This window comes from Sabethes cyaneus, chromosome 1 (assembly GCF_943734655.1).
Source record: "Sabethes cyaneus chromosome 1, idSabCyanKW18_F2, whole genome shotgun sequence".
Classification (NCBI taxonomy): Eukaryota; Metazoa; Arthropoda; class Insecta; order Diptera; family Culicidae; genus Sabethes; species Sabethes cyaneus.
The window spans coordinates 108,318,586-108,606,446 of NC_071353.1; the positions used below are offsets into that span (position 1 = coordinate 108,318,586).

General features: G+C 40.5%; 6 protein-coding genes across 11 annotated transcripts; 4 read left to right on the forward strand and 2 right to left on the reverse strand.

The window, feature by feature from the left end:
- Nucleotides 1-9,728: 9,728 nt before the first annotated feature.
- LOC128745386 (serine/threonine-protein kinase Doa) lies at nucleotides 9,729-211,958 on the reverse strand. Of its 4 annotated transcripts, XM_053842450.1 has the most exons (14): nucleotides 211,584-211,958; nucleotides 211,295-211,524; nucleotides 202,757-202,774; nucleotides 185,611-185,744; nucleotides 71,305-71,470; nucleotides 23,707-23,779; nucleotides 22,906-22,972; nucleotides 21,435-21,548; nucleotides 21,286-21,376; nucleotides 21,039-21,209; nucleotides 20,805-20,974; nucleotides 20,615-20,728; nucleotides 20,359-20,549; nucleotides 9,729-12,890 (listed from the first exon to the last, which is right to left on the reverse strand). In XM_053842450.1, exons 2-14 carry the CDS (start codon nucleotides 211,394-211,396, stop codon nucleotides 12,766-12,768), a joined length of 1,536 nt encoding a protein of 511 aa, XP_053698425.1. In that variant the 5' UTR covers nucleotides 211,397-211,524; nucleotides 211,584-211,958; the 3' UTR covers nucleotides 9,729-12,765. The 4 variants fall into 4 exon arrangements, with proteins under 4 accessions (XP_053698425.1, XP_053698423.1, XP_053698422.1 ...); XM_053842448.1 differs by having other exon boundaries at nucleotides 211,295-211,958; XM_053842447.1 differs by lacking the exons at nucleotides 185,611-185,744; nucleotides 202,757-202,774; nucleotides 211,295-211,524; nucleotides 211,584-211,958 and adding exons at nucleotides 112,572-114,435; nucleotides 132,201-132,364.
- A 15,132-nt stretch (nucleotides 211,959-227,090) lies between these two features.
- Nucleotides 227,091-229,013, forward strand: LOC128735567 (40S ribosomal protein SA). Of its 3 annotated transcripts, none has more exons than XM_053830059.1 (3): nucleotides 227,091-227,188; nucleotides 227,613-227,862; nucleotides 228,292-229,013. In XM_053830059.1, exons 2-3 carry the CDS (start codon nucleotides 227,644-227,646, stop codon nucleotides 228,919-228,921), a joined length of 849 nt encoding a protein of 282 aa, XP_053686034.1. In that variant the 5' UTR covers nucleotides 227,091-227,188; nucleotides 227,613-227,643; the 3' UTR covers nucleotides 228,922-229,013. The 3 variants fall into 3 exon arrangements, with proteins under 3 accessions (XP_053686034.1, XP_053686041.1, XP_053686028.1); XM_053830066.1 differs by lacking the exon at nucleotides 227,091-227,188 and adding an exon at nucleotides 227,275-227,370; XM_053830053.1 differs by lacking the exon at nucleotides 227,091-227,188 and having other exon boundaries at nucleotides 227,575-227,862.
- An 8,886-nt stretch (nucleotides 229,014-237,899) lies between these two features.
- On the forward strand, nucleotides 237,900-238,763 carry LOC128746083 (uncharacterized). The gene has a single exon (XM_053843132.1). It carries the CDS (start codon nucleotides 237,900-237,902, stop codon nucleotides 238,761-238,763), a length of 864 nt encoding a protein of 287 aa, XP_053699107.1.
- Nucleotides 238,764-253,015: 14,252 nt separating this feature from the next.
- Nucleotides 253,016-264,809, forward strand: LOC128735221 (glutamate receptor ionotropic, NMDA 2B). The gene is made up of 4 exons (XM_053829716.1): nucleotides 253,016-253,415; nucleotides 253,738-253,970; nucleotides 254,047-254,166; nucleotides 262,392-264,809. Exons 1-4 carry the CDS (start codon nucleotides 253,016-253,018, stop codon nucleotides 264,807-264,809), a joined length of 3,171 nt encoding a protein of 1,056 aa, XP_053685691.1.
- Nucleotides 264,810-282,092: 17,283 nt separating this feature from the next.
- Nucleotides 282,093-283,195, forward strand: LOC128732486 (uncharacterized). The gene is made up of 3 exons (XM_053825744.1): nucleotides 282,093-282,465; nucleotides 282,617-282,850; nucleotides 282,930-283,195. Exons 1-3 carry the CDS (start codon nucleotides 282,348-282,350, stop codon nucleotides 282,968-282,970), a joined length of 393 nt encoding a protein of 130 aa, XP_053681719.1. The 5' UTR covers nucleotides 282,093-282,347; the 3' UTR covers nucleotides 282,971-283,195.
- A 789-nt stretch (nucleotides 283,196-283,984) lies between these two features.
- Nucleotides 283,985-284,991, reverse strand: LOC128745323 (DNA excision repair protein ERCC-1). The gene is made up of 3 exons (XM_053842363.1): nucleotides 284,894-284,991; nucleotides 284,282-284,838; nucleotides 283,985-284,227 (listed from the first exon to the last, which is right to left on the reverse strand). The coding sequence occupies exons 2-3, from the start codon at nucleotides 284,834-284,836 to the stop codon at nucleotides 284,042-284,044; spliced, it is 741 nt and encodes a 246-aa protein (XP_053698338.1). The 5' UTR covers nucleotides 284,837-284,838; nucleotides 284,894-284,991; the 3' UTR covers nucleotides 283,985-284,041.
- Between the last annotated feature and the right edge of the window lie 2,870 nt (nucleotides 284,992-287,861).

Sequence of the window (287,861 nt, forward strand, 5' to 3'; positions counted from 1 at the left end):
ACCTTTTCGTGCGCCTAATGGCGGCGGTCGTGACTTTGGTTTACGTAAGCACGATTGCTTGGCCGTCCGGGAAACGGGCTACAGTGGCAGTGTCTTCTACTGAAGCCGAGTGTGTTACCAATTCATGCCATACCATATCTACTACAGCGGCTAGTGGGTTCAGTTTTCGACAATGTTTATTTGCTTTTGGGAACTTCGCTCACTCGCTTTGCTTGAAAGTTCTACAACAACAATTAAGGCTGGAAATATCAACTTGACGTGAATAAAGTTGCCAAAGGCATGCTAACGTTTTCCGAAAGTTGTACCCACTAGCCGCCATTACGCACGCGAAAAGGTCGATTGATTGCTCATCCCCTAATCTATACCTATAAAAATGGATTTCTGTCTGTCCGTATGTTCCTTATAATAGAATCGAAAACTACTGAACCGATCGGCGTGAAAATTTGCATGTAGGGGTTTTTGGGGCTAAGGAAGGTTCTCCCGATGGCAAAAGATCCCTCCCCCCACTAAGAGGGGGGCTCCCATACAAATCTATGCCTATAAAAATGGATTTATGTCTGCTCCATGTTCCTTATAGAATAGAAAACTACTGAAACGATCGGAGTGAAAATTTGCATGTAGGGGTTTTTGGTGCCAGCGAAGGTTCTTAGAGATCCCTCCCCCTACTAAGAGAGGGAGCTCCTAAACAAATCTATACCTATAAAAATGGATTTCTGTCTGTCTGCCCGCATGTTCCTTATAGAATCGAAAACTACTGAACCGATCGGCGTAAAAATTTGCATATAGGAGTTTTTGGAAGGGAAAGGGAAGGTTCTTATTATGGTTAGAGACCCCTCCCCCCATTAGGAGGGGGGCTCCCATACAAATGAAACACAAATTTATGCATAACTTGTGAACTAATCAAGCAAATGGAACAAAATTTTACATGTGGGTATTTTTGGAGACAAGAATTTTCTCTATGGTGAATTGAGACCCCTCCACACTTTAGGAGTGGGGGGCACCTATACAAATGAAATACAAATTTCCTCATAACTCGAAAACTAACTAATCAAATGGAACCATATTTGGTATGTGGGTGTTTTTGGAGGCATGATTTTTTCCTATGATGAATTAGGACCCTTCTCTCTTTTTAGGAGGGGGGGGGCTCCCATACAAATGAAATACAAGTTTTCTCATAACTCGAGAAGTAATCAAGCGTATGGAGCCATATTTGGCATGTGGGGGGTTTTGGAGGCAGGAAGTTTTTTAGAGATGATTTGAGACCCCTCACCTCTGTGGTAGGAGAATAAGGACTCTCATACAAATAAAACACAAATTTTTGCGTAACTCAAAAACTAATCGAACTCGAGAAATTATAGACTATTTCATAAAACATTAATCAATAACAAGATCACCAAAAACTAGCAATAGTAACATTAGATAATTCAGCGCGAGACGGCCACAGGCCGCGAGTGTTGCCGGCGACCTGCCGTCGGAAGCGCCGGCCACTGCGGGGGCAGCCCCCCGTAGAGATTACCTCTGTCTAGGTTTATTTATTTTCCTAGATCTACTGAGCAACGGAAAGATGACGGTCTACCCTCGGTTATGTTCCTGGGTGATAAAACGGCGAGCAACACTGAGTAAATTTCTGAACTGTTCTCGATGAAATCCTTTAGTGTATTTACTGATGAAAGTTTGGCGATTGCAGAGATATCCACAGCGACTGAGTGTGTTCCTTTCCTGGGTCATTCATTGAACAACCTCACCATCCATGAAGTGATGGTTACATCGGCCGTCGCGAAGTTGAAACTTTCTCGCCCCGTTGGACCGGACGGTATACCACCTGTATTCCTGAAAAAATGCATCCACGCTATCGCTGCTCCAGTGAGCCATCTTTTCAGCTTATCCGTTAACTCAGGTGTCTTTCCCTCAGCATGGAAATCGGCTTACATGTTCCCCATGCATAAAAAGGGAAATAGGAAAAACGTAGATAACTATCGAGAAATCTCTGCTCTAAACTCAATTTCGAAACTGTTTCAGCTCGCCCTGTTAGAACCAGTATTTGCATTTTTCAATCAGTACATCCCAAGCGCTACACGACTACCAATCTCTTGATTCTTACATCCTACGTGATAAATAGTTTCGATGCTCGGTCGCAAACAGATGTCATTTACACTGATCTTTCCGCAGCTTTCGACAAATTGAATCACCAAATCGCTATTGCTATACTGGATAAGCTTGGCATAGGTGGTCCGTTGCTGCGTTGGTTCCGTTCATATGCTAATCCGATCGCCACTTAAAGCTGAACATTGAGGGCAGTCTCTCTGGATCGTTCACTGCTCATTCTGGAATACCACAAGGCAGCCATCTTGGTCCTTGAATATTCCTTATCTACTTCAATGACGTCAACTACCTGCTTAAAGGTCCGCGACTCTTGTTTGCTGACGATCTCAAGTTATACTCAAAAGTCGAACATCTATCCGACGCCGCTATCCTTCAGGAGGAACTATCGACCTTTGCCAAATGGTGTGTCGACAACCGCATGCTGCTTAACCCCAACAAGTGTGAAGTCATTACATTTTCCAGAAAGCTGAGCTCGTTCGCTTTTGACTACAAGCTGTCAAATACGCCATTACGTCGTGAAAACTGCGTCAAGGATCTGGGGATACTGCTCGACTCTAAACTTACATTCAAACAGCACATCGCGTTCATCGTGGACAAAGCCTGCAGAAACCTTGGCTTCATTATGCGCATCGGCAAGCACCTCAACGATGTTTACTGCTTGAAAGCTCTTAATTAGTCCGGTCCAATCTTGAATACTGTGCTCCAGTTTGGAGTCCATATTATCAAAATGGAGTTAGCCGAATCGAGTCAGTGCAGCGGAGATTCATTCGTTTTGCTCTTCGGAGACTTCCGTGGAATAACCCTTTCCAGCTGCCAAGCTACGAACAAGGCTGTAGGCTCATCGACCTAGACCCCCTTCATGTTCGTCGTGATGTAAATAGAGCAACAATTGTCTCCGATTTATTGACCTCACGGGTGGATTGCCCGTATATATTGCAAAACCTTGACGTTCGGAGTTGTACATTGCGCAATAGCCACTTTCTACACGTGCTGAATCGACGAACTAACTGTAGCAGCTTTAGCACGATTACCGGTCTCCAACGCCACTTTGACCGTACTCCAGCTTCAAATTTGACGTCAATCGTAACGTGCTAAAAATCGTTTTTTATCAATAGTGCGTAGATTTTAGGTTAAATTATCATTTGGGCCACAAGGCCTGTTGATGTACAAATAAACAAATAACCAAATAGACCTCTATTACTTTCCTTCAGTTGAGTCACCCCTGCGAAATGGTACTTTCTACGAAAAGATTTTCCGTGAAATGGTACATCCCGCGTAAGGTTTTTCGCGAAATGGTATTCTGCGAAACACTATATTCCGCGTTATGGTCAACCGAGAATTGGTGTTCCGCAAAATGGTATTCGGCGGAATGGTTTGTAATGATGACGAATATTTAAATGCTATCCGCCATATTTTATTAGGCTAAGCAATGGGGGGAGTTGTTTTCTACTTTACTGTGAGGAACATTTGTATATTAAAAAACCCATGAACTCCCCAGAAACTTGCAAAACACGAGATTGTGATAAAGGTCATCCGAGATTCAGGATTTATGTACAACACAGTTTAATTTGTGGCAATACGAAGTTTGTCGGGTCAGATAGTATGAATATATATGTAGATCTGAAAATAGTCGGAATTTTCAATCATACCCAACAATAATGTATCCTTTATACACACAAAAAACAGCGCGGCCTCTGGACTACTCTTATTATCCAAAAAATATTGTTTGAACTGAATTCAAATGAATTAAAGCGCTCGTTGATAGCTATCACCAAAATTGTTTCAGAATTTTTGGAAAAAGTGTCTCACTGTCGACGTCTCTCTGCCCTACCTATTCCTATGTAAAAAATGCAAGAAGTCTATTGGTGATTGTTTCATTCTGCGCAGGCTTCAGGAAGTGGACCATTTTGCCCTATTATCCCCAAAAATCATGATAAAAGCTAATTAAACAGTATATAAAAATTTATTAGCCGCTTGTGAAATGAGCTCAAATAGCTTCCAAACGTTGTCAAAACATCAGAAGAAACAAATCTCATCCCTTCCACACTGTGTAAAATGCAAGAATAGTCCATTGTGCCCAATTCACCCCTAAATAAATAGTAAAACCCAATTAAAGCGATTAAAACTAATTCAAACACAGGGGAATAACAGGTTAATTCGAAAGCCTTCAGGAGGATCTCCTAGATCTACAAAAACACATTCATTTGCTATTGCGTAAAAAATTCGTAATTTTTCGACGATGGTGTCTTAAGAGAAGTTTATCAATAAAATAGAGCGCATCTTTTCAAACTATTAGTGTGATCTTATATTCATCTATCAGGGTGAAACAAACTTTTGTTTTTTTTTTGGATACGTCCAAAAAACTTTTTTCTTCATAACAATTCTAGAACACACTAAAATGAGCAACTTTGCTGAATATAGCACCCCATCGACATCTCTATATCGAGCTGCAGTAAACGTCAGCGACAGCATGTCCGGGGCTCAAAATTTGACAGCGGGCCCAAATCAGACTGCTGGCAGTTGAGTGAAACGCAGTGCTGAATTGCTATCTCATTTTCGCACACACGAGATGTTGGCGGCGAGAACATGGTTGTCTGCCAGGGGCTTGGAATATAGTAACTATATATCTTTTACTAGTTGCCAGATATAAAAATTCACTTAAAAAGTACACTTAAAAATCAATTCTGCACAATAACTTTGCATCCAATTTAATTATTGCTTTCAACTGTTCTCCAAAATTATTCAGTATGATAAAATACACATTTTTTCTGAAGACTGTTTTGCCTTTGAGTTAGTTTTAATCGCTTTAATTAGTTTATCTATGTATATGGGGGTGAATTGGGCAAAATGGACTATTCTTGCAATTCGCACAGTATGGAATGGATGGGATTTGTTTCTTCTGATGTTTTGACAACGTTTGAAAGCTATTTGAGCTCATTTCACTGGCGTCAAATAAGTTTTTATACTGTTTGATAAGCCTTTATCATGATTTATGGGAATAATAGGGCAAAATCGACCACTTCCCCCTAATCTGCGCAGGACGAAACCATCACCAATCGATTTCCTGCATTTTTTACATAGGAATAGGTATCTTGTAAGATTCCAACCCAGCGGCTTCTAATTCTTGGGATTGAAGTTAAACATATAAAACATGTCATTGAACCGATAGCACATAAATCCAAATGGCTCATGAGCATCAAATAAACGGTTCCGCAGTTTCAAGAGCAAGAAATTTCGTTGACGTAACGGTCTGATTGGAGCATATATGTGCAGCTGTTGTAATAGCGACGGACAATTGACGTGGTTGTATAATAACTTCGCGGCAAAAATCATTTGGGCAATGAGTCGTCTGGATTCCAGAGGCAGGATACCAAGAAGTCGGCAGCGATCTTCATACGACGGCAGGTTCAACGGAACGGTTTTATTTGTATGAGAGTCCCTATCCCCCTTACCACAGGGGAGAGGGGTCTCAAACCATCATAAAAAAATTCCTGCCTCCAAAATTCCCCACATGCCATATTTGGTTCCATTTGATTGATAACTGGAGAACTATAGTTATCAGGAAATATGAATTTCATTTGTATAGGAGCCCCCCTCCCTCCTAAAATGCGGAGGGGTCTTAATTTACCATAGAAAAAAATCTTGCCTCCAAAAACCTTCACACGCCAAATTTCGTTCCATTTGCTTGATTAGTTCTCGAGTTATGAAGAAATTTGTATTTCATTTGTACCGGAGCCCCTTTTCTTTAAGGTGGGAGGGGTCATAATTCCTCTCCTAAAGAGGGGAGGGGTCTCAATTCACCATAGAAAAAATCCTTGTCTCCAAAAACACCCACATGCCAAATTTGGTTCCATTTGCTTGATTAGTTCTCGAGACTCTAACCCTGAGCGACAAGAAGCTCCAAAGGATGCTGAAGACGAACACCGAGGGAAAAGGGGCGGTCGGTGCAGCCGGCCAAACAGTGAAAAAGTACCTGTTGAAGATGGACATACATGTCAGGAAGAGGCAGTTCCGTCCACTGGTCTCGGAGCTGCACACAATGACGCAGCGGCAGGGGGTGAATAAGATGGTCAAGACGATTTGCCCGACGAATCGCGACGCGGTGATGGTGATGAACGGCCAGACCTATCTCATTATCGATGACAACGACTGGCAGAGTATTTTACTTCCCCCATGAAATGAGCTCCGAAACGAAGGTTATTTCACACACCAAATTCCCCAAGAAGGTGCTGCTGTGGCTGACCATCAGCAAGAAGGGGATGTCAAAGTCGCTTTTCATTCGCTCCGGACTGGCCGTGAACGGGAGAATTTATGGTACGAAGTGCCAGCCGGAAGTTGCGTCGTTGATCAAGAAATACTATAAGGGCGAAGACGCGGTGTATTGGCCGGATCTGGCGTCGGCTCACTACTCGAAGCGATCGTTGGAGGAGATGGAGCGGCTGAATATCGAAGTCGGTGAACCCGCCCAATGTCCCCCAGCTGCGTCAGCTGAAGCGTAAAATAATTTGGTAGCGAAAATTGAGAAAGAATCGATAGATAAAACGAAGAAAGAACTCAAAAGCATGCCTACATTCCGGTTAACTGCCGGTAGGCCGCTCGCAAGGGCGTATTTTTTTGCAGGTAAGTTAATATAATTACCTTCCATGGAAAGTTGATCAAACTCAAACAATTCTAAAGCCACTTGGTCTTATTCGAATTTTATTTGGGTTTTATTGCGGTATTCATCATTACCTCTGGTTTTATTATGGAATTACGCAATACCAAGAGGCTACAAGTCAAAATACACTTGTAGCTAGCTGTAAAACCATAATAAAAGAACATAATGAAGAATATTAGAGTTCAGCACTAAAATAATTTTTTTATGCGAGGCCATATTGCCATACTCAAGTATTCTATTTTAGCTCACAAAATAATAAAAGCAAAGTGTTTTGCAGAAAGAAATTATCATCAATCGGTTTTCCTGTCACAGGAAGCAAATAAATTGATTTTGCTTGAAGTTGAGATTGACTAACTTAATATATTTATTTTATTAAAATGACCAGTTTTCAAAAATTGCATAATTTTGAAGGCGTGTTGATTTTATCCACCTATCAATTATCAATATACACGATGAAATTAAATGCGCACGTGCTACAAACCAATGTAAACTGCTAACATTTATTAATTATTCTATGGGAAATATCCCATAGAATTGGTGGAATTGATTATTATGGTCGCTGCAAACCAAATCGATCAGGATGATCTGCCAGTAAAAGTTAACTTTTCTACTCACGGATGTATTTTCATGTTATCAAAGTTGGCGGACGGATTTAGCCTTTCACCAGAGCAAGCTGCATGCTTTATAGATAGCGAAAAGCTTTATTTAATCATGGCGGTAGCTGTCAAACAGCGAAAAGCACAATCGGTTTTATTGCTGCTTTCAGCAGAGCTTGATAAGACTACTTCAGCTTATGATCTGATTCTTATAGAGGTAGTGAAAACCTGCTGAAGAGTGAGCCAGTTGGTCAGAAGGCAGTTTTATAGCGGTCATCAGCAAGTTCTGGTGGAACTCATAAGTGTACAGTATACGTATACAATTTGTTGATGCTGCTGTTGGTTTTTCCATGACGCTGTTGTAGAGTTTTTCTAACTGGGGGAAAACAAACCACTAACACAACCGCAAATTAACAAGCTCTATAGAAAGCATTAGGGGGGATATCAAAAGGAGGGGGTCCCTCATAGGGGGAGACTATAACCTAGAAACGCCTGGACGGTTCTTCATTGGCATACATCTTCCTTGACATCTGCCATGGGAGGTTGACGAAGGGGTTGGTCCCTAACAGGAGGGGTAGCGGGGTTAAGACAATAACTCCGAACCGCCTGGATGATTCTTTATCAAACGTAGCAGTTGGCACACATCTTCCATGACAAAAGGGAATCAGCACTGGAGGGTTGACACAAGGGGGTATCCCTAACAAGGGAGGAGGTCCAAATAAGTCAAAGGGGTTGCGTTTCTCTTGCATTTAGACCGATTGCAGTTGCAAAAATGGCCGAGAGACAAGATGGTGGGAAGGGGGGCCTCCACCGAGGGATATATGAAAAAGGCTATTTCTCTTTCGTAAGAGGGATTTTCAGAGAGTAAACAGATGCATTATTAGCAGCGAGACAGAAGGGGGAGCTGATTGGGAAGGAATGATAGCAGTTGCACAAGTAGCTAAATTTCTGAAAGGGGGAATAGGGTGGCCCTTACAAAGGGGAGGTTCAAAAACGTAAAAAAGGTTTTGTGTCGATTTATAGGGATTACCGAGAAGACAAATTTGCAAGTCACGAAAATTCTCATAATGCAAGAAATCCTTTTTCTTCATTTAAATGTGCCTACTCACTTTGTCGGTTCCCCTCCTGTTGTCCCTTAGTCACTTGTAATTTTTTTTTAATTAGATTATAGTCACTTTAACAGCGACTATAATCTAATAATAAAACAAAAGGGCTCAAAGTAAAATCGGGCAATCAGCTAGTTATTAAATAACTAAATAATAGGTTGTGGGCTACCGGTCTTCAAATCCTTGGACGCCGTGTACTCTCCACCAGACTTCGCACCACCTGGTCTAACCATCTTGCTCGTTGTGCATCTGACGCGGCGTATGTGTGCACAGAATAAATAAAAATCGTTATTTAATATTCAGAATTCAGATTTTGTTTATTTTAATACTAGCTCTCATTACAAAGTTCGACTACCGAAAATAAATGAAAAACGATCATACACATAAAACGTCGCTCCTGTAGAACAACATTTCAACTTAATTTCAAATTTTTTTCTGAAAAACTAATCAACATATTGAAACAAACTTTGTTTTGTTCTGTTGGTAAAAGTTTGGAAAAGACTTTTATAACTTTTAAGCTTTATAAAAGAAGCACATCTTGAGAAAAAAAAGAAAGAAAAGAGATGGTTGAAAAAATAAAATTTTGTCTGAACTGGACTGGTTTGTTAAACCGCTGTCCTACCTCGAGGCCAACTGGGACTATAAGGAGCATAAGGAGGCAAATGCTACCTTAAATTCGATAAAAAGATGATGCGAGGACACGTGGTTTTCGCACTTCAACAAAATCTATCAAATGAAGACTGTTTTCATGACAACTGCTTGATAATTTTGAAGATTTTCCCGTTGATTTTTGGTAGTTGACTAGGTTGTATTACATACTAACAATGAACCAAAAATCAACTTTATTGGTTACACAACAAAGAAATCGCAATGGACGAACACCACCACCCACCGCGTTATCCGGGGGACTGCTGTATGTATTTTGTAGACGGCGTTAATTAGCGTAATGCCGCGATAGTGGCAATAGTGGGTTTCACTCCTTTTTTTTCTTCTTCCAGATCCAAGAAATAATCAATTGAAGAGTCAGTGGTTTATCGGTAGCAGTTCTCTGTCGTGCTACTAGAGCCGCCGATAGTCGGCCCTTACCGACAGTAATAGACAAGGCGCCTTCATCGAGTCTGAAGAAAAGGCTAACATGAGGTTGATTCAAAAATCGCAATCATTATTCTGAATTATATTCAGAGTGGGAGCATTTTCATGGAACAATACGGTAATACATCACTTACGCAACAAAAAATTCGTCTGAAAACTTTCATAATTCTCAAATTTTACAGCATTTCATTTATTTTCCGACAATTTTCCGTCTCGTCTGGCGAGAGAATAAACTACACACGCGCGACCAGCCTGAATACCTATATCCAGACCTGAGGTTGTCCGGTTTTCGTTTGCACTTCACTTCTTCACTTCCGTCTTTCTCATTTGTTTTCTTACTTGACTACACTCTTTACTAATTTACATCTTGTTGCATGCATGCATTCTTTGTCTGTGAGCATGCGTGTTCGTGTGTGTGTGTGTTGGGTTTGTTTTTTATCTGAAGAATTTTAAATTTTGAAAAGATCATCATTGCATTTTGTTGTGTTTTGTTTGAGTAAAAATAAAACTAGCGGGGAAAGTAAATCATTTCAATTGTGTGTTCTTTATGTGTTTATCGTATTAGAATTCTAGATGAACTAATTACATCAGAAGCTGCACTCTGTTTACGCGGTACCGAAACAAGCTCGAACACATCCATTGTTAGTTTAACTAACTAATTGTTGTGCTACCATGATTTCTTGAAACCTAAACTTTCAACTCTTACATCTTGTATTCTTTTGTCGATGTCACAAACGGATATGCAAGCTGCTTAGTAATACGCAAACAGACCCTAGGTTGCAGCTAATCAATAGGAAAGAAACGGAAAAAAATTTCTTCTAACTCTAAAATCACCCATAATCTCGACGAAAACTTGTTTGGGCAATAGAAGGAAAACCAAATTAAGAAGATATTCTAAATACAAGGATGAAGGATCTATTTTTACAAACAAAAAATAAAATAACAGAGAGGAAAATGGGAACTGTTGCAAAACGTTTTCCCCTTCAGAGATATTCCATTCGGTTAAACAGAATACGTTGGCTTCACAAAAGACGCCCGCGAATTGAGATTACTCAGTGGTTGATTGTGGTGTGGCATGAGTCTACCGTGTGTATTAGCGGATCATCAGCGAAGGAAAGCTGACTGCCAGTAATTGCGAACGTGTCAGTTTTCCGGGAGGTTTTTTGTTAGCATTCTTCTTATCCTGTTCGGCCCTTTGCTTATCTAGAAAGTCTGGAAAGAAGCGAATAAAGGCGAACTCGGTTTAGATCTGATTTGGAGCACGCGGGACTAGGCATCATCGACGACGCAAATTTGTACAGACTGCAAATACAGAAACGGAACAACATTCGAAGCTGCCAAGTAACCAAGATTTGCTTATACTCTGGTCGGAATTGAGCATTGATCATATGCGAGTTGATTGAAATGATTGTTGATCGATCAAATGTTGCATGCAAGCAGCTCGACTCACGCGAAGTGACCGACACTATCATTTTTAGTTGGCCATCGTTAGTTACACACGTAAACTAACATATACCTACTTTTTAACCACTTCGATGAGAACAGGTATTCTTTAGCGTCACTAGTAAAGGATCGCCCATCCATTCTGTAGTTTAGTGCACCTTAGTGCACTCATTTGTCTAGCCGAATTGCTAATCATCCCTGAAATTTTACCTTAGATTATACAACTAGAAACAAAAAATAGGTTTCTTCACTCAAAAATTTGTGTTTGTTCCTCTAGCAAGCCTTTAGCCACAACGAAAAAATGCGTCGTGGCAGCGTGACGGATGTACATACACCAGAATGAGCGCATGCTTTAGGAGGTGTTACTACACGGATAATAAAAGGGGAGACAAAGAATTAATAAAAATAAAGACATTTGCCCTAGTCTGCTGACACACAGAGTGGTTACTTCTTGTTGTTAAGTTTTTTCCTTTGTGTTACGTTTGTTTTATGATTTTAACTTAGCTACGCCTAGTTCTCGTTCTCTCGCTCTCTCTCTCTTTTTGTGTTACTTTCTATTTCATTCGCACGATTTGATTATTATTGGGAACAATTAATAATATTATCTTCCAGCACAGTAGGTTAGGAAGGATCAATAATTCAACAATAAAATAGCGTACAGAACGAAAGAAAAAATAAGTGGAAACCATTCACGGTAGCCCATCGCAGTTACATTGAACAAAGAAGCGAAATTTCTATTTATAAACAATTTATTTTTATTTTGATAAACATACTCAAATTGCCAATTGAAGTTCAGCACTAAAATATCTAGCAGAGGGCAGGATTGGCTTTTAAAAATATATTACAAAAAAATATGTGCAACCTAAAAGAGATTATGAAACATAGGCACATATATAGCAGATTTCCCGGATGGTTCGTTCCGGACACTAAACTGTAAAAAAGCACAACAGAAAACCACACTATTCAATTTGTTAGAGTTTCCAATACTTTTACATGAACGAAAACGCATGAGTAAACATTACTTATACTCAAGTGATGGCGAGTTGGTAATTTGTAGCAGTTATGCATTATATAACTCAGCAAAAAAAAACCTGAAAACCGCGAGGAAAGTATACAGGCAGATGTTTGTGTGAATGTTCAGTTTCCCTTTTTTTCTTCTTCACTGTGTACGTATATGTATGTGAATGTGGTTCCGATTGTTTCTTGTTTGTGTTTCTCTTTCGCCTAACACACAGTTATAGTAATGCTAGTTGTAGCAATTCAATTTTTTCTGCTTTTTCTCCTTTTTGCTATACAATAACCGTAATATTATTAATTAATTTTTCTTTCATAGGAAGAGTAAATGTATGAAACGAAAAATGAAAAATTGGATGAAACTAGACTAATATTGACTTTGGGTAGGTGGGACTCGGTACCACAATTCTCGATTGCCGGTCAAGTTTGTTTCCATTACACTACCGCGCCACTATTCTAATATCAAATTGTTTCTAATTTTATCGTTCTCCACGAACTTGCACAATGAGCGTTTGACTATTTTCTGTTCGACCACACGGTTTATTTATTCGGTTTGTGTGGTTGAAGCACCGGTCAATAGTTGCCCGTCATCGTGATTTAGGTATCAATAATTTTCCAGTTCATTCATTTTTTCATTTTCCGTATATCATACACAATTTACTCTTCCTAAGAAAGAAAAGTCAATACACTTGACCGCGACAGAGTCAAATAAAAGAAACATTATTAATTAATAATAATCAAATCGTTCCGAATTTCATCTCGACAAACTGTGGGAACGCTCCCGGCTACTACTGGCTGAGACGGAATTTTCATTACATTTCTCGTGCAGACGCTGCGCTGGCGGAAGCTTAGCGAAGAACGGATGCCGAAGAGCTTCACCTGGAAAGAGAATAAAAAACAACAAATCAGTAATCTGTAATTTACTGTTACCTAAAACATTAATAGTGAGAATGAAAACAACGCCACAGAAATTGGAAAACATGAACACTTTACTATCGATGCAATCTTTATGCAGTAACTTGCTGACCCGACAAACTTCGTATTGCCACAAATTAACCTGTGTTGTACATAAATCATGAATCTCGGATGATCTTTGTCACTTCTCGAGTTTTGCAAGCCCCCCAGTGGGCGGCGCTTCCGACGGCGGGTCACCGGCAACACTCGCGACCGGCTCGTCCTGAATGATCTAGTGTTACTATAGATAGTTTTTGTGGTCTTGTTATTGATTAATGTTTTATGGAAGAGTCTCGAATTTCTCGAGTTGGATTAGTTTTTGAGTTTCGCAAAAATTTCTGTTTTATTTGTATGAGAGTCCATATCCCCCTACCACAGGGGTGAGAGGTCTCTAACTATCATAAAATAAATTCAAGACTCAAAAATCTCCTACATGCTAAATTTGGTTCCATTTGCTTGATTAGTTCTAAAGTTATGAGCAAATTTGTATTTCGTTTGAATGGGAGCCCCCCCCTCCTAAAAAGGTAAGAAGTCCTAATTCATCATGGGAAAAATGGTTGCCTCCAAAAACACCCACATGCCAAATATGGTTCCATTTGCTTGATTAGTTCTCGAATTATGAGGAAATTTGTATTTCATTTGTGCAGAAGCCCCCCCTCTTGAAGTGTGGAAGGATCCTAATTCACCGTAGAAAATATTTTTGCCTCCACAAACCTCCACATGCCGAATTTGGTTCTATTTGCTTGATTAGTTCTCGAGTTATGGGGAAATTTGTATTTCATTTGTATTGGAGCCCCCCCTCCTAATGTGGGAAGAGGTCCTAATTCATCACAGAAAAAATTCTTGCCTCCAAAAACACCTACACGCCAAATTTGGTTCCATTTGCTGGATTAGTTCTCGAGTTATGAGGAAATTTTTATTTCGTTTGTATAGGACCCCCCCTCCTAAAGTGGGGAGGGGTCCCAATTCATCATTGAAAAAAAAATTGTCTCCAAAAACACACACATGCCAAATTTGGTTCAATTCGCTTAATTAGTTCTCGAGTTAGGAGGAAATTTGTATTTCATTTGTACAGGAGCCCCCCCTCTTAGAGTGGGGAGGGGTCCTAATTCACCGTAGAAAATTTTCTTGCCCTCGAAAACCTTCACATGCCAAATTTGGTTCCATTTGCTTGATTAGTTCTCGAGTTATGAGGAAATTTGTATGGAAGCCCCCCCTCTTAAAGGGGAGAGGAGTTACAATTCCCCTTATAAAGAGGGAGGGGTCTCAATTTACCATAGAATAAATTCTTGTCACCGAAAACACCCACATGCCAAATTTGGTTCTATTTGCTTGATTAGTTCTCGAGTTATGAGGAAATTTGTATTTCATTTGTATAGGAGCCCCCCCTCCTAAAGTGGGGAGAGGTTCTTATTCATCATAGAAAACATTCTTGCCTCCAAAAACACCTACATGCCAAATTTAATTCCATTTGCTGGATTAGCTCTCGAGTTATAAGGAAATTTGTATTTCGTTTGTATAGGAGCCCCCCCCCCCCCCCTCTTAAAGTGGGGAGGGGTCCCAATTCATCATAGAAAAAAATTTTGTCTTCAAAAACACACACATGCCAAATTTGGTTCCATTTGCTTGATTAGTTCTCGAGTTATGAGGAAATTGGTATTTCATTTGTACAGGAGCCCCCCCTCTTAAAGTGAGGAGGGGTCCTAATTCAACATAGAAAATTTTCTTGCCCTCGAAAACCTTCACATGCCAAATTTGGTTCCATTTGCTTGATTAGTTCTCGAGTTATGAGGAAATTTGTATGGAAACCCCCCCTCCTAAAGGGGAGAGGAGTTATAATTCCCCTTATAAAGAGGGGAGGGGTCTCAAATTACCCTAGAATAAATTCTTGTCACCGAAAACACCCACATGCCAAATTTGGTTCTATTTGCTTGATTAGTTTTCGAGTTATGCAGAAATTTGTGTTTCATTTGTATGGGAGCCCCCCCTCTTAGTGGGGGGAGGGGTCTCTAACCATCACTAAAACCTTTCCTGGCCCCAAAAACCTCTACATGCAAATTTTCACGCCGATTGGTTCAGTAGTTTTTGATTCTATAAGGAACACAGGACAGACAGACAGACAGACAGACAGACAGACAGACAGACAGACAGACAGAAATCCTTCTTTATAGGTATAGATAAACGTGACTCGTAAGATTTTTCACTTCAGAAAACCTTAACCGGTTTTAGATTCAATTACAGCCGATGCTCATAAGACGCTCATTTCACAATCATTTCTTAAGAGACTTGTAAGGTTATTGCCTAAATTGATTAGAAATCATTCTACACATTTATTTTTACAGCTTCCCAGTTGACCTGGACGCTCTTCTAACAAGTCAGTTACCGGATGAACGAAGTCCATCGGGAGTTGTCAGGGAGAGGATGTTAGAGTCAATAGAATCTTAGCACAAACCCCGCATTTGTGTTGTACTCTAATAGCTGGCTCAAGGTATTCCTCTGAGGGTTATTATAAAAAAATAAATCATGAAAATGGTAAATGACGGTTGGTTTTGTATTGCCATCCTACACCTCTGAGCCAAATTTAAAAGAATTCCTTGGACAAATTGTTGTGAAGCTTATATAAATTAGGTTGCTGACGACGACGACAACTTCATCGTCGTTTGTAGTTACATCTGGCGTGCCTCAAGGAAGCCGTTTAGACCGAATTTATTTTAAAGTTACCTCAACGACGTCAACTTAAATGTTTAAAACTCTTATATGCTTATGACTTCAAGCTGTTTGATCTTATCCCAAACTGAGCAGATGCCGCAGCTGAATATTTTGAATGCAACTAAGTGCTGTTGCATATCGTTTTATCATATCATATCACCTTCATCGGCACGAAAGCTTCTAAAACTCTTGGTTTCTTGTTCGAAGTCGGTCGATTGGGAGATTGATGGAAGATGACTGAGTGCCTCCCCAAGTCATCTTCCATCAACAGTCGTCATTGGGCAATAGATTCTTGCTGGAAAGATATCAGATTGGTTTCATGGAAGATCGGTCTACAACGGACCAAATCTTGCAGTGTAAAGACCCTGAAGACATACAGACGGCAGACCCCAGAGGAAGGAGGAGGAACTCAGCCGAGAGCCGGGGTGGCTCTTGTCGTATCAAGAATTCCTCTCCATTGTACTCGGTCCCGGGCTACTTGTCGCCAATTCGTTGCATATTTCGACATACGAAAGTCGTTTTCAACCTGGTCGAGCCATCTACCACGTTGGATCCCTCTATTCCTGGTGCCGGTGGGGTTCTTGAAGAGAACGGATTTCACTGCACAGTCGTCCGACATCCTTGTGATATGGCCGGCTCACCGTAGTCTCCCGACTTTCGCCAGGTGTACGATGGGAATCTCTCGAAGTAGTGCCTGCAACTCGTGATTCATACGTCTACGCCACTCTCCGCTATCCGTCTGCGCTCTGCCAAAAATATTCCGCAATACCTTTCGTTCAAATACGGAAGTGGACATACGTCTGCCGTAAGCAAAGTTACTGTCTCTAGTCCGTAGAGGACTACCGGGCGGCAGACCTCAAAAGTGCCGCGAATTCCGAGTCCTCACACATCACATTTTCATAGACTTCAAGGACAAAAAAAAGCCTAGCGAGAAAAGCTGACCAGGCTTATCATGCATACAATAGATGGAGTTGAGTGCTATGTAAGATTTTCGGAAAGTCTGTATGACCTATTCGATACTTGCGTGATACTTCAACAAAGAGATTATCTTTGCTGCCTGTTCTGCAACAGTAACATTGCGCTAGACGGTATATAAGGCGATCAGCGATCAACATGCGGCGCACGATTTACCATGAATCCGGTCAATTTATCTCCTTTGCTGGGGCGTGGAACGTTTAAGGTGATGTCGGTAGAACATTTGTGGCGGTAAAAGAGCAGTACATGACACTAAAACTCGAAGCGGAGAGGATAGGGCTTTTGCTACACACACATGCAAGACATCTGTTGGGCACACATTGCATATTTTCCTATTAGATGCAGCAAAAACGTGCTGGATAGAAATATAATTTTTTCGGAAATTATTCATCATTTTAAAGCAATTAATAGTTAAAGTAACCGACAAACGTTCCCTGAAATATATGCTGACTGTTGGTAACTTGGGTTTCGGTGAATTCGCGTTAAATCGGTGTCCCAAATATACTGTTTTTTGAAGCAGTATACGGCATAGGCCAAGTTGAAAGTAACGGAATATAAAATTGGTTTTAGCATAATAAATTGCTTTCTTAGCCGAAAACAACTGCTGGCTTTTAATATTTGTTTAGTTTTATCCCGCTAACATAGGTCATAGTTACATTTTTGATCATTGCTACCGCGTCTTAGCTTATTTGTTGAAAATAATTTTTTTATTTAGTAAACAGATCTATTACCTTGCCATATGTATGAAGCAATTTGTAATTTCTGTTTTAAATGAAGAAAATAAATCATTTAAAAAATTTTGCTCTCCCCAGCCCGTGTGTTTTATATGGAGCTGTCACTTTTGCCTGCCCAACAGATCACCAATACATATGCACTCTGCAAACACCCTATTGGATTGAGGATAGATACGTCAAAAACTAAGTACATGCTAGTACTGTGGTAATCGACGGGGATGAGTTTGAGGTAGCCGACAAGTTCAAGTGCTTATCGGCAACTGACGACTACTATATCAACCATGAAATTGGAAAGAATATTGTCAACGGGAGTCATGCCTACCATCTCTCCACTCCACGAACATTTGCGGACGAATAACTTTAGCCTCCGACCAAAGTGCACCCTGTAAAAAGCAAAGCCTACGTGCTACAATCTGTTATCGAAACTTAACTTTCCTGTTTTTATACGACAGACTTCACCTGAGTTGATAGAGTACAGGAAAACTGCGGGGCTAGTGCCGCGATCCTAATGACTCTAACAGCCTCTTCCAGCCGAGATTCGAGCATACAACTGGTTTGTTAGACCAGCGTCGTGTTTCGAGGCCAAGTGGGAAGCAAGTGCACCCTGTACTAAACCCTAATTAAACCGGTTGTCTCCTGCGGAGATCTTGGAGTTTTCAAACGGCGTATTTAGAAAGCTGGACGAATGCGTAGAGTTGGATATGTTGCTAGTATGCCAGACAACATCCTGAAAAATAGCGTTCGCATCAAACCTGATCGGAACAAGACAAAGAGAGGCATCACCAGTGAGATGGTTAGGTCACGTGGAACAAGATCTGGTAAGCACGGTGCCCGCGGAACTGAAGGCTTGTCATAAGACGTCGTTCTAGCAGACGCCGCCAAACCTACGATTCAGCTGTAGTAAGATTCTCATTTTGACTCACTATATGGCTTTTGAGTCTCTCATTACCGAAAGTTGCCCTTTGAGGAAGAATGCACAGAAAGTGCTCCTTCCAAAGGGTAAGCTGGGAAACACCTTTATCCAATCCCGGTCTTTACAAAAAGGTAACTACACTTCTATAAGTATTTAAAGAATTTAAGTTTAAGAAGGGTCAAGTCTTAGAAAGACGTTTAAAGCTCACAGCTTTTTCTTGCCTTGAACATTGTTGAGTTAAACTGACCGTGTTTGACTCTCCTTGCATCGAGATAGCAAAGCAAAGCCTTGGGTTTATACCATCTTTCGACATTACCGATCTTCTTTATCGACAGACTTCGCAGCCGGCTGTTAGAGTACAGGAAAATTACGGGGCCAATGCAACGATCCTACTATAACTCTATCTAGCAAGCACCGCCTAGCCGAGATTCGAACATACGACGACTGGCTTGTTAGACCAGCATCGTACCTCGAAGCTAACTGGGCGATTCAATGCATCGAGATAGAGGAAGTTCTTTGTTCGAAGAGCTCGTTCTGGGATGTAGAGATTGAACCTACTTCACAGGGCAATCAATTTGTCCGCACAATAGCTTAGCAACGAACAAAACTTGAGCAGTTTTCCCCCTCTTTCGAGCGTTTCGAGTTCTAAAAAGTGACACCGTGTATCGTATGGAGGCAGAATCGACGGGTGACACCAAGGTAGCTATGCAAAGAGCCTAACGTATAAACTTTTTTTCATCGCTTCGAACCTTGCAACCCAGTTACTACACTTTGGAGTGGGGCTCGAGTATTGAGCGTACGGAGACAGTAAGAATCCCTGAACTTATTGCCTTTTTTTAAATATAAATCCAAGCTGCCTATTAGCCCTCGAAACAGTTTGTTCAGGATGCAAGCGAAAGGTAAGCGCGCAATCGATAGTTACACCAAAGTCAAGATTGTGGTCAACTCGTTGTAGTGCCCAAAATAGAGTAATTGAAGTTTCAGGCAGTCGAGTACGGTTTTTATGAACAGGTATGTATATCTTAGCGACGTTAGCAAAAAACAAGCACATCCGGTTGGTACCACGAAAAAGAGCTCGTTGTGATCAACATAACGTACAAAGCAAAGGGCCAAAATTGATTCCTTAAAGAACTCCAGATAGATTGCAAAACAATTCTGATTCTCCTGGACCGATTTTGACGAAGCAATATTCGGAGCCAACTTTACGTGAATTTGTACCAACTTCTCCTCCCAGGCTCTCTGATTGTAGCTTCGATTATACATTGGTTCGATTCGCGGATCCCCCAGTTTAGATAAAAAGAAGCGGTACATAACTTCTTAAGCATTGCTTCAATGACCCTGGTTCCATTATGTTGGACCCTATCAGCATCCTTGTTTCATTACTTTCTTGTACCATCCCTTAAGTTAATTGTAAAAAAGAACTACCGACATTAAAATTTAATTATATGCCTATCCTCATTAAAAGATCCAGACAAAAACACGAGATTGGTTTATCCCTGTTTGTTGCTATATTGCAATCGAAAGAACATCTTATATAGGATCTAGCTGAGCCATGGTCAATTCAGTGCTGAGATAAACCTTAGAGTAGAGAGGATAACAACTCTAATCTATCTTGCGGCCTTCATGATGGAAATACCATACATGGGATTCATGGGCCGTTTGCAATTTTTATCAATAACTTTCACACTGGCATTCCATTCTTGGTGGAATGAATGAATTGCTTTTGCACATTCACTCCCACTAACTTACTCAAGGACAAGGTTCATTTCTTGACTTTCTGGGGATTGGTTTTTCTTCACTGTTCCGCAGCTCTGATCCTCATTAGAGTTTTGTTGGATGATGATGTTCAAATTCAGTAAAGCCGCTAGTTCCTTATCTTTCTTTGTTTAAAAATTGGCTCGCTTTTTTGTTCACTTGAACATATCAACAAAGGTACTAGTGTTATCAAAAACAACAAAAGAATGCAATAAAATCCTGCGCGTGATTCTACGACGTTTGGCGCCCGCTTATCAAAGCTATTTTCGAAATTCCAAAAATTGATGCAGTAAAATTAGTCACTCACCTAGCGAGATCCGGTTAGCCGGATCATACTCCAACATGCGTCGGATGATGTCGAACAGCTGCAGATGGTCGGGAGTTTCCGCCAGGACGTACCGATGTAGTGGTTTGCAGTGATCACGAACATATCGTCCGGCCGAGGATTTTTCGTCCCAATCGAGCTTACCGCGGTGGAAGTATTTGGTGCGGGTTTTCCTGAAAAAAGCGAACAAAAATGTGAATACTAATACGAAACCATGAACGAGGTTCTGGGTTTTTACCTGGCCATTCGGTATGGAATTGCTCCCAGTATACGCTCCATCATAGCGAGATGTTCTCTGTTGTCATGCGTCTGGAATAGCGTAATGCCTAGGTACAGTTCAAACATTATGCAGCTGTGTGGAGTGAAGGGGAATAAAAAATTAGTTTCTTTAAAAGCAGAAGGATACCTATGTGTAAAAGAAGCCTTACCCTATTGACCAGACGTCGCAAGGTTGCGACCAACCTAGTTCCAGAATCACTTCCGGCGCCCGATAATGTCGAGTGGACACGATAGTGCTGTGATGTTCATGATCGAAGGTGGCACTGCCGAAGTCGATCAGCCGAATATCCGTACATTTAACGCGGCGTACTTCGCGGTTCTAAATTGTGCAGAGAGACAAAATTGAGAAACAAATAGATGATTGTGCCAACCGGTAGTGCTACCTTTCTCGAGTTAAACGAAGTGGTGTACTCCGAATCCACGAACAGGATGTTCTCCGGCTTAAGATCGGTATGAGTGAGCTTGTGGTCATGCAGAAATTTTACCGCATAGCAGAGTTGATAGGACATGTGCCTCACGTGATCCATTGGATACGGTTCATAGTTGTTTTCTCTCTGTGGTGTAGCAAAAAAAATCATATTATATTAAATTTTTTAATTATTGACTGGGCATGGTAATTGGGATACTTACTAGAAAATCGAAAACACTCAAACCAAGCATTTCGAACGCGATGCACATGTGTCCGTGGTAATCGAACCAGTCCAGCATTTTAACACATAAACTGAAATAGTAAACAATTAGCAAACAGTTCATTCTTTGTGGAATGTGGTTGAACTTACTGTTGGAAGGTCGGATCCCGTTCGGCGATCTTCTCCAGTGCGTTGATCTCTAACTTGGCCGCTTCCCGGTATTTTTCTACATTCTTGATCACCTTCAGCGCCATTGTATGATCCCTAATAACGTATGCAGCGTAGAAGAGAAGAAAAAGGAATAATTGAATGAGGAAGTTATACCTATAGCCAAACCATGCGCTGTCGGGGGGCGATAATTTACTAACGAGAGGTAACAATTTACATTGATTAATAGTATTACGAACAACACAACTGGCTCGTAAAATGATGACGCTGAAAAATATTCGACGCATTCGCCGCGTAGAGGAAGATTACTCTCTGAACCTGAACCGGAGTAGTTTTTTTCACTTTCGGGTGGGTGTAAATAGCGGGGTTTCAAGCGTCAGGTTCAGCTTTATGGAAGTATAACTCGATTAGCATGAACAAGCGTCGTGTTATGGTTTCCGAATAGCCTCCCACGGCCTCTGTGGACGTAAACGGAAAACGGTTTCGATTTCGATTTCGATAGCGGAGATTAGCGGCTCCATTAAGGGCTACCCTATCATTTTTTCGGTGGGCTACCGCTGTGAATTGATTTCGAAACATGACTTGTGACAATATTATTATCTCCTGATGGTGAGGAAATTAAATTTTATCTACATTTTAATGTCCTCGTATCATGCAGATTTTGGTTCAGAAATTTTTTTTTTTCAAATGAGCAAAGCAATGTAAGGCAACATTCGGACATAGAAATACCCCATAAAAATACAAAAAAAAACTATTGTTTCAAAAAAGGAACCTTAATTAATTTAAAGTTTGTGGAATAAATCTAAAAAAATCTATTTTTAGTTTATTACGAAATCATACGAGCATTCTAATAGATGTTCAAATGTTTCTTTTTTTGCGATAAAATTTTTGCGGACCAAAATCAAATTCTTTGTTTGAGTTTAGACCGTGATCGCAACGCACTGCCGGCCCCCTTTCCAGCCTTCCAGACGCTTGAAGCCACAGTCACAGAATCGCAAAAATCAAATCGCACAAAACGTGCGAATTATGGAAATGAAACTGCTGCAAAATATATGAATGGTTCCTCTACCATCGCAAGACTGTTCTGAAATCCTGCAGATCAAGCCGAAAAGGTGTGGAATAACCCGTCCGATAGCACAAACCGATCACAAATCTTCACCCTTCAGTTGACGTTAAAAACCGTTGCAAAAACCGGCTCAGATAAGCGATATTTCGCAATGATTTATCGTTCAATCCGAAGCTTGCCGCGAAAGCAAATAACTATTCTTTTTTTTTTTTTTGATTCATATTTGCTGTCAGTGGAATATTTAAATCCGCCATCCATCCGGCTCAGGATGGATCAGTAATAATAAACATCCAAAATTTATGTTTTGTGCTCTGCTTTTGAATTGACCTTGTTCAGGGAAAACTCAAACTTCGTTTGATTTCATTAGGGAAAATGTTTCATACTTACATTTCCATGTCCTTCACTTTCACCACCCGACCGAAGGTGCCTTCGCCTAGGGTGGCCAGGATTTTATCTGCGAGTGATAAACGGATTGTGAGCGGGAGCCAATCGATAGCGAGAACCGAGGCCGACCAAGATCGACGAATTGATTGCCATGTAATGAGAAGAGCAGAGAGGAAGAGAAGAACAAAAAACAATAGAAGTTAAGAAAGAAACATTAGTGTTATCTAGTGGAGCTTGCTAAACCTGTCTCATATTTTTGAATTACGTCTTACTATGTAAACTCTACGAGATTGTTTTCTGATTTTAGTGAACTTGAGATTTTCGAACTATTTTTAATTACTTTATCGGTTTTTCTCGAGTTAACTGGAAGTTTTAGATAGAAAAAAGTCTAATGAAAGAGAAAGGAAAAGCCCTACAATTTTTTTGTGATTCTGTTTAAATCTGTTTTTAAAGAAAAGTAAAAAATTGCAGCTTTTGAAATTAACCTTTGTTGACGTTGTTACACGTTTGTTCTCGAAAATACTACTACTTTATATCTACATTCAGCACCCAAAATCCTATCTGGATTGCGGGAGATTATTTCATAAGCGGCAATCTTTTAATCGAAACTGAAAACGCGTTTGGGAGCACTGCGGTGATGAAATATTTCCAACCGTATATTTTTTTTCGGAGGTTTCCGAAATATTTTACCACAAGCAGTACGCAGTGCTCCGGACCGTTCGGGAACGCGACCGCGCGGAGTGGAGGGGTAGTTGTACTCATGTAAAATAAAATATTAAGAATTTAAATTAATGCTTCACGAACATCTGTTATGAAGAATGTCGCCAGTGTGGTAAATCAAATGCCCATCAGCATCATCCCTCACGGATGGTTGTTTCTGTGTTGGCCAATTGCAATCGATTCATCATCGTCGTTGTCGTTAGCATCGACATAATCGTCATCATCATCATCATCATCATGACGATCGTAGCGAATGGTTTTTGGTTTCGCATTCGGTCGAGCCAAGGTAGCCGGAGTAGATGGTGGTCATCAATGATCGATTTTCCATGGAAAATTATCGATCGATCGTCGTCATCATCATCATCATCATCATCGTTCATCGTTCATCGTTGTCGTTGTTGGTAGTGGCAGAAGGAAGGCCGTTTGTTTGTTCGGCAGACCATACACACACAGTAGCGGTACACACGTTGGGGCGTTATGGGAGGTTGGGCGACAGAACACACATAGAACCAGTCGGGGAACACATCGTTCATCATCAAATCATTGATCATATCGAAGAAGAGACACGAGAAAAATACGGTATCGATTTGCGATAAGATAATTAGTTCGAAAAAATATAAGAAAAATTTGGTTTACAAATATAAATAGGCTATTTGTAGTATACTTTGGCTTGGCTTAGTGGTTATCAAACTGTTTTACTAGATTCGTACGGTTTTTTGGTTAAGAAAACTAACAGAAAAAATGCATTCATTTAGTATTTCGTTATTTAACATTAACCGACCTCATAATTGGTTTCAAACTGTGATAAACACTTAGACATTGGATAGTCAGGCACACACACGCGATCGCGAAAATGAAGAGCCGTGACCTCAAAACGGATGGAGGTAGCAGCAAAGTTTTCTTATTACGAATTAGATGAAAAATAGCATTTACCTGAACTGTCACTAACACAGGTTACTTTGATTGCGCGATATCAGCGGATGATCGAAAACACCATGATGGGGGAGGAGCTGATTTGCAAACGGAACTTCGAAAACAGATTAGTGCCGGTTTCTGGTTAGTAGTCGAATGGAATGAGAAATCGATTGCGAATTAGAGGAAATTGCCGAACGAACTATTTTTACACAATCACGAACATGTTTTGGTGATTAAACATCCGAAAAGGTTGTTACGTTGCAACTCAAAACAAAAACAAAACAAAACATCTCAATCAAACAAACAATTAAACGAGTTGAAGGACTTTAAAACTATTTGGTAATTGCCTAATTGCAAAAACATTAAAAATATTTTCTTCTGTGTTCGTTATTTGTGGGCCAACAGAACAGAACTTCCATTTTTAATATTATGTCTACAAAGCTAAAAAAATTTACACATAAAAAAGTCAGAATTTTTTTTTGGTGTTTGTAACATAATTTTTTATATAAATAAAAATTGCCATAAAACAATGGAGACGCATGGTGTTTTATGTTTAGCTGAAAAAAAAACCCGAATATTTCTGGCCAGGGAACAGATATTTCTGATTGCGTTTTACTGTTACTTAGAACAAAGTTAGAGCGCAAATTACAAATTTCGTTTGCACTTTTTTCATGGAATTAGTGCATACTACATTGCACGGTAAACCTGATGAAAAAATGAAATCAAGATAAATACAATAGCGAATTGTTTATTCAATCCGGGTTGGAACTGGATGAATTTTGTCTGTCAGATAGGAGCAAATGAACACAAAAAATTCATCCAGTTCCAATCCGGATTAAATAAACAAATTCGCTATAAGTTTAGTTATATTTTCCCCGTTCAGTTTTTAAATCTGTTTATTGTTCCTTTGTGCGTTTCAATTATTACTCCAATTTGGTTCGAAATTTGGTCGAAAAATATTTTTGCCGTTTTTTCTATATTTTTTTGTTTCGATTCACCTTAGGAAATATATGTAATGCTAAGCCCAATGAACATAGAATATTTTCAAGACATTTCTTTCACCAATATATGTGACCATAAGATCCTGACATCCATCTACATTTGAACTCAATTCAATTTCGTTTATTTTAGTTTTCTGTGCTTCATAGAAGCATTGTAAGCCACGACGCAACTAATTGTGAAAAATAAAATAACGCAAAGAAAACAGCTTCACCGTGAATCTTCAGTCGTATTTTTCGCTACCAAAGCGGAAACGAGTTCATTGCCACTATATGTCTGCCTATCCTCCTTTTCGGAATATTCATCTCTACGGCATGATAAAAAATTGGAACGCACAAACAGGCCTATCTTATATCTCAATTAGCTCGACGCAACACCCAACGGGCATGCCACCCCGGACTGTTGATGAAATCAATCAAACTGAAAACTAGCACAGGGCAGGGTAGGAAGAGAAAAAGACGAGAAGCTCTGTTTGGTGGGTGCTGCTTCAGTGCCTCCAGTGACGGTTCGAGGCAAACAAGTGACAGGGAAGAATACGAGAAACTCAACGACAGCAACAAAAAAAAAAGAAAGAAACAAGAATGGGAGATTCAGTAAATTGCCGGCCCCAATTTGCATATCTAGCAGTAGAAGTTTCCTATCTCGATCGCCTATAGATCGTCCCTCCTGGCTGTCCGAACAGAGGACAAACGGTTGCGAGAACGTTGATTGCAAATAACAACTATAATTGAAATGATCTGTTTTTTCAGAATGACTCGCACCATCTGTGTGAGAGAGTGTCAACGCGACTGCCGCGCGATTATTACTGCCGTCCGTCCATTGACTCGGACTTGTCACTCAGACAGCAGGCGCTGCTTCCTGCTTATCTCGATTGTTCATCTTAAAGCGAGTGGCAGTAATTGATCTTATTTATAGAAACGTGTTAGAAAATGACTGGATTAATAAAATAATTAGTGAAGTTCGCTCACTTGTAAGCAAATAAACAACACACACAACACACATGCGATGGTAAGTGGAATGGCAATCGACGTAAGCGTTGTTGAAGGTCCTTACAAATGTTGACAGTGCTTTCGGTATGCGAGATCGCGAAGAAGGCATTAGCAGAGGATGCTGCGGCTGGTACAGTACGGAGGCTCCACTGGCACCGACGCCGGTGTGGATCGCTAAAATCGAACTGTTACCGTTGTACAGACTACCGTTCATGTGTGCGGCAACGTTGCTCGTGGTAAAGGACTTTTGCAGTCCCAAACCGTTGCTACCGGAAACGCTATCGTAATGATGATGCCGACGGCTGCTGCGACGAATGTGCTGCAGATCGTGCTGCAGCCGCGACTGTGTCGGAGATTTGATGCGACTCAGGACGCCTTCCGGTGAGAGGTCACTTGCCATCGGGTTTACCTTGGTTCCAAAACTTTCTCTTGACTTTTTCTCCTTGAGCTTTTTGTCGTCCAACGGGGCGTATTTCTGCAGGATACTTTCGATCTCTTTTCGCTTGTAATCGCGCTCGATTTGCCGCGGGTCATCACTAGGGGTGTCATCGTCGCTAGAGATGGGAACCGTACAAAGGTCGTCAGCATCGAAAAAGCCCTGAGTTGCGGATCGTTGCAGCTGATGAAAGTTTCCGCTTCGCCGGTTTTCCCTTTTCCGATCTACGTCGGAGCTACTAGGAACGACGTCCAGAACATTGGAACTCAGTGCTGAGTGCTGCAGAAAATTGATTCCAGTAGTATCACTTCTTTTGTAAGGTTTTATGCGACGTTTGACGGCGCTTGGTACAGCACGACTATTGAGAACGGCGCTAGAGTTTAACTCAGACAATAGTTCGTCCGGGTCATATTTTGATTTGAAAATATTTTCCTTACCAATGGCACTACTACTGGAATTGGCTAGAGAGATTGGTTTTCCGTCGTAATATCCGCTATCTTTGCTTCGCGGCTTAAGGACATACTTGGAGGTGTTGCTCAGCTCCCTTCCGTTGCGTTCGTAGAGACTTTCCGTAGGTAAGGTGGTACTGCTGGTTCCTCCAACACCACACGCTAAGCTAAGTTCCGCTCTCTTCTTGTAGTAGTCCATTTCGAGGGACTCGAGAAACTTATTCCGATTTCGTTGCGCAGCCAACCGGTATGGGGTGCGTTCTTTTAGGGCCGCGTAAGAATCGCCCCGTACGCTGGATGTGGTTGCACTCTTTGCCAGCGGGTTGAAGCCACGCGATCCAAAGCCCGTCGGCGTTCGTTCCGGTTCCAATGTCTTTTCTTTGTCGTCTTTGTTTTGCTCCTTTCGCTGATGAACTCGATCGAGGATGTCGCAGTACTTGGACTCCAGTCGAGATATCGTAGAACTAGCCGATTCGCCGCTGCTTGCACTGGTCTTGCTGCTAGGAACTGGAGTTTTTGAAGATGCAACAATCGGGGTTTTGTCTTTGTCTTCTGTATCTCGCTGCAGGAAAGCCGAAGAAAAAATGCACAATTTAGATAATCACTGAAGTAAGATAAGGGAAAGCAAACTACGGGTAAGCTTACTTTGGGGGATATGTCGAAGCGCTTTCCGAATGTTCTGAACAGTGGCTTATAGTAAGAGCTCATAGTAGTGTTGAAGCTATGGTAAGGTGTTCGATGCACCGAATCGCTGGAAGACCCGAGGCTGCCATAGTCGGACGGGTTCTGATGATCGCGGGTGAAAATTGAATTACTGGACGCTGACGGTGCAAGATCGTTGAACCTGTGCGTTGAACCAGAATGTTGAATCGCAACTAAAACCGCGATCAAGTACGATCAAGTGATCAAGTACGGAGCTATCGAACCAAGGAAACGGGGTCAACAGCGGTTCAAAAGAAATTTTGATTGTAAATCGATCAGTTCGAGACAGGAAGAATCATTTTATAAACAATCAACGGTGCAGCGACGGCAGACGCAAATTGAAACTGTGTTTATGTTTACTCTTCTACCGCCATAGAACAGCACTAAGAATAGCACACAGAATGCAGTATTTTAAATGCATGGCTTGTAAACAAACCAAACCGGTGTGTAAGTGCGAGAGATTCACATTAGATTCAATGTGTTGAATTCGTTCGGCCCTGGTCGTGCGCAGAGCCATTTTGATAATGGATTGAAGATGAATTTAGCAAACTGTAGTTAGCTTTGCCAAGAATTTCGCGACGTAAATCAATCCTCCTGGCACTGAGTGCGTGCTCACATTATTCGATCGACGGTACACACTAAGTGTGTCACAGATCGGTGCCAAAATTAGCTACGATCACCTCAACGAACGACCAGGTCTCTTCAAAGTTTCCACCGTACCTAATCTACATTGTACGTACGTACGTACGTAGAAGATTCGATTACTTAATCCCTTTTGAATCGCTGCTGATCTTTCCGAAATAGTTTGCGGGAGTTCACTTTAGCTCTATTTTCCTAGAGGTCGATGATCCGTATTCACTCGATCGCACTCTGATTAGTTCTTTGTAGAGCTCTGCACTTCAAAACTTTTATATAAGCTTCAACGAATGAAATGATTTACCGAAACTGTGATCTTTTCTCGAGCTTCTCGCTAGGATTGCGACGGAATCGCTGCAGGATGCTGTTGCAGCTGTCGGACAGTAGCTGCGTGACACTGGCCGTATTACTGCGCACATATCTGCGTCGACTCGGCGTTGCACTCGTCGCGAGGTCCGACGTTGAGGTTGCCATCGGTTCTTCGGAGACACCAACACACCTGCGGGTGATGTCCGTGCTTTACAGATTATTATGGATCCCACTGTTTGGCTTTCGGAGTATTTCAGCGTCAGCTGATGATTTTCCTCCACGTCGTTGACTATTTTACACCACGTAGTTTGGACTTTCTTTATCTCGGTCGGGAAACGGGGAAAACAGCTGAGTTGTAAAAGACAATAAAAGGCTGTCGCCGGTTCGTTTGTCACTTGACTTTTTCGCTGGGTTAGCACGAAACAAAAATATCACTTTTTGTATAACCTTTTTTTTATTTTCTACTAGGACGGAGTTCAGTTTTCACACAAATACACGAGAGGAGCATCACATTATCGGCATCGGCAGTCGCACTACCCTGTCAGTGCGCCGAAGAAAAGATCTTCCTTGCCTGTCTGCCTGCTGTTGTTGTTGTTGTTGTTGATGATGGATTTTGTTTTTGTTTTTCTATCTCGGTCGACGAGACGCGTACGTCCGCGGTCGATTGTCGATCTTTGTGCTCTGTTCGCACTCGGTGAACAAGAACGAGGCTGGCACAAGGTAAGGGCGGTGGGCAAGGAGAAACGATGCGATTAAAATTAAATGCTACACTCAACATATGTATTTCACCAACAAACAGCGGGCGAAAGAAGTTGAGCCAAAGAATTACATTACGGCGCGGGTGGTGCAGAACGGATTGACGTGCGATGAATGGGGGCATACAAGTAGGAGTAAGTGAAGCGGGAAAGGCGAAAAACTAGTTGTTTTTGACTGCCGGAGAAGTCCGAAAGCAGGGGAATGTACGCCGCTGAGTAATTACTGACCGATAGATTTGAAGACATTTTAATTGTCAATTTCCTTGCTTTTTCCCGAAACCAATGTGGCTCTCGTGAAAGACAATTACACTTAATGTGCAAGTTGAATGAAATATGGCAATGGTAGCCATTAAAATGATCCCGAAAAAAGTAGCCTCGCCTCGCTGCATCCCAAAACTGTTCGAGAGGAGTGTTCCGCTTGAAGAAATAGTGCCAAAATAATAAAGCTTTGAAAGATATAAGGTAGAACTTTTGACAAATTGTAAAATTAAATCATGATGTAGTGTAATTTTAATTCAAATAATACTAAAATTTTGTCGCACTGATACAAATGTTACTGATTTTTCATCTATTAATCCTAATAATTCTCCGGTCTCACCAGTCTTAGTGATACTTCATAAACCCCATTCCCAAATTATGCACTTTGAGATTCAATTCGGACGACGTCGGATAGACACTACCAAAAGGATCGCTTGTGTCGGTCGACGTCTGACAGACAACTCTTGCCGAAGTTAGCTGACCATATCGTTTTGAATCAAGCGCAGTGCGTACCAGGCATGGCTCAGGTCAAATCAGATCTCTTCATGTTCATCATTATTGCTCGTGACAAAATGTAAATTATACGGCTTAAACTATCATTTCCCGGGACCCGCCATAGTATTTATACCGGCAAGCATTCACAACATACACTAGGGATCACGACTACAGTGGAAGCTTTAGTGAAGATTTAGGTGGCTAATCACCTTTGGATCTTAGTAATCCCAACCTTGACTCGATAATTTTGGGAGATTTTTTGAGTGAATTTCTGATTTGAGCATATAGAGAGCTTCCAGCAAAAGGCGCGATGCATTTTTTTTGCGATGCAACGCCGTATCATTCCGCTGGGGTACGGAAAGAAAATATTTCGAATCCATTTGAAAGTTGTGAGCCTTTGCGTTTAGGTATGCTTGTCAGAACAATTAATTCGCAGCAATCATGGCTCACTAGAGCGCCAGTTTTATTTTACTTAGCGCAAAGTTACTATTGATTTCGAATTTCAAGATAATTTTGTGACAGTGATTGAGCCCAGTTTCGATTAAATGAATATGTCAATTAACAAAACTATCACGCTATTATCGAGACACCATTGCATCCTGGAGAAGTCACTGTTTGATGCACTTTATAGACCGGGTGAATTATTAGTCCGTTTTCTTCAAATCCGGCTTCATTTGCGGTTTTTTGCTCAGTACATGCTCATTTGACTACAGCGGAACAGAATTCAAAAATGTAGTGTAAAAGGCAATTTTAGAGTTAAATATCATTTACAATATTGTTGAAGAAACTATATTTTTATGAGTTATATTTACGGAGCTATGGGGCTTCTACCCCGTTGGTAGCAACGCGCTCTTTTTGTAGCCAAATGAGCATGTACTGAGCCAAAAACCGCAAAAATGATACAGACCAGAACGTAAGATTAAAAGTTGATCAACCTACTTTATTGTAACACTATTGAGTGCCCTTAATGTGGAGAAACGGTGGTTTCAACAAGACGGCGCAACATGCCACAGTAAATTTTTTAAAGCAAGCGTTCGGCGATTATATATTTTCAAGTAACAGCCAACTTGCGGACAATTTTTTTGTGGGTTATGTAAAGTCTCTGGTCTCTGCACCAATAAGCCGCAGACGATTGTCGGCTTGGAAAAACAAGCTAACAAGCTAGTCGTCGTATGTTCGAATCTCGACTAGGAGAGACTGTTATAGTCAATAGACCGTAGCACAAGTCTTACAATTGTCATATACTCTAACAAATAAAAAAACTAATAAAAACAGATGACAAGTTTGGAAAACGGAATGTAGAACCTAGGCTTTGTTTTGCTTTGCTTTAGGGGTAAGAACTTATCTCGGCCAGGCCTTTGCTATTGAAAGATAGCCCGGAGCTACCCTACGACCTTAATACTTAAAGTTTGGGGAACGGTTGTGAATAAGTGCTAACCATCCGGCTGCACTTGTCAACTTTCGTATATTTTTTTCTTTCCAAGTTTTTCCAAGTAGTAGACACCCTGATTAAGAACTAAATTAGATTATTAACGAAAAATAACTTTTGGCATTGATGGTAAAAATTGTGGAGAACGAGCTATGCCACTGTAATTTTTCGAAACTATCATTACAGGTTTGGGTCTATGGATGTTAGAACTCCATGAATTTTTGTACGTAGGCATAGGTAATAGACTTTATACTTATAGACTTTATATTAAAACAGTATTTCTCGGGTACTTTTTCATTTCGACGTATCCGCAAATGAGAGATTCTCTTCGTGTCTCCTCTCTATCGCTTTTTACGGCGAAACTAATGCATTGAAAAGAAAATTTTCAAAACATTTGGCTAGCTAGTGACTCCGGCAACCGAGTCATGCAAAGCTGATGTGTCAAAATGCATTAGTATCGCTGTAAACAGCGGAAGAGAGGAGACACGAAGAGAATATCTCATTTGCAGATATGTCGAAATGAAAAAGTACCCGAGATTTATAAAATTTAAAATCTCGTACTGTCTCCAAAATATCCAAGCGACATTTTCCGATTACCTCGACCATTGCTTATTTGAAAAATGGCGCTGCCAAAAACCAAGCATTATAGAACAATTTCACAAAAAGTTTCACAAAATTTTCTACGATGGGGGAAAACTCTAGAAAAGTATTATAAGTTTTACTTCATGGGAAATATCATTTTTTGTGTCATTTTGTTGTTCTTATGATATTATTTTTGAATAATTTTCGTATCTTTTTATCATTATTGGCAGCTTGTCATTTTGCGTCACTTTTATACCTGTTTTTTTATGACTGTATTACTTTTTGGTGCTATTTTGAAGTAATAATTTTTATTAACTTTGCATCATTTTGTATTCTGATATAAATCTGTAACCATCAGTGTCATTTTTGCGCTATTTTTGTATCGTTATTGTGTCATTTTTGTATCAATTCGGTGTCATTTTTGTTGCCTTATAAACATTTCTGTATTATTCTCATATGATTTCTGTATTTTGCGGTATTTAGTCTAGTTTTTATATTATTTTTGCGATACTTTGTATCAGTTTGATATGTTTTTCGCATAATTTTGTGCCACATTTGTATTATTTCTGTATTTTTGTGCTATTTTGTCAGGGTGAGCGTGCCATTGATAGACTTATTAGGAGACTTCTTTCAATGGTTGGCTGTTCACGCATCGAACTGCACTGTTGCCAACATGCAAATTTTTGCTAAAATATAACTTGAGATCTGATCTTTCAAATTTAAAACTTTAAATGATATATCCTAAAGACCAACCGCGTGTTTTGTTTTAACCTTCAATGAGTTCAGGCATATAATTAATTTGCTATCGTCTAGTGTTTTAACGGAGGGGACGGTAGAAGAAAGTAATGAAACAAAGGTATTGATAGTGTCCAAATAGAATGGGACAAGGCGTGAAGGGGAAAAAGAGGATAAGAATATCGATGTGAACAATCGAACGTAAGTGATGGTAGGGCAATTCTACGAACACATTTTACTTTCAGGACATCAAATCGGTCTAAGTACAAATATTTTGGAATTATTTCCTGACCCCTTGTTGGGTAGTAAATATTCTGTCACTTTCTTCTGAGATGGAGATAAATAAAATTGCACGTGTATAATGAATGCTTGACGTTTACACATCTTTTAATAGTGAGTTTCCAAAAATTTTGATGATGATTTATGCTTCCATGACCATTCCATGGCGAGCGCATTTTAGATGTTCGAATATGCTCTTTAATAAAGACAATGCCACTGATCACAAGTCGACGTAAACTTTTCCACGCTTCCCATATTTACCAGCACTGACTGACCCAAATAGGATTTTATTTGTTCGCAGAGCTCCAGGGAAAAAAAAGAGAAGTATATGTTTTATTTTACTACTTATTTTTTTCAGCGTTTTCATCTTAATAAGCAAGAAAAAAATTGGAAATACAGTGGTAACCCGATTTTGTCACTCCCCGATTTTGTCACTCCCCGATTTTGTCACCCCCGATTTTGTCACGTTTTTGACCCGATTTTGTCACCCCCGATTTTGTCACGTTTTTTATCCGATTTTGTCACGCTTTTGATTTATCAAAAGCTTAGTTTGAAAATCATTTTCAAACATGTCAAATGTGTTAAAACACTGTGAAAAGAACTGTGTTGATTATCGTGGAGTTTCCACAAAAGTTGTTTCATATCTCCACAACTATAATAGCTAGAAGGTCATTTTCTTTGGCAAAGTTCTTTATAATAATCTTCTCAACAATTTTGTAGAACATTGTTTTGCTCTATCTCTTACTACTTGAAAAATAAATTTTGTATCTTACTTTTAGGGGGGTTAATCAAAGAATCGTTCATACCATAAGAAAGAGCTTTTTACGCTGTGAAATTTCTCAGAACATAGTTAACCAGTATAATCAACCATTTCGGCGCAATTAAAAAACGAGTGTTTTCATACCTGTGAGCTGTGCTGTGAACAGGTGACAAATGTCCACAGAGAGGTAGAAGGAAGTGCGAAATGTCCTAAAAGTGATCAGAATGAAATATATGTAGTTCGTTCTAAGTTATCTGCAAAAAAAATTAAAATTGAAAATATACCCGATTTTGTCACTGTCCCGTTTTAGTCACCCCTAAATTCATCATGGGGGTGACAAAATCGGGTCATTACTGTATTTCCTTTAATTATACTGCTTTATGCGACCTTCATAGATATTAGTATTTCAGCAACGACTTGTAGCCTGCATTAGTGTGGCAAAATTTGCACTGTCACACTGATGAAAGCTACAAGTCTTTGCCGAAATATTCGTATCTGTGAAGGTCGTATACAATAGTAGAAATGAAATTTCCCAGGTTTTTTTCTCATTTATTCGTGAGTTTTACTAAGACGCTCGAAAATAATTTATGATTTTTCTGTTTTTTTTTTATGATTTTGTGTGTGTCTGTAGAAGAAAGAGATCTCCATCTTTCAAGGTCTCAAGATAATTAATCATTTCGATTGTAAATTTTGCAAACCGGGGTTAAATGAGCCCTAAGGAAGGTTCCCAATCAACAAAGACATCGAACAATATCTTGTTTCAGTATTTAGGACGGGTTCGGGAGAGTTATTGAACCATGTGGTAAATCGAAATAGAAAAACTATTGACGTACACACACTCTCAATTGGATGAAATTTTTGCAAAGAAACTGAAAAAAAACGTTGAGAATTCTGAGTGCATTCTCACTTCTTGACAGGCAGGCAAGCAAAACTCACTCAACCTGTCGATTAACACAACACACCAACACGGCTTGCTGCTCCACCGCCATCCAGCCGGAGCCCCTGCAAGGCAAAGAGAGGTTTACCTGGTCAAATGATTAATTCGGCCAACAAACGAGTTCATCATACCGAAAAATGGCGCAGGTAGGCTCCACATAGAACATTTCCAGGCACGATAATAACGCAGCAAATTTGCTCTCAATTGCGAACCACCATTCATAGTCGTTGTTGTGGTTATGCTTCGCAAACTTCCAACGCTGGATTTAGCACTGCGTGCGAGAGACCATTGGAGGATGGGGGCTTTCTTTCGTCCCTTTCGCTGCTCAGTGTGGAAACTCGATAAACCGGCTCGTCGCCGGTCGGGGAAGGAACTAGTGCCATAGTTGGTTAGCAGTGTTTGATTGTTTGGTATAATATTGCTGTTCAATGAGCTTCTTATGTTCGCGCGCGCTGTCATCCGACGCTGCACAGCCACCGGGGAAATTTCACTGCACCGCACAGTGCAGTGAAGAAAAAGGAAAGGAACGGCGACTTCGAGAAGGTGATTGTTTTTTTTCTCTCTATATATGGAGAAACTCGTTATTTTCTCTTCTTCGTTGTTTTCTTCTTTGTTTGGTTATGTTTGGTTGCAAAGTGGAAAATAAAAACAACACGCAACGAACGGGGACAAGCCTCCTAGTGACGGCCACTCGAACCTCTGAATGCTAACTACATCGAGACAATATTGCAAAACGACAAAAGTGGAATATTACTGTCAAAATGTCAATGTCACTCTGATTTTTTGGATGGAATTATGAGGAAATACATAACATCACCTTGATGGAAAACAGTAACAACCACGACACTGGCAGTGACAATGAGACAGCATCCATATGAAGGAAGTACCCAGCAGCTTAGAGAGCGGTGCGAAAGACGTCGTCGGCTTGCTTTTTTACCTACCAATTTAGGAAAGGAAAGAGTAAGGTTTGCGCGATTATTCAATTCATTAAACGTAAACAGTAGAAACCGGTTTGCGTTTACTGGATCTGCTGACGACCGGTGCGTAATCCTTCTTTGGCCAGGAATTCTGCGTAAGAAATTCGTTCGAGGGGTTATTACAGAAACAAAAACAGCAAAAAAAAAACTGCGATTCATTTGAAAGTTTGTTATTGTGCTTTCTTTGAACTTTTCTTTCTCCGCAAGTCAGTGCTAGAGTAAATGCGTCAACGCGCACGAAGCGGGCTAATTTTACCTCTTCGTGAAAGTGCTGCTGACTGCGACTGAGAAGCGCCTGACCACGATCATCGATCGACCGGAGAACGACCGCCGGATTCTTCGTCGTTAGGATGGAGCAATCGAACACCTGTCCCGTGCAGGGCTATTAATCACGGGATTCCATCGAGTTGACGTGTTCAGAAAATGCGATTCGGTATTTTGTATCGGTAACGATACGATTTACCAGCTTGATACAGAATCAGGCTTTTTAGTATTTCAGTCACGTAACAATTTATTAGTGTTCTTTATCGTTGACCTAAGAAAGGTCGAATTCCCCGAAGGTGTTAGCTGAATACAAAGAACAATCTCGACTACATCTACTGTTCCTTCAACTTACGGGAAGCAACGTTACATGATATGTAACTGACGGCTCTAGTATCTATATCTAGTGCTACCACTTGCGAGATCGGGATGCATACTTGAAATTCTCAAGTGATGCACGCACGTCGCAGCCTCTCTCCGCTGCAGCTGAAGTCCCTCGTATCCTGCATACGAACGAGGAAGGTGATGCGTTGCACAGCGGATCACTGCTGCACACAGTAGCATTTGTTTTGACAGTGCACATTTTCGAATGGCAGTAGCAGCAACGCCATCGGCGGGGTGCTCACACATCCCAAGGTCAGTGTCACGATAGTATCATGCACGATGGTGCGTTGTTCAGCCTTTTTTTTTGGTCAGGGCACTTCCTGCGTTTCCGCGCAACTGGCGTCGGAAGGAAGGTCGTCGATCTAGATCAACCTCGACCGGCTGTTCGACGAATTCGTGTCAAAATACGTGGTAGAAAATATTGCGCGGTCAAGAAGTAACGGATCTCTGTGTGTGGAAATATTGCTGCCTGTTCGTTTCTCAAGACGACGGCGTGAGACACTTTCAGCTGGCGTAAACTTTCGAGTGAAAAGTCGCAAAAAAGGGGGAAACTCATTATGTCACTCACACCGCGCACGTAGGATTTATTTTTAATTCGCAATTCTTGCGGTAAAAATTGGTGTAGGTGAAGGGACTCGGCAAGAGAGGGTGTTTTTTCTGAGTGGGATAATTTGGGATTTTCTATGACCAAGGTGAGATTTTCCAACTCGCAAGCTATAATAAAGTCCAGCCCACACCGACAATCGCTTTTCTCCTACCCCACCGCCGCCTCACGATAATAACCATTTACTACCTACACACTTTGATTTCCTTAGCCACTTATCAATATATCGACATACAGCTTCGGCACTGCTAAACTTCGAGGTATATATATATTCCGATTGAGCCTGTCATAGCCGGCGAGATTCGATCTGATTCACTTGCTCGCCTCCAGGTGGAGATGTTGACCTTCACAGCAGCAATTTCACTATGTATTTGCAAAAATAATCGGCCTTTTACCACGCTCAAAAGGAAGGACTTTTCACAGAATAAATTTCCTTTACTTGCTTATAATTATACAGTTTATCACAGCGCTAATTGACAGCATTTGACTAGAGATGAATGAGCACGCAATTATTGCAAATATTTTGGACAATAGCCGTGCCAATTATGTCCGTGCGGAATTCTGTGTTCGGCGAACGTAATTTTTTTAACCCACGATGGTCCTAACGAATCGTCTTGTCAAAGGAACGGGTGCGCATTTCCGTCGCTCCGCCGAGGAACCGATAGGACACGACTGCGGCCGTGCAACCGAGAATGCCGAAACGCAACTATTTATAAATCGGGAGTGAAAATTTCTGAAAGCCGCACACGGAAAATATTAAAGCTTATGAAACTGACTGAGCTGCGAGAAAGTGTGCGTTTAATTTTCACTTCGAACCACTACCACGGCATTGAAAAACTACCAAATCAGAGTGTTGTAGAATTATCGGGAGAAAACCTGAACGGGATTTTCCTTTGCAATTTATCGCTTCGCGCATTAGTGATGGTGAGAGCACGATTTGCGCACGAATCTTGCGCAAGCGTGGTCCAGAGAAAAACAAGGATCCTTCACTGTCACGCAAGACACCAACACAGATCACCGATGAAGTCAGCTGCGGGGATCAGCTATCAAAGATTCTAAATAGATCAATTACTTCCGCCACTCTGCCTACCGGTTCATCACCGTTCAATGAAATGCAAAAATTTTTTGATTGTGCATCAAATTCAGCTTATCATATATGGAGAAAATTAAACCGAACCTTTCGCAGCAAATTCTAACATTCCATGCTAACCCGTCTCTAACTATGTTGTCTGTGTTTTCTATTTCTTACCGCCCGCAGCGTAGCGCTCTGGTGGTGGCATTTACAGTACACAGACTTGCCGTGGCCTAAAAATATTCTAACGGAACAGCGCATTCGGACGGCGGTAAGCTTCCATCTGGTTCTCACGCACACATGCACACTTCACCGCCTGTGGGGGGCTACGATTTCGAAGAAAATCCAAAAACAAAACAAAAACGATAAAAATATCAAACCACAAACCATTATCGGGCCGCATCGCGAACAAAGTTCCACTTGGGCAGTGACAGTAGTGCAAACATCGACACGACAGAGACAAGTAGACAGACACTGTCGGAGGTCACTCACTTGCCCGCGGGTTTGATTGGTCCACTTTTTCAACGGCGTTGACCGTTGGGAGATCATTGCGCAGTGTTTCTACGACAATTTGACAACACTGCTGCTGGTTTGTCGCTAGCACCCGCTAGGTACCGCTGTAAGTGTTTGACGATAGTAAAGTTATTTCGCCGTTTCAACCAATTACGATGCAAGTTGGAATCTGACACGTTCCGCGTTTCGAGCACCGCTTCGAACCATAAGGCACCGGAGGAATTCCTGTGTCGATCGGTTTATCGATCAGGGTGTAATAAAGACATTACAGCAGCGGTACTCTACTAACCCATATATTGTGTGCACGCGTTGCCGGCCAGCAAAACATGGCCTGGCCGCGCACGCGGTAGTCGAAGCGTGCAACTTCAAGTGCTCGCGCGCAAGCCATGTTCCTTGTTTTATGAATGTTTGTTTACAATAGTAGGTACACTACCTACTGAAAGTCAAGCAGCAACCACAGGTTGACTTTTATAGCAAAAAGTTGCATATTAAATCGCCCACCCGAGGGCAAGTGTCTTTGAGCGTTTGAAGATAATGCCGATATCTGATAGAAACTATCCTAACTAAATGGATCATCAAGCACCCAGTAACGCGTTATTCCAAATAACGATCTTTCTCCTTAGCAGGTTTAAATAAATCTTTAAATTAGCGACTTGAAAACTTCGATTTTCAGTTCTATGAATAATAATTAATAAATTTTTTGAAGAAATAAAGCTTCGACAATCCAGTGGAGACGCACGGTGTTTTAGAAAACGGATATTTTCGACAAACCCAACTCACATCGCCACAGAGTCGGAGGGAAAAGTTTGGTTTTAATTCGGTTATAATTGGGTCCCATTATAGCTTGGATCAAATTTTTACTCTCCGATAAATCCTCTAGAAATGTCGGTCTAGAAAAATCGTGCCCACGCATCTTATATTCGGGGATTTTAGAGCAGCATACGATACAGTTGAGCGCGAATAGCTATGGCAGACAATGCACGAGTACGGTTTTTCGGACAAACTAACGCGGCAGATTAAAGCTACCGCGGGCACTCTCAAGTGCTTTAGAATCGTGCAGAAGGTTGCGAGAAGGGGATGAACTGTCCTGTATGTTATTCAATATCACTACACTTTTCAAAGTGTGATCCGACGAGCGGGCATCGAAACGAGAGCAACGATCTTCAGCAAGAGTAACCAACTTCTAGACTATGCAGACGGCCTTGACATCATTACTAGAAACTTTGGGACGGCGGAGGTAATCTAAGCCAGACTTAAAACGGAGGCTAGGAGAATTGAGTTACAAATCAGTGGGTCGAATCGAAAACCAAATATATGATAGGAAGAGACTCCAGAGACAGCAATGTTTGCCTTTCACGACGCATTCAAGCTGGAAGTCGAGCCTGCTCTTCTCTCCGCAAGACGCTTCGATCAAGGAGCATACGCCCCCGCACAAAGCTGACGATGTACAACATACTAAACAGACCTGTAGTCCTATACGACCTTGTTACAGGAACTTTGCTTACAAAAAACTTACGTGCACTTGCCGTATTTGAACGAAATGCGTTGCGGACTATTTTTGGCGGAGTAAAAAACGGAAAGCGGAGAGTGGCGCAGGCGTATGAACCACGAGTTGCAGGCACTACTCGGAGAGAGTGCCATCGTACACCTGGAGAAAGTTGGGAGACTACGGTGGGCTGGCCACGTCGCCAACGTGCTAGACGGCTCGATCAGGTTAAAGCCGACTTGCGTGTGTCGAGATGCGCAACGAATTGGTGACGAGGAGCCCAGAACCGAGTGGGAGTACAGAGGAGACGAATTCTTGATACGGCAAGAGCCAAACCGGTTCTCGGCTGGTATAAGTACATTTTGGTTGAATCCGCGGAGATCGAGTGAGAAGCAAACGAAGTATACTCTCACGCGAGCAAGTATGGGAAGCATAGCATCCAACGCTTACGCCACTGACGCAAGCGAACGACAAACAGCCGCCGTTGCTGTGAGCAGAGACATTCTGCTATCTGCATACTCGCGAAGGCACAGCCTCGTAGCGTCTTTTTGCACAGCCCGCTCATGAGACAAACAACTCATGAGCAGGAGGTTGATATGACACCATATTTTCGTTGCTCACATAAAAAACATTCGCTGCAAACGTGAAACGATTTACAAAAAGATATTAACTAACCATTTTCACAATTTCGCGCACTTTGCATCAATTGTCTGCCTGGCATTGGCTATCCTGTATGCTAAAGCCAAGCCAAAACAAGAAAAATTTAGTAATTCAACGCATCCGATGAGGTTATCAGCTTGAGCCCATCTATGAACTTATCAGCTTGGGTCCGTTCTATGTAGGCTACGTTTTTGTTATGGGTTGGAATAGAAAATTTCATTCTCGTGCTCGTGAGCAGCCTGTGAGGGCTAGCGGCACACTGGGATACAGATTTGGCATTATTTTTCTTCATCTTATGCCCTCGATTTTACACGCGGGTGGGAGTGTAAGCCCTCGCGAGTGGTCACTATTAGCTGCTCCAGGTTCAATGACGAGCGAGACCGACGACCGCGCAAAACTCGTCCCAGTGCATGAATAAATAAGAGCGGGAGTCCGAAAGGGATGCTTATGCCGGCGTGTTCTTGTGTTTTTCAAAATTCGTCCAGACTAACTTTAAAAAGGCCTCAATTTCTCATTTTTCCAATAAAAACCTGATTTAATCCACCTAGTGGTGAAAGGAACCTTTGTTATACCGTCTTACTTGCAATTAGAGATAGAAATCGACACGTTTGGTTTACATGAAATTTTTGGAAATTGAATAAGTTTACAAAATTTGAAGCAAATAGAAGCACTTATAAATTTTGATAGTTTCTTTTCTCATGAAATTGCTGAGTAAGTTGTTACTGATGAGGGTAAGTGCAAGTAAAAGTAAGTTGTAAGCTGAAATATTATTCTTTAACATATACATTGCGTAGTAAAGGTCTAGTTAAAAGGTTTTTGAACTATGCATAATTTCCTGTAACGCCATTCTATTTGATTCACAACAATAAAGTTTTCTTGAATAAATTTCATCAATTTTTATGAACCTTCAGTTACTCACGTTGTTGTATTTTGTACACCATATGTAGGTTTTTGAATGCCATATTGTTATATAGTTACAAATCGTATATTACGTATATACTAACGTATATTCTTCAATAAACTTGTTATGAGCAAAATGTCAGAATTATTCAATGCATTATTACTTTAAATTGTTAGGAAAATAGATTAGCATAAACCGACATCACAGAAACGAAGCAAGTAGCATGTGAGGTGTACCGCAATTGACCCCAACTGGAATTTTCTTTCGTTTCTTCATATGGAAAATGGTGTCTGTGTGCAGCAAAACTACCAGTAAATGTAAAATGTTTAAAATGTATCCGTCTGTTGGTAGTCGAGTAATTCGGGGTCAAAATCAGGATATTTTTTATAATCAAAGTTCTACAGTTTGTAAACAAGGAAACATAGAGGTATACTATATTCAGCAAAGTTGTGTATTTTTATTATTTATACAACTTTGTAATACATGAAAGTCATACAACAATTACAAAAAGAGCTAAAATAGAAAAACTGATTTTTCAAATTCATATACAATAAATAAGATCTCTTCGTTGAAGAGATAGAAGGTTACTGTCTTCAGCAAAATTTCTTGTAATAATATGCTCTAAAACTTTGCAGAACACATCAATGTGTTATATTGAAACTGAAGGAAAATAATTTTTTTATTTCACTTTTAGGGGGATTAATCAATATTCAAATTCTACCAGACGATAGAGCATTCAATTTCAAGAAACTCTTCCAAAAGTTCGATAAACTTAAAACCAAGTTTTCCTAGTCAACACTCTAGTGCGCACGTTTTCTTTGGTTTTGGGCTATGGTGCGCGCGAGTAACTGTGTTATAAAAGTTGGCGCGAGTGTTCGAGGGTTAATATCTTTTGACCGGTAAAACCAATTCTTATGAAATTTTGCATATATATTCGTAGTGTGAAAACCTCTCGTTTGATATTAAAATAATTGAAATTAGGTTATTTTTCTTGGTTAAAATCATTATAAATTATTGTTAATTTTGGTGTAGTGTATTGAATTACTCATAACTTTCAAATTAAACATCCAATCAAAAAACCATTCAATAGTGATCTATCCGGCTATATTACCTGCCAAATGAAACTAATAGCACGTAAATCGGTTTGGCCATCTCTGAGAAACAGGCGATCATTTGAACCTTGTCAAAACTGGTTTTTTAAGCATAACTTTCAAACCACTTGTTTGTTTTCAATAAAAATTGGCGTGAAGTTTAGCAATAGTAAGAGCTTTTATTTGGTACTAAGATCGATGAAATCGGTTATGTGGTTCCGGAGAAAATCGTGTCACGTAAATTTCACATTTTTGCTTATAACTTTTAAACTAAAGGTCAGACCACGAAACCATTGAATCGTGATATACTAGGTAAAAATACCTTTCAAATAAAAGTTATAGCAGACGAATCGGTTCAGCCATCTCCGAGAAATAGGCGATTGAAAATTGAAGCGCACACACATACACACATACACACACACACACACACAGACATTGCTCATTCGTCGAACCTGATCGATTGGTATATGTGACACGGCCCTCCGGGCCTCAGATCGACTTCGTGTTTTTCGACCAATTCCTAAACCTTTGTTATATTGTATCATGAAATGAAATGAAAATCATGAAATGAATCAAAATTAGTGAATTCACAGCAACCTTGAATGAACCAACGGAAGAAAAGATTTGGAGCTTGTACAACCTTCTTTAATAAAAACCTTCAATAAAACACAAAGAACCAATCAAGGTTTTGTTCAATCATTTGATTCCCGTTATCCAATTAAATAACGTTAGTCGATTGTAAATAACAAGGCCAAATACATGAGTTTAAGATAACGCCTCTACAAGTCTTCGAGCCGTATGTGCGATAAGCAGCAGTGCCCGTTGGCGATCAGCTTTGTACCTAAACTGAACGATTATTTTACAATTGTTACAATGTTAACACTAAATCTCAATAAAATGGTTGACGAAATCACGGTATCTTATCGGTTGTGAATGCCGAATGACCGTGAATTATTGTTATAGATTTCTGATCCGATTACAGCTTAAAACGTTCCATTTAGAATGATGAAAATAATTCTTTTTACTGCTAAGGTGCGGTTAACTGCGAACCTCCTTTTATGATATATGTTTGTACCCGATAAACATTAAGAAAAAAAACTATATACTGACAAAATTTACTCTGCTCCGCCGTTAAAGTAGTGAAAACAATCACTTAAATTATAGGATGCAACGGTCGAACTCGGCGATAAACAGTCGCCGATTTGTGCATCCGTCAACATGTTTTTAAAATACTCGTGACGCTTGATGTAGGTTATCGAAGATGGTTGTTTACTGTTCGGCATCATGGCATCATATATTTCTGAGCCAACCGAGAAACGTCGTTCCAATGGCAAGAATAAACTATTCACTGTTTGTTGGTTCATTCGGGGTTAATAGAGTCAATATTTCTAATTACCTTCAGAAATCAGAATCACAGAAAGTCGAATATTAAAAATATTTAAAAATTGTGCTTCCAGTTTTTCCAATGGAAAAGATTATATCGACATCAAAAGCTTTTCACTAAACGGCGTGAATTTACACGAAAGTAGCACAAAGCTGTACCACCGACAGACAGACACTATTAAAAAAATCCTTCAAAAAAAAAAGCGTCTCGTATATTTGGCTTTTACACTAGCATCATCTATGCTCGATATTCCCAAACATTAGCTTACAACAGCCGCGTTCCTTGAGCAAATAAACATTTTACTACCGGCGTTTTTCTTGTTTTCTTACAAAGCACCCCCATGGCAAGTACGGACACATTTCCAACCAAAACAAAACTATAAATTACTGTTACAACATGCGAAGACTGCAACGGTGAGTGTTGTGTCTGCTTGTCTGTGGTTATACGTCGAAGGCACCGATCGACAAATTGCAAATTCCAACTTACCACCCGCTTTAATCTTCTCCGGCTGCGCGGTAAATATCGATAGTGGAAATCTGAATCCCGACTCGGCACAGCCAGGCCGATCGGCAACTCGGATGTGTACCGGCAAGCGTTCCGGAGACGGAAAATTTGCAATAATTAAATATAATGAAAGGTGCAACGTATGCACATCAACAAGTAAAAGCCATCCGGTAAATACTGCAATGGAGCGAATCATTAAAAAGAAGTGTAATAGAAGGAATTAAAAGCAAAAATCGCGCAAAGAATGAGTTATAATGATTGGTCAGAAAGAAGTAATTGGTAGAAATCGAAATTAGAACAACACAAAAAAAAACAGACACAAACACACAAAATGCACTTAAATTAGAAGCAATCATCGTGCTGTTATTTACTGCTAGCGGGACGGTACTCATCACATACAAACTAGTCAAATAATTGCGGAGGCAACCGGAAGGGGGATGGTAGTGCAGCAAGTAGTAGCAGCAGCAGCGAACGAGAGGAGAGCGCAAAGCGAAGGACTACCTCCAGTTCGTCGGCGGATGCCGTGGTAGCGGTGGTGATGGTCGTCGCATCCGGGGAGCACGAATCGGTCGAATCGTCGGACGTCCGGGCGGCGCCCGGGAACATCTCGCCAACACAGGGTGCTGCTAGTGCTGAAGCTGGTTTCACGCAGCTGATATCATCTGTTTCCAGAAAGATATCGGCGTTGGTGGTGAATATTCGAGGAACTTCCGATTTCTTTTGCAGCGGTGTGTTGGTGTGGGCCTGCGAGCTGCTCTCTCCGATGGCCTTTGCGGAGACGGATTTCGAGCTGGATGGCATAAAGTACTGATTGACACTGGTATCGTAGATACCTTCGTCCACTTCGTCGTCCGGGTCGTTGTCTTCGTCTTCGTTCAGGTAGTTTAGATCGTATTCATCGTCATCGTCATCGTCGTCTTCATCGTCGTCAATGTCGGACACGGCGGGCACGACAGTGTCCTCATCGTCCGGGTCATCTCCATAGGAGGCTATCTGTGTTTCTGACTTCGATAGAATGATTCCCTTTGCCGGAACATAGGTGGGGGTGACTTCAACACCAGAATTGAATACCGCCGTTACTGGGATTGGTTCGATTTTTCCGGTCGTTTGACTGATGGCTAAATTGCAGCTATTGGAGTTTGACCGCGCTAGCGCGGTTAGTGGAGCCTGGGCGGGGACGTTGCTTGTCGATTCACACAGTGAGCGGCTTGGGGTAAAGTTCTTCGCATCCGGATTCAGTCGTGAGTGCGAGTAACTTTTGAAAACCCCGGCCGGCGCTGCCGGCTGTTGATCGTAGCTACAGCCTACGTTGTAGATGTCCGCTATGCTCTGTTCGATGTTATCTTCAATGTTGATAATGCAATCCTGATTGTTGTTTTGATCGCGTTGTTGATGACCGCCGCTCGGGAAAGCCGGAGGCAGATGTCCGTTGATGGGAATTTGAATGGAGGATATTTTCGTAAATGGAGGATAGTCGACGATAACTTTGCTAGCCGGCGGGATGTTCTGTTTGACGAAGAAACTTTCACCGGTTCCGCGACGGGCACAGGGCGGGCTATTGACGACGTATGGGTTGTATGGGGCTCCGATTTTGATTAGGGCGTTATTTTTCGAGATCATCTTGTTTGTCGCACTGATGTCGGTAGGAGCGTAGGCCGAGGGCGTGCTCTCGTCCGTCGGTGGTCCCGGGACGATGGTTTTGTAAGGAGTAAAGAGATTGTATTTTTTGCTGTTGGGCTGGTTTAGAGCTTTGGTGTAAATGCAGGATGACGAGGAACTTTTTGCTAGGTTTAGAGATGGGATAAAGGCAGCGACGTCCGGCAGGGTGATGGACGGTTTGCGAAGAATTGCCACGTTTGAGGAACTCTTGGTTAGGTTCGTAGGAGTTTGACTGGATGCGGGAGGCAACGGCCGCGACGGGGGCAGATACTGCTGAGCAAAACCCATGGCACCACTGGAATAGCTTTTGCAAAGAGGATTCACAAAGTGACACGAATGGTTGCTGTAGAAATTGGGCTTCGATTCACTTTCGCTAACCAACTGCTGGAATTCCTCCTCCGTTAGGTGATCGCGAATGTGCTTGTCAAGATGAGAGTATGAATAATTTTTGCGCAATTTGAAGTGATTGTTGGCTTCCGTTATGAATGAACCATCACCGTCAGCACTACTGTACAGGTTATGCAAACTAGTAACATTTTTCTTGTACTCGTTTATGCTATTCTGAACATCCTTCTTGGACTTGGCCATAATGCGATCGTAGTTCCAGCCGAACTTGGGCACAGTAGCGGGTTTGTTCGAGGTGGTATCCTGCCAGAACTTGCTCATGGAAGACTGCTTGGTGACCCCACCGGCAAGAGCCGTAGCCTTGCTTGTCGGGTTATTATCACTGGGTGTTGCTCGATTTTTCTTCATACTGGTGATGTTAGCGGGGTTCGTGTTGCTGGTTGTGTATCGATTTTCCGCTGAAGCACGTGGCAACATCGAGTGTGAAGTACAGCGTGGAAGTTTATCTCCTTGCTGCTGTTGCGGGTGATAGTGATGTTGTGGTGGGTGCTGATGCTGGTGCTGGTGCTGATTGTGGTGGTGATGGTGCGGCGGGGGTTGCGGATTGTGCACATGATGTGAGTTCTGAAGAAACGGTTGGGACTGGTATTGTTGAGCTGGTTGATGCTGATGGTGGGGGTAGTACGTCGCGTGACTCCCAGTTGCGTTTGATACAGAGCTGCTGGCAACCGTCGGGATCGAGCCATAAGCGTGATACGAACTGGATTTCGCAATCGGATAGTAACCTTGCATAGCCGTTGCACTGTCATAATATTGAAAGTAGGGGTCATTAACGTAATGATGCCGGTAATTTTCACTCTTCGCGGTAACTGCCGGCTGAGCTACGGCGATGGAAGTCGGACATACCGCGGCGTAGTCGGGTAAGCTTTTTAAGTAATTGTTCATAAAATCAATATCGGCATTGTACATATCATTATGCTGCTGAGCCGGTGGTTGCTGATGGTACTGTGGCGTTGACGACAGCGGAGCCGGCACCTGCGGTGCACTTAAACTGATCAACTCTCCGTTGTAATAGGTGTCATTGTAATTAACCTGACTTCCTGTGTGCAGACCCATATAGACCAACCCATCGTCCGCGGGATTCGCAGCCATCATGACATTTTCATAATTTCTTATTGGAGGTACCGGAGGAACACTGCCGATTGCCTGCTGATAAGATCGTGGCGGGTAATCACTTTCACTAGCTGCCTGATGCTGTTGCTGCTGCAGTTGTTGGTAGGGTGATGCCATCGTGGATCCTTTGGAACTTGAACCGAAGTAACAACTTTCACTGTTCATCGCACCCGCACTGATATCATTATTGCTGCTGCCAAACTAGGAAGAAAAACAGTACATAACAAACTGCACGGCGCGCAATCCGGCAATCAGCTTCAGATTCAATACAAAATTAGTTACGAAACAAAGAAACGGGAACTGCCAATCATATCAGCGATTCGGAAAGAACTAGGTAAAATCTACGTACTATTTCCCAGAAATATGAAACCGCAACAGACCACAGATAGAGAAACATTCACTTTTGCCGACGACGAGCTATTAGACAATAATAAGTGACAAAGAGGTTCTACTAGGTTCGGGCGATCTAACTAATGTTTAGAGAAACACAGCCGAAACGAAACGGGCAACGGCTGACGGGTCAAACACGGGAAGAGTTTATTTTTGTTGATTCAATTGATTCGACTTGATAGATGCCGATCAATATAGTGGCTAGTGTGTTGGTGGACGTGACACTTGCTATCAGAAGCGGGTGGTCCCGGGGATAGATTTCAACAAAGAGGCAATTATTCCAACTGCGCTGAGAAGGGGGGAGGGTATAATCTGATTTTGGCTAAACTGATGCACTTATTAGTGTTAGCATTGAATGCAAAATTTTGCATTAGCCGACGGAAGATTCTCACTGTGTTTGAGTATTTCAAGAAAAAAATTGTGAAAAAGATTTGTTTCGAAAATTGCTGTTGAACAAAAAACAGATGAAATGGCTACGAAATCACTTCCGGTTAGTCGATTAAAAATACTCATATTATTTTGCTAGATATTATAACAAATGTAACTCTAGAGAAACTAACGAAAAAAAATTACTTTCAAAAACAATTTTTTAATTCCTTTTTTGTAGTAAAATAGAAATATTTCAGTAACTTTTCAAGTCGCGTGGAGGAAGATTCTCATCGTTGAACAGTTTTCAATTTCCGATCTTCTAGTAGCGTATAATAGCGTTCATGAGGCGCTATCAAAAATGCTCCGTGAGCAGCACCGCAGTAGGATCAAAAATATAAACATTATCCTCCTTTTCTAGAACGTGTTCAATTCTCATGGATATAAATGACCTTTCAATTTATTTTTCTCGTTTGCAATAAAAAGGACCCATAGAAAAAGCGAAAGGTGGTTTCCCATGGATGCTCCTTTGCTTTGCTTATAAATGTTACTCCGGCAAAAAAATATTTTTTTAAAGTTGCAAAGTCGAATTGATTTTACTGTTTTGACGTAGTACTACGTCTTACGGCTAGGTTTTTCTAATCATTTATTGCAATAACGGTTCCACTTTTCAATATAATAATAGCGCAGCATTGGACAGCGACCCATCTGGGCAGGGATGGTTCGATCACTTTGACTCAATTTTGATTTATTTGAGAGTACCATCTCAGCTAAGCCAAATTTGACACAGGGACATTTGTATTAGTTTGAGCTAGTTATTATCTGCAATTTTACTGTATAAAGTTTTGCTTTCTTTTCACCAGCAATTCACTTCAATTTCTGAAGTGGTGAATAAAATAGCGCAACTTCGATGTGCTATTTTGCAATCGGCAGCGTCGGACAGCAACACGGGTTTCACTTTAAGAAATGGAAGATTGAAGATAGAATTATAATTTCTGACCTAATAATTCACATCATACTCTGAACTTTATAGATCATTCGATTTTTTTTATTTTTGAACGCCCATCGGCCTGCTAATATCACTTAGTGTGCGGCGACAAGTGCTTTCACGATATTTTATAAAGCATTCAAAATTTTCTCAAGTTATTTATTATAAAGAAATTTTGGCTACATGCGAGTGATCATGTAATGGTTAAACATTCGTTTGCAGGCAATTCCGATTGCTATGAATTTTAAAGTACACTCAAGTCGCTTTTTACGCGAAGGATACGTCCCGCGCAAATCAAAACCGCGTGAAAAAAACCGCGTAAATTCCGAAATTCGCGTAAAAAAACTGCGTAAATTCCAAAATTTGCGTAAAAAACCGCGAAAATTCCAAAATTCGCGCAAAAAAAACCAAAATTTCGCTTAAAAACTGTGGATTTCAACACTACGCGAAAAAATAGACGTTTTGAGCATATCCGCGTAAATTCCGGAAATCGCGTAAAAAATACCGCGTAAATTCCGAAATTCGCGTGAAAAAACCGCGTAAATTCTGAAATTTACGTAAAAAAAATCGCGTAAATTACGAAATTCTCGTGAAAATAGTCGCGTAAAAAAACCGCGTAAAAAGCGACTTCAGTGTATACATTTCTAGCTGATGCCTACAGCGTCTGTCAGTATAACATTTTTCGATAACTTCCCTGTTTCATACTTCGATTTCGTGAACCAAATTATCCTAAAGAGCCCATATACTAGACTAAGGTAGCTCTAAGTCAACCATGCGGTCTCTATGATTTTTCCTAATTTTACATTTTCACTGCGTTGGAAAAGAAAACAATTTTTAAGCAAAGATAAGACTTCGTTCATCGGAACACTGTGTGCTCTTGACAGATACACAGAAAATTTCTTGTCTTGATCGGGAGAATCCTCGTTTCATCGCCAGGTTCACGCATTATGGAATGCCTACGAATGACCGAAAAAACAAATGGTATAATAGATCTAATAGCCGAATCACAAATGGCCGAAAATATTCACGGCCTTCAACCTACACAAATGTTGGGTACATACTGTCCTTACTCGCTGCTGCTCGTTCGGATTCAACAAAGGGCCAGTAAAACTGCATGAACCTAATAAGAAGTGGTTTCTGTGGAAGAACTCAGGCTTTCGTAATTCGGCCAAACAGAATTTAAGCCTTCTGAGACACTTGTTGAGATTACTGTGCCACACAGCATCAAAAGAATGCAAAGTGGGGGCATTTTATGAAGAAAATAAAAAGATATTTTAATTAATATCTCCATCCAAATGCCACTGTACTAGATTAAATTTTTCGACACCAAAAGAAATTATTTTACATGGATACCAGGGGTGTATCCAGAGGTATTTCAAATAATTTTCTCTATATAAAAATATGTAGAAACCAATATCTGTGGATTCCGCTGGGATGAATTTGAACATTTTTCGCCATAAAAACGGTATCTTCAAATCGAACCCAATGGGACATGTGCTGGCCACGAGAACATGCATTCTGTAGTGGCCTGGTAGAAAAAGAGAAACTAGAAACAGAATCAGTGAATATTGCAGGCAAAGCCAAACAGCAAAGCACTGCACACAAAAGCTGTTCTCCAATCAGAGAAACCAGCCTCGCTTTGTCGTAAAACGCCGAAAACCTTTGTTTTCCCTGTTGCATAGAACAAGGTTGCCCATGGGTACACCTTTGTTTTGCTTATAAAAGTTACCTCGAAGGAAAACTATAATGCTTACCCTCCAAAGTCGAGTTATTTCCATTAGAATAGACAAAACAGAGCTTGGAATACTAGTTTATTTTATATTACTCTATTTAAATCAGACTAACCAGAACTTTTTCCCACGTCAGCAAAGACACTTTTATTATTTGAATGCTTCTGTGTATGCGATAGGTTCTGGTAATAAGAAAACGGTTTGAAAAAAATATAACTATTTCGTATACATTTATGTGATGATCATCAGTATATTAGAACAATAATTGTTTTGGTCTAAATGGTTGCGCCAAGGTTAATTGACAAATAAGAAAAACATATTTTGAAAATTTTCCATGATTAGAACATGGTTTTCCCATTTTCCTTTGGAGCGTCTTAGAAAAAATTGTGGAATACTTATGAATTCTATTGTTTTACTTGATTGATAAGTTATGACCATGTTAATGTTTCTACCACACTAACCAAGTAGATAACAGGCTATCTTCTCTTCAAAGAGCAGTCATACAAAAATAATGCCGTCGCCGGTAAGTGTGTGGTGCTTGTGCGGAATGATAGAATAGGACACCATACGAACCGTTGTTTTTCAAGAGATGGCGCTTTTCTAGTGGTAGTAAAATCAAAATTGTTCACTTATCTATGTTTACCTACCTGAAAAACAATCACTAGTCATATTTTATTTGTGGTACAGTTACTCTGTTACACTTAATTTTCATCACTTTTGCCTAATTTGATAAAAAACAACTTTTCCTATACCTCTCCATAGCATCTTACTACCATTCATCCGAGAGCCTGGAAAAGTGATTTGATACCGTGCGAGAGCCAGGAGCTAAATATGTTTGCGGCATTTCAATTCGAAAAATAAATTTCGCAACATGAGCGCAATAAATAAAAACAATGTTTACCAACTATTTATTGGTTCAGGTGTCAAACGTTATATTGCGATTAGCGATAAATACAAAAGAAACTGAGATGCATGAGAGAGTAATGTTGCTGTATTGAATAAATTTATTGTCGCGCAAAATTGAGCTGTTTCCGAAATGTACAATATGCGTTACAAAGTAACGACATCTGCTGTATTCAACAGGGAAACATTGATAGTTTCAAGCATACTCTCACGCAAGGCGCTTGATGAAACACTAGCGTCAACTTCTGTTATTTATTATCAGAAACTAGAGGCGGCGTCCTATTGGGGGAATAAAACAAAACTAGGTATTAGACTACCTAATGTAAGGGTGCAGTAGTAGTTTAGTCAGTAAAACATTCGACCGGCAACCGGAAGAGCGTGGATGTGAGTCCCACCTGCCATTGAACAACCCAATATATTTTGGTCTGTGTATGGAAATTATCTGTTCATCCAATTTACCATTTTCGCACGAGGCACTTCCATTCTATAAAAGAATTATGAATTTTTGAATTAATCGCTTAACGAGAAAATCGGACAATTTTCTTGGGAGTTTTCTGGGAAAATAGGACACAACGAATTTTTTACTCATTAATTTTATTCACAGGCTGGTTTCAAGTAATTCTGGAACCCTTTAAGCCATTTTGTACGAAATTTTTGACACATGCACACATGGGCCGTAAAGTTCCAAAACTGACACACAGATGGCACCGTCGATAATAGTACTGAACTTCAAGAGTAGTTGTCGAGATATTGACTATTAAGGGACGCCGCTATTTGTTGCTAATTGTTAACGGAGTTTTACGTGTGAGAAAAACCGTTCAAGCTCAAAGTCAGCTTGAAAAGTACTACTCGTCGTCACTCCTTGTTTTGGAACAAGGGGCATAGAATTACATAGTACTATAATCACATGGCCTCATTGGGTCGTCTGGAAGGCGCAATCTAGCAGAAAAAAAACAGTCATGGCAAATCGAGGCTGTCAATCGAGAAAACAAGTCAATGAAAACAATGGTGGAACTGAAACCTCTACCTATTTGCAGATCTTAAGAAAAAAAAAAAAGAAATTTCATTGGTTGATCTCAGAACCAATAGAAATGTTACAAATAGTTGGCATATTGTAGATATAGTGACTTTCAGATGCCTATATATGCAGGAAATGCTTACACATGCGAGTTGACAAAAAGGTATACTGTGGAGGCGGACTAACTCAGGTTCTGTTCCAATTTTGTGAGAAACTGTAGAGTAATAGTGACTGCTCGTTTCGGCCGAAAGCTTTGCTGTAGTAGTGTGAATAGCTTCCATCTTATTCCCGTAGCAAACTACATTCAATGTAAAGAATACAGTTTTCAGCAGGTTCAAGCAACTCGAGTGACTTTTGAAAAAGCGTTGCTACTTAGTGCTTAGTGTATTTTTTTGGATGACAAAAGGGCACTGGGTTAAAAAAATGCCACTACGACAATCATGGAGATTGTCTGTTGCAGCTGAACTTTACTTGTTAGAAAAGTTTTCATAACTGTTTGGTAAACTACATGTAAGACTGTATGCCAGAATAAAGATAGTCACTATAATCGAAGGTTAGAAAGTATCAGACAAACAATTGCACTCTCCTTTACATGCATTTGGGTTATCCATTTCCAGTTCAATTTAAATTCTTCCATACTTAGTTTTCTTCAAGTCATATACATCATATACTGAGTTTTCATTACTGTCTATGTATACTGAAAACTGAACTTTTTTGGATGACTTTTTCCCATCTTCTAGCACCAGAAAATGGCTTGCAAGTTGGAAAAAAGCCTTCGCCCTTTCTTCGACACTAACGAATTAAAACTAGATTTTGAGAATCAAACCATGTTTCAGTTGGGGTATCGCTCCAGATCAACAGAATGGTACCAAATCTGGCGAGTATAGCAGGCGGGGTAAAACTTTCCCAACAACTCCATCGCCATTTTGTTATAGGACCTAATTTTTAAATATCTTCTAACAGCATATCGATAGCTGCCTGATACGACCAATCGTTGAATATGTACAATTCACGAAGTATCGGGTTCGTTGTACAGTTTCTCGGTACGGTTTACTTTCAGTCTGGGAAGCGAGATGATCACGCAAAGCATGTCAGAGAAAACTTGACCTTGAAATTTTTAATTTTTACAATCAATTTAGTTGTTTATCAAACGTTATAAAAAAATCGATTAACGAAAATTGTCCAGAGCCTTCATTTTTCGTGACGCTAGTGCTAAATCTAAATTGTGGCTGACACCCTGCGGTAAGACGTAAATCTACGTCAAAAATAGTTTAGATGAGCAGTTTATAGATGTTATGCATCGCATGCAAGTAGCAAATGATCTCTACATACCATTAGATTACACACATAAGATTCGTTGCTACAAAGAACAAACCAGTATAAATTACTTCTGCTCAACAATTTTAATAAATATTTGTTAGCCACAATGGCAGCAAGATTTGCTACATTCACCAGCATATGGCTTGAAGTAATGAAGTTTATAATATAGTTCATAAAAAATTACGAAAACGAGTTACAGTCGAAATAATACATATTACACAGTGTACAACAAAAGTGAATCCTCCATCCGCTAATGCCACATTCTTTTAGACACAACAAAAGTATGACCACCGATGGGAATGCTTGCGAACAATAAAGTGATGTACAGAGAGCAAACCCCGACGACAATTGCGGGTTCGAGAACAGGGCAAACACACTGAGAAACTCTATTGGAGAACTACTAATCGTTGCAAGCAAACAACAAAATACAATCTGCTGTTACACGCGCAACGCTCGTATCGACAGACAACAACAAAACCTTGGTGATGATGACTTTCGCCGTCGGTTGTCCCTTGCCGCTTTTCGGTTTGTAGATGATGACCTTGGTCTGCGGGGGGCCCTCGTGATCGGGATTGAATACCTCCTGGAAGGAAATCCCCGACACGGGAATATCCTTCAGGGTCAGTTCTCCGTTGGGACCACTTCCTTTGAACGTCGGAGGTTCCGGGTTGGCAGGCACTGCAGTTGCAACAGCAGTGGCAGCAGCTGGAGTCGAGCTGGTACTACTGCTGCTGCTACTGCTGGTACCTTCGCCGGAATCTTCCTCAGAACCAGAGGATGAAGACGTGCGCGGCTCAGGAGAATGCGATCGCTTGGCATGATTGGGATCGTGGTTAGCCGTTTTTCTCACCGGGGTACCGTGCTTACGGATAGGAGCGGCTGCGTTGGGGGCAACCGCGGTGGAGGTTGGGAGCTTTTCGGTGACCTTGACCGACTTCTTAGTCGGTTCGCTTGCTGCTGCCGCGATCGACGCCGCCGCCGATCCATTCTGATGCTGCGGTTGACAACAGAGAATGACATTTTTAGTCGAACATCCGTTACAATAATATTCAGCCAAAGTGGCGCTATTTACTACTTTTGCTGGCGGAATCTTCACTGCCGTCGTTGTGGACATAATTATTCTTTTTCGTTCGCTGCTGCCGATTTTCTTCACGGCCAATCAAACACTTTTCTACACTTTAGCAGTTGACGGAAAGTGCAAATCCGAACCGGTTAGGATCAGAAACGGGCGGAAAGGAAACACTGTTCTTGACCCCAAATCTTACGGATAACTGGCGACGGGCACGAAAACGGAAACTTTTTACTTCTTCTCGAACATCTACCTCTTACTGTCACACTTCGGCAGCGAGAAAAGAACCACTCACACAACTGTCGAATCCGCGAAGGATGCTGCTTCCGTCTTTTAGATTCACTGCGGCTTCATATCGAACGCTTTTTCGATGGGCTACAATTTCCTCGATTTTTGGGAATTGCAAATCCTTCGCGTAACCGAATTCACACTGCTCGTTGGCGCAATTAAGTTGTTTTTATTCTACGCGGCTGACATCAGCAGACCCGACCAGCGGTCGTCAGTTGTCCCACTGGCGATGCTGGTGGTGGTCAGTTTAGCAGCCCGCCGCGCGAGCAGGTCGGCGCAAACACGATCGAGTACAGAATCTCTTCAATCGGCGGCTAAAAATACCAATGATGAAAACGTTCAGCGGGAAAAAAGACGAGAGCCGACAAAAAAGCTTACGGCTTGAAACAAACAAGGAAAGAGAAAAAAGATTTTCACGGCTGCCCGCTGGCGCTGGCGGAAAACCGACGACGCGACCGTCGGTCGTAATATTGTTGTTGTGCACTATTCCGTCCCATCCCATTTGCGCTTTGATGGTTTTCGTGAGATTTTATAGTTGCTGATTTTCTGTGAAGTTTAGCTCCACAACCCTTTCTCGATTGAGTCAACATATACGAAAAACGACATGATTATTGCGTACGAGCAGCGGTATTGTGTTGGTCGTAGAAGGGCTAGCTATCAATGGATGCCAAAGATGAGGAGCCGTAACGGGGGGTGCATCAACTCACAAACGACCTCGAAAATGTTCGACGATCCAATGGAAAAACGTTAGTTTGCGTGGACATATCAATAACTAGTCAAATGAGTTGAAATGCGAATCTAAAGTTTTCTAGGGTCGGTAAAGTCGTGCAATCTCTCGTTGAGAGATCAAATACGGGAAGAGCGAAACACACGCTGCCACTGCAAAACGTGAACAACCGCAAGCGAGTGCGCCCAGGCTTGTTATCAATCGTTGTTTTCCAACCAATACATTGGTTTTATTCAGGATGCTTCATTAGAAAACTGCAACCAATTTTTCCAGGTCCCGCTGCAGTGAGTAAAGTATCATTGACAGCCGAAATAAATGTGTCCTAGAAAATAGATTCGGTGACAAGCGAAGGTAGTTGAATTGAACGGTAGCATGCGTTCCGACTGAACGCACCCCTTAACCTGTCGCTAGTCCAGATGATCATGTGCGGCGATCGCTGGCCAGTTCACAGTGTATGTCTCCGTATGGGTGTAGGGGTGGCAATATGGTTCGAAAACAAGAACAATAACAACAGCAACAACAACAACACGGGAACACGAGAACAGGCCAGCAGCAGCAGCACTTGAGTTTTTTGTTTTTCGATAAAAATAAACCATTTGCGCCTTTGTGGACGACAACGACGTTGCTAATTTTGATCCGGCTAGTTGAGCAACGGCAGCTTATTGTGCTGTGTGGCCTAGCTTGTAAACGCACGAGTGACGCCGAGTAACGGCGAGGAAGTGATCTGCAGGCGAGAGGAACCACCCCACTAAGGCCAATTTGCGATGCATGCTGATTGCAAGGACTTATTATGGGACCCTTCTGGGACGTGGCAAACAGGTTCAATTTAAGGGGTTGTTTTGGAAAAATTGGACAAAATTTTCGCATTCCGTTGGTCAGAAATTTTTCAAAATCAAACGTCAAATTGTGCCAATTTACGATATAGGAGAAGGTTTATATTTTCCATATATTTATTCCACGATTTTTCAATTTCCCAAACACAGACGTCATATGCATATACGAACTAGCGACTGTAGAACAATCTTCGTACTATTTAACGTATATACATGAGAGCAAAAAAGTATAAGCAGGGAGGACAAAAAACGTTCGGACAGTGCGGAACAGGATTGGAAAGCATCATAACGACAAGCTCGATTTTTAGGATCGTTACTAAAGCGGGCCAATGCCAATGCAATAAGGTTTTACCAAATTTCGTAGCTTAAAGATTTACTGGGTGAGTATTTGAAGAACTTTATGGAAGGGTTATTTAAAGTTCTCTTTACATTAATTTTCTCCATGTTTCAACTTCTCAACCACAGACAACCACATAAATTGGTACATAGAGATTGGTTACTGTAAATCAATTTTCGAGCTTTGATGGTTGCGAATCAGAAATATGGAAACAGAACCTCGTGAAATCATGTATACTGGCAAGATATTGGACACAACAACGCATTATGATTTTAAAACCCTGACGACATCCCTGCGCCCGTCCGTCAACCGTTAGCAGAATCGAACTTGACTTTCACACCGTACGACCTACGGGCATAGCGAAACTGAACCAAACCGTTTGAGTCATTTGACGCGACGATCACCACTTTTTGGCATCTCCTCAAAATTCGAGCAAAACCAAACATGTCGCCACATCTGGCTGTAACGGTGCGATGGTTCGATTGCACCCTTTAAGTCACACTCACTCATAAGGGAGGCGCAGAGGCAGAGAGGAAAAGCTTTGATTTGTTGAAAAAGTTGCAGATCATGAATCACATCCGGCGAGAAAAACGAAATACCATCAGCGAACTCTATCATCGTTGCCGATTTTCTTTTGCCCCTAGTTAGGAATGCGTAATAAGCCACTGACTTGATCAAGATTTTGCCTCTCTTTTCGACCAGTGATTCTCTACTGCTTAGTTTTTTTTCCTGTCTGTCACATCAAACTAATGTAATCCAATCGATCAGCTGGTAGATTGGCGTGCCCGATTCTCTGTCCCGTTTAATCTCGCTTTCAAGGTTATAGCTAGATATGATATAGTGGTTGCTAGCTTCATTCTTCACGATTTAACATTTGGCACAGTAGAACGACACTGTCATCCAGCTGCAACAAATAGCGGACATCATTTTTATTTCCTAAAAAAAATTCTAGAAGCAAAACAAAGCTTGTTACTTTTCATGCGCCCCATTCCGAAACCGACTTTGATTGAGCTGACTGCAGCCAATCAGAAATTCCGTACTCGTCGATCCGTCAAACCTGCGCGCAGCGTGGCGAACCTTGCCTGTTGTGATAGAAAACGGACGTCACTCGGGCGGGCAGGACGAGGCAACTCGCGCAATTGATAACGAGTGAGTTCTTCTCTCGCTACGATGCACACACCGCAAATCGTAATCAGTAAGCATCACCGAGTTAGAATAACCATCACAACAAAACAAAAGACGTGCGATAATCGAAGAAGCACTGCGATTTTCTTCTCTCCGGTGAAATTGAGTGTGTTTTTCCTAATCGTCAACACGCGACCGAATTTGCGAAACTAATGAGATCACTGCCGAAATCCTAGTACCAGTACTCTCACTTCGAGGGGGGAAAACTTCCACAGCAGCGAAAAAATACATATTCGAAAACGATTCACCACCTCACACGAACCGTTTTGGTGAGAGCAAAACTGACCACCGACGAGGGGGCGCTGTCATTATTCTAGTTGGTAGTATGGGCACAGGCCGTTAGTACATTTTGATTTAAAAAACTTTTTTTTGTTTCATTCATAACGGATGATAGAAGAATTTCTTCAATTAAACTCAAACGCATACACACAAAGAAAGAAACACATGCGATGAGTTGTGTCCGAAGCGCTCGCGTGAGCAGTGAAAACAACTACAGCAGATCGTGTCTGAAACTGATGATCCGATCGAGGGGAGAATTTTCGGATTTCACTAATTCAACTTGTAAATCAATGTGTAACGTAAACCCCCTATATGATACCGAATGGTTTCCACTAATTGTCACTCAGATGGAAATTTACACGATACTAAATACATGTAAGTGTATTTTACACCCAATTTGCAAATCGATCAACTGCCAGTCTGCCTGCCTACCAAACCAAACCGCAGCATTATGGTTTGCCGTGCGCGTTTGCTATTTGCAAACACTAATCGTGGGTGTATCAAGCGCAGTCTAGCGAACGTTCGTAAAAACGACTATACAAGTGGCAAAACGAAACCACCTAGCAGTACTGGGGTAGCAACCCCTTGGTACTTTGGCAAACCCCTAGTAGATCCGTTTTGATAATTATGAATTGATACAATACTAGGTAGCTTGAATTTGAATTTAATTTTAATTCACTTGAACATATTCTGGAGTCGTGTGCCTCGACTATGTTTGTTTGTTTTGTTCATTAATTTTTTTCTTAATTTGGTTTGAGGTTTACTCTAGTTCTAGTTCGACGTTTTGTTTTGGTTCAAAAATAAAATGCAAAAATAGAGTTATTGCCGGTAAATTTTCAAATTTTCTGTAAGTTTCTTAAAATTTAAGATAAAACTGAAATGAAGCTGAACACAATCGACAAAATTGAGCTAAAAGGCGTCTTTTTGTCTTTTTGGGATACTTTTTGTGTTTCAAGCATGCTTCAAAATGATTTTAGTACCATTTTTCTATTTATTTTGTACTATTTTTGTACCATTTTATAATATATTACTTGTTTTTTGTGCCATTTTTTGTAAGTATTAAGAAAGCAAAGCTATGGGTATAAACATCTTTAAGACTTGATCATTCTTTATCGGTAGACAGTGGGTATCGCAACCAGTTATAAGAGTATAGGACAATTACAAAGCTAGTGCAAAGACCTTACGTGCTCTAGCAGCACCACTTGCTCCGAGATTCGGACATACGACGACTGGCTTGTTGGAACAGCATTGTACCTCGAAGCTAACTGGGCAGTATGTATTTCGTTTTCGGTATAAATTATACAGTTTTGTTCCAATTTTGTCAGCTCCCAATTTTGTCTACCCCTGATTTTATCAGCTTTTTATTCCGATTTTATCAGCCTATAACTTTTTTTCAACTTTTGTGCTTTTAAACATGATTTATTAAACTTTTCAGTCTACATGAAACTATCTGTTTCCCTAAAGGAAGTTTTTGAATAAATTGATGCCATTTTTGCGAGTAATTCAAGAGTAATTAGGGCATTTTTACAGTTCCTAAACGAGCAAAGATAGAGGTATACAATGTTCAGCAATGTTGTGTATTTTTACTACTTGTACATCTTTGTAAAACATGTAAATGTAAATGACATACAACAAATAAAAAAACAACTAAAATAGTAAAACTGATTTTAACGATTCAGAAATAGGATTTTTCTATCTTTGCTGAACAGATAGAAGGTTACAGTCTTCAGCAAAATTTTTTGTAATAACATGCTAATAAACTTTGTAGAACACATCAATGTGTTGTATTGAAACTGAAGAAAAATAAATTTTTCAATGAACTTTTAGGGAGATTAATCAAAATTTGAATTCCACTAAACGATATAACTTTTAATTTGAAGTAACTCCTCCAAAGGTTCCTTAAACCTAAGACCAAATTTTCCCGCTCAAAATTCTAATGCGCACGTATTTTGGTTTTTGACCAGTGTGCTGTGTCCGGTTAATTAGATTGCGTTGAGCTTTCGGTTGGTCAATTGAGGTGAAAATTTAATTTTTGTAGAAGTCTTCGATATTGTAAGGTCTTAAGTTTTGAATTTAGAAAAAAAAATCGAAAAAAAATTTCCCGATTTGGTAAGTTTCCCCATTTTGTCAGCCAAAAATTCAACATGGGGCTGACAAAGTCGGAACATCGCTGTATTTTTTCTATCATTTATGCATCATATTGTGTATTTTGGTTTTCTATTTGTATACAAGGCGTATACGCCTATAATTCATTATATTTGAATTTTTCTTTTACCAGTTTTGAATTATTTTTTTGTGTCATGGTGATATTCAGTTTTATTTTTAAAACATTTTTGCATTATTTACGAATTATTTTGTATCATTTTTCTGTCATTCTGCTACATAGTATTTTTGCCATATTTATTTGTGTTGTTGTGTCATTTTTTATCCTAGTTTTATGTCTCTATCACTTTTATTGCCCTTTTCACGTTATTTCCGTATCATTAACGTATCATTTGTGTTTCAGTTTGTGTGCCTTTTTGACGTTCTTTTCGTGTTAATCTTTATATTGATTTTTGTATTATTTTTTATACTTTTGTCTTATTTTCATATCATATCATATTATTGTTGTAGATTTTTTGCGATATTTTTGTATATATTATATTTGTATTTTTTTATATTTTGTGTAATTTTTATGTCATTTTTGTGTCCCACTTGTATGCCTTTATCAATTTTTTATTAAGGTTGGTGTTATATTTGTATCTTTATGAACCATTCCAACTTTCTATTGCCTATTTGCGTATTCTGTAGTATTTGCGTATTCTAAAAAGCATTGTCGCTAAATTTTCAAACCATTTTTACGAATCATTCCATAGTTGTTGAATTGAAACAGACTCGACAAAAACGTGAGCCTTGTTCATGTTTGCGTGGATGTGGATGCCAAAGATCAGCCAAACCCATGTTGTCACCTCGAAACCTATAACCCCAAACTCAATGTACACTCAATTAGGCCATTACAAATATTTTATAAAGTTTTTGTCCTTCCGGTGTTCGGCTACTGAAGGGGGCGGGGGGCGAAAAAAAAACAAAGTGAATTTTTTAATCGAGCAAAAAAACTTGGGTTTAGGCATTTTTATTTAAAGTTTTAACGTGAAAACCGAATATATTCTAACCGAATATAACCGAATATAAATCTACGAAAAAAGACAGAAACGAAGGAACATTTTTTTGGACGATTTTCGGAAATTTCCGTTGTTTGAATTTCCATTTTTGTTTCGTGCTAGAAGCGTTAACTCAACTTGTACACTCATTTTCCGAGTTTTTCAGACTGTAGAGCCCACAGACAATTGATTTTTAAAAAAAATTGACTCATATCTTACAAATTATTTTTCTGCCCCCCGATTTTTCAAGCCAATTTCCAAGGGGGGGGGGTGACAAAAACTTTGAAAATGATTTGCAATGGCCTTTTTCTTTTACGTCCACTATTGAAGGGAAGTAAACAAATCGATCGTTAAAAAGAAGCCGTTTATTCGAATTTGGGAGAGGACGTTAATTCATATTTTGGACGTAAAAAGAGAGGACGGTAATTCAAATTTCGGAAGTAAAACAGTGGACGTAAAAAGAAATTACCTAAATTGAATGGACGTAAAAAGAAATTTTAGTGTAGCATTTCTGCAAAATTTTTGTGTTATTTTGAATCATTTCTGAATCTCTTTCTGTATCATTTTACTTCCATTTTTGAATATTGTTCATGTCATTTTTGTATCTATTGTTATTTTTCTATCATTGTTTTATCATTTTTTCATAACTTTTGTGTCTTTCATTTTTCATATTACAGTGGTTTACCAATTTTATCTACCCTTCCGAAAATTTTTGATAGATATATTTGGAAAGTAGACAGATTTGGGAAAAAATAAATTGCTCTAAAATAATTCAAATAAACAAAAAAAATTTGTTGATATTGATCATTTTCTTCAATTATGCATTATTTCAGAGTAATTTTACGCGTAGGACTCATATTTTACATATCAGCCATTAACCATAATGCATATATCAATTCAACAGTTTTATGGAAAAAGGCATATCGAAATTTAAAATTGCTCCGATTTGATTAAAATTTGGTGTAGTTACTCCTTTGTGGTAAATTTTAGACTCGTATTTTTATCTGGTACGAGGTTTCTTCTTTCTGGGTCAGGGGCTCCAAAAATGACCATATTTGTCCACCTTTCTTTCTTTACAAATTCATAACTTTTGAATCACTGAACCGATATAAAAAATTTCTAGTACCAAATGATAAAATACTTTTAAGCTTTTCAAAAAATCAGTGGGGTTGTGTACAAGACACGACCGCATATATAAATGACACAGGACTACGTAAGTCTCTTTGTAGTGATAGTAGCATGTATTCATGCTTGTAATCATTCGATTCTTCATGTATACATGCTATATGGAACATATATACATGCTACATGCGTTGTATGTAACATTTATCAAAGTAGTAACATTGCATACGTTCAATTCTCAAAAGATTGTGCATTTGAAAACAATTTAACAAAATCAAGAACACAAACTATTGCTTTCCTGCTACTTTATTGAAATTAAAGATTGATTTTATTATCCATGGTTTCCCACGTTGAAGGGATTTTACCAATTCAATCCTATTTTATCAACAGCACATCTTTTCACTACACTTCTAATGAAACGGCAAGCATGCGTATTCATACAGAGCCGTATTATAACCGAACACTACAGCTGTAGCACATTTTTCCAACACAGATATCAAATTCGCCGAGGTTTAATCGTCTCGCAGTAAAGAATTTGCGATCTGTTGGGACGAGCTTGTGTCATTTTTTCTGGCACACTTCCCTAACACAGACATCAGATTGGGCTAGGATTAATCGCGTTCGTAAGAAATATGTTGGCACGAGGAGGCTTTGTTACTCTCTCTGGCGTACTTCCCAAGCAATGACATCAAAATGGTCTAGGTTGAACCGCGATGTTAAGAAATCTTGTTGAAATGAGGAAACTTTGTCTCCTGTTTTGGCTTACTTCCCAAGTACAGATATCAAATTGGTATAGGTTTAGATCATCGTAAAGAATCTTCCAACCAATCACGAAGCGAGAATTCTGGTAAAACATAGGTTCATTATTTTCAATTTTTCAATAGTTCAACATCAAGAATCTATACTTTTCTTAATTTGGGTCAATTCTTAGAAGATTTTCCGATCGATTGGTGTAAGAATATTGAAAATCTATCGGATATCCGCTGGGCGATTAGCGCTCAAAACCTTTCATTTTTCGTGACGCTCGCATTTTTTGATTTTTTGGAATGACACCCTATCTCAAAACTTGCCGTAAGACGTAGTCCTACGTAAAAAAAAAAAAAAACACTGGACTGATGCTCAAACCGTTTTATGATCGCAAAAACATTGAAAACTTTCGCTTTTTGTGTTTTCATAATGTGTGTAGACCAAAGAGTCTTCCAGTTTTTACAAAGTGGCGATAATACAATGTAGACGCATGATTTTTGATTTTTTTGTGGTAAAAGGGGTATTTTTGGCAAAGAACTGCGTCTCTGGTTCGTCATCGCAGCCAAAAATAAAACACCATTCATTAAAAAAACTTATCTCAAAAACTACTAACGGGGGTAAAAAATCGGACGTAAAAAAAGGAAGCTAATTCAAATTTTGGACATAAAATAAGAGGACCTAATTCAAATTTTGGACGTAAAACGAGAGGACGTTTTACGTAAAAAAGTTGACGTAAAACGAAATCACGGAAAAAGAATGGCCGTAGAAATAGATTTTAGTCTATCTGTTTTTTATATCTTATGTAAGCAACTAGCTTTCAATTAAAAATATAATGAATACGTAATAAACGAATATTTTAAATGCTTTAAGTGGTTCAAGGCTCTTACTAAAAATATTTTGCAATCATAAAAAAAGCTTTGTACTTCAGTTTAATGTTTTGACGTAGGACTACGTCTGGGACTGGGTAGCATGAATGAAACATTTCAAATGCTATTATCTACTAAACTACTGAGCGAAACTGAACAATTTATATGTCGTTGGATAGATAAAATGACCAGCAATTTTATTGGGTGGGTAAGAGAGCAATTTTAAGGGGGCGTAAGAGGGGTGGCTCCTGTACAAATGAAACACAAATTTCCTCAAAACTCAACAACTAATCAAGCAAATGGAACCAAATTTGACATGCGTGGGTTTCAGAAGGGGGGATTTTTTTGCTACGGTGTACTGAGACCTCTTCTCCTTCTAAGAGGGGGGGGGGGGGACTCCCGTACAAATGAAATATAAATTTTCTCAAAACTCTAGAACTAATCAAGCAAAGAGAACCAAAATTGGAATGTAGGGGTTTCAGAAAGCAAGAATTTTATCTATGGTAAATTGAGACACCTACCCTCTTTAGGAGAGGGGGCTCCCATACAAATAATATACAAATTTCCTCATAACTCGAGAACTAATCAAGCAAAAGGAACCAAAATGGGCATGTGGGGGTTTTTGGAGGTAAGATATTTTTCTATGATGTACTGAGACCCCTTCTTCTTCTAAAAGGGGGGGCTCCAATATACATGAAATACAAATTTCCTCATAACTCTAGAATTAATCAAGCAAATGGAACCAAATTCGGCGTGTGGGGGTTTTACAAGGCAGGAATTTTTTCCATGGTATAATTAGACCCATCCGTCTTTTAACAGGGGGGAGGAATTTTTTCTATGGTGAATTAGAACCTTTTCTTTCTTTAAGAAGGGGAGATCCCATACAAATGCAACACAAATTTCTTCATAACTCGAGAACTAATCAAGCAAATGGCACCAAATTTGGCATGTGGGGGTTTTTGGAGGTATAAATTTATTTTGAATTTATTTATTTTATGATGGTTTGAGACCTATCACCCCTGTGGTAGGAGGATAAGGACTGTCATACAAATAAAACATAACCATTTCAACCTTTATGATACACACAAGTGATTTTTAAAAGAAATGTCCGTCTCAAAGGTTGCAGGCGTTGTACTTATGAAATTTCAAAGCCACCATTGCATTGCTCTTCTCTTTTAAACATTCACTTAAGCAATGGCACTCACAGATTCTGTTGCGGCAGAAAGCCGCATTGTAATCCATCGCAGTTAGCGTCTATTGTCCAGCCGAAGCTAGTCACAAATCGCTATTGTCCGTTCAACTGAACGTGATGCACAAAGGCTATTATTCTGACCATGTAATAAATCTATTTACCGCAAGTATATAAAAGGCGAATAATAAATAGCAATCAATACAGTGCACTAGCAACCACCGCTGTTGGCGGATGGTTGCCGTAAGACGAATTTAGAGTTTTATTTTAGTGTGAAGACGTCCAGTCCCGTTGGTAATCGGCCCCCCTAACGACGATCCGGAACATTGGTGCCGTGACCAGGATTTGCCCTGGCACAGACAACGTTTTACCAACGGGACTTCAGTTTTATCGTTCGTGCTATCGGTTCGCAGCAACACGTGATATTTTCGATGCTGAATTAGTGATTTCAGCAACGTCATTTTACTCGCGGGACATCAAGTTCGTCGACCGTGTTGCTGGCTAGCTGCTAGAGGTGGAACATTTGGTATGCGGCAGTGCGGTGTGCAATCGTTATCGGACATTTACGCTTCAGCTATGCCGGTGTGGGTGACTTCGCAGCCGCCTAGCAATCAATTCCCCCAGCGGAGCTATGCCGGTGTGGGCGAATCACAGCCGCTTAGCAAGATACATTCAGCTCCTGAGTCCCCGGTTCTTGGATTCAGCATAGTAGTAGGAGGGCTGTACAGCACGGAAGCTTGCAGCATCCGAGAATGTATTAATTCCTGGAAGTGTTCAGTTTGCGGTTCGAGAAATTCGTCTGGGAATGCAGGCCTAGGACTACGCATAGTCAGGCTTGGATTGCGCCGCTGTGACCAGCGAGCAATTACCGTCCGCGTCGTTCGCCAGAAGCAGAATTCAACTAACCCACTGACATCATCGTTCATCCTTTCCGTCTAAATGTGATCATCTGTTCCTCCGCACGCCATAGTGAAAAACCGTTGGTTTTGGTGGTGGAGTATGTTGCGGCAGAAAGCCGCATTGTAATCCATCGCAGTTAGCGTCTATTGTCCAGCCGAAGCTAGTCACAAAACGCTATTGTCCGTTCAACTGAACGTGATGCACAAAGGCTATTATTCTGACCATGTAATAAATCTATTTACCGCAAGTATATAAAAGGCGAATAATAAATAGCAATCAATACAGTGCACTAGCAACCACCGCTGTTGGCGGATGGTTGCCGTAAGACGAATTTAGAGTTTTATTTTAGTGTGAAGACGTCCAGTCCCGTTGGTAATCGGCCCCCCTAACGACGATCCGGAACAGATTCTTATAAACATTCATATGCCAGAAATACAGTTTACATTAGTCTTTAATCTGATGATCTGATACAGTCCTACGTCACCCTTTCGTACAACCCTTAGGGCTGTATACCTTGTAGTTTTTTCTAAAAAGCTCATTAAAATGCAATTTATTTGGTAATACAATCATTAATATCTGTTCAATGGTTCACAATAAGTTATAAGGAAAGAAAGGTTGACAAACCACAGTTCCTAGTAGAAAGAGAGTGTGTTCGTTAGCGTTAATTTGCGTATTTGATACTAGTATTTTATATCCATTCTGTGTATAACTACATACCGCAGATACCATATAATTAACTATAAAATACAAAGAAATTTTCTCTTTTTTCTCATGAAACCTTCCAAGGTTTTATGCCGCATGGTTGAAATAACAATTAAAAAAAGGTAAATAAAAACGGGAGCAAATGATAGACAAAATCTGGGGTATTTACTATAAAATCGGGTGTAGATTAAATCAGGTGTAGATATAATCGGTATACCACTGTAATAACTTTTTGTATTTAGTTGCGAAACTGGGTTGAAACCACTTTAATAAAAAAAATTTTTGTATAATTTTTGTATATTGTTTCGGTCATATTTGTATCATATTTTGATTTGATTTTCTACCACGCATTATTTTCATATCATTTTATGATTTTTTGTATATTTTTTGTATAATATTGGTATAACGTCTTTTTTGTAAATATTTTTTTTTCAACGGTAAAAAACATGCAACGAAAACACGTTTAAAAAAAAACTCATTTAATTTTTTTTCACTCGGGTAATCGAGTTCGACCTGTATTTACATTTTTTGATTTTTTTTTCATTACTGCGTTCTTTTCGTATACAGTAATATTCCGATTTTGTCAACTCCCGATTTTGTCTACCCCCTGTTTTATCAGCTTTTTATCCCGATTTTGTCATCCTATAATTTTTTTTTTTAACTTTTGTGCTTTTAACCATGATTTATTAAACTTTTTAGCCTGCTTGAAACTATTCTGGTTCTCTGGAAAGAGTTTTTGAATAAAATGATGCCTTCTTGCGAGTAATTCGGGGTCAAAATAAGGGTATTTTATAGTAAAAGTTCTATAGTTCCTAAACAAGCAAAGATAGAGGTATACTATATTCAGCAATGTTGTGTATTTTTACTATTTGTACAACTTTGTAAAACAAGAAAAAGTCATACAACAACAAAAACAAAAACAGCTAAAATAGAAAAACTGATTTTAACGACTTTTCATTTATGAGAAATAGGATTTTGCTATCTTTGCTGAAGAGATAGAAGGTTACTGTCTTCAGCAAAATTTCTTGTAACAATATGCTGTTAAACTTTGCAGGACACATCAATGTGTTATATTGAAACTGAAGAAAAATAAATTTTTTATTGCACTTTTAGGGGGATTAATCCAAATTTGAATTCCGCTGGACAATAGAATTTTTAATTTTTAAAAACTCTTCCAAAAGTTCCATGAACCTAATACCAAGTTTTTCCGCTCAAAGCTAATGCACACCCAAAAAGGCTTTGGACCAGTTTGCTGTGCCCGGTTCATTGAGCTGTCGGTTGACCAATTGAGGGTTAAAATTTAATTTTTAGTACAAGTCTCCGATATTGCAAGGTCTTGGGTCTTGAATTTTGCAAAAAAAATTTCGAAAAATTTCCCGATTTTGTCAGCCCAAAATTCAACATGGGGCTGACAAAATCAGAACATTACTGCATTAAATCTAGCAACATTTCTGTGTCACTTTTCAATAATTTTTCTTTATTTTGATATCATTTTTGTATCGTTTGCGTAGAGTGTCATTTTTGATTAATTAATTTATTTATTTTTGTGCTAGTGGTACGCTATTTAGGTGTTGTTTTTGTATTATTTTGTTTACCGTTCCTAATGTACTCTAAGGAGCATAGCATTATCCGTAAATTGGGGAAGATGAGGTATGGACTTTTCCTTACCATTAATTTACCATTTCTTTAATATTTTTCCATATACATATTACTCCTCGACTTACTTCAATGAATGGGAAAAAGGCACTAATATCTTCGAAAATGAAAGCATATTTTGTCAGTATTTTATTGATAATACTATCTGGATTTTTTGTATGTATTTGTTCTACCTTGCTTAGCAAACTTTTTTGCATATTCATAAGAAAACGATTTTTGATGAATTTGAAATGAGTCATAACCAAGAAAATTGAAAATTTCCATTGGTGTTTTCTGAAAAAGTTAGTGAATTCAAATTTTTTTGAGATCTGTAAATTCTAAAATTTCTAACCCAAATATCTACGATAATTTTGAAAATGCCCAAATATATTAGTGCTCAGTTCGCGGGCCTTGAAAAAAGTCGCCGAGCGTATTTTTTTAGTATAAAACAACTTGACCCATTGCGTACGACATGAAACTTTACATGGAAGATGGGGCACATGCCCCAGTGTACCCCATTCTAGATACGCCAGTAAAAATCACACTTGCTCACACACAAACACACACACACACGCGCGCATTCGCATATCCATAGGTAAAATCCCAACAACGGAAATATTTATTTTTAGTTTGAAAGACCTCCGCACGCATGCGCTAGTCTGGTCAGCAGTTAGTAAACGAAAACGCGTAAAGCTCAACCGGAGGAGGGTTTTCCACACACATTAATTCAAATGAAAAACTAAAAAAAATCAAAAGCGACAGTGATCCAATGGGGGGCAAACTTGCATGCAATTTGGATCGTAGTTTGAACCGTTTTCCGACCGGTGTCGCATCCGACACCGTTCTGTGGGTAAGCTTAATTTATCAGTGCAATTTAATTTGCGTATTAACTAGGTGATGCATTTTTTTCTGTGTATTTTTTCTTCTAATTACGTAACTAAATTCGCGAACCGTATTGATAACCACCAAGTTGCTTATTGATATGTACATATGGTACAGATAAGATACTCTCATTTCTGTGCGGCAGCTTAGTACGAACACTTTGTCTCTACTTGGTAGTAGTAGTAGTAGTACGCAGCAGGAATGGGAGAACCTGAGGAAACGCTTTGAGCGCCTCCTTCCTGGCGGTTCGTCCCGATTGCACTGCTTTTACTTGCTAGCCGGACACATCGTTGCACGCACACACACACCCGAAAAGATCGGATCGGGGTGAGGGGGAGAGTGGTTTGTTGTTGATTTTTTTTCTGCAGAAAAATGGAAATATTTTACCTTGACTGGGGTCCTATCTTCCCTCTCTTTACGTTCCCGATCCTTGTGATGCCGTCGCGAGGATTTGTCCTCCCGATGCCGGTTCCGCCGGCGGCTCGAGTCCGGACTGCGGCGGTGGTGCGAGCGTTTCGATCGTTCCCTCCTGCGGCGAGATGAACCGTCAAAGCTGAAATAAAAAAGAAAAAATATGATTAATGATCTATCCATTACACAAAAATCAGAGAAAATTTGGAATCAAGCCCAGCACCAGGTCAGGTACCACTGCATGGAAACGAATGCGCCCAGATTTGATACGGATCAGATGCAGAAACTCAAACAAAAACTCGAAAGTAGATGCCACTGGATATCACATCACCCGAGAACCATGATCCTTTGGAACTACAGAACTACAAAACACCGCGATTTCTACGATTCTGCACTGAACAGAAGAAATTTCACCAACCATAGCTAGCTGGCACACACTCGATGCGGCCAGATATCAAAATACACTGTGCCATGCTGCTTCTTGAAGTGACTGGCTTCGTCCCGCATCGCCCGCCAGCGGCGGCATTCCACCAAGAAAGAAAAAAAACGACGAATCGGATCAAAATAATAGAATAAAACCTGTAATGCCCGTGATATGTGCTACGGCCGGATGACGCCAAGTGCCGCAGTTGGGAGTAAAAGTTGAAAAAAGGTAACTTAGAAATCTTTGTTGCGATTACACGTGCTCGAGCGTGGTTTACGGATTTACGTTCGTTACAATGTCTGTGATTTCGATGCAACTTCGGTTATTTTAGGTTCTAGAATGATAAGACAACCGCGGGTACAGACTTGCGCCATCCACCCTCGGACAGACTGATTAAAGCTAGCTAACTTGTTTCGCACGACTTGCGACTTGCCGTACGGTGGCTTCTTCGTTAGCGGTGTGTGGTGCGGGTTTTATGACCATCGCGCCGTTGCGGCAAGGTCGTGGTGGACTGCGGTCCTGGTCAAAAGGCGTCCACTTGATGGGCTTCATCGGTAATTTTCCCGTTCAAAGCTTGTCGTTTGATAAACTTGCTACTACAACGACAATAACAGTCCTTCTCCTTGTCCTTCCTGCAGGGCACAATTAACGGTACTTTCCATTTCATTTCCATTTTATCACTGTCTGAAGAGGACCAACGACAGAACCAAAACGCGGTGGAGTTTCGGCAGTTAGTTGAGTTCGATGGAGACGAACGGTTGTTCAGTAGAATTTTTGTTTTGGGTAAGCGTACTCTTTAGGTGAAATAAGTAGTCATAAAGATATCATCACTTCGTGTTTGTATTGTTTTGCAAATAGAGTGGAAACTGTAAACAACAAATTAACAATCGCACGGTGTGCGCATACATGTAGATTGACGACAGTTGATATTAAAAAACAAGAGTATTGTGTAACCTACTAGGTGACCCGACAAACTTCGTATTGTCACAAATTAAACTGTGTTGTACATAAATCGTGAATCTCGGATGACCTTTCTCACAATCTTGAGTTTTGCAAGTTTCTGGGGAGTTCATGGGTCCATGTTGAATTACCTTATTTTTCAGCAGGGTCGTTTTCTTTAAAAACGTTTTTTCCTTAAATATGTGCATCTTATGGTGTTGGATAATTTGTTGCCCACATAATTATCTGTCTTGAAAAAAATTCTTGAATTTCTGGTATGGCTAATTTTGGCAAATCCATTTTTAGTTTTGAGAATGCCCTTTTAGTGTAGGTTTTGGTAGCCCATGGAGAAGACGTATTTTCCTGCATGGCTTATCGTAGACCAGGACACGCAATGTCGCAATTTAGATATCTTTCCAACACACTCGTAATCTTTCAGTCTTTAATCACTAAATCATTTCTGCGCAGAAGACTTCCAGTTGCTTCATCTTAAATAATCTATTACCAGAACGTAACAGGTTTACGCATAAAAATCAGCTAAACTGCAGTTTTTAATGGAAAGTAGTTAACCCAGCAAATATTTACGTGTGCACATCAGAGTAACAAATGAGATATATGTACCTACGTTCATATACAAACGTTATACAAACTTTATAAGCGCCTGCCATACCTAATTATCCGCTTTTGACGTAGGACTACGTCTTACGGCAAGTTTTGAGATAGGGTGTCATTCCAAAAAATCGAAAAATGCGAGCGTCACGAAAAATGAAAGGTTTTGAGCGCTAATAGCTCAGCGGTTTTCCGATCGATTTTCAATATTCTTACACCAATCTATCGGAAAATCTTCTAAGAATTGACCCAAATGAAGAAAAGCATGGATTCTTGATGTTGAACTATTGAAAAATTGAAAATAATGAACCTATGTTTTACCAGAATTCTCGCTTCGTGATTGGTTGGAAGATTCTTTACGATGATCTAAACCTATACCAATTTGATATCTGTGCTTGGGAAGTAAGCCAAAACAAGTGACAAAGTGTCCTCATTTCAACAAGATTTTTTGACATCGCGGTTCAACCTAGACCATTTTGACGTCCTTGCTTGGGAATACGCAAAAGAGAGTGACAAAGCCCCCTCGTGCCAACAGATTTCTTACGAACGCGATTAAACCTAGTCCAATCTGATGTCTGTGTTAGGGAAGTGTGCCAGAAAAAATGACACAAGTTCGTTGTCCCAACAGATCGCAAATTCTTTACTGTGTGACGATTAAACCTCGGCGAATTTGATATCTGTGTTGGAAAAATGTGCTACAGCTGTAGTGTTCGGTTATAATACGGCTCTGTATGAATACGCATGCTTGCCGTTAGTGATGTCCGTTAATCGTTCGATTAATTCAACTAATCGAATAATACTTGGAATATTCGACTAATTTTTAATCGAATACTGCCAGCACGAGTAGTTAAATTAATCGAATAGTTCAATGAGTACGAGTAATGCCCGAATAATACTCGTTAATCGTTCATAATCGTTCGATTAATCGAATTAATCAAAGAAATATTCGAATATTTTTAATCGAAAACCACTGACACGAATCGTTGAATTAATCGATTAGTGCAGATAACGCTCACCGATTAATCGGTAATCGAATAATTGAAAATTTCGGACATCACTACTTGCCGTTTCATTAGAATTGTAGTGAATAGATGTGCTGTTGATAAAATAGGATTGAATTGGTAAAATACCTTCAACGTGGGAAACCATGGATAATAAAAACAATCTTTAATTTTAGTAAGGTAGCAGGAAAGTAATAGTTTGTGTTCTTGATTTTGTTAAATTGTTTTCAAATACACAATCTTTTGAGAATTGAACGTATGCAATGTTACTACTTTGACAAATGTCACATACAACGCATGTAGCTTGTATATATGTTGCATATAGCATATACACATACATGAAGAATCGAATGATTACAAGCATGAATACATGCTACTATCACTACAAAGAGACTTACGTAGTCCTGCGTCACCTATATATGCGGTCGTGTCTTGTACACAACCCCTCTGATTTTTCCCTTCACGTCTTGTCGCCCCTGAGATACTATCAACACCTTTGTTTTTTTACTTTCTGCTACCATTCCCACCGACGATTGGAAGAAACTGCCGTCCTCAACAAACATGTCAAAAGGTCCAATGTACAAATGAGACATTCTTTTTGCGACTCCTCTCTTTTGCTTATCATGGAGGCATTTCAACACAATTTTTCTTAAGGATTAGCTAGCCAACAACGCCAGCAATCGTTTCATGTAAAATAGATGCATTCCTGTGCATTTCTGCCGCCGTGATAAACGTAAAAAAAGGAGACACACAGAGAAGCTCTCATTTGCACATTGGACCTTTTGATATGTTGCATGTCATTTTATTTCTTTTTTTTTTTGGAAAAAATAAACACCATCTTACTAACCACCTTCAGGAAACTATAGAAAACATATTACAAACAATTTTTTTGACGGCAGGAATGCTCTAATACTCCTTGTGATACAATACGTTTAAATGCGTACCGCCATCCGGGGTGAGATTGTGCCACGGGGGTGAGATTGTGCCAAAAACCAAAAATGTTTATTTGTGAAAATTTATTATATCTTTAGAAATTGGTGACCTAAACTCAAAATGATGATGAACATAACATATTTATTCATAACTTAGAATGGAACACAGATTATATTAGCAAACTATTTAGCCGAAACAGGGTTTCAAAGTTCGCGATCAAAATTACGCGGAAATAACGCTTGTAAAAAATATCCCGCATAAACCAACCCAAACAAGAAATCGCATCAACTTGCTGTCTTGAAGGTATATAAACTAATCATTTACAATGTATTGAAAGGTTATTATGCGTTGGATAAGTTTTAATAACGAAAACAAATTTTTTTCGAAACTTTGTACTTTTCGAGCTTCACGGGGGTGAGATTGTGCCAAGCCATAATGATCGATCCAATTTGTGGATTTCACATACATAACAAAAATTCGTCTGTATACACCAGCACACTCACATTCTTTACTATTGAGCAAAATATTTTGACAGATTAGATTGCATCATCCATTTTGGAGCAAACAGCATCATAGGCCCGCTGAATAATTTAAACTAATTTTTAGTTTTTCTCTGGAAATTTCAGATACTTTGAATAAACGCTCTAATATAAGACTGCCAGTTTTTAGGAGGGGGAGGGGGGTGGGATAGGCCACATGTTCTGCGGCCGCGGGTTCTCGAACGAAGTAATGGTTACTTTTGTTGAATGGTCAAATAGGTATGCCCCCTTAGGATACACCCCTTCATATATCTCCCCCTTGTTAACCATAGAAACGTTACTGGCTATATAAAGGCTGTCCATTGACTACGAACTCATTTTTAGTTATTTCAGACCTTTCCGGGTTATTTTCGTTCATACTTTCTGTATGATGCGTTGTTTTTGGCCGACCCCCTGCCCTTAATAGTCCACTTAGTTCATGGACGGCCCCATGTTAACTACTTTATACTGATATTTATGTGTATTGTTTATAAACATGCTACTGTTTACTGTTTAGGTTTTTAGCCTAACTTTATGTTTTTGGCACAATGTCACCCCCTAGAAGGGGTGAGATTGGGCCAAAGTTCATGCACTTCCAGTAAAATTAGGTTTCATTGTAACTAAACCATCTCTACGGTAGTTGTTAATTGAACAATTTAGTATACATTGACAGGTTTGAAATCAACTTAGTTCCTAAATTGTGTGCATACTGAGCTAAAGAACAAAAATATATGCTTTTTTGGCACAATCTCGCCCCGGATGACGGTAACTTACGAAGTGTACCCGAAAAAAACAGCTCTTGCAACAACAATTTTTCAATTCCAGCTTTTCTTCAAAACTGTCTCAGAATGTTTTTAGAGCTTAGAAAGACGCATAGGTCTCCCGAATCAATCAAATCTGTAGCTTCTGTAGGAAAAAAGGGACTTTTTTCGAATGCTGATAGGAAAAAACCCAAACCGAATATCTAATTTTGTTCTTTTTTCTTCACGGCTTGTTTCACCACTTTTCTTAACACTTTTCTTTCTTGCACCTTCTTCTACTGTTAATATAATTATGGTTTTACGATTGCTAAGAACATTGCTGACCACCCTAACTATCCACTATCATCAGAATAAAAGTATTCCATTATTCAAAAAATTTCTTTCTCGGACACTGCAAGAGTGCAAGGGTACCTCAGGCAGTTTTACAGAAAAAAAAGTTTCTACTTAAGCACCTAAGTCAATTTATAACTTTCTACTTAAATTTTCATTCTGAGCTACTGTGCATAGGAAAAGCTTATTGGCGTTCGTCATTCCCGAACTACCAACACGTAAGTGGTTAATCCACAAAAAGTCGCCAAACTCACGTTCTGATTTTTGCTCAATAATGTATGCGCAATATATGGATGCTAGTAGAACATCCTACAAACAGATTCATTTTTCGTACGATCGCAATGTGTCGTCTAAGGCACTCGCAAGATGGCTGTTTGGCTGGTAACTTTTGCAAATCACGTGAAATGCATTATAAATTTGGTTTTACCCATTTGTTGCCAACTCCCATTTGTACCCCAATGAAAAAAGGTTTACAAAGAGAAACAATCTTGATCTATGTTGCAAATCGAGTGAGAACTCAACGGTACTTAGTCTCACGCGAGAGAGAATGAGGAACATAGCATTCAACGCTTACGTCGCTTTGGCAAGCGTAGAACAAACAGCCACTGTTGCAGTGTACTGACATTCAGCTACCTACACACTCGCGAAAGAACAGCCTCATATCGTCTTTTTACATAGCTTAATCGCGAGTCAAATAACTCGGGCGGGAGTGCGGGCCCTCGCAAGTAATTGGTATTCGGAGCTCGGGTTGCAATGACGAACGAGAGCGACAACCGTAGCTGTTAGCTAAATACGCACTCGCAAAAGCTCGTCGCAGTGCATGAATAGATAAGAGCGAGAGTCCGAAAGGGATGCTTATGCCGGCGTGTTCGTTACGCCTGTGTAAGAAAATTAGACCCCACGAGTGTGGACTTTTCAAAACTGATCTTGATCACACAATAAGGATGTTCAATTTTAAGATGATTCGTAACTTCTCCAGGGTTAGGATTTGAACCCGAGTCTTCAGCGTGAATTGAATGAATTTTGAATGAAAAAAAAATCCAGAAACAAACCACTGACAGTAATGTTTAAGTGTTGTTATAATTTGAAATTGCTCCGATATTACTCAAAACATATGTTTGTTTTTTTTCTGAATATTTTTCACCCGTATGTTTTTAATTGGCACTTAGGGTTCCTCTTTCTGACTTAGGACGGCTCCAAAAATCGTAATTTTTACCTACATTTTCTTTAGAACAGCTATTCGCAAAACAGTCTCGGCGATCAAGTATTACACCCTAATTTTCGGGCAAACTTAACTTTGCTTATCGAAACGAAAGGAAACAAGATACCATTTCATATTCTTGTTTTCGGGGCCAACGAATAACCGCAGCATTTCAAGGACCACGGTCACTACTCGGTGAGGAACCAACTGAATTCGTTAACCACCGATAATTTATAGTACAGAACCCCACGGGCTGCGGTCGGGCGGCATAATTACTAACTAGCGACAACCGTTTCTCAATGAACTTGAATGAAATCAGAAACGTATCCTTTGCTGCCGTCGTCGTAAGCTTGAACCCGCGAGCGCGAGCTGGGGGTGTGAGAAGTAGGTGATAAATTGTTGAAAGTGCCCGGGTACACCCGCCCTCCACCGTCACCATCGCATCACCGGGTCAGCGGCGACGCTAGGCCAGTAGGGCAGAAATCGCATAATCATTTATGCAAATGCCAATGCTGACCACTCGAGTCGTGAATTATAATTAGAAGCTGATCGAAAAGTGTCGTATCAGCCTCCCTGGCACGCCGCGACTGTCAGAGCCCTCGCAGCTGTCAATAGGTAATTGTGAATGAGTGGCGATATGAATGGTTTAGGATGTGAATGCGAATGAAGTAGAAAATTTGTGAGTATTTACGAGCCGCATTTTGTCCTGGCCTTCATTTGGTGGGTGCGGTTCATGTGTTATTATTACAAAAGCTAGGGTCGAAGATCTAGAGGAACATGAACAAAGAATCAATTGAACAGTCAAGTGTTGGACCCACCTCGGCATAGCCAAAAAGTTTCCAAATTTTCAATCATTGATTCCGGAGAACAGAACAATACGTTAAGTATTTATCGCCATGGGAGACATGTAGTTGGGCAGTAAAATAATCATCGTTAAGAGGTATATTGTTATGTTAAAAACCGAAACACGAGAAGCGGGTCATTATTTTAATTAAATATATTGGTCGTCCTTATGCTGTCCTCTGCTAAGAACATTAGAGGAAGGTAGTAGAGATACAGATTTTCCTGTGGTTTCCGCAGTTTCAAAAAGCTAAAAATGCCGAATAACATAAGCACATGGAGTTAAGAAGCCAAATTCGAATTTTAAACCTATTTATAGCCATGATCAAATCACAATGATTGAGCTATAGAGCTTACGGAACGGCGGTTCTGGAGGTCACGCTTCGGTTTCCTTCAACCGGTTGTTAGTTGGTGCAGGCATACAAACAGACACTTCCCTGTGTATCGTTTCGAAACTCCTCTAATGCGAATGGTCATGGGAAAAGGGAAGTCAGTCTCGAAGCATGATTGGTCGATAATTTAATGAAGACATTCGGAACGGCTTGAACGACGACGCGAATCTGGTTGATATGTTTACTTTGATCATTGGTATTGCCAGTGGACGCGACGTGCCCACACCAGAGGCTAATTTCCGTTGATTGATTCGCATTCGGAACGAGTTCACTCTGAATAGGCTCAATTATACGCAAAAATTCTAACGAATGGAAGATCTGTGTGAAGCGTAATAGAAAAAAAACTAGTTGAGCTTTGCATTCGTACTTAAACCAATGTGCCGTGACTTAGTTCGTAAGGCGAATAAATTTGTACTTTTAAAGCTGATCAGTAGAGGAATAAAATAAAAGCAAATTATTCTACAAAACTTGTTTTGCATAGTGTTTGGTGGAAATCTGAGTAAGTCTGTTGACAACTTTTGACAACAACGATTTTTAAAAAAAATTACTGCTATCTACTATTTGAGCCCGAATCTTACGATCCGGAAAATATAAAGTATCTGTCAAGAAAACTGCTGTTGCATTCCAATGCTTTGCAAAAAATTCCTTGAACTTTAAATTTGTTTGATTTAAATCAAGGCACGCAAAGATCTTATGATTACAATAATATAGCTCTAAAATGTTGTTTCACACAAAAGTAATCACAGCCTGAAACTGAAAATAATAATTTTTCTAATCGCATTAGATTTTATTTAACTATTAAAGACAACATCTCTACCGTTGACGAACGGGTATGACACATAGAAGAAATTTTGTGCAATTCTGTTTGCACACCAACACCCTCTGTTATGCATGTTGCGGAGTAACTTGTATTAATAGGGTTTTATATTGTGCGATTTACACATTTGTGTACAGCTTTATATTCTATACTATAATAAAGGTTTAGAAATTGGTCGAAAAACACGCAATTGATCCGAGGCCCGGAGGGACGAGTGTCATCATATACCAATCGATAGTGTTCGACGAACTGAGCAATGTCTGTGTGTGTTTGTATGTGTATGTGTGTGACGCCTAAATTTAATCGACTGTCTCAGAGATGGCTAAACCGATTCGATCGCCGTTAAGCTTGTTTGAATTGAAAGGTGTTACTGCCTTGTAGATCACTATCGAATTGTTTCGCGTTCCGACGTTTCGTTTAAAAGTTATAGGCAAAAATGTAAAAATCACGTGACATGATCTCTCCGGAACCATCCAGCCGATTTCAATAATTTTAGTATTAAATAATAGGTCTTACTACTGCAAAGTTGTTGAGAAAGTTTAGCTGAAAATCAACAAGCAGTTCCAAAGTTATACTTAAAAATGTGTTTTTACCAAGTGTCAATTAGTCGAACGTTTCTCCGAGATGGCCGAACCGATTTATGCACTATTAGTCTTGTTTGAATGGTATTATAGCCTCATAGACCACTATTGATTTGTTTTTAGATTGGACGTTTCGGCTGTGAACCATTTCGCGAAATTTTTAACTTTTTGGTTAAAATTTGACAGTTCGATGGTTTTTCGAAAATAACCGTGCTCGGAAGCATGGTTAGTTTTGACCAAGGTTTTGACAGTTCGATGGTTCGCTTCAGAGCCAATGAGATATGCACAGGTGAGGAAGAGAGCTTCGACGTGTTTCACTGATTTTTCGTTGGAATTTTTTTGCATTGGTATGGATGCTAATCGCATAATAAATTTGTTCAAACAACCCAGGTTGAAATGAGATGACTTTTATCTATCAAATAAAAGCAAATCAACATCAAAAATCCTTCAAATTTAACTCGGAAAGAATAAACAATAGTTTCATCCTCACCTTATATGCTCTCATTGAGCAAAAAAACTATCAATCCGTCAAATATGAAATGGTTCGCATTCTGAATTGATTTTAACCACTCGAGGAGAAATAACCATCGAACTGTCAAATTTTAACTAAAAAGTTAAAAATTTCGCGAAATGGTTCACAGCCTTAATGTGCAAAATATGAGTAATCGTATATGTAACACAATAAAATTTACAATAATATACAGTGGTTTACCGATTTTATCTATCCATCCGAAAATTTTTGGTTGATATATTTGGGAAGTAGACAAATTTGGGGAAAAATAAATTGCTCCAAAATAACTTAAATAAACAAAAAATATTGTAATTATTAATCATTTTTTCAATTATGTAATATTTCAGCGTAATTTTACGCATAGGGCTCATTTTATTCATATCAACCATTAGCCATAATGCATGTCAACTCAGCAATATTATGAAAAAAGACATATTGAAATTCAAAATTGCTCCGATTTTATTCAAATTTTGTGTACTTATTCTTTCGCAGTAAATTTTAGATCCGTATTTTTATTTAGTGCATAAGGTTCTCTCTTCTGAGTCAGTGTGGTCTCAAAGTTCCCATTTTTTCCACATTTCTTTCTTTAAAAATTCATAACTTTTGATCCATTGAACCGATTTAAATGATGTTAATATCAAATGGAAAGTATTTTAATCAGCTTTTCAGAAAAAAAATATTGGACTGAAGCCCAAACTTTTTTTTTATTATCGCAAAAACATTGAAAACATTCACTTTTTATGTTTCCATGGTATGTAGACCAAAGAAACTCTAAGTTTTCATAAAGTGTCGAGAATACAATGGAGACGCATGGTTTTTGTTTTCACTTGTAATAAAAGGGGTTTTTGACAAAGAAATGCGTCTCTAAAATAAAACGTCATGCGAGTCCATTGCATGGAAGCATCTTTATTTTTTAAAAAAAGAGTATTTCAAAAACTGAAAATGTCACAGGTCTGTTTTTTGATATCGTATGTAAACAACTAGCTTGTCATTGAAAGTATAATGAAAAAATAAAAAACGAATATATTAAATGTTTTAAGTAATCTAAGAGACTCCTACAAAAAATGTTTTTGCAATCATAAAAAACTTCGAACGTCAGTTTATTGTTTTTTTTTCTGAAAAGCTCATTAAACTACCTTTTATTTGGTAATAAAATTATTAAAATCGGTTCAATGGTTCAAAAGATTAGAATTTTTAAGGAAAGAAAGGTGACAACCGTAGCTCCTAGCGGAGACGGGGCGTACCCGTTAGCGTTACGGTATAGAAAAATCGCACAAAGGATCATTATGAAATGTTAAAAATAGGCGTTACAAAATAAATCGAAGTCACTTTGCGTATTTGACTTTAGCATTATTATACCCATTCTGTGTATAATTACATACCACAAATGTCATATTTTTTTTTTCCATGTGTGGACTCATTACTGCGACCAGTATAGTTGATCTATTGTAATATCGCCCGGGTGTTTGCTGTATGACCTGCACTGCATTTCTTTTTGCTATAATCGCTATTGAACGAGCGATATGCTTATTTTTTAAATTGTATGCGTGCTTGCGTGTATTGGGGTTTACCCTTCCTTCAATGCTTGATCTACTTTACCCACTTATTCCTCGCTGCCAGCACTATCCCATATTATAGCCGTCCCTGGCGAGGACTCATTCGTACCTCTGACCCAGTACACTTAAACTATAGGAGGGACATTTGCACTGTCAAGAGGCTTCAGAGGGTTAAATATAGAATTCAGCACGAAGGAAGGGTAAATGGAGGGGCCTGAGAATAAACCCATGCTAAAGTCACTTGACACCGAATGGCTTGATTCTACTAAGATTCGAACCCACGACAAATGTCATATAGTAAACTATAAAATACAAAGGAATATTCTCTGTTATGCATAAATGCATGAAATCTTCCAAATTTTCATGTCGCATGGTTGAAATAACAATTAAAAAAAACGAAGATAAAACCGGGTCAAAATGGTAGACAAAATCGGGTGTAGATTAAACCAGGTGTAGATATAATCGGAATACCACTGTATAACGATTTTAACCAGATGAATCAGATTTCAGAAACTGTCTGGCTCTTAGTAGTTGCGAAATATATTGATTTATTTAAAGAAGCACTTAAGGATTCTACTCTGTAAAGTCGTCAAATAATGCAATTTCATAATTTTTTTCAGATTTTAGAATTAAAGTTAAGTGTTGCGTTTTGTATTTGAATATGTATTTTGGAATTTTTGCATACAAAAATATTGATTATTATACTGTTGGCAGCCGTGCGCGTAAATGCTCACTAGAAAATACTTGCTTTGTTAAAATCAACGTGGTATTGGAGAACGGATTTGAATGATGATTTCGAGACATAAGGTGAATACCTAAATTGTTTCCTAGTGATTCTTGAAAATTCGAAAAATTATCAAAATGGCGGGTTTTTTTAAATTGTTTTTTTTTTCAACTTTCCAGAATTATAGCGTTCCTCCTCAAATCTCAATAACTGATCAATAACTCTGCATACAATGTTTTATTGCTTTCGTTAGAGAGACACATTTGCCACTAAGCTATTCAGTATATTAAATATTCTGCCACCTGGCTGTCGATCGTTCTATGCTGACGATGTAAAAATCTTTAAAGCAATTAAAAGGGACTCCGACTGCATTGAACTGCAACGCCTTGTGGATAAATTTGAAGATTGGTGCTCGAATAACATGCTTACCGTCAGCATCTCAAAGTGCTTCGCCATCTCGTTTCATCGTAAAAATAAGCCCATAGCTTTTAGCTACAACATGGCAGGACAACGCGTTTACCACATTCGTGATCTTGGTGTCGTCCTGGATAGCGCACTAACCTTCCGTATACACTACAACGACATTATCTCCAGAGCCAATAAGCAACTTGGATTTATTTTTAAAATCGCCAAGGAGTTCCGTGACCCGTACTGTTTTCGATCTTCGTACTATGCACTTGTAAGGTCTGTTTTGGAATTCGGATCAGTGATCTGGTGTCCATATCAACAAATTTGGATCACTAGAATCGAAGCAGTGCAGAAAAAATTTCTACGGTATGCTTTGCGCAGTCTTCCATGGCGCGATCCCAGAAACCTTCCGCCATATGAGGAACGCTGCCGTCTGCTTAACTTGGAGACTCTTGAAAGAAGATGTGCCAACGCTCAAGCCACGTTCCTGGCTAGATTGCTACTGATTGATATTGACAGCCCCGCTCTTCTGAGCCAACTAAATCTGTATGCTCCTGAACGACCCCTCAGAACGAGGTATTTCCTGCACTTGCAGGGACGGAATGCAAACTACGGACTGTACGACCCTATCCGATTTATGGCAATGCGGTTTAACGAACTCTACGGTTGGTTCGATTTCAACATGACGCCTAATAATTTTCAACGACGACTCTCTCGTAGACGATAAATTTGTAATTGTACTATTGTATGTATTTACTGTCATATGTGTTTATATCATGAAGACCACCTTGTGTCCGATGATTTTTTTTACAAATAAACAAAATAATAAACAAATGCATATGCATAGTATATTAAATATGCATTGATAATATATGACACAACGTTAACAAGAGTTGAATTATGTTCCGAAGTCTAACTCAAGTGACAAATAAAATGGTATAACAAAGGTTCCTTTCACCAATAGGTGGATTTAATCGGGTTTATCAAGAATGAGTAGCCTTTGTTTGGACCATGGTATTACCGTCAACGCCTCGTCTGTTTGTTTGTGATTTTAACCTTTAAGTCCATGTAAACAAGTTATCGATAAAGGTCAAAGAAGTGAGATTAGCTTCACCCGTGCAACTTTCTAGAACGTAATGACTGAATTTGTACCCGACGCACCCCTCCCTGCAAAAGTCTTCTTGGACGAACAATCACTTACGCAGACTAAAGCGGCTGAGGGCTAGAGTTATACGAAGATACGGAATCGTTCTCACCTTACAAAATAGGATTTCAACTGTGCGAGTAACGACTACAAGAATCTATACAGATTTCTATACTAACGATATATTCTTTGTACACAGTCATCTCTGTGCAGGAACAACTAGAGAAACTCGGAGTCTACATATTCTTGATCGGTTGGTTTAGGTTCTGTTGGACAAACCGATCGCTGCGTTAAGATTGAAGCTTTTCGATCTGAAATGTTTAAGAATGCTTCCGGCGTCTCCCAATGGAATAATCTTGGACCACTTTTGTTTTCGAAATTTATCAACGAGCTTTCTGTTATACGTCTCAGCAGAGACAACGCAAAAACTGTGAATCGCTGTCTGCGGTATATCATTTGTCCTTGATGGCCTGACAACTGGATATCCTACGAGCAACTCCTACGTCGATGTTATCAACAGCTGATAGCGACAGAAATTCGTTAAAGTAGGTGGAAGTGGATCGGACACACATTGAGGAAAGAAGAAGCACTCGACTGGAATCCGCAAGGACAGCGTCGAAAAGATCCGGCGAAAAATCGATCGGCTGAAGAATAATGGAACCGTCGGAAATGACGGAAAAATAATAATGGCACCACTAGCAACAGCACTTCACTGGGTAATTTGAAGGATTTGAGAGGAGGAGAAACTACCGGAGGAGTGGATGGAAGGTTTGGTGATCGGCAAGATTGCTGTAATTACCGCGGCATTACGCTGGTCAACGCCTCCTAGATTTTGTTGCGTTGACTATCCCCAATAGTAAGAGAGTTCGTAGAGCAGTAACGAACTCGGCCCGGCGAGCGGGCATCGAAACGAGAGGAACGATCTTCAGCAATAGTATCCAATTCCTAGCCTCCGCAGACGACCTCGACGGCGGAGGCAATCTACGCCAAACTAAAAACTGACTAAGAGGCTAGCAGTATTGGGTTATCGATCAGTGCAAAGAACACCAAACATATGATAGGAAGAGGCTCCAGAAAAAACAACGTTTGCCTCTCACGGACAATAACTATTGACGGCGATGAACTGGAAGTGGTTGATGAGTTCGTATATTTGGAATCTCTGGTCACCACTGACAATAATACGAGTAAGAAGATTCAACAACACATTCAAGTTGGTTGTCGAGCCTATTTTCCCTCTGTAAGACGCTTCGATCAAAGAGCATATGCCGCCGCACAAAGCTGACGATGTACAAAACGCTAATCAGACCGCTAGTCCCCTACGGACTTGAGACAATAACTTTGCTTAATGAAGGCATACGTGCACTTGCCGTATTTGAACGAAAGGAATTGCGGACTATTTTTGGCCGAGTACAAACGGATAGTGGAGAGTGGCGTAGGCGTATGAACCATGAGTGACAGGCACACTTGGAGAGAATCCCATCGTACTATACACTTGGAGAAAGTTGGGAGACTACGGTGGGCTGGCCACGTCGCCGGGATGCCGGACGACTGTCCAGTTTTACATACAAAATAGTCAACAGAGAGCGTTTGCGTGATAACATCGAATAATGCGCACTCTATTAACTACTGACTGTAGCGCTGAATTTCAACCAGGGTATTGACTTCTGGTTGTTGTTTTTAATACCGATTTGGACACCTTCTTTTTCGGGCACACAACAAATGCTGCCCCGGATAGGTATTAGTTTCATATTTGTGTAAAATATTTAAGGGGCAAGCTGCAGTTCTTGATACGAAAACAAGAAATCCCATCAGGGGTCTGGTTTTCGTTACAGATAGAGAGTAAGGCGCTTATCGTATTTTTCGTGTTATATAAAACATAACATTAAAAGAAACTCAACGAAAAATAGTTGTATATTTTGGACCCTTTTACCGTAAATGTAGATGCTCTGCCTGATGCTTTCACAATCAACCTACAGGCTAGTTTTAGTCAGAGAGGTGCTGATACTATTTGCGGCGGAAATATAGCACTTGTGGTAGAAAATTTCATAGCTCGTCGGTTTTATGAAACTTTAAAAGAGCTATTGTTAGCCTTTCAAGTGTTGTTTCGCTCTGCTAGATCGTACTGTTAACTTTAAATGGTTGTTTATAGAAACTATTGATCAGTTACCAAACAAAAACTTTCATCAGTAAGAGTATAAAACAAACAGCCCTGTACATCTGACGATGAAATTCTGAAAAACAATATGAATGAATTAGTCCGATAACAGCGAGGGCTGGAATAAATCATAAAGAGGAAGGACATCATTTGCACCAAAAAAACAACTTCTCCAACAGTAGCGTTTCGGAATTACCTACATATTAATGTTGGGTTAAAACCAACGAACATAATCTGAATCCTTGACGAATTTCTTTAGCTTTGTTTATTGCTGTGGTGACTACCGTACTACAAAAAGCCGCACGAAAAACTAAACCCCCAATGAGTAAAGCAGTGTCACCCGAAATCGAACCATCGTACGACCTTGTCCAACATAAGGAAAGGACCACCAGCTGGAACCCGAGTTCAGACGCAAACGAGCAGGTGGCCGACCGACATTGGATCTAGCACTAGAGATTTAAAAAAAATCAATCACAACAACCGTCAAACACCGCTAATTTGACCTGCTCCAAACTCGCTGGATGCGGTGTAATTGCGCAATTATGGCGGCGTCTGCAAGCGACAGAGACGAGTTGTGGCACGTGTATTGCCCGTAACCCAGCGGAGTTTTACTGTAAGCAAAACCTGCAGTAGCAAAGCAAAATGAAACGCTTTCCCTGAAATTACTCTTTGTTTATATTCCATCTACTAAACATTTGTGGCGCTCTCGCTCTTGCTAGGCACGTCGCCGCGAGTATTACAATGAATGGGTTGGGGAAAACGGTGCCAATTTTCCAACTCACTTTCATTGGAGAACACCGATTAAGGGGTTTGGAGGGGAATGAGACGGCAACAATATATTCATGCAGATCGTTACGATGTGATGAGATGAAAGGTGTGCGACTAAATGTTTACCATACAGCACACGGGCACACGGTGCGGTGGGCCTACAGTTACAATGGCCTGGGTGGTATTCAAGGTGGGAAGTGGGATGCACGGTTCAGCAATTACTAGGTGTTGATGGCATTATGTTTTGGAGGTTTCTAAAAATAACGAAAACTGTTTCATAATTTGTTCGATTGTGTTCCTTTGTAATTCGCAGGGAAATAACGTTCCACGGAACTGTCAGCGCAGGCAGCAGTTTCAGAGATCATGAAACAAGAAGAATATATTAGCTGCATCCCAGGTTCGACTAGGTGACAGAAGATATAATTTGCTCTCCCCACGCTTTCTGTTAAGCAAGATGCATGCATCTTACCAGCAAGAGGAACTGACTCTGGGGTCGTCGTCGAGTAGAGGGTACCAAAGGAAAAATAAAAAAATAACAGCCACGCTACTATCGCGATTACTATGGAAATTTAAACATTTTATTGTTCGCCCTTCTATTCGAGGGAGACGAGAACCGATTGCGCGACTGGCTTCTCTACCGGTGCCGGACGGGCAGCTACTGCACGATTGGCGAGGGTGGATTGTGGACTTACGAACCCCACATACGCCCTCCTGCTAGTGACTCAGGTGACCTAGATTCGTGCGGCATTGCATCCGCAAACCGAACTGAAGACCCACTAGTCAGCATCAGAGCAGCGGCGGATGGCATTGGCGGTTGGCTGATTGTTTTTGTTTTTCTGCTGTTGATGCAAGCAAAAAAAGGAAATAAACACACGCGTCGCAACCTTGAGCTGTGGATTGGCACTTGAATTGGCGAACATTGTTATCGAGAGACGTTGTCGTCGGAGACTGCAGCTGGAATTACGAAATTCCCTGTATTGCGCACGACCTTGACGATGGTGAAAGGAGTAATCAAGATGAAGAGGAAGCCTCGGTGGGTGATGTGGCAAAAATGAATATGTAAGTATCTAGAGGAATAATTTGCCGATTACGAGCGCGCTTCAAAGAGTCAGTCGGCCGTCATAGCTCGTTACATTTTATTCGAGCGGCGCGAAATATTCGCTACCAATTTGGATGCCATAAAAAGTCACTTTGGATTATGTGCAAGGCTGAAATGTCACGTGCCGTGCTTGTCGCCGAAATTCCCGGTGGGTACCACGCGTACACAGCCAAAGTTGAGTCATAATTTTATTCAACGGTGTGTAAATGAAAGTTCGTTAATAAATTATATTCTCGGAAATTGTATGAAGCGCCAAATCAGTATGCTTATTACAAAATATATGCATCGGAAATTTAGTAAAAAATTATGTGGCTTCTGCAGCGACATTCCAAGTATTGGTAAAATTGGTAAAAATATAAAGATGTGTAAGAAATGCATAAATTTCAAATTTGGAGTAACTATTTCAAAAAAGAAAAAAAAAACATGGTTGATAAAATAAAATTTTATCTTCTTTTTCTTTGACTGTATGTTTGTGTACAAAGCTTAAAAGTTATAAAAACCGTCTCCAAAGTCCTAACAATAAAACCAAAGAGAAAGTTTGTTCCAATACATTTCTGAGAAAAAGCCTCATAAAGTTGGAAATCGTGTTTTTACAGGAGCGGCGTTTTACTAACGTCCAGTTTGTTCCGTGGCATACTGGAATACATATGTGTATGATCGTTTTTCATTCAGTTCCTGGGGGCGGATCGTTACAAAATTAGTATCAAAATAAGCGACCAAATTTGTAGAATTGAAATCTGAAATAAGAATTTTGATTGAATATTGATTTTTTTTTAAATTTGTAGTCGCTCATGCCCCCTTTAAACCACACCATTAACCAAAAATTAATTGCTGAAAATATTGAAGATTTTTTTATATTTTGACGTAGGACTACGTCTTACGGCAAGGTTTGTGTTAGGGGTCATTTCAAAAAAAATTCTAGCGTCATGAAAATATGAAAGATTTATATATATAGATTTGAACTTGACCAAACTAGTGTTTTAGTCTTTGACCTTGAAATGCGGTCAGGCTTCGATGGTTCTACAATTGATGGAGGGACGGTAGGGGAAAGTAATGAAAAATTTTTGGGAATGGAGGGGCGCGGCCAGCGATACGTCCTGGCGGGTGTTGTGGGTTTAAATCCGGTTATAATCTCTGATTATAGCTTGGTTCGACCCATGCACCTTCCAGCATTGGACAAAAGATAGGAGTCACAACGACAACTTGTTAAAGCGTAGCTACCTATTACCCCCCCCCCCCTCCCTTTCACTCTTTCCCCTCTTTTCCCAAAAAAAATTTCATTACTTTCCCCTACCGTCCCTTCATCAAATGTAAAAACGATCGTTTCAAAAAAAATATTAATATTAATGCCTGACCGCATTTCAAGGTCAAAGACTAAAAACACGAGTTTGGTCAATTTCATAGGAACGGAGCCTTTCTCCGAAAATCCGCCCCGTCTGTCGCGGCTAACACGCTGACAGACGAACAACGTCACACGCAGGACCTTGCAAATCGTAGGGGCCTGCATAGTGTCATCGTCCTGAAAGTAAAAACAAGTAAGATTAAAGCTTCTCGGTCGATGAACCACACACACACACACACACACACACACACACACACACACACACACACACACACACACACACACACACACACACACACACACACACACACACACACACACACACACACACACACACACACACACACACACACAGACACAGACACACACACACACACACACACACACACACACACACACACACACACACACACACACACACACACACACACACACACACACACACACACACACACACACACACACACACACACACACACACACACACACACACACACACACACACACACACACACACACACACACACACACACACACACACACACACACACACACACACACACACACACACACACACACACACACACACACACACACACACACACACACACACACACACACACACACACACACACACACACACACACACACACACACACACACACACACACACACACACACACACACACACACACACACAGATCCTTGAAGTAATACCGATAAGATGGTGCCAGGGAGGATTGAGGCTGGAGACTCGAGTAGGGTTTTAGTGGGTCGGTCGTGATAGCCAACCCCACACTAACTGTGTCGTTTTCCCAGGTGTCTGATAGCAGATTGTCCTACTTGTCAAAAAAGGCACACACATCCCTCCTCGACTCGCATCTCCCTAACCCCCCCCCCCCCCTTCTCCTCCATAACCCATCGCTTGTCTCCCTGTCACTAGCATAATTGCAATCGATCTAAATGCAAGAGAAACGTAACCCCTTTGAGTTATTTGGACTTGATAGGGACCACCCCTTCTTTTGTCAACACCCCAGTGCTGATTCTCTTATGTCAAGGAACATGTGTGCCAAGTCTGGTGGAGAACGGTCAAGGCGTTCTGGAGTTATGACGGAACATACAAACATACGTTCACTTTTATATGGATCATTCCATCAGAAATTTAGTTAAAATTTTGTTTTTCGACGAAATATTTGTTTTTGCATTCTATCCCAAGTAACAGTGCTGGTTTTACACTTATGACGGTTTTGGTGACCAAAATTGGTCATAAAAACCGCAATAAGAGTGCAATAAATTCTCAAATTGTTACTTGGCATGTCCAAAAACTCGACGTTTTTTTTAATTAATAGAATATAGAATATAGATAGACAGACAGATAGATGAACTTTTAAAGATCAAAAATCGATTTTGACGTAATTTTCAAATCCACTTGTAGTAAATAGATTTCTTCCACGTTCAGGACAATAGCTCCTATATGTCACGTTCGGTCGAACGGCCAATAGCCTTTTGTGACTAAATTCGGCTCTACAATAGAAGCTAACTGCGATGGAATATTACAATGCGGCTTTCTGCCTCAACAAATTATTTAAATCCAAGATTGGTAATAACTGTTGAGTATTTTGCATGATAATCAGTGCAATTAGGTTCTTTTTTGGAACGGCTGTGGTTGTTAGAAGTCGAAAATAGACGTCATCATTTCGAAGTCCAAGATGGCGGCTTAGCCATGTTGACATGCTTGCGCTTTAAATTATCAACATTTCTAATTTTTAGTGCAGTTTTTAAGGGACACGTATTTTATATTGTATATTGTGCGTCGTCAAACGACTGTCAAAATTTTCAAACTTATTTTAACTTTTAATAGAGTTTTTTTGTTTCTTCATTAACTAAATTAGTTAGATTATTATTCTTCATGTTGGAAAAGAAAAAGAAACCGATGGGCATTCCATTCAATAGCCAAAGCCATTCCCTAGCCATTAGCTAGAATGACGGAGAAAAGTCTGTATCGTACCAAAGTATGTACTATACAGCGAACAAAAAAGTGTCTTCGTTGTCACGACATTTTTCCTCTCTGTAGTACATAAACATATGTTTATGTAGTACATAAACATATCGGAAGACCGGTCACAAGAAAAAATGTTGAATGTCTTCAAATTTCTATCATCGACAACAAGTAGGGGAGTTCCGTCGTGGTTGGGCCACGTTTTGGAATTCGCCCATAATTTTCGTTTCAAAAGGAATTTTGGAAATCTAAATACATCGTTGCAAAGGTTCTAAGAATAAGTTATATTTCCGGAATGTTTTGAACTGATTGCTTGAAAAATAAAAAAGTTATTGGAATTTACGTGACGACAAAAAATGTTGTCATAGTCGGGCCATATTCAGGCCATATTCAGGGCAGAAAATCTAAGACATACGTATTGAAATTCTATATAGAGACATGAAAAGAATTAATTCCGTGAACAACGGCTCATATAGGTACAAATACCCTATTTTTTATTGCATTTTTGCGAAATTTTGGCGTTCTTGTAAAATCAAAAATCAATATTGCTACAATCGCCTTTTCCGAAGTGTACAACTACAATGTAAACAACAACAAAAATCTAGGTTTTTAGCGTATTAATTTTGCTTTATTTAATCACATTTTACGTGACTGACATTCTCTAGCGATTATTGCGCTTCTGCGCTTAAAATTATGATGGTCCAACCATGACTACTCAAGTGGCCCGACCTGTACAAATAGCGCTTTTCTAATATTTTACCTTAGCCTGCCCAAACACCTTACTGAAGGGGAGTTTTCTATAGTCTTCGTTTGCAGCACAACACACTTCATACATTTTCCAAATTTATCTCGATAATTGCATTTCATGAATCATTTCTTGAAGAAAGGTTCATTGCGTGTGGAAAATTTTTTTTTTGAAGATTTAGTCACTAAATTCAGTACGGGTGTTTTGAATACACGATTGAAACTCACAATCAGGGATGGTTCGATCACTTTGACTCAATTTTGATTCATTTGACAGTAGCGTCCTAACCGAGCAAAATTTGACAAATTGATGTATGGGACATTTGTAGATAATAACTAGATCTACAATTTTGCTAAATAAAGTGTTGCTGTAACTTTTGTAGTTACGGCGCTACAATGCTAGTACCTCTTTAGTAACTAAATGAACGTTCATTTAGTTACTAATGATGTACTAGCACTGTAGCACCGTAACTATAAAAGATACAGCAACACTTCATTCAGCAAAATTGTAGATCTAGTTATTATCTACAAATGTCCCATACTTCAATTTGTCAAATTTTGCTCGGTTAGGACGCTACTGTCAAATGAATCAAAATGGAGTCAAAGTGATCGAACCATCCTTGCTCACAATATTGTGAAAAGTTTGCTATCACAGTAAGAAGTTTTACAATGATTGTATCATAGATATCATGAGTTACTAAAACTGTAAAATCGTGATGGCCCGACCATAACAGTGGCCCGACGATAACGGCGATACCCTACATTTATCTATACAGAGAGAAATTTTCAAAGTCTATAGGATAGTAGCGGACATGCGATTGTCCAGTACGCAAAATATGCCGAATAAAAGCAGAAGGTCAAGTTACGAAGACCAAGTTTCGATGGATGTGGCACTGGGACTTTACTGAAATATGACGTTTTTTCGAAGGGCATCAATTCGTAGAAAAGTTTGATCAATTGTTACAAGAATCTCGGTATTCCGAAAGAGTTATAGGTGTTCAAAACCTGATCTGTACGCCTCTACCTTCCTGTAAGACGTCGATAAAGGATTCCTGTATTTTTTTAGAGAAAGGATCACGTTACAACACACAAGCCCTTTTCACAAGTTAATCTATTTGCAAAAAGAAATCCTTGTACTCGTTCAAATTACCAAGTATTTTACAGTGAAATTGTGGGCAAAACCTTATACAAACTGAAATTTCATCCTTGAGAGAATCTCAAGATGATGAGTATTATGCACAAACATTTAGTGCTACCAGTTTTCGTGAAGCGAAAGACTGTCCTTGTTGATAAAGATTAGTAAACCGAATTTTCACCAAAAACTCTAATTGTTTCAAAATTACCTTTTGATTATTTATGGTGCATTGTTTTAAAAAAAAGTGCAAAACGTGATTTTTTTTCGCATAATCACACCAATTCTTAAATTCGCGTAAAATGCATCCTTAATACATCAGTATCAAGGCTAGTTCTTGGAGAAAAAAAAGACATTACTTTACTGTCAGATGGCATCTACTGTGGGACAGCTTCGACTGAATGACTGTGAGTTTCCTTATCGGATCAGGTGGCTAATTGGTCACACCTGACTTCACCGACCGACCGAGCGAGCGAGCGGATGAGTGAGAAACAGCAACAGCAACAGCAACAGCAGCAGCAGCAGGGTATCAAAATTGACGTTTCGCCTTGCATGTCGAGTGTCGCACCACCAATTAGAACCGAAGCGTTGAAATGGCTGTCGACCGTATTGCCAGTCAGGCTGTATTGAGATGTCGACTGACCAACCACCAGCCAGCAGCAGTCGAAACGTGAAGACTTTGATCGATTAACTTCATCCGCGTCGTCGTCGGTCGGCATGGTGCTACACCGGAGTGTGTGGATTGAGCGCCGCTAAGACCACTCCGGCCAGTGCCGGTCGGTAATACCAAACATGGCGTTCAATCGGCGGCTAAGTAAGGTGCCCACAACAGAGTCAATCGATTGCCATCGGATGAAGTTCTGGGCTGAGCTTTTAAGCTACGATCGGAAGGTCAACTGCTGACAAGCTGATGGACTGTGAATGGTCCTAGCGGTGAGTGCATTTATATTTATCGTCGCGTCCAAACTAATTTTGCTGATCGCTATAATTAGTGCAGCCAATGTGTGATAATTCAACCAATCATGAGTGTAGACGTGCGTGTCTCAGGCTAAAAAAGTTACAAAAACACAGTTCATTGTAAACAATTCTGGACTTTGTCTGTTGAATGCTATAATTTCAAGCAGACATTACGTTGTATAACGGACTTACGCACTTTTATGGATGAACGAGTCGAGGGCCGGCGAAAACCAGGCCACTTGCGTAGGATGTCAGATAATTCCGACAGAGGTTTGGATCAAATGTTGTGGTACGCCACAAAATAAACTCATTGCATAGAATTCGTGTAACTTCTCGAAACGGAGTCAATAAATCACCACCCAAGGAAGACTCACGGCCACCATTTGCGTATATCATATTGCTCAAGTTGACTATCATTCGCGAAATCACCCATTAAAGTACCCCATTAACTTCCTCGCCGGTCGTGAGTGGAATCGACCGACATGTGCTAACCGCTGCGCTGCGCTGGCGAGCCTCCTAATACCTTCTTTAGTAGTACAACTTAATGTGCCACAATCAACACCACAGCATAACCACATTTACATAAAACGTGCGTCGTCATCGCAACCTTTTTGATCGCGTTCATGCTGACTAATACTCGCACCAATCATATACACATACACCTTCAAAGACTCCAACGATGCACTCGTGCTTGATGATCTTGGCCATATTTGGACAAACCCAAGCGCTCAACTCCGACCGATTGCGACCGTCCGTCGTGAATTCTTCGCCGTCTGGTTGGTGGCTGCGGGTTCGAACGTGCCGTTAGATCGCCCTCCAACCGGTACATTCTAGCGTCTAACGACCTAGTCAGTCGGTTAGTTTAAGTTTCCGCGTTATTGGTGGCAGTAAATCGTGAGTAACGGTGCTTCCTCCTGGTCGTCCGCCATCAGTATCGTCCCCGGATGTACCTTGAACGACCTTTCCCTGCCTGCCTGGCGAGAAGGAAATTTAATTGTCTGTGTAGACGTAGAGGGTTGCTTGAAAAAGAGATAGACAAGCAAAAAAAAACATGCACAAAAAGAAGCAAACGATTGGATGAAGTTATTGGCAGCTGCAAAATCGTTAAATGCGATTTCTGTTCAATTGTTTTCCGCCCGAGATGGATTGTTTGAGATCGCTGCCGGTGGGAAATTGGCTACACCTGTTTGCCGGTTTGACCGATACTGACTAGGAGAGGTTAGAGGAATTTAGGAGGTCAGCTGCGAAGGGCTTCCCCATTCCAACAAAAAAATAACCAGCCAGTTTCCGGTAAATTAATATGCCTAATCAATTGAATTTGATTTGGAGAATTTAAATTGATAGTACTGTGTGCGCTTTATATGAGTGGAGTTGAATGTTTGGTAACATACCGGATGTCGAAGTTTTATATAATTAACATGATTTTTCAATGAAATATTCACGACTTACAAAACTATTCACTAAACTTCAACAAACCGAAGATTCATCATATTTTGTAGCATACTATATCTTTTTTCATTATGTATAATTAGTTTACCATCCAATGACTGGGATTTGAACGTTCAGTCTTTAAATATTATTAGACGCTGAATTGTTCTTTATATGCCAACTTTTCGACCCTGATTTGGAACTTCTACGGTATGCATTTATTCGTTGTTGTTGTCATATATACCTTTCCGGAAGAAGTGAAAAGATTTTTAACGTAAGATCATATGCCAGAAAAAATCCGTATAACATTCTACAATTGTTCATGGCTCCAAAGATTACTCGGAAGAACTAGAGAACATTGGTAGATATTTTTTTTTTGCAAGTATTTTTTTCATTTCACGATAACAGTATTTTTCGTTCTTGAGTTAGTAGCCGAAAATGTAAGGACCAGTTGTGCCGTCAAACTTTCCGCAAACTAGAGGACCTCGATATTTCCAAATGTTGTTTTCGTTCATACAAATGCCCATAATCCCGTCGAATTTAAACAATTCAAATGGTTTTAGATCTTTTGCATGCTTTCAAAATAAAGATAAGCGTTATATAACCAATAAGTAATGGAAAGAGAAGGAATCCTAACAAACTTCCTTGTGGTACACTTGAGTGCGGAATAAAATGTAATATTTTTTAAATGTAACTGTATGGAATAAAATGTAGGGTATTGTCGTTATCGTCGGGCCACTGTTATGGTCGGGCCATCACGATTTTACAGCTTTAGTAACTCATGATATCTATGATACAACCATTGTAAAACTTCTTACTGTGATAGCTAACTTTTCACAATATTGTGAGTTTCAATCGTGTATTCAAAACATCCGTACTGAATTCCAGTGACTAAATCTTGCAAAAAAAGTTTTCTATGTGCAATGAACTTTTCTTCAAGAAATGATTCATGAAATGCAATTATCGAATTAAATTTTGAAAATGTATGAAGTGTGTTGTGCTACACACGAAGACTATAGAAAAATCCCCTCCATTAAGGTGTTTGGGAAGGCTAAAGTGCAGTGTTGGGCACCGCTAATTCGCTAATTCGCTAATTCGCTAACCGATACAATTTGTTCGATAATCGTGAAAATTTCGCTAATCACTAATCGCAAACTGCAAATTAACAGTTACTGTTTATTTTTGAACATATCGCAATGACTTGCATTGTAATCTATCACTATACAAATTATTTGTAATTTACATTTATTACATGGCTTTTCTTAATTTACCTAAGATCAAAACCTATTATAATGGATAAAATGATTACAGTTTATTAATTTTTAAAATAAACAGCGGCACTTCATTTAGAATCATGGCCCAGCAGCAATTCGGCTAGTTTGAGTATAAATTATAAAGTATAACTAGCGTTTCTCGATTGGTCGGTTAGCGAATTAGCGAATTAGCGGTGCCCAACACTGCTAAAGTGAAATACTAGAAAAGCGCTATCCGTAAAGGTCGGGCCACTTGAGTAGTCATGGTTGGACCACCATAATTTTAAGCGCAGAAGCGCAATAATCGCTAGAGAATGTCAGTCACGTAAAATGTGATACAATAAAGCAAAATTAGTACGATAAAAACCTAGATTTTTTTTGTTTTTTTCGTTGTAGTTGTACACTTCGGAAAAGGCGATTGTAGCAATATTGATTTTAGATTTTACAAGCCAAAATTTCAAAAATGCAATCAAAAATAGGGCATTTGTACCCATATGAGCCGTTGTTCACGGAATTCATTCTGTTCATGTCTCTATATAGAATTTTAATAAATATAAAAAAAAGTAAAAAAAAGGACTTAGTGTACTTTTTCCATTGATTTGAACTTTCTCAAACTCAAGCATTTATAGAGGTCAAAACTAGGAACGAATTCTGTGCTGCCTCCTATTGCTTTACTGGTCCAAAATGCTTAGTGATGCCGTTGAACTACCATTTATTTTATTCGACACAATACACACAAAAGATAAGAGTTTAGTTTGTAGACAAAATTTGACCACAAAATAACGTATTTGACGGCAATTTTAAGTTGAAACATTAGCTTTATCTAATAGCACGAAGTAACACATTAGCAAATCTAATTTGATTGGTCAGTTGGAAATAATTTGAAATACTCAAAGTTTTCAACCACGAGTTTGACGCAAAATTTAGCATATTAGTAGCTTTGCCACTAACATGTTTTCGTTCGCCTGACAGCATTTGTTGAAGTGCTGATTATTTTTCTAGGAGTTTGGGCAATATTTATTTATTTGAACTGTTGTAATTTGTGTCGTTTTGGTCTGATTGGTCGATTCAAGCTCGGTCAATTCCCTATTGATGAAATGGTTGACCATTAACTACAGTTTCCAATCAGGAATAAAGCAGTTTGTAAACACAATTGCCTTGAATAGTGACACAGACCAGATTTCCGCTAGCGAGCCTTTATCGGAGCGCTGCCTTCCCGAGCAAGGATTGACAACAAAAGTATATCAAAATTATTACATATTCTGCTGTTGATATCAACTAGAAAACATGTTTTGTTACCAACTCAAAATGGCACTTATGATGTATCAGACTTGGCTATCATTTGTTTTCATTTTTATTGAAAGAAAATGTGTTGATAGATTCTATTTATGATGTAAATAAACCTTCAATATTTAAACTAATCTATTTTCACATAAATTTTTTTCTAGTAAAATGGTTGGTTCAAATTATATGATATGATAGTAAAGTGACTACCAATTCTGCTTTCCTATTAATATTGTGTAACAGCAAGATTAGTATTCCGTTTGATATTTTTGATAACAAAAATAGTATTCAATTTAATTACACGGCGTAAAATTTTTGCAATCAATTTTGATATTTTAACCGCTAAGTCGACCAAAATGAAATCACACCGAGTATTCAAAATCCGTTACATCAAGATATTAAATTTTGTTTTCAATTTTCTCTAAAACTTTGCTCGGGTTCTGTGTCTTATTAATGCTTTAATGGGAAGATTGTTTTAATCACAGCTCTTGACAGTAAACACGAACGGCTTGACCTCCAAATAGAGACCTATTTGCATAACAAGCGTTTAACCTGATTTTAAACGGGTAATACTCTCTGTGTACAATAACGATATACTTATACGAATATTTTCCATCTTTGCTAAACGATCTAAATCAAAGATATTTTCTGCCTTCGCTTTGAAATTGCTTGATTGCTGAGAAACTTGCTTGCATTTTTGTACAAAAGTTTCTTTTTCATGATACCGCGCACAAAATTTCTTGAAATCCTGGATTCTTTGTCCCATTTCAATCGTACGTACCATCAAATGATCATATATTATTACATAATTTAGTTATAATTATTATAACAAATATTCAGAGCAAAGTCTGTTGTTTACGCTGATTAATGTGATCAAAGGTGAAACAATTTTCGTTTGAACAACCGAGACGAAGGGTACAGGAGACCTTGAATCGCCGGTTCTGCAAGGTCCACACCAGTTCATCGTACGCATCGCGTCTGCACCGCGCCGTGGTTAGAGGGACATCCACTTGAGATGCAACCTACACGAGAGCGCACGTATGGTATGTATTTACCACCTCGTGAGGATTCCCTGAATCTGAGACCCGACCGCAGGCAATTGCCGTTTATTGACCACTTTGGTTTGCAATAGACCGAAACGCGCGTCACGCAGTGACCAGTGTCGCGGAGTTCAAAAGCTTCCGACCATTCCGTCGTCGAAGCTGCTAGTGGGCGGAGGATAGCCGTACGTAGTTCGCCATTCTGCACTTCGTCCGTCGGAAGTGTTTGCAAAAGTCAACCAACTGTCAAGTGAAGAATGGACAATCGTTTTTTTTTTGCAAGAAAGAGCTGCAACTTCCATTTGGCCATGAACTTGCCGCAGATTGGCACCTCAAATATAGTGAAAAAAAAAAACAAAAAAGCTGGAGGTTGCGACTGGAACGACGTGTGAAACGAGACTTACTTGACACCTGCTTCGTGGATCGATTCACACCGCACGGTGACTAAGCGTTAATTCGCGTAGCGCCGAACCATATTTGATTTTGCGTGTTTTTGGAAACGGACCGCGGAATCCGATTACGGTGCGATGCCAATGTGGAAGTATGTGACCTCAGCTTGTGGTATGTAAAACAGTGCAAAACGTTTCAGTTTTCTGCCCATGATAAGTTATAACTGAACAATTTTTGGAAATGTAAAGTTACGCTTTATAAATTGAAAATAAAATTTATTTGAAATTAAGGAATATAAAAAGTCGTGACCAGATTCAGATCTGTGCCATCTGGCTGGACCGTTCCTCATCGGATTAATCGTCGCTGACAGGCAATAAAATTCGCGTCAATAAAAAGTGCAAGTTGAACTTCTGAACTGCATCGCGTCGAATGCTTTACGATTGGAGGAACGCACCCGCGATTATTGTCGACCGTTTGGCTCCTACGCACACAGAGCAACACAGTTGACAGCGGGTTGCCGGCCGCTGCTGAGCCAATCCCGCCCGATCCCGAAGCCGTTCTTGTCACGAGCTGCCGCCCCGGCTCGTTAATCAGATTCGAACCTAAGCAGACTTCTCAATAAATGTTTGATTGATTTAAGCTTTTAAAACATGGATTGCTGTATGCCGTCAAGTGCCAGCTGAAATCTCCATCAATATAGGGCGATTAGAAAATACTAGGAACCTACAATACGACCCCCGCTGACACTGGTTCTTTGGAAGTGGAAAAAAGTCATTCCAAGTTGGATCAGAATCGCGATCGCGGTCCAGCCGTTATTTTAATTAGTCATAAAATTTGTTCTTCTCGGTTGGCTTTGAATATGCAACAGGCGGGCCGCGATTCGGTCTCGTTTAGATTAACCGCGCTTATATTGGTGTGACCGCACGTTTTTTAAGGGTACAGCTGACGTAACTGTTCAGTTATGTGTATATGCATATCTATCTGTGAGATTGAGTTATTGTAGGATACAGTGGGAAACCGATTCGAAATTCGATTTTCTTTTGGTCGCCAATAACAGCAACCTACCTACGTGGGAAGTTAATCTATCAAAATACATTGTCAATATCTTGTCAAAATTACTACCGCAAATGTGTCAACTAGACCCCGACACCTGTGGTTGATGACTTGTAAAAACTCTACTCTGCTCTAAAAACCACTCATTATAACGGGCTTTCTGGTACATATTGGCTGATTTTTATTGTTTGTTACACAGTCTTGATGATATAGATGGTATTTGCTTATGCTGAATGTGTTCGTTTTGGTGTGCCCAATTCTCGGGTGAAGTTGAAGCACTAAGCATTTGCAATGCAGCATCGTTCTGATTATACTAGCCTCTCCGCGAATTCTGAGCTGATATAAATGGAAAACTGGAAATGTTTTAAGTTTATTCAAACAATATTTTTTAACCGTTTACATCATTAGGGGACTTATTTTTCTACACAATAGGGTGATTAAAAAACTGTGTTGCCGTGGATATTTTGTACTGCTTGAGTTGCAGTTGCAAAATGTAGTATAGTTAGTGAAAACCTCGTCAGCTTAGCCTAACACCAGCCAATAGGAAATCAAATCTCGGACCATTAGTGGTTATCAACTTATCAAGGATCGGCCCATGGAACAAATTTCATCTTACATCCCCACGGCATTTATGCACTGTCCCAAGATAGGCCAACAAAATAAATTGAGCGTAATACGACGTGGGCATTCGCGGTAGTCGACAGAAGCCTTAAACCATAGAGTCGTACCCGGCTTCCAATCCTCGAGACCAAACAGCTAGTGCGCAGTATTTATAACGGGAATCCGTCACTAAACCCAAAACACCCAAAAACAATCGCTACCATGCGCCCCGCTATCCCCGCGTGTATAGGATAAAAATCAATATAATTGTTTGCATCACCTTTGATTGAAATTGATTGTAAGATTTTTCTTCGATATTGAACCGGACTTTATGCTTTTGCTCATTATCCCTTAGTAACATTAAATTTAAATATTTTTTATCAGTTTGTATTAGTTTTCTATCATTGTGAGACATAAAACATTTTGGACTTCGGAATTTTAATTATATTAAATTAAATTATATTATATTATATTATTATATAATTTTAGTGTTTTATCTCAAATCATTTTTACATAATTTCCATCATTAAAATATTTTTTTAAAAATCTTATATATCTTTTGTATTCAGTATTTTAGATTTTGTATTTTTTGTAACTTTTATACGTCAGTTTTGGACTATTGTGTGCCATTTTTGAACTACAATTGTATTCTTTGTATTTATAAGTGTAATTTTCGTACCATTTTGGCGTATTTTTTGTATAATTGTCATTTATTATTAGTATAATTTTGCTATACATATTCGAATATTTCAATATTTTTAAATAAGTTTCGTATATCATTTGCTTCTTTTTGTATTTATTTTACATCTCATCTCAGAATAATTTTTGGTTTTTGTGTAGTTTTCATAGTTTCATTGAGCGTTATTGTGAATTATTTTCACTTTTTTTGTAGCATTTGTGTTATTTTTGTATTATGTTTGAAACTTTTTGTGTTACGTTTATGCTTTTCGAAATGTTGTTTATGTTGTTATGTTTTATGCCAGTTTCGAAAGATATTTGTATCTTTTGTATCATTTTGTGTATCCTTGTGTGCTTCTTTGTCATTTTGTATCCTAGCAGCATTTTTTGTAACCGTGGACCCTCGCTAATTTGAACAACTGACAACCCCAAATGTGCTGAAGCCTGTGTGAACTGGCCACCATACTCTTTGTTGTGAAACAGATTAAACACGCTAAATCAGTACAAACAAATTGTGTTTACGTGCATTGTCTTCAATAAGCAAATAATGCCATGTTGATTATGACATTTGAACCATTTTTAATTTGCACATCGTGCAAATCAGCGGGGTTCAAATTAAAAAGTTTTCAGATTAAAACCGGTCAAACGGAGCGGAGGTCCACAGTATTCTTATTATTGTTATTTTCATATCACATTTGCATTTTTTTTGTATCGTCTTTGCCTCACTCATGTATATTGTTTGTATCATTTTTGTGTCTGTTTTGATTTATTTCGCAATCATTTTTAGCGATTACCTACGAATGACCGAAACACAAATGGCCGAATCTCAAAACTCCAAAACACGAATGGCCGAACGTTATATTTGGCAGAAAATTTTCACGGCATTCGCTATGACGGCATTGCTGATATTGTTCAGGGTTTTGCGAAAGGGTAGTATTTTTGCTTTTCTTTGTCATCACGCACACGTTGACAGTTCGGCATGAGATTTTCTCTAAGTGCGAGCAGCCTACAAAATCTTTTTCAACACCGCCATCGCGAATTCAACCTGCACAAACGTTGGGGATGTGCTGTCCTTACTTGCTACCGCTCGTTCGGACTTAACTAAGGAGTAATCCCTACTAGTCAGTAGACCTAGGAAAATGCATGCACCTAAATAGAAGTGGTTTCTGCAGGGGGCTGCCTCTCTGTGGCGGGCGCTTCCGACGGCGGGTCGCCGGCGCACACTCGCGGCCTGCGGTCGCCTAGCCCTGAATCATCTATAAAACATTTGCTACTGACATGGTAAATAAGTCTTGCATCTTATAATATGGTAAACCATTTGCGCTTAGGGGAAGAAAGAACATACCCTATAGTAAATAGTTGTGTTGCTTATTGTGTTTTTTGTTTCAATAAAGTTATTGGTTAACTGCTTGCCAATTCATGTTTTTAATTGAATGGTTATTTGGGCATTCCGAAAAAATTCGGCCTTTCATGATTCGGTCTTTTGTGATTTCGCCTTTCGTGATTGGGTCTTTCGCGATTCGGCCTTCAGTGACTGTTGTTGAAATTCGGCCATTTGGATTACGGCCATTCGTGATTCGGTCATTTGTGTTTAGGCCAATCGGTACCAACCAGCCCATTTTTAGCATCATTTGCATGTCATTTTTATTTCATGTTTGTATTATCTTTGCATCGTTGTGTATGTTTTTTTTTTAAATTTTGTATTCATCTACAGTTTCTGTGTCATGACTTGATAACATATTTTGATTCATTTTTATATTTTTACATTTCTGTATTATTTTTACATCATATTTGTATTTCTTGTAACTCATTTGTGGCATGGGTCCGTCTAGTTAATTTCGAGGTAGGATAGTGACCTAACAAGCTAGTCGTCGCATGTTCAAATCTCGGCTGAACGGTGGTCTGTGTCGGTAAAGAAAAGTCAAGTCTTAAACACGTTTATACGTAAGGCTTTGCTTTTTTGTGCCATGCTTCATTGCACTCTGGTTGCGGCTGTAAACAACAAGAATAATTGGTTTACGCATCTGAACCAATCCATCAGCGAAGCTCAACAATCATCGCTTCCCGGAAAGCATCCGAGAGATCCCGCGGCTCGCTCGGTGTGGTCGGGTCGACAAACTATAAAACTACAAATTAGCCGCCGCTCCAGTCAGTCAGTACACGCCCCCATCATTGTGACCAAACGGCGTACCGCAAAAGATCGCATTGGCGCGCGACGCGGCCCAAGCGGAATAGCTGGACCAGCACTTTCCGCTATTTTCTGCGGCCTTCAAACTGCCGTCGCTGGGACATGCTCGTTAGACGAATGCGGCGTAACAAGTGGTTGGCACTCAAGAGATTTTAATCTGCCTCTTCAAGAAAACCCGCACCACACTCATCGCAGAAGTTCGAGCACATCTGGCATTTCATACAGACAGCGGATTCCATCGAGTTTTGCTGTGCTTGTTATTGCTCCAGCCTGTTTTAGATTACGATATTTGCAGAAACTTGACGTTGATCCGCTGGGGCAGACAGCTGCCCCTCTGTGTGGGATTTTTTTTTCGAGTAGAAAAACGTTTCGTTTCCTCAATCGCCAAAAGAAGCGAATGTAATTGAACAGATTATTTGTCAAACGCCGCGTGCAAAGTTTTGTTTATTTCGTTGATTGGTTGAATTGGCTTGCAAGAGGTGGACAAAACAGTAAGCTGCCGAAGTAGTCTGGAGGAGGAGAACGCAAAGAACAGTTACATAAGAGAGTGCTAATCCTATTCTGTTTTCGGACGAGGGTGCGCAGATATTGGTCATCTGAGGTAAGTGGACTTTGTGTGTCACCGTAAATCATAGAACGTTAAGACAGCCTCTTACACCACTGCTTGGCAACTGGGGCGAATGGTTCGAGCACAGCTGTAAACTGTTGGGTGTAGGTTGACGAGGCAAAAGTTCAACGTAGTAATAAAAAGAACTGCAGGACAGTGATTTTAAACGACCCCACGAGTCTCATTTCTATTGCCTAGCAGATAAGTACTGTATTTTTTCATTTTCTAAACATCGTGTATTTTTACCGCTTATTACCATAAACACAAATAAATAATTTTCATTGCTGAATCACTTCCCAGTTACTCAACCGAGATGAGCAAGCTTTCCTACACAAGCAGTATAACAACACGGAGAAAAACTCGAAACCAGATCACGTCCTCGCACGCTCGGTAAGTCTCGCTCGTGAATAAATCAGTTCGAGCAAATTAAATCATAACTCGACCGTAAAAGGTAATTTTGCGTCCTACGGTGAGCGCGTCGTCTCCGAACCGCAGCTCCGCCGCGCCGGCCGAACCGGACTTCCTTCGTCGACGACCTGTACCGACAGACACCGACTGCACCACACTGTGAAGTAACATTACGAACGAACAGGCCGAAGGTTTTGCCCGCTGCGTCCGTTTGTCGCGTCTTTCATTAGGTAATCGGCGACTAGCAACAGCTAAATACTAACTAGCGTGGTGTGATTGTCCGCGGTGTCGTGATCATCTGGCGAGCTCCGGCCAACTGCGGATCGCGTAGGAAACCGGTCTTCCGCTGAACCGACAACGACGACGACGACGGCCAGGCCAGGGCTAAGCCGTACGAAGAAATGGAAAGCTTTGGTTAAGAGAGGTTCCAGCAAGGTAAGATCTTGTAACACACCACGGTTATCAGGGTTGAATGAGTGAAAATAAAACCAGTGGGTAGTAATCCACTCAGCAGACACCTTTACATCATTACTGTTTACAATTACACCTTTACTATTTACAATTACACCTTTACTATCTACAAGCAGGTCACTCCTAGTATTCTTTATTGCAATGGTTCAATTTGAAAAGACTATTTACTATATTTCCTGAACTCATCAAAAGTTTTAGACCAAAAAAACATTCTTTTACGTAGGACTAAATTACAACCGGAAGTTACAAAAGTAAGATGGAAATCGTCATACAGTGGTCATACAGTGGTACAAATTATAACTAGTTTCTACTCTCCCTAACTTTAGGAGCAAGATTAGCACTGAAAAGTAGTAAAAAAGCCCGAATTAATCCACCTAGCGGTGTGACCTAGCCCTTCTACAGCAACAATAATTATTTTTTATTTGCTAAGGAACATCTATAATTAAGTTGGCTATATTTTTATATATCAGTTCTGTAGTCCTTAAAATCCTTATTTAACAGTAAAATTCACAAGAACAATTATATATCATATTTTTTTTCGAAGGATGAGTAAATATTTGTAAGTGTCATTTAATTTACTTTATCAACACCTTCTTTTTTGAAATATTTAAGTAATTTAAACGCGTATCTAAACACAAATGATCTGTGAACGGCCTTAGCTTTTGGACCTTCAGAGCCACTCATGAAGTTTATTTCGAATTGATAATATTAAAAATATGTTCATATTTTACGACAGCATTTTGACCATTCGATTTGACCATCTTTCAAAAACAAGAATTCTGGAAAATTACGAATATAATAAAGAGAGATTTAAATGCTTGATGCTCAATTATATAATATATCTGAAATGGAAACATAATTGGGTAGAGCATTAGATATGAAAAACGAAACAGAGACAATCAAAACTTGAGCTTCTTTTGTATGTATTTTCATGAAAAAATAGTCACTAGCTTGATCACATCGTTTTTATGATGTTGCCCGTTAGAGGGTTAAGAAACAAGATGAGATGTCTAAAAATAAAAAAATAAAAAATAAAAAATAAGAAAACTTATCCAATTTAATTCTACTATGTGTATTTTATTCAATGACAGATACGTATTTCGCCTACGACTTGCAGGCTTCCTCAGTGTCTGTTTTCGAACTTTCGTATCATTCGAAGAGTTCGAAAACAGACACTGAGGAAGCCTGCAAGTCGTAGGCGAAATACGTATCTGTCATTGAATAAAATACACATAGTAGAATTAAATTGGATAAGTTTTCTTATTTTTTATTTTTAGGTTTCGTATTCTACTAAGACGCTCCAAAAACTTCAGTCAAGATGAGATGAAAGAAATAGTGCAAAAGCAGTACAATAAGCATGCTTAAGGTTGGGAAATATTATCGTTTTTCAGCGCTTGTCTTTTTCGATAGTCGGTCCCACATGCGCAAAATTTGCTTGAAATTCGTATAAATTCATTCAACGCATTAACATTTTCAATCCTATACACCACTTTATCTATGTATATGCTTAAACCAACTCCTTTTCTTTGGTTTTCTGCTTTTCTTGTTCTATTGTGAGTAACAGAAAGTGAAGAAAATGACAAATGAAATGTTTCTCGCTTTTCTTGTATTTCAAGCAAGTTGCAAAATTGCAAATACATGGGCACATACACGGATACATATATACATACATACACACACACGTACGTACATTATACATATATTGAATACAATCAACCCTTAATTGATATATTTTGGTTTTACTCGCTTTGAACGGTTTAACATAAGGCACTTAAAAGATTAAGTTTGAATAAATCGTCCGATTTTCAAAAACTCGGTTTCGTTTGATAGCTTTCAACAGTAATTTTCCAATAATAATAAATTGTAGGATGTTTCTTATTGAATTAATGCTTATATGGAACAAAAAATATGTTTTAAATACTTTTATTTCACATTTCTTTATGTAACTTTCAAACCACAAGCTCATTCGTCAGGAAATTTGGAAGTTAAGGTTTTGAAAGGCTCCCCTTTTATATGCAATCAATTTCGTTCAAATCGGTTGAAGGACCTATGAGATAATGAAGTCTTGTATTTCCCGTATTTTTATACATAACTTTTGAACTAAAAGTCCGATCACTATGAAATTCAATAGCAAACAATGGAACACTTAAATCTTTCATTTGACACTAAGATCATTATAATCGATCCAGCCATCTGTGAGAAAAGTGGGATACAAAAAAGCGTTACATACATACATACATACATACATACATACATACACACACTCATACACACACACACACACACACACACACACACACACACACACACACACACACACACACACACACACACACACACACACACACACACACACACACACACACACACACACACACACACACACACACACACACACACACACACACACACACACACACACACACACACACACACACACACACACACACACACACACACACACACACACACACACACACACACACACACACACACACACACACACACACACACACATACACACACACACACACTCATACACACACACAGAAAATGCTCAGTTTTCGAAACTGAGTCGAATGATACTAGACACTCGGTCCGCTGGGCTTCCTTTCGAAATTCGGTTTTCCGAGTGATTGCTATACCTTTATACCATATATTAATATAGTAGAAAAGCAAAACATGAACGAAAAACGATAAATATTACATCGATTTGCTTCCCATTACAACCATTTGCTTCCCATCGTCAAAAAACACTACAAGAATGCATTATATTGCTTCCAACAAGATTTTGCACCGTCTCACCAGGCGAAAGCTATCACAAGTTTGGTGTGAGAAAAATTTTCCGGATTTTATTTCTTCGAAATCTAAGTGGCCTGCTTCTTCGCCTGATTTGAATCCTCTCAACTCCTACGCATGGAGTTTCAGGTTAGGTAAACTAGAGCGCATTGCAGTAAGTCATTGCACAATCGGCAAAAACGAGCTGCCAATCCCAATAATTAAAAGCCGCTAGTTTGGAATCTTACAAGATACCTAGTCCTATATAAAAAAATGCAAGGAATTGGTTGGTGATGGTCTTGCAGATCTTGTGCAGACTTCGGGAAGTGGTCCATTTTGCCCTATTATCCCGAAAAATCTTGATGAAAGCTAATTAAATAATATAAATATTTATTTGCCGCCCGTGAAATGAACTCAAATCTGGAGTGATTTGCAATTAGGACTCAACTATTAAAATGTATACAATGAGGAATATCATTGTGATAATTTGCAAGTACATTTTCAAGTCGTAATTTAAATGAAGGTGAGGAAAAACGAGTTTAAGGCCAAGCCAGCGCCCTAGAGAGAGAAAAAAGACGAAGTAAAACTTTCAATGAGAGTGCGCTTTTATTAGATCGGTTTGAATACACAACTGTAATGTCATATAATATCAGGTATTTAGCGTTATTTAAGAAATATTCAAAATTTTCCAAATGCTATCTTTCTCGTTCGCATCAATGCTGTTTGATGCTAGCGCTGCCTCGGCCTTAAAGACATAAATTGGTGTAGAATAAAAGAATCTTATAATTTTCCAACAATACTGCATTAAATATGTTTATTCATGCTCAAAATCTAAGTTTTCAAGTTGAGCCCCTTGAAATAAGCCTCAAAGCATTTTGACAATGAGATTCGCTCAGTACTGTTTCGCCTTGTTTTGATATTTTATTTAGTTTTGTCTGTTTACGTGCGCCTGTATTTTGAAAACAACGTAGTCTCACTCGTGACATACGCCTATTTACAAAACGATTTGCAAATGAGCCTGTTACTTCATAACAGTGAAAAGGGCTAAACTGCAAATTGCCTTTTGTTTTGATTAAACACCTTTATCGCCCATCACTAAAAACTTTTTTTAAATAATTCGATCGATTACTACAGAAGAAAGGAATCTAGCCATGAATATTACAGCCTTTTTAAGGCTGATGGTGTAATAAAACGACATTTTGTTAGTTGCGCACTAATCGCGAATCATTCCAGAAATAGCTTCCAAATATTATCAAAACCTCAGAGGAATCAAATCTCATCCATTGCATACCGTGCGAAATGCAAGAATAGTCCATTTTGCCCAACTCACCCCTAAATACATAGTAAAACCTAATTAAAGCGATTAAAACCAACTCAAAGGCCAGGGTCTTCAGACAAAAAGTGTATTTAAACATACTGAAAAACTTTGGAGACCACTTGAAAGCAATAAAAAATTAGATGTAAATTAATTGGGCTTTTAATTAATAGCTTTTATCATAATTTTTGGGGATAATAGGTAAAATGGATCACTTCCCGAAGTCTGCACAAGATGGGACTATCACCAATCGTGTCCTTGCATTTACATAAGAATAGGTATATAGTAAGATTCCAAACTAGTGGTTTCTAATTATTGGGATTGCTTGTCTGGTTTTAATTGACGCTTATCTCTTTTTTTCTCTCTTGGTTGAATTGTTTCACTTTTTCCTTCTTACTGATTTTGCTTTTATCATCAATTTTTTTCATATTAATTCGATTTTCTCTCAGCCGTTACCAATCTTTAAAATGATTAATATTTTTTTTGAAACGGTGGTTCTACAATTGATGGAGAGATGGTAGGGGAAAGTAATGATTTTTTTTTGGAATGGAGGAGAAAGAGCGGGAAGGTGAGGGGTTATTGGTAGCTACGCTTAACAAGTAGTCGTGACTCCTACCTTTTGTCCAATGCTGGAAGGTGCATGGGTCGAACCAAGCTATAATCTCAGATTATAACCGGTTCCGAACCCACCACACCAACCAGGGTATGTGGTTTGCTTGTAGTAATGTACTTTTGAACTATGAGACGTTGGACAAAAGGAGACTGCACAACCCCCTTACTAAGCGCGCGACGTATTTTCAAACTCCACCATTTGGTGGGTTGGGTTATTTATAGACCCAAATTGTGCCTCTTCCTCGATTTATTGTAATCGAACCACCGAATTGAGAGGTTTTAATCTAACTCGTTTTACTCACGGGACGACGAAACTGTACAGGCACCTGCGACTTACAATGCAAGGCACTGCACGTGACGTTGTTCATCCGTTGCCTAATATTCCGCTCTTTTACCTTACGTCTTGTCCCACTCTGTTTAGATATTATAAACACCTTTGTTTCAATACTTTCTTCTACCGTTCTCTCCGTCCATTGTAAAAACTATCGCTATAAAAAATTGATTAAATACCTGATCTTATTATCAAGGTCAAGTAAAGTTTAGATTTGCGTAAAAGTAAAATAAAAATGAAACAAAAAATATCTAAAGAATTTCTTTCAATTTTACATTTCAGACCCCCGAAAAGTAAAATAACCTCCACTGCCTAGGCGGGTTTCCTCTTGGCAACTGCCAGCCACCCACCATTTATTACCTCCTTGCAACGATAACAAACGACCGTGCACACACAAGAGAGTGGTTTGGTTATTATCGTGCCTTGCTCACTTGCGCCCCATGTTCGGATTCGTTTCACTTACATCACGACGGACGGACGGTACGGTTAAGGTCGCTGAGCAGATCTTGCATCTTACCAACAACATACGCACGCACGCAATCTTGTTCCCTTCCAAATGTGGAGGTCGTTGCCTGTACCCACGGAACTGCATCTGCCCAACCGAAACTAGAAGACCAACAACTTACCACCACTGTAAGTGATCAACAGACAGATTCTGATTCCGAAACCACGAAACCTGTCAACCTGGTTCGCCCATTCAACATCAGCACCATCGACAGGGGGAAAAAGTAATGAACCAGTCTGTTCCATTCATTTAACCGCACACCACACGTAGCACACACAGAGAGCTGGGGGCTGCGCTGCACAACAGCTCCTATGTGCAATAAATTGGATTTAATATAAACATTGTCTCGCTTATTTGCACACTTCCCGTGAAGTCTTTACGGCCCATGAATGTATAAAACAAAACTGCAATACTCACTCTACATTCTCCGACGTGGGCCCCAGAACGCTGGTTGCCTCTACCGCCCGGGACAGTTCCAACTCCTGCTCGTCCCCTGACAGTCGCTCCTCCTGGTAGGGCAACCTGTTGCATTTTGGCACCCACGTAGCGACGGCGACATACACGGTGGACCTTTCGCCCTCCAGTTCTTCGCCATCATCTTCGTCGTTCAACATACCACCGTTTTCGTTATCGTTTCCGTGATCCGCCGTTACACCACCGCCGCAGTGTCCCGGAGTGGACTTACGATGATCGTTGCTATTGTTATTGTTTCTAGTGTCGTCCCGCCAGTGTGCAGGTGGCGGTCGACTGGGTCGCCGCTGTCGGCGCAAAATGCGGTCGGCCGCAACGCCGTTGCTACTGATGCTTTCAAACTTGTAAAAATAATTGCTATGGTTAATATTTCTATACTCAACTACCGACGAGGTTACTTTTCCGCCATTGGCATTGGTACTTCGCAGCACCGCACAACGCGCAGGTGAGCTGATTGACTTAGGTGTTTCTGGCAGGCTTTTGGTGAAATCTACAAAGAGATCTTCGTTCGATGGCTTGCGCGAAAATTCGTCTCCGTAGGTGGAGAGACTGATCGTATCAGAGGAATTGCTGCGCCGTTGTGATTGCGACAGGCGAACCGTGGTACCGGAGCTGGCGACCGGCGGGCGTACCTCCGATACGGATCGCCGCGGTTGCCGGTAGAACTCGTTCTCGAATGGCAACCCGTTGGGGAATTTGCTGGAAAAGGAACTATTGCTAATGCCATTACTTGTGCAGGTGATCGCAGAGGTTTTCGCATCATGCTGGCTGAGCGCGGACGCCATCTGGGCCACGTACCCGCTGGGAGCATTGCTCTCCTTGTACAGCTTCTTGGTGACAATCTTGTGGGAGACACAGCCATTGTTGCTACGACTACTGCTACTACTACTACTGCTACTACTACTAGTGGTGGTGATGCCCTTGGCAGCACTCTTAGCTATTGGTTTGTTCACGTTGTAAGCACGCTTCTGAGATCCGTTTGAAGTGAGGTGACCTTCGCCAGTGCGCCAGTTTGAGGCCGCGAAGGACGCTTTTAAGGCACCGTTGCTACTACTGCTAATGCTACTATTGGTATATTTTGGCACTATGGACTCCACCGAGGTACCGGAGCTCCCCGGAGACTTCGAGTGTAGAGAGCAAAAGTTCGATGTTAACTTTTTGTTCCAGTTGTTCTGCTCAATTCGTGTCGATCGTATGATCTGCGGCGATTGGAGCGGCGAATTTGGACCAATCTTTTTCGTGCCACCGCCAGTGCCAATGACCGCAGTGCCGTTCGTAGACGTCCCGTTCGAAGTTAGAGCTTTTCGGCAACTTCGTGGAGTCACCGCTATCACTCTACCATTCGGTAGATTTTCCTGATTCTTCATCGACGCCGGTTGGCCCACTACAATCGGGGCCAGTGCTCTTGTGGTTACCCGGTTCGGCTGAACCGTTGTACTGATTGTCGCTATAAGCCCGCGGTTAATTCCTCCGATTACCGGGCTTTTTGGTATGCCAGCATTGGTCGTACGGAAGGACCCGTACTGACGATTGAACGATACCGCATGCACGCTGGACATGTTCTTCGACGTAACTCACTGCGAAATAACTTCCAAACTTATTAGGCACGTGTTTGTCACATTCTCCGCGCGATAAATGCGCTTTCCATTCGGTATTTTTTCTTTCTTTTTCACTATGCTATCTACGATGCAGCATTTCCAACACTTTAAAAGCACTTTTTCTGCTTCTTTTGTTTCACTTCCCGATAACGGAAAGCACACACAGCGACACTTGTTGATGATACTCGCTACACCGCTAGCTAAACTGTCGACTGGTCGGTAGAACAAGGAAGAGAAATTATGAGCACACTTATCGTCACACTAGCTAGTACGAAGCCCCCCCAGCGACCATGCCCCAGCTGACCGATTCTCCACCGACGACCGACGACGCTGGCTGAGCTGGCTGATAACAATCGCTCTGGTTGTGCAGCACCGAGCGACGTCCACTTCCGAGAAAATAATGGTCACCGCACGCGCACAGACACACACACACACATGTTTCAGCTGGCCCGTTTGTTTGCCTCGCAAATCGAAAAGAAATTTCACACTCCGTTGACCATCTTCGTTGAGTCCGGGGGCTCAGTCGTCTAGCCCAGCCAACGCCGCGGCAGGAACAGAGATCCAGTGAAATCATCTATTTTATTTCGCAGTGCTTCTCTTTATGATGGGCACGGCAGCAGCAGCTGGAGCAACGTCGTTAGGGAAGAAAGTGCCCGCTAAAGACGGCGGATGCACCAATGTGGTGGCTCCGGCGGGGAACAGGAAGAGATGCTGCTGTTTGTTTTGTTGTTTTTTTTTTACGTTGTTGTTGTTGTGGGTCTCGTTGATAGTCGTGTGAGTCGAGTCGCAATGTCGTCGCGTTAAAAAGGTCACTAAATGCCAGTCTACAACCAGGATTGGGTTGTGTTGATAAGATGCAATAGAAGTGGCTGCGTAATTGGAAGTGAAATCAACATTTCTGAGGAACAGTTTGCTCCGAATGTAAATATACAGCAAATGGAGCAATCGTCTCTTTGGTTAATAGCAATTAGGTTTGCTGTCTTTTTGTGCGTAATAATTGCACAAAAACACATAAAAGTGCAATAATCTTTAAACCAACATAAGAGCAGTTAGTTCCAAGATTCAAAGAAACGCGTAAAACAAACTCTGTTCATCCGCCAAATCACGTGAAATTGCGTGAAAGACTTGCGAAAAGCGCATAAAAATCCTCGGTGCATACTCATTATCAGCCATAAAACAAGCCTAATCATCTATGACACACAATTTACACTGCACTACTACGCCGCGTTATTTGGTGAGGATTATTGCAGCTATCTGAACTCTAAACCAACCTAATGAATCAACTTTTTATCAGGGTTTCTTCAGAATTGAAAGGATTTGATGCTTTTCGCGATAACATATTTGTAATATGTCTGTAGCTTTTGCAATAATGTTGATTACGATATTGTTGAAAACGATAGACAAGCCAGTTTTATTAGATATGGCAAGGTCAAATTGGCAGAAAACTTGGGCAACAGGTGCACATTAATGCGCACCATACAAATGCAGATTTATGAACAAAATATAAACATTTATTGACGCTATACACGGTGCATTTGAATGCAACACATTTCATTGAATTGCATTCTTTCACTACGAATAGGCAAGTTATGAAGAGCAGCAGACATAGATTAAGCAGTGTTAACTGGTAATTTACTCTTGGGAGTGAAGAAAATGTCGATGCTACTGTGGACAACTGCTATAAAAGTTACACAATTATTTTGTGTTTTCTTCGACGACATCAAAGAAGCACAACAAAATTAGTCTGATATAACAGACAAATTAAAAGATCAGCTAAATGTTGCCATCAATGCGATGCATTTGAAGAGTAGCATTCAAAAACTGGAGCTTTGAATGAATTGAAGTTTGAAAAAATACTCTACTTACGTAAAAACTAAACTAACGATAATGCACCTTGATGTAAATATTAGTTAGCAGTTTGTTAAAAATATAATCGGTTAATTTGCATTTTTGCCGGACTCCTCAAGGAACATTTGATGGATTTCACGCCAACTCGTATATGACAGCACCCTCTCAGAGTTCAATGAAACATTTTGTGTGCAAGTGTGTGAGGAGTTCAACCTTAGATGATACATTTTGACAATTACGCAACTATGAAAGCATGGGTAGTTTAATATACAAAATTGCAATTTTTCCACAGTAAAGTAGAAAATAACTCCCCTATTGCTTAGCCAGTTGAAATAAAGCGGATAGCAATATTCGTCGTGATTGTATAACATTTCGCCGAATACCATTTCGTGAAAAACCTTACGCGAAATGTAACATTCCACGGAGAACCTTTTTACGGAAGGTACCATTTCGCAGGGGTAATCCTCTTCTTACTCGCTGTCCCAAATGAAGAAAAGTAATAGAGGTCAGTATACCTATGAAAACAAATAAGCCTAGACAGTGATGATTACCGAGGGGAGGCAGCCCCCCTCACAGTGACCGGCGCTTCCGACGGCAGGTCGCCGGCAACACTCGCGGCCTGCGCCCGTCTCGCCCTGAATCATCTAGTGTTACTATAGTTTTTGGTGGGCTTTTTATTGACTAATGCTTTATGGAAGTCTAAAATTTCTGTTTTATTCGTATGAAAGTCCTTATCTCTCTACCACAGGGGTGGGGCATCTAAAATCATCATAAAATAAATTCATGCCTCCAAAAACCCCCACATACCAAATTTGGTTCCATTTGCTTAATTAGTTCTCGAGATATAGGAAAATTTGTATTCCATTTGTATGGAAGCCTCCCTTCTCTTAGAGGGGTACACCATAGAAAAAAATCCTGCCTCCTAAAACCCCCACATGCCAAATTTGGTTCCAGTTGCTTGATTAGTTCTCGAGTTATGAGGAAGCTTGTACGTCATTCGTATGGGATCCTTCCCCTTCTAAAGGGGGGAGGGGTCCTAATTCACCTTGGAAAAAAAAATCTGCCTTCTAAAACCTTCTAACTACATACTAAATTTGCTTAAATTACTTTTCGAGTTATGAGAAAATTTGTATTTCATTTGCATAGGAGCCCCCCCTCCTAAAGAAGGGAGTGGTTCGAATTCACCATAGAAAAAATTCTTGCATCCAAAAACCCCCTCATGCCAAATTTGGTTCTGCTTGCTTGATTACTTCTCGAGTTATGCAGAAATTTGTTTCATTTGTATGGGAACCCCCCCTCTCAGTGGGGGGAGGGGTCTCTTACCATCATAAGAACCTTCTATGGCCTATTCTATAGAAAAAAAAGCATTTTAAAAACTATAAATCGATTTTCCAAAACGCCTTCTCAGAAATTGATGAATTTGTATTTTGAAGACAGATAGTCATGTGGCCTACAATTCTTCCATGCATCGCAAAATCCAAATGGCTTCTGGAGTACCTCGAGACTCTCACTTAAAATATTTTCTTTTTATTATCTACGAACGTTTCTTCATACCAACGTAACGTCATGAAGCTGTTGTTGGAAATAAGCAATAAGAAAGACATCTACAGAGCTAAACAGCCAAAAATCGTGACCAAACTAATGGCCATATTCAGGAAAAAAATGGACTAATTTTGGGATTTTTACATTCTGACGGGCAAAATTGTAAAAAACATAAATAAAGTGTATGGTTAATTCTTCAAAAAACAATATTATAAAAATATTACTAACTGAAGGTGCGCCAGGTAAGAGATAATTCAATTTTTTTTCGTTTTTCTACCCAAACATTTTTGAAATTAAATACATTACAAAATTTAAAAAAGCATGTAATATACTCGCAGATAATTTTTGATGTTAATTATTTTGTTATGCATACATCTTATATATAAAAGCAGATTTCTGTCTGTCGGGATGTTCCTTATAAAATCGAAAACTACTAAACCAATCGGGGTGAAAATTTGCATGTAGAGGTTTTTGGAGCCAGGGAAGGTTTTTATGATGGTTAGAGACCACTCCTCCCATTAAGAAGAGAGGGGCTCCCATACAAATGAAACACAAATCTCTGCATAACTCGAGAACTAATCAAGCAAATGGAACAAAATATGGCATGTGGGTGTTTTTGGAGACAAGAATTTTTTCTATGGTGAATTAGGACACCTCCCCACTTTAGGAGGGGGAGGGCCTATACAAATGAAATACAAATTTCCTTATAATTCGAGAACTAATCAATCAATTGGAACCATATTTGGCATGTGGGAGTTTTTTGGAGGCAACAATTTTTTCTATGATGAATTAGAACTCCTTATCTTTTTAGGAGGGGGGGGGGCTCCCATACAAATGAAATACAAATTTCCTCATAACTAGAGAACTAATCAAACAAATGGAACCAAATTTGGCATGTGGGGGGTTTTGGAGGCAGAATTTTTTTTTATGATGGTTTGAAACCCCTCACCCCTGTGGTAGGGGAATAAGGACTCTCATCCAAATAAAACAGACAGTTTTGCGTAACTCAAAAACTAATTGAACTCGAGAAATTTTAGACTCTTTCACAAAACATTAGTCAATAACAAGACCACCAGAAACTATCAATAGTAACATTAGATGATTCAGGGCGAGACGGACCAGTGTTGCCACATATTCATCTGTACTGGAAGGTAAAAAAATCTGTAAAAATAAAATCTGTAAAAATCTTCAAAAATCTGTACCACAAAGTTGGTTTGTTACATAGGGAAACCTGGTTTGTTTGCTTTAAAAAATAGAAAAATCGCAAATTACTGATTTCTTTGATGATATTGGTACATAACCTTAAAGACAGACATGTTTTGTTTTGTTTGCATTCATGTCAAGAGGTGCTCTTCTATTGATTTCAAGTAACAAAACTGAAAGAAAAAAATTAGTTTTTGACACCCAAAAAAAATCTGTACCCATCTGTACTTTATGACAAAAATCTGTAATCTGTACCGTACAGAATCTGTACCAAAAAAATCGGAAAAATCTGTACTTTTCCAGATAAATCTGTACATGTGGCAACACTGAGACGGACACAGGCCGGGAGTGTTGCCAGCGACCTGTCGTCGGAAGTACCGGCCACTGCGGGGGTGGGGGGGGGGGGGGTCTGTCAGTCCCCCGTAGAGATCATCTCTATCTAGGTTGATTTATTTTCCTAGAGCTACTGACCTCTATTACTTTCGTTCAGTTGGGTCACCGCTGTGAAATGGTACTTTCTACGAAAAGATTTTCCGTAAAATGGTACATCCCGCGTAAAGTTTTTCACCATATGGTATTCTGCGAAACTCTATATTTCGCGTTAGGGTCAATCGAGAATTGGTGTTCCGCAAAATGGTATTCGGCGAAATGGTTTGTAATGATGGCAAATGTTTAAATGCTATCCGCTTTATTTTATCAGGCTAAGCAATGGGGGGAATTGTTTTCTATTTTACTGTAAGGAAAATTAGTATATTAAAACACCCATGAACTCCTCAGAAACTTGCAAAACTCGAGATTGTGATAAAGATCACCCGAGATTCAGGATTTCTGTACAACACAGTTTAATTTGTGGCAATACGAAGTTTGTCGGGTCAGCTAGTAATATATATAACTTTTTTCTTCAAAAGTAAAAATAATCAAAAATCGTAAAATAATGTTTAATTTTTCAATTTTCCAGAACTTTTGCTTTCGAAGGTCGAGAGATCTTGAATGTTGGCGAAATGAATGTTGATGATTTTGGGGCCAAAATTTCCATTAATCTGTTCTGAATACATTTTTTATTCTGTTCATTCAAAACAAATTTCATACGCCGTTATAGGGTTAATAGCGCTGATAGAAAACAAAGCAATACCTTAACCAGTAATAGGCTTATGTATATTTATTTTTTCTTTCAATTTCCGAACGCCAGAGCTCTTCAAAATACGTGCAATGTGAGCACTTGCAGTTCAATAATAAGAAAAAATTAGCTTAGCTTAGACAGACTGTCGCCATAGATGTACTAACACATTGACAAAAACTTGAAAATCGAACCTGTTTTGTTGGGATTTTATTCCGCAGCTTCTTTGTTCTAAGTGACCGATTGAAACCCAATTTTGGACCGATTGTTTTACAAGCTACTTTACATCGTTGTCGCTCTCATGACATTTTTTTCTCGATGCATGTCGTATGACTGGTCGCAAGATAAAATTTCAAATTTTTCGCCGTCACATGAGATGAAGAACCGATACATGCTTGTATTATAGCGGTCGTCTACAACAGTTGACGAATTAAATAAACAAGTGAGTGACCAAGTAGCACACGGTAATTTCTAAGGTGAAAGCATCCAGTTTTTATTATGACAAACAAATGAATCACAAACAATAAACCGTTTGGTTATCTGCAGTGAGTGCTCAAATCACACTCTGCTGGATATTGCTGTTTGTTGTCCGGTGCCCAGAAGCAAATGATTCACTATTTTGTGTACTTTACAGCTAACTTCTATGATGAAGTGTCTAGATTCGACCCACCCCGGGGTTAGAAACTTTCCGAGGTTTCGCAGTCGGATCGAATTTCACCTCTAGATCCTGAAATGAAAAATCCAATAATTTCAATTCAAAAGTATCTATATGATACAACCAAGCGGCGAGCGGGACCGGACCTCCCATGACTTCGCAATCACTACAGATTGATGACCATTTCTGCGGACTTCAGGAAGCAGTGCCGCTTCGGCTTCTGAATACGGGGGCGGTCCTTCGTCGTTGTAATAATTGATGTTTTGCTAATATATGACAATTATTACGAGAGGAATGGTCATCGGATTGTATGGTAGCTACTTTTCTACACACACGTGCAACAACAACAACGAAGCAGCTCGTTTGCAGCAGTGAGTAGGTATAAGCGACAGGTCCCCTACGCAATAAGCGCCAGTCAGATAAACTGTTAATTAGGCACAAGAATCAGCGGGACAAATCGATGTGCTGGTGCCTAATTGGAAAACCAATAACCACCATCCTACTCAGTTAGCGCACAGTGTTAAGCCCCCCTAGCCTGTATTGAATTTAGAACGGTTCGAATACAGAAAACGTTCCATGAAATAGGTTTTATTTCTCACAAGTCACAATGAAGGAAAAAGTATGATATTAATTTATGGTATTTCTGGAACAAATATGGAACGCAGACAGCCATTGAATTTGTCTTAATTATTTGAAATATTTCTTTTTATTAACACAATCTGTCTGCCATTCCCGGATCTGATTACTTATTAGTCTGATCTTTAAAGTCCTTATTGATAACTATTGGTATTAAAATTTTAACAAATTTTAGGTGAGAAAGTACGTTCAAAGGTTGATGTCTACGAAAAACTAAACGTACAATCTCGTTCCTAGAATAAGAAATTTTTTCTAATCTTTTAAATTGGGTTCTGAGGGATTTTAACAAAGGTTTGAACACAAAGATTTCATGCTTTTTGGTCACTCACAGATGCAAATACGAGAAGTCGCATCTTGGCATAGCTTAGTGAAATTTCTATGTGATATATTAAATATACGACATTTTTACGCTTAGCTTTCAGCACTTAAGATCCGCATCATGTCGAGTGTGCATATCAAATCGGATTACAGCTGTTTTGCTTGATTTGTTATGTAAATGTTGAAGTTCATTTGTTTGATGGAAAAGACCCGTAAAACTCATATACGAAAAAGAAGCCAACTATTTGTGTTTCAACTTCTTTTTGCATTTCAGTCGGCGATTCAAGAACCCACAAATAACTCGTTTTGTTGATATCCATCCGTCATAAACGAATAAACTATAGAGTGTGAATAATAAAGAATGTTTGTATTTCTCAAACATTTGCTAATGGCATGTTGCTGATTAGTATGCACTAGAGTGAGGGTATGGAGCAAATTTTGAACTTTTTTTTTGTTAGATTATAGTCACTTTAACAGCTTAGGTCATTCGTGACTTCTGCGGAGTTGGGATTTGAGCCCGGGTCCTCGGCGTGAGAGGCGTGAATGCTAACCACTACAGCAAAGAATTCAAAGCACTCTTGTGGATAGGAATCGATTAAATTTTGACGTTGAACTACGACTTTTCGCAGGGTGTCGTTCCATAATTTAGATCAATGTTGCAAATCGGGCGAGAAGTAAGCGATGCTTACTCTCACGCGAGCGAATATGAGAAGTATAGCCACCAACACAGGAAGAGGTTAAGAAGGCAATCAGTGAGCTGAAAAACGGTAAGGCTGCTGGGAAGGACGGTATCCCGGCTGAACTTCTAAAAGCGGGGAGCGAGCGGCTGTACGAAGCAATCCACCGGATCATTGTCAGGATCTGGGAGGAAGAACAAATGCCGGAGGAGTGGTTGGATGGCCTCATTTGCCCAATTTTCAAAAAGGGACATCGAATGGAGTGTAAAAACTATCGAGGAATTACATTGCTCAATTCTGCCTACAAGGTGCTTTCCCGTATCCTGTTCTGCAGACTGAGACCGTTAGCGGAGTCCTTCGTCGGCGAGTACCAAGCGGGTTTTCGTGAGGGTCGCTCCACGACGGATCAGATGTTTACCCTGCGCCAGTTGCTAGACAAGTTCCGGGAGTACAACTTGCAGACACACCATCTGTTTGTGGATTTTAAAGCGGCGTACGATTCAGTTAAACGAAATGAGCTGTGGCAGATAATGCTAGAACATGGTTTTCCGACGAAACTAGTTACGCTGATTCGTGCGACGCTGGATGGATCCAAATCATGCGTTAGAATAGCGGGTGAGACCTCAGCTGCTTTCGTGACGTTGGATGGACTGAAGCAAGGGGACGCACTCTCTAACCTGCTATTCAACATTGCCTTGGAAGGTGCATTACGAAGAGCAAACGTGGAAAGGAATGGAACTATCATCACGAAATCTCACATGCTTCTTGGTTTTGCGGATGACGTCGATATCATCGGAATCAACCGTAGAGCAGTAGAAGAGGCCTTTAGGCCCTTTAAAAGGGAAGCAGCGAGATTGGGACTTACCATTAATACCGCCAAAACGAAGTACATGGTTGCTGGTAGGGAACGTGGGAGCTCAAGTGGTGTTGGTGCCGAGGTGGAGTTAGATGGGGAACGATATGAAGTAGTGGAGGAATTTATATACCTTGGTACACTCGTGACATGTGACAACGATGTAAGCCGCGAAGTGAAACGACGAGTTGCAGCCGCGAATCGGGCTTTCTACGGATTACGTAGCCAGCTGAAGTCCCGTAGTTTGCAAATTCGCACAAAACTGGCGCTCTACAGAACACTAATCCTCCCGGTGGCCCTTTACGGACACGAATCATGGACGCTAAAGGAAGCTGATCGGCGAGTGCTTGGGGTTTTTGAGCGTAAAATTCTGCGATCTATACTTGGTGGCAAAATGGAAAATGGAGTGTGGCGCAGACGCATGAATCACGAGCTGTACCAAGTATACAAATATGCTGATATAGTGAAGGTAGTGCAATGTGGCAGGCTGCGGTGGGCTGGACACGTGGCCAGAATGCCCGATGAAAGAGTAGCCAAAACTATTTTCAGCAGAGAACCAGGAAGAGGCCGTAGACTCCGAGGCAGACCCCGCACCCGGTGGGTGTGTGCTGTCGAAGACGATGCACGTTCAGCTGGTGTTCGTGGGGATTGGAGAACGGCAGCCCAGGACCGACGGTACTGGAGGACTATAATTCGTTCGGCGCAGGATCGGTAACGGACCGTTGCCACTAAAGTAAAGTAAAGTAAGTAAGTAAGCATCCAACACTTACGCCACTGACGCGAGAATACGACAAACAAATACCGGTGCTGTGTGCAAACATTCTGCTGCCTACACACTCGCGAAAGCACAACCTCGCGGGCTTCAGAACACTGATCTAAATTCGTCACGACAACATGAAAGATTTTGAACGGTAATAGTTCTGTTAATTCATTTTGTCATTCTGGATTTTGATGATTTGCACGCCGAACGATTTATAATAGATGTGGCAATTGTCTGGTTTTTATCATAATATGATAAAAATCACACAATTGGCACATCTTTTATAAATCATATCAAAGAGTGATGAAATTGATGAAAAGTTTCAAGGTCAAATTCCCCCATATATTTCGATAAGCTATCTTGTGAACGGCTCGGTTTTTTGTTCATTATTTGCTTTCTTTTTTATTAGATGAGTCCATTACCAGGGGGCTCGTCCTCAGAGCTTTTTGGTGTGAGGGTAGTGGTGGGCAATTAAAAAAAAAGTATCACAGATGCAACCTTCAACTTTTTTTTTGAGAAAACCTGACTCTTAACCACAATTTTACCGAAGACAACCCTACATTTCGTCAAGAACACGCAACGTTTTACAAGGCTTTGCATACTCGTTTCGAAAAACTGAGATGTAGAGGAATGTCGTCGTGGTTGGGCCACGTTTTGCTATTCGCCCATAACTTTGGTTTCAAAAGGAATTTTGGAAATCTAAATACATCGTTGCAACGGTCTAAGAATAAGGTATATTTCCGGAAAGTATTGAGCTGATTGCTTAAAAAAAAAAGTTATAAGCATTTCCGTGAAGACAAAAAATGTTGTCATAGTCGGGCCATGTCGTACAGGTTGGGCCACCGCAGAAAAGCTAAGACATACGTATTGAAATTCTATATAGAGACATGAAAAGAATAAATTCCGAGAACAACGGCTCATACAGGTACAAATACCCTATTTTAAATTGCACTTTTGCGAAATTTTGGTGATCTTGTAAAATCAATGTTGCTACAATCGCCTTTTCCGAAGCATACAACTACAATGAAAAAAAAAAAAAAAAACAAAAATCTAGGTTATCGTAATAATTTTGCTTTATTTCATCACATTTTACGTGACTGACATTTTCTAGCGATTATTGCGCTTCTGCGCTTAAAATTATGGTGGCCCAACCATGACTACTCAAGTGGGCCGACCTTTACAAATAGCGCTTTTCTAGTATTTCACCTTAGCCTTCCCAAACACCTTACTGGAGAGGATTTTTCTATAGTCTTCGTGTGCAGCACAACACACTTTATACATTATCAAAATTTATCTCGATAATTGCATTTCATGAATCATTTCTTGAAGAAAAGTTCATTGAGCCTGGAAAACTTTTTTTGTAAGATTTAGTCACTGAATTCAGTACGGGTGTTTTGAATACACGATTGAAACTCACAATATTGTGAAAAGTTAGCTATTACAGTAAGAAGTTTTACAATGGTTGTATCATAGATATCATGAGTTACTAAAACTGTAAAATCGTGATGGCCCGACCATAACAGTGGCCCGACGACAACGACAATACCCTATAGTAATTCAAAATATCACAATCAACAACAGTTCGAAACATATTTTGCGCATAGAGCGCCGGATGTTCATGAAAAATAGAACTCTCAAAATTTCAAATAGCTTATATTTAAATCAACTCTTGTGAACTGGTTACTTTTCGGAAAATTTTGAACCTTTTTTTTTGTTGACGTTTTGGGAATGGCTAAGTTATAACGGCGCTAAAAATCATATAATTTGCTCATTTTTTCTATATTATTCTATATACGTAGTTTCGATAAAACAATGGAGACGCATAGTGCTTTATTTTTAATTGTAGAATTTTGAACTGAATCAAACATTGTATGTCGTTTCGCAAACTAAATTTACTTTTGTGCCTTTTGCAATGGAACACCTTAATTCACACTTTAAGTCACTAAGTAACACTGAAAAGCTTTATATTTTCAGATTGTATCAATTCGAATGCACTAGTCGAATGACTTCAAATATGCACGTAAACGTTCAATAATATTGTGTTTACCGTACAAATGGTTAGGATAATAAAAAAGAAATATAAAGAGCTTGTACGCACTCTCTGAGGTAATTTGTGCAATACGGTTTTGTAATTGCGAAGGTAATTGGATACTATCTGGCTGCAACGTGTACTTAAGCTGTCCGCTAAATTAACTCTCTATTTTCATTGGACCTGCCCCGCAGAAACACATTTGGTCAAGTTAATTTTCTGTATATTGTTAACATACTTTTATATCTTTTAGGAGTAATCAACTAGGCCCGGTAACCGTACACATAACAGGAAGAGAGCTTGGACCGTTGAATGTTATGGCACCGGACAAAACAAAACAAAAAAAAAGCAATAACAACAGTATACACTGTCCGCTATCAACATTACACTCCATAGCTGCGTTACAGCCTAGAAAATTTCGATTCAACTAGCGTTCGGGTAAAAGAAACGCAGCTAGACTAGGTTCCATTCGTTCAACCACCCTTTTTCTTCCGACTCGATTCGTTGGCCGCATTCGTACGGGGCTAAAGGAAAACAAAACACAAGGCGTGGCGGTGCGCGGGTGGCGTTCTACTTTATGGATGCGATTTGGCCAAACTCAGTCGCGCTCTAGACAAGCGGGTCATAGAGTCAGCAGCAGCACACAGCACAAGCAGGTACACCTAGATGCAGACGAATTTCGAGGTCAATCGATTCGACAATTTCCGACCACCGACGAAAAAAAAAACGGAAAACGTTCAGAGTTACCCCATTGATAAGTGGTCGTCCGTCGATACCGGGGCAGGCATCCATCAAATTCATCAATCAAAGTCGAAGAAGGTGGATGTTGGTTTGCGTAACGCGGAATCAAAAGTTTCGATTCCTTTCCGGCGTAGGACTACGTTTTCAGGACCGTAAAATGACATCTTAAAAAATCTAAAAATGCGAGTGTCATAAAAACGGGTTAGATTTTAAGTGCTCCAACGAGAAAAACTATTTATTTTAGGGTACGCACTTATTTTCGTCATTTTAAGAACATTTGCTAAGGGAATGAGCATTTTACTAACCCTGACATCAGTTTGATTATTGTCAGTTCAGCTGCAGACAAGCGTGCGCTTGGTAAAGAATAAAATGACTTTCTTCGGTTTTGCACGAATGGCAAAAACTGTACACGGTCTGACTACTGTGATGTCTTGACGTTTGTAGTCCAGGAAACAGGACAAAACATGTTTGGACGACGTGGAACAACATTGGATGGTTGCAAACGGTTTCTCAATTTCCCAAGCATGGACGGCAGAACTGTACACGACCCAAAATTAATAAAAATAGATCAGTTTGTTCAGTACAAGTTGATTTTCTTACTGGTCTTCATCGGACTGAAAATGGTGAATTAGAGGCTTCGCCGTGGTAATCAATGCACATACTTCATTGTACCATTATCGTTATCGTGCGTTCTTCAGCTTGCTATCATGAGTAAGTAAATAATTGAATCCAACTCTCGTTATCAGCTGAGTGCATACACCAACGAATGTCGGACCAGACGCAAATCACACATCGTCAATCCGCGCAAAACCCACCGCACTTCTCCCGCTAGCTGTGCTAATCATGTCCAATTCGTTCACTATATGAATTCATTATCGCAAACTAATCACCCAAAGATGAGAAGCAGAAATGGAAATGTAATGTAGAAAATAATGTAGCTGCATATAAAACTGCAGACATGCGCTGCTAGTTCGGATTTCGCTCGAATCGCACGCGCAGTCAGATATAAGATACGAGCATTGCTCGCAACCGGATTAGGCTCAAAATACGGTTGGAGACGCCCGATAATGGAGGAAGCAAAAATTCAACCACCGAATCGAATCACAAACAACACAACACATCGCGCGCCCGAGCGCACTAGGCGGTGCAATTTTCACCTTCCGAATCCGGCACAGCTCGCGGTGCAAAATGCATGCAGCAGCAACGGCATTTCTGGTGGCCAACATATCAGCGCAGACCCATCTATCTCCACGCTTGCGGCTGAATGGAGCCGCAAATCTGCCATAACCTGCCTCGTGGCCAGCCGGCGCTGCCGGAATTGCGGAAATTACCCGCAGCCTCATCGGTCGGCGCGCGGGGAACGACTAACAATTGCAACAACAAAATCGCGGGTGTGATATGAGCGCGAAGCGACGGCGGTGGCGTGCGGCAGCGGCGGAATGTAACGAACAATACTCGCACTCTCGTTTCGGCCAAATTGCGCGCTGTTCCCGCCCGCACCATACCGTAGCAGCATCGACGACCAACCGACTTGAGAGTCCGTTTGATTCTCGATAATTGGGTCAATTTGGACTCCGTGTTTTTCCTACATTTTCGTTTTGGATGGCGAGTAATCGCCTGCGAAGAATGTGTAGTTTTGTGGTTAGGAATTGTTCCATTTTTGCAGCTGAGGAAAACACTTTGCATTAACCTACATATGGCATTCGATGTAAACTGGTGATTCGTATTAACGGAGCCATTTTTCTTCGGAAGGTCTTATCGAGCAGACCGTTTTCAAGAAATATCTTAAGATTTGGTCACCATTTCTTCGCCAAACAAGTTCAGCTTTACGTTGACCTCTGGAGATTGGTGTCCCACTGAGATCACGCAACCTTTGAATTATCAGCTGTCAAATGGACGTCAATCAATGCACTATGATTTACGGTAAGTGTTCTGCTGGTACGTAACTTCAATGTAGCAGTAGCAGGAAAAAAGAGGGCCATATCGCCCGATATGGTAGCGTAGCAGCAATCACTTGCAGAAAATCGAAAAATTTTTGGCTTTCGTCGAATATGGATCTGTTGCCGTAAGCTAGCCAACAAAGCCGATGGCCGTGGATTTTGCGGAGCACAAGCTATCCTCCATACATCAATTAAGATGGTCGCTTTGAGAGCCCAATAAATTGACTTAATACGGACAATTCCTGTGGCTACCTGTGCGGCGTTTCACAAACAGCAGACCAACGAAGATTATGGATTTACACGTACTTACGTGTTTTCGTTTGAGTATGTGCTACGTTTGTAACGTGTTTTGGGCGGTTGCTGAGTGAAATTGAACAACGCAGCAGATTGTAAGCTCGGTGGTAACGCCAAGCAATTTGTTTATGTCATGTAATAAACCGAGCAAAATTACCGTGCGATGAAAATCATCCGACAAAACCGAGCAATAAAACCCGGCTTCAATTAATAGCTTACTGACGACGACTGAATCTTGCGTTGATGATATGACTAACAAATGTTGAAATCGAATCATAAAGATTTCTTGCCGAGATCTTTTTCGTTTGCCGTGCCCCGGAGAGATTCAATCTCCACTCCTCAGTCGTGAGTTGCGCAAAATAAAATGTTTACGATCGCATGTCGTCCAATGCACTTTTGAATTGAATTTGAAAATTGAAAAAGTACGAATAAATCTGACATGTTTCTCTGATTCCCCTGGCGGCTCCATTACCAAGAGATTAGGGTTGCTGCTCCGTTACGCTCATTCGACTGCATTGGTTCATAAAAGCAAAATTTGTAAAAGTGATAGGGTGACGGACCCCCTTCGTCATACGTAAACACGATCCATATTTCCGCGTGAGCTTAGGTACTTTTCTTGGACTCCTGTCGACGATCTGCTTCTCAACGTTCTGAATCTTACCAGTAAACTCAACTCTTCCCTTATCTTCGATGCAGTCTTGAACGGATCAATATTGGACCATCGTTTTATGTGATCGTCTTCCTTAACTGTGGTTTTCCGGGGACGTCAAGTTCCCAGACGAGGTTTTGGGTCATTTACATTTACATTTATTGGGGTTGGGGTCATGGAGAGCATTGAAAACGAATGTTTTTAATCTGGCTGTGATTGCTCGTAGTGTTTAACCTTGCTTGGTCATTTGACGGATAACTGCCCTCTGGGTTTCCATGCAGTGATAGTTCCGGCTTACTATATTTTTGAAATTATATCTAAAATTTACGACCAAGTACTCTTTTTTGGTTGCTAACAATCACTGAAACACTTCGAAAAGGGACTTATATGATTATAATCACAAAATCAGGTAAGAATCGAGATTAGTCTTATTCTTTTGTCGTACGATTTTTGAAGCATATGGGGCTTTCGATGCGCCTAGCGCAGGGACATATAATGGCGCCATCTTTTTGTCGCCGGCATCTCAGCACGTCGCGTACGTTTTCCTCGTCAATATTGGCAATAGATTTACCTGCTAGGCGGGGGCTATTCTGAAATAGCGCACTTCGTTAAGTCGACTGCCAAACATCATTCGTATTAAGACAGGGAGAGCTTCCCTCTAGTCTACACTCTTAAATGAGGTTAGCTATAAATAGATTGAATTTAGCTAAAACTTGGTTAAAATTACACTTTATATTTTATTGGAGCAATTTTTGACCAACTGTTTGTTGAAATCCGAAACTTTAAAGTACGTCACGCTTAATAAGAGGGTTGTAGAATCTTCCTTTTGCCCAGTCCACTGTGGTTCAAAGATTTATCACTACCTTTGATCCACAGGACATAGAAGGAGAAATGGGTTTGAATCAGGTTTTACCTGGATCCGATTATAGGTTGGTTCGATCCGCGGATCCCCAGTTTGCATAAAAAGGAACGATACACAACTTAAGCGTTGCTTCAATGACTCTCCCTTACTTAATTTTCCACTCTCTCCCTTTCACACGTGGTCCCATTCTGTTGGATCCTATCAACATCTTTGTTTCATTACTTTATTCTACCGTCCCTTACGTTAGTTTTAGGGAAAAAAACTACCGTTCGGAGACTTTTGCCGATCTTTAGAAAGAAACTGTTCAAGAACTGCAGTTTTAACAACTCAAAAAATTTGTTTTTGTTTGTGAATTCATGAACTGATTCCACGAGCATAAAAAAATTCATAATTAATTCTGAAACCGTTCGATCCTAATTGTAAGAAAATACATATTAAAATAAATTACATTGGTGACCACGTATCAGGTCGTGAAAAAAGTGGGTTTAGCCGGCGTATTTGACAGTTTTAAAGGACGCAACCCATTCTGTAAGAAATCAAACTTCAAACCGAAGGTAGGGCACGTGCCCCATCCTAGGTACGTCAATGTGTGGGATACTTTATCTGAACAAACCCACAATCCAGTTCTAGCTAACATAGGTGCTACACAGTTCTCCAGTTGTTGGGTGGAATGGGTTGTCCGAAACCGGGCTCCGTCTTGCCAACAACACAGCAGCCAGCAAAGCCAGTGCGTGGATGTGACAACGCACCAACCAAAAAGTTGCACGCAATTCACGACACCACAAGCTGCAGCCACAAACAGACCACCGAACTGCCGCCGCGGCGAAGGTGCACCGGATTGCGACAATTGACGCCTCGCTGAGGACCCAAGCAAAAAAGCCTCGCTTTCGCGCCTCCATACAATTTTCTATCTCGTTCCGCACCGGTCTGAACAAGCCGCTGCTGGTGCTGGTATCTTTTACGTTTGTTCGATTAAATTGTGAAGAGATTTTCAATCCTCCTTAGGACTCCCATCATGGTGCAGACTGGTGCAAAGCTGCTACTAATATTGCATCCAGATGCAAACGAGACAGCGAAAGAAAGAGTGGCGAAAAACAAGCCCATTGAAAACTGCCATAGCTCTTGATTTATGTTGCATATCATTACAGTGGAGCTTTATATTCAATATAAGCTGTACACATTTAAATTCACAAGCAGTTCCACTCCACTCGGGGGCGACTGTGGGGTTAATCATTTTCGTGTTTTGTTTATTCGTCACCACCGACGTGAAGCAACCCTCGCGCAACCGTTTACGTGCATTGTTGATGCACCAAATAGATGTGTTGCATCCAACACCGCCGCCAACTCCCATCGTCAACATCATTATTTGGGCACAAAAGCGTTTTGTTGGGTTTTGTCTCATGTTTCAACGTCACCACTGTTTGGTACTTCTCGTGGGATCAGGAGGCCTACGTCTTTTGCTCAGACCACACAAACTATTTTCTTCCATACGTCAGTAACACAGCAAAAAAAAAGTCCAGTCACTATCAAAAGTGAAGCCATTTTTTTTCAAAAACGAAACAAACAGTATGCATCTCTCCATCTTCCTCTGGCGAAGCTAGCGCCCCAACCGCACGTGATTTTCTTTTATCTTTTCCTCAACCAGACACTAACATTACGGCACAATCACTCGCATTAGCCTGAATCCATTTTGTGTATCGCTAGAACAAGCTGCATGCACTTTTCACAGAACACTTTCTCGACCCTCGTCTTCTTGACTTGGTGGTGGATTTCGAGTTTCAACTTCAATCGGGTGCGAAGCCATACAACCGAAAGGCTTGAAGCCGAACTGGTTGGATCACTGATAAACACACCGGAACTGTACGAGAAGCTAGTGTCGAACTCGCTCCTGTGCACTACTAAAACTCCGAAGAGGCTCCAAATGCCGCGTGCCGCGTCTTTCGTATTGTTTCGCTACAAGCTGAATCCTGAACGCCAGATTTCAGCTAGTGATCAACTCCAAACACGGATTCAACGTCGACTCGGTGTGAGCCTCGATAGCGGGAGCGAGCGAAAAGTGTGCGATCCGTCCGACCGCGAGTGAATATAGCAAGCGACTAACAACTCCATCGGCTCCGGTCGACACCAACAGTCGCGGTCAGGCTCAAGCTCCGTCCAATCTAACCACTCGAAAGAAAACAACAAAGAACAGTGAACGTGAGAGCTCCCCATTTTTTTCTTTCTTGAGTGCTCGAATTTGCACCGTACCAAAGCGTAAATCAAAACACGAAATCACTCACATTGTGTTGCACGGCGCGCGGCCGCGTTTGTATGGAGTGTTGTCGTCCGCACTCATTTTCGGTGCTCACACTCTCGTCGGTCGGTTGGATTTGAAGGGTGATGATAACGACCCGACGTCTGTTATCTGGCAATTCGTACATGTATATTCAGCTTCATGATGTGCAGTACTGACACGAACTGAAATTCGCCAGATAAATTTCGATACTTGTTATTTGTACTGCACGCGATTTACTTCAAAAAGGTTCGCATAGCATTCATTTTAACGTGAATTACGCTGGTTAACAGTATTTGTAGGATTTTTTTCGGGGTAGTTAAAGCCCCTAATTAATTTCAGGACATATTATAGTTTTGACGATTAATAGGTTGTGCTTGCAAATTGAAAACCGTAACTAAGAATGTTTTCAAAAACAACTACACGTCCCACCGTTTTATCTTTGAAATCTAAGTATCTTTTCTTTGTAACCAATTGAGTCAGCGGGGTGCTATCCCTATCTTAACGAACGGTGTTTGACAGTCGACTTAACGAAGGGCGCTGTTGCAGGAAAAGCGCCCGTCTGACAGGTAAATTTGCTGCCAACCTTGTCGAGATGTGCTGAGATGTTGGCAACAAAAACATGGCACCCATCGCAAGCCCCTGAATTGAGTTGCTTTATTCACAATTACCTATAGCCCGCGTGCGTTGCCAGGCTGATCGGCATCTAATAATAATAGGAGGTTAGGACACTTCGAGCAAAATTCTACAGCAGATTTGTTTGCAAGCGAATATTCCTATTTAGTAGAGGGTTATTTTTGTAAGCAGTGTTAATAGAAACCAAAGTTAGTGGTCAAAGTTACAGCAACCGTTTGCAGGTTGATTCCAGGTTAGATCTGTTAGGCTGTAATCATCGAACAGTAACTTGAGAATATACTATTCCAGCTGAGCCGGCATTCTTGTTGATACTCCTCAACTGATCCTTACAATTTGGCGATATTAATTAGATTACACTAATGCTCAAAAAGGCATTGACTAGGATGACTTTGACCCCTAGTTGCTCCAATATATCAATAATCGAAAAAAGCAAAACAAATCGATAAGGCAATCACCTAGGTAGAAACGTCAGTCATCACATCTCCACCGCAAGGTTTTTTACTGTTCCATTTCCATCGATTATGATCGCATTTTAGGACGAAAAAGGCACTATCGAACAACTGCAGCCCGGGGTCTATTATGACCATTATGTCGAAGTCCGAATTTACCATAACACTGTGGCGACATCAGGCAACTTTACCCTTCTTAGACCACAATTAATCTGCTCCACATACGTGAGCACTCAATACGATCAAACTACTCAGCACTTTTCTCGATCATACTATATAGTGACACAATAGGTACCTCCCACAAAAGTTGTACAAAGAATTTTAGTTATATATAGACACTCAATCACGATAGTCGCCTCCGTGTTCAATCGTTACAGCGCTATCTGAAATCCATTTTGGGGAACAAACGTTCCCCCATAACACTAAAAATTTGTTAGTCGATTGTGTCGATTGTTGTTGGTCCACGCACGCTTTGATAGTAGATCAGCGGCGGCTTGAAAGAGTTCTGCTGTGGATCGAACACGGAGCAAGAAGTGGGGCACGCGCCAATGGAAGAATAATTAAAACAAATGTCGTCGTAGTGAGAATTTAAAGGCTTTATTCAGTATACCCACACGCAGAACCAAGACGACTGTTGTTCGCCGGAAACCCCCCCCCCCCCCCCCCCTTTGTAGGGGAGACTGGATGCTACCATGATTTTGAAGTCATTGAGGCTCAAGGCCCAGTGTCGCAACCGATGGCGGATTTCATATTTGAGGATTTCGCACAATCTCTCATCGTGCCGGGACGTCCCATTTGCGCTAGCAAAAAGAGCTCGGACTTTCATGATGCCAAAAACGTTATGTCCTAGTATTCGAACAGACGATGGCAGAATGACGTGTGTTCAGTTGGACACATTTCGCTTGACTGATTTGATTGCAAAAGCAAAAGTTTCATGGCTGGGGGCTGGGCTAGGCAATGGTTTCACCACCCACTGTAACCGGTTTAGCGCAATTATCGTAAGTATCCTTCATGCTGCCAATTTTTTCCCGTAATGAATCACCTTAACTTCAATTACTTTGATCGCTGCTGTACGTTGATAAGTCACCTACACTCAATCTACTTTAATCGACAATTTTTTAAATCTATTATTATATCAGATTACGATACTTTTGCGCTTATTTGAATGATCATTGTGAAACGATCCAATTGAGTGCGGTCCAAAAGGGCAAACATTGCAAGATTGTCTTTTTCGCAGACTGTAAATTCATTCACAAAACTCAAAAGTTGCAAAAGTTTTCTCTACAAATCTAGCAACAAAACAATTTTTTCCTAGTACATTGTTTAGTTTTCGAGAAAAAATGTATATGAAGTTTAACATGAAAAACAGGAGCGGTGCCTCATTGTGTCGAATTTTCCGAAGTATTGGAATACACTCAAGTCGCTTTTTACGCGAAGCCTACGTTCCGCGTAAATCAAAATCGCAAAAATTTCGAAATTCGCGTGAAAAAATCCGCGTAAATTTGGAAATTTGCGTACGTAAATTCCAAAATTCGCGTAAAAAACCTTCGTAAATTTCAAAATTCACGTAAACAACCTCGTGAATTCTAAAACTACGCGTAAATATAGACTCATAGAGCTCATCCACGTAAAAAAACGCATAAATTCCTAAATTTGTGTACAAAACCGCGTAAAAAGGGACTTGAGTTTACTTAGGACTTTAATACAGGGTAACTTCGATATGATTCGAAGCATACAAAAAGAATTCAAAAATATAGATCAAATTACTTTATTTTGTTACTGCTTGATTACGTTTAATAAATAATGATGGAATAATCCATCTAGAAGAGTGTAGCAACCTTTTTCGTGTTTTTTCCTGTATACAATTCTGTATACTTACTCTTTTCATAGAAATCATTATACAGGTCGGACTCGATTATCCGGAATACTGAAAAAAAAATTCACTCCAATTTCAATCGTATCTTCCGGATAATCGAGCCATGATTTTTATTTTTCTATTCGATTATTGAACCAAAATCGACATGATTATCATTATTTATTGAATATAGTACATTGACGAGACCAAATATAAATATATTAATCCTAAATGGACTGAATTAAGGTTCAAACACGGGTCATCATAAAAGTTTGTTGCTATTATTTTTTCTTTCAAAAGAATCAGTACTGTTTTGTTGTATTTGTGAAAGCTGGTAATAGTATATGTGAGGTTTGCACAACCAAATTTCAGGTTTGAAAATGACGCGCGACCAGGAATACTCCCTACACCCAAAAAAATCGACACGTCCCGTTTGCGTGAAAACATAAGTAATTTTCATCCACCGCACTTTGCATGTAACATTCACGTGAATTCAACCGCTTAGTTGGTTTCGAGGTACAATGATGTCCTAACAAGCCAGTCGTCGTATTTTCGAATCTCAGCTAGGTGAAAAGCTTCGGGCTTAAACGTCTTTTCTAAGACTTGACCCTTATTTATCGACGGACTTCACAGCCAGCTATTAGAGTACAAGACAGTTACGGGGTTAGTGCAACAATCCTACTGACTCTAAAAGGCTCTCGAGATTCGAAAATACGACGAGTGGCTTGTTAAGCCGGCATCATACCTCGAAACCAACTAAGCGGTTGGGTTTACATGAATATTATATGCAAAGCTAGGCGGTGCTGATAGATGGAGTCAGTAGGATTGTTGCACTAGCCCCGTAACTGTTCCGTGCATCAATAGCAGGCTTGGAGCCTGTCGATAAAAAAGGGTCAAGTCTTAGAAGGACGGTTAAACCCAAGGCTTCGCTTTTTTCACTTGAATTATTGGTGGCTTGCACTCATACTAACCAGTGTACGTGCGATCCCGGTAAATTTAATCCTCACATCGCTTTCGTAAAGCTTATTTCATAATTTCTTTACAATCGTCATCTCTACCGGTTACCGGACATCAATTCGATTCCCGGATCCGCTTGCTTGAGGCGTTTATTTACCTCTCGTAGTAAAGCCTTAGCCTTAGCTTTCCGCCTACGCTAAACCGCATCGTCAAAATTTTAAAAACGTCAGTTGAAAATGCTTCAACAGACTCATACAAAAGCATCGCAACATTGAAACGAGAACGATGGTAACTCGTGCCATTTTTATGAAGACGTTTGCTATTGAAAGTACCATGAAAAAACTAATTAGATTTATTATGATTCTTGACTAAGCAACATGTTCTCAGACAATTTTACAACCTTTCATGGTAATGTCTAGAAATTTTTACTACGAATCTATTATTTTTGTTATACATTGAAATAACGCCGAAAGTAACGTGTAATAAATTTGACTAAATAACGCTAGGGCTAAACAGAAATCTTTTTAGCCAATATTCACTGGTGCGTTCTTTCATTTTTACGTTCTAATATAGTATACCCTACCATGAAATTTCTTTCTGTGTAGCTTACTCTTGCGAGAAAACCCTGAGAGAGAGTTGCGAAGACGGTCCTCTTTTTCTCATGCTTTGGCTGTTCTTGGTTTCATTTTTGGGTTAACAAATCAAACTTGTGCGTGAAATCCTCATTGTGCATGTGAACTGCGCGTTTTAGAATGATATATTTTGGTGCTAGTTGGTCCACGGGTATTTCACATTTTTCAAAAAAGTCAATTTCCAGTGGAAAAAACAAGACTAAATCAATTTTAAATGTGTGTTTTTCAAAAATCACCAACTGTGAGTTATCAATACTTTTCCATTTTTGACCAACGATAACGGCTGGCTGCATTTGACAGATCGTACTGGCTGCGCGAGTCTCTCTCAGGGAGAAACCAATCCACCATAGGAGCCAAGTTTATGGCTTTTGTACATCCACATTTATTTTGGATCAAAAAAATAACGGTTTGATGATTGTGTTTTACATGGGTTTTTAAATCAATTTTGATTTTTTGATTTTTCAGTAGTAAAATATTAGATTGTAATTACTTAAATGGAGAGTAATTCGAAAAAAACAGCGACTTGATAAAAACCATCACAAAAGTATTGGCTCTAAAGTTGGCATCGCTGGTTTAATGATAATTCCGCTCAAGTAGTAGTAGAAAGAGTACAACGTATTCGTGTATATGTAAACAACACAATCGCGGTGTACAGCAAGCTTTTTAATTTTCACTACTGTTTTTTATTGAGAGGATTATTGGAAGATACAAGATATTTTTCAACAAAAGTGGGGTATATTTTCTGTATAAACTGTTTCTTTTTTCAAGTTGTAGAAATTACGGTAGGGCAATTCAAAATCGGGAATAAACAGTGCTTTAGTGGTGTGTGCATTATATGCGTATGTACACACTCAGCGGAAATCATGATCTTCGTGAAAATTAATTGCCTGTGTTTGAACCTTAAATGAACTACAAATGAGATTGAATTCAAATTTTTCGTTATCTGTGGTAGATCGTAGTTGGCATTTGTTAAAACGTTAGAACTGTATTGCTCAAAGTGTGCATATTGTATGTCCAATAAATTGGTGGAGTTCCCATTTATTATTATATCTATTACTGTTACTAGCCAAAATGTATCAAAGTTGGTAAAACAAGTCTGGAAGGTTTGCTTTCTCGTAATTCTTTTAGAATAAAAAACCGAAAATTATGACTTCCGGATAATCGAGCCATTTTTTCCGGATAATCGAATTACGAATAATCGAGCCCCCGGATAATCGAACCTCCGGATAATCGAGTTCGACCTGTATTTCGCAAACAGTAAGAGATAGATAGTTACTTTATTCAGCAAAGTTACTGATTTCGGGCTGTTCTACAACTTTTCCGATGAAACAAATTTTTTTGGACTCATTTACAAAAACAAAAGTTTGTATCACCCTAATAGGTAGATTCACGGTAACACTAATAGTGTAATAAGATGTTCTGTATTGTAATAATAAACTTTTCCAAAGACATCAGCTTTGAAAAATTACGCATTTTTACGTAATAGCTAATGATAGTGTTTTTGCAACTGTGCAGCACTGTGCTGTGAAATGCACGAATTGGAACTCAGGAACCTTTACCGAGGCACTAGATGACCATTGTGAATCTGTAAGATTGACAGGGTATTTAAATTATTCTAAATGAAACTTTAAATACAGTTTCTGAAAAGATTTGCAACACTTGAAAATATGTACGTTACGTCGAGCTAAATTGTACGTTATATCGAGTGACGTTGTTTCGAGGTTACGTAATAACGAGGGTGTTATATTGAAGGTACCCTGTATTTAGGGGTTTTAACTGTTGTGCTACGGCATTTTTCAAAATTATCCTACAGCGTTGGGCCATACCGTTATACAATATTTAAAAAAAATTGAAAAAATACTTATTATTATCATTTAATTATTTATCAAATTTTTGCCAACATTTAGTGCAAAAATTAACAAAATAGAAAATGACAATAAAATTGTTATTGTTAAAATACGAAACAAAAGCAGAAAAACAATAAAAACCTGCACCGCTCAACGTTCCACACGTTGTCATTAAAAATATGTTCGTACATATTTCGTTATACAGTTACTCAATTTTAGCTACCACTGATGCTATGATTCACGATATCCCCCGCAACACGCTAACTCACAAAACAACAGGGCTCAAGCCACTGTGAGTGACCACTATCTCTGCACGGAACCGGCAACATGAACAGTAGCTCAACTCAGTTCAACACCGATAGCAACCAAAAGCATCAATCACAATCAAACTGCTCGAATCGAGCAACTACTACACGGTTGTGTTGACTCATCGCAATTTTCGCTACCGCGTGTATTTATTTACACAAAGTACACAAAATGAGAGAGGAAGAGAGCTGGAAACACTGCGCGACTGCTACAGAAGAGATGGCGCGAGCTTAATCAAGTCAAGCGAGTCGATGAACTTCTTGAGGGAGATCTGCCCGCGGCTTGTCACCATCAGCAGCACACAATCGCTAAACAACAACAAGAACAACAACAACAACAACAACGCCAGCAAAAACGAAAACGGGTTTGCACAGCACTCCGTAGGCCCGACGACGTTGACTGTCTGTAAGGAACAATCATTAGATCCGCGCGCGGAGCGCACCACTTTCTGCGCCCCATAGCATGCGATAGGCGATGTATAGTCCGCCGGTGTTGTGCTGTGCACTCCTTAGGCAGAATTGCACTTTTCAAGGTTCCTTTCCTTCAACTTTCGATGCATGGTTTTGTGTGGTTGCAAGCGGGTGGAAGTAAACGGGCCGGTAGGATGTCTGTCTCGGACTCAGTCATTCGTACAGTACCTATAGAGTGCATACACCGGGGAGTCGTCGATGTCGTCAGCGCAGGCAAAGGAAGAAAGGTACACGGTTTGCCTTGAAATTGTAGAGTATTTTATTGGGGCAACCGGGAAGAACGGCCAAAAGAAAAACGCAACACGCAACGTCGCTGCTTGTTTGGTGTGCGGAAAAGTCGTTCAACTTCAGAATAGCGAACGATGTGAGTCAGTATCGCGGTCAGGGATAAATCCGTTTTGCAAACGATGAGCTAAGAATACAAAATGACTTGACTCCATCAAAAAGTACCCTGGTGAAGTCAAACAGAAACGTTGGTTAATCATGTTTACCTTTTAGAAACAAAAACAGGTGTTCCTGGCGAGTAAGTTGAAATCGAATTGGCTTACCTGTAATAGAAGAGAGAAAAAAAAACAAGATCAGAAAATGAAATCGTAATATAGAGTGGTCAATAACAGAAGGTGAACTGCATAGCTGTCATACATATGAATAATTAACATGCAAATGCACCCAAAAGGTCGGCGGTTAGTACTCGCGCTGTGGCGATGTGACAATTTCGTTTCTGAGCAACTGTCGCCGTTCGACTGCAGAAGGACATCACCGGTCTGGTCTGGTCGAAAAGTATCTTTACTCTCTCTTTTATTTAGTCTATATTCGTTGTACGTTCACAGAATTAAGGAAGGACGTGCAAACAAAAATGATCCGAAATTTCCGTATAAGGAAATATCAATCGAACCAATCAATCGCAAAGGTTCATTAAAATTACAGAAAAGCAGTGTGCGTACCAAATTACCGTCATGAGCAATGCGATAATGTGCGTAATAAATAAGGATCATTAAATAAGTGGGTCTGCTAATATACCTCACTTCTATTAAAGACTTTAGGCGCCGCCAATCAAAGGTCCAGTTGTATGCAATATGTTTTAAACGGCTAAAGGGCAAAAAGTTTTGTTAAAGTAATCAAACACCGCTAGATAATTGGTTTATTGCATGACAAAGATAATTTCACTTGCATGTTTGCATGAGCCGGATTGATCATCGTCGTATCTCGAGTTTGTTAATTTTCGTATATAATAAGCTTCTTCTGGCTTAGGTAAATAACCTGAGTTTATTATGCGTTGACAGTCAGATCATTTATGAAGGTTAGATTGAATTAGCGATAGATAAAATATCTTACGGTAAACAATACCTCAGCGTAAACACAAATAATTTTACGTCAATCTGAAGAACATTACGGCGTTCATATGACAGCTGACGTTCTGCTGGAACCTTACAACGTGAGTGTTTAACAGTTCCCCTGTTTTATCACAGAATGACAAATTGAAACGAATATTTATTCCAACAGCTCCCCGCAATTTGGACATTCGAGGAGGAACAATCCGTCGACAATCTTTCCCAAAGCAAAAACTTCGTATTCAAACTCGAAAATGCATTTACTTTTGTAAAAGTGACCCTTTTTCATTTACTTTTCTTACAGAAAGAAGTATCGTTTCTAGTCCACAAATAAAAAGTACGTTGAAGGGTTTCAAATTCATTATTAGGTTTTCTCCTGCAACCGATTGCAATTTGAATAACCACGCTTCATACTCCGAAGTTTATCATCTGCTTTTGCAGGTTGTTACTGTAATCGGTTCACCCAACTTCTATATACATCCTTCAGCAGTGATTCATTTTTGTTTCATCGATTCTTGAAGTTCCTTCCGATGATCATCATTGCGTGAGTCCTCTTACTTTCCTTTCCCTTATGCAGGTCCTTTTTCTTTGCTTGGAACAATTTCGTTGACTTTAGTGCAATTTGATTTGGACTTTAGTGCATTATTGTGGCTTTTCTCTTCTTCGGCTTCATCAACTTCCGCATCCAGGAACACCTATTTCAACTCGGCGATTGTTGATTTAAATAGCTCTTCATGTGATTTGATCAATAATGTGTTTGTACTTTACGGCATAGTAATTAGCAGGGTATGCACTTTTTTGCATGCGAGATTGAGGCATCCATGAGAGTTCTTGTAGTACCAGATCGTACTCGTCGAATATCTTTTCCAGTATTTCTAGATTTTTACCAAAGAGACGTTCTCGCATGCTAACCATTGCGACTGTACCGGTTTTCTGGTACATGTTCAAGTCCATTACATTCTTGGCATATTCCAAACCGATGACCCGTTCATAATTTCCTCCATGGCTTCAACGTCTTCGTCTAACCGCTTTAGTATCTGTTGCTTTTTTGCTGCTCATTGCTCAGGAGTAGCTTCTTCCATTGGTTTGTAAATCATCTCCTGCTGTGTAGAACGTTCCGTCCTCTCGCCAGGCGATGCTCCACATGCCACTTTCGGACTGGGAAGATGACTCGGTTGCCCCTATGAAGTAACAGGCTTATTTGCAAATCGTTTTGTAAACAGGCGATAGTAAAGAGGGAAACTGTGTTGTTTTCAAAACCCAGGCGCATGGAAACAGGCGAAACCAAATAAAAAAATCAAAGCAAGGCGAAACAGGGCTGGGCGAATCTCATTGTCAAAATGCTTTGAGCCTTATTTCAAGGGGTTCAACTAGAATACTTAGATTTTGAGCTTGAATGCACGGATTTAATGCAGTATTGTTGTGAAATTATAAGATTGCTTTATTCTACACCAATTTATGTCTTTAGACTCGATTTTTGTCATTTTTATTTAAATAACGACTTCAAAATGTTCTTGCAAATTATCACAGGGATATTCCTTATTGTTTACATTTTGCTAGTTGCGCCCTAATCGCGAACCACTCCGGAAATAAAATCAATCGAAATCTTTTTATTTGAAATCAATTAAAACGACGATAAAGTCAACCCTATGTTTCCCAATCTCAAACCAATCGAGCAAGCGGAAGTGAATCATTGAACTACCATTGTCAAACCAAAAACAAGACACACCACACTCCGAAACAAATGCTTGTAATGTGAATGATGTTTACCTAGGGGAGTGCAGTAAAATGCAAATTTCCGATATGATGAACGGCGGGAACCCGACAGAACCAACTAAATGGTACAGAGACCGAGGGCTGACAACAGAAACGGGTGGTTCTATTTGTTAGCGCAAAATAGACAGTTTTTTTTATTCCCCAACTTCAACCGTCGTGCGTGCTGATTTTATGGCACCGTAAACAACCAATTTGGACTTATGGAAATTGATATCGGTTTGGACAATCTCAAGGCCGAAAATTCTCACTACTTGAAAGCTGAAGGTTCCACAAACGCTGTGCAGTTTTATCTCAGTTAGCCAAATATTTTTTATGAAATGCGTGGAAGGTTACATGACATTGACAAATTTATTGTCCATACTAGAGAAATACCCATCGGACATTGTTCGAATAGCCCCGTGACATGACAAAAGAGTCATAAAAACTTTCCCGCTCAATCCATCGGCTGAATTAATCAAAGTTCTAGGTATCTTAGAACATCTCGAACAATTTATCTTTCATTTAGGAGAATAAACTAGCCGCTATATCCGGTGTGCCGGTCGGTCATCAGCCGGAGTTCTTCTACCTTGCCGTCGCGTCGCACACAGCTCAGCGTAGTTTGCCATTTTTCTCTTCTTTCGTGTGCCGCCGCGGACCGAAAGAATTAAACTCAATTAAATGTAATAAATTTTCATTTGCACATCATTTGTGATACGGTACAACTTCCCTCTTCAGTTGATTAGATTCTACATGCACGTTATTAGAGCGGCAGGAAAAATGCACATTTCGAATTGAACAAAAGACAATTGAAAATAATCTTCAACTTTTTACGAAAAACATCACATTTCAACTCAAAGCCAAACAAAGACCGAGATTATACAGAGATTTGCTAAAAAATTTGGCTCTAAAATTTGAACGTCATATTTGTTTCACATAAACCCGGTCACCCTAAAGTAGGCACAACTCACATTTAGCTATACAAGTGCGGCAGTCAGACAGACCCTTGCCGCAGACCCGGCTGCTGGGCCGCTCCGCACATGCGAAGCGCGTAGAGTTCTTTGTTATACTTTGTTACTGTGTATGGCTACTTTACCAGTCAGTCATTGGAGCAAATCAGAGGAGAATTTTTCACATTCAACTACTTCCTGAACGTGGGTCGTAAATCTTCGCTCCATGCACGACGTTCCCTAGACAAGACCAAGAACATGTTCTCGCGCTCGGACTTGTTTGCGATCGATAAAGAATCGGCAAAATCCAGTACCCCCTATTACAAACACTGAAGATTAATTATTACCATCGTCGGCGGTGCAGAGAACCTACTGGCAGTATTGGCGCTCCTTGTGTTCGTTGTGTTCCATTGATTTAATTAAATTGATCAACTCAATCGGGTCAAAATCCTTCGTGCTACCAACAACGTTGTCTCCGTAATGTTGACATGCAAAGATTCCAGACATTGATAGCGGAGAGGCTTCGTTGTCCTGCTGGTGCTGCTGTCTCGAACTGGGGAAGAAACCGGCCATCGTTCGCCGTTCGGGTGCAATCATTTGCCCGGTGCTTCGGATTCGATTAATAGACCCTATTCTTTGCTTTGCTGGTGACGTTATTGTCCGCTCGCCTAAAATGTCAAAGTCCACCAATCCACCCGCAGTCGGTTTGGCATTGGACTGCATCTTCCGTGTGTGTCAACGAAACCTACAAGCCGAGTGTGCAGACCACCGAAAATAATTAAATTTGACGCGTGCTTTGCATCACACAACGCTAATTTCTCGCAAATTGCGCGTGGGTTTAAGAGACTTTTTTTTTGCTGTTGTACACAGCAAAACCGATGCAGCAGTTCCGTATGTTTTTTTTTCTTTTGCTATGTGAGGTTGTTGGAACAGTTCAATAATTCTTGTTTTTTTTTTATTTTTAATTGCTTACGTTGGATGTCCTTTTATGAATACCGTATATTTGGCGGTTATTGAACGGAACAATTTGTTTGCATTTAAATTGTGCATATATTTGCACTGATACGCTTAGTTATGTTTATTGCAAAGAGTGCGGTTCACCTCTGGATCATATTTGTCGTTTGTGACCAAGTCCACAATTTTACAGCTAATTTTCTGCAGATAGCGTTGCGGTACCACTCATGGTGTATCTCTTAAAGAAAAAGAGCTGAGAAGGAGCTCATCAATTCATAGATTTAAAAGCAGCGTAAGATTTAGTAAAACGAAATGATGCTGATAAGTGCTGCACCTTGTGGTTCCACGTGATTCGTCAGGGTAGTAGGGGCAATATCGAACCCGTCTTGGACGTTAACTAGTCTAAAGTAAGGTAACGGGTCGCTCGAATTAGCGTCCTTCCTGGAAAGCTACACACAGAGCTTAGTAGATTTACTTAACAATTTTGATTGCCTTGGTACACTAGTGACATGCGACAACGTCTGATAGTAGTGGGAAAAGGATTGCATGAGTTTTAGCCGCATTGATCTCGGTTTTTCAGCTCGTAAAATATTCTGTCAGAGTATCCAAACCTCTCTGAAGCTCTCATGTGAGAGCACGTATGACACCACTTTCGTACATGCTTGCAGTGCCGTTCGCAAACTGAGACAGTACCCCACCCTCTGGGAGGGGAGCGATGTCAAATGTATACATGTTATACAAAATGGGCCCCAGGATACTTCCTTGAGGTACACCTGCAGGGATGTTAAATTTTTGTGAACAGACTCTCTTCAGAGATTCCAGGAATACTCTGCCAGACAGATAGCTTTTGATGATCTTGATAAGAGACATCGGAACATTGTGTCGATGCAGCTTGAACACCAGGCCGTCATACCGCACATTCGAATGCCTTTTCGATATGTTAAGACCGCCATTGCTGTTGTCTTGGATACCGACTTATTTCGCTGGATATTATTGGTAACTCGTTGGAGTTGATGCATGGTGAACCTTCCTTTGCGGAATCCAAACTGTTTCTTCAGGAAGACACTATTTTCATCAGTGAACGAAGGAATCCGACTTTAAATTGACTTCTCAAACAGCTTCGAGAGAACAGAGAGTTCGAGCACTGGGATAACTTTAGCTAATTTCCACATTGAAGGGAAGTAGCCAAGCTCTCAGCACGTGTTGAACGTGAATCCGGGGGCCTTCATATTTTTAGATCCCTTGGCTTGGCCCTCGCCAGCTATAATTTTTCTTCCTCATGTAGCAAGCGGATCGCTCTATCTCGGCGACTGTATGCAGACTGTTCGAAATCGATGATGTCGTCGACGATACGTTGAAACTTGATCCAGTTCGCACGATGGTAGTTTCGTCAGTGCCGACTGTCCACCGTTTCGGTAGAAGCAGTAAGCTTTAGCATCACAGGATAGTGGTCGGAGGAGAGTTCTTCGAAGACCTCTGGTGCTGCGGAGATGGTCACGTTCGTTATACAGATGTTCAAAAGGATGTGGATCCCGATCTGGAAATTCTAGTTGGACTGTCCGGCGCCAGGTTGTTGTAGTGGCCAGCCTCAAAGTCTTCCGCCAATATGGTCCCATTATGATTTCTCCTTCGGTTGCCCCACACTTCATGGCGAACATTGAGGTCATCGGCAATGATGTACTTCTCCCGCCGCCAAGTTAGTTTGTCCAAATTGAATCGTAATTGAACCTTAGTACCGTCCCGGGCCTTAGTTTGTTTGTGACAGTAGGCCGCAATTATGTTGATTGAGTACTAACTGACGTACTGACCTCCACTCCTATGGCCTTAATGACGTTCAGGTTGAAGCTCGGCAGTAGGCGAAATTTTACGTTGCGCCTCCCGGCAACGTAAGTAAGTGGAAGGTAACCTCTGGTTTGAATTGGGTTTACGTGATGACGGCGATGTCGTTCTTCTTCACGTTGAGAAAATCGAGCAGTTCAATATGCTTGCTCCTCAGTGAGCAAGCGTTCCAATAAACTATAGAGAGGGCTTTCATATTTGCTGACAAGGGAGATTACAGCTTGAAGCTGCTCAGATTAAGTTTTACAGAAACGCTTAACGGCGATTGCTTCCGAGATGAGTTGGACGAGCGTTTTTGTTGGGGCACTGGCGGGGGCACCGGACGCGACACCGACATACGACAGTTTAGGTACGGTAGAACCAAGATCTGGAAAGGTAGCTGCAGCAACGCGGTGAGGCTGGGCTGAACGGGAGTTGGCGGCCGTTTGATGAGGTGTTGAATTCGTGGCGGCGATTTATTGGTTGTTGAGAGGAAGTCGATACAGGTCTGGGATTTGCCGACGGGGTTGGAGAGCGATCGGTACGCTTGCAACCAGGCTGGTTGTTTGCTGACGCTTGTTGTCGAATCCGTTTATCCGCGGACTGTAGGGCTTCCATTTCACGATGATTTGGAACAAGCCTCGGATGTTGCGCAGTACACCGATGGTGGTGGATCCCTTGAGGAAGTGGACCAGAAGCAACCGATCCCGAGAGCTGTCCTTGGCTTCAGCTCGACGATTCATCTGGTAGATGACCTGTGGTTTCTGTCCAATCTCCTTCAGTTCAGTTTGTACGATTGCCACCTCGATTAGCGGTAGACTACGTAGAACCATTTTCAGTGGTTTCATCGAAGGAGTGTCGTGCGTATAGTGCGGCCTTTGAGTTTCAACAAGAAATATTTTCACCTGCTCGAACTGTTGCACACTGGAGCACCTGATTTTTATACCCCCTGGCTTCGAACTTGAAAAGGTTGATAAATTAAATGAACATTTTTTCTTACGGTTGGAACAGGCTGCCTCACATACTATAGGCAAGATCGGATAATCAAACCCCGTGGGAACTTCTTCGTGGGCTAACAAGGAAAGTGGATTCATTCGAGCTTCCGGGCGCTTGATCCCTATACCAGCGGCGATTCAAAACGGCGTCTGAATTCCATTTTAGGGTCGGTTAATCATTGTCCGCATACCAGTGTCAGACCTGCCAGTGTAAACTGCGAACGATGATTCTCCGGCGAGACAGAGAGGTGCCGCAGGCTCTGCAAGTCATCATAAAAAATCAATACGCAAAAAATAGGCATAGGATAGACCCATTTGTTGAAAACGGACTTTGGATTGGAAACTCTGGACGTGGAATTACTGCTGTCTCAATTTCCAAGGGATCATTCGAGTGCTCTCTGGCGCATTGTAGAACCGTAGGTTCGGCGTCGTAGCGCTGTTGGAAGTGTGCTGGAGGAGCTGCAGAGCTGCAACAATGCACAGCAGCTGGGTACAGCTTCTTGAATGTCCAGGGCGCCGGTTCTTCAACAGAAGCATAATCAACGTCCATAATCCTCACCTCGGAGATATCGACGATGCCCAGAAGGAGTTCTGCGAGCAGTTGGAGAGTGAATACGACCACTGCCCAAATTATGACATCTAGATCATTGAGGATTTCAACGGTCAGATCGGCCGGAAGGTGGTATGGAAGCACTGAAGTTGACTTAGGTCACTATCGGGTGCTGAATAAAATGTGTCAAGAACTCTCTTGTGAACAACGTACCGACGCCAGCCTTCTGAGCAATCTGACGTCGCTAAAAATAAAGCACATTCACCCGAAGCTGCGCTGTCGGAAGATAACAAGCTAGATGAAGCCACCTTCCCGTCGAGGATTGTTGGAACACCATCAAAGTAGCAAAGATCATCCTCGGAAACCTAGAATGGCTGGCATGACGACAAATGTAGAACGTTGCGATAAACGTGTAAAAAGTGCCAGCTCAATAAGGAGGCCATCAATCAGCTGAAGAACAATAAAACGACCGGGAAGGATGGCAGCGGAGCGGAGCTTATTAGGGTGGTTCCAAAAATGCCATGAATACATAGTCTACAGACTATCCGATCATCGGCTACAAAGCTGCACGCGATACCGCAAAGAGCTATGGAATATCATGAACTAAAGGCTACTATGGATGGAACGCAGTTCTGTGTGCAGATTTCGGGATCCTAGTTGTGAGGAAGCTCTGGATACAACGAAGGAAATGTGATTCTTGAACGTTAGTTCCGAGTCACGCAAGACTTCCGAATCCGTTAAAGTTGTTTCGTGTTTTAGGTGCGTCTCACGAAGGGCGTAATCGTGTAGATACATATTACGTTTGCGACCGAAGGAGATGACTGAGATGACATTTAGTGACACCTTGTTAATTCGGCATCATTCGCCAAAGGTCTCCACCAGACCTTCTTGCAAGAGGTTGGCGTCATTAGGGCCTTTTACTGTATAGTACATTTTCAAATCGTCAACATATGATAATCTCAAATAGTTGAGGATCATGTTCACGTCGTTCATATACAGCAAAAACATGAACGGTCCTAACTGACTGCCTTGGGGAGCGCCGGAGGTTACTGCGGAAGTTACTGACATGGCTCTGCCAATGAGATAGTAGCGAAGCCAAGTCAGCAGATTGTCGTGAATGCCCAATTTGTGGTATTTAGAGATGGCTATCTCATGATTTATACGGTCGAAAGCTGCAGAAAAGTCCGTATATATGGCGTCAACTTGATTCCCTCCTTGCACTGCAAGGATGATGAACGATGTAAAGGCGAATAAATTGGTTATCGTCGAGCGCTTTGGCATAAATCCATGCTAGTCAGGAGATGCAGTGTAAGCAATCTTGAATCAACTTTTCCAGAACGATTAGCTCAAATAGTTTGGAGACATCACTTAAGCCCGCAATACCACGGATACATGATAGATTTGCGACTAGGCATATCCACTTGGATGTCGCCAGTTTTGCTTTCAAATATTTTAATGTCCAAAGTAGGTTCTACAGTTGGTTATTCCTTTAACCACCGCAATGTTTCATCAGCCTCGGACCTTTTACGTAGGTTCATCCAAGAATAAAAGGTCATATTTTTCAGTGATCAGGCGGAAGAATTCTTTCTTCACAGCAATAACGACATTTTTATATCATTTACATTTGACAAATAAATAGGTCTTGCATACTTTATCATTATGTAGGTTAGTTTTATACTGAACTACTTGAAAAGTTTACGCGATTAATTCCGGCTGATCGCCTCAGTTCAAATAGAGCATAATTTTGATGAGTAGCGACTAGTGAGTTGAATGACCAGCGACAAAATTGAACAAGCACTGTAATAATCGATAATTGATCACGCATTTGAATCGCCTGAATCAACTAGAATAGTAGATAATAAATACGATGTCATGTCAAAAAAAAAGACTGGTGAGACCAATCAGAATCAATCAGATTCGGGTTATAGATCACCATTTGCATTGCAGTGCGTATAACTTGAACTCAATACGTAACTTCAATCAATTGTGACTCTCAGCAAGTGCGAGTGCCTGATGAAGCTGTCAAAGAGCTTACCCAACTTCTGGCAGGCAAGCTAGTTAAACGGTGCTTTACGCCATTGTCAACCCTTTTTATTTTTTGTTTCTACTATCCACTAGACGACTAGACACATTACATAACGGTCTCTACTCGCAGGCAGTTGACTACTGTACTACGAGAGACGCATTATGTAGCCCTCATTCACAACAGCACGCTAACCGAGGACTGCTCCAGTGGCTGGATAATGGAGTCCAAAATTTTAACCTTCGGAGCTTAAGTAGCACAAATTGAGTAATAGGGAGTAGTAATTCAATTTCCGTGGCGCCTGCAGCGCGAAAAAAATTGGTTTCTGTTTTCTGTTCCACAGCTGATACAAATCTCTACTACCATTCTCGATGGTGGTAACCCACGTCGATTCTGAGGGTAGCGTGCAACGGCGCAGTTCTGGGAATCGCGCCACCGCGTTCACAAGTGCCACCAGTTAAGAGACAGAGGATATATGTATGATTTGAGGGCGCATGATTAGAATTAATTATTTTTTTCCGGCTGTATTTTTGTTATGTATGCCTGTTTCCTATTCGTTGGGTGATGAAATTTGAATTTTTGAAGTGAGGTAGGTCGTTCGTATTAGAGTCAGTCTTTCGAGACTCGATACAGCAAGCAAACATTACTTTTATCGCAAATTTAGCCGCCTACGAGCACTGTCCATCAGAACTAAGATCATAGAATGCGCCTGGCCAGCAGCGACAACGAACTCCAAGGTCAACCAACTAAGACCATTAGTACGAAACGGTTCGGATACACAAGACCGCACTGAACTGACTGACAGATCTTGATTTCAATTACCTTAATTTCACAATCTATGGCGTGCCACTTTCAATTTGTTTTCGCAGTGACAGCCTGGAGAACCGAAACGAAGACGACGACTGTTCATTCTCTCGTCCTTCAGTTGAAAGATCTTGAACTTTGAAAGTACGACAACGCCTTCGTTCGAGACTGGATTGGATCAAGCAATGAACCCATCATTCAACGGTTTTTGATGGGTACAATTTAGATGGACAGGTTGTAGCGAACTGATCTTTTCCGGACAGAATTGTAAATTGATAGCCAAGGGTGTGACACCACATACTGACTGTTTTTGGATGCGCAATAAAATGGAAAGTTCAAAAGTTGAAGCGATTTGCTCGACACCAGCGCTCGAAAGTGAAATCCCCGCAGCTACTTTCCTCCGATTTTCATCAATCGGCAAAAATTTTCACTAATGGAAACGTTTTCACAAAAAAACATCAAATCAAATCACGTTATTGCATCAATAAAAACTGCTGAAGATGATAAAGGTGGAAAATGTTGTTCGCCGATTCGATTTCGTCGCCAGCGGCGCCATAAATCGGTGCAGCGGCTGATCGGACCGCGCCGGAAAAAATAAGAAAACAGAATTTTAAGTCAATGTTTGGTACTGCTGCTGCTGGTGCTGGTGCTGTGTGGTTCGGCAAGTTTTGATTTATTCGTTGCACTACCACCGTGCGCGATGCATGCGGGACCGCGGTATTCATTGCCGCAGCAGCGCCACCACGTCACAGCCATCGGCCAGCAGCTTCGGAGAGGGAAATAGAGCGAATCGGAAATTTTCAAAACTTTTTACTCTTGCTTTCATCTGGTGTGTCTGTGTGTTAATCATTTTTGCTGGCGAGCTTGTTGTTTCGCGCTTATTCGTGATCCGGCGTAATGGTAATTTACTTGTAATTTATTGAGGGCTTTTTAATGGCATAAGTTTGGAATACATAGCACGTAACTATTTTCTAAATGAATTTCGGGAAAATTTCGCTGCTGCCACCAAGACTTCTAATCGTCAAAAACAGACTACTTTTACCGATTTGCTTTGACGTAGGACTGCGCCTGACGGGAAGGCCATATGAGCTTCACAGATAATGATTAGGCTTCGTTCGAGCGCTAATAACCTAGCAATTTCTTGATCTATTTTCATAATTTTGACACAATCTTCTGCACAACGATTGGAGAAAACAATGGAATTTCAAGTGCACGTTATCGAAAAATTACCAAATGTCAAGCGTCATGCCATATCTTAGTTTTGTAAGTTACAGTACATTTACTAAAAAACGAGATTTCTTTCCAGTAGAGACATCAGTTTGATTATCGTCAGTACAACTTGGTGAAGAGTAAGTTGGTTTTCCCTCACTTTTTAAAATTTAAAGTAATCAACAAATATGATAAATAACTGTAAACAGCCTGACTACTGTAAAGAAATTTCTGTGCCTTGAAGGTTGTAGGCCAAGAACCAGGACGAAACATGTTCGAACGGAACGGAACAACATTGAATAGTTGGAAAGTAGTTTGCTTTTTGATCATTTTTTTAGTGTAGCTGCCAGTACTTAGAAATCCAATATTCAAGTTATGCAATCTTTGTTTACTATATACTGTGTAGCCCTTTAGCACTTTTGATGTCCTGAAAGTATCCACTAGTATCCAACAAGTGCACAACTACCCCTTTTCTTCGACCAATTTTATCGATCGGCCACTAAAATATGGATTACAGTGATGTCTCGTACGAAAAATCAGAGGAGTTGTGTACTAGACACGACCGCATAGGTGACGTAGGACTACGTATGTTTTTTGTAGCGAAATGAGCATGTATCCATGCATGAAATTATACGATTCTTCATGTATACATGCTAAAAGCGGCATATACACATGCTACAAGCGTTGTATGTCAACCGGTTTTTACAAAAATCTGGAAAACGAAAATGAAAATGTCTGGAAAAAGTTTGGCATTTATTTGGGACTAAGTAGATAGACAATTTTTGGGAAACGCCTTATTTTATCTGGTTATGCATCAAAATATCTGGAAGATCCAGACAAATCTGGAAGATTGGCAACGCTAGTTGTATGTAACATTTATCAAAGTTGTAACATTGTATACGTTCAATCTTCAACAGATTTCAGAATTATTTCCAATGAAACAGCAGACATGCGCATCCATACAGAATCATATGGATGGTAAATGATTGAATAATGCGCTCCAGAACTACCACGAAGTTCCACAGCCTCTTATTTAGCAACTCCTATTTCTACCTCCTCGTGGTACCATCCGGGATACGTTCCTTAGTGGAAATCGGACAACCGGTGGAAACTAGGGTCGTATGCGGACAGAGAAGGGGGCACTCATGCGAAGGCTGAGTGTAAACTCTTTCCCTGCAAATGACGGATCTCGGTAGAAGCATGTTCGATGAACCTGAAAATACTGAGAACCTGAGCAGAGGGTCCAAAGCCCCCAAAGGAGGATGGTTTTAACAGCTGTTATCCATGGCTAAAAGTAAAAACATGAATGGATAAACCCCTAATCCGAGGTGTCATGCGACCCGCGCCGAGGGATGAATGGTGGGGGGTTCTATAAATACTCAGCCTCAAACGGAGCCTGGGGAGTACCAGAGTACCAGTACCCTCCACAGTAATCAGCCCTTACCGCATCATGAGGGGCTCTGATGCGGCGGACTTTTCTTTCCCCTCAACTCGTGGGATTCTTATGGAAAACAAAATCAAAAATACAACAAGTGTAGATACGGTGGAAAACCCGTTCACGAGAGGAGGAATCCAGCGTTCTCCACCAAGGGTGGAGAAGCATGCAACTACAAGCGCTAGTGTGGGTGGCAAAGGCGTCGGTATGCCTACCACGCCGGGCACAGTGATGAACGGCCCAGCGCTAATCATGGCGATGGAGAAGAATAGAGACGCTGTACCTAAAGTGGTAGCAGCGTCACAGCAGCTCGATGTAATAATCGAGTTCACGTCAGGTCGCGGCAATTTCTCCAAGGACCTGAAGCAGAGCTTGTTCATGCTTCGGAAAACCTTGAATGCAGCGACCAAAACGCACAACGACCTCGTTGCGCGTGCAGGAGAGGCGAAGAAGGTGACCATGAAGGCGTCGAAGGCAGTACAGACGGACGCTTGCCCGTTGACGGAGTGTCGCAACGCGGCCCAGGAGGCCACGGAAAGCCCTACCAGCAGCGGTAAGGCGGCCGCCATGCGTTTGAGACAATCCCCGGGGGATAGCACCCCTGGTGGACCGAAAAAACGCCTGATCGGTAAAAGCCCTCAGGCTAGCAGGTTGGCAGAACTAACCGATGACCAGCGGGAAACTCCAAGTCGGGTGGCCCGTGGACCGACGTTAAGGCCAAGAGAAAAGGCGGGGGAGGCTCCAGTAAAAAAACAGCTCCACCTAAACCGGCAAGGAAGCGAGCGAAGAAGGGTGACGCTCTTATTCTGAAAACCGACGGGTCGAAATACTCGGAGATTCTGAAGGCCATGAGAGGAGACGCCCTACTCAAGGATCTGAGCGCGGACGTGCGGAGCATCCGCCGCTCACGCACGGGCGATATGATCCTTGAGTTATAGGACGCCACCAAGAAGAGTTCCGCATACAAGTCCATAGCGGAAGGAGTGCTCGGGGACGGAGTGCAGGTACGTGCTCTCACACCAGAAATGACTCTCCAGCTTAAGAATCTGGACGAGATCACCGAAGTGCGCGAGGTTGTACAAGCTCTCAAAGAGCAAAGTGGAGTGGTGGTGGCAACCGAGGCGGTTCGCCTACGCAAGGGTCCGGCCATGACCCAGCTAGCCACCATACGACTTCCGCTGACTGACGGAAAAAAGCCCTGAAAGCTGCTAGGCTAAAAGTGGGGTGGTCGGTATGCTCACCGAGCGTGCTCAAGCAGTCGGAAGCTTGCTTCCGGTGTTTCGAGCACGGACATAAAGCCTGGAACTGCAAGGGGCCAGATGGGTGCCAGTTGTGCAGAAGATGTGGCAATGCTGGCCATAAAGCAAGGGACTGCGCGGAGCCTCCCAAGTGCCTGATCTGTACCGGTAAACGGGACGCAAAGCACGTAACCGGAGGTCCAAGGTGCCCGGCCGGTGTGCCGGCGACTAAGCCACGTTCATAGTGCAAGTGACACAACTCAACCTGAACCACTGTAGCACGTGCACGGCTCAGCAGCTGTTACACCAAGCAGTTTCTGAGTCAGCAATGGACATTGCCATAATCTCGGATCCATATCGCGTCCCTGCCAGAAACGGCAACTGGGTCTCGGATAGGTCTGGGACGGCGGCTATATGGACAAGCAGGTTCCCGGTTCAGGAGGTTGTGTCAACTTCAGACGAAGGATTTGCGGTTGCCAAAGTGGGCGGAGTGTTCTACTGTAGCTGTTATGCTCCGCCGAGTTGGTCTATCGAGCAGTTTACGCGGATGGTAGACCGAGTATCAGTTGTGCTGACTGGTTTAAGGCCGGTGGTTGTGGCGGGCGACTTTAACGCTTGGGCGGTAGAGTGGGGAAGTCGTCGCACGAACCATAGGGGTCGCATTCCGGTTGAGGCTCTGGCAAAGCTCAACGTAGACCTGGCCAACGTCGGTACCACAAGTACCTTCAGTAGTAATGGTGCAGACATTCGGCAGTCCTGGACTGATAGTAGACTGGAGGGAAGACAATTGCTACACTCACAGTGACCATCAGGCGGTCCGTTATGGGGTTGGTCTGATAACAGGGCGGCCGGTGGTGGGTAGAGCCAGCACTCCAACCACCCGTGGATGGAAGACAGCATACTTCGATCCCGTAGTATTTGTGGAAGCGATCCGAAGAGAGTGCGGTGATCGCGGTATGCCCGATCCGAACGCTGATCATTTTATTGAGGTACTGTCACGAGCGTGTGACGCTGCCATGCCTAGGAAAAGCCGACCTAGGTATGGGAGGTCACCGGCTTACTGGTGGACAGCTGAAATTGCGGCACTTCGCGGAGCGTGCTTTCGTGCGAGGAGAATTATGCAAAGAGCTCGTTCGGACGAAGGTAGGGCTGAATGTCGAGTAGCACTTGTTGCTGCACGCGCAGCGCTTAAGAGTGGGATAAAATTAGTAAGCTAGTAACGAGCCTGCTTTGAAAGGTTATGTGCTAGTGCTAATGCGAACCCGTGGGGTGATGCCTACAGGGTCGTAATGGCAAAAACCAAGGGCGTGACGGCGCCCGCAGAGCGATCGCCAGAGGTGCTGGAGTGAAACATCGAGGGCCTCTTTCCGCGCCACTAGCCAAGGCCCTGGCCGCAAGCCACTGAGTCGTCCCACGGCCGACGTTCCAGTATCTCAGACCATAGCTTAGGATGGTCGGCCTCCATGCCGAACATCCAAAGTAACGTGGGTGACGGCGGCTTAGAGGTTGGGGAGGATGCGACGGTTACGAATGAGGAACTCACTGAGATCGCTAAATCCCTAAAGGTGAGCAAGGCACCGGGACCAGACGGAATCCCGAATTTGGTCATTAAACCGGCTATTTTGGAGACTCCCGAATTATTCGGAGCAGTAATGAGTAGATGCCTGGAAGATGGCCACTTCCCGGACAGATGGAAGCGACAGAACCTGGTCCTATCGCCGAAGCTGGGAAAACCTCCGGGTGTCCCATCGTCATATAGGCCGATCTGTTTACTCGATACTGCCGGAAAGGTGCTGGAGAGGGTTATCCTTAACAGACTCGTACAGTACACGAAGGGTACAAACGGTCTGTCAAGGAACCAATTCGGCTTCCGTAAAGGCAAATCTACGGTGGATGCCATCTTGTCTGTCACTAAGACAGCCGAGGTGGCAATCCAGCGTAAGAGGACGAGTATCCGCTATTGCGCAGTTATTACGCTCGACGTGAGAAATGCGTTTAATAGCGCTAGTTGGGACTCCATAGCTAACTCGCTTCGGAACGTCCAAGTGCCGGTGTCGCTGTACAGGATTCTGGAAAATTATTTTCAGAATCGGGTGCTATGCTACAACACGGGGGAGGGTCCAATCACCGCAGGGGTTCCGCAAGGTTCCATACTGGGCCCGGTGTTGTGGAACGTTAGTCAGTGCAGCAAGCAAATATCAGCGTCGGGGACTGCACTATTTCGTCAACGCGGTTCTTGAAACTCCTAGGAGTCATAGTCGGCGACAAGCTCAAGTTCGGCAGCCACGTCGACTATGCCTACAAGAAGGCTTCCACAGCTATTTCGGCATTGTCTCGTATGATGTCTAATAGCTCTGCGGTATATGGCAGCAAGCGTAGGCTTTTAGCCAACGTGGTCCAGTTCATACTTAGGTAACGGGCGGACCGGTGTGGTCATCGGCGTTAGGAACCAATAGCTACCTAGGTAAGCTGGAAAGTACCTATCGTTTCATGTGCTTGAGAGTAGCGAGTGCGTATCGCACAGTTTCATATGACGCAATCTGCGTCTTAGCGGGTATGATGCCTATTGGCATCATCGTCAGTGAGGACGTTGAGTGCTTCAACCAACGTGGAACTACTGGCATACGGAGTACCACAAGATCGGCCTCGATGACCACATGGCAGCGAGCATGGTCTGATTCCACAAAGGGCCGGTGGACACACCGACTTATTCCGGAAGTATCCGGGTGGGCCGACAGGCGCCAGTCAACTTCCACCTGACACAGATTCTCTCTGGGCATGATTGTTTTAGACAGTATCTGCATAAGTTCGGGCATGCGGAGTCCCCCGCGTGCCCGAATGCGTGGATGTTGAAGAAACTGCAGAACATGTTTTCTTTATGTGCCCTCGTTTCGCGGGCGCAAAAAATAACATGCAGGCAGTGAGCGGACAGGACACAACGCCGGACAACTTAGTCCAAAGGATGTGTTCTAGCTCGGACGTCTGGGTCAATGCGGTTGCTACCCAGATTGTATTTGAGCTACAAAACCGCTGGAGAGCCGATCAACGGCGAGTAAATAGCCTAACTACTATAGTCCAGTAGTTATCTAAGAGGGTGCGTTAAGCACAATAGCCCCTCCCTGAAGTAATACCGATAAGGTGGTGCCAGGGAGGGTTTAGGCTGGAGACTCGAGTGGGGTTTTAGTGGGTCTGGGTCCTCACGCTCCATTAGGGGGGTCGGGATACCAAACCCCACTCCCTGAGTTGTCTTGTCAGGTGTCTGATAGTACCGTATCTTCTAAGGTGCTGAGCAGATTTCCCTACTCGTTAAAAAAAATACAGAATCATATTATAACCAAACACTACAGCTGCAGCGCACTTTTCCAATACAGATATTAAATTCGCATAGCAGCAGGAGACGCAATGGAAGTTAGCCTCGGAGTGCCTACAAACGACAACACTGTGTTGGCTTCCGATCTCAAAGAGATCGCCGAGAAATTCATCAGCTAAAGAATAATAGTGTCGCCGGAAAGAACCGACTCCTGGCAGCGCACTACAAAAATGGGCAAGAACCGCTAGCAACGGCACTTCATTGGATAATTTCAAGGGTCTGGAAGAAGAAAAAACTCCCGGAGGAGCAGATGGAAGGTGTAGTCTGTCCCATCTACTAAAAGGACGACCGGCTAGATTGCAGTAATTACCGCGGCATCACGTTGATCAACGCCGCCTACAAGGTGCTCTCCCACATTTTGTTGCGTCGTCTATCCCCAATAGCAAGAGAATTCGAAGGGCAGTATCAGGCGGGCTTTTTAGGGTCCGTGCTACTACGGATCAAATTTTTACTCTTCGATAAATCTTCCAGATATGTCGAAAGTACAACGTGCCCATGCATCATATTTTCGTCGGTTTCAGGGCAGCATGCGATACAGCTGAACGCCAACAGCTATGACCGATAATGATCGAGTACGGTTTTCCGGACAAATTGACGCGGCTGATCAAAGTTACTCTTGAGCGAGTTATGTGCTACGTGCGCGTTTCGGGGACGCTCTCGAGTCCTTGCAAATCGCGCAGAGGGTTGCGGCAACGAGAGGAACGATCTTCAGCAAGAGTAGCCAACTCCTAGCTTCGCAGACGATCTTGACATCATTACTAGAAACCTTGGGACGGCGGAGGCAATCTACGCCAGACTAAAAACCGAGGCTAGGAGGATAGGGATTCAAACTAATACGTCGAAAACCAAGTATATGGTAGGAAGAGGTTCCAGAGAAAAAAACGTTTGCCTCCCACGGACAGTGACTATTGACGGTGATGAACTGGAAGTGGTTGATGAGTTCGTATATTTGGGATCTCTGATCACCGCCGACAATAATACAAGTAAGGAGATTCAACGACGCGTTCATGCTTGAAATCGAGCCTACTTTTCCCTCCACAAGACGCTTCGATCTAGGAGCATCCGCCGCCGCACAAAGCTGACGATGCACAAAACGCTAATCAGACCGGTAGTCCTCTAGGGACTACAGACAGTAACTTTGCTTACGGAAGGCACGTATTTGAACGAAAGGTGTTGCGGACTATTTTCGGCGGAGTACAAACGTAAAGCGGAGAGTTGCGGAGGCGTATGAATCACAAGCTACAGGCAATGCTTGAAGAGTTTCCCATCGTACACCTGGTGAAAGTTGGGAAACTACGGTGGGCCGGCCACGTCGCAAGAATGCCGGACGACCGTACAGTGAAATTCGTTCTCTTAAAAAACCCCACCGGCACCAGGAATAGAGGGGCCCAACGTGCTAGATGGCTCGACCAGGTTGAAGCCGACTTGCGTGGGTCGAGACGCGCAACGAATTGGTGACGAGTAGCTAAGGACCGAGTACAATGGAGAGGAATTCTTGATACGACAAGAGCCACTCCGGCTCTCGGCTGCTAAAGTACGTAATATCAAATTCGTCTAAGCTGAATCGTCCTGCCGTAAAGAATTTGAGATCTGTTGGGGCAAGGGATTTTTTCCACTTTTTCTAACGCACTTCCCTAACACAAACATCAAATTGGTCTAGATTTATCGCGGTTCTAAGAAATCAAGAAATCTTGTTGCGACGAGGAGACCTTATCACTTTTTCTGGTGAACTTCTCTAACACAGATATCAAATCGATCTAGGTTAATTGTGATACGCAAAAAAAAATTAGAGGGGTTGTGTACAAGACACGACCGCATATATAGGTGATGCAGGACTACGTAAGTCTCTTTGTAGTGATAGTGGCATGTATTCATGCTTGTAATCATTCGATTCTTCATGTATACATGCTATATGCAACATATATACATGCTACATGCGTTGTATGTAACATTTATCAAAGTAGTAACATTGCATACGTTCAATTCTTAAAAGATTGTGCATTTGAAAACAATTTAACAAAATCAAGAACACAAACTATTGCTTTCCTGCTACCTTACTGAATTTAAAGATTGTTTTTATTATCCATGGTTTCCCACGTTGAAGGGATTTTACCAATTCAATCCCATTTTATCAACAGCACATCTTTTCACTACACTTCTAATGAAACGGCAAGCATGCGTATTCATACAGAGTCGTATTAAACCCGAACAGTACAGCTGTAGCACATTTTTCCAACACAGATATCAAGTTCGCCGAGGTTTAATCGTCTCGCAGTAAAGAATTTGAGATCTGTTGGGACAACAAACTTGTCATTTTTTCTGGCACACTTCCCTAACACAGACATCAAATTGGAATAGGCTTAATCGCGTTCGTAAGAAATCTGTTGGCACGAGGAGGCTTTGTTACTCTCTCTGGCGTACTTCCCAAGCAAGGACATCAAAATGGTCTAGGTTGAACCGTGGTGTTAAGAAATCTTGTTGAAATGAGGAAACTTGGTCACTTGTTTTGGCTTACTTCCCAAGCACAGATATCAAATTGGTATAGGTTTAGATCATCGTAAAGAATCTTCCAACCAATCACGAAGCGAGAATTCTGGCAAAACATAGGTTCATTATTTTCAATTTTTCAATAGTTCAGCTTCAAGAATCCATACTTTTCTTCAATCGGGTCAACTCTTAGAAGATTTTCCGACCGATTGGTGTAAGAATATTGAAAATCGATCGGAAAACCGCTGAGCTATTAGCACTCAAAACCTATCATTTTTCGTGACGCTCGCATTTTTCGATTGGAATGACACCCTATCTCAAAACTTGCCGTAAGACGTAGTCCTACGTCAAAACTTTGTTGGCAAGGATGACTTCGTCACTTTTCCTGGTATACTTCCTACGCCATGATATCAAATTGGTCTAGGTTTACCCGTCTTAAAAAATCTTCGACCTGTTGGGACGGGGAGATTCTGTCACTTTTTTCCCTAAAAACACGTTAAAACTTATATGATGTCTTTGCCAACCAATCACGAAGTGAGGATTTCTACTATGACAGTGCTTCATTATTTTCAATTAATCAATAGTGCAACCTCAAGAATCAATAGCGTTCTTTATTTGGGTCGACGCGCAGATTTTCCGACCGATTAGCGCAAAAATATAGAAAATCGATTAAGAAATCACTATGCTATTAGCGTTCAAAACCTGACCACTTTTCAAGATAGATTTTTTGGGATGACCATCTTTACATAGATGCCATTTTCACAGATTTTTTCGCACGCATAAATTTGGGACCCTATCATTTCCTCCGCAATATTTAATCTTTCTAGTGTATTTTTTTCTATGTATGTAGTCTAGGCTGAAAACTCGAGGGTGGATTGTGGTCGTGCTGTTTGGCAAGCCGTTGGTTCTCCACCGACAGTATTCCGGGGACGCATTTACCCCGAAGAAGTATTAGCCGTCGTCAACATCGGCTGCGGTGCCGCCATCCAGCGCTTACGACCTGGCACTGGACACACTGCTCGCCTAGAAACCTCGTGGGAGCTCCCGACCGCCGTTGGATACCCGTAATTCCGGACTCGGTAAGCACTCACGTGAGAAGAATAAAGCCAATAAGAAGTGTATACGCATCAGATAGCAAGTTAGTGGGGCCCAAGAAAAGCTAGTTAGAATTTGCACAAATCTAAATTTTTGGTTTGAAAACGGTTCGAAAGTTGGAAGTTGAAGTGGAATAAAACAAAAGTGCAGTCGAGAAAAGTAATAAAGGCATTTTGATCGGTTCGTTACTGTTCGCCCTGCTCGATAAATATTTCGCTCGGAGATAATTCCTGATAGTGCGCCTCCACCCTCGTGAAAAAGCTAACGTGGTTCTGATTTGGTCTAGGGTCAGTATACGATTTTCGTAGTAATTTGGTAGGCTTTGTGGTCTGAATTCTGCTACACCCGCCCGGTGGTAAGAGTCTCTGGCCGGACATTGACAGGCTCTAGTGGTCTTCTCTGTTTCAGGGAAGTGGCGCTTAAGCCACTAGAGTTGCTGTAACTGCCACAGAGTTCCAAATACGAACGATTTTGATTGGTACGAACGAAAGGCAAAGTTACATTTTGGCATACATAGTTTATGAAGTACTTTATCATTGGTACATTGGTAGAACCAGAACTCACAGGAACTGACATAATTGGTGGGTATTTATCTAGTGAAGTGACACCATTCAGATAAAAATTGCATGTCATATTCCAAGCCATTCTGTTATTTTTCTCAAATTGCTGTCAAAAATTAGTATAAATGTACTCCCAAAAATTTGGGAGTCGTTGGTGTCCAGTAAAAGCGTCAAGACTCTGGCGAAAATGAATTTATAATTATGTAGAATGTTTTCACAACCACAAATGTGCTGTGCAGTTTGACTTTTCTTCAAACCTAAGTGCACCTAAACTGTGTATGACAGTAAACGGATGACAAAACATTGAAAGTGTTCGTAAATTTTTTACGAACTCTCTTATTGGTGCCGCAAAACGTTAAAGTTTGTTAAACACAGCTCACTTCCGGGAAATTTCACAAAGAAAACAGAGCCAAGTTATTATTCTCTACGGTAGATCGTCTAATAACACTCTGCCAGATGCACAGCAAAGAAAGTAAAACAAAATCAGTAAACCGAGACGAGCAGTGCTTGCTTGTGAGTGAAGCTTTTCGAAACGAGCGAATGATAATAATTCGAAGCGATCAGACAGACCCGTCTAAGAGGCCATTTCCGCTTTCTCATTAAAATTACCTACAGACCATTAAGAATATAACCGATCAGGGGAACTGAATCGATAGTGGTTCTATAAATTGCGCATTATTTATGGAAATGTAAATTCAAGCCAGCAGCGGCAGTCAATGCAATCTCAGTAACTTTCCGATTTAACGATCCTCTCTCGGTAGTTCACAAAGACTCCGTCTATCGGTCCAGTTACCTTAAGTGGGTACTCGTTTCAAATGGGACAAGAATAGAAGTTGATCGTGTGATGGCAGAAAAATCGCCGCGCGAGGCGGCGGGGGTGCGTAGTGGCGCAGTGAGTGCACGGGGTCTCTGTCTTGGTGTAAAAAATAATCACATTTCTTTTATTGTTCACGTCTCGGCGATCCGCAAAACACGCCTACGTCGAGTAAAATAAAATACCTACAGGGCAACTTGTTCTTCGCCCATCGACCACAGACCACCAGTACCAAGTCGATGCGTTAATCTGTTTTTTTCACCGTTAGTTAACCGTTCCCATAGTGGTACCAAATCACGGCAAGCATTATGTTCTCAGAATGAATAGGCAATTTCCATTTGGTTGGAGAATATTTTTCGCCAAACTAAATATTGGTCTCAAATAGCGAGCACATACTGTACCTAATAAGAGCGGTTTTCTTCACAGCCATTGGTCATCCTTTGAAGGCGGATGAAGGTAAGATCGAGAAACATTCTAGGCTCATCGACTGACTGCTTTTGATCATTATCTGTTTGCCAGGTTGTGACTATCCGTTTCCCTGGTTGTGACCAGTCAACTGGGATAGTCCAATGATTAAAAGTTCTTCTTTCATTGTCTTTCTTTGTAACGAAAAAGCAAATTGACAATCGAATTGCATTTGTTTATATTTGAAATGTTTCTCTTTTTTCATCATTATTTTGTTTATTTAGTTATCCTTTAATTTGATAATTTGATCAAAAATTTTCTTGTTTCTTACAAATTCATGTTGAGTTCACCCACTCTGTTGACATGGGTTTTTATAGTTCTTTCTATCGTTTCAATGCCTTCAATCTATCGGTAGCAACAGCGATTTTATTGAACTCGTTAAAGTATGATTCATCTCACTTTGTGCAGGCTGTGACAGACAACTTAGTTAGCAAGCAATTTCTCTGTGCATGTCAATGTCTTGTTGTACTTTTACCTGACCATTGAAATCAGTCGGGCGGCTTCTTAGATGTCAACTTTTGCGACAAACAAACGACACACACACGGTAGATAATCAAACAAGCAAAACGAAGCAATCCTATCTCGTGACAGCTGATGCGTGCATCACTGCTGTGTGTGTGCGAGTGTTTCTGCGTGCAACCATTTGTCACCGACGCCGAACGTACGGATTCGCTTTGCTGGGCTTACTTTTCTTTAACCACGTACATCGACGAGCAAAGAGGCCATCTTTCTCGGAATATGTTCCAATAAATTCTGAACCGATCTGGTGGAGTTCGATCAGACTTTCCAATTCGGGTCGATCGCCATTTGGGGATTTTCAAGTAGATGTAGTAGCCGAACGTGTAAGAAGAAATAAATTCAATCGAAAAGCTGCCACTGTACATGGATAATGAGATCGACAGATTTCCTATTCCATCTTAAAATAATCACAAACTTGCTGGACAAAGAACTCATTTGAATAACCTGAAGAAAGTAATTCGAAATGAATTCAACTCAAGTAGGTATGATGACTAAATAACTAAAACGGCAAGTACTCCATCATTTCAGTGCCAATGTTAAAAGTTGAAACCGGTGCTGGCCTAGGAGCTGGTAGGAAGTAAAAATTTAATAGATTCCATTGTCAACGAGTAGAGTAAAAGTAAATTAAAACCGACAAAGAAAGGTATTTACCTTTATCAGTCGTTCGGAGAACGTAAAACCCGGACCTTGAGGTCCGAGTCTTTTATATCATTCAACTAACTTTGATGAATTGAACACTACCTGCATTAAGGACGCATGTGTGCGTTTGTATGTACCTATCACTACCATTTGGTATGGTAACAATCATGGCCTCTTTCTTATAAATATGACTTGACCAATTTACGACCTATCAGTCTCGTTTAAAAGGTACTAAACCTAGCTGATTACTGTAGAATGTGAAACATTGTACCTAAGTAACTCAATTTTTTCCGAATCACACGTTAAACAATTTCGAAAAAAGGTCGCAATAAGCGAAACTTTATTTGTAATTTGTTTACCGCAATCTGCTTTCCTAGTTTTAGTAGCAACTGCATCTTACTACACTTACAATTAGCTACATTGACTACATTGACTGGTTTTGCAATTATTTCTTTAAGCGAAAATTTTTTCATTAAATTTTCACCGTTGATAGCTCTTATTTCCTGGAAATACTCTTTATCTGCCAGAGTTTTTATTAATGAGAGAAATCGCCAGCATGTATGCTTCGTTCATTTTTTAGGCATAAACAAGAAACGTACAGTACCACCCCGCTAATCCGACAAATTTATGAACAGATTGTCAAATTTTGACTCGATAATCGTGCAGTCAAACTAAAGTCAGTGTGGGTTTGAAATTTGGTCTTGTTTACATCCATACGTAAACAGCCCCGAAATTTTTTTGAAAAGATTTATCGCTATACGCAGTAAATTAGTTTTCTCTCAATAGTGCTGAATTTACCCTCGGGGTGTACATACAGGCATAACCATAACTACGGCTGATTATCCCGTTTCCCTGCTCACTGCGGATCAGCTCCAGACTGTCCGCGCCGTTCTGCTGGATCACAGAGCTGGCCAGGACTACCAGGATACTCCAGACATTAGGCCCAAGCTCGGGAACTGCCAGTTCAAGAACGGCTACTTGATACTGGCTTGCTCTGACCAGAACATACTCAAACGGCTGGAGCAAACGGCATCTACTCTCGTCCCGTGGAAAGGGGCACAACGACGGGCCTACGATACGAATGGTCTGCCGAAGGCTCATACCTTCATAGGGTACTTCCAGCACGTAAGTGGAAAGTGCGAAACTTCCCTCCGGGAATGGAATCCCCCCCACCACCTAAATAATGCAATCCTGCAAAGACTAGGCCAACGACGCGAAAACCTCGCAAGACGCGTACCATTCTGTTAAATAAGAAAATAACATTTCCTCCAATTACAGAATTCATCCAACCCGACGTCGTTGCCATTACAGTGGTAGTCCCAACGACTAGAGGGAAGCAGGAGATAGTCGTTGCGTCCGCCTTCTTTCCGGGGGACAAGGACGAAATACCACCGCCCGAGGTTGCTGAGCTCGTGCGGTACTTCAAAGCAGCCAACAAGCCGTACGTGATAGGCTGCGACGCAAATGCGCACCACACGATTTGGGACAGTTCGGATACAAACAATAGGGGGGAGTACCTACTTGAATATCTTCTAACGATGTCAATGTAATCAATGTAGAGAACTGACCCCACGTTATAAACACTACCAGATAAGAGATCTTAGACCTTACTCTATGTAGCGCCTCCTTAGCTGAGAAAGTCCAAAACTGGCATGTCTCTGATGAACCAAGTTTATCAGATCACAGACATATCATTTTCGACATCGAGCCTAATCCTCTGAAGAGAGAACAATTCAGGAACCCGAGGAAAACCAATTGGAGTTCCTTTAGAGAACATCTGATTGCCTCACGTAATTCCTGTCACAATAATATACGAACTCCAGTTGAACTGGATATCGCCGCTAGGGTTATGCAATGTAGAATCACGGACGCGTATAACACAAACTGTCCCGTAAACACGCTTAGTAATCTTCATCGGAAGGCTAGGCGTCTGTTCATTAGGACCAAAATCACATCGCTGAGCTACGCAAAGCCAAAAGGAAATCAAGAGTTAAATTTTGCGAAAGCATACAAACTCTGCCAGAGGCTACGCGTCTGCAGAAAGTGATGTTAAAAAAAGGTGCAGTTAAAAAGAGGATGGGAGTATCACTGTTACCACCAGGCAAACTCTGGCAGTTCTAATGAACACGCACTTCCCTGGTTCGACAGTGACCATTGGACAAGACATTGGCGGGCAGCAGCGGAATGGGTCGTTACACAAGGTGCCAAATGACTCGGTTCTGTTCGCACGCCGATTGTTTACGGAGGCCTCGATCAAATGGGCACTCAGCTCTTTTGAACCACTGAAATCTGCATGTCCGGATGGTATTCTACCCATTTTCTTACTAAAAACTGATGGTGTTATAATGTCCGAGCTCATCAACCTCTTTCGAGCTAGTTTCACGTTGGGACATATCCCGGAGAATTGGCGGAAAGTAAGGGTGGTGCTAAGACTGGCAAAAAAGACAAAACCATGTCTAAAGCTTTTAGACTGATAAGTCTGACTTCAACACTTCTTAAGATCAACATAAATTGACTTCTTTGCTTAACGTAAGAACAACTTAACACAGACAAACAAGACACAGCACTTATGGTTCTTACAAAACATTAAAATTAATGTTAACTGTAATTTAATTTTAATGTTTTGTAAAAACCATAAGGCGACACTCATCTAGTCATCACGCAAATTTTGACCAAAATCTTACCCCCCTCCTCCCCCCCCTTGTCACATTTCGTCACACATTCGTGACCCCCCCCCCCCCCCCCCTGAGAAAGTACGTCACGTCACGGCAACCCCCCCTTGCCCCTTTAAAACAAAAAAAAAAAGGAAACCTGGAAGAGGGGAATCCGCGAACTTAAATCTAGAGAAACCAAACACGCACGATCTATCTCTAGATAACGACTGTCTTTATTGAAACTAAATTTACAAACAGGAAACTTAAGACCAGGTAATAAAACTGCTGTCGGTAGGCATCGTTGGTAATTCCATGATTGTGAGTATCGGTCCACCTATTTTGATGCTTCGTCCAGACGGTGTGAAAATAGGCAAACGTCCTGCCTATGGAATGTTGATATGATGATGATGGGCAAAGCGAGATGGGCGGCAAGTATCGGCAGACAATAACATATCCCTTTAGTTTATTTGGCGCACAGGTAGTAAGCGCCGTTAAACAAAACAAAACCAAATTAAACCTTATGTTGTAAATGGGGGTTTTCCCCGCCAGAAGGCCGATCCTTCAATCAGCTTATTGTAATGCATCTGGGGAATTCATATCACACCGCATATACTTTAAAATAGAGGTAGGCAAATTAAGGAAGAGTGGCGCTCCAACGTCTTGCAGCAACACGCCTTGGAAGAACTTTTCTGACGGATTTTGTCATTTTGTGTATTCATTTCATCGTGCACTCATTCAACACTACCTTAGATGTGAAATTTAATCCGCAAGTGGCATAAACTCTATCCTTCAGAGAGCTTTTGAATGAGGGGCAGTATAAATTATACCGAAAAGCCTTAAAAGCAGCCGTGGAACTTCGGTATGAGTTTTTGTTCATCGATTGAGTTCAGCACGAATATCAAGGGAAAACATTGCCATGGTCTCTGATAGCACCCCGTAGCCCCTCAGGAGTTCGTGCGACTGTTATTTGCGGTTGCAAAAATCTTTTAGGCAGGACGGTATCCAAGCAGCTCTTCAGCGGTGTACTGCATATTCTGTAAAGCATTAATGGAGAGTTCATGCTACATAGAAGAATAAATGAGTCTTGTTCACACATATATGCTAAAAACTACAAGGTATACAGCCCTAAGGGTTGTACGAAAGGGTGACGTAGGACTGTGTCATATAATACTCATTACATTGATAACATGTTTTAATCGATGAAGTATAACTTTATGTCTGATCATTAGATCAAAGACTAATGCAAACTGTATTTATGGCATATGCATATTTGAATATCTGTGAGTATCATTGTTTGAGTGTTTATTTGTAAAAGAAGAGCGAAATATTCTGATTTAATTCTTCATTGAATCAATGGTGGTTTTGAAAAAAACCGTTTGAAATTGTTTGGTGGCCCTGAAAAGAACTATGTTTGAGCTGATAGCACTTCTTAAAAATCAGTACTATAATTACTGTTGCCAATATATAGATGGATGTCGCTATTCGGTCCTTCAGACTCTAGGATGATGGTTGCCCGCTAATACAGGAGTGATAGGAAATACCAAATCACTGTAAAGTAGAAATGGATTATTTTATCAAAATACTGACCGTCCGTCAGTGCGATCGTGCAATAAATGAGCAGACGGCGAACCTAGTGTGCTATTTTATAGTCACTGGCACTGCCGTTGCTACTTGTAAACTAGTGTAGGTGTGGGAGAAACCAGATCGGCTGCTGCTGCTGCTCAAATAATTATCCGAATGGAACGTTAACCATTTAGAAAGTGTAGAAAAATCTTTCCATTCTTCAATTACTATAGCTCTTATAAGAACTGTTTAAGACCACAACGGCCTGCTGCTGAATTTACTGCCAGTCAGTCGTTCCGTTTCCGTTTGCCATCAGTGTTGGTTTACGATAATTGCGATCGAAGTTGCCGCCAAAATGCCATCGGCTTTGCCTCCAATTGCCATTAATGTTACCACTAACAACCGGTGTTGCCGCGAAATGTCCTTGGTCTTGCCACCAATTGCCATCCCAAGCCCTTGGTTTGGCTCCAACTGCCGGTGTTTCCGCCGAAATTCCATCATTTTTGCCTCCATTTGCCATCGACGTTGCCGCCAATTACTGGTGTTGCCCCACCAATAGCCGTCGATGGTAAATACTGACCGTCCATCAGTGCGATTGTGCGATGAATGAGCAGACGGCGAACCAAGTGTACCATTTTATAGTCACTGGCACTGCCGCTGCTACTTGTAAGATAGTGTAGGTGGTGGAGGAAACCATATCGGCTGCTGCTGCTTAAATGATTGTCCGACACTGATTGAGCAAGCTATCGAACAATTTCGCATGTCTGCGATGGGGATAATGCAAAATGTAATGTTAAGTGCATCGTGTGGGATTCACGTTGGCCATTGCCCTCTGATTCCGCTTGTCTTTGGGACCGGTGTTGCCGTCAATAGCCATCGATGTTGCCGATTGGATTGGAAAAGGGGTGTGGCTTACAAAGTGGTCTCAAGGTTATCATTTGGATCCAAATCCTTTGGTGTATCTAATTGTCGTCCGTGCCTGTGAAGCTAGGCGATAACAAGGGAAATGTATGGAAAAATTCGACCTTGAATCTTTACACACATTTTCACTATTTAGCGTATAAAAAATTATTATTAGTATGTTACTATAAAATTGCTGGACATTTTATCTATCCAACGACATATTAACTGTTATGTTTCGTTCAGTAGTATAGTAGCTATTAGCGTTTGAAATATTTCATTCAAACGTTACACTTCTATTTTTCGTTTTTACAAAGTGCTACCCAGTCCCAGTATAGTAAACAAAGACGTAGTCCTACGTCAAAAAAAGTTTTCATTCAAAAAATTTAACTATTTGTTTTAAAATCCATCAGTAAGTTAATTTTAAAGAACCCTTCAATAGTTGTCTAATCTAATCTCACACTAACGCAGCCAATTCTTGAAGGCATCCTGGAAAATGACGATTACTTGAATCAATCATTTTTCTTGTCAACGGCCAGGCCTACTGCGCAGCATGTACCGCAGAGAGAATTCCAAGGAATCAAGTGGAACCAGAAAAAATATCTAATTCCATTAAACTCCTTGAAATCAAGGGGAAGGAAGAAAGCGTGGACCTCCCGTACCAAACGCTTCCCGTATACATAGATAATGATTTATTTACAATCGTTGGGAGTATCTTTGCTAATAAAGGTTAAGTGATACTCCGGAATCTCAGGGATGAACTAATGGTATTTAGACCAGAAGCCAGGCTGCAATTGGCCAAGGATATAGCGCCTTATTTCGCTCTCTGAAAATAGATTAGTTTGCCAAAAATATTAGTTTAAATCAAATAATACTTGAAAATAAAGTCGTGTGGTTTAATGGTTGCCTAAAACTACATTTGTAAGGTTAGGAACTGAAAACCGCACGACCCCGCACCTCCTAGCTTGGCTACTCAATTATACAAATTGAAGTATTTCCAGGTATGGCCACGTGGAGGCGCTAGGTAGGGGCTTGGGATGGCTAGAGCTATGTTGAAAGAACTCCATAGATACTATACTAATCAAAATAAGCATAAGCATAAGCATAGGATACCGCCCGTGTGCTTTATTGACCAGGACCGATGAAAATTGCAAAATGATGGCTGGAAAGAGCATACTTGGGACAGCACGCTATTCCTCATTGTGCAACCTTATCAGGTCCCTGCATGCTGATCAATACCGACGCCGGCCACGTCCGAATGCGGGTCCTGGTGGGATGGGAAGGAATGTTAGTCCAATACTTGTTGCTACTAAAGACCAGGGAATCGGAAAGGAATTGTTGTTAGTAGATGGGGGGAGTTATATAAGACTAACCTGACTATTCAAAAACCCTCTGGTAAAACCAGTAATTACGAAAATTAAGATACCTTTAAAAAATACCTTTTAATAAATTTAATATAATGCCATTGGTGCTCATATACAACCATAATTTGATAATTTATATCTAAAAATATTATGCACATGCGAGATTTAATATGACTCGAAAAGCTCGTGACAAATTTGAATTTATTATACCTGAAAACAAAAATCAGGCATAATGAAACAAGCCAATATAGTTCCTAAGTTGATAAGCATTTCCTCCTATCAACACTAATATGCAGAGATATAGCGCCCTACACGCTTTTAAAGAACCCTTCAATAGTTGTGTCTTAAAATGAAGGTTAAATTGTAATTTCCCGAATAAATTTTCCATTTGATTTTTTTTCATGTGACGTCACATAACTTCATACCCTTCCTCCCCCTACGTCACAAATCGTCACGAATAGGTCAACCCCCTCTCCCCCTATAAACGTGACGTACTTTATGGATGCCCCCTAAGTGCTGTGTCTTGTTTGTCCGTGCTTCTTAAGATAATGGAGAAAATCACAGATAACTATATCCGCAATGAGTTTTTAAAAAACTCTCCGTTACATGTAAATCAACATGCATACCAGCACGGTAAATCTACGGAAACTATCTTGAGTCAATAGGATCTTTAAACTAGCCCCGTAGTTTTCCTGTATTCTAATAGCTGGCTGCGAAGTCTGTCGATAAAGAAGGGTTAAGTTCTTACGGACATTTATACCCATGGCTTTGCTTTTTAGGATGTCCACAGGGAGGAGTTCTCTCCCCTTTGGTCTGGCCACTTTGGCCGACGCACTCATTCACAAGCTATATTATGAGACCATTGCTTACGCCGACGACGTTGTACTTATCGTCAAACGAAAATTTGACGCAGTACTGTTAAGTCGCTTGCAAGGAGCTCTAAACACCACCACAAGAGGGACTTAATGTAAACCCCACCAAAACAGTCGTTAAACCATTCACTAGGCGAAGGAAACATATTATCCCAGGTAACAATTCCAAGTTTTATTACGTTCGTATAGTGGTTTTCATTGCCAATTTCAGAAAACCGCTAATAAAACTATGAGATCCACCAGAACTTTCTGATGACCGCTATAAAACTGATTTCTGACCAAGTGGCCCACTCCTCAGAATGTTTTCATAACCGCTATAAGAATCAGGTTATAAGCTCAAGTAGTCGTATCACGCTCTGCTGAAAGCAGTAATAAAACCGGTTAAGCTTTCGCTGCTTGACAGCCATCGCCATAATTTAAAAAAGCTTTTCGCTTTTCGCGTTTCGCTTTCCTGGCAACAGCTAAATAAGTTGTCAACTTGAAAATATATCCGTGATCGGAAAAGTTTAAACTTTACTGACAGATCATTCTGAATGATTTGGTTTATAGCGACCAGAATAAAATATCCCATAGAATATTGCGCATTTAATTTCATCGTGCATGTTGATATGATAGGTCGATATAATCAGCGCGCCACTGAAATTTTGCAATTTTCGAACACTGGTTGTTTTAACAAATTGAAAATATTCAGTTAGTCAATCTCAATTTCTAGCAAAATCATCTAGTTGCTTCCTCTGACAGGAAAACCGATTGATAATAACTTTCTTCCTGCAAAACACTTTGCTTTGATGAACTGTTGTTTGCGAGCTAAAACAAAATACTACAATATGGCTTCACATAAAAAAATGATTTTGGTGTTGAACTTTGGTATTTTTCATAATAGCAGCAAAAAAACTGTTTGGTTAGGGTGTTACTGTTTGAATAGCTCTATAAAACTAACAGATTTATTGCGGTTTGACAAGCAATCGCGATAAGATCAATTTTGCCGCCACACTTATGGTAATTTTATAAGAGACGTGGTGCAGTCAACAAGTTTTAACGTGGTAATATAAGCAACCACAATAAATTTGCTTTATTAGCAGTTTTATTATGGTTTTCTAGCTAGCTATAAGTGTGTTTGAACTCGTATCCTCCTGGTATTGCGCAATACCACAATAAACCCAGAGGTAACGATTAATACCGCAATAAAACCTTTATAAAATTCAGGTAAAACCAAGTGGCTTTAGAATTGTTACTTGGGATTACTCCCCCTATACTGAATGGTGTCAGACTGAGCTTCAGTAATGAAACCAAACACCTCAGAATAATTCTCGATAAAAAACTAAAGTGGGCCGCCCACTTAGATTATGCTTTTAAGAAAGCAACTTCGGCTATCTCGAGAGCTCGGCGAACTACGATTGTAAAGGAGTAAAACTATACTCGAAGGTGACCAAATCGGTCATCTTCTCATACTTCGGGAGTTCAATCTGACAGTTAGTAACTCCAGTCTCTGACTGCATGGAAGCCAGGCTCAATATGAACGTTGCATATGAGGTGATTAAAACAGACCGCTCAATGTGGAACAATGGAGGGCCCGATCTTCCATCTGGAGCCATCTGCTTTTTTACAGATGGTTAAAAAATGGGGGCCTGCACAGGCTGCGGAGTCTATGGACCCGGCATCAGGGAAACTTCCCAGGTAACCAATATATAAGCATTAAAATAACCAGCAAATCAACCGTTTATTGGCATATCTGGCATTACAAATAGTATCCCGTTGGAATCAAACACAGGGTTGTAGATTAGTAAAACTGTTTATCTACCCAAATCCTGCAGTAGCTAAAAAACTACTCAACTTAACTCACAACGCACAATCACGAGACTCCTAACAGGACACAGTTCGGTTCTTTATCATTTAAAAAATATCGGCAAGGTATCATCCGACAATTGCCGCTTTTGTGACTCTGAACCTAAAAGTAATGCGCAAGCGGGTTTCTTGCATTATCAAGGCACAACTTCTTCGGAAGTTTCCTGTTTACTCCACATCAGGTGTGAAGCCTAAATCACAAAACAGTCATTGGCTTTATTAACCATGTAGTACCGAATTGGGGCACAAGATTACAACTCCGGCTCAACTCCATTGAGGGGTATCCGTAAAGTCCGTAAAGTGTGGACAGCAACCGGGGCCTGCCACAAAAGACAATCACTGTCGCACTGGCCTTTAACTAACCCAGTGCCCTTCTGGCATGCAACAAATTCTGAATTTGTTCAGTAAAATAGTTCGCAACAAGCACAACCCCGTCAGCCTACTGAGAAGGCGATGAGAAATTGGGATTTGGTGCCCGCGGAACTGGAGACTAGCGACCATGGACCGAGTTAGATGATGGCATTACGTAGTTACTAGTCGTAAGACGTAAGGCCAACTAAGTAGGTATATTTAAGCAACATTACCAGGTTTAACTGTTTAGTAATATACATGCCACTCTTTAATGTGCGCACTATATTGGTAATTTCTGAAAAATAAACGTAGCAAATTGGTTTCATTTCCAAGCAACAATTTAACTTTTATTACACCTTAACTGTAGTTTTTATGGCCAATTTTGGTCACTAGACCTAAACAGTGGGTGATAATAAAACCCTAATTATTTTTTGAAATAGGTTCAACTGCAGCGATACTTCTTAAAAGTGTCTTGGGTATTGTCCAGGTTGTTTTTAGATAAACATTCGTTCACTCTGGTTTGGACATAAAATCACCTCAAAACTTTTCCATACCTGAGTTCAACACAGTTCGTCTTAACCTAATTGCTACGATGAAGCGTTAATTTACGCTAGTAGCTATTCAAACAGAAATTATCACCTCCAGCAATCATTAATTAGCCAAACCGAGTCTGTTGAAGCTTTGCTTCATCTCTGTGCGAAAAAATTAGTGTTTGTTAGTTTCCAAATGCATTTGATGCGTTTGAACGTTTAAGCCATATCTTCGGTAATTTTTTATTCTATAAAAACTGTGACCGATTTTTCTTGTCTATTTTGGTATCACATTTGACCATGCTGTGTATAAGCAATCAAATATAAAGCCAACCAATAAAAAGTTGAAAGAAACAATCAAAGCTTCATTTTCATTCAATCGGGTGACATAAAACATTTCTACAATTTAATATCATTTTTTTAAGGAATAAAAAAGCGAAAGGTGAAAATGCTTTCCAATGAAAGTAAATTCTCCTATTGCGCAGGACATATCTAGTTCAGTGGCCAACCGTCGACGACTATTTCGATTCGTTAGGGTCGAAAAATAAAACTAAAACTAGGGGTGTTCCCAAGCGAAAGTAATGGAACTTGTGAACTAGGTTGATTGAAAAATCACAACGGGTCATTGATTTGGCATCGCCAAAGGTATTTCTAGGTGATAATTACATCAGTCTAGAGGCAATGTGTCATGCTTTCGAACGTTTTGGCTTGTGCGCACAAAACGCGCCCGTACACGGTGCGAACTGACCAATGTTTTGTTTGGTTGGCAAGCCAAGAACTTCAACGATCATCGACCACCAGATGGCAATGATCTTTCGCGCGCCGCAAAACCGCACTTTGTAATGCTTCCACCAAACTAGTCTACCGCATCAATAATTCAAGCCGTTCGGCCTATACAGATCGCATTTCTACTAGGCGAGTGCGGTTTTTAATACTCCTGTCACAACGACCCACGCGCGCTCAGTGCTCCGTTTTTGTTTTCGGGCTGGAAATCGAATCCGGCAACATCGGTCGGTGGAGACCTTCGAGCGTAGCGCAGAGATACGGTTTAACAAACTCTTGTGCGGTTGCAGCTGGCTGCAATCACACAGAGCGCAGTGGTTGGCCTCCCCTCTACGACGGCGATATACATGCAGATCGATTTCGCTCCTACAACAAAATATCTATAGGATACGACGGATTTACCCAGCGGATCGTAAACTAATTCTTCCATCATTGATGAAGGCCGTTGGCAAAAATGCGCGATATCCATTTACGATTGTCGTAAAATATGAAGCTATTGGTTGTTGTGTTTATTTATTTTTTAGCTTGCCGTGGCACCTGCAAGAAAGGTTAGGAAGTTGAATTAAAAAAAAAACAAAGCTACAGTTGAAGAGATTGGCCCAATTTGGGTTGGTTGCGATGCGGTACGATGACCCCACATCATGCTGTCATGAATCGATCGGATTCGTTTGACAGGTTCTCTGGACTAATATGATTTATTTATTCATTTATTTTTTACATTAAAGCGAAAATGCCTCGGGCTGTGAAACACAAGAACGAAATTCAAAATAAGATAAGATAGGAGATAGTCCGATTGTGGTTGTTGGCGAAATTATCAACACATCCCACTGCCAATAGAGGAGTTGCTGCTGATAATTCTCCTACATCACACCCGTTTTCCCCAATTAAGCTTGCCGGTTAATGGAACGGTGTTTTCAGCAAACTATAAAATTAAGATTATTGCTAGAGTTACGAAATCGTGTCCGCTTTCGTCCAAGTCGCAGTACCCACATACACTACGGGAACCCAGGTTGAAAGACCTTGACTTTCGTCTTGTGGTAAAGCAAGCAGCAGCGCGTGAGTAACTGCTGCCCCACCCACCAAAAAAGGCAAGTCCAGTTTGCGAAATGTGATTCGATTTGCATTTTAAAACGTGGTAAATCATCCAGAAGGTACGGAAAGTGCTCACGCAGTAATGGACGGCTCGACGGGTCGACCTGGCACTCGTGGGAGAGAATTTGTGGTATGCTTCGCTCGACGGTGCTTCTTAAAAGTGAAGCTGACTGGTAAATTGAACGTGCATCACGGCCGGACAACCGTCTAGAGTTAGAATCGATGCAGGGACGCTTCAAGCCATTAACTTTCACTTCGGATGCCTGCCCGTGCTGCGGCGAGCGACTGCTGGAGGACGGCTTTTTGCCGAAAAGACACCGATGCGCTGTCAGCAAGCATCTGAAACGGTTCGAAGAACAATTGATTATTATCGATTCTGATCGCAAAGCAGCCAGTCACAAGGACGCTGCTGCAGGCAGCAGATTGTCAAACCGTAGGTAGGATGCTGTGCGTGACGTGTTCTCTTCGTATGCACACGTTACACAGAGGGGGTGGGTGGGGCATCGGAAATTTTAAAATTGTTTTCTCACGGTCGCATTGAATTAAAAGATTTCAATCGACCAAAAATGTCGAAATAAGTGATATGCGACAAACTAAGCCTGCTCAAGATGGTAAGTGGGATTGAAACAGAGTTTGCATCGCTTGAAATGTGTAATTTGCTTCGTTATGCATTCTATAAATTCGTACATAAGTTGGGCGAAATTGATCGTCACGCCACCACTATCGTACTGAGTTATTGTCTGCGAATTGAAGCGAATTTTTATAAATAAATTTATATTATACTAGCTGACCCGACAAACTTCGTATTGCTCCAAATTAAACTGTGTTGTACATAATTCCTGAATTTCGGATGACCTTTATCACAATCTCGAGTTTTGCAAGTTTCTGAGGAGTTCATGAGTGTTCTACATACAAATATATAAATTTTCTTCACAATAAAATAGAAAACAACTCCCCCCATTGCTTAGCCTGATAAAATAAAGCGGATAGCATTTAAATATTCTCCATCATTATAAACCATTTCGTCGAATACCATTTTGCGGAACACCAATTCTCGGTTGATCATAACGCGGAACATAGAGTTTCGCAGTAGAATACCATTTCGCGAAAAACCTTACGCGGGATGTACCATTTCACGGAAAATCTTTTCGTAGAAAGTACCATTTCGCAGGGCTGACCCAACTCAAGGAAAGTAATAGAGTTCAGTAGGTCTAGGAAAATAAATAAACCTAGATAGAGGTGATCTCTACGGGGGGCTGTCTCCCCGCAATGGCCGGCGAATCCGACGGCAGGTTGCCGGCAACACTCGCGGCCTGTGGCCGTCTCGCGCTGAATTATCTAATGGTACTATTGATAATTTTTGGTGATCTTGTTATTGATTAATGTTTTATAAAAAAGTCTGAAATTTCTCGAGTTCGATTAGTTTTTGAGTTACGCAAAAATTTCTGTTTTATTTGTATGATAGTCCTTATCTCTCTACCACAGGGGTGAGGGGTCTCAAACCATCATTAAAAAAAATCCTGCCTCCAAAACCCCCCACATGCCAAATTTGGTTCCATTTGCTTGATTACTTTTCGAGTTATGAGGAAATTTGTATTTCATTTGCATGGGAACCCCCCCCCCTCCTAAAAAGGGAGAAGGGTCCTAATTCATCATAGAAAAAATTCTTGCCTCCAAAAACACCCACATGCCAAATTTGGTTCCATTTGATTGATTAGTTCTGGAGTTATGAGGAAATTTGTATTTCATGTGTATGAAAGCCCCTCCTCTTAAAAGGGTCCTAATTCATCATAGAAAAAATTCTTGCCTCCAAAAACACCCACATGCCAAATTTGGTTCCATTTGATTGATTAGTTCTGGAGTTATGAGGAAATTTGTATTTCATGTGTATTAAAGCCCCCCCTCTTAAAAGGGAGAGGGGTCATTATTCCCCTCCTAAAGAGGAGAGGGGTCTCAATTCACCATAGACAAAAAAATTGCCTGCAAAAACACCCACATGCTAAATTTGGTTCCATTTGCTTGATTAGTTCTGGAGTTATGAGGAAATTTGTGTTTCATTTGTATGGAAGCCCCCCCTCCTAAAGTGGGGAGGGGTCTCAATTTACCATAGAAAAAATTCTTGTCTCCAAAAACACCCACATGTAAAATTTTGTTCCATTTGTTTGCTTAGTTCTCGAGTTATGCAGAAATTTGTGTTTCATTTGTATGAGAGCCCCCCGTCTTAGTGGGGGGAGGGGTCTTTTGCCATCGAGAGAACCTTCCCTGGCCCCAAAAACCTCTATATGCAAATTTTCACGCCAATCGGTTCAGTAGTTTTCGATTCTATAAGGAACATTCGGGCAGACAGACAGAAATCCATTTTTTTAGGCAAAGATTTGTATGGGAGGCCCCCTCTTAGTGGGGGGAGGGGACTTTTGCCTTCGAGAGAACCTTCCGTAGCCCCAAAACCCCTACATGCAAATTTTCACGCCGATCGGTTCAGTAGTTTTCGATTCTAAAAGGAACATAGAGACAGACACACAGACAGACAGAAATCCTTTTTTATAGGTATAGATTTGTATGGGAGCCCCCCTCTTCGTGGAAGGAGGGATCTCTAACCATCATAAGAACCTTCCCTGGTCCCAAAACTCCTATATGCAAATTTTCACTCTGATCGGTTCAGTAGTTTTCGATTCTATAAGGAACATAGGGCAGAAAGAAATCCATTTTTATAGGCAAAGATTTGTATGGGAGCCCCCCCTCTTAGTGGTAGGAGGGGTCTTTTGCCATCGAGAGAACTCTTCCTGGCCCCAAAAACCCCTACATGCAAATTTTCACGCCGATCGGTTCAGTAGTTTTCGATTCTATAAGGAACATACGGACAGATAGACAGAAATCCATTTTTATAGGTATAGATTTAAATTGCCCTATAATTTCTTAAAAAAAAACAAAATAATGTAACTAATTTTTTACATAATATGATACGTATATTTTCGGCAAGGAGAAACCAATAATATTTATTTCCTTGCAGGTAAAACACTATGAGTCTCCATCGTTTTATCGCAACTTGATAACGCTCACGTAGGACTACGAATTTTAATTTTTTTAATTTTTAAATTTTTAATTTACTGTATTGTAATAAATGCCCTGAAACATTCCTATAAATTTGATACAAGAAGACAAATTTAAATTTCCTAAATGCCCGTGATCTGTATGTCAGTTTTATCCGTTTCATAGAGTTTGTAGTTCCACTAAGAGTTTCATCTGACCACAATCAAACTTCTTTTTGGTGATGTCGCATTTTGAAAATTTTTGTGTGACTTGTAGGATCTTCAAGGATCTTGCTCAAAAGACAAAATATTTGTTATTGGACGCATAACTATTGGTTGAACGGAAAAAAACTACAAGGTATACAGCCCTAAGGGTTGTACAAAAGGGTGACGTAGGCCTATGTTGTACCATTGTATTGATAACATATTTTACTCGATGAAGTAGGTATTCCTTTATGTCACATAATAAGAGCAAGAACTAATGCAGACTGCATTTCTGGCATGTTTATGTTTCCGAGTATCTATTACCTCCTGCTTGGCACACTGAATCAGTGAGCCAGTGCTCTACGGATATCGGTCGTGAGATTCAGACCTTCGTTCGTTTTTGTTGCTGAGTGAATTAGCCAAAATGCAGTCGCAGAAGACACATAATTATCACGACATTCAAGCTCTTAGTAAATGTTTCAGGCTAAATGTGAATATCATCGATCAACCGATTCAATTGATTGAACATAAAATTGAATTTTGTTTCAGCTGAAAATATCACTTCGATGTATCAGCAACAGTAAAAATTGTTTTGGGGAATTGTACAGTGTTGTAGCATAATAATTTAAGGGAAACGCCACAAAAGTGGTATGTACTTGGCGTTTTAGGTTCAATAAACTAAAAATTTTAACTAGAAAGGTAATTTACAATTATAAATGCGAAGTGTGGAATACGAAAGATTTCATTTAACCTTCATTTAATTCGTTCGGATGTCTTTCGCTTTTGGCATGGATGGCAACCAGAAGGTGGTGTGGGTGTCAAACTACATAACATTGTCCCACTCATTGGTTTTGGTACTTTTGGTTCTGATACCTACTTACTGGTTCATTCATCTTAAACAACTGAAACTAATTAGAAAGCAGTTGAACACAGTCTATGAGCTATAATTTAACTGTTATTAGCTGTTATTTTCGATATATAGGCTACAACAGAATTATCATCGGCATCCATGGATGTTTAGTTTACCAAATTTTGACAGTTTCACAGCCCTGATGGCAACAGGCACGCAGGTTATCGGCATCGATTCACTGTATCCTGCTCCGAAAAGCTTTTACTAGTCGGACTAAGCGGACACAATCGGACTATCACTGCAGTCTGCCCCCGCTTGCTATCCGTGCTGCCTGCTTGCCTTCGCGTTAACGAAATTTCACTATAAAGCGTATAAAAAGTTATTATAAGTTACTGTAAAATTGCTGGACATTTTATCTATCCAACTACATATTGACCGTTATGTTTCGTTCAGTAGTATAGCAGTTATAAGCATTGGAAATTATTCATTCAAACGTTACACTTCTATTTTCGTTTTCACAAAGTGTTAACCCAGTATAGTAAACAAAGTCGTAGTGCTACGTCAAAATAAATAAATAATCTGGGTTAGCGTTCGTCAATTTCCTTGAAAATAATTGACATATAGCAATATAGCATATATTTATTGTGATGGGTCGATTTGAAATATAATTGCCTTTCAACTAACATACGAACAACGAGATAAAATTATGACAATTAAAATATCATCAATTAGCAGACGTCCTCTGCGCATTAATAGTTCTTTTTGACACTTAGTTTAACCGTTATTTCACACTTGACAGCAATACAAGCGCAAGTATGTAAACAATTGAATGCAACTAATTGTAAAGCAGCAAAATAAAAGCCCAAAACCTGTTTTCAGATCAGATAGTCTCTCATTCTTTCGCATGAATATTACGTCAACCCCTTTTTCATATAAGACATCAATTTTGAATAACTTCTTGCAATATGTGGATATAATCGGGAGAAAGATAGGGTTGGTCGCTCACTTTTTTATAACTGCTCCCTTTCAGGCCATCAAATTGGACTAGGTTTATCGCGGTCCTAAGAAATATTATTGGGATGAGGAAACTTATCACTTTTTCTGGCGCACTTCTCTAACACAGACATCAAATTGGCCTAGGTTTATAGCGGTACTAGGAAATTTTGTTAGAACGAGAGGACTTAATCATTTTTTTGGCCTGGTTCCCAAGCACAGATATCAAATTAGTATACGTCTGAACGTCGTAAAGAATCTTCGACCTGTTGGGACCAGGGGGTCACTTTTTATTTCTAAAAATAAAGTAATCGAAACCCCTGAGTTTGGTGGATCAGTCTTAGGGGCATACTCCTGGTGGAGGATGGGAGTGGGGGTAAAACAGAATCAAAGCTCCTTTTGTGGGCGAAGTTTTTACGCTTTTATATTCCAAAATAGATCACCAATGAAGCATTTTTGAGAATCGGTTGAACCAACGCACAATACAATGATTTAAGGCAGTAAGGCTCAGTACAGTCTTTAGAGAGCTTAGAAATAAATCCCAGTTACCGATCAACTTTCGTAACTATCGCAGATCGAATGACAATTTTTGATCCGAAACCACGCCAAGATCGCTCCTAACTTGGTCTGCTCTCTGTACTATAGGTTCTATAGACGAATATAATAAGAAAATGATTGCGGTTGTACGTCACGACGACACGTTTTGGAATGCTAATCGTAAGTGGATTTCGTCTGCATCAGAGTTAACGAAGTTAACCAGTTCTTGAAGGTACGTGCAATCATCAGGTGAACGAACTCCATAAAACATCTTCAAATCATCCGCATATGGTAATTTGCGACCTGAGTCAAGCATAAGTACAATGTAGTCGATATAGAGAATAAATGGTAGCGGGCCCAAGTAACCCTGTGGTGCACCGGATGCACTAACGAATGTTTCCGAAGTGTGTGTTTCCAATCGTACACAAAGTGTTCTACCGACCAGATAAGATCGCAGCCAAACAGAGTGGTTTGGCTAAACTATCGATACAGCGATAGTATACAACTGATGGAATACCATCTGGTCCTGGTTAGACCGAATGTTTAAGTTTTTTGCGGTCTGGAGTACCATTTCATGAGTTACATAGAATATACCCATATCGATAGCACCAATAGGGACATCGGTTGTGGAACAAGTCGAGATATTGAAGCAAAGTAACGGGCAAACAGCTTATAGGCATCAGCTGGAGATGCGCGCTCAAGTCGTCCAGGAACTGCATTTGGGCTTAGCGTTTACAAAACTCCAGAAACTGCTGAAACAGAAGGGGTTATGTCGAAGATTCGTTTGAACACGGAGAACATAAAATTTATACAACATGGCGTTATGTTTCTTCGCTGATGCTTTGAGCTGCGCTGATAAACGCTGAGTAGAAATTTGTGTGCGCTTTACCAAGGGAGTCGCTTTGTGCCACATGGGGCAGAGACAGGTATATTAGTGAAATTAGTGGAACGATCGATCGAAACCAGTTAGGATAGCATAAAAATGATTCACCATATCAACTTCAAGAAATGTGAATGATTCCCAGTTAAGATCGGATATTAAAGTCGAAAGTGCTGTAAAATCAATCTTGCGATGGTTTGGTGGTCTTGGTCCAAGGATGCCTGACGGTGGATTAACGAGAACTGGAGCAGATGCATCCAGTATGATTGTCCGGTGGTGATGATACACTGGCAATAGCGGAAGAGCAGCAATAAATTCGGCCCAGATGATTACGAACCAGGTTCACCTGTTTTAGGTTGGTGAAGTCCATACTATCGATTAAAACACCGGCAGCTGGCAGTAAAATAGTCGTATCATGGCGAACGCCATTATTCCATGCAATACGGTGCGGGTAATAGTTTCTGCATACCAGCAGCGCATTGGTTTTATCGGTATACAACTCGTTGACCGTTGCGCTCACTTAACGCGACAGAATCCTGACTTTTCTCAGGTGGAAAATTAAACCTGGTTCAGAATAGTTGCTTAGGGGGAGACACGGTAAACACGGTTTGCGAGGCGGTTAGTTTTGGAAATTTTGGAAAAAAAACTAAGTATGGAAAGTTGCTTATTTACATGAACTCTTTACACACACAAAATTTCGATGAATTCTGATAGGGTTCTGCCAACCCCATAGACGAGTTGGCGTGAAATCCATCAATGAAAGCCTGAGTTGCATTGAGGAACAGAATTCTCGAGTCAAATGATCAAAGTTTAGGAGCTTTCAATTTAAAAACGAATTCAATTTAAATTCACATAAAGTGGCAGAAGAATTCTGTTTCAACCTTCACAACCAGCTAATAAACGTCCACGGAAATCTGCAGCAAAGCTCAATCTTTCGCCATATTGATCGTAGCCACCTTCTTGCGATTGACACCCTAGAACGTAAAAGACACCTTGCACAAGTATTTTTTGCTACCAGATTCGTCTTTTCCGAGATCAATTCTCCTCGACTGCTTCAACAGCTTTTACAATACATTTGGTAATACAAAAAACGAATCAAAAAATATATTCTAAACCATTGGATTGTGAAAGTTGGGCAATACTGGTATGGTCCATCTAGTGCAAAAGCAGACCAAAAGACACACATCGTTAAGCGCCAATTACATATTGTTATCTTAAGATCTGGCGCAGTCTTGAGTTTCACACGGCAAATGGCAAATGAATGCTCGATCAATTCGAGATTGACATCACGAAACGATCGATAATTTTATGGCTCTGTCGGTTACACGCTTCATTTACTATGTCTTAAAATAGAAACTTTGGTGTGCAATGAGTCGAAATTAAGATGTTTATTTCTTTTTATTCTAATTTAATGTTTCCAACTATTATTAAAACAAACATACGGTTGATCGGAAATGAAATCATTGCAAAGCAATTATCAATTTTCACCAGCTTAGCACTACATTAGAAATTGCTCGTGCCGCTGCCGCATACACCATCAAGTTCATTCGACACGCAAGATATTTGCAAACATCTAAGGTGGAAACAAAACAACACAGACTAGTGCTAGCGGCTCGTGTAACCGAACCACAAATCGACCTTGCAACATAATCCGAAAACCATTAGACCATTTTGGTGTTGGATCCGACAGTTCATCATCTTCCTTCGCGGAGCGGGATTCGTGCGGAAGGTAAAACCTTCCCTTACTGAACTGATGACTAGTCATCTTTCACTTTTTGGCACCTTCCTCGGGAGGAGCGCACGATATTGAATAGCTGCTGTCCATTCATTTACCATAGTGTGTATTCAGCACGTGCCCGGGCTCTATTCTTCCGAAACAACGCGGAATGGAAAAACGCGAGCTGAGCCGGCACTCCAAGCTCATTCATGCGAGTTTTGTTTGTACTGACGGTTACATGTGCCTACGTCAAGCACGATATTTATACTTTGAAAAGAGAGTCTCTATTGTCCGGTATAATACACGGTAGGCGAGAAAATCTAATATTTACATGTTGTGGCTTGTCACCTAGGTTGATCTGAAATAAGCCAAGCTTCAGTGCGCCATCAATCAATAAATTGTTTTTTTTTCTCTTCTAATCTTCCTATCACAATGAATTATGAATTTTGCTGGGGTTTACATAAAATCAATATTTGTTAAGTTGTCTTTTGTCTAGCACCTTGGCGCCAGTGTACCTATGAAAATCGCCTTTGGTTAGGCAACATACCGCTAACCGGTGAATTTTTCGTTTTCGGCACGACTTAAAATATTTTAGTCGTGGTTTTTGGTAGACATAGGTATCAAGCATTTAATTATGAGCAACGAAATAAATCAAAAGCACACTTACCTTCCGTTGGACCGTCTGGAATCGGCAGAATCTTCGCCGGAAATGTCAACATGACGCTTCGGGCGCTTTTCTCGATACCCACCGGATGAGCGTGACCTAGACCTGGAATGATGACGTCGCTTCGATCGAGGCATCTGCAATAAGTGTTAGAAAGAGCAAAGTTTGATGTGAATTTTTAAAGCATACCATAAACAGTGAACAACTAAACCAACACAAAGCATTTTGAAATTCACCTCGATCCGTCAAGGAATTTCATGTATTGTCCGCAATAGATCGTATGCAAAGAAAGCTGAATTTTATTCAATGGAATAGCTTCGTTTATGTTCGAATTTTAAACAATCGTAACCAGTCGATTTGTAACTTTAGTCTTTCATTAACTGAGAGTAACAGCTTGTGGCTTGCGAGATTAATCAGAGTCATAAAAATGTCGTAACCAACCAAGTCAACAAACTATCATTAAGCTAATTTTCGATGGGCGAACTACTGGTGTTTATCGAATGTGATTGAAGCCCCCCCCCCCCTTTGGGGAGTCGAGGTGCCGTAGAGATTGCAAACGAAATCGAGCCGACGGCAAACTGAGCCACTTTCCTCTTTCTCTCATTCGTCGTTGCTGTAGTAAATTTACAGCTCTGGTAATAACTATTTTTTATTATTTCAGTATTTTAGAAGTTTTGCAAAGCCATACAATATAGTTTTGTATAATATTGCTGTTATTTTCATTTGAAGTTGGCATAATCCTACAACTGTGGTAATCGTTGTCTTTCACCATTTTAGCGTTTTAGAGGTTTGGCCATTTCACAGAACCTTGTTTCGGCTGTTTCACCCAGTTAGCTTCGAGGTACGATGCTGGTGTAACAAGCCAGTCGTCGTATGTTCGAATCTCGACTAGGCGGTGCTTGCTAGATAGAGAGTCAGTAGGATCATTACACTGACCACGTAATTTTCCTGTACTCTAACAGCCGGCTACGAAGTCTGCCGATAAAGAAGGGTAATGTCTAATGATGGTTTAAGCACAAGACTTTGCTTTTTTGTTTCGTGTAGTTTTTCATGCATTAAATTAGATGTAATTTACTACTAAGTTGATTTGTTCCATATTAAATAGAAATACCAGGAAGGAAAAAATATAATTAAGTGCTTAATGTTAAAATGCATATACCTATAATTTGTTTATTTCTTTATAAAATATCAACAGGCGTTGTAATAAATAATGTCAGTCGTTTTTAAGGTTAATATATTTTCTTAGTTTCTTTAAATAAAAAAAAAAAAAAAAAAAAAATATTTTCTTAAAAAATCTCCGTGCCTAACGGGACGAACGCGAGATTGGTGAAGAACTATGAATGTAGATACAATTTGACAACATTTTTCATATGCTCAACAGTTCCTTACGCAACTTTGTAATTTACCGTATTGATAGTAAATGCCAGAGAATGCGAATTCCGTGCAGTCCTTTTTATTGCGGGCACGAATTTGAAGTATCAAATCTACTACTTTGGCGGCATTAAAGAAAGATCATGGCGTCGGATTCATGGAAAACAAATGAAGCGCGTCATTAGATGGAGGCCAGTCAATGGCCCTCTATGCATGGTAAGGATTAAGAGCGAATTCTTTTACTACGAAAAACAATGTCCTAGCGTTATCTGCCACAGCACATGTCTCCCGCAACATGAGAGATTCGCTTTGTGTCTCCTCGCTTGCGCTTATCACGGCGACATAAATGCATTCCATTGCAATTTTTCTTAATCAATAGCCTGGTAATGGCGTCAACAACCGTTTGCTAAATTAATCCGATCAAGTGCATAAGCTCATGTTACTCTAGATTTTATTTGACTGAATCGTACGCCGCCTTAAAATCCACAAACAGATTCAGAGTCTGCTCGTTGTCCTCTTGTAACTTGTCTAGTAACTGACGCAGGGCAAACATCTGATTCGTCGCGGAGGGACCCTTACGAAAACCAGCTTGGTACTCTTCGACCGAGGACTCCGTAAACCGTCTCAGACTACAGGACAGAATACGGAAGAACTCCTTATAGACAGAATCGAGCAATGTAATGCCTCGATAGTTTTTACACTCGAGTCTACGGTCTTTTTTAAAAATAAGGCAATTTGTTCTTCCCCCCAGATCTTGACAATGATCCGGTAGATTGCTTCGTATAGGCACTGGCACCCCGCTTTTAGAAAGTAAGCTGGGATACCGTCCATCCCAGCAGCCTTACCGTTTTCATCGATTATATTCTTAGCCTCCTTCTGTTTTGGTGGCCATCCACACCTTGGCCATCGCTCACAATTCTCATCTTGTTGCTGTTGATCTCCGTGTTTATCTCTTCATTCAACAGCAACTGGAAGTGCTCCTTCCATCTGGCCGCTGCCACTGTTTTGTCAGTAAGCAGGTTTCCAGCACAATCATTGCACATCACAGGTATGGCAAAATTCCTACACCTCATCGTTTTGTAGAAACTCCTTGTCGTTGCTAGCGTTAATTGCGTAACATTTCCAGGTATGCAAAAACATAGCAACGATATTAACATTCAATGTTTTCTTTCCACTTCGCCAGCACCAGATTGTATGCAGCTTCACAAAAATGACTTTCCCGATATCCTGATTATTCTGTATTAACAAGCCATTAGTATTAAGATAACGCAACATTTGGCCTTTCACAGCAAGTACCAATTTTTTCTAGTGCGTGTAACATATTGATACCATACCATGGAAGGAAGGATTCCTTCCAAACTTGAGCTCGGACCCGGTTTGCAATGATTCGTTGATTAGGCCAAGAAGGTCGTGTCCAATGACATCAAAGCAATCTTGAATAACTAGCGTTAGCATTAAATGTCTTTCAACTGTTCTATCGTGATGGGACGAAAGCTGTTAAAAGTGCAGTCAGACCGGTTGCTTGAGTTCTTCAGGTTCATCAACCAATTCAATAGACTGATTAATCGCTGAAATACCATCGATAAAATACACTACAACATAGATTCTATCCCGAGCGAGCTGTGGAAACAAATTAGGTAAACTTCGCAACATTCTGCGTATATAGTATGAGTGCCAAAGCGCAAGTGGATACAGTTTATACTGATTTAAAATCCGCTTTTGATACCGTTAATCATATTTTTCTTTTGAGCAAGTTGGAGAAGCTTGGATGTACCACAAGATTGTGCAGATGATTGGAAACTTACTTGCTAGAGTTGGTTACTGCCGGTCTGCCGGGTTTACAAATGGTTCTGGTGTACCACAGGGTAGCACTTTGGGACCATTGCTATTCTGTATTTACATAAATGATGCAGCGTTACTGCGCAATGAAGGTGGAAGGCTTTTCTTCGCTGATTATTTAAAAATCTATCGAGGACGAATCGAGGACTGCAGAATGTTACAGAAGCTTCTGGACTTGTTTAGTGACTGGTGCGTAGGGAATTAATTGTTATTGAATGTGGAGAAATGTTGCGTCATCAGCTTTCATCGAACTAGAAGCGCAATAGAGTTTGATTACGAAATTTCCGGAGCCAGACTTAATAGGGCAGAACAGGTGAAAGATCTTGGAGTATTACTTGACGACCCAGTAAACAATTTGGTCACAGACTAACAAACGTAACACTTCGAACAAATTTTCTAACAAAACATCGTTTCAATCAACGGGGTGGCACGCTAGGATTTCAGCGTAACGAGCATCTATTTTTATTCCGCTTTCACCAAAACTGGATAAACTGTTGTCGTATTTTCAATCATTCAACAGAAAAATATTATATGATATGCGAAAATTTTGACAACCATTTGAAATTCTATCTTGCGTGGTTTTTAGAACACGTAACTTAATACTCCTGGATATATGATTAAGATATAACTTAATATTGCACAGTGGCTCTCGCCCACATTAAGATGCCAGCCCCATCAGCGGGATAAGGACATTAGGTTAACAGCCTACTGTACCGGAACACAAAAAGTTAATGAAAATGAAAACTGAAATCTCTCTGGATTATTGGCAACAACCTTTAGCATGAAAACACGGACACGAATCGGAACATAGAATATACTGACCCTTGCCCAATAGGGTCGCTCAACTTGCGAGGGAAGCTAACCGCCTGAAGCTTGAAATCCTGGGGCTAAGCGAGGTCCGCTGGCCGGGTACTGGCGAACACAAGACATCATCCGGGCAAGTCTTGCTCTACTCCAGCTGAAGAGCGTGGTTGAGAAAATCCCGTAGGCGAAAATCCACTTGGGCAACTTCAACGCGAAGATTGGCTCGAACAACGCGGACCTTGAACGCGTCATGGGACGTCATGGCCTAGGAGAGATGAGCGAAAACGGGGAGCTGTTTACAGAATTCTGTGGTAATAACAACATGGTCATTGGTGGATCGCTCTTCCCCCATAGACCAGTACATAAAGTCACGTGGGTTCTCCGTGACGGCCGAACAGAAAACCCAATCGACCACATCTGGTTCAGCTGAAAATGGCGAAGAAGCCTTCTTGACGTTTGCAACGAACGCAGTGCTGATATCGCATCCGACCATCATCTTTTTATCGGAGTTGCCACCTGGTTGAACCGTCGAAGAGCAATGGACCGGCATCAAGAACACCTTCATCACGACCAGTGCTGAGACCCTCGGCAAAGCGCGCAGCGGGCCGAGGGAGTGGATTTCGGATGAAACTTGGAGAGGAAGATCGACGAGCGGAGAGAGGTGAAAGCCGGCATTGAACGAGCGCCAGATCGGCTAAGACAGCTGTCCGTCGACGATACGCCGAACTGGAGAGGGCTGTTAAACGTGCTTGTAGGTGGGACAAGAGAGCCTGGACTAACTCCCTAGCCGAACAAGGAGAAACCGCCGCCGCCAATGGTGATATCCGTTTGTTGTACGATATTTCTCGCGGCATTAGTGGTGACAGGTTGAATACAAAGATGCCGCTAAAGGACAGAGCTGGTCAGCTACTGACTGATCGTACAGAACAGCTTAAGCAATGGACTGAACATTTAAAACTTCCGAGTTTCAAATGTCAGAGACCAACAAAACCAGTAGCGTATGACGCCTACGGTTCGTCGAATTAATCGCGTCAACTCAGAGGCGCCATCGCTGGATGAAATTGTAGCAGCCATCAAGAGTATGAAATCCAATAGAGCGCCAGGGATAGACTGTATTTCAGCCGAATTGCTGACTCAAAGCTGACCCATCTTTGTCAGCCCAGATGATGCATCAGCTTTTCAGCAATATATGGGAACCGCAACTTTTCCGGTGGACTGGATGCAGGGCATATTGGTCAAAGTCCCTAATAAAGGAGACCTAACTGAATGCGGTAACTGGCGTGGTATCACGTTGCTCTGTATTACTCTCAAAGTACTCCGTAAGGTAATCCTCAACCGGATCCAGGTGAAGATCGACGCTACTCTCCGGCGAGAGCAAGCTGGATTCCGTGCTAGCCGATCATGTATTCGCATTATATAAGAGCAGACCAATGAATTCCAGGATTCTCCTCTGCTGGTGTTCGTTGACTTCGTAAAGGCGTTCGACCGACTCAACAACGTTAGCATCTGGGGCGCACTTAGACGTAGAGAAGTTCCAGATAGTCTATCTCATCGAGGCTCAGTACGAGGCGTTCTCGTACAAGGTTCTGCACAGTGGCATCGTATCTGACCCTATAAAAGTTATTGCGGGCGTGAGGCTTCTGTTTCTCATCGTTATGGATGAGATATTAGTTGGAGCAATTGACAGTAGACCAAATCGACGATTGCCTTGGAATTCTCTAACGATGGAGCAGCTAAATTACCTCGACCTAGCCGACGACATTGTCTTGCTCGCACAACGCCGAAACGATATGCAAAGCAAGTTAGATGACCTCTCCGAGAGCTCCCAGACAGCAGGTCTCACAGTCAATGTAGCAAAAACTAAGTCTATGGTAGTGAACACTGACCATTCCACTAACTTCACAGTAGCGGGACAACAAGTTGAGCAAGTAGACGCCTTTCAATATCTTGGTAGCCAGAAAACGCCCGATGGTGGTATATAGCCACACGGATCAGGAAAGGCCAGGCGTGCCTTTGCAGGTCTGCGAAACATTTGGCGCTCAAACCAGATCACTCTACGTTAAATCCGTACTACTGCATGCCTGTGAAACGTGGTGCGTCTCAGCGGAGACAACGCAAAAACTGCAGGTATTCATTAACCGGTGCCTGCGATATATCATTCGTGGCTAGTAACCTGATAACTGGATATCCAACGAGGAACTCCATCGTCGGTGTCATCAACGGCCGATAGCCACAGAAATTCGTGAACGTAGGTGGAAGTGGATCGGACACACCTTGAAAAAAGGAGCGAACGAGGTTTGCAGACCCAGAAGCTCATGGCGATGCAGCTTAGCCAACGACATTCAGGTTGTAGACGAGAACCTGTCCTGGCGACAGGTAAAAGCCATGGCGGGTAACCGTCAGCAGTGGAAATCTCTGATTTCAACCCTTTGTTCTGCCGGACCGGCGGACATGGACACATAAGTAAGTAAATTAATATTGCAATCATCTATACTGTTTTATAATTCACAATCATGTCATGAGTTGTATATAAGGACACGCACGACTGCAAAACAACTTATTGTTCACTTTGTCTAATCACTATACAATTCCAATGTAAAATTGACACGCATACGATTTAATGTGAACTTTCTATTACGGTGTTGTATTATCTAGGGCAGCGGTTCCCAACCTTTTTTTGGTTCGCGTACCCCCTGACGGATTTCCCTATACTATTCTGCAGCGAACTAAAGTTTTGGCGAACCCCTGGGGGTTCGCGAACCCCCATTTGGGAACCGCTGATCTAGGGAGAAACTCATCATGAAGTCCCATATTTCTACTATCATTGAGTCCAATCGTAGTCTTTGGTTCATATATAAGATCGCTGGAGAATTCAAGGACCCGCTTAGCTTCAAAGCTCTCTATGGTTTTATTGTACGGTCGACGTTGGAGTTTGCGAGCATCGTTTGGAACCCGCGCGACCCAAGTAACCAGTGAGAACTTTAAGAAGCAGAAATCTAACTTTTTATTAGCCTCTGATACACACTTTATCGTGTAGCATTGATCTATATGCTTATAAAACGCTAATTAAAAGTCGGTTTTGGCGAAATATCGGGCTGCATTACTGCTTGGAGATTTACAAATGTCCTAAAACGTAACACCTGTTACGTAACGATAAATCGTGCAACATAAAAAATGGGAAAAATATATGTTCATCCTTTTTTATCTTCCCTCTCTGTTATCCTTATCCTCTGTTGAAGTTTCAATATTGCTTTTTTGCAACTTTCCTTCTTCGGTGAGAATTGGACCGCCAATCTATCGATTACACTATGTGGCTATGCAGGAATAGCGCAACGCCTTTTACTGGTTGATCTGAAAACGGTAGTTGCGAGTCAGCTGCCAATAACCCTATTTAAATTGCCGAAATTCTTCACTCGAATGATTGATTTGCTTAGCAAGGTGGAATGTAGGGAAAGATTCTATTTTTCACATTTCGTCTATAGGTTTTATTCTAGGGGAATTACCTACGTTTTATTGTGTTTTTATGTAATACTAGCTGACCCGACAAACTTCGTATTGCCACAAAATATCCTGTGTTGTACATAAATCATGAATCTCGGATGATCTTTGTCACAATCTCGAGTTTTGCAAGTTTCTGAGGTGTTCAACCTTAGATGATTTATTTTGGCAGTTACGTAACTATGAAAGCATCCCAGGTAACCAATAAGCATCACCAATGCTATTCAAATGTACGCCAATAAGCATTTAAGTCGCCTTAAATGGTGCTTAAATGCTATTTTGGCCAAATATACAGCTACTTTACTGATAACCTTCTTATAGTGTCCCCTCATTGCATAGCCAGAAAGCGGATAGTAATATTTGCCATGATTGTACAACATTTCGCCGAATATCATTTTGAGAAAAACCTTAAGCGGAATGTACCATTTCACGGAAAACTTTTTTGTGAAATGTACCATTTCGCGACCATCTCCTTACTCGCTGTCGCTCGTTCCAGGAAACCCAGGTAGACCTAGGAAAACAAATAAACCTAGACAGTAGTGATTTCTGCGGAGAGTTGCCTCCCCCCAGTGGGCGGCGCTTTCGACGGCGGGTCGCCGGCAACACTCGCGGCCGTCTCGTCCTAAATGATCTAGTGTTACTATAGATAGTTTTTGTGGTCTTGTTATTGACTAATGTTTTATAGAAGAGTCTCGAATTTCTCGAATTCGATTAGTTTTTGAGTTTCGCACTAATTTCTGTTTTGTTTGTATGAGTCCATATCCCCCTACCACAGGGATGAGAGGTCTCTAACTATCATAAAATAAATTCAAGACTCCAAAATCTCCCACATGCCAAATTTGGTTCCATTTGCTTGATTAGTTCTCGAATTATGAGCAAATTTGTTTTTCATTTGTATAGGAGCCCCCCTCCTAAAGTGGAGAGGGGTCCTAATTCACCATAGAAAATATTCTTGCCTACAAAAACACCCACATGCTAAATCTTGTCTCATTTGCTTGATTAGATCTAAAGTTATGAGGAAATTTGTATTTCGTTTGTATGTGAGCCCCCCCCCCCCCTTCTCCTGAAAAGGTAAGGGGTCCTAATTTATCATAGAAAAAATTCTTGCCTCCAAAAACACCTACATGCCAAATTTGGTTCCATTTGCTTGATTAGTTCTCGAGTTATGAGGAAATTTGTATTTCATTGGTACAGGAGCCCCCCCTCTTAAAGTGGGGAGGGGTCCTAGTTCACCATAGAAAATATTCTTCTGTTTCTGTTTTTGTTTGCAGCACGAGGTGGGGCAGTTAGAGCCAAGTCTGTCCAGGGCTGAGATAAGGTGGTTGTGATAATGATAAAAGAATCCTTGCGGATAACGCTAGCGTCATAATGCGTTGGTGATTATGGATTAATGAGGAGGAAGAAGAGTGACAGAACTTGGCTCGTTATAATTGTGTACTTGGTGAATATAGAATAAGATGGCTTGTACTTATCTTGTTTTCTCCTTCCTTTGTTTGTTTCCTCGTCTTGTTCGTAGTCGATCTTAATTAAGCCTAAAGCAGGCTCCACGCCGGCCGTCCTCTCCATCGTTGTCACCAGTGCAGTGATCTGTGACTGATCTCTTGCCTCCCCTCACGACAACATTGTTGCCGTGAGAAGAAGCGATAGAGATCAGGCAGAGAAAGAAAAGAAAAGAAAAGAAGAAATTTTTAGTCAACATGTTGATCGCAATTTTCGAGTTAGTTGTTGCAACACGGCACTCCCCTGGCTAAGGAGGCTGGCTGACAGACCCCTGGCCTGATGTTCGCAATGTAAGCAGGCTGACAGACCCTTGGTCTGACGTTTAATATCGTGTACGGTGGAAGAAAAAAATGTAAACAAACTTACAGAAAAATTAAGAGGAAGAACATTGTACCGGTGAGAAATAAAACTAAAGCGAGAAGAAATTAGTGATATATAAAAATAAACAGATTGCTGAGGTGCGGTTTAGTGTTTACAGTAGGAAGAAGATTGACCTGTAAGTAAGAAAATGAAATAGACGATAAATGATGCTGATTAAAGTTATACTTACCTGCAGAACGCGATTCCCATGAAGTTAGAGGTTAGCCGGAAGAAAACGTACTCACCTGTTAAACCTGTTAAATTGTAAGTTGTCGAAAAAGAGGATCATAGATTTAGAAAATACTTTCCACATTACCTACCGTGTTTATCTGCAGAACCTGGAAATCAAATAAGTCAGCTAGAGTTAGTTCATTGATCGTTATAGCGTGAAGCAGGAGTGGAAAGCGAAAGATTAAAGGAGGCATTAGAACCACTTCTTGTAAGTAAACGAAAAGAATGAAAATAATGGTTAAACTTTATCAATAAAATTATTGTAGTTTGAGCGACACAAAATAAAGGTCTGCTACAAAAAGGGTTTCTTTCGAAACATTCTCAAAAAGAAGGTGTCACCAGGCTTGCTGATTATCGCGAAAGCGCTTTACTCTCTTTGTTAGTTATTCTCCAGAGAGTTGCACGACCTGTGAAAAAAAGCTTCTCAGATCAGCTTCGATCAGCTTTGCGGTTGAAGCTATTCGGCATATTTCGCTTTTTCATGTTCTTCGTTCTTCTCTGAATTATCGCCTGCATGGCAGGCAACAAATATTGCTCACTCATGAACTACGGGTTAATGCGATTCACAAAGCAGTCTTCAGCTAAAGAAGCATTCAATAGTGAGCGATATCATCTACATTCTTCATGAAGAATATTTTTTGGTTCTTCCTCGCGAATGAATGAATGATTTTAGGAAACAAGGGAAACCAGTTATTCATGTCGAATGGCAAAATTCGTTGTGATGGTAAACAGAATCAGAAGATTTGTTGCATTGCGGCTAGATAAACCTAAAACTTTTCCTTTTAATTCTATTATTTGGTCGGCGTTAAGTCAAACCGAACCTAGTAACAAAACTTTGATTTCGAGAAAAACGCGTTCAAAGTTTGCTGCTCTGTATGGTTTATAGCTATGAATCGTTCGAAATCTTCTCATAACTCTGGCTGTTTGCAACATTTATGTAGTCTGATTAGTGTAATGTAGCTTAGAAATTTCTTGATCGTTTGCTGTCATTAACTCATTTTATTAAATGTTGCGACTTGGGCCGGTCGAAGTCAAAGTCCAAGTTTGCTACTACAGTAATGACCCGATTTTGTCACCCCCATGATGAATTTAGGGGTGACTAAAACGGGACAGTGACAAAATCGGGTATATTTTCAATTTTAATTTTTTTGCAGATAACTTAGAACGAACTACATATATTTCATTCTGATCACTTTTAGGACATTTCGCACTTCCTTCTACCTCTCTGTGGACATTTGTCACCTGTTCACAGCACAGCCCACAGGTATGAAAACACGCGTTTTTTAATTGCGCCGAAATGGTTGATTATACTGGTTAACTATGTTCTGAGAAATTTCACAGCGTAAAAAGCTCTTTCTTATGGTATGAACGATTCTTTGATTAACCCCCCTAAAAGTAAGATACAAAATTTATTTTTCAAGTAGTAAGAGATAGAGCAAAACAATGTTCTACAAAATTGTTGAGAAGATTATTATAAAGAACTTTGCTAAAGAAAATGACCTTCTAGCTATTATAGTTGTGGAGATATGAAACAACTTTTGTGGAAACTCCACGATAATCAACACAGTTCTTTTCACAGTGTTTTAACACATTTGACATGTTTGAAAATGATTTTCAAACTAAGCTTTTGATAAATCAAAAGCGTGACAAAATCGGGTAAAAAACGTGACAAAATCGGGGGTGACAAAATCGGGTCAAAAACGTGACAAAATCGGGGGTGACAAAATCGGGGAGTGACAAAATCGGGGAGTGACAAAATCGGGTTACCACTGTACTGTGTAGTTTAAAGGTTTCAATCGTTCGAAATCATTTCGTATCTTTGGCTGTTTAAAACATTTATGTATTCTGATTAGAGTGAATTGTCGCTTTGGAAATTCTTAACCGTGTGTTGTCAATAATTTAAATTATTTAAATTTTGCGACTTGGTCCGGTCTGATTTGAGGGGGTGAGAAGGAAAAGGGTGTAAGTGACAAAATTGGAAAAATCGAGATAATGGTAGGAAAGGATACTTTGAGTAAGGTTTTATGCATGCCAGAAAATTCACGTCAAAATTTTACCGTTTAATGACTTTTTTAAAAACATGAAAAAAAACGAGCAAAATAAAAGTTGGTTTTCGTTTGGAAGGAAAGGGGTGTAAGTGCACTATCTGAGCAATTCTAACTCAACTAACAAAACGGTTTGTCTCGAATATTTTTTAATGAAATGAAAGTTTGCTGATATGTTAGATGCCACACAAGGATTCATTTTCTACGAAACTTAATTATTTTCGTCAAGAGTAACTTTTCAAAAGGGCGTATTTATAAATGGGATTTTTTTAAATATCGTATCTCGGAAACCACTTCTTTGTTAAAAATGACGTCAACGGAAAAGTTATAGAAAATTAAGTATATTTTCGGAAAAAATACACTGAAAGAAAAAACTTTTCAAAATCAAGACAAAAATCATTAAACTTGAATTATCAAAACATGTCCCCTCAGATTTATCTCATTTTTATTAAAGATAGCTTAAAACATGTTCTAAAATGTCTTTCGATTTTTTTTTAAATCTGATAAATTTTTCAAAAATATCCAAATTTTCCTTTTTTTGTAAAACCAGAACAAAATCGAATGCTACGCATTATCATGTTATGTCATTTTAACTTTTTTTAGGCCCAGCCGTTCTCAAGTTATGCCACTGTTTGTATTTTATGAAGTTTTTGTCCTTCCGACGTGAGGCAACTGAAGGGGGAGGGGGGGGGGGGCAATGTGATTTTTTTAATCAAGTAAAACAATTTTACATACTATCGGCCAGGCTGCTATTACTCAAACTATTTTCCCGAAGAAAGTAATATTTTACCATGATATATAAAGTATACAAATATACGCTAGAGCCGACGGATGAGAAAATTCTGAGCTTGGAATTTCCGAAAACCATTCAAAAAAAATTTCCCTCGGTTTTGTCTTTTTTCGTATATTTTTGCATAGAAAATAATAACGTACATATTATAAGCAAGAATAGATTCGGTTTTCATGTTTAAACCTTAAATAAAAATTCTTAAAATCCATGTTTTTTTGCTCGATTAAAAAATTCACTTTGTTTTTTTTCGCCCCCCCCCCCCCCCCCCCCCTTCAGTGTCCGAACACCGGAAGGACAAAAACTTTATAAAATATGTATTTGTAATGGCCTAATTCAAGAATGTGCTAGGTGCAATAGTGATATTTCTCTTCCTGGGGTGCGTAAACATTTCTTAGCGTCACCCAGTTAATTTATTTTATCAACACCTTTATTAATTTTAAATATATTCGTATGGTTAGGAAAATATATCACATAGATGATCATTTTTTCAGTCCTCTATGAATATATGTAAAATATCAGTAACTACGGAAACAATATGAAATTGAATGAGATACATAATTGTTTGTCCAGTGCAAGTCTTTGTTGATTGCAAGAACGCAAAATTTGTTTGAAATTTGTATAGGAAAACTAGTTCTTGCTATTTTAATTCTACGAGTAACTATTTCTATAAACCAGCTACAGATCAAACCGATTTTGGCACGTTTCACGGATTATTTTTGACACGACCGTATTCGAAAATCAGTTTTATTCTTTTTTAAAAACAAAACTGACATCTCAGAATATTTCTTCGAGGCAATTCTGAAGGCTTAGCGGACAATTCCCGGTTCGGTTTGGCGAATTCTGCGCGAAGTTACAAGCACACGTACATACACCACAAATACACACATACTCATATACATACATGCAAGCACACATACATACATCAATACATAAAATCGACACTTGATAGATGTTTTGGTTATCCTCGTTTTGACGGTTTTATATACGTTCCTAAGTATTCAAGTTTAAATATAGTTTATTTTCGTTTGATAGGTTTAAACAGAACAGTTTTCAAATAACGTTTGCTTATATACTTATATAAAATTCAATAGTGATGTTTCATTTGTCACCAAGATCATCCAAATCTGTCTATCGACTCTGAAATCTGTCTATCGACTCTGAGAAAAGTGAGTGCAAAACGTTCTTAAGTACACACATACGTACACTCGCGCATACGTACACTCACACATACATACATACACACTATTTTCTAAGGTTTCCAAAAATAAAATACGGAAACAGTTTACTTTTACATTTTATCCGTTATCTGCAGCCAACTAAACTAAGCTATTAATCATCGCCTCGGTGATAAATTTTTGTTCGCTTCTTCATGAAGATCGAAGCATTCGAAGAAGAGTGAAGAATATCATGTACGCTTCGCACCGCAAACGGACCGAAGGCGAAGAATAGAAAGCGCAAAGATAAAACACAAATGTTCGGCCTATGTATTATTCTCTCGCAAGTCACATCGCTGCAAGCTTTGTAGTGTTATTATTATCTTCATTCTGGAGCAGTGAGGCGTTATTGAATCTTCGAATGCGTTCCTGCTTGAAGACTAAAAATAGGCGTTATGATGCGATTATCAGCAAGCCTGGGTGTCACATATAGGACACAGAGATGTCGATCCAACCTCGAAATACGTCTTCCGATGCTGAATCTACTGCTGACGAAACGGAGATGAACTTGACTGCGACGCCGTGCGAAATTTGTGAACCGTCAACTATCAATGAAGAAATGATAGAATGTGATGGATGCGAAAAATGGTTTCATTCCCGCTGTGTAGGAGGAGTCGACATATCAAAGTCAGCTAAGTGGTACTGTAAGGGTGCGGCTTGCCAGCAGCTGGCTCAAGAGTACAAAAAGCAGCTGAAAGAGGCTTCCAAAAGGAAGAGTAAGGGCCGTAAGAATACGGACGAAGCTGATCAACTTCCTGTCGATCCGGGAAAAGGCGTTTCCAGTATGGAGCAGAAAATAAAAGCACTCAAGGAAAAGCAAAAGCGGATGGAGGAGGAATTGGATGCAGAAATGATGTTGAAGTAAATGGAGAGAAAAATGATGCTGGAAATGGAGAAAAAGAGGATTGAAATGGAAAGAAAGATGCAATCGGAAGAAGAAGAAGAAAAGAGTTTGATGCGGGAAACAGTTCTCAAAGAAAAGTGCGAGCAGATAAGGCGAATGAAAGCTGATCAATTGGCATTTGAGAAGCAAGTAGCAGAGCTGGACCGGAAGTTGAGCGAACTGAAGAATGTGTCACCGAAGATCACGCGGAAACAGACCGAAGTGGAAAAGCTGAAGCAACCTGAAGAAGGAAATGCCGGAAATGGAAGGAAATGATAGAGCAGAAGCAGATTGGGCCTACGAAAGCACAGTTGGCAGCAAGGAGGGGCTTAGCGTACAAACTTCCTACGTTCTCTGGTAAGCCATCCGAATGGCCGCTGTTTTACGCGGCTTACAAGGCTTCGAACGAGATCTGCGGTTATATGGACCATGAAAACCTGGTTGGATTGCAAGAGTTTCTGACGGGCGATGCTCTAGACTTGGTCAGTGGGCAGCTGCTTCTTCCGCAGTCTGTCCCAAGAGTGATCGAAAAGCTTCGTATGCACTATGGTCGTCCGGAGCAACTGCTTAAAAGTCTGCTTGATAAAGTCCGCAGACTAGAGTCACCAAAATCGGAGAAGCTAGCTAGTTTCATTCCCTTCGGAAACGCGGTAGAGCAGCTGTGTGAGCACTTGGAAGCTTCGGGACTTCAACAACATCTGGTTAATCCGCTGTTGATCCAGGACTTGGTCGACAAACTACCCGACCCCGATAAGCGAGAATGGGTTCGGTATAAGAGGCACAAAAGGGAAGTTACCTTGCGTACCCTGACGAACTTCCTCATGGATATAGTGGCGGATGCATGTGAAGCTAACGTCAGCTTCGACAATGAGTCAGAGTTCAAATCTAACGGAAATGGACAGTCTGCTAAAGTGAAGCTGATGGAGAATAGAACATTTTTTGATGGCAACGAATCCGATACGTTGAGTATTGAGGCGAACGAGCGTAAGATCCTGAAACCCTGCAAGGTATGCCAGAACACGAACCATCGTCTGAGGAACTGTCCAGAATTTAAAAGGCTTTCGTATTCCGATCGGTTAAAGCTGGTGAGACGCGAAAAATTGTGTTGTGTGTGCCTAAATGAACACGGTGGACAATGCCGACTTAAAATCCGCTGCAATGTGGGAGATTGCAACGAACAGCATAATGCATTGCTGCACCCGATCGGAAACGTGTCGGGATTTAATGCGCACATTCAGTCAAGCGAGTCGGTTATGTTCCGAATGATACCGGTGCGGTTGTACAGCGGTAACAATAAGCCAATTAAAGTGCTAGCGTTCCTAGACGAGGGTGCTTCAGTGACATTGGTGGAGAATAACTTAGCGAATCGGTTGGGCATCACCGGTGAGCAGGAGGGTTTGACGATCAGGTGGACAGCAGACGTCACGCGAGAAGAAACAGAGTCTGGGCGTCAGGCGTTGGAGTGGGCGCGAATAAGAAATTGCTGTTGCACAGTGTTCGGACTGTACAGAAACTGATGCTGCCGTGTCAAAAATTAAATTCGAGCGAGGTAGCCACACGTTACGAATATATGCGAAATCTGCCGATTGAGTCGTATGACGGACAACCGAAACTGCTGATCGGACTCAACAACATTCACTCCTTCGCCCCCTTAGAAATGAAGGCGGGTGAAGCTGAGAAGCCAATCGCAGTGAGATGTAAGTTAGGGTGGACGGTGTACGGACCAAAATGTTCCACTTTAGCTGATACAGACTGTTATATTGGTTTCCACCAGGAGATTAGCAAAGAAGACCTTCATGATTTGCCTAAAAACCACTGCGCTCTTGAAGAATCAAGGATAGCAGTCCACCAAGAATCTATCGAGGATAGACGAATGGGCAAGAAACGTCCGTATAAGCGCATAAAATCGGTGATGCGACCGGGCAGATGTTTAGGCTTCGACAACCTAGGACCCTCCAATGTGGTAGTGGGCCGCCGAAAGGAGAAGTGTAGCAAACGGCGGAAGAGAAGCGTAGCAGAGGCGGTGATTATGCGAACCGACGGACGAATCCAGCAAGCGAATAGATTAGAAGGCAGTGTACAGAGGCGTGCTTGGCAGTGTTGGAGATTAAGTAAATCCAGAACGACCAGGAGTACACTGGATGTTACGGGCGGGGGTGTTGCAACACGGCACTCCCCTGGCTAAGGAGGCTGGCTGACAGACCCCTGGCCTGATGTTCGCAATGCGAGCAGGCTGACAGAACCTTGGTCTGACGTTTAATATCGTGTACGATGGAAGAAAAAAATGTAAACAAACTTACAGAAAAATTAAGAGGAAGAACATTGTACCGGTGAGAAAAAAAACTTAAGCGAGAAGAAATTAGTGATATATAAAAATAAACAGATTGCTGAGGTGCGGTTTAGTGTTTACAGTAGGAAGAAGATTGACCTGTAAGTAAGAAAATGAAATAGACGATAAATGATGCTGATTAAAGTTATACTTACCTGCAGAACGCGATTCCCATGAAGTTAGAGGTTAGCCGGAAGAAAACGTACTCACCTGTTAAACCTGTTAAATTGTAAGTTGCTGAAAAAGAGGATCATAGATTTAGAAAATACTTACCACATTACCTACCGTGTTTATCTGCAGAACCTGGAAATCAAATAAGTCAGCTAGAGTTAGTTCATTGATCGTTATAGCGTGAAGCAGGAGTGGAAAGCGAAAGATTAAAGGAGGCATTAGAACCACTTCTTGTAAGTAAACGAAAAGAATGAAAATAATGGTTAAACTTTATCAATAAAATTATTGTAGTTTGAGCGACACAAAATAAAGGTCTGCTACAAAAAGGGTTTCTTTCGAAACAAGTAATATCACGAGAATTCTATGTCTGCCCATCACCTATGCTACTACCGACTAACTACTCGCTAGGATGGACGCTACTCATCTCCCAAATACCCATGTCATCACGATTGACCCAGCGCTGTTCAACAACCTATGCTCATTAAAAGCCACAGCCGCCTCTTTATCTACCATCTTTGCAGTATTGTAGCTGTTGGCGTAAATTTTCGAATATTTTGTGCGGAATATTATTCAAGAGCAATATTATCGCACAGAACTATCGAAAAACTAATTGAACTTCCGAAAAATAGAGCAGATGCGACATAATGGCGACTGGTACTCGCTCGTATTATTCCCGGTGGCATTAATTGCATATTTGTAGCGGTAGTCAACCGATTTGTCGGTATGCTCTTCAGACCGTGGTCAATTGAAATGATTCTGTAACTAAGAAGGGATGAGGTGGATCAAGAAGAACTTCACTTGGAGATATGTATATATGCCGTGTTAAGTCTTAAGTGCAAGCTGTCACTGAAGCAAGACTTAATAAGATGTTAACGACGTTGATAATTCTGTGAGGATGGTATTGAATCGAAAAAAAATCCTCATACCATGGCCATATATTATGCACTATGACCCCATTTTAGGAAGTGGGAATGATGGTATATTGAGGACAGCCCTTCGCTATCGCTTGAATCAGTCAGAGAATCGAATACCTGCTTTTACTTGAAGAAGTTTTAACTCTAAAAAGAATTAGTTAGAAATGGAATTTCAGTTGAAGTCTGCCAGCATTGGGCAATGGACAGAACAAAATATATATCGAGGCTATAAATCTTTTCGAGAGATCCACTAAGTCCGACCGCGACGACAGCCGCAAGAATGGAGAGGAGCAGGCCGCCGGTGAGTTGCCACCGTTCGACTTGATAGACTCTCCGACAGAGGCTCATCAGCATTGGGAGGGCCCTTGGGAGACAAACAGCGTCATTCATGATCATTTTATGTTGTTAGTTGAATACCGTTAACGCAGTTAGTCACAAGACATGCAAATCATTCTAATAAAGGAGGGAAATAAGAAAAAAATAATTATAATTAATTACATCCAAAGCAATACAATAGAGGTGACAGTAACAGCAACGATAGCAATATTAGTAATAATAGTAATAACATAGGAAACTGACACAGGAAACACAGCTACTGACTATAACTTCCTGCCAATTAATAATTGTAGTTTGGCAGCATAGGTATAAGAAGAATTTCCGACTCATCATAGAACACTCAAACATATATTCATTCGTACCTATACACCCATGCACACTCATACATGCATACGCATGTATACATGTACGTGTGCGTATATTTTTCAGTGCTGTGCATAATCGCATAACAGCCACAAATTCTATGGCAATCTCATAAAAAATGTCTCGATTACGCAAATAAAGACATCACATCATTTTTGAACACTCGTTCGTTCTAACTAGCGATAATTTTTAATTTTCATGAGTAAGTCAAAATCTCATGAATGGTGGGTAGGATTTGGTTTCAGTTTTCTAGAGAAATTTCTGTGCATACCAGCAATTCATCTAGGGAACTGAGTAAGCCCTCCCGGTGCTTCGACCCAAGCGGATTGAATTTAAAATCAAATCCGTTCGATTTCGCTCCATTCCGCTTTACGAGACACATGCTACACATAAAGCTAAATTATGCAATACTATACTACATACTACACATATATCTAACTTAAACTATATTACATTCTACATGCGGAATTAAGTTTAGGATTGTGCCGAAGTGCGCGACAAACCACCTACCCATGGGAGGGACCATAGAAAATATTCTTGCCCTCGAAAACCTTCACATGCCAAATTTGGTTCCATTTGCTTGATTAGTTCTCGAGCTATGAGGAAATTTGTATTTCATTTGTATGGAAGACCCCCTTCTTAAAGGGAAGAGGAGACATAATTCGCCTTCTAAAGAGGGGAGAGGTCCCAACTTACCATAGAATAAATTCTTGTTACCGAGAACACCCACATGCCAAATTTTGTTCTATTTGCTTGATTAGTTATGCAGAAATTTGTGTTTCATTTGTATGGGAGCCCCCCTCCTAGTGAGGGGAGGGGTCTCGAACCATCACTAAAACCTTTCCTGGCCCCAAAAACCTCTACATGCAAATTTTCACGCCGATTGGCTCAGTAGTTTTTGATTCTATAAGGAACATCCCGACAGACAGACAGACAGACAGACAGACAGACAGACAGACAGACAGACAGACAGACAGACAGACAGACAGACAGACAGACAGACAGACAGACAGACAGACAGACAGACAGACAGACAGACAGACAGACAGACAGACAGACAGACAGACAGACAGACAGACAGACAGACAGACAGACAGACAGACAGACAGACAGACAGACAGACAGACAGACAGACAGACAGACAGACAGACAGACAGACAGACAGACAGACAGACAGACAGACAGACAGACAGACAGACAGACAGACAGACAGACAGACAGACAGACAGACAGACAGACAGACAGACAGACAGACAGACAGACAGACAGACAGACAGACAGACAGACAGACAGACAGACAGACAGACAGACAGACAGACAGACAGACAGACAGACAGACAGACAGACAGACAGACAGACAGACAGACAGACAGACAGACAGACAGACAGACAGACAGACAGACAGACAGACAGACAGACAGACAGACAGACAGACAGACAGACAGACAGACAGACAGACAGACAGACAGACAGACAGACAGACAGACAGACAGACAGACAGACAGACAGACAGACAGACAGACAGACAGACAGACAGACAGACAGACAGACAGACAGACAGACAGACAGACAGACAGACAGACAGACAGACAGACAGACAGACAGACAGACAGACAGACAGACAGACAGACAGACAGACAGACAGACAGACAGACAGACAGACAGACAGACAGACAGACAGACAGACAGACAGACAGACAGACAGACAGACAGACAGACAGACAGACAGACAGACAGACAGACAGACAGACAGACAGACAGACAGACAGACAGACAGACAGACAGACAGACAGACAGACAGACAGACAGACAGACAGACAGACAGACAGACAGACAGACAGACAGACAGACAGACAGACAGACAGACAGACAGACAGACAGACAGACAGACAGACAGACAGACAGACAGACAGACAGACAGACAGACAGACAGACAGACAGACAGACAGACAGACAGACAGACAGACAGACAGACAGACAGACAGACAGACAGACAGACAGACAGACAGACAGACAGACAGACAGACAGACAGACAGACAGACAGACAGACAGACAGACAGACAGACAGACAGACAGACAGACAGACAGACAGACAGACAGACAGACAGACAGACAGACAGACAGACAGACAGACAGACAGACAGACAAACAGACAGACAGACAGACAGACAGACAGACAGACAGACAGACAGACAGACAGACAGACAGACAGACAGACAGACAGACAGACAGACAGACAGACAGACAGACAGACAGACAGACAGACAAACAGAAATCCACTTTTGTATATAAGATTTATTGCATATTATCCGTATGCATATGCCATGATATATATTCGTGTTGATGTTTGCTCTAACAGCGGTGCAGGATTTTGCATGACATGGGAAGCATTTTTTCTTCTGTCAATACAAGTACGTTCGCAATGACATTTGCTGCACGTGTGAGCACCGTTCAACATCTCTTTTACTGCCGGTAATGACAATAAAGCTCGCTTAGAGCATCTAATCAGCTTTTCACACTGCTTCAACTAACTTTTAATTCAACATTGAGAATGCTATTTTAAAGCTACTATGCATTGACAATGCTGAATTATATCTAGCAGCATGTAACTTGCAAATATAGAGCAGCTTTCAAGCTTAATTCAGTGCTTAGCGGTTACTTGGGGAATCTATCTGGTTCGCCAGACTAGAAAACGTAAAGCGAAAATACCATCTTCCCTGGAGGGATCAGTAATTAATATTTAACACCGTACAAAGACCGCTGTCGTCTGTTGGTTTTAAGCACACTAAGTCGATGTAGACAGAGTTCGCAATGTTTATTTGTTTGCAAGCTACTAACTGGCGAATATGATGCACCGGACATCCTATCGCAAATCGGACCTACGCACCTTTGAGAGTTTAACGATTCAGAATGATGCTAGCGGAAGACTCCTATTCAACTCCTATTGCTAAATCTCCCATCGCTTCCATGACCAGACAATTTAACTGCTTTGCTGACCATTTTAATTTTGACGAGCCATCACGCGTTTACCGCCAACGAATTCTTGACTATGTAAATAGTAGTAATTAAGTAATTTTTAAGTGTTCATTTAGACCCAAATTGTCAGATAAATGATACGAATAAATAACAAATAACAAACAATCATTTTTTGCCTAGGCGCAATTTCTCTTTCCGAAAGTTCTACCGTGGCATTGAAGGTTATAGATTGCGGTTTGCAATCACTGGGTTTCAACAATGATTTGATTATTTTCCATATGCCTTGTTCAGAGATAAGTCAGAATTCACAACGGCATAAAGGGAGTTCCACATCAAATTGCATCACGGAAATAACGCTGTAGAAAATTACCCATTAGGAATTTTCTCTTGGATAGAGGGTACTTGGGTAGAAGTAGTTTAGAGTGTATTGATTTATTTTTATCGCTGTCAGTTTTACGAAAATTGAAAAAATGGCGTTACCCGAAAAGCAATTGATAGCGAATTGATGATGAATCGCGAATTGATTTTGCGCAAGCACCTAGCAAATCCTCAACTCTCTCATCGGGACATCGAAAAACAACTCGGAAACGTGCAGTCAACGGTGAGTCGACTGATTAAACGTTACTACAAAACTCTTAGTATCAAACGGAAGGAGAAATGCAGCCAGAATGGATGTTCTATTAGTGAACAGGATTACAAGCGTATCATGGAAGTGTTTAAGCAGAATCCCAATGCTTCTGTCAGGGAGGTGGCCAAAAGGTTGAATCTGTCCAAGCCTTTCGTTCAGAGAGTCAAAGACCGGGAGGGAATGCATAGGTACAAAGTGCAGAAGGCTCCAAATCGTGACGAACGACAAAATACGGTAGGAAAGTCACGGGCCCGAAAACTGTACACCCAGATGCTAACGAAACCTCATTGTCACATCATGGATGATAAAACTTATGTTAACTTTACGTCCCCGACAATCCGACATCAAAAATGAAGATACTTTCAGTTACACTTTTGGCTCTATTTCCACTGATTTTCAATCGATTTTTATGCAACTAGTCTTAAAAGAACCACATTAGATTGGCCTTTAATGAAAAAATATGCTGGTAAATTATGGTTTCATATTCCCGGAGATATTCCAGATTGCGTTGGGATTTTTTTATGACGTCATAAGTAGCAGATGAAATAAAACTAGTAGAAATCTGCTTAATTGACTGCGCAAAAGTTATTCATTTTATTTGTTGTCACTAATAAATGACTTTTACACTATCCTGTAGAGCGCTGACTTACGCCCCACACTTCGGAACATTCGACATCGGTTCTACCGGAACTCAAAAGTGGTCATTTGCAATTCTCTTTGAAAATATGGCAAATGGGGTATCAAATCACAGGATTTTTCACAAGCTCTTTAGTGTACATTTGGATTTATTGTGAACCGATCGAGACATTCCGGAACATTCGTTGTCGGTTCTACCGGAACTCAAGTGGTCATTTGGAATTCTCTTCGAAACGAAAATATGGACATGTAGACATGAAGAAAAAGTGGGTTTCTGTACAGAAGCTGCAGCCAGATGTCGTACAGAACCTTATGAGTGGAGTTAAGCGTAAGGTGGGAGCATACGTGTATGGTATTGAAGTTGAATGAAATAAATATGCCAAAAGCTTACTAATGGCATTTAGTGGTGAATGAACCTCTGGGTTAAAACCACTCTAATATAAAAAAGAAGTTAACTAATGAGTTATATTTCATCGTCTGCAAGTTGAAAAGAATCGGTCAAGATAATTTTCTACGTTTTTTTCCGTGATACAATTTGACCCTTTAGTTTAGTAATGACATAAACGTCATTGAAGTACGTTATGAAAAGTGGTCCGAAATTACTACTCTAGTAGTGGTACGAATTACAATTAAATTCGTTCTGAATTACTTTAAACTATTCTCCGTTCATGGTGATACTATTTTTAACTCGTTCGGGCATTGTATATCTCTTAGATAGACAGCATTCAGTGTTCAACATTTTTTGTGATGAAATGCTAATGAGATGATTATCGACGGACAAGACGAATAGGGTATGTTCATAAAGGATTTTCATCGATTCAAATATTCAGTCGCCCTCATATTTTATGCCGACGACCCAAAAATAGGAATCATTAGCTGAGAAAATATGTACCAATATCAAAGTAACGGTTTTATGAAAAACTACATTTGACGCTTTTACCGCTATTCAGACTTCACAGCGGCGTATGGTTCAGCCAAGCAGAATGAGTTGCGGCGCATTATGCTTGAAAACATGGTGTTCCCACAAAACTGCCTGGCAGGTACGTGCTGCCCTTGATGCTTGAAGGTCAAGCTTCAGAATAACGGGTGACATAATATGGGACTCGCTTGTGACGTTAGATGGTTTGAAGTAAGGTAACGGCGCTATCGAATTTGCTGTTCAACATTGCATTGAACATCGCTATTCAAAGAGCACCTAGGGGTCCGTAGGCGACATCGATACCATCGGTGTTAATCTGGTCGAATCTAAAGAAGCAAGCAGCGGAGATAGTGCTTATCATAAACTATGCCAACATGAAATATATTGAGACGGTAGTCCGTTGAATGTGGGAAATATGGTAGGTGGCTGATATAGATACTGTTCAAGTGGTAAATTAATTTGTTTACCATGAAACCATAGTGTTATGTAAGCTAGGAAGTGGATAGCGGCAGCATTTTAAGGACTGCTGCGGATTTCGTACATAACTCGCGCTCTGTAAGACGCTAATTCTCTCGGTATTATACAAAGTGTGGACGTTGAAGTAGAGCAACCTACTAGTGAGAAATGTAGTGATTTTAATAGACCAACCTCCTGTTTTTTGTCTTGACCTTTAATCAGGTCGGGCATATAATTAAATTGTTATAACGATAGTTTATTACAATTAACGCAGAAGATAGAAGTAATCAAACAAAGATGTTGATAGGATCCAACAGAGTAGGACAAGACGTGAAAGGGAAAGCGTGTAAAACTGGATAAGCGAGGATCATAAATTAAATCAGAATTCTCCCAACACAACATGCACATTTCCGTTAACAATGTTTGAAAGCTTAAAATAGAATACTCTGAAGCATTTTTTTTCTAAAACATTATGTCTAACGTTAGATAAAATACCCAGAATTTAGCGTTACATGGAATTAGTGCACTTCATACACTATCGGGCGGATGCGCACAGCTTTTATAATACAGTTTACTTTTAGGACATCAGTTTTGTTGCCAAAGTAAATCAAAATCAGTAATAATCTATGGCCTGTTGGGACAAAGTCGCTTTTTTCTGAAATCAAAATAATTAAAATCACAGGTCTATAAAATAGTTATCATGGGGCTGAGAAGCTAAAAGTTCTTAACAGTGATCCATATTTATGCATTTTCCATAAAAAATTTGTTCTATTTTGTATGTTAACTAAGGCCTCGAAATTTTTCAGGTCAATTGATGCAAGTATCTCTAAAATCTAGAGAGAAAGGACTGAATTAAAGGCATAAGAACGTAAGCACTTTCATTTTTTAAAGTGGACCCCCAGAAACAATTGATGTCGCGCTGCATTAAAACATATTGTAAAAATTTATGTCTCTTCACTAAATATCATATTGATTACTATTTTGATTTTTCGAATTAATAGGTAGCAAGCTACCTAGCACTTATTTCAAAATCAATTTCAATTTTCGAAAATTAGCACCTACTTTTGTTTACTGTTATTTGCGTGTCACACACAGGCATAGGTACGGAACTAGATCATTGCACAACTTATTAATGTTAGCCACTGGAGACAAATTCAACTGCGGCGCTGAACGCCAAAAATAGACCACACAGGCCATTTACCAAAACGAAAACAAGTAGGTACCTAAAATGTTTCGTCAAATTGTAAAACCCATCAGCTTACAGACCCACAATCGTCAGCTACACAACTAAGCAGCGAGGGGCGCCATATTGAAACGCATCTTCCGCAATTGCCTTTCGGCAGCCAGAAATGTAAAATGGTGCAAAGTTGTTCCGATTCGACTGTCTGATTTAGAAAGCGACAATGCTGCGTTGAACACTTACCTCGATTGCTGGCCGATGCACAAGTTTCCACAGATAATCACCTAAAATGCTAGTTACGCGTTCCCAAGTTTTCGTTGCCGATCCCGTGAAACGTATCAACATCGATCCCTAAGCTGCCGTCAGTCTGCACTAGCGACGATGGCTGTTTTTCCTCCTGCGCTGCTTCTTCTGCTGGGTGACGGTTCCGCACACTCGCTGTTTGCTTTTTTCTTCAATTTTGACAGATCAATCTGGAAATGACAACAGTAGAGGCACGATTCCGAGTGCGATCTGGGAAGACCACACGCACACATAAAAGAAAAACACGTAAACAAGAAATAAAAACTTCGGCAGCTGTCACACGCTGATAGAAAAAAGCGCAAAAAACAGCATTCAGCAAACACACACACCACACTAAATCCACCTCGCTATCAACAACGTTGCGATAGGTAAAGAGAAAACGGCCTTATGAATACCGGTGAGGCGGGGAGCGGATTTTTCGTGGGTTTTCAACACGAAATTACTTTCACTTTTTTCACTTCCAATCACTGCAAAACCAGATATTCCGCTATCCTGACACAAGACAATCGTATTGCTGCACAAGTAAAGCCTATTTACAGGGATTGAATGCGCTTTTGAAAGCAGAATAATGTGATCTTCTTTAACGGACCCGATAGAAATTTTCACTTTTTGTCTTGCCTGGCCTACCTGTTCTAAAAGTCGATGCTGAATACGAACACGAGCAGGCAGATTTTCGCTCACCACACTGCGCACACAATAGCGATCTCATCTCATCTCACGTTTGCGTTCTCGGCGATGTTCTCGCTGGCTATGTAGTGTTCCCATTTATTTTTCTTTTAGGAAATATAAAAAAGCTCGCTCTGTATATAAGCGGATTTACAAAATTTTAAAATATAGGGTAACCAACGTATTTTGGACCCCATCAACAGCTGTACATAATTTGGACACTTCCATTTGATTTTGCTGTAAGTGTCCAAATTATGTACAGTTGCTGAAAGGGTCCAAAATACGTTGGTTACCCTATTGCGACATTTGCCCCTATCCAGCTTTCCACGAGCGATAATGGCGGATATTGAGCACAAGTGGGCATAATCTTTTGACATTCATTGGAGGAGCGTCGAGTTCGCCCTGCCGGAGTTACTATGGATACATTAATGATTGTTTGTTGTTCGAATGTAAAAATGTAAACATTGTTCAATGTTGCAGATCAGCTAAAGAGGAATATAATTGAACGGACAAGTTTTATGGATTGTGGCTTTGCAGTTTTCGCAAATTTCAGGGAGAATGTCCAAATACGCAACGGAAAGTTTCTTATCAAGTCGAGACGCTGTTCGAGAGCAAACTTGACAACGGCTCGACCAACATGAAGTTAATGTTTGCGTTAATGTGTAATGTTTCGAATGTTTAATTCACACGATTGTGAAAAAGTATTCTGAGCCAGTGCCTTCAGCAAATTATGGTCGCAAACCACTATAGGGTAAACGCACCATTAGTGGTGGTAGTACCAGTAGTGGTGGAAACTCGAATTATTCCATTATTTTTGCAGATTTTGGTACAAGTTAGATACTTATCAAATAATACTGTTACTGGTAGTTCGATACTTACCAAACTTGTACCAAAATATGCAAAAATGATGGAATAATTCAAGTTTCCACCACTACTGGTACTACCACCACTAATGGTGCGTCTACCCTAAAAGTTTAAATCCGTTTAGTTATGTTTCACTTCAGCTGATCTGCAAAATTAAACAATGTTTACATTTTTACACTCGAACAACAAACAATCATGAATGTATCCATAGTAACTCCGTCAGGGCGAACTCGACGCTCCTCCAATGAATGTCAAAAGATTGTGCCCACTTGTGCTCAATATTCGCCATTATCGCTCGTGGAAAGCTGGATTGAGCTTTCTGACAGCTCAAGCACCCACACTAGCGAACACGAAATACGCGTGTATATACATGATGTTTACCTCATTTTGGGGAACAGCTGATGGTGGAGGAACAAACCGACAAAAAGCGATTACTACTTGTGTTTCGCCGTTTGCCACACTGCAGAGCACATATTTCGGTCAAATTTTCCATGCTGTTCCAAATTCAAGCACATATTTAGAAAATATGCTGCTATTTAAGCCAGCGGAAGACGAAATGCATTCTGTACCTTGGTGACAAAGGAATGCATCTCTTTTGTTTACTGTTGTTGTTTGCCTCATTTTCAAGTACCAATACACACATAAACCTTTGCACGGTGCCTAACCTCAACTCTGGTTTGACGTTTTTGTGTGTTTTGTTTCGATTCCCTTTGTAACCTAATTTTATTGCTAGTGGGTTTATTACTTGTAATTCGTCCCACTTGTTTGCGGGAACCGGAAATACCCGACTTTTCCGAAGCAGGAAAATGATAACAGTTCTGTACAACATATATTTTTGTCCTTTTTGCAGTTTTTTGCTTCTGGGTCTTGCGAATAAGTAATCAAAACAAACCCCACAACACTGTCAAACCTGGTAAGAAAAAAAACGCACTGACATCTGCGTGCAATGCTTTATAACTGGAAAGCTCTATTGAGCTTGCTGACGTGATACTGCGAGAAGTATCGATATTCGAATATCGATACAAATTTTTTAAAAGTATCGATTCGACTGAAATATCGGGCGGCAAGCATCGATACCAGTGGTATCGATATCGGTATCGATACACTGGCAGGGTACACGCAACCACAACGAAAACCATACTTTTGTTTAAGTTTATTAAGCTAAATAAGCTTAATTTTTAAAAAATTATATGCGTGTGCTTTTGCTGCTGTTGATTCTCTTTTCTACTCATACGAAATCTCGTTAGGAACGAAATAATAGCTGATGTCGGACTGGTTAGGCCTGCGGTTTTAAACTCTTTTGACCGGAAACTGCAACGAATTGCTCAGGATTGCTAATACATTTATTAGAAAATCTAGCGGAATGATGGAAATAAAAAATAAATTTTAAAAATCGAACAAAAAATACAAATCCGTTTTCTTAAGTCGGTAAACCAACTTTTTGCCAGATTGACCGGTCACCGGCTTTGCAAGTGAAAAACCGGCCGGGCCGACCAGAAATCGACCACTCAGCAACCTTACAGACAATAATGCTAGAAATGGAACTTATAAATATTAAACGAGGTAACCATATCGGTCGACCTAAAAAATCAGAACATTTTCTGCCCAAACATGCGGATTAAGATTTAAATTCGACAAACCAACTAATTTAACCCCCTTCCACTTCTGTTTACGCTACAGAAGGTACAAGCCATACAAAGCTGGACAAATATGATGACCGTGAGAATGTACCTCTACAACCATACAGATAACCAAATTAAACACCTTGCTCTACAAGTGTTTTGGAGACTTCAGATCAGAGATGACCAAACTGCCCCTTTTAGAAATGAACCGTGCGACATGCGGATTGTATTGAGGTGGAGGAGAATTGTAAATTATTTTTTTAATGGCTGAGGGTATATCTAATTTAACCGAGGTGCCTAGTGCTCGTGCGCGCTGTGGAGCCAAATGCTTTCTAGTATGAACGCTATGGCGAAGTTAGCTAATCTTAACTATCATGGAAATTGCACCGAAAACCAATGCAAAAGCCGCCAAGAAATCTGTCAAGTTTCAGAAAAACATTTATTACTTTATCATAACTTTACTAACAGGTAACAATGCCCCAATGGCCCTTAACACCTAATACAGTAAACATCGAAACATTAAAATAAATGTAGAACGTAACACTTGCTGAGACAGATGAAAGTCAAACATTGCTGAAATTTGGTTGAATGCACGTTGCAGACCAGTGATGGCGCTATCAGCAAGAGAGCCAAGAAAAAAAAATGCTACGTCGTAACGAGCCGGGGTGGATTGTGCTATATCAAGAACTCGCAAGTCAGTTTCAACCTGGTGCCGATGGTGCATTCGTACAACATGCCAGCCGGCAGGTGTACGATGGGAATCTTTCAAAGTAGTGCCTGCAGCTCGTGGTTTATACGCCTGGACCGCTCTCTGCTTCCAGTTACCAACACCTTGCGTTCAAATACGGCAAATGCACTTATATTTTGCGTACGGTTTATGCTCCTTGATCGAAATCGCTTACGAAGGGAAAAGTAGACCAGATATAGCTAGAATGCGTCGATGAATCTGCCTACTCATATTATTAACGGCGGTTGCCAGAAATCCCTAATTTATGAATTCATCAACCCCTTCCAGTTCATCTCCGTCAAAAGTCACTCCATGCACTCAGGGTTTCTTCACTTAACAACGCGGTTGACGGTCTAGCGTATCCAACGACATCCATCTTCGAGTGCCAAGACAGCTAGCTCCATTGAGGAAAGCAAAGCTTCACTCAGCAAGTGCGCGTAGTTCTCAGCAACTTGCGAGTTGTCTAATTGATCACATTTGAAATTAATTTTAAAATCGGAGCAGGAATTGCTCTTGAAATTTTACTTAAAATTGAACCTGAAATTAAACTTGATATTGAACTTGAAATGGGAACTGAAATTTAACTTAGAATTAAGCATGGCATTATGCTTAAAATAGAACTTCAAATTGATATTGTGCTTTGCAGCTGTACCTGGATTAATCCAGATTATTTTCTCTAATGCCAATGTATATGACAAAACAAAACAGCAACATTGTAGTTGTTACTCTTTCTCTTTCTCACTCACAGCATTCGCATTGTCGCAGTTTTTGTGCCAGTCGCACTTTTAGACTGCGTTGTTCAGTAAGGTGCAAAATGCGGGATATTGATGATCAAATGATATTGGACTTCAGTTTGCATCAATTTCAACTTAAATTTGCACTGGAATTAAGACTTTAAATTGAACTTAAAATTAAACTAAAAGTGGAACTTGAATTTGGACTTCAAATTACACTTAAAATTGGACGTGAAGTTAAACTTAAGTTTGGACCAATTCAGACTACAATATATAAATTGGACTTGAAATTACACATGAAATAGGACTTGAAGACATCCCAAGTAACCACAAGCATTAACGCATAACCCCATATTGGCTGTAGCTCGGCATCGCTAATACCAGACAGCGGTATATCAGCAATTCGCATGGTTAAAACTTTTGTATAAACATTGCTAATGCGTTTAAGCATTATCGTAAATTAGCATTATTAAAAACATTATTTGCGTATATAATGTTACAATATGTTGCTTACAAGCTTTAGGACAAATCTTTAAAACGTACCGTAAATGTTAATAAAATGCTTATACCTGACTTCGTTTTTGCTTATTTACGGCCACTACTCATACTCTGTTTCACCTAACTGCTGCTGTCTTTTTTCAACCAATTGAATTCTAAAATCAACTACGAACGACGATTTAAGTACGACTAATTACAACTCACTCATCTATAACAGCTGTGGTTAAGATATCAAAGGCGCCAGCAAATGAACCATGCAGGGATACACGCACCCATCAGGTTCAAGTCTCATTAAAGGTAACATTTGAAATGCAAAAAAAAAATCCATTCGTCGTAAATAATGAAGTAACGCATAGCTTGAGAAGCTGCTAGAACCAGCGGACTTAAAAAATAAATATGAAATATATTTATTTTTGTCTTTTGACACGCCGGCCGAATTGATGTTTTATTTTTTTCGCAAACAGGCTAAAAATAACGATATGTCGATAATGCAGGCGAAGCGATGTTTAATTCATGCCGTAATGGTGCTTTAGCAATTGCTATTATAATGCAACTTTAATTTGACAATAGTGGGGCCCTTTTCCACTTTATTACTGCATTTATTGTACATGTAAGAAAATAACACATTATATGATATGCTTTGTAGCGCACTATAAAGCATTACAAATGAATTGATATAAAGCTTCGTGGTTACTTGGGTAGAGTAATTGAAGAATGAAAAGAATTTTCTTCACTTTTCTAAATGGTTAACGTTTCAACGTTCCATGGAAAATGCTTGCTCATTCAGCGTCGGATAATCATTCGAGCAGCAGCAGCAATTGATCTGGTTTCCCCCACCACCTCACTAGCTTACAAGCAGCAGCGGCAGTGCCAGTGACTATAAAATGGTACTCTTGGTTCGCCGTCTGTTCATTCATCGCACAATCGCACTGACGGACGGTCAGTATTTACCATCGACGGCTATTGGTGGCGAAACCAACGGAATGGATGAAATTTGATCTCGTGACTGATCCCAGACAGGCAACAACCCTGGGAGGTTCATGCATCGATCTTACTTTTTCGAGGAATATTCCGGTATTGTCTACGAAAAGGTACGTGTCGTACTTTTCGTATCATCGTCCTCAGTTCACGTTGCTATCAAGTTAAAATTGATAAAGCCGAGACGATCGTTTTCTACCACAGCCCTAGAGTAAGTAAGGTTTAACAGTATCGACTTACATTGAATTGATTGATTGAATTGATTTGTTCTGTTAACAAATACTAAAACTTAGAAAGTTTTGTAAGTTTCACATCCTACTATTTATTTCAGTCATATATTTCAACAGTGGTCATTCGCCTTTACAGATGCCAACAATCGCTCCCGATGAACCCTTTTCGATTGGCAGCTAAATTTATTTTATCACGATTTACTGTTTCTTGATAACCGAGCCACGGTGCCTGATTTTGAACTCGCGATTTTGGGGCCATTTGTGATGGCATTGAATACTTTAAATTAATCTTTTGTAAGTATCAAATCTGTTAGCAATCATCAAATGTTAACCATAGTCACATAATGCTATGTTCCACATAGTTGACGCTTATATTGAAATCGATTTTCTATCGATTCATCCCTTTGCTGGCATTCTTTAACAGTTTACTCCTACAATCGGTCCCCGAACAACTCATAAATTGCTTATCTTAAATTTAAGCAATAAATAAGTATTGTATTTTTATATTTCTTATTTCTTATATTTTTTGATAAAACTAATTCATTTCTACTTTACAGTGATTTGGTATTTCCTATCACTCCTCTATTAGCGGGCAACCATCATCCTAGAGTCTAAAGGACCGAATAGCGACATCCATCTATTTATTGGCAACAGTAATTATAGTACTGATTTTTAAGATGTGCTATCAGCTCAAACATAGTTCTTTTCAGGGCCACCAAACAATTTCAAACGGTTTTTTTCAAAACCACCATTGATTCAATGAAGAATAAAATCAGAAAATTTCGCTCTTCTTTTACAAATAAACACTCAAACAATGATACTCACAAATACTCAAATATGCATATGCCAGAAATGCAGTTTACATTAGTCTTTGATTTAATGATCAGACATAGTTATACTTCATCGATTAAAACATGTTATCAATATAATGAGTATTATATGACACAGTCCTACGTCACCCTTTCGTACAACCCTTAGGGCTGTATACCTTGTAGTTTTTTCTTGTGGTAATAATTGCGCCGGATATTATTCCGTACGGAAAAGTGACGTTTTAATTCACCTGCATATAAAACCCGCCATCTGAACGTGAAATAATATTTCTTATGAAGTGCGTACTGCTTAAAAAATCGTAAACGAAATCGATTTCTTGAGCATTTCTTGTCCTATCTTTTTACCCATTACTTTTCAGCAGCGTACCCCGCTTAAGCCTAAACATATCAATTTCTGCTGCAAATCTCTATATTTTACAGATTTTTTAAAACAGATTGGAATGTCCATTTTCCTTTTATGGACCCTTGTGGTTTATAATAGAATAACGACCGGGTCCATTATAGGCATTTTAGTGTATTTTGCATGGAGAGAGTCCGGTAATGGCGACATTTTTTGCATTGTATATAATGGACCCACTTGTTGAAAACGTCAATTTTAAAGCATTAATAATGAAATGCAGCTAAAATTTTATTAACTCAAATGTGTGCTATGTCTACTGTGTTACCTGACTCACTGCGAATATGCGTTGTGTTCGCGGGATCGTGTTGGTTCGAAAGGTTTCGAAAAATATCGCCCTTGTATCGAAAATATCGTTAATTTTGATCACTAAAAATAACGTACTTAACGTTATATTTCAAGTTCTAGTAGTACGCAATAATTGTATTGTGAAACTGAATTGTAATTTATGCAACTTTTTACTAGTTAAATGCAATAACAAAAGCACAACTTATAAAAAATCGTTTGTTGTCGATATTAGCTGCATATGCGTTATAAACGAATAAAACGTATGGTTACGTTTTATTTCGATAATACGTATATTCGCAGTGAGTCAGGTAAAACAGTAGTTCAAACGAGCTGAAAGTTTAACCGAACATATTCTACTGCCAATTTGACTTGAAACAGAGCTAATTGGTCCGATGTATCTCATAACGATAATAATGCTATGTCTTACATACAGAAGCATGACTGTTTAACGTACAGCAGGAATGAACTTCGCACTGGCGCGCGCATTTACTAATTTGTAGCCTAAAATGCCGGAAAACATGCATTCGGAAAACTTTAATATCTCCGAACATCGCAACTACTGTGTTACCTGACTCACTGCGCATAGCGTTGTATTCGCGGTATCGTGTTGGTTCGAAAGGTTTCGAAAAATATCGCCCTTGTATCGAAAATATCGTTGATTTTGATCACTAAAAATAACGTACTTAAACATTATATTGCAAGTGCTAGTAGTACGCAATAATTGTATTGTGAAACTGAATTGTTATTTATGCAACTTTTTACAAGTTAAATGCAATAACAAAAGCACAACTTATAAAAAATCGATTGTTATCGATATTAGCTGCATATGCGTTATAAACGAATAAAACGCATGGTGACGTTTTATTTCAATAACACGCATATTCGCAGTGAGTCAGGTAAAACAGTAGTAGCAGCTAATATTTTGCTTATTACTAGTTAACACCCTGAATGTTGATTTTATGGTAGTGTCAGAGCGGACAATCAGTCAGATCAGTCAGATTGACAAAAATAACAAATATGTTGTTCTAAAACACTTGGTCAGAACAAAGCCTACTAGGAAAAAATCTCTCTTAATATCACCTAAACTATTAGTTTATAATCCCTTTAATGTGAATTGTCCTTTAAAAGTATAGAATTTTAAGCAGCATGGTAGCCAGATACTAAAAGATTAAATGATATTTATTTTTTCATTTTCCAAAATTTTTTTACACTGTGTTTCACCTTCTTTAATGCCTATTGAAAAACTATTTATTAAAACAATTTATGTATATTTCTTATAGATTATGTGTCTACTATACGTAGAATATTAAGTTTGATAGAATATCTCAAATAAAAATTTTGAGGTTTTGTCCGAGCTTTTTCGGGTTCTGCCCCATAGTGCGACGCCGACAGACGAACAAGGTCACGTGCAGTACCTTGCAAGTCGTAAGGGCCGGCATAGTGTCGTCGTCCTGAAAGTAAAAAGTAGTTAGATTAAAACTTCTCGCTCGGTGGTAATCTGCAATTGATGTAGGAAGCGGCACAATATGTGTCGATAACCCAACCAAATGCGTCGCTATTCTTGAGAAGTGGATTTTGCGGTCTCCTTTTGTCCAGCGCCTCTATGGTTCAAAGGTACAAGTACCAGCGAACCACATGCCCTGGCGGGTGTTGTGGGTTCGAATCCGGTTATAATCTCAGATTACAGCTTGGTTCGACTCATGCACCTTCCAGCATTGGACAAAAGGTAGGAGTCAAAATGACTACTTGTCAAGCATAGTTACCAATACCCCCCCCTTCCTTTCCGCTTTTCCCCTCCTTCATCAAAAAATTTTCATTTTCTTTCCCCTACCGTCCCTTCATCAATTGTAGAACCATCGTTTCAAAAAATATTAATGTTTATTTGCTTTTGGGAACTCCGCTCACGAATGCTTGAAAGGACCATTTTTAATACTCAAAATACACATTGAAAAACATTTTTTGTTAAACATTTCACTAGCTGCTTTTGAAAACAATATACATATTGAACTGAAGTAAACTGCATTTAGGTTTTATAAATCATAAGTTCTCTGTATTATATTGGCTGTTCTTCTTAACCTGTTCGTCTTACCCACAGTTCCCCTACATTCCTTTAGTTTTATCGTGAACGCGCGGAAAGAAAACGTGCGATGTATTAGGGAAATGTCAAAAATGCTGCCCTAGTATTACGATCACATCCGCCATTATGGCTCGTACAAAGTTACAATACAATGGTCCACGGTATTAAATCGTATATTTTAATCTCACGTCAGATTAATTAATAAACATGAAGACTGATTACTGAGTTTTTTTTTATCTACAGTACACTCAACCCCCGCTAATATGAAAAACAGCTCGTTCAGATTGGGCGAGTTCATTTTTAATCTGAATATTTGGTAACTCTATTCATTTTCACACACGCGTAAGACGCGCACCCTATGAACTTGTTGTTTTGATTTGACGAAAACAAACGTTTTGAAAACATCTCAAACATGCGCGAATTCTAAAGGTTCGGTTTGTATAATACGAAATCGGCTCGGCAGTTTCGACTAAAATGGTCTATTTTGAGTGCTGGAGAGAGATAAGTTGCATATGAGCTATATTGCCAAAGCTCCTGAGCAAGAGGAAACGCATTAAGATTTTTAGCTTTTTTTTAATTTACCGGTCCACTTTAACGTCAATTGTGTTTGACGCTTGATCGGTTTTTGATGTGAACGCATTCATACCACCGGGGTACAGATTAAAAATGTTCAGATTAAAGAAGGTCATACCAACGGGGGTACACGGTAATCCAATTGTGTTGAAAATATAAAACAAGCATAAATTAAAAACGTATTTAAACCATATAAAGAGTATAATCAATATATATAGAATGCCAGTGTCGCTGCAGTGCGCGTGGTAAACATCACACATGTTCAGATAATGTATTTACATTATATTTATATGCAAATGTGTGTGTGCCTGAGATTAATCAAAAAGGGAATCTCATTGTCAAACTTTGACAACCAGTTTAAAATATCAATTATGGCTGCCAAGTAATGTGATTGGAAACTTCGCTTGCTTCCAATTTCTGAAAAAATCGATGCAAAAGGGCGCAGTTGTGGGATTCTATTTATCCGGACGGAAAGAAAAAGAACGTTTAAAACCATTTCACTGGCATAAAAACACAGCGTAGAACGCACTGAACACTGATGACAGGGACAGCACCAACCAGCGCACAGATAAAGAACAGATAAATAACAATGACCAAGACTTTGACAACGAAGTTCCCGATTCACATACTTGATACAGATTGTTAGCACCATGTTTACCACAATGAGTCCTATAGAAAAACAGCGACACTGGCATTCTATATATATTGATTCTACTATATAAAGTCGTGATTGACTTTATATTGAAATTTACTTGATCCCACCCCATGATAACTTTTTGATATCGACCTTTTCGCGTGCGTAATGGCGGCTAGTAGGTACAACTTTCGGAAAACGTTAGCATGGCTTTGGTAATTTTATTCACGTCAAGTTGATATTTCCAGCCTTGATTGTCGTTGTAGAATTTTCACGCGTACGTGAGCGGGGTTCCCGAAAGCAAATAAACGTTGTCGAAAAGTGTACCTACTACTGTTTTACCTGACTCACTGCGAATATGCGTATTATTGAAATAAAACGTAACCATGCGCTTTATTCGTTTATAACGCATATGCAGTTAATATCGATAACAAACGATTTTTTGTAAGTTGTGCTTTTGTTATTGCATTTAATTTGTAAAAAGTTGCATAAATAACAATTCAGTTTCACAATACAATTATTGCGTACTACTGGCACATGAAATATAACGTTTAACCTTCCTAATGCATTAGAAAAAAGTTACATATTATGCATTAAGGGTCGAAAACGACCCAAGTTTTGAAATTGCTCTCATTCATCCATTTTCAATCCGAATTTCGTTTTCTTTACCTCGTTTGAAAGCTATGGCCAAAAACTAGCACCCAAGGTATGTTGGGGAATATTTGTTGACTGATGGCCACTTCTGCGTCGGTTCCGGAACACCCACTACCAGGTCCCGGGGAACATTTTTATATTTTGAGATAATTCATTTTGCGGCACATCAAATCACATTGGCTTGATAAAATAAGATTAATGGAAGTGCAATGGGAACATTTTGGACCCAAGCGGCCATTTCCTCATTGGTTCTGGAACATCCGGTACCCGGTTTTTGAGGACAATTTTAAATTTTAGGATGATTTATCTTGCGACACGTCAAATTACATCAGCTTGATAAGGTAAGACTATTGAAAGTATAATAAAGAAAGTTTGAAGGCAAATGGCTACATCAGCATTGGTCCTGGAACATCCGGTACCCGGGTTTTGGGGCCATTTTTGTATTTTAGGATAACCCATCTTGCGACACATCAAATCACATCGGCTTGATTAAATAAGACTGATGAAAATAAAATAAGGTCATTTGGAAGCCAAATGGCCATTTTACCATCGGTTCCGGAACATCCGGTACCTGGTTTCGCGGGATATTTTTGGATTATGAAATAATTCATCTTGCGGCACATCAAGTCACAACGCCTTGATCAAATAAAACAGTTACAAGAGCTATGGGGACCATTTGAAGACAAATGGCCATTTCATCATCGGTTCCGGAACATCGGGTGCACGGTTTATGAGAACATTTTTGGATAGGATAATTCATCATGCGCCACATCAAATCACATTGGCTTGATGAAATAACACTAATGGAAGTACAATGGAAAAATTTTGGAGCCAAAATTACCATTTCACCATCGGTTCCGGACTATCCGGTATCCGGGTTTTGGGGGCATTTTTGGATTACAGGGTAATTCATCTGCCCCGAGTTACCCCGTTTTACGGTTCATTATAAATACCGGGTACCGGATTATATGCGACTGACGCCCCTTTATACTTCCATTGTTGTTATTTTATCAACGCGATGTGATTTGAGGTGCCGCATGGTGAATTATCTCAAAAGCCAAATATGTCCCCCGAAACTGATACCGGATGACCCAGTACCGATGGTAAAGTGGCCATTTGGCTTCTAAATGACATTGTTTTACTTCCATCAGTCTTCCCAAGTAACAATTTCAGGCTGATCAAACACTTTTATAGCTGATTTTATTCAACTTGTGGCTGATCTATGGTTTAGGTTTAGAAATGAAAACCTTTTTTCAGCTCTTAAACATCTAAATCTGGTGATTTTATCAAGCTGCAGGCTAATTAATAGCTGCTTTCGAAGCTGCAATGAAGCTTAATAGAAACTTTTTTGCACTTTTAAATAGCCAATTTGCGCAATGCTGTCAATTCTACTTTTAGAACGAGAAATAGTTTTGCAATCAACTTTTCCAGTCGCTTAATCAACGCTTCATCAACCTTTATGCAGCCAAAAAAAATCTATTTTTAAATTTAAAAAAATGGAACGCGTCATATTTTTATATTTCGCCGTGAACGCGATATTTTTAGTTTTGAATAGCTTTAATTCGTACAAGTAAACTAGCTAATTAAAAATGCATGTCTTTTTTCCGGGAATTGAACCCGCCATCTTTTGATCCATAAGCACTCACCGTATGATCCGCCCCATTTGCATCTGCAGAACAGACAGTGAGAATATCTTTACACCTGAAGCCTAGCCCGCCTAGCGTGAAGCAGTCGATAATGTCGATAACGGATAAGCTTTTGCTGTCAGCCAAATTGCGAAATTCTATGATCTGACAGTAAGTGTGCTGTGAGCCGAAAAAAAACTTGGTAGTAGTTTGTAAAACCACTTTAACACCTCTAAGCAGCCCTAAAGTAGTTTGAAAGCTGTGAGCCTAATGAAAGCTTCCACTCTACATTTTAACACCTTTAAGCAGCCGTAAAACGGTTTGATGTTTATGGCTGTTGAGAAGCAGATTGTTTAGCAGAAAAATCCGCTATTAAGCTTGTTTATGAGCTTTTGGGAGAGAACTGGTTTGAAAAACTTAAAGTAGCTTAAACATCGCTTATTTAAACACCATTTAAGTGCTTACTTTATGCAGCTTTGATCGCCTTAAACCAACCCGTAAACAGCCATTGCTCTTGCAATTCAGCTACCGTTGTTACTTGGGTTATTTTATCAAGCCGATGTGATTTGATATGTCGCATTATGAGTTATCCTAAAATACAAAAATGTCCCCAAAAACCGGGTACCGGATGTTCCAGGACCGATGCTGATGTGGCCATTTGCCTTCAACATGTGTTTATTATAATTTCAATAGTCTTATGTTATCAATGAGATGGAATTTGACGTGCCGCAATAGAAATCATCCTAAAATTCAAAAATGGCCTCAAAAACCAGGTACCGGATGTTCCGTAACCGATGGGGAAGTGGCCATTCGGGTCCAAAATGTCCTCATTGTACTTCCACTAGTCTTATTTTATCAAGCCAATGTGATTTGATGTGCCGCAAAATGAATTATCTCAAAATATAAAAATGTTCCCCGGGACCTGGTAGTGGGTGTTCCGGAACCGACGCAGAAGTGGCCATCAGTCAACAAATATTCCCCAACATACCTTGGGTGCCAGGTTTTGACCATATCTTTCAAACGAGGTAAAGAAAACGAAATTCGGATTGAAAATGGATGAATGAGAGCAATTTCAAAACTTGGGTCGTTTTCGACCCTTAATGCATAATATGTAACTTTTTTTGCTGTGGCTCTTCTAGATGTCGCTGAAAGCTGAAACTTCCCCACAATGCTAATTTTCCAAAGTTAGGAAAAGTCAGAAAATTTCAAGTCTCTAGCTCGTACCGTTACTGAGTATCAAGCTTTGTAAGTATGCCGATGGGTCGAAAACGACCCCAATGCACTAGGAAGGTTAAGTACGTTATTTTTAGTGATCAAAATTAACGATATTTTCGATACAAGGGCGATATTTTTCGAAACCTTTCGAACCAACACGATACCGCGAATACAACGCATTTCGCAGTGAGTCAGGTAACACAGTAGCCGCCATTAAGCACGCGAAAAGGTGGATAAAATGAATTTAAATACTAAAAATAAACTGCACTATAGTATTCTGGTTGAATGCATCTTAGAGTGTCCAAAATATATTTGTTGATATTTGCCGTGTCCAAAATACATTTGAGACACCGTCTAAAATAAAGTGAGAGGGTCCAAAATATGAAAACTTAGAATGTAGTTTAAAAATAAAAATGTCTATAGCACATTTTTATCGACAAATAAAAGATCCTACAACACATTGGCTTTTAGGTAAAATGTTCTAAAAGAGAGTATTCCACAAGGTATTCCATGATTTGCATGGCAAAACAAGGTTAATACACATTTTATTCCAATAAATGTAAAATTACTTCCTCTAGGGGTCCAAATTCGGTTGGTTGCCCTAATGGGGAACCGTTGTATTCGTCCCTTAATCGACATTGCCTTTACATTGCCATCTGTCGTGAAAATGGTTTGCATACCATTGTCGATGAAAAATCCATATTAAAACTCTCCACAGATAAACGTCAACGCCAGGGTAACCAGATATGTTTTAACTGTAATGCCCGGTAATGCAACGTACTACGTGTAACGCTACAATGCGGATAATAACCTAATAGAAACAGGAGCTGCAGCATATATTTTGCAAAACAATCAAAATAATGCGAATTTCCTTAAATTTTGGTTACATTTTGATTGCTAAATTTAGAAATACAGCCTGAATTCGTTAATTGGGCCACGACTGCACTCCAGCTGATTCGCTAATTGGGCCGACTGACAGTTGTTAGAAATTTCTAAACTCGAAAATTCCATACAATTTTGACATTCAGGTTGTCACATAGCCCAATTAGCGAACACCCAATTAACGAACCACCAATTAACGAAACTTTGCTGTATGTGCAAAAATCCTTTTGAAACAAAAAATTTAGCAACCCTGGGTGCCATCGTGTTCCGCAGAGGTAGCGCCGACGAACTCTCCACTATATTCGTCCATTTCGATTTTATTCCCAGTGGCATTTACTACGTAAGTTGATTGCTCCTAAGAAAATATGTTTTGTTTAGTGAAAGTTTGAAGGTTTTTTCTCTTAAATTACTGCTATACTTTAGTAAATTGTAGTGTATGACATTTCCGCTGTTATGTTGTCTTTCTTCCATTGTTAAATAGTGAACTTTTATGTTTACCTAGACAGAATTTGTTTCCACGTGGTAAACATTGTAATTGGAAGTTTTTGTTAGTTACTGGCTACATTTCGGTAGCGAAAATGATCGGAAGTCTTCGAATAAATTACCAAAAGAAATTTGGCACACTTCACCTAAATTTTGATTAACTATACTAGCCATTAAAAAACCTCGGAACTAACATAACCTCCAATTTGATTAAATTTTTTTCTTTGTATTTGGTTTGCTAAGACTATGGTTGGTCCATCTCGTCTCTGATTCTCTTACAGGTTGCTTCGTTACTCTCAGTCAAACGGAACAATGTCGGGAAATCTAGATATTCTAGCCTTGCAAAATGATGTGGTTTCCAAAATGTTGGCCGCCACGACCCACGTTGGCAGTACATCGGTCAACTTCCAAATGGAGTCCTACGTGTACAAACGCCGCCCGGATGGTGTTCATATAATCAATCTTGGACGCACCTGGGAGAAGTTGCTGCTGGCTGCACGTTGCATTGCTAGCATCGAATATCCCGGAGAGGTAAGGACACTTTGTTTATATTGATTTAATTTTAATTTTGAATTGTGCTGGATGACGATTGTCGCTAAAATGATGATTCAATTGTAACCATCTTTCGGGTCGGAACGCCCATGACGCACAACTACCAAATCACTGATTTGTGATAATCGTCACCATGATCGTCGAATCGACAATCAGAAAACAATTTGGAAAACCTCTCGTTTGCATGTATCTGGTTAAACAGTGCGTCTAGGTACTAATACCTTTTCGTAAAGAAAGACCAGTAGAATATTGATATTTCAATCCACTGCCGAAGTTAGCACTGTTGATTGCATTTTCGGTGCACATGATTTGAAGTACAATGTTTAAGATTGTTTTCGACAAATCGTTTTCTGATTGTTTTGGTTTCTTTAAAAATTAGTGAATATTAATTGTATTTAACCGCCGTAGGTATTTGCCATCTCCTCTCGTCCTTTCGGGCAACGTGCTGTGCTTAAATTTGCACACTATACCGAGGCCACACCCATTGCTGGTCGTTTCACGCCTGGTGCATTTACGAATCAAATTCAACCGGCGTTCCGTGAGCCGCGTCTACTCATCGTCACCGATCCGCTGACCGATCATCAGCCCGTTACTGAAGCTTCGTACGTGAATATTCCGGTCATCGCTTTCTGCAATACCGATTCACCATTGAAGTTTGTGGACATCGCTATCCCATGTAACACTAAGGCACCGCACTCGATCGGTTTGATGTGGTGGTTGTTGGCCCGCGAAGTCTTACGCCTGCGTGGTAAGATCGCCCAAGGTGACTGGGATGTTAAGCCCGATTTGTTCTTCTACCGCGATCCGGAAGAAGCAGAAAAGGAACAAGCAGCCCTTGAGGCTGCACCGGTGTCTAAGGATACATATGCCGATGAAGCGCAAACTGGACCGGATAATGGAACTTATGCCGGCGAAGAAGCTCCGGTAACTGTTCCGGCCATTGCTGCTGCTCCAATGGGTTCGTTGATCCAAACCGATGACTGGAATGAGGATGACACCCAAACCACTACCTCCTGGGGTGGCGGCGGTACATTCTAGGCGGTTCAGCCAGCGGCGGTCAGCCAACGAAACGGTATACTTGTACGTGTAATTTACGTATCAGCTGCCTAAAATAAAACATCTAAGGCTACGTTTTGTTTGTTTTCTTTGTATAGTTTTGTCCGAACATTCGCTTTGAGGAAATATCGAACATCTTTCGTTGGTTAGTTTGTGTCAAATAAAGTAAATTAATTTGTGTGAATGAACTTGGACGCTTTACAGCGAATTCATTATGCCGAGCTCGTGTCCAATTTGTACTACGGTTCTATCATTTAGATCAAACCTTTTCTAAACAGATGGTCTATTCTAAATTCTGATCAAACTGTATGTTTCAACCCATACTGCCAAGAATTCAGCAGAATGAATATTGCTGCAAGTAAATATTTTTAGTATTTAAAATAGAGACTAACTTGAAATGTAATACCGTGAATTCGGGTGAAATTGATCACTTTTTCGCGTATTTTTTCAATATCTTTGAATAGAAACATATTTAAGAAGATAATTCAATTTTAAAATAAGTACTACAGTACTGGCTACACGACAGTATCATGTACAACTTATATAAATAGTTTTATATTAGACAAAACTTAATGTAATTGAAAAATTACAAATAAAGGGTGAAATTGATCACGTAGAAATCAAGACGATATTGCTAGCAAACCATATGCTTTGACAGCAATAAGCTAGCGTGCAGTATATAATTTAGCGATCTAGCGTAATCGAGATAGGCAACATAACATCCTGCATGTAGGCAACAATATCGCATATAGCAACTAGCACAAAAATCAGATAGGGTACGGGAGGGTATTTCCAGCCCCTTAAGCGGTAGCCTGAACAACATGCAGGAATTACGTTGAAACTATATTCGAGACAAGATTTTTATACCAGTTGATAGAATATTATTTACTGAATATCGGCGTGTATTTTGGTTTTAATGAAACGCTACTGAATTTAAGTTATAGTCGCGAGAAATGATGAAGTCGCTGCGGCTAAATTGAGCCCATTTTCTATAGTGGTGTCTGTGTTTTTTAAATCCGACCGGCCGAAATAGCATGCACAGGGATTAGATGCTTTGCAAAAACAGATCAAAAGAAAGACCGATGGATAACGTGTCACTCTTGCCTACATTCCGGGCTCATTGAAGATAATTAGTTTTGCAGTGACTACAGCTTGCTGCTGGCGCTAGTGTATCAAAGAATCGTTCATATACATTAGCGCCAGAAGCAAGTGGTTGTCACTCAAATACTAGCTATGTCAACACGACAGAAGCGTTTCAGGCCTCACATATTGGTAGTAGTGTAGATAACGCACCATATGCAGGAATTAAAAACAAAATGCTGCTAATGGCTAGTGAATGAAAATTGATTTATATTTTCATATCAGAGGGAAATTTTTGTGTTCTTCCGTGATAAAAAGAATAAGAATTGTTCTGTGATAGCAGAGATGGGCACCGCTAATCAGCTAACCGCTAACATTTTAGCTAGCGAGTAACGCGGTCGCTAAGTTTTTCATGCGCTAGCACATGAACTTTGTGAAGTTCATAAAGTTCATGAACATGAACTGTTGATTGAACATGAACTTCTACTAGCTTCCCATAAATATAAGTACTACTAAATAAACTACCAGCCACTAATTTTTGAACATAATTTTTGGAAATAGTACAACTTGCCTTGAATGGACTATATTTACTCGCGTCGCGAACAGCACCGACCAATTTTATCAATTTACAAGAAATCGCACACTTATTTTTGTTATTATTTTCAAAAATTAGCGACTAGTAGTTTATTAAGTGGCACTTTACCTTATTGTAAACTAATGAAAGCGCCAACACATTTAGAACCTAGCGAACGCACTACTCGCTGGCTAAAAGGTTAGCGGTTAGCTGATTAGCGGTGCCCACCTCTGTGTGATAGCATATTCACAGCTGTTTAGTTTCTAGAATAAGTAAACGTGATCATAATTGTGTGTTTTTCAAACCATCATCAAGAGCGGATACGCGTAAGCGATTGCTGCTGGTTTTTTCAGCCTGGTTACGTGCTAGTGGAAAAACAGTGGTTTTGATGTTTATTGAATAAAATTTAGCAAATTACTCACATTTTTATGAAAATAGTTTATTTGTTAAAAAAGTCAACAGATTTTTGGATCCTAATGACTAATAAAAACTACTAGCTAATGTTCTAAAGCGAGATTTCAACTCGTTGCGGCTAACGCCAAAGTCAAAACGGGATACAAAACGGTTAAAATTGCGTTGTAAGCCAGTTATAGTGCTAAAGGTGCTGTAGTTGGTTCTTCTGTGTGGTATACGTAGAAATGAATTGTTCCGTGTTAAGCGAGGCGGAGCTGAAATGTCGATTCTCTCAAGTATCCAAGAGCAGTCGATCCGAGACGTCAAAACATTTGATATAAAAACAGCTTTGATTACGTCCCGACGTCTTTGCAGAGAGTCCAGGTTGATTAGTCTGCAACGCTGTTGGTAGCTTAGTAGTCTGATCGGGTCGTTCCATGGTAGCCGTCGGAGCGCAAAGCGAATGAACCTCCGCTGTACTGTCTCGATTCGGGTGACGCCGTTTTGATAATACGGGCTCCATACGGGTACGCAGTATTCAAGATTAGAACGAACTAATGCACAGTAAAGTGATTTCAAGCAGTATATATCATTAAAGCTTTTGGCGAAACGCATGATGAATCCCAAATTCCTGCAGGCCTTGTCGACAACGAAGGAAACGTGTTGTTTGAAGGTCAATTTGAAGTCGAGTAGTAAAAAATGGCAATAAAAATTTATTGAAAACCTTTTCGAGCCGAATTTTTTTGGTTTTCCTCCTATTGATTATGACTTGCCTCCCAGTTGGCCTCGAGGTATGATGCTAGCTCAATAAGCCAGTCGTCGTATGTTTCAATCCCACCTCGGAGAGGCTGTTAGAGTCAATAGAATCGTAGCAACTGGCTGCGAAGTCTGTCGTATAAAAACAGAAGGTAAAATTTCGTTTTTAATGTACACTTAATTTTTTTCGCCGAAATCGGCAAAAAAAATGCCGAAAATTGGACAGCTGAGCTCTCGGTAACCTTCTCGGCCAAAGTTACGTTTACTGATCACTCGGTAAGCGCAAATGATATCGAACTGTCAAAATATACTGAGAACTTCGGCAAAATATACTGACTCATTCGGCAGTTTTTTAAAGAGGATCTGGCAAATTTTACCTACGCGCTCGGTAGTTTTTTGACGAGATCTGGTAAAACATGCCGACACACTCGGTAGCTTTTAACCGAGATCCGCTGTATTTTTAAATTAAGTTTGCCGATTTTGTCAGTTAATTTTGCTGAATGATCAGTATTATTTACTGCCGATATTCGGAAAAAACTAAAACCACTTTTTTGAAAATAGCATAAAACCTCAACGCATGTAATAATAACGGAATAAATATTATCGCTTAGCCGCTAACCTCGAACGATGCGACCGATGTCTTCGACGCCAGCTCCGGATCGGTGTCCTCTCGCTTCATTCGATTCATTTGCGAGTGCAGCTCGGCCTGCCGCATGGCATCCGTTTCCGACAGGATGTCGAACCCGTTCAACCGGACCGGCTTGAAAACGAACTTTTTCGCCCGAATATCCGAGATGGTACGAAGCAGGGTATCGAAACAGCGCGGCATTATGCCGCGGTACTGAATAACCCCGGTCATGGTATACGTTTTCCCATTGCCTGTTACTCCATAGGTGAAGACTTCATACGGATCAGCGCTTCAATCAACGGTTGAGCCACCGTCGAGTACTGTTCATGCTGCGTTGCGCCCGATTCGAATGCGTGCCGGTACAGGTACATATTAGGGTGGGTGTGAAATCTTATAGTTGATCACAATTTCGGGCGGTGTTAAGACAACCATATTGTGAGCGGCCTCCCGCAGACAGGAAAGATCAGATTCGCACGGCAATGGAAATAGATCAGATTCACACGGTGCTGGTTTTCAAATATTCTGAAAAAAAGTATTACAATAAGTACAAAAAACTTAATATACTTCCAAATTTCTTACGCACCTTCACACGACGAAAACGAAATCGCTAGCGAAATGCCAAACAAAAATATTGAAATGCGCTGGCTGACGAAGTGACGAACGAAAAAAACGTTTGACATTTCTCGCTGTCATGTTGCCGCCAAAAAACTGGTGGAACAAAAAAATATCCCATGCATTTGCCGATTTATGGCAAAGCAAGATGCTGTTTTACCGAGAAATGGTACAGTCAACTTTCGCTAATTGCACTAAGCTCTTAGCCCGTTTAGTGAAAGACTTTCGTTAATTGGGCTGAGATGTCAAAACCGAGGGATATATCGATTGTTTTTGTCGAAATCGTCGCAGAAAGGTTTATAAAAATATACGCTTATAGTAAATACAGAATCAAAGTGGAACGTAATCTTTTCATTGTTGAAATTTAGTTCTAGATTGTTTAACAAGTAAATAGCTGAATTTCATGCTACAATGGCTTTTTTAACTGTTTCACCGTGACGTTAAAAATAGGAGGGTCAAGTTCATAAGGGATCGGAAAACGATATGATGCAATTGTGTTCCATTCAATTAATTTTAATATTTTCAATATAAATTATTTTCAACACTTGAATAAACTATATTCAAGAGCCCCTCGGAAGAAAAAATACGCTGTCAGAAATGACGTTTGACTTCGTTTTAGATGGGCTATAGCCCAATTAACGGGAGCCCGATTAAAACGTAGCCCAGTTAAAGATAGCCCAACGAACGAAAGTTGACTGTATTTGAAATTGCTGATTCCGGTAAAATAAAGTAAACCGCAATGTTCGTCACATTTTATTAACGATTATCGGCATTTTGAAAATAATTACTGAAGTACGTGAAACCAAATTGCCGAGATGATGTAAAATGTTATTTTTTTAACGAGATATCGTTAAAAATAATTTTTACCGTTGAATTCGGCATGAAATTTTACCGAGAGCAAAAATCAAAATTAAGTGTGTATAGTATCTTTCATTAACTTATCTACAATTAAGTTCCTGAGAAATTAAATAATGATTATTGTGGCAGTAGAAAGGCTAGGTCACGCCGCTAGGTGGATTAATTCGGGTTTTTACCTTTGTTATACTATAACAAAGGTTTAAAAATTGGTCGAAAAACACAAAGTTGATCCGAGGCCCGGATGGCCGAGTCACATATACCAATCGATAAGGTTTGACGAATTGAGCAATGTCTCTGTGTGCGTGTGCGTGTGTGTGTGTGTGTGTGTGTGTGTGTGTGTGTGTGTGTGTGTGTGTGTGTGTGTGTGTGTGTGTGTGTGTGTGTGTGTGTGTGTGTGTGTGTGTGTGTGTGTGTGTGTGTGTGTGTATGTGTGTGTGTGTATGCGTGTGTGTGTGTGTGTGTGTGTGTGTGTGTGTGTGTGTGTGTGTGTGTATGTGTGTGTGTGTATGTGTGTATGTGTGTGTGTGTGACGCTTGACTTTAGTCGTCTGTTACTCGGAGATGGCTGAACCGATTCGTTTGCTATTACGCTTATTTGAAAGGTGTTATCACAGACTAACAGACGTAACACTTCGAACAAATTTTCTAACAAAACATCGTTGCAATGACACCCCTAAAACTTGAAAAAACACCTGCGTCTCCTGGTGCAGTCTTCGCGCTACCCAGAGAGGGTTGCTATAAATTTAGCAATGCTATAAATTTACTTGTATATTATCTGACAACAGCGCCAGCGTAGGCGAGCGGCGTTCTCGCGCAGCGACTGTTGTTTGAGTCTTGGCTTAAGCGAAAATTTGAAATGATCGTTTTTATTGACGATGGAATGAGGCTTCAGTGTTACGTCTGTTAGTCTGTGGTGTTATCACCTTGTAGATCACTATTGAATGGTTTTGCGGTCCGACATTTTGTTTAAAAGTTATAAGCAAAAATGTTAAAATTACGTGACATGATTTTCTCCGGAACCGCTCAACCGATTTCAACAATTTTAGTATCAAATGAAGGCTCTTGCTACTGCAATTTTTTTGGGAGAGTTTTATCGAAAACAATCAAGCGGTTCAAAAGTTATGCTTAAAAATGTGCTTTTTCAAGGTGTCAATTAGTCGAACGTTTCTCAGAGATGGCCAAACCGATTTATGCGCTATTAGTCTCACTTGGTAGGTAATATAGCCTCATAGATTACTCTTGATTTGTTTTTTGATTGGACGTTTAATTTGAAAGTTATGAGCAGTCGTGTACAGCATAAAAATATTTACAATTATTCATAACGATTTTAACCAGATAATTAATCAGATTTCAATTATCTTAGTATCAAACGAGAGGCCTTAACGCTGTGAACATATCTGCCAAATTTCATTTGAATTTGAATTACTAATCAAAAGTTATTTGAAAAACATTGATGAAATCATTTAAGCAAACTCTACTGATATGAACCAAATAGAAAAACACGCGATCATGTGCTCTAGCGCAAAAATGCTTAATTTTACAGGTAGTGTGTCTTTGAAAGAGTTTATTTAAAAATATGGCGTAACTTTCTACACTATTAGGGTGACCGTATATCCACCTATTAGGGTGTTACAAATTTTTGTGTTTTTAAATGCGTCCAAAAAAGTACAGTGTCTCCACAAAAGTTGTACAACACAATAAAAAAAGCAACTTTGCCGTACATAGTAACTATATACCTCTTACTAATTGCGAATAGTAACGATTTTTTTAAAAACACAGCGAAAATTGAAAAATTAAGACATCGAAAAGCGGCTACGTCACAATTTAGATAATTAATTTTTACACGTCAAAACAAAAATCGGTCCTCTAGATACTGAGATACACGCACCGTCGCTGAAAACATATTTATTTATTTATTTACATATGTAACGTAAGGCAAAGCCTTTTGAATTGTTACAATAAGATTTGATCGTGAATTTAGTTTGACTACCAAACTTATTTCTAAATTGATATTTATTCTAACTGATATTGTGTTTCCTCTACAGTGAATTAAGGGAATAACTATGTGCTGTTGAGCCGTGCAAGCAACTGACGCTTAAAAACTCTCGTGCTTGAGCTAGATTTTATCGAAGTTGGTAGTGAGTTCCAATGGACAATGCCTCTAACGAAAAGTGACGAACTGTAGTCTCTGGTGCTGTGTCGCGGCACGGAAAAATTTCTAGTTCTCATGTTTCCTAGGGGTTGCAAAATAGTAAATAGATATTCAGGTTTCCTAGTATGGTTTATCTTAAATATCGATAAACAGGACCTATATTTATAAAAATCTGAGAAGGTGCAACCTAATAGCGACTTGTGTAGGTGAGAAACGTGAGAAAATCTGGAAAGGTTGTATACGTAACACATGCGTTTAATGCCATTCGAAATTTATTCAAGATTCCTACAGAAGTGTTAGCGTAGAGTGCATCGTCATAAACAAAATGTGGTAGCAATATTGATTTAAAAAACTTTAACTTAGTTCATGTTTGAAAATGTTTAGTAGCCAAATTGAGCTGTTTTAGCGTTCCATATATTTTACCACACTGGGCATTTATGTGAGCTTCCCATTTAAGCTGAGATGTAAAAATTACACCTAAGTTGGTAACTTTATCAAAAAATTGAATAGGTTCACCTTGTAGGAATAACTGAGGAGGAGTCATGTTGTTAACGTTTTTAGCAAATAATACAGCCTTTGTTTTACTCGGATTGATCGACAAAGGTTTGTATTGGACCATGCAGATAATTTGTTTAGATCATGATTTATTTTGCGAGCAACATCATTTAGATCAGAGTCACCATTAGTACAGCAGTATATTTGCACATCATCGGCAAATAAATGAATAGAACAATAGTCCAAATTAGTCGGAAGGTCGTTAATAAAAAGCGAGAATAAAAGTGGGCCTAGAACAGATCCTTGAGGGACCCCAGACAAAATTGGTTCAAGGGAAGATAAAACCTCATTACATGAAACAGCTTGATACCGATTTGTTAGATACGACCTAATCAACTTGGCGGCAGTTGCAGAAAAATCAAACAATGACACTAATTTATTAACTAACTTATTATGCGAAACACGATCGAAGGCTTTGGCGAAATCTACCATGAGAAGAATAACAATTCCCTTCTATCTGGGTCTGTGCAACATCGTTGTGAATCTTTAATAACGCAGTTTCTGTGCTATGATTTTTTCGAAACCCCGATTGAAAAGGACTGATATAATTCATTGCTTGAATATGATTTGAGATCTGTGCTTTAAGTAACTTCTCAAAAGCCTCAGAAAGAGCACTCAGGAGACTAATAGGTTTGAGGTTTGTAATGTCATTTGAATTGCTTTTCTTCTTAAGCGGTATTACTTTCACGAGCTTCCAGTCTCTTGGATACTTTGATGTACAAATAATAGAATTAAATAGATGTGTAATCACTGGAAGAATCAAAGGGAACATTATTTTTATAAAGGCAATTGGAATATTATCCAAACCATACGCATTTGATTGAGTAAAACATATGGTTTCGAGGAGAAAATATAACAATAAACAGCTGCTTTTAGGAAATGCCTGTACCGATTTGACTGAATAACTACCAAACGCAAAGTTTTGTAGCTTAAAATAACCCTATTGAACAGAATTTGGAACGGATGTACGGTATTGGTACAGTGTATTCGTCATTGAATGTTTTTGTGTCAAATCGCTCCAATATTTTTCGTTATTTTTTGCATGTTATTGCTTCTAAGCCGTCTTGTGAGATATCTATAGTGAAAACTAATACGATTGCCAATTGCATCCCAGTTGTGTACTATCAATTTAGTGCTTAGTGATTTCAATTGCTTCAGCCTTCAGTTTGCTGAAAAGTGCGATCAAGTTTTTGTTTACTTTCGGCAACGCGTGATCTGACTAACCGTCACGAGCCGTCAATAGTACGTCGAAAAAGTCGAGACACATTAGCCGTCACCGGAACGTCCACGTAAAAAGCGTTAGAACGCTAAGTGCATATCCGTCACGGTTTTAAGCTTTTCATTTGTTTCAAAATGGAAAATGTATGCGAGCAGTGCGCTAAACCGGTTCAAGCCGATGGGGATCATGTCAAGTGCATGGGTTTCTGTGACCAACTCGTGCACGCCAAATGCGCTAAAATGAACGCGGCTTTCTTGAAAGTTCTACGTGAACGTAAAAACTTGCTTTGGATGTGTGACGAGTGTGTCAAGCTTATAAAAATGACTCGCTTCAAAGGGGTAATGTCATCGGTGAGCTGCGCAGTCTCATCGATTGCTAGCAGCCATGGCGAAGCTGTTGGCGAATTGAAGCAAGCCATATTAGTCAACGGCCAACGCATAGAACAGCTTTCGAAGAGTGTTTCTGAAGCCGCCACTACGCCCCTTACGTCAAGATACGCGACTGCAGAACCGCCGAAAAAACGACGCCGCGAGGAGCGTATAATGGGCAGCAAACCACTTCTGGCCGGTACAAAATCTTCCACCTCGCAAACCGTGTTAACCGTTTCCCCTCCGAAAAAATTGTTTTGGCTTTACCTCTCCCGAATACGCCCCACTGTGAAGCCCGAAGCAATCCTTGAGCTTGTGCAAGATTGTGTGCAGAGCAGTGGTGATCCGATTAAGGTGATTCCACTGATAAAAAAAGATGCCGACCTGAACGCTATGAACTACATTTCGTTCAAAGTCGGTATGGACGAAAAGTACCGCGACATTGCGCTTGATACGGGTACATGGCCCCACGGCTTACTGTTCAGGGAATTTGAAGGCACCAGCGTAAAAAACTACTGGGCACCATCTATACCTCGAGTATCACCATCCACTCCACGAATAGAGATAACCCCAGCGAGCAATCCACCGTCATCCATCATAGATCCGGGACCGTTGGAAATAGGTTCCTAGACGCCGAATGCAGGACTGACAACCTTCCGTCGCCTAACTGGATGCCGGGATGCAACGATTTTAGTACTTTGGAAGCCCTCTACCCCTCCACCACAGTCGAGCCACTGCCGCCAGCGTACAACAGTCGTCCCGGCCCTGCGTGTGAGTATGGGGAACAGGGCTTCCAGAACCTAACTCTTGGCAAGTATAAATCTTGTTCCTCTTTATGCTCTGCTGATGCGTACCGCGCTTTCAGGCCAACGACCTCTGGACCACTGGAAGACCATTTGCCTTTCGCCCCTATTTCTACACCAACGGAACGCACATCAAAAAGTTTGATGGAAACCCTCAACGCGCCCGCTCCACTCAAGCCTCGCTATCTCGTCGATCATTCAATCAGTTCCCGCCATCAAAGCCGTTCTGTTTCTGTGCGTGGTGTCGGCGATGAGGGTTTCCAACTTGCTTCCACAGGCAAGTATCGACACGATAACTCGTCTTCGCTTCCTGAAGTTCCTTCCGTCCATAGCAACGGTTTCTGGAGCGACATGCCCCGTCGTCGAGCCTCTGATCCCAGCGTTCTCTCAAGCTGTTTTGCATCGTGTACCCCAGCTTCAGAGTCGATCTATCGTCCCATCTCAACTGACAACGTAGGAAACAACCAAAACGTGCGAACATCAGGGACAAAGCCCATAGCCACCCGCCAGAACGACGCCATGCCAAAATCTGGACTCCACAGGACACCGGGACGCACCGACTTTGGTACTATGGAAGTTCCCATCCTCCCTGCCGCAGTCGAGCCTTTCTCACCAGTGTTCAACAGCCGTCCCGGCCCTGCGTGTGGGTATAGTGATGGGGGCTTCCAAAACTCCTGGCCAGGCAAGCGCATTATCGCCAATTCAGATTCCACCGTTGATTTGTCTTCCGATTCTAGCCCTTCGTCATCTAACCGGCCACTGAACAGCACGTGCGACATACAATACGATAACATCCACGTTTATTACCAGAACATCGGCGGAATGAACGCAAGCGTCCACGACTACCTGCTAGCATGTGCTGTTAGTCCATACGACATAATTGTCTTGGTCGAAACCTGGCTTGACGATCGAACTTCCTCTACACAAATCTTCGGACCAAACTACGAAGTCTTTCGGTGCGATCGAAGTGTTCACAACAGTCGTAAATCAACGGGTGGCGGCGTTGTAATAGCAGTTCATCGCCAATTCAAGGCCGCTGTCCTGGAACACAACGACTGGTTACCTGTCGAGCAAGTCTGGGTCACTATAAAATTAACCGATCGCTGTTTATACCTGTGCGCCGTCTATTTCCCACCAGACCGGATAAGAGATGCCGCTCTTCTTAAGGCTCACATGGCTTCGGTTTCCGAGGTTTCCTCGGCAGCTTCCGCTTCTGACGACATGCTCATATTGGGCGATTTCAATCTCCCCAGTATAAATTGGTGTGAACGCGGCAACGGATATCTGATCGTCGACTCCAGTTCTTCAACACTTCTCCCGATCACCAATGAATTGCTCGACTGCTACAGCACAGCTACTTTGCAACAAATCAATAAAATCCGCAACGAAAACGGACGCTGTTTGGACCTTTGCTTCTCCAGCATTCGCAGTCTTGCTCCCGAATGTGTGTTGGCACCGGCTCCTCTCGTCAAGGACGCCCTCCATCATCCACCATTACTAATTTCGATTCGTCAACATACACCGTCCAGGATGTCTAATATGCCACTGCCCGTGTACTACGATTTTAATCGCGCCGATTTCGACCTTATCCAAAGAACTTTAACGTGTATCGACTGGGATACAGCCCTGGATGCTAATGACGTTAACGCTGCTGCTTTGACTTTTTCGCATATTCTGAATTACATTATCGACCGCCACGTGCCTAAAAAAACGATACGCACAGAACCGTATCTACCTTGGATAAACGCTACGCTGCGTCGCCTCAAATCCGAAAAAAAAGCTGCATTAAGGAGGTATTCAAGGTACAAGACCCAATCGCTGCGAAACCACTATCTGGCGCTCAACAGACGTTACAAAAAATTCAGTCGTCACTGCTTCCGTAAATACTTAAACAACGTCCAGCGCAGATTGAAACGTAGCCCTAAGTCATTCTGGAAATATGTGAATGCTCAACGAAAAGACAACGATCTTCCGTCAGCAATGTTCTTTGGAAACGACACTGCTACTGATATGGATATGGTTTGTCAACTATTCTCACGGAAATTCTCCAGTGTCTTTGTTAACGAAAGGCTGTCTGACACAGAAGTATCGACTGCACTAGAAAGCGTTCCCAGTCTCGGCGACTCTCTCAATAACCTGATTATTGACGATGCTATGATTAGGCTGGCCGCTCTGAAGCTAAAAAGCTCTTCCTCCGGTGGACCGGACGGCATACCTTCAATCTTTCTGAAGAACTGTATTGAAGCCTTAGTAGCCCCAATCCGTCGTCTGTTTAGCTTATCGATTAACTCAGGAGTATTTCCTTCTGCCTGGAAATCCGCTTATATGTTTCCAGTTCATAAGAAGGGTAATAAAAGAAACGTGGACAATTACAGGGGAATCTCCGCCTTATGTGCATTATCAAAACTCTTCGAGCTCGTCGTGATCGCACCAATTTCCTCGTTTGTCCAGCAGTATTTGGCCGATGAACAACACGGATTCATGCCCAAGCGCTCAACGACCACCAATCTACTAACACTCACTTCCCACATAATGGACTGCTTCGACGACCGTTCTCAGACAGACGTCATCTACACGGACCTCTCTGCTGCCTTTGATAAGCTGAATCATCAAATCGCTATCGCTAAACTGGATAAACTCGGTTTTGGAGGGCCGCTGCTCCAATGGTTTAAATCGTACCTGTCGAATCGTCTCGTCAATGTATCTATCGACGGCTCCATTTCGCAGGCTTTCACCGCCTTCTCTGGAATTCCGCAAGGTAGCCATCTTGGTCCTTTGGTTTTCCTTATCTATTTTAACGACGTCAATATAACGCTCAAAGGTCCTCGGCTTGCGTTTGCCGACGACTTAAAATTGTTCGCAAAAGTAAATGACTCGTCTGATACTCTTGCGCTCCAGGACCAGCTGTCGATATTTGCCGAATGGTGTAAAAACAATCGTCTAACATTGAACCCCGATAAATGTGAAGTGATTACGTTCTCCAGAAAGCTGAATCCGATAATCTTCGAATACCGACTGTCAAGCATGTCTTTACGACGTGTAGATTGCGTCAAAGATCTCGGTGTACTACTCGACTCCAAACTGACCTTCAAGCAACACGTTTCCTTCATTGTCGACAAGGCCTGCAGGAATTTGGGATTCATCATGCGTATCGCCAAAAGCTTCAATGATATATACTGCTTGAAATCACTCTACTGTGCGTTAGTTCGTTCTAATCTTGAATACTGCGCACCCGTATGGAGCCCGTATTATCAAAATGGCGTCACCCGAATCGAGGCAGTACAGCGGAGGTTTATTCGCTTTGCGCTCCGACGGCTACCATGGAACGACCCGATCAGACTACCAAGCTACGAACAGCGTTGCAGACTAATCAACCTGGACTCTCTGCAAAGACGCCGGGACGTAATCAAAGCTGTTTTTATATCAGATGTTTTGACGTCTCGGATCGACTGCTCTTGGATACTTGAGAGAATCGACATCTCAGCTCCGCCTCGCTTAACACGGAACAATTCATTTCTACGTATACCACACAGAAGAACCAACTACAGCACCTTTAGCACTATTAATGGTTTACAACGCAATTTTAACCGTTTTGTATCCTGTTTTGACTTTGGCGTTAGCCGCAACGTGTTGAAATCTCGCTTTAGAACATTAGCTAGTAGTTTTTATTAGTCATTAGGATCCAGAAATCTGTTGACTTTTTTACCAAATAAACAAATTAAATATTTTTCAAGCTCTAAAGTTCATTTTTTCCATATGAGCTATATTGCCAAAGCTCTTGAGCAAGAAGAAACGCATTAAGTTTTTTTTGCTTATTTTTAAAATTTACCCGGTCAACTTGAACGTCAATTGTGCGGGGTCAGTCCCGGCGTATTGGTTAGCATTCACGCCTAGGACCCGGGTTCAAATCCCAACCCCGTAGAAGTCACGAATGACTCAAGCTGGTTAAAGTGACTATAATCTAACAAAAAAAAAACGTCAATTGTGTATGACGCTTGATCGGTTTTTAATGTGGACGCATTCATTCCACCGGGGTACAGATTAAAAATGTTCAGATTAAAGAAGGTCATACCAACGGGTAGGGATGGGAACTATCATTAAAAATCGTTACTGATAACCATCAGTAGTTTCAGTACGTTACTGATAACTATCAGTAAATATCAGTAATTTTACCCATCACGGCATTGTAGCAAAAAACTAGGAAATTGTAATAACTGCATTATTCATTGTAATTTATCAGGTGGACTTCATGGGGGCTCGCGCAGCTACCGACCAGATTTTTTCCATACGACAGATCTTGCAGAAATGTTGAGGGTACATCGTGTCCTCGGATCACATCTTTATTAATTTCAAAGCAACATACGACACATCGAGACCAGCTATGGCACATAATGCACGAAACCGGTTTTCCGGATAAACTGACGCGACTAATCAGAGCTACATTGGAACGAGTGATGTGTTTCGCACGTCTCTGGGACACAATCGAGTCCCTTCGAGACACGGCGAGGGTTGTGACAAGGTGACAGCTTATCCAGTATGCTGTTCAACATCACTCTTGAGACTGTGTTCCGACCAGCGGGTATCGAAACGAGAGGCATGATTCTCATCAAGGGTAGAAGTATATGAATCACGACATACTTTCACTGCTTGTGAATCCCAGAGACTCCCATCTATATCTGACGAAAGTCGGTAGGCTACGGTGGGCCGGGCACGTCGTAAGGATGCCGGACATGACAGAGGATGACAGAGCAACGACAACAGTTCTTTTCAACAGCCCCACCAGCACAAACTCACGAAAACTCAACATGCAAGATGGCTTGACTAAGTCGAAAGTGATTTATGGCTTTTGAGACGACTGGGAAATTTGCCCAAGATCGAGTTGAATAGAGACGATTGCTTGAAACAGGACGAGTCACCCCGGCTCTAGGCTGCTGACGACAACGACGACATATTGTGTCACTTTCGTCTATCGTACGCAACTACCGACCATTAACTTTAATCCAACTGATTTTTCTAACGGGACAACGTAACTGTATCAGTAAGCATCAATAACTGCGAAACCTTATTGATACTTAGTGATATTATTGCTTACTGATAACTATCAGTAATTAATGATAGTTTTCCCATCCCTACCAACGGGGGTACACGGTATGTAAGCACCGGTTCTATGAGACTAACCTGGATATTCGGAAACTTTCGTGTAAAGCCAGTAATTCAGAAAAGTAAAATCAAAAATACTACTTTTTTATAAATAAAATATAATAGTAATGAACCATAGTTTGAAAATTTATACCGAGAAATATTATGCACATGCGAGATTTATGGTGGCTTGAAAACCTCGTGATAAATTTAAATTTATTATACCTGAAATTGAAAATCAGGCACAATGAAGTGTGCCAGTATAGTCCCTAAGTTGATAAGCATTTCCTCCTAACAACATTAATGTGCAGCGATATAGCGCCCTGCATGCGTAAACACAGCTTGAAAAAACAAAAAAGAAGAAAAATAGATGCCTGAAAAAATTAAATTTTCTTCTTTTTCTTTTTTCTCTAGCTGTGTTTCGTTTACAAACATCAAAAGTTATAAAAGTCTTTGTCAAGCTACTACCAACAAAACAAAAAAAAGTTTGTTCCAATACGTTGTGTAGTTTCTGAGAAAAAGGTACATAATTTTGGAAAATCGTGGTTTTCCAGCAGCGGCGTTTTATTTCGCCGAAGTTTTTCCACGCCGCACTGGAATGCTTATGTGTATGATAGGGTTGCCAAGTCTGAAAATTACAAAAACCGGCCGGTCGGTCCCGTCTTCAAAAAAAATGCCAGGGAGGGGGTGCGGTGGAGTCAGGTCGCTGTGGCATTTTTGTATTTATAGCATACTAGCTGACCCGACAAACTTCGTATTGCCACAAATTAACCTGTGTTGTACATAAATCATGAATCTTGGATGATCTTTGCACAATCTCGAGTTTTGCAAACCCCCCAGTGGGCGGCGCTACCGACGGCGGGTCACCGGCAACACTCGCGACCGTCTCGTCCTGAATGATCTAGTGTTACTATAGATAGTTTTTGTGGTCTTGTATTGACTAATGTTTTATGGAAGAGTCTCGAATTTCTCGAGTTCGATTAGTTTATGAGTTTCGCAAAAATTTCTGTTTTATTTGTATGAGAGTCCATATCCCCCTACCACAGGGGTGAGAGGTCTCTAATTATCGTAAAATGAATTCAAGACTCCAAAATCTCCCACATGCCAAATTTGGTTCCATTTGCTTGATTAGTTCTCAAGTTATAAGGAAATTTGAATTTCATTTGTATGGGAGCTCCCCTCTTTAAAGGGGAAGGGGTCGTAATTCACCATAGAAAAAATTTCTGCCATCTAAAACTCCCACATGCCAAATTTGGTTCCATTTGCTTGATTAGTTCTAGAGTTATGAGGAAATTTGTATTTCGTTTGTATGAGAGCCCCCACTCTTAAAAAGGTAAGGGGTCCTAATTCATCATAGAAAAAATGGTTGCTTCCAGAAACACCCACATGCCAAATATGGGTCCATTTGCTTGATTAGTTCTCGAATTATGAGGAAATTTGTATTTTAATTGTGTAGAAGCACCCCCTCTTAAAGTTGGGAGGGGTCCTAATTCACCATAGAAAATATTTTTGCTTCCAGAAACCTCCACATGCCAAATTTGGTTCTATTTGCTTGATTAGTTCTCGAGTTATGAGAAAATTTGAATTTCATTTGTATAGGAGCCCCCCTCCTAAAGTGGGTAGGGGTCCCAATCAGCGTTGCCAGATCAGCGGTTTTCCCGCTAGATTTAGCGGGATTTCAAGTCGGACAGCGGGACTTAATAACCAAACAGCGGCTAGCGGGAATCTAGCGGTTTTCTTAAATAACTTAGCATTTTAGCAGGATCTCGATTTAGCGATATTTGATAGGCAAAAAGAGTGCTGAAAGAGAGGTTGACAGCAAAACACTTCGTTTAGTGACATTCTAATGTCTGCTCATGCATTGGCAGATGGTTCAGTATATTCTGTTGATTATAAAATTCCGTGGTTTTTACCTAGAATGGGATAGTTCTGACAAATACTCATTAGAACTTACTGAAAAAGAAGACCACCAAACAAATCCGTTTTGCACTAATTCGTTGCCAATGGATGGCAAAATCCAACTGATTCATGAATTGGAAACAAAACAACACTTATGTATCTATATACATCATAGGGCCCTATTCTGTAAGTCACGTCGAGCAACTCGGCTCGACTCAGTCACTGTCGTGTGTCGAGTGCAAGAAGAATGGGTAACATAGCGGCTCAATGCACGATCAAAACAAAGCTAACTCTGGCGTCATTTGCTAACCGTTTAGTCACTAGCTTTTTGGCGATGGACTTAGTCGTGTTACTCGACAAAATTGGGTCGCGTGTGACTTACATAATAGCAAAAGTCGACTATTCGAGCAAAGTGACACTCGACGTGACTTACAGAATAGGGCCCATAATTTGGTTTGTATGATAACAAAACCAAAACAAATCGGTGCTAAAACAAAATAAAGGCGAGAACAAAGAGCCGATGCGCTTTACAGATATTTTTGATTTTTCTAAAGATTGAAACATATCTTCTTTTGTCACCAAAAACCATAACCATTTGCCAGCGTTGCTGAAATTTTGCATGATTTTTATCATAGCTAGACACAGAAAAAGAATTTGTGCTAAAAGCTTCTTTCGAAATTTTCGCCTGTGTTCTTAGACTCCTTAATCTTATAATTCTTGCGAAATTTCGCAGTAAACTGTCATTATATAAGGGATAACAGAATATTTCGTTTTCTGTTTCCTGAATCCCAAAACTTCGTCAACATGAATGCAGTAAATTTGCATAATGTTCATTCAATTGCAACCTCTCAATTTCAGCAGATCATCCTAATTTCAAATGCAAGCCTTACTGAAATATTGCACCAGAAACGAAAGAATAATATGACTTTCGATTCAGCGGGATTTCTAGCGGGAAATTGATCCTGGCCAGCGGGATTTCAGCGGGAAATCAAGTTGACCAAACTCGTGACTTTAGTCATGACCTTGAAATGCGGTCAGGCATATATAAATATTTATTTTTGAAACGATGATTCTACAATTGATGAAGGGACGGTAAGGGAAAGTAATGAAGAAGGATTTTTTCGGGAATGAAGGGGAAGGGTGGAAAGGAAGGGGGGGGGGGGGTAATAGGTAGCTATGGTTAACAAGTTGTCGTTGTGACTCCTATCTTTTGTCCAATGCTGGAAGGTGCATGGGTCGAACCAAGCTGTAATCAGAGATTATAACCGGATTTGAACCCACAACACCTGCCAGGGCGTGTCGCTCACTGGTACCCGTGTACCTTTGAACCACAGAGGCGCTGGGGAAATCAAGCTCTGGGCAGCGGGAAAATGGGCAATCGACCTGGTAACACTGGTCCCAATTCATCATAGAAAAAAATTTTGTCTCCAAAAACACCCACGTGCCAAATTTTGTTCCATTTGCTTGATTAGTTCTCGAGTTATGAGGAAATTTGTATTTCGTTTGTATAGGAGCCCCCCCTCTTAAAGTTGGGAGGGGTCCTAATTCACCATAGAAAATATTCTTGCCCTCGAAAACTTTCACATGCCAAATTTGGTTTCATTTGCTTGATTAGCTCTCGAGTTATGAGGAAATTTGTATTTCATTTGTATAGGAGCCCCCCCTCCTAAAGTGAGGAGGGGTCCCAGTTCATCATAGAAAAAATTTTTGTCTCCAAAAACACCCACGTGTCAAATTTGGTTCCATTTGCTTGATTAGTTCTCGAGTTATAAGGAAAATTGTGTTTCTTTGGTACAGGAGCCACCCCTCTTAAAGTGGGGAGGGGTCCTAATTCACCATAGAAAATATTCTTGCCCTCGAAAACTTTCACATGCCAAATTTGGTTTCATTTGCTTGATTAGCTCTCGAGTTATGAGGAAATTTGTATTTCATTTGTATAGGAGCCCCCCCTCCTAAAGTGAGGAGGGGTCCCAGTTCATCATAGAAAAAATTTTTGTCTCCAAAAACACCCACGTGTCAAATTTGGTTCCATTTGCTTGATTAGTTCTCGAGTTATAAGGAAAATTGTGTTTCTTTGGTACAGGAGCCACCCCTCTTAAAGTGGGGAGGGGTCCTAATTTACTATAGAAAATATTCTTGCCCTCGAAAACCTTCACATGCCAAATTTGGTTCCATTTGCTTGATTAGTTCTCGAGTTATGAGGAAATTTGAATGGAAGCCCCCCCTTTTAAAGAGGAGAGGAGTTATAATTCCCCTTATAAAGAGGGGAGGGGTCTCAATTTACCATAGAATAAATTCTTGTCACCGGAAACACCCACATGCCAAATTTTGTTCTATTTGCTTGATTAGTTGTCGAGTTATGCAGAAATTTGTGTTTCATTTGTATGGGAGCCCCCCCTCTTAGTGGGGGGAGGGGTTTCTAACCATCACTAAAACCTTTCCTGGCCCCAAAAAACCTCTACATGCATATTTTCATGCCGATTGGTTCAGTAGTTTTCGATTCTATAAGGAACATACGGACAGACAGACAGACAGACAGACAGACAGACAGACAGACAGACAGAAATCCTTCTTTATAGGTATAGACTAGCTGACCCGACAAACTTCGTATTGCCACAAATTAACCTGTGTTGTACATAAATCATGAATCTCGGATGATCTTTGTCACAATCTCGAGTTTTGCAAGCCCCCCAGTGGGCGGCGCTTCCGACGGCGGGTCACCGGCAACACTCGCGACCGTCTCGTCCTGAATGATCTAGTGTTACTATAGATAGTTTTTGTGGTCTTGTATTGACTAATGTTTTATGGAAGAGTCTCGAATTTCTCGAGTTCGATTAGTTTTTGAGTTTCGCAAAAATTTCTGTTTTATTTGTATGAGAGTCCATATCCCCCTACCACAGGGGTGAGAGGTCTCTAACTATCGTAAAATAAATTCAAGACTCCAAAATCTCCCACATGCCAAATTTGGTTCCATTTGCTTAATTGGTTCTCAAGTTATAAGGAAATTTGAATTTCATTTGTATGGGAGCTCCCCTCTTAAAAGGGGAAGGGGTCGTAATTCACCATAGAAAAAATTTCTGCCATCTAAAACTCCCACATGCCAAATTTGGTTCCATTTGATTGATTAGTTCTCGAGATAAGAGGAAATTTGCATTTCATTTGTATGGAAGCTTACCCTCTTAAAGGGGAGATGGGCCATAACTCGCTTTCTAAAGAAGAGAGGGGTCTCAATTCACCATAGAAAAAAATCTTGCGTCCAAAACCACTTACATGTCAAATTTGGTTTCATTTGCTTGATTAGTTTTCGAGTTATGAGGAAATTTGTTTTTCATTTGTATAGGAGCCCCCTTCCCCTCTTAAAGTGGGGAAATCCATAGAAAATATACCATAGAAAATATTCTTGCCCCCAAAAACACCCACATGATAAATTTGGTTCCATTTGCTTGATTAGTTCTAGAGTTATGAGGAAATTTGTATTTCGTTTGTATGAGAGCCCCCCCTCTTAAAAAGGTAAGGGGTCCTAATTCATCATAGAAAAAATGGTTGCCTCCAAAAACACCCACATGCCAAATATGGTTCCATTTGCTTGATTAGTTCTCGAATTATGAGGAAATTTGTATTTCATTTGTGTAGAGCACCCCCTCTTAAAGTTGGGAGGGGTCCCAATTCATCATAGAAAAAATTTTTGTCTCCAAAAACACCCACGTGCCAAATTTGGTTCTATTTGCTTGATTAGTTCTCGAGTTATGAGGCAATTTGTATTTCGTTTGTATAGGAGCCTCCCTATTAAAGTTGGGAGGGGTCCTAATTCACCATAGAAAATATTATTGCCCTCGAAAACTTTCACATGCCAAATTTGGTTTCATTTGCTTGATTAGCTCTCGAGTTATGAGGAAATTTGTATTTCATTTGTATAGGAGCCCCCCCTCCTAAAGTGAGGAGGGGTCACAGTTCATCATAAAAAAAATTCTTGTCTCCAAAAACACCCACGTGTCAAATTTGGTTCCATTTGCTTGATTAGTTCTCGAGTTATGAGGAAATTTGTATTTCGTTTGTATAGGAGCCCCCCCTCTTAAAGTGGGGAGGGGTTCTAGTTCACCTTAGAAAATATTCATGCCCTAGAAAACTTTCACATGCCAAATTTGGTTCCATTTGCTTGATTAATTCTCGAGTTATGAGGAAATTTGCATTTCATTTGTATAGGAGCCCCCCTTCCTAAAGTGGGGAGGGGTCCCAATTCATCATAGAAAAAAATTTTTTCTCCAAAAACACCCACGTGCCAAATTTTGTTCCATTTGCTTAATTACTTCTCGAGTTATGAGGAAAATTGTGTTTCTTTGGTACAGGAGCCCCCCCTCTTAAAGTGGGGAGGGGTCCTAATTTACTATAGAAAATATTCTTGCCCTCGAAAACCTTCACATGCCAAATTTGGTTCCATTTGCTTGATTAGTTCTTCAGTTATGAGGAAATTTGTATGGAAGCCCCCCCTTTTAAAGAGGGGAGGAGTTGTAATTCCCCTTATAAAGAGGGGAGGGGTCTCAATTTACCATAGAATAAATTCTTGTCACCGAAAACACCCACATGCCAAATTTTGTTCTATTTGCTTGATTAGTTGTCGAGTTATGCAGAAATTTGTGTTTCATTTGTATGGGAGCCCCCCCTCTTAGTGGGGGGAGGGGTTTCTAACCATCACTAAAACCTTTCCTGGCCCCAAAAAACCTCTACATGCATATTTTCATGCCGATTGGTTCAGTAGTTTTCGATTCTATAAGGAACATACGGACAGACAGACAGACAGACAGACAGACAGAAATCCTTCTTTATAGGTATAGATTAAAGGATTTGCTTGGACTGTGTAAATGTGTCTAATCGCCGGTAGATGTAACCGTTGGTTGACAGTTTCCCGTGTAAATGGGATGATGAGCAGTCAGTGGAGACGAACGGCAGGACATCACAGTCACAACCACATCGAACATTGAATGGACTATTGGAGGTAGTAACAACCTGCTTCTGGCGCTAGTGGACAATTTAATGTATATTACCGCCAGAAGCAAGGTATTGTCACTGCAAAACTAGCTATCTGCAATGATCCACTGCTCAGGATTACTAATAAATTTATCAGAAAATTTAAAAAATCATGTAAAAAGTACAAATCCGGCTTCATATGCCGGCAAACCGGCCTTTTTGCCGGATTGAGCGGCCATCGGCTTTGCAAGTGAAAAACCGGTCGGGCCGGCCAAAAACCGGCCACTTGGCCACCCTAGTGTATGATCGTTTTTCGGCCGCTTTCCGTAGTCGGATCATTACAAATTTAGTAGCAAAATAAGCGGAAAAAACTGCAGAATCAAAATCTGAAATAAAAAAATGATTTTTTCAAAATTTTTAGTCGTTCATGTCCCCTGAAATAATCGTTATTCCGCAATAACCGCCCAATTAACAAACCCTCAATTAACGAATCATTGCTGAATAATTGCCACAATGGTAGTTTTTGATAACATTTTAATATAAAAATGCTACATTTGACATATTAGTAATTTTTTGTAACCTCAAAATGTAGACATGTAGACGGTACAACCATAGACGATGCTTTCGCGAAAAAATAAATAAAAAATTCCTTCAGAGAACTGTTGTTTCATTTTTTCCTTGTTTTTTTCTTTGATTACCTTTGGCAGTCGTATACATGCGACAGGAAGGATCAAAAATTTCCCTTTGTTTTGGTACGACAGCTCATGCGCACTAGCGCTTACTACGCTTTGTTTTGAAACGCTGCTACTGTATTGCTGCTGCTGATTTTGCAATGCACACCGCCAACAGCAGGCCACTCTCAACTTTCACTCTTTCTCATGGTTAGTGTTCACAATATTCTCTGTTGCCGCCTAGAGGTATGCCACGTGCGCGTGATGTAAGCGAGCGCGCCTTTCCATCACGTGGGGCTGTCGGTGTGGTTGTGCACGCGCGGCTCCAAACAAAAATACCGTGTTGACGATGGCGTCAATGACGATGACTGTTGACGTGTTGACTGCAGTGATATAGACGGAGAGTCTCATGGTTGAAACTGAAACTGAGCGGTATGCATGCAGGCGCGGTAACCATTTCCATTGTTGTCATCTACTGCTATGTCGGAGAAGAGATGCTGCTAGCGGCTATCTAGGGGTGATGTGGAAGCTGTAAACGCTCAATTCACCGTGTCCTCTCCCGCTCATCTCGACAGATGGCATTGCTGCTACAGTGCTTCGTGTTACATAATTTATCCTTTTCGTTGGACTTGACTTTTGTAAATACATTGATGCTGATACCAGAAGGATAGGCTTTACAGAAGAAAAGGTGGAAACTGTTAGATAGCATATTCGTAGGACGCTTGCCGACGAGTCGGTTGCCTGTCCTCGGCCAACAGTTTTGACCGCTGATAAGGGAGCGGCTGCCCAGAAGCGCTACCACACACATCTGTACATCGGTGATATTCTGGTTGCGAGCAGTGCAGCATCTTGAATCTTTTCCATCACAGTTTGCAAAGTCTGACGCGCGCGAGTGTATTATGTAGTGGTGTGTTTCATAATTTGGTTCAACAAGGGAGGAGACCACAGCGCAACCAAAGGCACAAGGAAACTCGAGAAGGACAAACCGAGAAGGATAAATTTTCGCCTTTCAACTCTCGTTTCTTGAGTACACAAAAGGAGTTTTCCTCTTTTTTCGTAGTGCAAATCGTGTACAAAGTCGCAATCAGAAGGTACATTCTAAATTTCGTGTGCTGGCCTCAAGGCATAGGGTGTTTTTTCAGTGCCGTAGTTGGTGCAAAATGGTTGTGAAATTTTTTGTTGAAATCTAAAGGAGTCAACCGTGGCTGTCGCTGGTTTTTGCCAGCAAGAGCGAGAGGTGCAGTGAAGATGAATTTATAAGTGAAAAAGGAAATACGCCCATTTCTGATATTTCCGTTTTTCGCCTGTCTCCTCTCGGGCGGATGCTGAATGCTGGTGTTACATGCAAAAATAGGAGCTGTTGTGTTGTATATCGATGAAAATTGGAATCCAATTAGCAGGGAAAATGAATTTATTGCTCACTTCCGCGATACTGCTATTCGGTTGCCTAATTCCAGGCGTAGAAGTGAAAAGCTACAAAGCAACAACAAATCGAAGCAGTGGAATCACCATAGGGGGCAGCAGCAGCAGCAGCAGCAGCAGTAGCAGTAACAGCGAAAGTGGTCGCGGGGGTAGTAGTGGCGGTGGTTCCGGGTTGGGTAGGTCCCGTAATAAGCTGCAGTTAAATGTTGGTCTACTGGTACCGCACACCAATTTCGGGCGTCGAGATTATCTTCGCTCGATCAGTACTGCAGTGCAAGGTTTACAGAAGTTGCGTGGACAGAAGTTGACCTTTCTGAAGGATCATGATTTTCAAACAACCAACATACACTTTGACATGATGTCGCTCACGCCTAGCCCTACAGGTAAGCGAAGCGTTTTGATCATTGAAGTGAAGGTTGAAGGTTGCAGTTTTACAAGCTTCATTACGCACCATTATTTTCCCTCCCAAATCCCCTTTTATTTCTATTTAGGCCCATCCACCGCCCTACTTCTCGTGTACACCCATACTATTTAATGGAACCCTCCCACTCCTATTTTCCGGCTTTTCACGTTCCTTGTCCATCACTATAAACATAATTACTTTAATTTCATCCGCGAGCGTCTGCGACCGCCCTCCATCAACACCCCGCGAGTTTCCCCGTCCATCGATTAACAATTGAATTTTCTCCTCATTTTATAACGAAGCGATTCTCAACACATTGTGTAAAGAATTTCTGCACGCGAATGTATCCGCTATTCTGTACATGATGAACTACGAATCTTACGGTCGCAGCACTGCGTCGGCTCAATACTTTCTCCAGCTAGCCGGATATCTAGGCATTCCTGTAATATCTTGGAATGCCGACAATTCCGGTTTGGAGCGGCGAGCATCGCAGTCTACGCTGCAGTTGCAGCTTGCACCTAGCATCGAACATCAGGTATTAAGCTTTTTTTTGGTTCTGCGGTTTATTTACTTTCGAACCCAGGCTTAACCAAGCGCGTTTTTGCTTGCAGAGTGCCGCCATGCTGAGCATCCTGGAACGCTATAAATGGCACCAGTTTTCGGTGGTAACATCGCAGATCGCCGGCCACGACGATTTCGTGCAAGCAGTCCGTGAGCAGGTTGCTGCAATGGTGAGTGTTCTGTTTGTTATTGCTGTAATATGAAGTTGTCCCCGAGCGCCGAGGGGTTGAGTACATAAATCGCGGAATGATTTACTTTGGTTATTGTCATAATTAATTAGCCCCGAAAGGGCTATTCAGTCGAGAACATAAATCATAGATGGGTTTCCTTTAGAGCAAGTCATGCCGTTTTATTGAAAGTTGTCCTTTGTTTGAAAAAGATACAAATTGATAGAAAATACAATAGATTGATATTCTGTTTTGTTAGGGCGAATTTGTTCACAGTAGCAAATTGCTAAGAAAACTTGTTGAAAGGGGTAATTTGTAAGACAAATTTTATCAAGAATTTGGTAGCAGGGTGCTTGACTTTTCTATGGAAATTGAATACCACGTACACGACTAAACGAATGAATAAATAGATTTTTGTAACCGATTCCTATCTGTCCATGATAGACGAAACAAATCTTACATATGACGAAGTGCAATTTCCGTATGACGAACTCTCGCTGGAACATGAAAAATGGATTCCCTAAGAACTGCAATTTTCGAATTTTTCTCTCGGCTAATTCAGTTTCAAAATGTAACGCTAACGTGTGTGATCTCTACATCTGATGATTTATTTCATCTTCTACAGCGGACTTTATAAAATTTTAATGTTGTGTTGGTTTTTCGTTACTATTGAAGGAGAAATGAGTCATCATTGATTTTGTGAATTCCAAAAGCAGTATTTTTGTTTGTAATGAAAATTCTTTTCACGAAAATATATTCTCTGTGTTCAGATTGGTAAGAAGAATCCAGGGAATACATTTCTAAAGACAGAACTTTTGTTTCGGAAGCAGTTTCTGGGCCTAAAACAAAAGCTCTATTCTTAGAAATGTATTCACTGCATTCATAATGCCAATCTGAACACAGAGAATATATGTTCATGAACAAAAACTTTGCCCCAAAATAAATGGAATGAACAAAAAATATTGTTGATATTGACTATTTTCTTCAAATACCTATGTATTATTTCAGTGAGAATTCACGCAGTCTCATTTTAATCATATCAACCATAATACAGTTTAATTCAGTAATTTCATGAAGAAAATACATCAAAAGTTAACAGTGCTTCGATTTGATTAAAATGTTATGTACTTATTCCTTTTCACTAAATATTAAACCCGTATTTTAATTTGGCGCTCAGGGTTCTCCTCTCTCAGTCAGGGTAATCTCAAAAAACGTCATTTTACCAACCTTTCTATCTTTAAACATTCATAACTTTCGAGCCACTAAACCACCCAGCTAGCTTCGAGGTACGATGCTGGTCTAACAAGTTAGTCGTCGTATGTTCGAATCTCGGCTAAGCGGTGCGTGCTAGATAGAGTCAGTAGGATCTTTGCACTAGTCCCGCAATTTTCCTGTACTCTAACAGCCGGTTGCGAAGTCTGTCGATAAAAAAGGGTAATGTGGAAAGACGGTATAAACCTACGGCTTTGCTTTGCCACTGAACCGATTTTATTAATTTTAATATCAAATGAAAGATATTTCAATTGGCTTTCAAGAATTGGACTGCAACTCAAAGTTTCTTATGCGCTTTTTGCTCTTTTTGAATGAGATATAACCTTTTAATGAAATAAACTGACGAGAATGCGGTAGATTCATATGGTTTTTGCTTTTACTTGCAATAAAACGGATATTTTTAGCAAAGAACCACATCTCTGGTTCGTCTTTGCCAGCTATATCCGTTTCAAAGCAAAGCCTAGGTGCTACATTCGGTTATCAAAACTTGACTTTCTATTTTTATACGACAGACTTCGCAGCCAGCTGTTAGAGTACAGGACAATTGCAGGGCCAGTTGCTGCGATCTTATTGACTCTAACAGCCTCTCCCAGTCGAGATTCGAAGCCAACTGGGAGGCGTATCCGTTTCATCGCAGGCAAAAACAAACCATCATGCAAATCCAAAGCATTGTTGCAATTTTATTTCTTTAAACGAAATTATCGCGAAAACTAAAAACGAATATCTGACTCGTACGTTCAGAGATGGACGACGCATCGACCAGAGCTGCGGCTACAAACACGAGCTGGGTACAGCTTTCATAGTGATGGGCGAGATGTGGAAATGAGTGATTGGGTGGTGGTCAATCAGTCCTCGAATTTGCAGGTTGAGAATCAAGGGCCGGTTCTTCAACACAAGCATATTAACGTGCACAGCAGTGGTTGGAGAGTTCGCGAAAAAGTGATTATTTGAATCGATGAACATCCCTCATGAACATACAGTATTCGCCTGCCTCACCGATAATGCGCGCATCAGCATTGAATTTTGTCACGAATAGAACCACATTGCAAACATAAGAATTCATTCAAAAATTTAATATTGAACATTGAGTGTGTTCGATTTAGAGGGCATCTTGTAGCCCGGGGATGCCGGAAAATATCGAAAATAAAATAAGTTTTCCAACCTCTGGTACACAGTACTCACCTCAGAAGTACCGATGACGACAAGGATGAATTCTACGCTTAGTTGGAGAGTGTATACGACCGCTACTCAAAACATGACAACAAGATCATCATCGGCGATCTCAAAGCTCAGGTCGACCAGGAAGAGGAAAATAAACCGGTATTGAAGGGTTTAACTCACACCAGCTGGTCAATGAAATGGGCCTAATACTTATCGACTTTGCCGCCTCCAAGGACACAAGTACTCTTGGAGGTTATCAAATCAGACAGACGCGGGTGGCCAGGATACGCATTGCTACACGTCAAAACATGGAAAGACACATACAGAAGAAGATGCAGCGAAACCAAATCTTCCGGGAGAAAAAGCGCTACCTGGATGAGCAGGAATATGCACAGTTGGAGCGGTTGCATCGTTCTCAAGAAACGCGAAAGTTCTACCAGACACTAAACGGGTCCCACAAAGGCATTGTGCCGCGAGCCGAAATGTGTCGAGATAATGGCGATTTTGGAGATTGGATGGATGATGATGAGGTGACCGAAAGGTGGAGGCAGCACTTCGATGAAGAGCTGAATGGCGGCCAAGCGGAGAATAAACGGAGAAGAGATGCCAGCGCCAATGATAGGCGAAGTTAAGGAGGATATCAAGCAGCTAAAGAACAATAAATCAGCTAGGAAAGATGGCATCGTAGCGGAATTGGTACTCAGTGCTGTGGTCGGATTTCGGGTGGATTGTCGAGTTCATTCGAATCACACAGAGGGCTTCGTAAAGGGAATGGACTCTCATGCCTGCTATTCAACATAGCGCTACAAGGTGTTAACCCTGTAACGGGTAAGACCGTCTGTAGACGGCCTTCGCTTTTGGAGCTCCAGAGCCACATGCGAAATTTGTCTTGAATTGACACTATGAGAAATATGTTCAGAACAAATTTCCTGACATGTTGATACTAATATCACAACATTCTAAACATGCGTTCAAAAGTTATCATCTTTCAAAAACAAGAATTCCGAAAAATTCGGAAAAAAATTATGGTGCGAATATTCCCTTTTTTACGTTTGAAGAAAAAGGACATCTAGATCAGAATGTTCGATCTCAAATTTTTCCTATGAGTAATTTACATGCTTTTTTCAATTTTGTGATATATTTGAACTGAAAAAATATTTGGGTAGAACGTTAGGCATGAACAACTAAAAAGAGAAATTGAACTATTTCATATCTAGCGGTCCTCCAGATAAATAATTTCCGATGAAAATCAACACTCGAGCTTCTTTTGAGTGTACTTACATGATAAAGTAATCATTTGCTCGATCGCATCGTTTTTACGATGTTGCCCGTTAGAGGGTTAAAAACCCTCTAACGCTCGGGGCACAATCTTTAACAAATCTAGTCAATTTGTCTGCTTGGCAGATGACATAGATATTATCAGCAGAACATCTGTGGCGGGGGCTGAATAGTAAACTAGAGTAAGCACGTGCGAAGTAGAAAAGATTCGATTAAAGGTAACTACGTCTAAAACAAAGTACCTGCTGGCCAGCGAATACGAGCCCGACCGACGCCGCATGGGAAGAAGTATAATGATCGACGGCGATGAGTTTGAAGTAGTTGACGAATTTTTATTCTTCTTCTTCAGCAGCATAGAGCCGGGGTGGCTCGTGCTGTTTCAAGCACTCGTCTTCATTCAACTCGGTCTGGGACCACTCGTCGCCAATTTCCTAGTCGTCTCAAAAGTCGCAAATCGCTTTCGACCTGTTCGAGCCATCGTGCACGTTGGGTCCCCCTGTTCCTGGTGTCGGTGGGGTTGTTGAAGAGGACTATTTTCGTCGCACTGTCGTCCGGCATCCTTACGATGTGCCCGGCCCACCGTAGCCTGCTAACTTTCGCTAGATGTACGATGGGAGTCTCCCCAAGCAGTGCCTGTAGCTCGTGATTCATACGCCTCCGCCACGCTCCGCTTTCAGTTTGTACTCCGCCACGAATTTCTATACCTTGGCTCAATGGTAACGGTGGACAATGACACCAGCCGGGAGGTTCGGAGACGTATTTTCAGGGGAAGTAGTATAGGCTTCACAAGCAATTGCGGATGAGCAGACGAAGCCCCTGTACAAGGTGTACCCTGAACAAGTACACTAAAAAAAATCGGCACGTCGCACCCACGTGAAAAATCATGTAAACTTCTGTACAGCAACTTACGTGAGCTTCATGTACTAGTTAATGGGAAAATTGATACAACTTACCGGGATCGCACGTAAACTGATTAGTATGAGTGCGAGTTACCAACAATTCACGTGAATGTTACATGAGTGTGATGGATGAGAATTACCTATGTTTTCACGTAAACTTGATGTGGTGATTTTTTTTGAGTGTACGATTTTCCTTACAAACTGACGCGGCTGATCAAAGCTGCCCTGGAGCGAGTTATGTGATACGTGCGCGTTCAAATCGCGCAGAGGGTTGCGGAAAGGGGATGGACTGTCCTGTATGTTATTTAATATCACTATTGAAGGTGTGATCCGGCGAGCGAGCATCGAAACGAAAGGAACGATCTTCAGTAAGAATAACCAACTCGTAGTCTTTGTAGACGACCTCACATTATTACTATAAACCTAATAAGTAGAGTGACTATATACAGAGTGGCGACAATGTCAAAATTGGAATGATAATTATCTGTCAGTGTCATTCCAATCGAGCAGATGACCTATCCAACGCGTATGCAGGAAAGAGAAAGAAAAACCTTGGAAAAACCGCTTTGCATACATTTGGGATGACTTGTCGCCACTCTGTATATAGTCACTCTACTAATAAGCACGGCGGTGGTAATCTATGCCAGTCTAAAACGGAGTTCTACAAACGGAGAAAATGAGATTTGTCTCATTTTTATTAAAGATAGCCTAAAATATGTTCTAAAATCTAGCTAGTGATTAGAGTGACTATATACAGAGTGGCGACAAGTCATCCCAAATGTATGCAATGCGGTTTATCCTAGGTTTCTCTTTCTCTTTCCTTCATACGCGTTGGATAGGTTGTTTGCTCGATTGGAATGACACTGACAGATAATTATCATTCCAATTTTGACATTGTCGCCACTCTGTATATAGTCACTCTACTAGTGATGTCTGAAATTTTCAATAATTCGATTACCGATTAATCGGTGCACTAATCGATTAGTTCAGTATTCGTGCTAGTTTATTCGATTATCAATATTCAAATATTTTGTTTAATAATTCGATTAATCGGACGATTATGAACGATTAATGGGGATTATACGCATTTTTTTATACCCTTTGAACTATTCGATTAATAAATTACTAGTGCCGGTAGTATTTGATCACAAATTATTAGATTATTCGATGTCATAATCGATTAGTACATTAATCGAGCGATTACCAGATATCACTAAACCTAGCGAGGAGCTATATTAATGAATCCTCTTTCGGATTTTTGACGTAGGACTAGGTCTTTCAGAAAGGTAGCTGGTATAGGGGGTCATTCAAGAAAATCGAAAAATGCGAGCGTCACGAAAAATGAAAGATTTTGAGCGATAATAGCTTAGCGGTTTTCCAATCGATTTTCAATATTTTTGCACCAATCGATCGGAAAATCTTCTACATATCCACACCAATAACGAACAATTTCTTAGTTTACTGAGATTATGCGCTATGGCAGCTACAAGAAGGTGATATATAAACTAGCGTCGCCTGTTGAAAAAATTCTGAACTATTTTCTAAATCATCTTAAAAATGAAAGTCACCTGAACAATGTTTCCGAAGACCGCAACATTCTAGAGAGTCAGCAGCTCAAGATATAGCCCACGCTAATATATTGCCTGTACGCGGGCGCCACATAGTGAGACAATTCTATACTACTTTCCATATACTATCTGCAAGGCTGCTATTACTCAAACAATTTTTTCGAAGAGTAATATTTTTGGTTACTCATATTGCTAATTGCAAGAAAAATTGTCCAATCAATAAGTGCGAAATCGCTCTTAAAATTGCTATTTTAGCTTAAATCGTGTCGGTCTCTTCGGCGCACTTATTGCCTGGCATGTAACGAAAAAGTGCGCCAAAGATACCGAAACGATTTAAAATAAAATAGCACTTTTATGAGCGATATCGCACTTTGGATGATACAATTTTCCTTGCAATCAGCAATATCATGATATATAACGTATGCGCATATACGCTTGCGCCGACTGATGGGAAAATTCTGAACTATTTTTCATACCATCTTAAAGGTAACAGTCACTTGTATAAACTACTCGAAGACCACTACTTTCTAAGCAATCAGTAGCGTTAGTTGCAGGCCATATAGTAATATTACATATACGGTTGTTCCACGCAGTGAGGCAATTCTGCATTATTTTCTATACCATCTGCGAGGCTGCTATTACTCAAAAAACTTTCCTTAAGAAAGTAATATCTTAGTTTACATGAATTATAAGCTATAGCAAATAAAACGAGGTCGCATATACACTAGCGCCGCACATTGAGAATATTCTGAACTATTTTCAGTTCCTTCTACGAGATGACTTTTAATCTGAATATTTGGTAACTCTATTCATTTTCACATACGCGCAAGTCGCCCACCCTATGAACTTGTTATTTTGATTTGACGAAAACAAACGTTTTGAAAACATTTCAAATATGCGCGAATTCTAAACATCCGGTTTGTAGAAGAGGTAATTGGCTCGGCAGTTTCGCCTAAAATCGTCTATGTTGAGTGCTGGCGAGAGGTGAGTTCCATATGAGCTATATTGCCAAAGCTCTAGAGCAAGAGGAAACGCATTAAGTTTTTTTGCTTTTTTTTTTCAATTTACTCGGTCAACATTAACGTCAATTGTGTCTGACGCTTGATCGGTTTTTTATGTGAACGTATTTACACAAGCGGGGTACAGATTAAAAATATTCAGATTAAAGAAGGTCATACTAACGGGGGTACACGGTATAATCAAAACAAAAAAAATCGGTTGAAGTGCAGGGGTGTGTTTACACTTAAATAAAATTGTTTACTTTCAGGACAACACATTAGTCTAGCTTTAATCTCTGATATGTTGAACGGCAAAACTCTGTCATTTTTTCTAAAATCTGATCCTTTCGGATCAATACGTAGAAGATTTTTCGATCGATCGGTGTAGAAATATTGAAAATCGACCAGGAAATTGCTTAGCTATTAACATTCAAAACCTCTGACCACTTTTCGTGCTTAGATTTTTCCGAATGACACTCGCCACTTTAAGCTTAACAGAGGAAACACGAATAGAATCTCTCATTGTCTGTTAGGTCCTTTTGAAAAGTTGTGCGAGAATTAGAATGCTAGTGCTACGATCCTATTGATTCTAACGACGACCGTCGAGATACTCGAGATTCGAAGCGTTAGACCACTGTCGAATTTGAAGGCTAACTGGGTGACCGGAAAAACAGAATAGTTTTGTGTCTTGATTTGTAATGAAGTCAGCAAGTAACAGAAGGAAGGGAGAAAGAATAATACATGAAAGTAAAGAAATTGTTTTATAGAAAGAAAAAGAGTGGGTAAACAGAGGGTTTACTCCGAACTATTTTATTATCCCAGTCCACCAGTATAAACCGGCGATTTTGAAGCAGATTGTGTACGAAAACCATTATTTAGTAATATTGGACAGCCAAACATTTATGTTATACATGAGCCTACCAAACGCAGTTGAAAACGGTACATTGGAATAATATTTGTTTGATAAATAATATAATTTATAATGGGTATAAATTTGAATTATTAAAAGTTTTCCTTGTTCACGCTAATACATCTCTTTCTCTACTTTACAGGACCACTTCAAGTTTACCATCCTCAACTCGATCATCGTATCCCGTCCGATTAACCTGGTCGAGCTGGTCAACAGCGAGGCCCGGGTGATGCTGCTGTACTGCACCAAAGACGAAGCCGTCGACATCCTAAAGGCGGCCGAAGAGCTGCACATTACCGGTGAAAACTACGTATGGGTCGTCACGCAAAGTGTGATCGAGAACATGCAGGCACCGACGCAATTCCCGGTTGGCATGCTCGGGGTGCATTTTGATACGTCTTCCAGTGCGCTGCTGAATGAGATTTCTAATGCGATCCGAGTGTACGCGTACGGCGTAGAGTACTATCTAAGGGAACCGAAAAACTTCGGTCGAGGGCTCGACACGCATCAGCTGTCCTGCGAGGACGAAGGTCGTGGTCGCTGGGACAATGGGGAGGTATTTTTTAAATATCTGAGGAACGTGTCACTGGAAGGTGAGCCGAATAGACCAAACATTGAATTTACTACAGATGGTGACCTAAAATGGGCAGAGCTAAAGATTATGAATCTACGGCCTAGTGTTAATAGCAAAGGGTTGGTTTGGGAGGAAATTGGTATGTGGAAATCGTGGCAACAACAAAAGTTGGACATCAGGGATATTGCTTGGCCGGGCGACTCGCATTCTCCCCCACAAGGGGTACCTGAAAAGTTCCACCTGAAAATTACATTCTTGGAAGAAGCGCCGTACATCAATCTTTCCCCAGCAGATCCAATTAGCGGAAAATGTCTAATGGATCGTGGTGTATTGTGCCGAGTTGCAGCAGATCACGAAATGACAGACATCGATATGGGACAGGCGCACAAGAATGGCTCATTTTATCAATGTTGTAGCGGATTTTGTATTGATCTGCTGGAGAAATTTGCCGAAGAATTGGGATTCACATATGAGTTAGTACGAGTGGAAGACGGGAAGTGGGGGACGCTGGAGAATGGCAAGTGGAACGGATTGATTCACGAGTTGGTAAATAGGAAGACTGATATGGTTTTGACATCTCTCATGATCAACGCTGAGCGGGAAGCTGTAGTGGACTTTAGCGAACCTTTTATGGAGACTGGAATTGCTATTGTAGTTGCTAAACGAACTGGAATTATCTCGCCAACAGCTTTCCTGGAACCGTTCGATACTGCATCTTGGATGTTAGTAGGAATCTTTGCGATTCAAGCAGCCACTTTTATGATATTTTTGTTTGAATGGTTATCGCCTAGTGGATATGATATGAAGACTGTCCTGCAAAACGCTAATAATACTCCGTACCGTTTTTCGTTGTTCCGAACCTATTGGTTAGTGTGGGCCGTCCTGTTTCAAGCGGCAGTACACGTCGATTCGCCGCGAGGATTTACCTCCCGTTTCATGACCAATGTATGGGCTATGTTCGCTGTAGTATTCCTTGCTATTTACACTGCCAATCTCGCCGCGTTCATGATAACCAGAGAAGAATTCCACGAGTTTACCGGCCTGGATGACACACGACTGTCGCATCCATTTTCCCACAAACCAACTATCAAATTCGGCACGATTCCCTGGAGTCATACCGATTCGACTATATCGAAGTACTTCAAGGAAATGCATTACTACATGAGGCAATACAATAAGACCAGTGTAGCGGATGGCGTTTCGGCAGTTCTGAACGGAAATATGGATGCATTCATCTACGACGGAACAGTGCTAGATTATCTAGTTCAGCAGGATGAAGACTGTCGTTTGTTGACTGTGGGACAATGGTACGCCATGACCGGCTATGGCTTAGCCTTCAGCCGTAATTCAAAATATGTTGAAATGTTTAACAAGCGGCTTCTGGAATTTCGAGCCAACGGAGACCTAGAACGGCTTCGACGGTACTGGATGACCGGAACTTGCCGTCCGGGCAAGCAAGAACACAAATCCTCGGATCCTCTTGCGTTGGAGCAATTCTTGTCCGCTTTCTTGCTGTTGATGGCTGGAATCTTACTTGCCGCATTACTTTTGCTGTTGGAACATTTGTATTTCAAATACTTCCGTAAACGTTTGGCGAAAAAAGACCGCGGAGGCTGCTGTGCCCTCATTTCCCTATCTATGGGTAAGTCTCTGACCTTCAGAGGAGCGGTTTTCGAAGCGACTGAACTGCTTCGGCATCATCGCTGCAACGATCCAATTTGCGATACGCATTTGTGGAAAGTGAAACATGAACTGGACATGACTCGCCTGCGTAACTCCCAGCTTGAGAAAGCCATGGATTCACATGGTATTAAACCTCCACAAATAAGGATAGCGTCCACCAACGACATCATCGGCACGGGCCGCCGGGAAAACATGCACCAACGTCCGAACATATTGGGTAATTTAAGTCTCGGCGGTAGCGCACAAGATCTGTACCGCTGGTCGTACAAGACCGAGATTGCCGAAATGGAAACCGTTCTGTAAGTAAGCAACCACCATCAAAACAAACTATTTAACCCGCCCCGTAGTCGACAAGGGTCATTACACTCACGCATTAATAACGCTGTAAACACTGTCAATCTACAACTACTACTAAACTGGTAAAACGAGTACTGAATATTCGTGTAGGTACAACCAATCAGAGAGGTCATCGTTATAAATGCACGAAAAAATACAATCAACCGTTCCACACAATACAACTGGAAACCACCGTGGTAGATCGAGCTTAATACGTTTGAGTTTTGCCGGAGGAGAAGACTGCCTAAGATTATGAACAAAGAAGAAGTAGGTCTCGAGTATTGGGCTTTGTGACCTGCCATATATTACGAATCTGGAGCATGTTTGAACATTTTGAGTACCCCGTGTTGATAAAGTTTAGTTGATGGATTTTCATTAGGAAAAAAAATCTCAAATTAGGTCTCTTACGAACTTTTTTGAGAAATTGACAGACATATTGGGTGTAGGAGAATTCAAACGAAAAGTGAATTGCGTGGACTGGTTTTTATGAAACAACTAGCACATTGTTGTTCTTCTTTTGCGTATAGTAAATGCATTCCATGTTTCCTTTAAAATTTTACCTAATCCGGAGAAGATGATGATCTCTTCGCTAAAAGTAATTTCGGTAACTCCACCAGGCATTCTTACCGTGTGCCCAGTCTAATGAAACTTACTCAGTGCTCACCATATCATACTCAATCCGGTCCTACCGCCAAAAGTTTAAACCGATTTATTGTTTTTCTGTCGTTTAATGTCTTAAGGAAGACTCTCCTATCATCGGGAGTGGCAAATTTCACTCACTTGCATATGCATATTTATTTATTTACTAGTTGAGCCCGCTATAACAGAGATAACTTGGGAAAGGTTTAAATGTACCTCTAACGTGAAGTATGCTGTCAGTGGTGTGGTTTTGGTTACAGTCAGGGCTCTTATATACTAGATATGTTCAATTGGTGGCCTCCCAATTGACCTCGAGGTATGAAGCTGGTCTAATAAGCCAGTCGTCTCGACTGAAAGAGACTGTTGAGGTTAGCCTGGTAAACAAAGTTTCCTTATTTCACTTGATTGTTGCTCTCTAATTCCTTGAACATCGTGTACTCCCGCTAGATATTGTCAGCTCTGGTCTAGCCGTTTTGCTCACAGTGCCCCTGGTAGTCTTATTCCTACCAGATTTGAAGCACACACCGTCTTTATTCGGTAATTGTCCGGCATTCTTGCAACATGCCCTGCTCACCGTATACGCTCAGCTTTAGCTATCTTTAGAAAACTATACTCTGCGTGCGCGCTAAACTCTATCTTCCAATTTACTATCAAGTATTGAACTTACCACTCGTTAATAATTTCTCTACTTCATGTCTGCAAAGTGCCACCTTTAAGGTGAATTCGTTGCATGTCACGAGCGTATCAGGATTTGTGAATCCATCGGTACCAGCATTATAACTCGTTGTCAGGCATAGAGAATCTGCTATTTTTGAGACAAATCAGGTTATTTCGATAGGAAAACATATATTACTAACAAAATTTCCAAGGATATCTACGCCCAAGCTAGTTTTCTAAGCTTGGTTACCCACTTCTGAGAACGGCAATGCCGTCAGCTTACTTACTTATTTTACTTTTTCGGACACAATCGGATTATTGAATCGGTGTCAAATTTAGAACCCGTCTTCATGCTTGTCGGTCTTAGGATGCCATTCTCTAATCGCTCCTAACACCTGCTGTTCTAGCACCCTCATTAACAGCGTATATCTAACAAGCATGAGGTCTGCCTTAAAGTCGTCGGGTTCTACACTGCAGAGTATCGGTTTTGCTGGTCGGGCATCGTTACTATACTACGTGGCCACCCCTCTGTAGCCGGCCGTGTTTTAGTTGCTTCACAAAACTTGTATCTTATACTATATGCTTAGTATATTTCGTGATTCATGTGCCTGCGCCCCGCTCCCTCTTCTAATTTAACGCCAAGAATTGATCGCAGAATCTTACGTTCAAACACGCTAAAAGATTGTCAGTCGCTCTGCTCCAACGCCAACGCTTGATTGCCATAGAGACCAACCAGAAGAATTAGCATCTCATAGAGCGCGAGTTTCGTTTGTAGGATACGAGACCTCAACTGGCTACGTAATCCGTAGAATATCATATTGGCAACCACTATCCGCCGTTTTACTGCATGGCTGTGAGCCATTGTCACATGCCACTAACGTACCAAGGGAAACAAATTCGGCGATCACTTCAAAAGCACCCACAGTTCCAATACCCGCAGAGTTACAATGCTCTCTGTCAGCCAAAATATACTTCTTATACACTCTAACGCCTACACCACTCTCCGCTATCTATTTGTGCTTACTTTACCAGCTGAGAGCCGGGGTGGCTCTTGCCGTATCAAGAATCCCTCTCCATTGTACTCGGTCCTGGGCTACTCGTCGCCAATTCGTTGCGCGTTTCGACACACGAAAGTCGGCTTCAACCTGGTCGAGCCATCTAGCACGTTGGGTTCTTGAAGATAACTGTTTTCACTGCAGTCGTCTGGCATCCTTGCGGCGTGGCCTAGTATCCCAACTTTCGCCAGGTGTACGATGGTAATTTCTCCAAACAGTGTCTGTAGGTCGTGATTCATACGCCTCCGCCACTCTCCGCTATCCATTTGTACTCCGCCAAAAAAAAAGTCCGCAACACCTTTTGTTAAATATACGGCTAGTGTACGTATGTCTTCCGTAAGCAAAGTTACTGTCTCAAATCCGTAGAGGACTACCGGTCTGTTTAGCATTTTGTACATCGTCAGCCTTGTGCTGCGGCGTATGCTCCTTGATCGACGCTTCTTGCGGAGGAAAAAGTAGACTCGATTTCCAGTTTGAATGCGTCGTTGAATCTCCTTACTCGTATTATTGTTGGCGGTGACCAGAGATCCCAAATATATGAATTCATCCACCATTTTCAAGTCATCGCCATCAATAGTAACTGTCCGCGGGCGCCAAACGTTACTTTCTCTAGATGCTTCTCCTACCATATATTTGGTTTTCGACACATTGATTTGTAACCCTATCCTCTTAGCCTCCGTTTTTAGTCTGGCGTAGATTGCCTCCGCCGTGCTAAGGTTTCTAGTAGTGACCTCGCGGTCGTCTGCGAAGGCTAGGCGATGGCTACTTTTGCTGAAGATCGCACCTCTCGTTTCGATGCCCGTTCGCCGGATTACACCTTCAATAGCGATATTGAATAACGTACAGTACAGTACAGGTCCTTGTCGCAACCCCCTGCGCGATTGTTAAAGACGTTTAGCACGTTTCATTTCCCTAGATAACAGTTCTAACAAGCGTCTTGTACGGAGTACGCTTTTTACGGGTCTTTTCGACCGCACTTGCTTATGAAACCCATAGTAAACATGACTGCCGCTGATAATATACCTCCGAATCACGCAGCTGGTGTTATTGTCCGCCATCAGCAGTGAGCCAAGGAAGATATTTTCTTTGATTACCTCGACTTTATCGCCATCGATCGCTATATTACCGCCCAATCGGCGTCGGACGACACGACAACAACCACTGTGTATCCAGCGCGCTCAGCTTGGCAGCGTCTTTCTACACAGTCCACTCACGAGGTAAACTTAAACCAACAGCTTGTGAGCGCGAGTGGCACGCTAAGACATATGGATGCAGATTTAGCATAGCTTCATCTTTTTTTCTGCACCTCTCTCGGCACTCGCGACCGATTCGCCATCAACCGCAGAACGACGACTGTAGCAACTCATCATAATGTGGGAAAATAAGAAAGGTAGTGCGTAAGAGAATGCATAAGTAAGCGTGTTCGTTAGAACGGGAACATGCGTGTGAGACAATCAGGTCACACGAGTACGGGCTTCGCAACATTGCTGCGTCATAGTACCCTTGAACAGTCGGATCAGCTATTCCGGAAACGCGTTCTTTTCCATGATATTTCATAGTTTTGTGCGGTCGATAATACACCATAAAGATTTATGGTCGATGCACAGACAGTGTGCTGACACACTGTATTCACAGCCTTTGCCGCAGTGTGGAGATTCGTTCCATCGCACTTGACAACTTCCCACAAATCTGTTTGCAATTGTTGAGAATCGACGAAAGATTTGGGAGAATACTTCGTAGGCGACATTGTGAATGGTGATCGCATGATGGTTCTCATAGTCCTACTTGCCACCATTCGTGTAGATCGGGCAGATAAGGTCACCCTTTCACTCCTCCGGTAGATATTCTTCCACGTTTGTCGTATCGACAAAATTGCGGATGTGTTGAGTTTCAGGTAGAACTTTCGCATTTCCCGAGAACACTACTGCTGCTCCAATTCTGCATACTCTTCCGCCTCTAGGCAACGCTTTTCCTCCTGGAAGATTTGAGTTCTTCTTAAGTCTGTATCTTTGCACATTCTAGCGAGTGGAACTATACACAGTTTTGCCGCTTGCGTAGACCTCTCCTCATCAACGATTTTCCTACATTCATCGTCATACTGTTGATGGCTATTTTGATGGTGTCTAGCTAGCCGTCTTCCGGCAACACAACTCCGAGTGAATGCAAGTAATTTTCGGCGACATCAGGGAGCCTTCAACCTCGCGAGATTTAATTGAGCCACCAAATTGAGGTACCAAATGTTGTTAACTATGGATATTTTTGGATGCGTCTTAACCATCACTAGAAAGCGGTCCGTAAGATACGTTAATTATAATTCATTTAATGAAACATCAACATTACGGGTTATCTCAGCATGCTCTAGGGACTATCCACCTAAAAATCGGTCAATGATCCGGCAAAACACTATCAAGGCAATACCAACCACATCTGCATGAAAAACTGTTAAACACTTAATGTACAGACAAACCAATAACAGAGATAAAGAAATTAACTCATACATTGCAAAAAATAGATATTGTTGGTATATTCATTAATTTACTATAGCATTCACTATTTACGCTAATTATAACAAGAAAAGGGTTTATTATATTTAACATCTACTGATTCGAAACATAACTGATAACTGAATTTTATATCTGCATTCAAAATATTTGTACAACAGAAACAGAGATTCTTGCATCTGAATATTTACTTTCCATTCAATCAAGTTGTCATTTTTGACAGATGTTTATGATCGGTTCGATCAGTGTGCAATTGGCATTTATTTTTGTATGAATACTTTCGGGCGGATTGTAGTATACCCAATTGACAAAAAAAACGAACACAATCACTATCACAGTTGTGTAAATACCCAAACTGCTCCTCAGCTAACCTAACCCAACCAGACGAAAACCACACGAAAGCAGAAAGAGGCTAATTTTAGGCCCAAGAAAAAGAATTAGAAGGCTTAATAAGAAGCAGAGTTTACTACAAAAGAGAACATTTTGACGTTTTACGCTTATTATATATATAAATAAAATAATCTGTTGAATGGAATGCTGGTACCACGTAACTACACTCATACACAACCACGCAAACCGGATACCACAAAGCACTAAGAAATCGAACAGTTCATTCAAACACAGGAATAATAGACGGACATTTCTAAAGCATTACTAAGATTTAAAGTTTAAACCTAAATAAACAGATGCATTGTGTAATTTCAAATGAATAAACAGACAACCCACGAGAGTACTAAGCAAAATTATTGAGTGGTTTTACTAAGAAAATATTAAGAATAAAAATGGAAATAAACAGTTAACTTTATAGAAAACTTACAAGTATATGGAAAATCGTCAAAAAAAAAGCCAACACTAATCTGGATTGCGTTGAAGCATTTTGAAGATTTCAATAATCGTACAGCAAAATAAAATAAAAAGAAAAAAAACGAAAACAAAACACACACAAACAAATTCTAGTGGTACGTTAGTGAGGAGAAATTATAATTATGATTATTATTATCATTAATACGTGAAAAAAGGCCTAATAATTACTGAGACGGAGATATAAGCCAAAGAACACTTTTTTAACGAAAACAAAGCTAACCAACACGAACTAATCGGACGAAGACTAAAACACACACGGACTCGAGCGAAGCGTATCTAGTTTTACGAAATGGAATGAAACGGTGCAACTTAAAATCAAAAAAAGGGAATAACAAACAAAACCAAACAAAACAAACAAGAAAAGCGAACGAAATTAACGAAGTAAGGAAAACACTGAAAACGCAAATAAGAAAAAAACTTTATGGGAGATTATTCCGTTCTTTCATTCGTAATATGTACTGATGTCGTCAGCCAAATTGCATTTTTGACTCGATTCGTTTATCGTTAATGATTGAAAACAAAATTGGTTAACATTTTGTAGGTTATAAAAAGTGAATAAAATATACGTAGGAACGAGGAAAGAGTGTGTCGAGAGAGAGAGAGTAGAGAATGAAACAATATCGTACAGCGTAGTGTTGTTATTGTAGTTGTTGAGAAGTCAAAAACAAAACGAATCATGGCCGCAAGACGTGTATAATTCATCAAGTAAAGTTGCGAATCATATGGCTACATATAGCGAAGAATAGGTGCGATCGAACAGGAGTGTAAATCTGTAGGCTGTAGGCAGTGTAATCAGAGAATGTATCAAACAGTACAAGAACGGCTTATAGGTTTCATACGTGTTCATAGAGCGGATCTACAATTGAAGCTGTTTCGTATGCATAGCAAAAACGGAAAACGAATACACGCACACACAAATGTGTTAGCTAGCGGTTACGCAGCGCTATTGCATGTGTGTGACGTTTTGGTTTAGTGTGTGGGTTTGTATGGAGCTTGGTTACAATGACAATCTCTCAAAATGTTTACGAATTCTGACAAGGAAATACTTGTTTCAATCTCATTTTTAATTTTTCGCGCCACAAAAGCTAAACAAAATATTATTCAACAGTTAAAAGCCAAACCGAGCATTTAAAAAAGATACTCACAAGTCAGCATCGATCAAGTCAAGCTGCCTAGTAGGTGGGGATTGGGTCCCTCTTTTAATGATGCCGGTGGGGTCCTTGAGAAAACAGATTTCGCTGCACTGTCGTTCGGCATCCTCGCGACGTGCCCGGCCTATCATAGCTTTCCGATTTTTATCTGGTATATGACGGATATCTCTACAAGAAGCCATTCTTCGGTTTCCCTTCCTACACATTTTTTCGTATGCAAAGTTATAGTGTCATGTCAGTACCATTTTGTATGTATTCAGTTGTTATTGCCGGCTTGAATGTATTCTTAAACTTCCTTACTCGTGGCTGAAGAACAAACATGATAGTAAATCCCCTAGCCACTTTCTTCTGCGTGATTCTAAGAAACCTCAGGGTACCAAGGGTACCTTCGAAACACGCACGTAGCACTTCACTCGTTCTAGCGAGCGTAACTTCGATCTTCCGCGTCAATTCATCAAGAAATTCGAAGACGTATGCTGAGATTCGTATGCTGAAATACACAAATATGACATGAGGGTACATTTTTGAAAGATTTGTTGAGTTCTCTTGCCATTTCAAACATGATCGGCGAACATAATTTGGCAGAGCACCGTTGTTGGCGTTGACCATCGTTATGCCGCAGTAATCACCGAACGCCTTTTTTGTAAATCGGACAAATTACTCCGGAGGGACTCCTCCTAAATCCTGGAAGTAATCCAATTACGTGCTGATGCTAGCAATTTCTTACCATGTTTGTAGCGTTCTGCCGTAAGACGACACTTTTTGGTTGTTCTATTATTCTCCATCTTCAACTCTTTCTCAATCTTTAGATAGATAATACAATGGAATACATTTTTCTAACATCGTACGTTTATTCAGCCTTCTATAAAAATGCTTCGAAGCCCTACTGGGCGGCCTCGGAACCTAGCTGCAGGGAGACGTTGGGAGAGTCGGGGGTCTTCGGAACAACGTCAGCCAATCCATCTCCTCCAGTGATCTCTTAGCATGATGGGCCGTGGCCAGGTCCGACTAAAGGACCACATCCTTCCTTACGTGGTAGCTTCCGCGGCAACTTCCGCCAGGTACTTCATACTGCATATCTTTCGGTTAAGGTTAACGGCAATCCCCGAAGGAAAGAACAGCAGTTTGGAGATTCACTTCCCGGTGATCGTCATCCAGAGAAGGACCTTCTTCGGGAACTTGGTGTGGGGCATGTTCGATGTCATCGTTTTGCTTCTTGGTGGGGGCGCTGCCACATAAAAAGGTCCATTTTGGTTAGGTATTTCTTCACCGTTTGGTCGTTTGATCCAGCCTCCCGGCTAAAGCCGGGGAACCATGTAGGCACGTCACAATGGCTCAGCAGTGTCGGCCGACCGGAATCAGGTTTCCGCTCAACGCTCTCGTTTTTCTGTTGTAAATACCAGATCGGCTAGATCGAGCGGAAAGGAATGCCCAACATCTCCGCTCCGGGGTGGAGCTGGTCGTACGAACAAAGCATCGAGCGTAGCTGCTTGACTGTTTTCGCCATAGCTACTGCAAATAAGCTGCCAACGCTGTCAGCTGTGTTTTTTTCTGTATACAACCTGCTGGTGAATCCACCAGGTGGCAGAGTGCATGAAAAATAGTTAAAATTAGTCCATTTTCTAATGCCTACGTTAGCTCTACAGAGGAGTATAGAACCACATTCAGGAGGCACGCATGATGTGTACTGGAAAGGAAAAGTTCTAGCCATTTTTCGACAGCTGAAAAGCTGTTATTTCTCATAGTTCAGAACAAGTCAACACTTAACATCGACTTTTAAATGAAACCTTTTACGTAAATTCGTGAAGATTGTGTGTGTCAAGCTTCAAGCAAATCTGCACAGTAGGATAGGCTTTACTTGTAATTTATAAATAGAAATTGACAAAAACAAAACACAAAACATGATCAAACCGGTTGTCAATTTGGAACCATTTTATTCTTGTGCTTATTTTAAACGAAATTAGGTTTTATTTACTTAGCAAAATTATATCCAACGATATGTGCCAAATACTAGAGAACGCAATTGCTCATTTCACGGGAGGAAAAGATTGATTATTTTAGATTATACTTTACAAATTGCGGCCCACATGGATTGGGAAAAATCGTACAGCAGAAACATACATACCTACACACACTGACTCACGCGAAAACCATCATCGCTGTTCGATTGGTAACATTGACAAATAATTTTAGTCATAGGAATTTGTTAATTTTAAGAAGCCATATTGATACAGATATTTTATAGCAAACAATGGATAGCAAGGCAAAACAAATCCATCCCTTCCCTCATTTGCGAGAATGAAATAAAACAGCAGAAAAAGTAAAAGTGCGGAGTCAGAGTTGGAAAGTTTCAAGTTTACAGTTTACAAACTCAAAGCAGCAGAACCTACAGATATGTATATTTGAGTACGCTAGATAAATAATATATTAACATGTTTTGCTGAGTGTTCATTTACAACTATGTTCTAAACATGTAAATTAAGCTTCGAATGGCCGAAGCTTGTTCGACTGGAAAAGTAGATGGTGGAAATACCAATGTTGTTATTAGATTTATACACAAGAATATCATTCTGATTGCTCATTATTAGTGTGTCACACAGTTTATAAATTTCGTTATGTTGTAAACAAGAAAAAGTAACACAACTCCCATAAACAACAAAAAAAATCAACAATCGACAAAATGTAACAGAAAACAAGTAATAAAAAGAATTGTATAGAAACGCAGCACTTGGAACCTTATAATAAATGTTAACATTAATAGAGTAAAGTAAATATTATTAAATTTGAATTGAAGAAGCATATATTGAATATAGGATAATTTAAATAACTAATTTAAACAAAAAAGAAATATCTACAGCTAGACCGACATGGAAACGAAAAGCGACAAGCTCGATAGAAGATCCAGCTGAAAAATCGGAAAGTAGGTGTAATAGTTTGATAAAAATTGTATTTAAACCAATGAACGAAAACGTCGTAAACTAACTAAACATTGAAAGTGTCAACTAAATAAACAAGAGCCACATGGCCTGCTCCGGTGACATACAGCGTTTTGGGGTGAAACATTCCCCCCACACAGACCTGTTGTCGACAGTGCAGGCCTACTAATAACCAATGGATAAAGGTAAACTATGTTTGTGTATTTAATTAAATCCAAATTTAAAAGAAAACAAAGCTAATGAACCGGCATATAATAACCGAAAGCTGCGGAACGTTTTTGCACTCTAAAACCACAGATCTAGATTCGCAGCAGATTCGCAGATCAACTGAGCCCAGTGCAGGTTACCGTAAAACTAAAATTAAACAGAAATCGAAGAACGGGGGAAATCAATGCCAGACAACTGAGTGATTGATTGAGAAGCGTCAAAAAACTGTATTTACTCAGAACGATTCCATGCGCTGACGGGCAACAATGTACACCTACGCAACAACATCACATTTGAGAATAAATAAAAAATAACATATGAATGTTAAAATTACTGTTTATTTCTGATATTTGGAAAGAAAATTGAACTGAACGATGTGACTCGAAATTGTGCCCAGAAGGGAAAAATATTTATGAAGTTAAATCATCGTCTAAACTATCGGTTTTATAACATTAAAAGCTATGCTAATCTTGGTTTGTGATGATAATGTACAAACTTGTGCAGAGTCAGTGTTATAATAGAATCATGCAAATTCTGGCAATTCTGGCTTGATTTTTGAATAGGTCCCATCTGCAGCAAATGAGAGATGTTCTTCATGTCTCCTCTCTTACGCTTATCAATGCCGACACAGCAAATACACTTAAACCCATCTTTTTCACTCGAAACAGTTGCTGGCGTTAAGAAAAATTGGATTGGACGGTTTTTATGCAGCCGCAATAAGTGTAAGAGAGGAGACACGAATAAAATCTATCATTTGCAGTTAGAACTTATTCAAATATAAAGCGAGAATTGATAATATGAAGATAGAATTAACAAAAGGGCGAATGTCGCAAGCGTAAACAAACCCTGTGAGGGTTGATTTTCCTATGCTGGTCCAGCAAAAAGTAACTCTCACTCGTTTTGTTTACATTTGCGACATTCGCCCTTTTGTTAATTCTATCTAGATATGACTGTCTGCTCAGTTAGTTTTGAGTCAGGCTTCTGTCGTGCTCTGCAAAACATCTCAATTCTCGGCGTTTTATTGGCAAAGCACAGAAGACGAATTGATTTGCTCTCACTCAGTCGGATGTTATCTTCTCCGACGCGACGAGTTTTGTTTAGCTTTTGCAGTGCTTTGCTGCTTTTCTCTGCCGGCGCATAAGCAGTAAATCAATCGTTCATTACCATCCCTGGAGTTTTATACTGCAGTTTGCTGTTTATCAGCCTTTTGACTACATAACTGTTGTTCTTGTCGGTAATTAGCTGCAAATAAGCATTGTCAGCACTATAAGAGGGCTAGCAATAAAATAGCCGCATATTTTGGCAAAATAGTATTTAAGTAGCATTTAAGGCAACTTAAATGCTTATTGGCTTGCATTTGAATTGCATTGGAAACGCTTATTGGTTAGCTGAGCAGTATTCAGGCATCGCCCGGAGAGAGAGGAAACGGTTGAACAGAAAACGAAAGCAACTTGATCGTTGTGAGAAGCAGATTGCTCTGCCTCTGTATGCCTAAGATGAGCAAAATGAAGCCTGAGTTTTGAGGTACAATGCTGGCCCCGTACAGAGTAAAAGCGACTGCGACGCGACGCGATTTCGCTCACATTGTTTTAAATGCGCAGTCCTGCTTCCGGCGAAAACGAGCTGCATATTTAAACCAATGTGAGCGAAGCCGCGTCGCGTCGCAGTCGCGTGCACTCTGTGGGCACCCTAACAAACCAGACGTCGCACAATGGGCAAAAACGAATTCGTAATCCCAATAATTGGAAGAAATTTAATTATTTGAAGCCGCTAGTTTGGAATCTTACAAGATACCTACAGGGTGTTCAATAAGTTCGAATACAACTTTTCTTCATTGTGTTAGTACGCATCATGTGCATTCTGTGTATTGGTATTGGTATCAGCTTTAGCCTTATATATAGACTAACCGCGCAAGGTGTCGACTTGATGTCATTTGTTATTTGTTTACGGCGCGCAACGAAGGAGTACCGCAATGTCGTAGTCCACGTAGTCGTAGCCCCCCCCCGCCAATGATAACACCATCCATAGGTACCGGGAGACGGGCTCGGCCAAGGACCGTGCTAGATCCGGGCGGCCATGTTCGGCGAAGACGCCATCAAGGTGCAGCCATCAAGGTGGTGAGGGAGCGGGTCCGTCGAAAAATGAACCGCTCGATCCGGAAAACCGCTGTTGACCTGGATGTGTCGATCGGGACTTCCCACAGCATCATGGCGAAGGACCTGAGATGCAGACCGTGAAGAAACGCAAGGTTCACGGGGTAACGGAGGTTACAACGAAGAAGAGGCTGGACAGAGCAAAACTGATACTTTCGCGACACGCTGGTCAGGAGGTCGTGTTTTCATCTTGCAACAGCCGCACAATGTCCAAAATGATCGGCTGTGGGCGTCGACGTAGGCCAGCATCCCCCCGTCTCACATAAAAATCCCGCAGTTCCAGAGCGCCGCGTCGTTGATGGTTTGGGGGGTCGTATCCAAGCGTGGGAAGCTTCCACGGAAAGTGTTTATCGAGAAAAACGTGAAAATCAACGCCGCGTATTATAAGACCGAGGTTACGTCTTTCAACAGGACGGCGCATCGGCCCACACGGCGAATATCGTTCAAGCGTGGTGTCGAAAGAATTTGACTGATTTTCTCGATAAGACTTTGTGGCCTCTCAGCTCCCTGGATCTTAATCCCCTGGACTTTTATGTATGGTCGTACATGCTGGTCAAACAGAGTGAACATTAAGTGAGCACTATGGACCAATTTAAGAAGCTCATTTCCAAGATCTGGGACGAGATGCCCATGGACCAGGCGCGTGCCGCGTGTGATTCTTTTGAGAAACGTCTTAAGCTCGTCATAAAGCACAAAGAGGGGGGGTGCTTCCACTAAATATGTCGTAAACACTGTTTCAATAAAAATTGACTCAGAATAGAATATCTTGTATTTTCATTTTTTAAACATATTTTTAAAGTGTATTCGAACTTTTTTTTTCCATGTGTGGACTCATCACTGCGACCAGTATAGTTGATCTATTGTGATATCGCCCGGGTGTTTGCTGTATGACCTCAGTGATGTTAAAAACTCGAAATCTCAAAACTCATCGAAAATCAACTGTGAATCATGTCAACTTGATCCTATGCAGAAAAAACTCACGCGTGAGTTTTTCTGTTTTCATAGCAAGAAGCACAAAACTCACACATATTTCTTCCCGCTTGATCATATTCTGCTTTGGTTCAACTGCTACCCGGAGCTATACACCTATACATACAAATTCGTTGTTGAACAGCCCCAAGTAACAATTCCAAGTTTTATTATGTTCGTATAGTGGTTTTTATGACCAATCTCATAAAACCGCTAATAAAACTATGAGCTCCACCAGAACTTTCTGATGATCGCTATAAAACTGTCTTCTGACCAAGTGGCCCACTCCTCAGAATATTTTCATAACCGCTATAAGAATCAGGTTATAAGCTGAAGTAGTCGTATCACACTCTGCTGAAAGCAGCAATAAAACCGGTTAAGCTTTCGCTGCTTGACAGCCATCGCCATAATTTAAAAAAGCTTTTCGCCTTTCGCTTTTCGTGGTTCGCTTTTCTCTTTTCTGGCAAAAGCTAAACAAGTTGTCAACTTGAAAATATATCCGTGATCAGAAAAGTTTAAATTTTACTGACAGATCATTCTGAACGATTTGGTTTATAGCGACCAGAATAAAATATGCCGTAGAATATTTATTAAATTTTAAGCATTTTCTTTGGTTTGCAGCTTGTGTGCATTTAATTTCATCGTGCATTTTAGGTCGATATAATCAGCGCGCCACTGAAATTTTGCAATTTTCGAAAACTGGTTTTAACAAATTGAAAATCTTCAGTTAGTTAATCTCAATTTCTAGCAAAATCATTTTAGTTGCTTCGTCTGACAGGAAAACCGATTGATAATAACTTTCTTTCTGCAAAACACTTTGCTTTGATGAACTGTTGTTTGCGAGCTAAAAGAAAATACTACAATATGGCAATATGGCTTCGCATAAAGAAATGATTTTGGTGTTGAACTTTGGTATTCTCCATAATAGCAGCAAAAAACTGTTTGGTTAGGGTGTTACCGTTTGAATAGCTCTATAAAACTAACAGATTTATTGCGGTTTGACAAGTAACCGTGATAAGATAAATTTCGATTGATGCGCCATTTTGTATTGCCACGCCACACTTATGGTAATTTTATAAGAGACGTGGTGCAGCCAAGAAGTTTTAACGTAGTAATATAAGCAACCACAATAAATTTGCTTTATTAGCAGTTTTATTATGGTTTTCTAGCTAGCTATAAGTGTGTTTGGACTCGTATCCTCTTGGTATTGCGCAGTACCACAATAAACCCAGAGGTAATGATTAATACCGCAATAAAACCTTTATAAAGTAAAACCAAGTGGCTTTAGAATTGTTACTTGGGATACACTCTTAAATGATTCTACCTGTAAATTGATCGGATTTAGTTAAAGTTAGGTTGAAACTACTCAAAATGCCCTTAAAGTGTACAAACTCAGATTTTGAGTAGTTTTTCAACCAAAAAATTGGTAGTAGGAACTTAAAATTGCGTTATTTGTCATAGAGAATAATTCAATTATCGGTAGCAAGTAGCCAAAATTGGTTGAAATTTTTACCCAAAGTTTGAGTTTGTACACTTTAAGGGCATTTTGAGTAGTTTCAACCTAGCTTTAACTAAATCCGACTTATTTACAGGTAGAATCATTTAAGAGTGTAGGCATTCTCTCGTGCGATACGTAACTGTGACTGAGCGTAAGAGAATGAATCTCTAAATAAATCGTAAAGTTAAACTAAAACACACATTTAAACTACATATTTATCTAATTCTTATTAGGCTTTTTACTTTCTAGTTAAGAAAATGTCGATTCCCGCGAAGGAAAAATGTAAACTCTGTCAATTTGTTTGCCATCTTCATTCATGAATGTGTGCTAGCTTTTTTCGCAGCTGATGTTTTCTCTGGCGGTTAATTCTCTTTCGCTCTCTGGTTCGTTGTATGAAATGCCAGCTGTGGAAGAAGTAAGCAAAATGCTCACAGCTGAATTTAGTTCACATCGCATAGCAACAGAGACATCGCATATAATAGCGAGAGAAATTCATATGTAAGTTCGGCGCTTCTGATCGAAGTTGAAATTTCTTGTGCTTGAATCTCATTGAGTTTTTGGCTGCTATGAATTTTTCAACACTGTAATGATCTGCACTGCATTTCTTTTTGCTATAATCGCTATTGAGTGAACGAAATGCTTATTAAATTTTATGCGTGCTTGTGTGTATTGGGGTTTACCCTTCCTTCAAAGCTTGATCTACTTTACCCACTTATTCTTCGCTACCAGTACTATCCCATATTATAGCCGTCCCTGGCGAGGATTTATTCGTACCTCTGACCAGTACACTTAACTATAGGAGGGACATTTGCACTGTCAAGAGGTTTCAGAGGGTAAATATAGAGTTCAACACGAAGGAAGAATAAATGGAGGGGCCTGAGAATAAACCCATGCTAAAGTCACTTGACATCGAATGCTTGATTGTTCTAAGATTCGAACCCACGACCACTCACTTATCAAAGCAGACTCGGTAACCTTGCGGTTATGAAGCCCCCCGTATTCGAACTTATTGAACACCCTGTATTTCTATGTGAAAAAAATACAAGGAATCGATTGGTGATGATAGTTCCATCTTGTGCAGACTTTGGAAGCATGTCCATTATGCCCTATTAACTCCAAAATTCATGGTAAAAACTAATTAAAGCGTATAAACTCAAAAAGCATCCAAATGTTGTCAAAACATCAGAAGAATCAAATCCCAAGATTTATCTTCAGCTAACCGTTGCGTGTTTTTTTTTGTGTGGATATCACTACGACCACCATTTGATCTATTGTGATCTTATCCAGGTGTTGTTCCCCACTTCGTTGTTATTGCAGTATCGGCTATAGAGTGAGCGAACTGCTTATTATCCGTGCTTAAAGTGTCGGTGTGTTTTCACCCCTTTTTCCCTCTACGCTTCTTACTACTTTTCAACCAATCTAGCTCTAGAGCCAGGAAGCGCGGAGACTAGTTACAATTTGTCCTTGGACAAGAGGCTTCATTCGCACGTCGAGCAAGTATCATTCTTATAACCAGTCCCGGCTAAAGGCTTCATGGTCGGTAAAGCAGAGTTCAGCACAGAGTGAGGGTGTGTATGTGTTCCTTACTACTTATGCATTACCAATCTCGTTCCTATAACCAGGAAGCGGAACAAGCTATAATTTGCCCTTGAACAAGAGGCTTCATTCGCACCTCAAGCAAGTACCACTCTTCTTGCCCTGGCAAGAGGTTTTCATTGTTAGTAAATGCAGAATGCAGTAGGAAGGATGTGGAGGGGCCTGAGAATAAACCCATGCTAAATCACTTAACTTCGAATGGCCTGATTCTACTAAGATTCGAACCCACGACCACTCGCTTGTCAAAGCAGACTCGGTAACCTTGCGGCTACAGGGCCCCCCGTTGCGTGGTTTAAGGGTGCCCATCTCGCCCCGGGAAATGCTGCTCATTTTATCCCGGCAAAACGATATATTTTTGAAATGTTATAAAATATAAAAGAATCACTAGAAAATATTTTTAAACGATTCAACTGGGAAAGTACATGTTATTCAATCGTTATTGTAAAAGAGCTGTTATTTATTAATAAGCATCTTTTATTTATTTAAAATGCTTATTTTCTGATGGCAAAATGTAAGAAATCAAGGCTGTTAGAACGATTTCAACGATTATTTCATGGATATTTTCCAACAAGCGCATTATATTTTATGTTCAACGCCATAATATTACTTCATTTCGGTACAATTTAATAGTTTGTGCGAGTTTTTTAACCAAAAGCTTTTTCGCAGCTGTGAAATGAAGGGGTGCCTATCTTGCCCCGGGTCCCCCTACTACAACCTGCCTTAGCAGAAAGTCGCAATTTCCTACATGCATAAATATTCGTAGATCGGCCCCCGCTACTAAGATCTCGCTTATCCAAATAATGGGTAGTCAAAAGAGAAATACGCGAGAAATTATCGCAGACGTCAACCAATAGTAAACAATACTACAATCTTGTAGTACTATGAAAGCCACCTAGAAAAACAAAACCATACAGCTTCCATTCACATTTTCCCAGCCGATTTCGCATAATCTTTAACAACGATCGGGTGGTGTTTGTGCCTGTGCACCAGCAGCACACTTGGCATTTGATAGATTGATATGGGGTGAGACTGCTGGGGTTCGGTAGCGACCATAGCGACGAACCTCGTTCGACCTCTCCCTCTTTTTCTCCATCTCTCGTTTTGTCTGTAGGTCTCCATCGCCTTTGATTCACTAATCCAAGCCAGCGGCAAAATAGTTTCACCTGTGATCTCTTCGCGCTTGTTTGGATAGTTTGATTTCTCAGTGGCGCTTGGCTGTCGATAACAGTAATAATTTGCAGCTTATTAAATGAAAGTCAATTGATCGAGCTGGAGTGAAATGCTATTCTACGGTGCAAGATTAGTTGCATTCCTGCTGCCGCTGGTCATCCTTTTGGGATTAAGTGAAGCTGGTTCCATGTACTACAAGAAGGTTGCCAGTCAAAAATATGAACCTGGTGAGTTTTAGTGACGAATTCGGATCAAACAGGGTTTGTTCAGGTAGAGAAATACTAAGGTGGAGAGGGAAAGAGAAAGAGAGATCGCACACGACCTAAGTGGCTAAACAACTCACTCTTATTTGAATTCGATTGCGCGCTTCGTGTATAGATTGGGTGGCAGTGTCATCAACCGTCATTCCCCTTGCCGAATATCGTGTAAGCGTGGGCGCCGGCGATGGACTTAATGGCAAAGCTTCAGCAGCATTGGTGCCGGACGAATACAGACGTGCCTATCTGCGACACAAAAAGTTGACAGCGGGTAATAAGCTAAAACTACAAACTGGCAGGCATGCGGCAGAGGCAGCGGCACAGGTTCGAGAAGATCCCGATACACTCATAACTGGTGGGTTGTTTTGATTTGAGTCACCATGAATGATGATCTGGATTGGGTATTAAAACGTGTTTTTATTGGTTTGTTTCAGCACATAAGAAATTCTACGAGAAGAAGCAGAGCGGATATTGAACACTTTTGAATGAACAACTGACACAATATTAAAACACAATAAAATTAACGGTGTCACTAATTAAAAGATGTGTACTAACCAGTGTTGGGCACCGCTAATTCGCTAACCGGCCAATCGCGAAACGCTAATTACACTTTATAATTTATACTTAGACTAACCGAATTATTGCTGATCCATAATTCCAAATGTAGTACCGCGGTTTATTTTAAAATTAATAAACTGTACAGCATTTTATCCATTATAATTGGTTTTTATCTTAGTTTTATTAAGAAAAGCCGTGTAATAGATATAAAAGTGCGATTAGTGATTATAGACTAATCTCAAGTTTTTTAGTCTTGACCTTGAAATGAGCTCATACATATATATTAATATTTTTTGAAACGATGGTTCTACAATTGATGAAGGGACGGTAGGGGAAAGAAATGAAAATTTTTTGGTGAAGGAGGGGAAGAGCGGAAAGGAAGGGGGGGGGGGTATTGGTAGCTATGCTTGACAAGTAGTTGACAAGATTAGTGATTAGCGAAATTTCTACGAGTATCGAGCAAATTGTATCGGTTAACGAATTAGCGGTGCCCAACACTGACACTAACAATTTACTTTACATGTTTTAAGTTTCTAAAGCCATTACAAATATTTTATAAATTTTTTATCCTTCCGACGTTGGGCCACCGCTACTGACCGCTTTTCGGTCATTACATTGTTTGAAAGTCCATTTCAGTTTCGTGCTGGAAGCGTTAGTAATCTGTACTCATTTGTCGAGTTCTTTGGGCTATAGAGATCACAGGCAAAATAATTTTACACTTGCCCAATTTTTTTTGTCCACCGATTTTTAAACCCAGTATTACAAAAGAGTGCCTAAAGCTTTAAAAATATTTTGCAGTGGCCTAGCTATGATATTTATGCGATTATTAATCAGATTCGCCGTGTTGCCTTAAAATTATGCAGTTTTCACAATATTACTTTCTTCAAAAAAGAAATGTAGGGAACCAGCATTTTTTTAAATTAAACCTTTCTTGAGTTTTTAATAACCTAAATATGCATTTCAAAAACGAATAGCTAAACCAAAGTTACTACTTCAAAAAGTTCTCGTTGAACGTTTTATACAGTTTTTTAGCTTTCCGCGGGCCTAATCCGGCACAAAGCGACAATTTTTCCTCGCTGCTATTTATCATATTAGCCAATGTACCGTAGTTCTGTATCAACGTCATCGCATCGGTTTTGTTTACGGGTTTGATATTCGTTAGCGCACTAACCAACTGAAATCGATAGTTTTCGAGGTATTTCGATTAAAATCATGCAAGAAAACCTACCTTCTGGTAGGGAAACTGCTCCGCTCGCTCCATGATCAGGTCTGGTGGTTTGTTTTCGAACATTTTATATGTTTCGACAATCTTACCCGCCTCCTCTGCGTTCCAAGCCAGCATTAGTGTCAAATCCGCTAGCAAACATATTCGTGTCAGATGCTTCAAAGCGTTGTGTGGTTCTTGAATATCGATTTGTACCAGTAGCACTCGAAGCTCGTACATTTTCCCTAGCTGTTTCAGACGTCCGTGAATATAGTCCGGGTTCAGGTTGTGATAACGCAACGATATGTACAAAATACAGGTAGTAGCCCCGACCACGTAATCCGGAACGATATCATCGTACTCCCAGGGTATGTTTTGAATGGATTTAAGCAGCGGATTGCCTCGCTGTTTTGGATTCACGAGAACGCAATTACCTTTGTTGATTTTTGGTTGCTGTTGAATAACTGTACTGGAATTGCTAGATTCCGGTTCTGCTGTAGACAACTTTTTCGCAGGAGGCGGGAGGTCCAAATTTGCCAGCAGATCGTCATCACCAAGGGAGTCAATGAATAACGACATATCTACATTGTTGGAGGAAAATTAATCTATGCAAATATATCAAAATGAGCAACTTACGGATAGCACTGATGTATTATTTTATAAAATAAACACAAATAGATAAGTTTGATTTTCACGATATGCATCAAGCATTAAAAGAAAAGCTACTGTTTCTGTTTTGATGGCACTGAAGACTGAACAGTGAACACTGAACTGGTTGTTTACATTTGCAATCGACAATCGAGTGTTAATATCGATATCTGAGAATCGATACCATCGATAATGATTTCCAGTAGAGCGACTATATACAGAGTGGCGACAATGTTAAAATTGGAATGATAATTATCTGTCAGTGTCATTCCAATCGAGCAGACGACCTATCTAACGCGTATGCAGGAAAGAGAAAGAAAAACCTTGGAGAAACCACATTGCATACATTTGGGATGACTTGTCGCCACTCTGTATATAGTCACTCTACCAAAACCGACTCGAGGGCCACTAACCGTTTCAGTTATTTCTCCAAAAGCGACATCTGCATACAACTTGATAAACTAAACTATAATAGCGAATTCATAAATTAACCTGCCTCACACTCTAAAATGATTCTACCTGTAAATTGGTCGGATTTAGTTAAAGTTAGGTTGAAACTACTCAAAATGCCCTTAAAGTGTACAAACTCAGATTTTGAGTAGTTTTTCAACCAAAAAATTGGGTATTTTAGCGGTATATAAATTTTCACATATTATGGTAACATATTATGTCACTGTATCGTCACATGAAGACTTTTTCAAATTTGACGAGTGAATGTAATAAAAATAGCATTTTTTTAATTTAAAATTTTTTTTTGGGATAAGACGATAGCTGAAAAGTAACCCACTTTTCTTCTCAGCTCACCTCAGACAACACAGTGAATAGATAAACTATGGTCATCGGATGATACAGGTTTCATACGGGAGCTGTCAAAAGCTCGGTCAAAATGAAAAGCTCTATCAGAAAGATAGAAGGGAGGGAGAGAATTTCTGACATCATTTCAATCAATCAGCTTGGTTGATATCTGTCAAACAGCAAATCATTCTATTTTTGATTTTTATTAATTTTTTCATTAAATATTGACCTAGTTGAAATAAAAAAAGAACTGTTAGATGCAGAAAACGACGAGCTATCAAATAAGGTGAAAAAATCCACTTTTTTGAAAAAATTAAAATACCCAATTGGTAGTAGGAACTTAAAATTGCGTTATTTGTCATAGAGAATAATTCAATTATCGGTAGCAAGTAGCCAAAATTGGTTGAAATTTTTACCCAAAGTTTAAGTTTGTACACTTTAAGGGCATTTTGAGTAGTTTCAACCTAGCTTTAACTAAATCCGACCTATTTACAGGTAGAATCATTTAAGAGTGCAGGGCGATTAGCACTCAGTTTTATTCGAAGTGCTGTCAAAGCGTTGACAAATTAACCGAGATTGCATCCCGGTTAAACTGACAGCATTCAGTTAGAACTTCAAACCTTCCCAAATAACAACGGTAGCTGAATTGCAAGAGCAATGGCTGTTTACGGGTTGATTTAAGGCGATCAAAGCTGCATAAAGTAAGCACTTAAATGGTGTTTAAATAAGCGATGTTTAAGCTACTTTAAGTTTTTCAAACCAGTTCTCTCCCAAAAGCTCATAAACAAGCTTAATAGCGGATTTTTCTGCTAAACAATCTGCTTCTCAACAGCCATAAACATCAAACCGTTTTACGGCTGCTTAAAGGTGTTAAAATGTAGAGTGGAAGCTTTCATTAGGCTCACAGCTTTCAAACTACTTTAGGGTTGCTGAGAGGTGTTAAAGTGGCTTTACAAACTTCTACCAAGTTTTTTTTCGGCTCACAGCACACTTACTGTCAGATCATAGAATTTCGCAATTTGGCTGACAGCAAAAGCTTATCCGTTATCGACATTATCGACTGCTTCGCGCTAGGCTTCAGGTGTAAAGATATTCTCACTGCCTGTTCTGCAGATGCAAATGGGGCGGATCATACTGTGAGTGCTTATGGATCAAAAGATGGCGGGTTCAATTCCCGGAAAAAAAGATATGCATTTTTAATTAGCTAGCTTTACTTATACGAATTAAAGTTATTCGAAATTAAAAATATCGCGTTCGAAACATGTTTACAGCAAAATAAAAAAAGGCCGCGTTTCATTTTTTAAAATTTAAAGATAGATTTTTTTTGGCTGCATAAAGGTTGATGAAGCGTTGATTAAGCGACTGGAAAAGCAGATTGCAAAACTATTTCTCGTTCTAAAAATAGAATTGACAGCATTGCGCAAATTGGCTATTTAAAAGCGCAAAAAAGTTTCTATTAGGCTTCATTGCAGCTTCGAAAGCAGCTATTAATTAGCCTGAAGCTTGATAAAATCACCAGATTTAGATGTTTAAGAGCTGAAAAAAGGTTTTTATTTCTAAACCTAAACCATAGATCAGCCACAGGTTGAATAAAATCAGCTATAAAAGCGTTTGATCAGCCTGAAATTGTTACTTGAGATGCGCTTCAAACTGGATGCTGTCAGTTTAACCGAGATGCAATCTCGATTAATTTATGAACGCTTTGACAGCACTTCGATTAAAACTGAGTGCTAATCGACCTGAGCCAGGTTAATTTATGAATTCGCTATAATATCGTTTTTGTTTTTTAACCTGGATTAGTTCCAACTTGACCACTGAATAAACAAACATTTTCGAGAGAATAAACAAACGTTTTCAGGTTGTCAGTGTACATATTGCTCATGGCGGGGTTGAACCTGTAAAAATACCCAGAGCGAACCCATTGTCTAAAAACTTCAACCCAGAGCGAAACTAATAGCGAATTCATAAATTAACCTGGCTCAAGTCGATTAGCACTCAGTTTTAATCGAAGTGCTGTCAAAGCGTTCATAAATTAACCGAGATTGCATCTCGGTTAAACTGACAGCATTCAGTTTGAAGCGCAGGTTAAAACTGTCTAGCATTACGGTTTACGGGTCGATCTGTCAAACTGCCCGTATCGTTCATAAATTTCGGGTTGGAG

What these genes read in the sequence shown, in the direction of transcription:
- LOC128745386 (XM_053842447.1), bottom strand. Translation starts at nt 114,184, where the DNA reads ATGTCCAGCGTGCATGCGGTATCGTTCAATCGTCAGTACGGGTCCTTC. An exon ending in AAGATAGGACCCCAGTCAAG is followed by an intron (nt 23,780 to 71,304) that starts GTAAAATATTTC and finishes TGGCCAACACAG; the next exon opens with AAACAACCATCCGTGAGGGA. An exon ending in ATTCCATACCGAATGGCCAG is followed by an intron (nt 20,550 to 20,614) that starts GTAAAAACCCAG and finishes CGCTTTTTTCAG; the next exon opens with GAAAACCCGCACCAAATACT.
- LOC128732486 (XM_053825744.1), top strand. Translation starts at nt 282,348, where the DNA reads ATGCTATTCTACGGTGCAAGATTAGTTGCATTCCTGCTGCCGCTGGTC. An exon ending in CAGTCAAAAATATGAACCTG is followed by an intron (nt 282,466 to 282,616) that starts GTGAGTTTTAGT and finishes CTTCGTGTATAG; the next exon opens with ATTGGGTGGCAGTGTCATCA. An exon ending in TCCCGATACACTCATAACTG is followed by an intron (nt 282,851 to 282,929) that starts GTGGGTTGTTTT and finishes GGTTTGTTTCAG; the next exon opens with CACATAAGAAATTCTACGAG.
- LOC128735567 (XM_053830059.1), top strand. Translation starts at nt 227,644, where the DNA reads ATGTCGGGAAATCTAGATATTCTAGCCTTGCAAAATGATGTGGTTTCC. An exon ending in GCATCGAATATCCCGGAGAG is followed by an intron (nt 227,863 to 228,291) that starts GTAAGGACACTT and finishes TAACCGCCGTAG; the next exon opens with GTATTTGCCATCTCCTCTCG.
- LOC128735221 (XM_053829716.1), top strand. Translation starts at nt 253,016, where the DNA reads ATGAATTTATTGCTCACTTCCGCGATACTGCTATTCGGTTGCCTAATT. An exon ending in GCTCACGCCTAGCCCTACAG is followed by an intron (nt 253,416 to 253,737) that starts GTAAGCGAAGCG and finishes TTTATAACGAAG; the next exon opens with CGATTCTCAACACATTGTGT. An exon ending in GTGAGCAGGTTGCTGCAATG is followed by an intron (nt 254,167 to 262,391) that starts GTGAGTGTTCTG and finishes TCTACTTTACAG; the next exon opens with GACCACTTCAAGTTTACCAT.
- LOC128745323 (XM_053842363.1), bottom strand. Translation starts at nt 284,836, where the DNA reads ATGTCGTTATTCATTGACTCCCTTGGTGATGACGATCTGCTGGCAAAT. An exon ending in AGCAGTTTCCCTACCAGAAG is followed by an intron (nt 284,228 to 284,281) that starts GTAGGTTTTCTT and finishes TATCGATTTCAG; the next exon opens with TTGGTTAGTGCGCTAACGAA.
- LOC128746083 (XM_053843132.1), top strand. Translation starts at nt 237,900, where the DNA reads ATGGAAAATGTATGCGAGCAGTGCGCTAAACCGGTTCAAGCCGATGGG.